Source organism: Artemia franciscana, chromosome 1 (assembly GCF_032884065.1).
Source record: "Artemia franciscana chromosome 1, ASM3288406v1, whole genome shotgun sequence".
Lineage (NCBI taxonomy): Eukaryota > Metazoa > Arthropoda > Branchiopoda > Anostraca > Artemiidae > Artemia > Artemia franciscana.
In genome coordinates, this window is record NC_088863.1 from 48,924,006 (window position 1) to 49,210,999 (window position 286,994).

The following is a 286,994-nucleotide window of genomic DNA, read 5'->3' on the forward strand; positions in this document are numbered from 1 at the left end:
ATTGTGGATCCAAGTATTGTTGGCTCACTAGTGCGAGTTGTACAAAACAAGTTGAAAATGTAAATTGCCAAATGTCAGAAGGTAAATGTCAATAAAATGGATGGTCATCTACCTCAGTCGTAAAATTTGACAACAGTGAATGAGCCTCCTTTTGAACAGGTGCTCCCTTAGCCTCCTTCAGTTGAATGTAGTTATAAAATATCTGTGAGTCGTGAAGTGAATAAGGAAAACTAAGTTGAAGAAGTTCAAAAACCTGTTGTGTACAGTGCTAGTGAGCAAATCCCAATTTTAAATGACACAAAAACACCTGATAAAGGGCCTAAAAAAAAAAATACAAAAAATAAAAACCAAAAAACAAACTTCAAAAGGACAAAGGATAAACCTCACGAAAATAATGTAGATGGTGTTAGTGGTGGTTCTATTTTGGTTTAAGAAATCCTATAGAGAAATCTAGCAAAGTATTTGTTGGTGGTGATAGAGTTGTGAAAATTGTAGAGAAGGGAAAATCTAGTGTAAAGAGTGTAAAAATATGATAATTGGATTAAACTGCCAACAGACTAAGGATATTGGAATCATGAAAGCAACAATCAAGCTCAGGAAACCATCGCTTGAGGTAATTTTTTTTTTGGTTTTATGAGTAGTTTTGACTTTGTTCGTTTATGTTGAATTATTTTATCACTCTTTTATTTAACATTTTATATTAATTTATTATAATATTGTCAATTTATATCATTAATTTATATATATATATATATATATATATATATATATATATATATATATATATATATATATATATATATATCCATCAAAAACAGTAAGTATGCACTACTTAATCATTGCTTAAGACTTATACAGTATAGTAAACTATAGGCCTATTCATAAACAAAGAAGGTCAAAGTAATTAGGTTTGTCTAGGTTAAAGTGTAATATTTTAAGATATACTTTTATCAGGATATACCTAGACTTGTTGTCCTCCCCTCATTGGTCTTTGAATCTGGTTAATCTAAAGAACCTTCCTCCCAAAAATAACACTGAAGTTTTGAGTCAAATATATTTATGAGATTCACTTACCAGAGGGCGGGGGGAGTCTTGCAAATTTCCTCATGGATCTATGCAGTAAACTGGAGAGATAAACTCTATCCTAATATACTGTCTTACAAAATACCGTGTCCTAGCCTACTTAATCCTGCCTGCATGTTGGGAGCTAACAACTTACAATATGAGTAAAAAAAAAGATTTTATTCTTTAACGAGATCTATCAGAGATCCAGTGATCATAACCAAGGATTTAGTCTTGTAATGCAATTGTTGACGCAATTCAACAAGAATATTACTGGATTTAATGTTTAAAATAGTGATAATTCTTGATTATTAGTGATTGTAATGACATAATTAATTGTTTCTAGTTCCAATTCTAATTACAGTGGCTTAATTCTCATTGAAGAGAACGTTGTGTATACCCTTGTTTTATCATAATAGCATTTCTCTGGAATCAGCCGAGATGGTATTCTTCCTCCTCCGATAGGGGGTGCAGGATAAACCATCAGTTTTGGCTTACCACTCTCTTTGTTTTTTATTATACTTTTAAATTTCTTACATTAACAATATATTTTTTTTGGGGGGGGGGGCATAAAACCTAAAGGGAGATGAACCATGTACCTCTTTGTTCTTTTACTAACCTTTCTAATTTCCTTGTAGATTCATTTTTTTTTCTGTTTGACGAATCCAAGTATAAACTAATTGCATTGAAAATTATAAATTAGAATGCAAGAGAAGACAGGTTCAATTCAACCCGATACCTCAATTCTAATATAATTTCTGATTCCGATAATATTTATATTTTTCATAATTTTTATAAAAAAATTTTAGACTCCTTTAATGAAAGGAACATCATTAAAAAAGCAGAAATTATTCCACGTATGAAGGGGTTGCCCCCAATCTTGATACCTTGTTCTTTACGCTAAAGTTTTCAACACTGAATAGCTTGTTTTATTTTCTAATCGCAAAAATGGCTCAAATGAATTAGATGCATATGCTAACAAACGAAAAGTTGATAGGCTGACGAGATAAATATATAATTTTTTGTAATCTTAACTTCTATTATTGACAAAACAAGGAGCATTACTACTATTAATGTGTCTTTTTGGTCGATTCGATGTTTGTTTGTTCTGTTCTCCATGGCTTTCTTTTTTTTAGCTTTTCTGATTTGACAGTTTTGTATTGTCCTACTTTATGCACTACTTAATCATTGCTTAAGACCTATACAGTGTAGTAAACTATAGGCCTATTCATAAACAAACAAGGTCAAAGTGATTTGGTTTGTCTAGGTTAAAGTGTAATATTTTAAGATATACTTTTATCAGGATATACCTAGACTTGTTGTCCTCCCCTCATTGGTCTTTGAATCTGGTTAATCTAAAGAACCTTCCTCCCAAAAATAACACTGAAGTTTTGAGTCAAATATATTTATGAGATTCACTTACCAGAGGGGGGGGATTCTTGCAAATTTCCTCAAGGATCTATGCAGTAAAATGGAGAGATAAACTCTATCCTAATATACTGTCTTACAAAATACCCTGTCCTAACCTATTTAATCCGGCCTGCATGTTGGGAGCTAAAAACTTACAATATGAGTAAAAAAAATAGATTTTATTCTTTAACGAGATCTATCAGAGATCCTGTGATCAGAACCAAGGATTTAGTTTTGTAATGCAATTGTTGACGCAGTTCAACAAGAATATAACTGGATTTAATGTTTAAAAAAGTGATAATTAATGATTATTAGCTATTGTTATGACTTGTTTCAATTGATTTGTTTCTTAATTAATGTTATTATTTTTGATTAATTAATTAATTAATTAAATTAATTGTTTCTAGTCTTGCAGTGCCTTAATTCTCATTGAAGAGAACGCTGTGTATACCCTTGTTTTATCATAATAGCGTTTCTCTGGAATCAGCCGATATGGTTTTCCCCCTCATCTGATAGAGGGTGCAGGATAAAGCAGAAGTTTTGGCTTACTACTCTCTTCGTTTTTTATTATACTTTTAATTTTTTTACATTAACAATATTTTTTTGGGGGAGGGCATAAAACCTAATTGGAGATGAACCATGTACCTTCTCTTTGTTCTTTTACTAACCTTTCTAATTTCCTTGTAGATTCATTTTTTTTTTCTGTTTGACGAATCCAAGTATAAACTAATTGCATTGAAAATTATAAATTAGAATGCAAGAGAAGACAGGTTCAATTCAACCCGATACCTCAATTCTAATATAATTTCTGATTCCGATAATATTTATATTTTTCATAATTTTTATAAACAATATTAGACTCCTTTAAAGAAAGGAGCAACATTAAAAAAACAGAAATCATTCCATATACGAAGGGGTTGCCCCCCACCTTGATACCTTGATCTTTACGCTAAAGTTTTCAACACTAAATAACTCGTTTTATTTTCTAATCGCTAAAGTGGCTCAAATAAATTAGATTCATATGCTAACAAACGAAAAGTTGATAGGCTGACGAGATAAATATATAATTTTTTGTAATCTTAACTTCTATTATTGACAAAACAAGGAGCGTTACCACTATTAATGTGTCTTTTTGGTCGATTCGATGTTTGTTTGTTCTTTTCTCCATGGCTTTCATTTTTAGCTTTTCTGATTTGACAGTTTTGTATTGTCCTTTTTTCAATATTTTTAAGCCTACAATCTTCTCTAAAGATGGATTGGCAAAGATTTTGTGTAGGTATCAGCACTTTTTTGTCTTACTGAAAGTTTATCTTTTTATTCTTGTCATCAGTAAGGCCAGTATCGTATCAGTAAAGCCCCATCCCCTCCTGAAATGAACACAGTGCATAACTCATCAATAGTTTTTAGCTGTATAATTTCTAGAACCCTTTCAATTTTCCTGTCCCTCCCACACTCTCGATGGAGATATGGTTAATGTCTAGCCAAATATCAGACCATTGCCGACCTTTTAGTATTATGTAAATTTTTAAAAGCAACACATGCCACGGCTTTTTTTGTGAGTGTTTTTTTTTCCGATTGATCTTATTGGTTTGTAGAAAAATATATTAAATACGCGTTTTTATTTTGATTTATGTTAAATATTAAATGAAAAATAAAGTTTTTTAACTAAAAGCAAGGAGGGACATTAAAACTTAAAACGAATAGAAATTACTCCGTATATGAAAAGGGCTTTTCCTCCTCAACGCCCCGCTCTTTACGCTACAGTTTGACTCTTTCTCTTAACTCTACTTTTTAAAACAGTAAAAAACTTTAACAGAAAGAGCGGGGCGTTGAGGAGGAAAAGCTTGGTATTACGAGGAGTAAAACCCTCGTATGCGTAATAATTTCTGTTCGTTTCATGTTTTAATGATGCTCCTTACTTTCAGTTGAAAAAACTTCACATTTATTTTTTTAATAATGCTAGAATGTCTTGCATGTCTGTCTTTGAAATTGAATGTCTTCATTGAAATTCTCTTCCCCCATGAAAAATTCTTCCATGCAAAGATCCTTCCACGAACCCCTCCCTCCATCAACTTCTCCTCCCGCCCACCATTGTATGACTTTTAGGTGGTGTTTCACCCAAATTTCCAAAATAAGTAAAATTTTCTCAGGCTCGTAACTTTTGATGACAGAGACTAAATTTCATGAAACTTATATATTAAAAATCAGCATTAAAATGTGATTCTTTTGATGTAACTATTGGTATCAAAATTCTATTTTTTAGAGTTTTGGTTACTATTGAGCCGGGACGCTCCTTACTTCAGTTCGTTACCATGAACTGTTTGAAAGAAAATTTCCCCAACATTAAAACTTAAAACAAGCAGAAATTATTCGGCATAGGGGGGGCTTAACTTTTTGTAAATTCTTTATTAGAGACTGCTCAAACACAAGGACCGTGGTAGTTTTATAGAACATTAAGATTTTAGTATAAAGACCGAAGGTTGAGGAGGGGCAGACTCCCTCATATTTTGGTAGTTTTAGCTAGCTCCCAAGTCCCCCTCACTTTTTTGGAGTGAGCATTATCTGTTTAGCTAACAGGGGTATCACGAAGAGGCTATCTTCGCTCATGTCGCCTGGTTTTGCTAAAATTACCTTTTTCTATGCCAAAATAGAACTGGGAAGATGTTCTTTTTCTCTCTCTCTCTATACATATATATATAAATATCCCATTTTGAGGCAAAAAGACCATCTTCAAGAAAAATAAAACATAATATAAAAACTAACTTACAAAAAATTTAAAACTAGCTTAAGGAATAAGTAATTTTGATATTCAGAAAATGAGAATTTTCCAAACTGCAATCCTGTAAATTTCTTTTAAGCTGAAAAGAATATTGTTTTTTTTATAGCATATCAGCATCTAAATTAGAAAATTCTTATAAAACCTATGAGGTCCCCAGAAGGATTTTGGAGCCTTTTATTTCCTAGTTCTCTCATAGCTGAGCACACAATTTTGATCCTTTCTTCTGCCTAAAAAGAATTGTAAACAATATTTAAGTATACTTACCTTGTCCCTTTAAGTATACTGACCTCATTTTTTAGGCGTTGAATTTGTAGAGATTGAGTTTTAATTGTTTCTTCCATCTGTTGGTTTTCCCGCAAAAGATCTAAAACTTGCTTCTCCAAAATAAGTTTCTCAGATTTTTTTTTGTCCCTTAATTTTTTTGCAGCCTTTCGATTTTTAATCAATCGTTCCGTGTCTTTGTCCATTTTACTTTTTTTCTTTTTCGTGTCTTCTTTGTCCATTTGTCTGTTTTTCTTTTTCGTGTCTTTTTTGTCCATTTGACAGTTTTTCTTTTTTTTCTTCTGTGCCAAATTTTCCTGTTTTGTCCGTTTGCTATATCCTTCATATTTTTCAACTATTGCTGACCCACTATCTTGGATCTCGTAACTGTATCTTGGATTTTCTTTAAACGCTTGCAATTCAGTGAATTCCTTTGAAGAAGCTTCATTTAAAAATGCATCAATAGGCCTACTGTGGCACGTATCTTCTATCTCGTAAATATATTCATTAAGCACTTGCAATTCAATGAAATCCTTTGAAGAAGCTTCATCACTGATTTGAGTTGAAATTTCATTTAAAAATGCATCTATATCTTCAAAAGGTATTTCTAATTCAAAACTCGGATCCATGCTTAATATCTATTGTGTTGTTGCTTGGCGTAAGTTAGTTTCACAACTAGAAGGTTTTGACGAAATCATTCCTTTATATGCACATTCATTCCTTTATTTGCACCAATCAATGCAGAGAATCGATGACGTATGATCTTGGGTGTTTCCAATTAATTTTTCCAATTACTACGCAATAAGCGGAAATTCCCCAGCCATACTGGCTGGCTGTACAACCGAATGGCTGTACAACCGAATCTCATTACGTCAGCAAATTCCTAGGGAAGCTTTCGCCTGAATTATAATTGTCATCTTTCAATGTTTGGCTTAAGAAAATTTTTATTCAAAGGGCTATAAGTTTTCAGTTTAATATCATCATATGTGTTTCACAAATAATATTTAATTAATATCAATGTGTACATTTATGGGCTTTTAAGCTTGTAGACTTCAAATCTGAGACTACAATTTTAATATAACAGTACAATTTAAAATGAACTAAGTAGATTTTTTACAAAAATTGTTTTATCATCATTGAAGTTAGTTTTTCAGGATTTCTTAGGCTATTGATTGTAAATGTTATAATACACTTTGGAATTTAAAAGTCAAAATATGCTACTGTTTTTTTGATGACTGCCCCTCACCATTTTCTACTATTTTATTAATCTTAATAGTTATAATTGTCAGAACATTAACACCTCAGTTGTTAATATACAAAAATTAAGCCTCACTAAAAACACATTCGATAAAAATTTGCAATTCAATCTTTGGTTTCAGTCTCTTAATGTTTTATTTTCTTTCTTTTTTTGTGCTTTAGGCTTATTTTCTTTTTCTTTGTACTTTCAGCTTCAGACTTCGGCTATTTTGATTCTCTGTTTTTATGTTCAGTCACTTTTTAGTTTGATTTTATGCATATGTTTTCTCTGTTCTCCATGGCTTTCATTTTAAGTTTTTCTGTTTTAAAAGCTTTTGTAGTATCGTTTTTTTTTCTGTATTTTTAAACTAACCTGTTGCAGCAAAGATGGTTTAGCAAAGGTTTCTAACCAGTGAAGCGCTTGCTTCACTGGTTAGAAGTTTATCTTTCATTATTGTTGGGATTGTTTAACACAGCCAGTATTGTCTTGGAAATCACGCATTTGGACAAACTTCCAGCCTCCTATCCCCAATATCTCAAGATCCATATAGTTTTCCTATCTGTTAACTATTTTTGCCGTTATTTTTCGGTGTCTCGACTTTTTTTTTTTTTGCATTTTAACCATTCAGTCCCCCTCCTCCTCCAGAAATGAACAATCCTGCATTTTAAAGCAACCTAAATCTGAATTTTGTTTTCTTTTTTTTATTGTAATTTCAGAAATATATAACAATGTTTAGTTTTCAATAATTTTTAGCTATATATATTTTCTGGAACTGTTTCTTTTGGACTATTGAAGAGTAGCATTGAACAATTTGTTTAGGCTTCTGTCAATATCTTCAAATAATAATAATAAAAAAAATATATTCAAAGCAGGGAATATTTCGTTGGACCCGTAGTTTCTCGCCGCTTGTTGTTATAAAAACTTAACCTAAAGGATCTTTTAAAGCCACTATTCCTCAGTCATTTGACTATCAGTCATTTTAACTATGCCCAATTATCTCAGTTATTCTATTCTTAGTATATGCTATTCTTCAACCCACCTCTCCCCACCTAATCTGCAAATATATAGCCTAAACTGTTTTCTAAACTATTATATTTTTCATATTTTGTTTGATTTCATTAACATTAATCAAATTTCACTTCCCGAGTGTTTATTATATAACTGATAAGTATTATTTTGACCTTTATATGATCTGTATGCACGGTCGCCATCCCTAGGGATGTATTAATTTTAATTTTCAAGATATTTAATTTTCATCTAAGTTTTAACTAAAGAATTTTGACAATATTACAATGATGTAGATTTTGCAGCTTACTTTGGAAGAAAATTAAGCTTCTAGATAAATTCCAGAAACTTCAAATTATATACCTAAAAGGCCCACACAGTAGAAGCTGACAATTACTCAGGACTAGCTTTTAGACAACAAAAAAAGTAATTGTTTCGTAAAATTTGAGATCACTAATAGTTGTTATAGTTTGGAATTTTTTTTTTTTTAGTTTCATAAAAAAAAACTTTTAATTTGATATTGAAGATGCTATGGTGTTTGATATTAATAGAGGGCTGTATTGTGGCTCCTTGTTCTATTCCACTTTCAGATACCACCCCTTTCAGTCTTCAACTTTTTCCATATAAATGTGATGCTAATCTTTTGACTTGTGATTATACAAGTATGTTTAAGGAAGTTAAAAAAAGATTGAAAGTCAACCAATATAGCCTATAGAATTATGGTGTGACCCCTATAAATCAAAACTTACTTAGTACGTATTTTGCAGATTGCTTTTGATTTTTTTCATTGCAAACGTTAAAGGGTTTATAAGCTTACAAACCTTTTATAAGCTTATAAGACGGACAAGACGGATTTTTAACTTAATGGACGGACAAGAATGAACTATAGTTATTCTTTGAACATCCCTAATATCTAAGAACGAATGTCCGACATTAGAGCACATAAAGTACAAATTTCACGAATAGTGTTTGGTTTTTACAAGAATATTAAAGTCATTTTAGCTGAATTGTAATATTGGAGGGTCGAAAGTGGAGTCCACGAGAAGCAATCCTCTCACTCCTAACTTCACACACATAGACGTGGTGCTCATCTTTCGACTAATGATCGTTCAGGGATTATTTAAAGAATACCAATTAAACAGTTCGTGATAACGAACTGTAGTAAGGAGTGACCCGGCTCAATAGTAAGTGAAACTCTAAAAAAAAGGAATTTCGATACCAATATATACATGAAAAAAATTGGATTTTTATGCTAATATAATTGTTCTTATATTATTTATTTATAATATATATTTATTAATTTATGCGAATATAATAATAATTTTAATAACAATTATTATTACAATTATTCTGATAAATTATGGAATATGCTAATTGGCTAATGTCCATCGCTCTCAACTCTGAAAACAGTCACGTTACATTAAACAACGAATACCTGAAGCATGAAATCGGGTTCTTACTTTATATTCATGAGGTTTCATTAATAAAGCTAACGGACATTGCAATTTTTCATACGTGGGTTTGGGTAAGCCTCATTTTTAGCTACGGATTGGGGGAGGGGAGGAGTTGAAACTTCTAATATTTTTTTTCCGTGTGGGTTTAATGAGACTTCTTTTTTTTTACAGCTCAAAAGAAGGAGTATTTTTTTTTACCCCGGGCTTCGCAATGAAGTTTAATCCGTAGATCTTTAGAACTCCTTCTTGACTAATACTTTACTTGGCAATATGGGTCCCAGGTTTCTGATCCTGCTGTCGTAAGGTTGGGCAACAGGCTATATATGGTATCCATTCTTTAAAAAAAAAAGACAGCAAATGAAACGTTAATTCAAAGCCCTATTTTCTATAAACAGCTCTGGAGGTTCTTTGCCTTTTTTTCTAAATTCTGAAGAGCTCTTCTTTTCAAACCTCATTTTAGAAATGAAAAATAATTTGATATAATTTTCTTTGTCTAATACAAATAGAAGTCATGTATTAATTCCGCTTCAAAATCTTCTCCATAAAATGTATATAGTCTTCAGTAACTCATGAACTACATTTACTACTTTTTTTTCACTTTGTCTGAATAATTCTATGCATTTTTTATTTTATTGTGTAATCATTTTTTCATAGCCATCTAATTACTCAACCTTTCTATACTGAACTATTTATTCTGGCTGCATAGCCATAAGTTAATTTTAATCATATCTTTGTTTATGTCCTGCGACACGTGTGATCTTCTCTCAGACACACGTGTTTTGTATGGACACAGTGATGATGTAATTTACCATTTTGGAAATCTTCCCAACGGTTAAGCTTTCGGGGTTATTGCCAAAGATAGCGACACGTTTTCATCGTAATCACGTGTTTTTATTTGTCAATGAGTTTATTATTTCCTTATATTCAAATTTGTTTTGCATTCAACACACTTAATTTGTCTTGTACTTTAAAGAGGGGTTTGTTCCGGATTTTTTTTTGTAATAATTATTTTTATGATTATTTTTTCTCAAAATAAAACAAAACATTTGAAAAGAGTATTTAGTTTAAATGACTTAGAAATAATAAAATTTATTTTATGGAGATAGGGTAAATGAACTAGGAGCCAATTGTCCTAGAATTTCAGGAGAGGGGTCATCGCCCCTAGTTTTGGGCACTAGCCCCCTCCCATGCTCCCTTTTCCCGAAGTCCAAAATTTTGAGATGACCATTTTGTTTAGCATAGTTGAAAAGTTGGGGGAGTTGGGAGAAAAATATATCTTTTAGATCCTTTTTTTTAAAGAAACGATGAGACTGATGCCTATCAAAATTTGTGAAGGGCGGAAGAAATATTATCCATGAAAACTTAAAAAAGATAATTTTCAAAATTGTTGCTGGTGTCCCAGTAATTACACTGTACTTTAGGGTTATTTTTCCATTTTTAGACGGAAATCTGTAAAAAAAAAAAATACACAAAAGTATTATTCTGTGTATAAGGGTGTTCGGGGTATACATTTTCGGAGGGGGGGGGGTACACTGAATGTCATTCTGTGTATGAAATTCCTCTCACAAATTGAAAATCGGTCTCCTAGTACTGCTTATCAAAATTGATAACCATAGAAAAAGAGTACCCTCCGATCAGTCATAAGGGAACTCAGTATCTTGAAATATTTTCTGTTGCTAAGGTACTTTCGGAGAAAAGGACAAAAATAATGTACTGAAAGTAAGTTGTTAAATGCTAATTTTTAGAGGACAGTTTCAATTCTAGGAGGCCTGTATTGATACAATTATCAAATATATCAGTTGGATACAATCAAAACACATCAAGTGCAAAACGTATTCGATTTACTCTAGTATGAAATTACTAGTTTCGATTATGGACGGTTGTACATCATTTCGGTCCAAATTGGTACAAATCGAAAAGAGAGCGTATGGTGAATCCTCAGCCCTCATCAGTCGATGCAACCTTTATAATAACTGAATATAGGGTATACAGTGTCTGGTCTGAGTATATAAACTTGTTTCGATTCTTGACGGCCACTTCTTTGTTCAACCCTTTTTATTTGGTGCCTAGTTAAACCTTTTTTTATCCTGAACCCTTAAGCTATTTTATTTTTTAGGGACTAAAAGAGATTCTACGAAAAGAAAGTTCTGCACAAGAAGAAAGACGCCATCTATCAGTTGGACCAACAAATCATCTACCCGTCTATGACACAAAGAAGATGATCAAACCCCAACCTGTAATATCTGATGAAGATGCCGACGAACAAAGGAAAGATTTACTCCCAAGAAATAGGTAAGTTTCATCTGTCTGTGTGTAATTCATTTATTTTTATTGGAACGACGCAAGGATTATATTGATTTACAATTTGGGCTTTATTTAAACTATACAATTCCATTGAAGCTCAACATGGTTGTAAGAAATATCTAAAGCATGGACACAGCATTTGTATTGTTTTTCACTAGTTAGATATTTTAGCTGTGTCTCTGTGATTTCTTTTCTTATTTAACTACCTAGTTTTACTTCTTATTTGAAAGTCTAGAATGTAGCCTAAATTTTACCTTATCTTTATTCGTTTCAATAAATCGACCTGGCAAAGGACATGTAATACATGTCAATATAGTAGTGCTTCTATGTTAGTTAAATCAGGTTTTTTCTTTGACTTGAAAAAAGTTTTAAACGAAATTAAAATGCCTTTTCCTTACCAAGGTCCTTCTACCAAATAAAATAAAGTTGACTCTTCCTAACTCGAATTTCATGGGACCACGATTTTGCTTAGACGTGCGCACAGTTCAACTTGTGCATAGCTCGGATTATAGAAGTCATTCTACATAAAATTCGATTAGAGGTACTTGGATAGAGGTAACCCAAATGAAAGTTCGGGTTGCAGAATTACAAAATCGTTAAATTTACTCCCTACAGCCATTAAAAAGTTAAGAATAACTTTATCAGTGTATTATAGACTTGACTTACAAATGTCAATAATAGATTTAGTTTGCTAGGAAATAGACACCTGAACATTAACACAATCTGATGCAAAATTTGCTAAATAAAATTAATACTTATGATAGTTTACACGTTGCAACCTGCATATCGCGGTTTTGACTGAGAGAGATAAAGTGAATTTTAAATGACGATTTATTTAGTAAGTTTCGAGTTTTAATTTTCGGGAAATTTTGACTTACAGTGGTAAAATTTAACCGTAAGATTATTTTTAGGTGTGCATGGTTTTTTCTTCGACTTACACAGGTTTTTCCAAGAAGATTCAATAATTCGATCTATTAAGGATTTCGACCCTACTTTAAAATTTTCAAGCTCCTATATGCAAAAATGTGGAATTTTAGATTTGTTGCCAGACAAAGGATCATGGATGCATGTTTTTTTTTTGTTTTTGTTTTTTTCAGGGGTGATCTTGTTGACCCAGTAGACATAGAATATTGATATAGGGCTCGCTTGAGCGGAAACTGAAAGTTCTAATGCAGTTCTTAAGTGACCAAAAAGATTGGAGGGTAGCTATGTCCCTTCTCTCGCCCGTTTTTTCTCAAAAAGTGTCTGATCAAAATATAGCCATTTTCTTCAGTATAGTTAAAAGGCAAATAACTTTACATTTGGAAATGACGCGACCCCCCACAGTCTCTGGAGAAGGGTCTTTAAGTTATAAATTTTGCCCATTTTTAAGCATAGTATTTGTTATTAAAAAGTGTGCATTCATTTTTCGAATAGGGGCTCGAATTTTCTGAAGCGGGGAATTTTATACTGGAGTAATTTGTCACATTTCCTTTGCAAAATTCCTGTATGTCTTGCTTTCTCTTTTTTCGACTTAATTTTGCGCATGGAGATGTCAGGGGTAATTTTCCGTTAATTTTCACAATGATTGAATTGTCTAGAGAAATTAACCTTGGGGAGGAGAGATTTCTCCGTGGAGGTGGAGCGACATTTCCTGGCATTATTTGAAAAATAATCAGAAATTGAATAAAAAAAACTAGTTTTTTTAAACTGAAAGTAAGGAGCAACATTAAAACTTAAATACGAACAGAAATTATTCCGTATATGAAGGGGGCTCCCCCTCCTCAACACGTCACTCTTTACGCTAAAGTTCAAGTTTTGTCCCCATTCTCTAAAAACGACTCCTGAAACAAAAGGTGTGTTTAATTAGAAGAATAAGAATCCTTTTTAAAATTACAAAAAAAAACTTTAGCATAAAGGGTGATGTTTTGATGAGGGGGAACCTATGAAGAACTGCCTAATTATTTTTTTTGCTTCTAGTTAAAAGTAGTGTTGAAGGCTCTTCGCGAAGATTTTGTTTGGGCCCTTCGGTTCCTGTTTTCAAGAGCGAACAAAGTGTTGACTAAATTTACGCCAAAAACAAGAAGAAAATAGGGAATTTCTCAAGACAGTGGGAAACAAATTAGAATGAATATTTCGGCCCTATGTCCAAGGGCCGTCCTCAGGAATGCAAAAATATAAAAGAAGAAAAAACTTACAACAGGATAAAATCAATAAAACTAAAATTAATTTTTTTTGAAACAGTCCCAGCATTCTTACCTTAGCGAAGTTCAACCAGGACTGATAAATAAAATGTGATGAAACGAGGCAATTCATTGAAATAAAAAATGAAATGAAATGTAATCGAATTTATTCATGCTCCCACAGTTCTCCTGTAGTTTTATTTACTTATTAGTATAGTTTGGAATTTCAGAAATAATAAAAAAGACAGAAGCAGTAAGTACACTTTTTTGGTGCAAAAAAAACTGATAATTGTATTTTATTTACCACAACAATTTGCATTAGGAGAAATGCAAGGAAATTGAGCTTTGTTTCTTTTTAAGGTCAAAACTGGCAAATTTTGCAAATAAAATTTTTGAAAATGACACTCAGTAAATAAGGGCGATGAACCAATTTCAATGATGTAATAAGCAAAAAAATTCAATGAGAATTGTTTTTAACTCATACACATCAATTATCAATAGAACACGAAATTTTGTTGGTAAAAATATTATCAGATCCACTTTTATAGTTGTTTTATATCAAGTTGATTTTTTACAAAACGACAATTGATTAGGAAGGACGGTCACCACTTTTCAACTCACCCTGGAACTTTCCTCCAGAGATAAATTAGTTCCAAATCAGCCAACAAAAACTAACTTCTTTTATAACAAACTTTTTACTATACTAAACTTCCGAAAAACTCAACTTGAGCATTTAACGTTGTATACCTTAAGCATATAACGTTGTATAAAAACTAGGCATTTAACGTTGTATACCATATCAGTCGTTTTGTCAAAAATAACGTCCCTTTTAATATTATTTTGACTGCTCAATAATCAAAGTTTATTTTAAAAATTAATTTGGTTTTAATGAACCAACTTAGTTAGTTTTAATTAACAGATAGAGACAAATTTAATTTGTAATAATCAAGTTTAAGAAGGAGGCTGCGAGATTTGACGAAAAAAAGGGTAAAAAATAAGAATGGAACGTCTAAGTTAGACCCAAAGAACATGGGTAGCTTACTGCAACAGAAATTGGCGTCAGTGTCGACAAAAATCTACGAATGCCATCTAACGATAGACGTCTCTTGTCATTTATTCTGCATAATATTAAGGTAAAATTATTGTCTTTGGTAAATCAGTGTATTATGTGATTTCAATTGAAATTGAAAAACAAAGAAACATACAAACAGTCTTTCTTTTTCAGTGTATAAATATAGCAAAGTTTGCTTTTTACCGTCACAAATAAAAACGCATTGTTCAGTTACATGGTATCAAATCTTAAAAATTATGTTAATACTTTTTGTAGTATTTACTGCTAACTTGTTTCTTTACCAATATTACTTGGGTATCACAGTACCTTAGCTTAACCTCAGAGTAAGGTATTCGGTGATTTAATATAGCAAAAAAAGAAAAAATCAGTGCCATTTTTCGTCAAACTTCAAGTCACATTAGACATTCAATATTTCTGTTATTATAAGAATTAAAAGGAAGGTTGTTATAAAAACTCTTCAATTAACATTTGGAGCCTAATGTTTTGCCTGGCTGATGGTAATCTACATAGTCGCATTGACACTAAAGAGCATACTGCCCCCTATGTATAATTTCTCTTTTTGCAGAGGTCGTTACATACAATGCACGTTCATGTGAATATTAGAGAAGGGCTCATTTGATATTCAGTATCGAGTTATAACGCCTGTAAACTGACTAAGGAATAACATGATGCCTGACATAACCCTGGGTACCTCTGCAGCCCCAGTTTGATGCGTCACTGGTCACTAAGAATTTTTTTTGAAATAAGAACCAAGACTTGTAAATGAACCCTTTGAATGTCTCGAAAGTGTTACCGGTGTTAATAACAAGTTGGTATATAGTTTAAAAAAAGACGATTTGTTGGACTATGGACCCAGACTTGTGAGTAAGCCATTGGAATGCCTGGAAGGTGTTAATTATATTTATGGCATGTTTGGTATAGAATATGGAAAAATAATTCACATTCTGCCTAATAATCTTGAATAAAAACAAAAGTGTAAGTGATTTTGTTTGGCAAAGAAACCATGGATGTGATAAGTTCCTTTTAAATCCCCGAATCATGGTTACAGCATAAGGTGTAACCTAGATTGAACTCGTAAGAAAAAAAAAGATAAACATTGCAAGAATTGATCTAAAGTGTAAGAAACCACCCAGTTGCCTTAAATCAAAGGAGACGGATATCCTTGGGAAAAAGTATATAATTCCACCAGAAAGCTATTTACATGTACACACAAATAAAGTGAACATACCTCTCAATCCTTTTTTTATGCTTCTTCCAAATCATTAATTCCCTTTCTTGAATTATTTTTCCCAATATAAGAATCAATTTTATTGCAAATTTGTTTTTTTATTCCTTTTTGGACCCTTGCAAATGATAAGTTTTAAAAGACCATTACAGTTTTGTCTGTAGTTCTGGATATAAGAAAAGGGTTAAAACATTGGTTTCAAACTTACTATTTGCTTATAAATGTAATTCGTGAAGTTATATAATTCACAGGCATTGATTTGTCACATTTGAGATAGAAAAATCAGAACAATTCTGCCATGTTTTTTTCTTTCTCTCTAGCCACTTAAAAACTTCCTGTTCAACAATAATATAACCAACAGAATAAACATGGCAGAAGCTGTTAAAACTTTGGGTAAAGCTTGGACAACTTTGGGTAAAGCTTTAGTTTCGTCACAAGTTGTCTAAAGTGGAAGCTCTGCTACGAAGTAGCAGAGTTTCCATACTATAGCACGTAGAAATGCTAATTCTAGAAGCGAATCAATTTTTTAGCTTCCTAAAAAGTGCACAGGGTTTTGAAACCGAGGGAAAGGCTAGGGTTGTACAATATGAATGAAATTATATTTTAAATACTATTTCCAGTCATCACTGGTAATTTCTGCATAGTAGTAAGTCAAAGGATAATTGGGCAAAATCACTGAACAAGAAAAAAGGACCTTATGTCCCTGAAAACCCATGTAGTAGATTTTTTTTGAAAAAAAAGGAATCTAACTATCGAGGATCCACTCTGGAATTTCCTTGTAGAAAGTTGTATTTTTTTTTATTTTATTTTTTGGAAACTAGAAGTTTTCTACTAATTGCTAAAATAAAAACTGCTAAGTAGAATAGACCAACCGAATATTCAAGTAATCTGACCCTAATGTTTTGTTTTGTTGATACCATCTATTCTTAGATAGGCAACACTGACTCTTAGATAGAAAAATACGTTAGAAGCTCAAGGTTTACTGAATGATTTGTGCCTTATTTAGACTCTAATTTTAGGATCTTCCGAAAAGCTTGATTGGCACAGTCAAATACTAGCTGAAACTTTGTTTGAAGAATATTGTACATTGTACACAAAGGATGACCACCTTGGATCACAGCTCTTTGATGGTAGGCATTTAATTAATATGCATTGCAATTATCCAGAAATTTGAACGTTGAACCCAATACAAGAAGATTGGTTGCAGTTGTGAGTTCTATCCTTTTTATGGAGAGAAATAGAATAAAAGCCAAATATATTGGCTCTTTAATGTTTGGGTGTTTCAATTTATTGTTTTTTATACTTGTCTATTTTTTACTCCGTGATGTTCATATCTAATGTCTCGTCCTGTGGCATCTTGAAGACAGGCCTTTGAAAATGAGAATATCCAAAATAAAATTTATTTCATTACCGTTTGTAGTCAAGGGTGCCCAGATATATCATCATTATCATTTTATTTATAACCCATCCCAAAAAACGGGGCTGAAAGCCAAGAAAAAGATAGAGTAAAACTAAAAATAAAAAAAGATTAGAAAATCAAGAAAAATCAATGTTCATAGATAGGAAGACTTCTGGCATTCAGCAGAGAAATCACAAATACGCTTCTCATTAACTCAAGCTGAGTTTCCCAATTGATATTTCCTTTGCAGAAAATAGTTACTTGTCCAAGTTGGAAGTTCCATTATACACTTTGCAAATTTGAAATAAAGGAGGTTTGGTAAGTCATCTGCAAATGTAACTAACGAAAAATCAACTCATATGAAGATTAATATGCACTTCAACTTATTTTGAGCACCGGTCACACATTTATTAAACAAAACTGAGGAAGTCAGAGCTCCTTGACGTCCACCTTTCAAAATCGGAAATAGTTGACTACCACGTTTAATTAACAAGTAAAGATGGTTGGCTACCATCTTTAATTAACAATTAAACAAGTATTTACCGCAGCATCAGTACTTTTCTAAAGGGACTCACGCAAAACTTGCAAAAATATACGCGACTCAAAAAGCTCTTGCAACATTGAATGCTCCCAAGAACTAGAAATCACCACTTTCTTCAAAATGCTTTAGCACGTTTATAAGCAGAAAGAGAGCATGATCGCTACCTAAGTCTCGCTGGTACCCTAACTGACGACGAGGGGCGGAACAATTTTCTTCAATTTCTTATCAAAAAAGATTTAAAGAATCTTGAAAGTAGTACACGAGACGGTAATGGGCGATAAGAACTGCACAGAGAAGCGTCTTTTACCGTTTTTAAGAATGGGAGTTATTTGTCCGATACAAAATTGCAAAGGGACTACACCACGGACAAGGATCCTTTGAAACAGTAGTGCTAAATGTTCTTCGATTAAAGAACTTGCAAGTTGTAGGTGCCTTGCTGAAATAGAATCAACACCAGAGGAAGGTTCTTTCTTTAATTTCGGAATCAAAGAGTGAACAGCACTTGGCGACACAAAAAAGAATGATTTCGTCTCACTTGAAAGCACAAGGTCAAGCTATTTTTCAATAAACTCCTCTATGCTTTTTTTGGGATCACTGAACTACCTCGCAAAATATTCAACCCACGTTTTTAAGGCACACCAACACTCTGGGCTTTGTTAGGTTTGCTATACTGCCAGAGTGTGGAGGTGTCTTCAGCAACATGGATTACAATTTTCTGGATCAACGTTAACCCATGGTTTTTCAGTTCCGTGTTAAATTTCCGTTTCGTACGGAGCCTCAAGTCATTTACTAAGTCATCTCTCGAGCGACCACAGTCGTTCCAAACAGAAAGCTGTAGCTTGACCGAATTACATGCATTCATTAGATCACTGTTTTTGTTTTCTTTTACCAATCTTCTAGCTGAGCCTTTTTACAAACATTTCGAAGAGGAAGGGTGCTTATTCAAGTACATTTCAGGGGGGGGTGATTTATTTGTGCCAAGTAGGAAGTGAGCTCAATTAAGATGTTCGTTTTACTTTGTGGCTGCACAGCCCGAACTCATAAAAGATAGAAAGGTACTTTGATTTTGCTCTGCATCTCGTCATAGACTACTGAAAGACTCACTTGACATATTTTTCACATCTCGTTAAGAAAACCAATTCGATTCTGTATTTTGAGCCATAGTTGGGAGGAGTAAAATCAAGTAGAGATAGGAAGGGGGTCAGAATAGAATCCTTCTTTTAAAACTTTGACCTCTTGACTCCCAAACCACGTAACTGCCAAATGAACCAAAAACCAGGTCTAAGTTAGAAGTTGAGGAGAGCAGCCCATTGTATGAAAAGTTGTCATTCTGAGGCCATACACAATAGCCGGGACGAACGCAGTCCCAAAAGATTTGTGATCGGGGAGACATTGTGTTAGTTACATCCACATTTAAATAATAATAGTTTAATAAATAATATATAATAGTATTAATAAATTTAATTTAAGTTGGATTACATTAATAAATAATAGTTGATACTTTTTACAAGAGTGTTATTAAATTTTTCACTGATGGTTACTTGTATTCCAGAAATTTTAGTGGATGTCTGGTAACAGTTCTTCGCTATTCGATGGTTATATGCTACAAAACTCTACTTCGTTACCGCAAAGTGGTCTAAATTCTCACTCTTCAATTTCGGAAGAGCGACCCATAACCAATCGGTTGTAGTAAATGTTAATACAGAATATTTTATTTTAACATGTGATGAACACCGTAAATTTTTATACCATTCAACTTCTATCCTAATTTGTAAGACTTATTTTAATTTTCAGATTATGGGTTAGATTCACTTGAAAAAGTAGAATTGTTCCTAAGACACTATGGTATTTTTGCACTTTACATAATTTCAAATAGCAATATCTACTGGCTTTTAATAATATTAAAAATTGATTCTTTACTATAACCTATTCATAGGTTGCAGCCACCGCTGCAACCACGAACCCAGTTGCTATGGGCTAGAGTTTATTCTTTACAATAATCTTTTGTAACGTTAGGTTTTCTGTTGTTCCTTATTTAAATTATAATTTACGAGATTTTTCATTTATAATTGACTAGATTCGTGGTTTGTCTTCTTGTTTTTTCAATTATAATGACTAACAGGAAAAAGCCTATGGCATTTTCATAGTTAGAACAGTAGAAGATGAACCTTAGAAAATCAGGCAGCCAAATAAGTCGAATATAGTACCATAAATCCCTTAAAAGCACATTTTCAAAAGATTTTTTATTATTTTAACTTTTAGTTACTATATGCCTTGGTTTGTTCTTTACTATGCTTCATCAGTTTCTTCAATCATGATACCGTTGAAAATTACATAGTCTCCATATATAATGAACCATATCGATCCTTTATGCAAATTATATTAACTTTAAGTTATGATGTAATAACTTTATTCACGTTTACGACCCTCTGCAGCCTTTTTTTCCACATTGATACTGCTTAATTAGTCCATGTTGTCTTTTGTTAGTTTAATCTTCTTTTTTATTCGCTGTTTATCTTTTTTGTTTTTGTTTATTTATAATACTCCGTACTTTGTTTTTTTTTTACATTTAAGGGTAATAAAGTTAATTCATTCATTCATTCATATATGCTGTGGTTCGTTCTTCTCTTGGTCACATACATCCTTTTAACTATGATACGGAAGTCTAAATTTACACTGAACAATACAGATCGTTTATACAATTCTGAAGGCTGATTTGTTGTAAAAACTTTTCCATTGCTAAGGTCCATTGAATTTGGATGAGGGTATTTTTTGGAGAGCTTTGAGACTTTAGTCGAAAGAGTGAGAGTTGTAGAAGGGCAGCCCCCCTCATTTACGCAATAATTTCTGGTTAATTAAGTTTTAATTTTGCTCATACTTTCTGTTGAAAAAAATTGTTTGTTATTTAATATATTTGTGCACCTATGTAAATTAATAAACATTATAAAATAATACCTTCTGCTAATTGTAGTAACATTGCTAATTTATACGGTAAATCCTGTTTTCTATCCTACTATTATTATTAGCACTAAAAAAAAAATTAATTTTTTTATTGTTCTTGTTTTAAAATTTAATTGTTTTATTAGTGTTTAATAAGTTGGTCTTTAATTGAAGGACTACGAGAAAAAATTGAATCATTTGGCTTTCTTCCGAAGAAATTTTTGCCAAATACAAGAAATATATACAGACAAAAACTAAGACACTTTACTAGTTTGGTTCTACAAGAGAAAGTGTTGAAAGGGGCATCCTCAAAGGAAAATGAACTCCAGGAATCACAAGCACCGTAAGTTTGAAAACCATTACATTGTTCATACTATTTATTTTATTCAAATCAAAAATGATTACTACAAAAATAACTAAATAAGTGTCACTAGACAAATATTCGAAATAGTCCAAAGATCATATAATAATGCTTTTGAGGTTGATATAAACGATCAGAACCTGAGGGTGAGGGTTATGCCCCTGGTGTGTTTAAGGTTATTTTGGAAGGGATGGCTGTATAAACTTTAGAGGTGGCTTATTTTATTGAAATTGATAGTTCTAGTTTCCTTTTAAGTGTCAGAAGTGATAGGGATTAACTACCCCCCCCCCCCCCCCCCAAGTACCTCTCATTTCACCAAGCGCAAATATCAGAATAACAGGTTACATTATTAAGTTAGACCTTTCAGGATAAGTTTTGGCGGGTTGCAGAAGTCACTATTTGTATACTTTTAATACTACTTCTTCGGTTACTGTAACTAATGTTACTAAGGGCATTTGATTAAGTAAAAAATTTAGGGTGAGTTGCAATTAAACAAAAAAACTATACGCATGCAATTATTAAAAGGTCATATTAGCAATACCATAGCCAGCGCTGCTCTATCATAGCTATTAATATCATTTACATTTCAAAGGAGCTTATTTGATTGAGAATTCAAAGTTCTAGTAACTTTTTATAAGAGTCAAAATTGATTGGAGGGCAATAAGCCCTCCTCCTTAACTCATAAGTTTCCATACACTTCCAATCAAAATTTTAAAACATCCATTTTGTTCGGCATAGCTGAACAGTCTTGTTACTATATCTCTAGGGCTATTGTGTAGGTCAACCTCCTAAAGCGATGCAATTTGTTCATTATGCTTAAAAACTAAATGTTGCTTTAAGATTAAACCAAAACACACTGTGTTAATGCTGGTTGCAAATAAGACATCTCAGTGATGTCCCAAGAAAAACTGAGGGTATTAAGTTCAAACTTTTGTAGCTACTTGTATTACTGCTTCTGCTCCTAAAATTTTACTCAATCAAAAATGGGTAAGTACATCCAAGCTGTCAAAGAGCATAGATAGAAGTTTTTGGGAATGGTATTAAGTTTTATTTTTCAGGTCAACTAGAGGAGATTTGAAACTAAGTTAAACACTACTATTTGGATCATGATTTTCAAAGGTGTGTGTGTTGTTAAAAATTAAACAAAAATTTTTCTCCAACATACAAACAGCAGACCAAACTGAATTCTTAAAGAAAAACTAAAGCTTTCATAAAATAAGGTTTTCAAAGAAAAGTGAAGAACTCTATTAAACTAAAAATGAGCAAAAATAGAATCAAATAATCTACCATGCGTAAATCTAACACAAATCAGCATCAATAAATAAATGAAACCCAAACGAACAGAAATTACAATAAATAACAGAACCAAATTCAAAACGAGCAGAAATTAACATGAGTAGGGCTCAAAACCCCTATGCCTTCCCAAAGCCAGAACATAATTTGCACTTCACTGATTTGTTTTAAATGTTTTTATTTTTATAAACCAATTAAATATTATTAAGATTTTAAAGAATTAATATCAGCATATGTATCCACGGTTATTTATTTTTTTTTTTTTTGTCAAGTGCAAATTATGTTCTGGTCTTGAGAAGACATGGGGGTTGTCAGCCCTACTCCTTTTAATTTTTGCGCGTTTTGAGTTTGACTAGGTTATCTATTGTAATTTCTGTTCGTTTTGTGTTTCATTTATTTATTAATGGGAATTTGTGGTAGTTTTACACTTGGAAGATAAGAAGAACTAACTCGTAGAATTTGACAGCGCTTTCGTCAGTAAGAGCTTAAACAATAAGAATTTTTTGGGATCCCAAAACCAACTGTTCAAAGCAGAGAAACCTTCTTAACTTTTTGGGGCCATATTTTTTAGCTTAATTTTGATGATTTTTCGACTACATTTTTTCTTCTTCTTTTCTTTTTTTGAATTTGGTGCCCGCCGCTGCCAAAAAATTGAGAAGTTCATACGGAAGTCTTACCAACAAAATAGGATTGGTGTTTTTTTCTAAGTTTCAACATACTTATGGTGAGTAAATTCCTCTCACTTCTAAAAAAAAAAAAAAAAAAAACTTAAATCACATGACACAACTCAATCAAATTCGGAAGACCCCATTTTCCCGCGCAGGGGGGGAAGGGGTTCCCCCCTATCTATTGTAATTTCTGTTCGTTTTGTGTTTCATTTATTTATTAATGGGAATTTGTGGTAGTTTTGCACTTGGAAGATAAGAAGAACTAACTCGTAGCTATTTTTCGGGAGGGGTATATTCCGCGTGGGGGTGTTTTCCACGGGGGGTTGGGGTGTAAACGCTTAGGACTGAAATAGCCAATGAACATGCCTTTGAGTGTAACATGACCCCACAAACTTCATTGGGAAAGGAGTGCAAGTTAACACAAAACGACAAAAATCGCAAAGAAGAGAAAATGGGGATAATAACACTGCTACTACTACTACCACTAACAACTCACTGCAGCACCAAGCCGCCTGAGGCAATCACAGCTACGCAAGCTCTTCCTCCATCCTAATCTGTGGAAAACCTCCTTCTTGTTCACCCTCACAGAAAGCTCCCATTTCTTATAAATCTTTATTTGCGACATTCTTCCACACCAACCGCGGACGACCTTCTTTCCATTTACCCCAAGACGATTGGCCGAAAAGGATAATCTTTGGTAATATGTCATCCTTCATCCACAAACCGTGTATTTGCCATCCCAACCTTTCTCTCATTATAGCCATTGAGTTACAAACCCTCTTCCAGAAATGGGTCAAATTCTATTATGGGTTAAATTGGAATTTTTTTTTTCAGAAAAAAGATCACGGGTGCGAGTTCAATCGTTTTTTTCCATGTTTTTGTTTTTCCCGAGGTTATTTTTTCTACCCAGTGGTCCTAGAATATCTGTAGAGGGTTTATTCAAACGGAAATTAGAAGTTCTAGTGTCCTTTGAGAGTTACCATTAAGACTGGAGGGCAACTAGGTCCTCTCTCACGCCCCCTTTTTCCCAAAATCGTCTAATCAGAACTTTGAGGTAGCCGTTTTGTTCGTCATAGTTGAAAGTCTCAATAATTGTACCTTTGGAAGTAATATTACCCCCCCCCCCCCAAAGCCCCTGAAGAAAGATTTATAAGTTATAACATTTTTCCTTTGTTTATGTATAGCATTTTGTTGTTTGGAAGTATGCATATATTTTTCAAATGCAGGAGAGGGGAACGAATCTTCTATTGGGGGATTTTCCCCGGTGAGAATTTTCCAGGAGGTGAACTTCTCTGGGTAAAAATTACACTGGGGAAATTCGCCAGAATTCCTATAAGAAATTCTATATATACGTCTTGCTTTCTCTTTGTCGACTCAATTCTCTTTGTCGCGTGGAGATGTTAAGGGTTATTGTCCAGGGTAAATTTTCCGCCGGTATTTAATTGTCTAGAAGATTTTCTCCTGGGGAGGGGGATTTTTTCATGGAGTTAGAAGTACCCAGATTTCCTGGTATTATTGAAAAAAAAAGATAAGAAATTAAATAAAAAAAAAGTTTTTTCAACTGAAATTAAGGAGCAACATTAAAACTTAAAACGAACACAAATTAATATGTATGTGATGGTGTATTCCCCTCCTCAGCACCTCTCTCTTTACGCTAAAGTTTAAGTTTTGTTCCAATTCTGTAAGATCTACTACTGAAACAAAGGGGTCGTTTAACGAGAACAGTAAGAAGCTAAGAAACTAGCCAAAATCAGTTAGCTTGGCTATCTTTGAAGTATCGAAACATCCAAACCGTCATGGTTGCTATGCTCAAAATACTTCGGAAGAAGAACTTCAAACTTGTTGTAAACGACTGAGTGGTTTTTCAAAAAGTTAAACTGAGTCATTCGTGATTTTATAATGAAAAAAAAAAGTTTTTATGCTGATTCTAAATAAAAGTAATTCACTAAGCTCCGTGTTACATATCAAAAGCAGTGAGGCTGAGAAAATTTGCAAAATTTTCAAAAAAGGGGAGAAAACAATCCCAAAAGGTCAAGCAATATTGATTAAAATCACACCTTCATATTCAGCAAATCAGATAATCCTACTGAGAGGTTTCAAGCTCCTATCTACAAAATATTGTAATTTTTGCCAGAACAATGATCACGGATGTGTGTTTACTTGTTTTTTTTCCAGGGGTGATGGAGATCGTCAAAACTAACAGTCATTAAAGATCAGGAGAACGATCATTCAAATGGATATTCATTTTTGGTTTTCACTGTCATTTTCATTTGAAAAAAATTTAGTGTACCTTGACCTTTTTTATTACTATGGCTCATTTTACTTTTCACTGTCAGCTTCATTTGAGTAAAATTTAGTGTACCTTGACTATTTGTATTACTATGGCTCATTTTTAGTTTTTACTGTCATTTTATTTGAGAAAATTTAGTGTACCTTGATTGTAGTTGAACAGCCCACAGGGCAAAGGTTGCAAGTTATGTTATGGGGCATATAAGGTTTTTATAGAAAGGGCGGTCATATAAATTTCAGAGGGAGCTCATTGGATTGGTAATCAGAAGTCATAGTGTCCTTTTTAAGTGATCAGAGGGTAGATACCCCCGCTACCCAGCACACACACGTCGTATTTTTCCGAAACGTATCTGATAGAAATTTTGAGAGGGTTGTTTGTTGTAGAAAGTTCGGAAAGGGCTTATTCGATTGGAAATTGAAAAGGCTAGTGTCCTCTATAATAGTTAAAAGTGACTGGAGGGCAACCAGTACCCCCACGCCCATTATTTCCATAAGCACTTCAAATTAAAATTTTGAGATAATCATTTTTTTTGGCGTAGTTGAAAGGTCTTGAAATTAGGTTTTTGAGGATGAGACCCCCACAGCCCTCAGGGCAAAGGTTGTAGCTATGCCCTGAGGGTATATAAGGGTTTTATGGAATGGGTGGTCGCTTAAAATTTGGGAGGGGTTCATTGGATTGGAAATCAGAAATTTTATTGCCCTTTTTTAGAGTCAAAGTGAACGGAGGGGAGCTATCCCATAAACTTTAGAAGAAGCTTAATTGATTGGAAATTATTCTAGTTCTCTTTTAAGAGTCAAACGTGATGGAGGGAAAATAGCCCCCCCCCTTACTAACTACCTCTTCCCCAAACGCATTTGATTGAAATTAGGGATAGCCATTTTGTTACCAGTATTCAAAGAGCTTATAACAATTTTTTCAGGGTGGGCACAACTCCCCAGAGCCCAGGGGCAAGCGTTGTAAGTTTTGCCCTGGGGCATGTAAGGTTTTTATGAGACGGGTGGTCGTATAAACTTTGCGTCTGATGGGGCTAACTCTATTACAAGTTGGAAGTTTTAGTACCCTTTTCAAGAGTCAGAAGTGAATGGAGGGCAATCCCCCCCCCCCAAACATATCATTCCTCAATAAACATCCGATTAAAATTCTAAGAGATCTATATTGTTCAGTATTTTTGAAAGGTCCAGTCATTGTGTTTTTTGGGATGTGAACCTCTCCACGGTCCTCAGGGCAAGGGTTGTAAGTTAGACAATTATTTCATTGTTTATGTTATTGAGAAAGGTATGTATGTTTAAACTTTACTTTTTAGGAAAACGAAGGACATTCCGGTGATTTTTTCAGAAAATGTTGTGGGGTGTTGAACTAAATAAAAAAACATTGTGTTTACGGAGTGTGTGTTTAAAGGGCGTAACTCAGGAATGACGTGAGTATATTAATTTGGAACCTTCAGGAAATGATAAGGGAGATGGTCAAAAAGTCAATATTTGTATGGTATCAATAGTGCTACTCCTACCACCACTACAACTACCACACTAATCAATTTAAAGTGTAGGGGAAATTTGAACTAAATCAAAAGACGCTGTTTACGTGCACATTGTCAAAAGAGTGTATCTCAAGAATTGATCTGGGTATTAAATTGGATTTTTTGGGGAATGTTTAAAGAAGAACATTATATAACCCAAAGGTAATAATCACCCGCTAATACTACTATCACAGCTAATCTTACTACTGCTTCAGCTACTACTTCTAAGGCAAAGAGAATTGAGAGGAACATTTCAAGAGCTGTATGAACATACAGGTTACCAAAAGGATTTATCAGTAATATCGCAGCAATGGCTTATTGTATGAAGTTTAAATTTCCAAGACTTCATAAGAGGGATGTTCTACTGACCAAAAGGTACAACAACTGCAACTAGTACTACCACTATTAATATTAATGCTATTGCTAGTAATATCAATGCTACTACTGTGGCTACTGTTAAAACTATGCCTAAGGGTATCAAGGTGAAATTTTCAAGGAATTTTGAGGAGGGGAGATGAACTGAATCACACCACGCCATTTCTATGTAGATTGTCTAAAGGGCTTAAAAAGCAATATCTTATGAACAGTTTAGTGTGTGTAGTTGAAACTAACAGGACTTGTTATGGGGGATGTTGAACTAACAAAAAAATTTGCATCTTAATGCTAATGCTTCTACTAATGGTGCTGCTACTATTATTACTACTTCTACTGCTACTACTGCCACTAAAGCTAAGGCTACGATTATTAATTCCACTGCTGCTACTACTACTGCTATTAAAACTAAGAGTATTAAGGTGACAAATTTGGAATATATTGAAACTGATTGGAACTTAATCGAAACACGATATACTCACACAGGTAGTTAAGAGGAAGCATCAAAAATTCTTCAGGGATGGTTGATGGTATTAAGTTGAAACTATCAGCATGTGTTGAAGTGGACGTTAAAGAAACCAAAGCTGTTATGCGTGTGTTGCTATTAATGCTACTACAACTATTGCTATTACGCAAGCTTAGGGTATTAAACTGAAGCTTTTAAGGGATATTTAGGCGGATGTTGAACTAAATCGAAACAAACTGTGAGCATGTGAACTTTCAAAAAGGTGACAAAGTCATATCTCAAGAACTGCTTACATTATGAAGTCAGACCTTTAAGGGTAAATTGGCGCGAATTTTGAACTAGCCAAAATGTACTATGTGTATTCTTTTAACACTACCACTCCATTTACTGTAACTTATGACGCTAAGGGTATTAAGGTGAAACTTTTAGGGAACGTCTGGGGGGAGTTTAAATGAAACGAAAAAATGGTATGAATGCAGGTTTTCAAAATGCTATATAAGCAATATCACCGGCAGTGCCACTCTATAATAGCTAGAAATGGCATTGAAACATTTGAAGGAGCCAAGCTGATTTAAAATAAAAGTTCCCAGTAATTTTTTTAAGTTTGAAAAGAGATTGGAGGGCAAGCAGCCCTTCGTCCAAGCCCATTCATTTTCCAAACACATCCAGTCAAAATTTGGAGACAGCCATTTTGTTCAGTGTAGTGTAATGGTCGAGTATCTATGTCTCTAGGGATATTGGGCATGTCAACCTCCCAAAACCTCGTTAATGTATCGAGAACGATTGGGGGTATTGAGTTGAAACTTCCGGGGCTGCTACTATTACTACTTTTGTACTTTCAGTTGAAAAAATAAAAAGAGTGTAAGTGTATCTAGGTTATCAAAGAGCATATTTAAAATATTTCGGGATTGGTATTAGTTTTATTGTTCAGGTGTTCTTGAGGAGGTCTAAAATTATATTATAAAATACAATTTTTGTCAGGATTAAAAATTGTTGAAAAGTTTTTCCAACATAAATAGCAAGCCAAACTATGGAGTCCCAAACTAAGGAGTCTTATAAAAAAATCCGAAAAGATATATAATATTTTTTTCTATGAAAACGACTATGTTAATATAGGCGAAAAGGATTTAATTTTAAAGACTTTTTTCCAAAAAACAAGTTTTACAAAGAAAATCGAAGAGCTCCAATAAGCCAAAAATGAGCAGAAATAACGTCAAGGAATTTTCCAAGGCTAAAACTAACGCAAATCACAATCAATAAACAAATGAAACTCAAAAAGGATAGAAATTGCAATAAATAGCAGAGTCAAATTCAAAAAGAGCAAAAATTAACATCAGTAGGGTTGATAACCCCCATTCCTTGTCAAGACCAGAAAATAATTTGGACTTTACTAAAAACACGGTACATTTGAGTTGTTTTCACTTTCTTTTATTTTACTAAATAAAAAGCTATTAAAAATTTAAAGAATAAATATCAATATATATAAATTAAATTGATAATCCAAAGTCATTCTTTTTTTTTCTATTAAACAGAAATTATGTTCTGGTCTTGAGAAGGCATGGGATTTACCAACTCTATTCATGTTAATTTTTTGTTCATTTTGAGCTCGACTCCTCTATTTATTGTAATTTCCGTTTGTTTTGGATTCTACTTGTTTATTGTTAATGATTTGAGGTAATTTTATCTTTGGAAAATTACTTGACTTTATTGCTGCTCATTTTTTGCTTAATGGAGGTCTGCTTTGATTTGAAAAACTTGATTTTTGGAAAAAGTTTTGAAATGAATGTTTAAAGAAATATCAATGGCATCGTATCTTATAGGAAAAAGTTGGGAATACAATGAGACAACAAGTCGCGTTTATATAATTTTTACTATGTGATATTAGGTACATTAAGCAGATTACGGAATAATTCAACTGAAATAATGTTACACGAAAGATAACCTCAATTCAAAATTTGCTAAATTATTATATGAAATGTAAAAATATTCATAGTATTTCAGCAACATTTACCTATAAAGTCGAACACTGGTGCATTTGCACATAGAGCAGGTACATGTATGCATAGAACTTAACACTGGTACATTTATATATAGAATGGTACAACATATTCTGCAATTAGATTCTGCTTACATCTACTTTGAAGGGGTTTTTTTTTCGATGACTTTACCGGCGAATAGACCTGAATCCGATCTTTTATGTGATTTGTGATTTTATCGCTGTTCGGAATATATACAGTAATGAAGTTCAGTATGTGTGGAAAGGGTGTTCCATTTCTGTCTTTTATTTTATGCTGAAAGCTCCTCCGATTCAACCTTTGGCTCCTTAGCTTCATCTTTTTGTTCCCTAGATTTAACCTTTGGTTCCGTATATTCAACCTTTGGTTCCATAAATTTATCTTTTGGCTCCATAGATTCAACCTTTGACTCGATTGATTCATCTTTTGGTTACGTAGATTCAAACTTTGGTTCCGTAGATTCACCTTTGAAAATGAAGTAATGATTTTTTTCCAGCTTATATTTTTTTGGATAGTACTGAACTTATTAATAATCAACCAAGGCAAATAACACTTTTAAATTTCCAAACACCTTTTCCCAAGCAAAGATGGTTTTGAACCCATTTTCCGCAACATCATGTATGGCTAGAAGTAGTTGTAATGACATTTACTGAGATCCCTAGCGTAAACAGTAATTGTTCTCAGTCTGGACCCCGGCCGGTTTGCTTAAATTTCATAACGACTTCCAAAGGCCAACGTCCCAATCGGTCTTCAGTTCAAAATTCTGGGAAAGAATATGCCAACATTCTCTATTGTCTTCAAGGCACGCTTTACAGCCAAGGATATATAAACTGGCATTATTCTGAAACCAAATATCCTCCGTTTCATATATTCTGGTCCTCCCCAAGGAATGCTCATGAAAACAAAATCAACTTGTTAACTACTCGAAAGCTCAATAACGTCACCAACTATAAATTCGATTCTATTCTTGACTCCGTAGACTGCTACATTGTTACACATTTTCTCAATCTTCGAAGGATCTATATCAACAGCAATTACTCTTTTGCACACCATTGCTAGCTGAACAGTATTTCCACCGGCTTTACAAAATGCATCAATCACCAAGTCACACCGACAATGCTAAGTAATTTGTTTGGTTGTTTCTTCAAACGTTGTCGAATACCACGCCTCTCGATCTAATAAAGTTCCTTTGTCAAAATTAAAAATGTTAAATCGCTGATCCCAATATTTATAGTAAATAGGTTCGATTTCATCCACTCTAGAGGCTCTTTGTTGAAGATTTTGCTATCTTGCATCCCATAACCTGAATCCCGTCTCCTAAGAGAGTGATCGTTATGTTTCTGACTTGGATATTTACGGATATTAGGTTCAGCTCTCATCCAATCTGGAGGTTCTTTTTTAAAAACTTCCCCATCTTCAACAAATAGACCCGAATCCCATTTCAATTGGGATTGGCCTTTATATCACTGCTCCCGATTTTTATAGCAATATGGTTCAGCTTTCATCCACTCTGGACGTTCTTCTTTGAACACTGTACCACCTTAAATCCGGTAACCTGAATCCTATTTCCTATGGGAATGGTCGTTATATCTCTGATCCCGATATCTATGGCAATCAGGTTCAGCTCTCATCCACTCTGGAGGTTCTGTTTTGAAGACTTTACCATCTTGAATCCCAATTTCCTTTAAAATAAGCCCTAAAATTTCTATGATTTTCGATTGCTCGCTAGTCCTAGTTAAAACAAAGAAGAAAAAAAGGAGAAGTGCTACAAATACCAAAAAGTTATTTTCCTTGTTTTTCAAGGTGAGAGACTATAATTCTCCTGTGCAAGGTTATCGACCATGCTAATTCCAATTGGTGTGTTTTTTGTTTCGATCAGGCCCAAATTTCGAAATACTTTTTTTTTCAAAATCACTATAGTTTTCTTTTCGTTATAAACTTTTATTTTTAAGGTGAATGGAAAACATAGATACCATTCTTGAATCACTGTCAGATGGCAATTTTTTTTATTCAGTTTTTTTTTTACTAGGTTGCAGTTAAAGTTGCAACCATGATAAAGATTAAAGAATTAACTATTTTCAACATGTTATGAACCACAGAGTATTATCTAAAAAAAAACAAGAGCTAAGAGCTCATGTGGCACTTGTGACGAGGCGAGAAGAGCCAAGAGATCATATGGTATGAGCTCTAACAAAATTCTATAAATCAATAGATTGGTTTGAAAAGGAAAATAAGAGGCTTAATGCCGGTCAAGATTTAAAATAAGAGCTCTGAGTCACAAAGTCCTTCTATATATCAAAATACATTAAGATCCGATCACCCACTCGTAAGTTATAAATACCTAATTTTTTCTAATTTTCCTTTCCCTTTTGCCCCCCAGATGGTCGAATCTGGGATAACGACTTTATCAAATCAAATTGTGCAGCTCCCTGACACGCCTACCAATTTTCATCTCCCTAGCACGTCCAGAAGCACCGAACTCGCAAAATCACTGAACCCCTCCCCCCAACTCCCAAAGAGAGCGAATCCAGTACGATTCTGTCAATCACGTATCAAGGACAGTTGTTTATTCTATCCACCAAGCTTCATCCCGATTCCTCCACTCCAAGTGTTTTTCCAAGATTCCCCCCTCCAACTCCCCCCAATGTCAAAAGATCTTGTCGGGATTTGAAATAAGAGCTCTGAGACATGAATTCCTTCTAAAAATCAAATTTCATTACGATCCGATCATCTATTCGTAAGATAAAAATACCCCAATTTTCATGTTTTCCCAGAATTCCGGTTTCCCCCTCCAACTCCCCCGAATGTCACAGGATCTGGTCGGAATTTGAACTTAGAACTTTAAAGCACAAGATCCTTCTAAATATCAAATTTCATTAAGATTTGGTCACCCTTTCGTAAGTTACAAATACCTCAATTTTCAAAATTGCCCCCCCCCCCAATTCCACCAAAGAGAGCAGATCCGGTCCAGTTATGCCAGTCACGTATCTTAGACAGGTTTCTATTCTTCCAGTCCAGTTTCATCCTGATCTCACCGCTTTAAGTATTTTCTAAGATTTCCGGTCCCCCCAACCCGCCCCCCCAATTACGCTTGATCCGGTTGAGATTTAAAATAAGATATCTGAGTTACGAGGTCCTTCTAAATATGAAGTTTCATGAAGATCCGATCACTCCGTCATTTTTTCTTATTTTTCAGAATTAACCCCCCCCCCCCAATTGAGCGGATCCGTTCCAATTATGTAAATCGCGTATGCAAGACTTCTGCTTATTTTTCTAACCAAGTTTCATCCCAATCCCTCCAATCTAAGCGTTTTCCATCATTTTAGGTTTCCCCACCCCAAACTTCCCTCAATGTCACCAGATCCGGTCAGGATTTAAAATAAGAGCTTTGAGACACGATATCCTTCTAAATATCAAATTTTATGGAGACCCAATCACCCGTTCGTAAGTTAAAAATACCTCATTTTTTTCTAATTTTTCAGAATTACCCCCCCCCCCCAACTACCCCAAAGAGAGCGGATCCGTTCTGGTTATGTCAATCATGTATCTAGGATTCGTGTTTTTTTCCCACCAAGTTTCATCCCGATCCCTCCACTCTAAGTGTTTTCCAAGTTTTAGGTTTCCCCCTCCCAACTCCCCCCCCAATATCACCAGATCCGGTCGGGTTTAAAATAAGAGCTCTGAGCCACGATATCCTTCTAAATATCAAATTTCATTGAGATCCGATCACCCGTTCGTAAGTTAAAAATACCTCATTTTTTTAATTTTTCAGAAATACCCCCCCCCAACTACCCCAAAGAGAGCGGATCCGTTCCTTTTATGTAAATCATCTATATAGGACTTGTGTTTATTTTTCCACCATGTTTCATCCCGATCCCTCCAATCTAAGTGTTACCCAAGATTTTAGGTTCCCCCCTCCAACTCCCCCCAGTGTCATCAGATCCGGTCGGGATTTAAAATAAGAGCTCTGAGACACAATATCATTCCAAACATCAAATTTCACTAAGATCCAATCACCCGCTCATAAGTTAAAAATACTTCATCTTTTCTATTTTTTCCGAATTACCCCCCCCCCCCCCAGATTGTCAAATTTGGAAAATGACTATTTCTAATTTAATTTGGTCCGGTCCCTGATACGCTTGCCAAATTTCATCGTCCTAGCTTACCTGGAAGTGCCTAAAGTAGCAAAACCGGGACTTTAGGTTTCTCCCTCCAATTCCCCCCAATGTCATCAGATCCGGTCGGGATTTAAAATAAGAGCTCTGAGACACTATATCATTCCAAACATCAAATTTCATTAAGATGCAATCACCCGCTGATAAGTTAAAAATACTTCATTTTTTCTATTTTTTGCGAATTAACCGGCCCCCACTCCCCCCCCCCCCCAGATGGTCAAATAACGACTATTTCTAATTTAATCTGGTCCGGTCCCTGATACGCTTGCCAAATTTCATCGTCCTAGCTTACCTGGAAGTGCCTAAAGTAGCAAAACCGGGACCGACAGACAGACAGACCGACAGAATTGGCCATTGCTATGTGTCACTTGGTTAATACCAAGTGCCATAAAAAATCTAACTTTTCCACAGAAGAAAGTTCACGCAAGCCTGAGTTTATTTTTAGGTAATCATTGCGTCCAACCAGTAGTCATAGATTATTCAATGAGGGCTCAATAAAGCAAACATTTGAAGATATAGAGCCCTTTTTAAGTTGCCGATCATTTCACAACAAGCATTTTAGGCTTTGGTAGAACTGATAGTTCATTTTGTAAGACTACATATAATTTTGAAAAAAAATGCTAAGTGAGTTTTTTCCTTTTTAGTGATTTGAAAAACCTTCTTTTCTAATTCAATGGCGTAAAAAGAATAATTTGTGTTCATTTTTGGTTTCAAAGCTGCTCCTTACTTTCAGTTCCAAAACTAGTTTTTTTCTTAAGTGCAATTTCTGATTGTTCTCCGAATCATGCCCAGGTCTAAAAAAAATATAATGTGATGTATCGGTCCCTTAAACGCCTGTTTTATTGCTGTTAATACGTATATGTCAATAATTGTAAATTGATTAGTATTGCCCTACTTTTACAGTTTTTCTGCTTAAGAATTAAAACAAAATTTTCAAGACAAAATTTGAATATATGCTGCCGTCGAAACTTGCAATGAATAATATTTGTATTCAGTAAGTCCTTATTAATAATTCTGCTGCAGAATTTTAGGTGGGCAAAGAGGGGTATCATTGTAAGTGGATAGGAATTATATGCAGATTTTGATCTTCTCTTTTGCTGAAGCCATAAAAACCTTTAAAATGAGATTTTCTAATCGATAAATACATTTCAGACATATGCTTCAATTCATTGAAATATTTTATATAAATAGAAAAGAAAATATTACCATAAGAAGCTGCTAAAAAACAGTTTCCTGTAGCATTATCCACTCCCTTTACCCCAAAGAAATTTATCGGTGGTGTTCCTGACCCGCCCTGTCTTTTCCTCCTTTGTACCGTTGCGCATGGGCATCTTACTATATTTGTCTGAAGGTTCATGGGACTTAAGGGCCGTTGTTTTCTTGGTACTTTTAAATCAATTGGGTTACCAGAATTGGGAATTGATTGCAAATATATTCTCTTTTGGGCTAAGTCCCAGTTTGGTTTTAATTTGCGTTTGATTAAGCTTTTCCCCAATTTTCTAGGACCTTTAATTTAATACGATCATCCCAGGGAAAAGCAACAAAACAAATAAACAAACATCCATGCTACTTCTTCTAGAATTTTTTCGCAAAATTCCACATTTTATAGACTGTAGCTTGAAACCTCTACGACAGGGTTTTCTGATATAATGAATTTAATAAAGTAGATTTCACCAAGATTGCTTGCTTTTATGATCACCCCTGGGAATAAACAAAATAAACATGCATCCACAATATTTTTTCTGGATTTTTTTTCTTGTGAAATTCTAAATGTTGTATATTTGAGCTTGGAACTTATACAGTAGGGATTTCTTAAATGATGATTATAATGAAGCGATTTTTACTATGACTGCTTTCCCAATGGGGGGCACTTCACTTTTTTTTCAAAACTATATTTCTTTCTCCAAAGAAAATATTTCCTAATATTTATATTCCTGTGCCCCCCACCCACCACTGCTACTCTGGTGTCTGCCCCCTGGAAATTTTTCTGTGGGCACCCCTGTCTTCAATAATGGTAATATATCTTAAAATATTTAAAACTTTCAATTTACTTTTCATTATAGCTTAATTATAACTTGAAAAAAGTCCTTGGTTTTGAAAGTTTTATTTAAAAAGGGAAAAATTTTCACAGCCAGGGGGACTAGGGGTTTTGAGCCTTATCTTTTCCTATTTCCCCGGAATTTTGTCGGGCTAGTACAAAATGAGCATAAACAAATTTTCCATGCGTATTTTAAAGTTTTTGTTCTAAAGCCCTCCGAAAAAATCTTTTTCGACCCCCACCATATAATACTGTATACAACCCTGTTCACAACCATGCTCTTTCATCCGTGAATTGAGCTCAAGTTTCAAATTCATCCTAACTTATCTTCTGCCATCGATTTTTTTTCAAATTACATTATATCGTAATAGTCACTTGTTACTACGCAAAGGAAATTAGGTGATAAATAAATTGTGTAAATCCTGAGGAAATTTTTGGCTACCAATACAAGACATTGACAATCGATTGAATGATAATGGTATGTACGATTTAACAATATGCAGTGCGGGGGGATTGATAGGGTGGCAACCCCTATTGAGTCTCAGATAGGCCTGAGCACGACTTCAAAGCTACTAGAAATTAATATTTCTTAAAGTTTATTTTTAACTCGTTAAAAACAAGTACGAAGGAAAATTAGAACTTAAAACGGACAGAAATTATTCCTTATATGAGGGGGACTACTCAACTGATAACCCCTACTCTTCCCGCCGAAGTCTGACTTTCTTTCTCAGTTCCTTTAGAAACATTGCTCAAAAACAAGGCCCATTACCCAGTGATATGGTATAATAAGTAACTTTTAACTACTATAAAACCCTTCATAGTTTAGATGCTGACCCCTCCTGTAAGTTTGTATGCCAATAGCCAAGAAAATATTCAGGGGGGGGGGGGTTGAGCCTCTCATGCGTAATTTTGTCCAACTCGTAGAAACGTAACAAAAGTGACCCCCCCCCCCCTCGCCAAAAATCCTGTATATAGCCCTGCCAATGGCCCTTGAGTTCGAGCAGCAGTCTGTTCTTAAAGAACAGAGACAAAAAGTCAAAGTTTAAAGTAAAGAGCAAGGGGTTCAGAAAGGAGTAGCTACCCTCACATAAAGTATTTTTCCTGTTTATTTTACGCTTTAATATAACTTCTTACTTTTTTTTTTACAAATTTAACGAAAAATTCCAGGCGAAGTAAGCATTTTAGTTTCTTTCCTGAAGTTTAAGTAGTTATCCTTTAAATATACTTTTCTGGTAATTCAAATGGTGAGCTGGAAAAATTTGCTGACCTGGATAAAGTTGCTTAGACTGGAAGGAAAATGAAGACCTAGTCTAAGATCCTTCCAACAGCTCAGGTAGGATACTTTGATCTCAATACCTTCACCCATTCCTGCAGCATCATTACCACAATAGAGGTAATTTATGACAAAACATATATTTATGAATGTAAATAGCATTCAAAGATCAGTTCGATGATACAAATCATTGACCCTGAATGGACTAGATTGAAACTATCACCTATACATATATAGAATTTTAATTAAAACAATCCCGTATGCAGTCATATTGTAATCATGTAGCATCGTTAACTAATTATAAACATCATAAATTGAAATGTAAATTAATATGGTTAAACCTATCAAAAGTTGAAAGCTGAAAAGTCTAACTAGTTAACATTCTCCAAATTTCCTTGGCTCTAGTCTTAACATAAAATCGTGCGAGTGACATCGATTGGAGCTGATCATCTCCCAAGTTTTTAAAAGAATTTTCTCTGTCAGCTTAGGTAAGAACCAGGAATACCCGCGTGAAATTTATTGGGCTGGTGGGGGTAGGGGGAAAAACTCGATTTAATATTTTCCTAGAGGGAGTAGTGATTTCAAAAAAGTTTGCATTTCCTCAGTAGCAACAAATCTTGCGCTTTTAGTAAAAAATTTGGTCACCCAGAGGAGGAGGGGCCAATTCTCATTGCATGAGATCTTCCCAGAATAAAAGTAGGAAAACTTCGTTTTTATATGCTATGATTTCTGTTGGAGCATTAGACATGTGCTCTTGAGGGACATCGTGCTAGGTTGCCAGCTCCCCTTCATCCAAGTTTAAATTTTTCTACGGTATCTATATATTATTGCGTGGGAGGCAAGGCCATGTCCAGAATTTTTTTTTGGGGGGGGGAAGGAGGGGTGGGGTTCACAAACGGATATTTTTTGGGACAGGATTTGTAAAAAAAAATACAAGAAAAAACCATCAACCATTTGTTTATATTCCTTTTTGCTACGTTTTGATGGGTCGGACTAACATTTTGAGTGGAGGGCATGAGGTTCATATCTTCTGAAATATTAAAAAGTATGTAATGGGCATTTAAATATCGTAATGGCAACAAAATTTTCCTCGGTTTTATCTCTTGAAATGTTCTACTGTTGTTTTTTTTATCAGTGAAAAGTACTTACGCTTTTTGTTGCAGACCACGCAATTGTATAAAAAAGCATTGGAAATTAGTTTTGATTGTTAGACCACTTTAAAACATCTTACCCTTTATGATGAACCCCTCCACCAATCTACTTTTGAATTTTCATGGGCGCTTTGGAGCTAGTATTTTTTTTTGTTTTATAAACGTGGTTTTTGGTCTAATAAGTTTAAAAGAACTTTAATATTAAAAATTCAGGTGTTATTTCTACTAGCTCCAAGTTGCGATAAGTTTGGAATGGGCAAGTTGGGATACACTTGGAGCAAAACTGACCCTCTAATAACAGCACAGTGTCGACCAAGCGCATCGGAATCTAACCCAGAACAAACTTAAGTCATTATCGTGGCCATAAAGACCTTATAGTTTACCATCCGAGAGAAAATCCCCTGTGAAAGGTCTAGTTACAAATAGAATGGTAGCTCAAATATTCGACAAGTCTCAATATTCTTACTGTTCGAGAGTTGGTTTTATATCTCCGAACTGATTTCAGATTTAGTTAAAGTTTAATCTAATAAGAGATGGAAGTTCTTTTTAAGACATTCTATGACTAATGATATTCACCTATTTCAGGAGAAGAGTTTAAAGCAGATTCTTGGCATGGACACTACCCCAACACCTAGCGAAGAAATACAAAGTGGAATCTCAGTACTGCCCCTTATTCTCGGCCTGACAATTTTATTTGCTGTTTTAGTCCTTGGTTGCTTCGTTCTATATAAATATATCTTAAAAAAAGGCAATTTCGGAACAGATTTTGACAATCCTGTTTATAGAAAAACCACTGAAGAAAGGATAGTATTCCTAAAAAGAGGAAGTCTACGAAACGGGAGACCTTACGTTTGCTATATGCCTAAAGAAGTAAGTCCCTTTTTATGATTCTAGAAAGCTTGGTCAAAAAAACAATGCAAAGTAAAGGACTATATTCAAACCCGAACGAGTAGAAATAACGTCCCATCATATAAATAATTAAAACGAAGATAAATTACTTTGAATGAATAAACAAAAACTAAATACACAGGAATTATAATGAATAATAACTTCAGAATAATAAATACCGTACACTATTATGAATGAATAAATGCAACATATGACTAACTGAACTTAAAGTACATACCCATATAGACCAAAGGTGCCGACAGAAAATTTCCCATTGGGGGGGGGGCAAACGTCAAAATATCAATGGTGGTCGGGTGACAGGGAATATATTTCGAGAATTGTTTTTCGTAGGAATAAGTTTATTTTAAATACTTTTAGGAAAAAGCCTCAAATAAAAGAGTCATTAAATTGTACGCAAAATGAAAGAAAATACAGTAAATCTTAAACGACAAGAATTCCTGGCAAAGCGATCGATTTATTTAGTCAATAATATATTTAATCATTATGTATTTAATTCTAAAAGAAAATCAAATTTAAACAAAAAATTATAGAAAGATTTATTACTTCCATAGATTATAGCAGATATAGACTTGTCTTTAATGCAATTTTCTACGCCTTAGAATAGTTTACAGAAGGAGTAGAGATACTCAAAAATCATCCTGCCTGCATAAATACCATTTTTTGATTTTATAACGGCCATGTAAAAGGTACATTTTTCATAATAGGTCAATTCTCCCCCTCAAACTTAAATCCCTTATATATTCAGACATAAAAAAAAGATTAGCAAAAGAAAAAAATTAAACTTACTATACAGTTGTCAAATTAACGCTCCTTCTTTTTATTGTCCTATTCAACTAAATAAAATGAACAGGTTTAAAAAACTTTCGTGACAAGAGAATCTTATCAAATAGTTTGTGATTAAAAAACTGGAAGTAAAAAGTGACTTGGACCAATTTTCATCAGAACTAAAAATGGAGTTCTCAAGACAATTGCTATACCGGCAGTATCGGTTTTTCATGCTAATTCTTAATATATACAATTCTTTCAGTTGGTTAGGACGGGCATGATTCGGAAAACAATCAGAAATTAAATAAAAAAAGAACTTTTCAAATGAAATCAAGGAAAAGATTTGAAAGCTATTTGAACAGATTTTCTTTATATGAAAGGGGCTGCCTCCTCCTTCGCTCCTAACTATTTACAGTGATGTTCGGATTTTTTCTAATTTCTTAAGAAAATTTGCAATTGGAAAGATAAGATTTTTCAAAGCACTACCAAACTTTTGTTTAATGAGCAAGGTGCTTAGAAGGGGGCTGTCCCTCTAAAGAGTAATGTATATTTGTTTTAAGTTTTAAACTTGCTCATTAGTTTAGTTGAAATTTTTTTCTATTTGTTTAATTAAATTTCATAAAACTATAAAGTTTTATAAATACCATTAGTAACGCAGAAAATTGATCAATATTTCAATGATCTCTGTTCGGATTTTGACGGGTAATCAAACAGTTTGTGGTAACAAGCTGTAAGGAACGGCCCGGCTCAATAGTTATTGAGACTAAAAAAACGAAATTTTGATGAAATAGATATCAAAAGAATTGACTTATTATGTTGATTCTAAATATATAAGTTTCATTGAGTTTAGTCTTACCCATCAAAAGCTACGAGCCTGAGAAAATTTGTCTTATTCTCAAAAAAATGGGGAAAGACCCTCTCCAAGCTATAGCATTTTAATTAAATTCATACGATCGGATTCAACCTATCAAAGAACTCTACTTGAATCGGCAAAAATGTGGAATTTTGTAATTTTTGCCAAAGGAAAGATCACGGATGCGTGTTTCTTTGTTTTTGCTTTTTTCAAGGGTAACCATATCGACCCAGTAGACCTAAAAATTCGAGAGAGGGCTCATTATAACGTAAATGAAAAGTACTAGTGTCCTTTTTAAGCGAACAAATATTGGAGGGCAACTAGGCCCCCTCCCACACCATATTTTTCCCAAAATCGTCTAATCAAAATTTTGAGATAGCTTTTTTCTTCAGTATAATTGAAAGTCCCAATAACTCTGTGTTTAGAGATAAAATGACCAAATACATCTCCTGGGGAAAGGTTTTTAAGTTATGAAATTTACCCATTGCTTTATCTGCTACTAGGCAGTATACATACTTTTTTTGGGTAGAGGGCGGAGGATGAATTATCTGCTGGGAGGATTTTATACGGGGAAAATTTTTCATAGAGAGGGAAGTTTCCAGGGGATGAACTTTTCAGGGGGAGTTTTACACTGAGTAAATTTGGCAGAATACCTATGCGAAATTTCTTAATATGTCTTGCTTTCTTTTTACCAATTCAATTTTTGGCGTGGAGATGCAAAGGGTAACTGGGAGATATGATCAAGAGAAGTTCGTCCATCCATTACTTTCAATTATAGGTCTTTGATTTCACTAAGCTGGACCGTTTTCTGTATTCAATTCAAGTTCTGCATCTGATTCCTCGTCTATAAATTCCTTTGTGAGATTCGAATTAAGTGCTGTGTCTACAATGGTATGGGCTCATAGTGCTTGAGAAATAGCCTTATCACATAGAAGATGAGGAGCTGTATCGGAACCATATATCAATTTAAAAATTTGTTTTAGTCCAGATCCATCCATCAAAGATCCAATGGCACCGACAAGACTCATGAGGTTGTGGAATCCCCTTAGTCTAACAACTGCTTGTGTAACGTTTGTTCCAGGTCTTTCTGCAGTAATAATCTTCATGGGCTTCCTCCACAACGGCTGGTCAAAGATTATGACCGGAGTAAATCCGTACCGTTCAGCTAGATACGCAATGAATGTCAGTATAGAAAGGATACAATTCTCTTTGCTTGAAGGTAGATCGATCATAGGAAGAGAGGAAATGTTGGCTTTACTGGGATGGTCTCGTTCAACTACTTCTCGGTCTTGACTGGACCATTCCGCTCCAACCTGGCCTAAGTTGCTTGAGATACCATAACATAAGCAAAAGTACATCTAAGTTTGAAATCTTATCCTCTTTCAATCTTGAATGAAGAAGATCATAATACATTGTCTGTGATGTTCAAGGTCCCAGAAAAGAAAAACTTACCTACCTAAAACAGTTTTTAAAGTTGAACTTTTGAAAGGACCAAACTAGGAATTCTTCCTTGAGACATGAAGGTTAGGTGGCACTCTTTCTAATTTTTATTGAATATTTCACCAAATTTCCAACATATATTGATGCACACTTTATATTGTACTTGTGTGTGTCGGGGGGGGGGGGGAGTAAACGCCTCAAGTATGGTCAAAACACAGAAACAAGTCCACATTCGCGATCTACGCACCAGATTTTCCTATTCCGACTTTTTAAAAGGACAAGTTACTTTTTATAAAGTTTTTATCTTAGAAGAAAAGACAAAAAAACGTCAATTTCTCCTAATCCGATTTTGATCGGTTTTTTATATATGTTGTAGAGAATTTTTGTCCGGTTTGAATGATACGGAAATAAAAATTTGCAATTTGTTTGTGGTAACCCGTAAATTTAATTTAGATCGACTGTACTATAAGTAAAGGAATCAATTTATTCAACCAATAAATTTAAAACAAAAACGCTTCAACATAGACTCTATGGCCCTATGGCAAGGCTCTATGGCCAGGAAAAAATAGGGGAGAGACAAAAATGGAGCAAATACTAAAAATTTCCACTATAATGCATTACAACCATTCAAAGACTCAACACACACATAAAAAAATTATCAAAAGATCCAAAAGTTAAGGTATATTAAGAGACCCCCTCCCCCCAAAAAATATGGGACTATCCAATAAATTAAATAAAATTCCAAGAATATATTTGAAACAAAGCCGCAAAAAATATTAAACAAAATTCAACACCCCTCACAATAAACATTTCTAACCGAGGTTAGGGTCACCTTTCCCCCTCCCCCTCCAAAAAAACATAAATATCAAAACATTTAAAGATTTCTTTAAATTCTTTTTAAATACCAAACGAGTGACAATCTCGCGCTGACTCAGGTAAGCTATTCCAAGCGACATGACAAGCAATCCATGGATTGCATCAGAACAATGATGAAAAGTTTCCTAAAAAAAATTAATATAGTGCAAGTCATTAACAACTTTTTGACAAAAAAATGACACTATTTTTGTAAAATATATTGTTATCAGAAAATATTTGGTCACTGCAGTTAGAAAGCATTGTATATTCTAAAATACCAAGGACAGTGGAATGAAGTCTTTTTTTTTAATTTGTTACATGTCAGTTACATGCCAGTTCATCACGGAATTTTAATGCTAAAATATACATAAAAGAATCAGATTTTCATGCTGATTTTAAATATATAAGTTTCATCAAATTTAGTCTTTGTCATCAAAAGTTACGAGCCTGAAAAAATTTGCCTTATTTTAGAAAATTGGAGAAAACACCCCTTAAAAGTCACAGAATCTTAACAAAAATCACACCATCGTATTCGGCGTATCAGAGAACCATGTAGCAAAATTTTCAAGCTCCTATCTACAAAAATGTGGAATTTCGTATTTTTTGCCAGAAGATCTATCACGGGTGCGTTTGGTTTTTTTTCCCCAGGGGTCATCGTATCGACCAAGTGGTCCTAGAATCACGCAAGAGGGCTCATTCTAACGGAAATGAAAAGTTCTAGTGCCATTTTTAAGTGACCAAAAAATTGGAAGGCACCTAGGCCCCCTCCCACGCTCATTTTTTTCCAAAAGTCAACAGATCAAAATTTTGAGATAGCCATTGTGTTCCGCATAGTCAAAAATCTTAATAACTATGTCTTTGGGAATGACTTACTCCCCCACAGTCCCTGGGGGAGGGGCTGCAAGTTACTAACTTCGACCAGTGTTTACATATAATAACGGTTATTGGGAAGTGTACAGTCGTTTTCAGGGGATTTTTTTTTTGGTTTTGGGGATGGGGTTGAGGGGAGGGGCTATGTGGGAGGATCTTTCCTAGGAGAGATATGTCAAGGGGGAACAGAAATTCAATGAAAAGGGCGCAGGATTTTCTAAAATTACCATAAAAAAACAATGAAAACATAAACATAGAAAAGTTTTTTCAATTGAAAGTAAAGGGTAGCATTCAAACTTGAAACGAACAGAGATTATTACGCATATGAGGGGTTCTAAAAATACTTTAGCATAAAGAGCGAGGTATTTAGGAGGAGATAAATACCTCGCTCTTTATGCTATAGTATTTTTAGTAATTTCAACTATTTATTCTGCGGCCTTTCTGATTCAGGGGTCATTCTTAAAGATTTGGGACAAAACTTACGATTTAGTGTAAAGAACGAGGTATTAACGAGGGTACAAACCCCCTTATATACATGATAAAAATTGAAGAAAATAAAAGTTTGTTACGTAAGTTAATTCTTAAGTTACTTATATTTTTTACTAATAAAAAAATTCGTTAAAAATTAAAATTTATAGTTGCCTTTTTATGTAACCGAAAAATTGCATGGCAACTAGGCCATTTTCCCCATCCCTTATTTCTCAAAATCGTCTGATCAAAACTACGAGAAAGCCATTTAGCCAAAAAAGGAATTAATATGCAAATTTCATTTTGATAATTTATGTGCGGAGAGCCAAAATCAAACTTGCATTAATTCAAAAACGTTCAGAAATTAAATTAAAAAAACTAGTTTTTTTAACTGAAAGTAAGGACCGCATTAAAACTTAAAACGAACAGAAATTACAATTCTGCTTTTTAAAACAATTAATAGCTATAGCGTAAAGAGCGAGGGATTGCGGAGGGGACAACCCATTTCATATACGGAGTAATTTCTGTTCGTTTTAAGTTTTAATGTCGCTCCTTACTGTCAGTTAAAAAAACTAGTTTTTTTTAATGTAATCACTTAAGAAGCTTATTCTTCTAGTGAGTGGGAAATGGTAACACAGACCAGTAGGTGAGACTAGCAAAAAATAAGCTAATAACATGACTTAAGATGGGTCCGGGGCTTAAAAAGAATGGTTTTGATGTCCCGGGTATTTTAAGGGCTTTCAGAATCGAATCTTATTTCCGTTTGAAACTGCTGCCTACTCTACTTGGCTGTTCAAATAGAGCTCTCCGCTTGAAAGTAGAAACTTGGCTTAAAGAAGTAGAGGCTCGGTCAAACAACTTCGTATAATCCTCTCTGATATCTGATGTAGAAATAAAACTTTGCTTCAGCTCAAATACGGTAAGTCCTAAAAGACAAGCCAAAATGATCCTTATAGGCCTCAGACAAGAAATATTTGCAAGCCTTTAAAAATGTAATATTATGTTTCCGTAACAATTCACATTTTCCGTAACAATAACAATAAAGGTTAGACTCTTAGCAGCTTCTCTTCATAAAATGATTTTGGTAGCATGCAAAAAACAAGTACGAAGTCAAATTGTGGTTCCCTGGCTGCAATCTGAATCATAGTGGGGCAGGAAGGAAGTCTTTTCATCCGCACACTGATCAAACTGGGTTTTATATTCGAACCAAACATGATGGGCAACAAAATCTTGCATCCTATTTATACCTTTTGGATCTAAATACAACCCAACCGCTTTAGGATAGGGATGCGTAACGTCCTCTTTCAGAGAATATAGCTGATAAGTGCCTGGAAATTAATCACCCTGTACCCCTTTTGTTCCTTTAAGCCTAAACACTAAGCTCTAAATATCTGCTTGATGTACAGTACTAGAAAAACATTTTCTACGAACTCTTGCTAATGCACTTTTTCTTTCAGGTAATCACATCAAACTAACAGATTAATGTTTTGACGGCCATTTTTATCATTTCTATGTAAAATTTAACTTTTAAGGGGACTTATGATTACTTGGTAATTTCTGATGATTTTACTTTTCAGTCAACGAAGATATGGAAGAAAGAAAACTTTGAATGTGTTTAATTTACGAAAAAGTCAGACTTAGAAGAAAAATGGGATTCCGACAGATGTTATTGGTGCACATGCATTTGATATTGTAATTTATTTTTTTTATAGATAATAAAAATAAAAAACAATAGACATTTCAGTTTTCTTTTTTATGAAATTCTGGGAATAGGAGACGATATAACAAACAGTTCGTGGTAACGAACTGTAGTAAGGAGCGACCCGGCTCAATAGTAAACGAAACTCTAAAAACCGAAATTTTGATGCTAACAGATACATCAAAAGAATCGAATTTTCATGCTAATTTTAAAATATGTAAGTTTCATCAAATTTATTCTTTGTCGTCAAAAGTTACGAGTCTGAGAAAATTTGCCTTATTTTGGAAAATAGAGGGAAACACCCCCTAAAAGTCATAGAATCTTAACGAAAATCACACCATTGCATTCGGCGTATCAGAGAAATCTACAGCAATAATTTCAAGCTCCTATCTACAAAAATATGGAATTTGTATTTTTTGCCAAAGACAAATCACGGATGCGTGTTTATTTGTTGTTTTTTTTTTTCGTTTTTTTTCTTTTCTTCCCAGGGGTCATCGTATCGACCAAGTGGTCCTAGAATGTCGCAAGAGGGCTCATTCTAACGGAAATGAAAAGTTCTAGTGCCCTTTTTAGTGACCCAAAAAATTGGAGGGCACCTAGGCCTCCTCCCACGCTCATTTTTTTCCCAAAGTCAACGAATCAAAATTTGAAGATAGCCATTTTGTTCCGAATAGTCGAAAACCATAATAACTATGTCTTTGGGAATGACTTACTCCCCCACAATCCCTGGGGGAGGGGCTGTAATTTACAAACTTTGACCAGTGTTTACATACAGTAATGGTTATTGGGAAGTGTGCAGACGTTTTCAGGGGGATTTTGTTTTGGTTTGAGGGGTTGGGTTGAGGGGAGGGGGCTATATGGGAGGATATTTCGTTGGAGGAATATGTCATGGGGGAAGAAAAATTCAATAAAAAGGACGCAGGATTTTCTAGCATTACTATAAAAAAAAATGAAAAAATAAACATGAAAACGTTTTTTTCAATTGAAATTAAGGAGTAGCATCGAAACTTAAAACAAACAGAGATTATTACGCATATGAGGGGTCCTAAAAATACTTTAGCATAAAGAGCGAGGTATTTAGGAGGAGATGAATACCTCGCTCTTTATGCTAAAGTATTTTTAATAATTTCAACTATTTATTCTACGGCCTTTCTGATTTAGGGGTCATTCTTAAAGAATTGGGACAAAACTTACGATTTAGTGTAAAAAGTGAGGTATTAACGAGGGTACAAACCTCCTCGTATACATAATAAAAATATAATAGTATAAAAGTTTGTTACGTAAGTTAATTCTTAAGTTACGTATATTTTTTACTAATAAAAACGTTCGTTCAAAATTAAAAGTTCTAGTTGCCTTTTTAAGTATCCGAAAAATTGGAGGGCAACTAGGCCTCCTTCCCCGCCCCTTATTTCCAAAAAATTTCTGATCAAAACTAAGAGAAAGCCATTTTGCCAAAAAAAAAAAATTAATATACATATTTCATTTTAATAATTTATGTGCGGAGAGCCAAAATCAAAGATGCATTAATTCAAAAACGTTCAGAAATTAAATATAAAAAAACTAGTTTTTTTAACTGAAAGTAAGGAGCGACATTAAAACTTAAAACGAACAGAAATTACTCCGTATATGAAATGGGTTGTCTCCTCCGCAATCCCTCGCTCTTTACGCTAAAGTTTGATTCTTTGCCACAATTCTACTTTTTAAAATAATTAAAAGCTTTAGCGTAAAGAGCGAGGGATTGCGGAGGGGACAACCCATTTCATGAACGGAGAAATTTCTGTTCGTTTTAAGTTTTAATGTCGCTCCTTACTTTCAGTTAAAAAGCTAATTTTTTTATATTTAATACCACAACAGGATGCCAGTAAACGCTTTTGCAATGAATATCGAGTGAATCTGTGTAGTGGATTAAAAATCGGCAAGGGAAAATCAGCATACATCTCCAAGGACGTAGCTTTAGCATGGCTTTGGGGGGGGGGCAAGAGGGGATCTTTTTCCGAATAGTCCTTGGCTAAGGACTATCATTTAGGGGAAAGTAGTGGCGGTTCCAACCTCTTGATTTTGCTTATGCTTACAGTAAATATTAAGTATTATATTAAGTAATTAACCTACTGCCAAATACGATTTGTACTTTATTTTAATACAGACGAAATTTCAAAAACTACAAAATGATTATAAATGTTAGATTATTTATCTCAGTTTTGCACCCCGAAAACTTCTGCTTTATTTCCTTTTTACGGCTCAGAATTAGCTATAACAAAGCAATGGAAAGTAAAACATGATGGAGAAGGTATTGAAAAGGAAGCTGATTTTCATCTATGTCTTCTTATAGTAACACAATAATAGAAAGTAAAAACAGCCTTAACAGTGAAAGCAGCTCAATTTTGACCAAATCAATTGAAAAACATGATCCCATTAAAGGTTCAGTCTCAGCTTCGGCTCATATCTGCGATGGCAACTTTCAACAAAGAGACTTGATTTTTGCTTAGACTAACGGGAGAAAATTCGGAACAGAATCATCAGAATTTGAAGACATTTTAAAACACATGTAGGCTTGTGCTTTTCACAAGTTTTCCAACACCCCTTTCCCCTGGGTGATTTTAGAGGAGGGAGGTTGTGGGGCATTCGTGCTGAAATACCTCGCTCTTTATGCTATAGTATTTTTAGTAATTTCAACTATTTATTCTGCGGCCTTTCTGATTCAGGGGTCATTCTTAAAGATTTGGGACAAAACTTACGATTTAGTGTAAAGAACGAGGTATTAACGAGGGTACAAACCCCCTTATATACATGATAAAAATTGAAGAATATAAAAGTTTGTTACGTAAGTTAATTCTTAAGTTACTTATATTTTTTACTAATAAAAAAATTCGTTAAAAATTAAAATTTATAGTTGCCTTTTTATGTAACCGAAAAATTGCATGGCAACTAGGCCTCTTTCCCCATCCCTTATTTCTCAAAATCGTCTGATCAAAACTACGAGAAAGCCATTTAGCCAAAAAAGGAATTAATATGCAAATTTCATTTTGATAATTTATGTGCGGAGAGCCAAAATCAAACTTGCATTAATTCAAAAACGTTCAGAAATTACATTAAAAAAACTAGTTTTTTTAACTGAAAGTAAGGACCGACATTAAAACTTAAAACGAACAGAAATTACAATTCTGCTTTTTAAAACAATTAATAGCTATAGCGTAAAGAGCGAGGGATTGCGGAGGGGACAACCCATTTCATATACGGAGTAATTTCTGTTCGTTTTAAGTTTTAATGTCGCTCCTTACTGTCAGTTAAAAAAACTAGTTTTTTTTTAATGTAATCACTTAAGAAGCTTATTCTTCTAGTGAGTGGGAAATGGTAACACAGACCAGTAGATGAGACTAGCAAAAAATAAGCTAATAATATGACTTAAGATGGGTCCGGGGCTTAAAAAGAATGGTTTTGATGTCCCGGGTATTTTAAGGGCTTTCAGAATCGAATCTTATTTCCGTTTGAAACTGCTGCCTACTCTACTTGGCCGTTCAAATAGAGCTCTCCGCTTGAAAGTAGAAACTTGGCTTAAAGAAGTAGAGGCTCGGTCAAACAACTTCGTATAATCCTCTCTGATATCTGATGTAGAAATAAAACTTTGCTTCAGCTCAAATACGGTAAGTCCTAAAAGACAAGCCAAAATGATCCTTATAGGCCTCAGACAAGAAATATTTGCAAGCCTTTAAAAATGTAATATTATGTTTCCGTAACAATTCACATTTTCCGTAACAATAACAATAAAGGTTAGACTCTTAGCAGCTTCTCTTGATAAAATGATTTTGGTAGCATGCAAAAAACAAGTACGAAGTCAAATTGTGGTTCCCTGGCTGCAATCTGAATCATAGTGGGGCAGGAAGGAAGTCTTTTCATCCGCACACTGATCAAACTGGGTTTTATATTCGAACCAAACATGATGGGCAACAAAATCTTGCATCCTATTTATACCTTTTGGATCTAAATACAACCCAACCGCTTTAGGATAGGGATGCGTAACGTCCTCTTTCAGAGAATATAGCTGATAAGTGCCTGGAAATTAATCACCCTGTACCCCTTTTGTTCCTTTAAGCCTTAACACTAAGCTCTAAATATCTGCTTGATGTACAGTACTAGAAAAACATTTTCTACGAACTCTTGCTAATGCACTTTTTCTTTCAGGTAATCACATCAAACTAACAGATTAATGTTTTGACGGCCATTTTTATCATTTCTATGTAAAATTTAACTTTTAAGGGGACTTATGATTACTTGGTAATTTCTGATGATTTTACTTTTCAGTCAACGAAGATATGGAAGAAAGAAAACTTTGAATGTGTTTAATTTACGAAAAAGTCAGACTTAGAAGAAAAATGGGATTCCGACAGATGTTATTGGTGCACATGCATTTGATATTGTAATTTATTTTTTTTTATAGATAATAAAAATAAAAAACAATCGACATTTCAGTTTTCTTTTTTATGAAATTCTGGGAATAGGAGACGATATAACAAACAGTTCGTGGTAACGAACTGTAGTAAGGAGCGACCCGGCTCAATAGTAAACGAAACTCTAAAAACCGAAATTTTGATGCTAACAGATACATCAAAAGAATCGAATTTTCATGCTAATTTTAAAATATGCAAGTTTCATCAAATTTATTCTTTGTCGTCAAAAGTTACGAGTCTGAGAAAATTTGCCTTATTTTGGAAAATAGAGGGAAACACCCCCTAAAAGTCATAGAATCTTAACGAAAATCACACCATTGCATTCGGCGTATCAGAGAAATCTACAGCAATAATTTCAAGCTCCTATCTACAAAAATGTGGAATTTCGTATTTTTTGCCAGAAGACAAATCACGGGTGCGTGTTTATTTGTTGTTTTTTTTTTCGTTTTTTTTTTCTTTTCTTCCCAGGGGTCATCGTATCGACCAAGTGGTCCTAGAATGTCGCAAGAGGGCTCATTCTAACGGAAATGAAAAGTTCTAGTGCCCTTTTTAGTGACCCAAAAAATTGGAGGGCACCTAGGCCTCCTCCCACGCTCATTTTTTTCCCAAAGTCAACGAATCAAAATTTGAAGATAGCCATTTTGTTCCGAATAGTCGAAAACCATAATAACTATGTCTTTGGGAATGACTTACTCCCCCACAATCCCTGGGGGAGGGGCTGTAATTTACAAACTTTGACCAGTGTTTACATACAGTAATGGTTATTGGGAAGTGTGCAGACGTTTTCAGGGGGATTTTGTTTTGGTTTGAGGGGTGGGGTTGAGGGGAGGGGGCTATATGGGAGGATATTTCGTTGGAGGAATATGTCATGGGGGAAGAAAAATTCAATAAAAAGGACGCAGGATTTTCTAGCATTACTATAAAAAAAAATGAAAAAATAAACATGAAAACGTTTTTTCAATTGAAATTAAGGAGTAGCATCGAAACTTAAAACAAACAGAGATTATTACGCATATGAGGGGTCCTAAAAATACTTTAGCATAAAGAGCGAGGTATTTAGGAGGAGATGAATACCTCGCTCTTTATGCTAAAGTATTTTTAATAATTTCAACTATTTATTCTACGGCCTTTCTGATTTAGGGGTCATTCTTAAAGAATTGGGACAAAACTTACGATTTAGTGTAAAAAGTGAGGTATTAACGAGGGTACAAACCTCCTCGTATACATAATAAAAATATAATAGTATAAAAGTTTGTTACGTAAGTTAATTCTTAAGTTACGTATATTTTTTACTAATAAAAACGTTCGTTCAAAATTAAAAGTTCTAGTTGCCTTTTTAAGTATCCGAAAAATTGGAGGGCAACTAGGCCTCCTTCCCCGCCCCTTATTTCCAAAAAATTTCTGATCAAAACTAAGAGAAAACCATTTTGCCAAAAAAAAAAAATTAATATACATATTTCATTTTAATAATTTATGTGCGGAGAGCCAAAATCAAAGATGCATTAATTCAAAAACGTTCAGAAATTAAATATAAAAAAACTAGTTTTTTTAACTGAAAGTAAGGAGCGACATTAAAACTTAAAACGAACAGAAATTACTTCGTATATGAAATGGGTTGTCTCCTCCGCAATCCCTCGCTCTTTACGCTAAAGTTTGATTCTTTGCCACAATTCTACTTTTTAAAATAATTAAAAGCTTTAGCGTAAAGAGCGAGGGATTGCGGAGGGGACAACCCATTTCATGAACGGAGTAATTTCTGTTCGTTTTAAGTTTTAATGTCGCTCCTTACTTTCAGTTAAAAAGCTAATTTTTTTATATTTAATACCACAACAGGATGCCAGTAAACGCTTTTGCAATGAATATCGAGTGAATCTGTGTAGTGGATTAAAAATCGGCAAGGGAAAATCAGCATACATCTCCAAGGACGTAGCTTTAGCATGGCTTTGGGGGGGGGGCAAGAGGGGATCTTTTTCCGAATAGTCCTTGGCTAAGGACTATCATTTAGGGGAAAGTAGTGGCGGTTCCAACCTCTTGATTTTGCTTATGCTTACAGTAAATATTAAGTATTATATTAAGTAATTAACCTACTGCCAAATACGATTTGTACTTTATTTTAATACAGACGAAATTTCAAAAACTACAAAATGATTATAAATGTTAGATTATTTATCTCAGTTTTGCACCCCGAAAACTTCTGCACCCAGCACGAATGCCCCCACAACCTCCCTCCTCTAAAATCACCCAGGGGAAAGGGGTGTTGGAAAACTTGTGAAAAGCACAAGCCTACATGTGTTTTAAAATGTCTTCAAATTCTGATGATTCTGTTCCGAATTTTCTCCCGTTAGTCTAAGCAAAAATCAAGTCTCTTTGTTGAAAGTTGCCATCGCAGATATGAGCCGAAGCTGAGACTGAACCTTTAATTGGATCATGTTTTTCAATTGAATTGGTCAAAATTGAGCTGCTTTCACTGTTAAGGCTGTTTTTACTTTCTATTATTGTGTTACTATAAGAAGACATAGATGAAAATCAGCTTCCTTTTCAATACCTTCTCCATCATGTTTTACTTTCCATTGCTTTGTTATAGCTAATTCTGAGCCGTAAAAAGGAAATAAAGAGCTATGTTCTTTATTGATTTTACTAGCCTATTACAACCAAATAAAATTGATACAAATTATATTTTTAATAATGTTATAAAACAGATCAAAGTTGAGAACTGGACAAAGCTGGTTTTTATGGAACTGTTTAGGAACCGAAAGTTGGACCATCTTACATTGCTGAGACTATGGACGCGCTTACTCAGAAAAAATAATTTACAAAAGCTTTTGATGGGTGATGGCGAGTTTAATGAGCCCCGGCTTTTTTGCCAGCTTTACCTTTAGCCATAACCTTTTTTTTTACCTTTGCCAGCTTTACGAATTTTCAGCCTTTGTAGTTGTTATGAAAGAGAACTATGAGAATATGATGCTTTTACTATCCAGTACACAGTTTTTAATAGTATATGTTTAGGGATTTCAAATGTTGGCCTTCTTACATGAGCTACAGCTTTGGCTTACTTAGGCCGCACTAATTTTTTTTTTTCTTGTGCTAGTGGAAAGGTAGACTAGATAGAGATAGAAGTAATCATTATATAAGAAGCAAGAGCTAAGAGCTCATATGGCACTTGTGACGAAGTCGGAAGAGCCAAGAGCTCATGTGGTATGAGCTCTAGTAAAATTCTAAGAATCAATAGATTGCTTTAAAAGGAAAATCAGAGGCTCAATACCGGTCGGGATTTAAAATAAGAGCTCTAAGTCACGAGGTCCTTCTAAATATCAAAATTCATTAAGATCCGATCACCCACTCGTAAGTTAAAAATACCTCCAACTCCCCCCAATGTCACTGGATCTGGTCGGAATTTAAAATGAGAATGCTAAAGCACAAGATCCCTCTAGATATCAAATTTCATTAAGATATTATCTCTCGAAAGTTACAAATACCTCATTTTTTCTAATTTTTCCAAATTACTCCCCCCCCCAACACCACCAAAGAGAGTGGAGCCGGTCCTGTTATGTCAGTCACCTATCTTGGACTCGTGCTTATTATTGCCACCGAGTTAGAACCCTTATCTCTCCACTTTAAGTGTTTTCCGAGAGTTCCGCCCCCTGGATCCGGTCGGGATTTAAAATAAAAGATCTGAGCTTCAAAGTCCTTCTAAATATGAAATTTCATCAAGATAAGATCACTCTTTCGTAAGTTAAAAATACCTCATTTTTTCTTTTTTTTTAGAATTAACCCTCCCCCCCCTCCTACTTCCCCGAAGAGAGCATATCAGTTTCGGTTATGTCAATCCCGTATCTAGGACTTGTAATTATTTTCCCCACCAAGTTTTGTGTCGATCCCTCCACTCTAAGCATTTTCAAAGATTTTAGGTTCCGCCCCCTCCAACTTCCCCTTCACCGAATCCGTTCAGGATTTAAATTAAGAGCTCTGAGACATGATATCCTTCCAAACATCAGGTTTTATTAAGATCCGAACACTCCTTCGTAAGTTGAAAATACATCATTTTTTTATTTTTCGGAATTAATCCCTCCCCCCAACTCCCCCAAAGAGAGCAGATCCGTTCTGGTTATGTCAATCACGTATCTAGGACTTGTGCTTATTTTTCCCACCAAGTTTCATCCCGATCCCTCCACTCTAAGCATTTTTCAAGATTTTAGGCCCCCCCTCAATTCCCCCCAATGTCACCGGATCCATTCAGGATTTAAATAAAGAGCTGTGAGACACGATATCCCTCCAAACTTTAAATTTCATTAAGATCTGATCATCCATTCGTAAGTCAAAAATACCTCATATTTTCTAATTTTTTAGAATTAACCTCCCCCCCCCAACTCCCCCAAACAGAGCAGATCTGTTCCAGTTATGTCAATAACGTATCTAGAATTTCTGCTTATTTTCCCACCAAGTTTCATCCCGATCCCTCCACTCTAAGCGTTTTCCAAGAATGTAGGCTCCCCCCTCCAACTCTCCCCAGTGTCACCGGATCTGGTCAGGATTTAAAATAAGAGCTCTGAGACAGAATATCCTTCCAAACATCTAATGTCATTAAGATCCCATCACCCTTTCGTAAGTCAAAAATACTTCATTTTTTCTTCTTTTCGGAATTAACCGGCCCCCTAATTTAATCTGGTCCAGTCTCTGATGCGCCTGCCAAATTTCATCGTCCTAAAGTGCCTAAAGTAGCAAAACCGGGAAAGACCGACAGACCGTCAGAATTTGCGATCGCTATATGTCTCTTGGTTAGTACCAAGTGACACAAAAACTTGCCAAATAGAAAGTCACTCAATTATTGCCGTGGCAGCGTGTGAAACTAAGCTTTAAATAACGATTTTGTGAAAGCAGTAAATTGTGATAACAGAGCATTTAAATAACTTAAAAAAAAGATCTCAAGAATAAGTAAAGCTAAACTAATATAAAAAATATTTATTGGTCTTCACATAAGCAAACTGGTAAAAGATACACAATTTTAAAATGAGTTAAATATACAAAGTATGATTGTCTTTAAAAAAAGTTACCATGAGCCTCCTTAAAACCTTCAGGTCTCAGACTACTGAGTAGTTGGCACTGAGATGATTGAGAACGTGAAGATCATGGGATTTACATGCTAGAACATAAGGTTTTAGTTTAAAGTTACCAAAAAGATTTTGCCACAGGAAAGTGGCGTTTTCTGCCATTTTGTGGTGTCAAACCACGATTTTGTGCCATACAGGACCAAGGACCCAGTTGCTATCGATTAAAAATTTTGTGATCAACTTAAAAGCAACTCATGCCGACAGTTGCGCATATGTCCCTCGGAAGTCCATAGAAATAAAGGTACTTCAGACGATGAAAACGCCTGATTTACGCCTAGTGTACGATACGTAATACGCTTTTGTGATCAATTGTTTGTGATGAATTGATAGGGTTTGAAGAATTGTTAAAAAACTTTCTTTACTTTATCTATTGCTTGCGTATTTGGAATAGGAAATTTTGTCAGTTTAAATTTGGCTGGTGCTTACTTAGAATTTGATTCCATGCTATTCAAATAGTATTAGAAAATAGATTGCCGTTTAAAGATGCTTCAGATGGGAAAACCTTCCGATGTAGGTTTAGCAAACACGTTCTAGATTGTGAGGGTTGAACTGGAATCACGTACAATAGATGTCAACAAGGGTGCCGCCCATGGAGGGAATGGAGACTTTCTTCCTCTTACATTTTCAGCCAGTTGGACATAATAAAGACTAAACACTTTGCACCACTATTTTACTGGCTTAATATATTCATTAGGGCAAATAGACTGACTTGGAATCAACGAAAGATAAAAACACGATCAGTCTCAGTCGAAAAAGAAAAAAACTAATGTGATTAATAACAGTAGACCAAATCAACCACTAAAAGTTACCAGCCAGTCGGTTAAATCCATCACCTTCCTTTCAAATACTTTGGCAACTGACACCTCTGGTCGGTACGGGATCACATCCACAAAAGTTAATTACTTATAATCCATCTCCCCCTAAAAAAATAACACCCTGGTCCCAGCATGTTATATTTGTGTACGTCCATTATAGGGTAACTTTTCTACCGGGACCACTAATTTTATATTTTCAAATTATTCTCTTTAACCTCCTTTTTGTCCTGATATGATTGCTCAATCTTCAAAGAACGAAAAGAGAATTAAAACTAATAGAAATTTAAAACTGTTAATACCATATAGATGTTCTACACCTTACATTCTGATTGTATTTTGACATATAGGTTGACTATTCAAAAATCTTTTCATTTCATGTTTGCTCTTTTTTTACCATGCTTTTTCATTTTCTGCTAATTTTTGTATGAGGAGGTGTTTTTTGCGAAGGGTGGATTTTCGAAGGGAAAATTTCCGGGGGATTAGCTTAGCATCATAATACCAGGATGTAATAAAAAGGAAATCTTCCCTGATGATTCAAAAAGAAGGTGAATGTCCGTTTTCTAGTTGTGTGAGTCATTTGCGTCGAACTTAAATGTTATTAAATAAAAAAAAACAAGTTTTTTTTAACTAAAAGTAAGGAGCGACATTAAAACTTAAAACGCACAGAAATTACTTTGTATATGAAAGAGGCTGCTTCCTCATCAACGCCCCGCTCTTTACGCTAAAGTTTGACTCTTTCTCTCAATTCTTCTTTTTAAAACAGTAAAAAACTTTAGCGTAAAGAGCGGGGCGTTGATGAGGAAGCAGCCTCTTCCATATACGAAGTAATTTCTGTGCGTTTTAAGTTTTAATGTCGCTCCTTACTTTCAGTTAAAAAAACTTGTTTTTTTTTGTTTAATTTCTGAACGTTTTTGAATCAATGCATGTTTTGATTTTGGCTCTCCGCAGAGGAATAATCAAAACAAAATTTGTATTTTTTTTTTTTTGGCTAAATGGCTTTCTCATAATTTTGATCGAATGATTTTGAGAAAAAAAGAGCGGGGGACGAAGCCTAGTTGCCCCCCGATTTTTCGGTTAATTAAAAAGGCAACTAGAACTTTTAATTTTTTACGAATCTTTTTATTGGTAAAAGTTTTACGTAGCTTATAAATTAGCTTACGTAAAGAACTTTTGTATTCTCATGTTTTTATTACATATATGAGGGGATTCGCCCCATCGTCAGTACCTCGCTCTTTACACTAAAGCTTAAATTTTATCCCAATTCATTAAGAATGACCCCCTGAATCACAAAAGCCGTAGAATAAGTAGTTGAAATTACTGAAAATACTTTAGCGTAAAGAGCGAGGTATTAGAAGGAGGTGAGCCCCTCATATGGGTAATAATTTCTGTTTGTTTTAAGTTTTATTGCTGTTCCTTACTTCCAGCTGAAAAAGCTTTTTCACTTTTATTTTTTAATTGTTTTTTTTTAAATAATGCTAGTAAATCCTGCTCTCCCTTCATGGAAATTTTCTTCTCCCATTACAAATTCTCGAAGGAAAGTTCCCCCAGCATATCCCCCTCTTCTCAACCCCTCCCCCAAACCAAAATAATCCTCCTGAAAACGCCTGTATACTTCCCAATAACCATTACTATATGTAAGCACAGGTCAAAGTTTGTAACTTGTTGCCCCTCCCACGGGGACTGTGGGGGAGTAAGTCGTCCCCAAAGACATAGTTATAAGGTTTTTTGACTACGCTGAATAAAATGGCTATCTCAGAATTTTGATCCGTTGACTTTGGGAAAATAATTAGCGTGGGAGGGGGCCTAAGTGCCCTCCAATTTTTTTGGTCACTTAAAAAGGGCACTAGAACTTTTCATTTCCGTTAGAATGAGCCCTCTTGCAACATTCTAGGACAACTGGGTCGATACGATCACCCCTGGGGAAAAAAAACAACAAAAAAACAAAAAAACAAATAAACACGCATCCGTGATCTGCCTTCTGGCAAAAAATGTAAAATTCCACATTTTTGTAGATAGGAGCTCGAAACTTTTATAGTAGGGTTCTCTGATACGCTGAATCTGATGGTGTGATTTTCGTTATGATTCTATGACTTTTAGGGGGCGTTTTCCCCTATTTTCTAAAATAACGCAAATTTTCTTAGGCTCGTAACTTTTGATGGGTAAGACTAAACTTGATGAAACTTATATATTTAAAACCAGCATTAAAATGCGATTCTTTTGATGTAGCTATTGGTATCAAAATTCCATTTTTTAGAGTTTTGGTTACTATTGAGCTGGGTCGCTCCTTACTACAGTTCGTTACCACGAACTGTTTGAAACTGGTAAACAGTAGCCTACTTTACTCGTGTAAAGTGACTATCAATATAGAATCAGGTCAACTCTACTCCTCAACTTTGATTTCAGCCTGATAATCTTAATCGAGTACCCTTTCACCTACATTGAGGTCTGCTTCGTAGGTGAGTGTCAGGCACGGTATTGGAGAGGAACATGTGTCCCTTCAAATTTCAAAAGATAATACTTTTTTGGCTACATTCGTTGAAAATTGCCTTTTTTGGTATTTTCATCGGTCGAATTTGAATAAAGACGAATTCCCCACCCCCTCAGATTTTCAAAACTATTGGTTCTCTTTTCATACATTTCAGCGTCATTGTTTCTATTTTTAGGACTTGCACTAATAGCGACCAGTCAAAATAGCTATTGTACTTTTTTTTAAGGTTTTTGTAGGCTACCTGACAAATTCAAAAGAATTAAACATAGTGATTTGTCAACTTTCGACTTTATGGCATGGTTAGATCGTAAGTGACGCTTCCTTTGTATAAATAACATTTTATGGCCTAAATAAGTGAGTGTAACTTTGTTATGACAGATTTGATATGTATGGAATGCTCTATTGAACCCGTGATATAATCTTTGATCAAACAGTTCGCGGTAACGAACTGTAGTAAGGAGCGACCCGGCTCAATAGTAACCAAAACTCTAAAAAATGGAATTTTGATACCAATAGCTACATCAAAAGAATCGCGTATATCTTTCATATACGAAGTAATTTCTGTGCGTTTTAAGTTTTAATGTCGCTCCTTACTTTCAGTTAAAAAAACTTGTTTTTTTTATTTAATTTTTACTCATAAGACCCATAGGAGTTCGTTCAACAGTATATGTTGCAATCATTTATGGCTTTTTTTGGCACCCTAAGAAGGTCTCAATAACTTAATTTTTCCAAATTTGCAGTAACAAAGTGGGGATTCCAATTTAGTACAATTGTTTTTTCTTATGGGTGAATTCATGCTTCTAAAGAAAAAGCCAATTAAATTTAATTCTGATGGTGTTTTAAAGGGCTGTTTAGGCATATTTGAAATGGTTAACCCACAGAAGACATTAATTGGGTTCAGTGATCGGATTAATATCTGTTTGAGCAATAGCGTATTGGCTTTGAGCAAGGACTTATTTTATCCAATTTCTACATTTAGCTTTTAACAAGAAAAGACAATTTAAAAATAAACCACTGACACAACCAAATTTTTGCTGAATATGAGCAAAGAATAGTAAACATTCGAGCCAACGATTAACATGCTCTGTTTTGTGTAAATTTTTCATTGTGCGACAAATTTTTCAGGTACAAAAAATTAAGAAAACTATGTTTAATTTGTTTTTTTATATAGACAAAGACGAAAAAGTATTGGAATTTCTGCACGAAATGCAATACACAAAAAGTGCAATGCATACGAGCAAATTTTAATACATATTATTGTGTATTCTATGGTCTTTAGCAGTACATTTCTCGGTCACAAATTTTACATTTCAGTTTACTGGACTGGCAACCATGACTTATACGTAAAATGGATAAATCACAAGCAAACGGTTGATGGTAACGAACTGTAAGTAAGGAGTGACCAGGCTCAATAGTAACCAAAATTATAAAAAACGGAATTTTGATACCAATAGACACATCAAAAGAATCATATTTTTAAGATGAATTTAAGCATAAAGTTTCATCAAGCGTAGTTCTACCCATCAAAAGTTATGAGCCCTAGAAAATTTGCCTTATTTTAGAAAAAATGGGGAACACCCAATAAAAGTCATAGAATCTTAATAAAAATCAAACCATCAGATTCAGCGTATCAGGAGACCCTGCTATAGAGGTTTCAAGCTACAAAAAACTACAAGAGGTTTCATATAAGAGGTTTCAAAATTATAAGAGGTTTCAAAACTACAAAAAAACTAAAAAGAAAAAAAAACTAAAAACTAATAAAAAAACTAAAAAATCTAAAAATCTAAATAAACTAAAAAAGAAAAAAAAAAGGAAAAAAATAAAGGAGAAAAACAAAACTAAAAAACGAATGTATATACAGACCGGTACACCGGGATACAAATGACGACCGGGACACAGGGAATATAAATAACGACCGGGACACAGGGACACAACTACAACGGGGACACCGGGGGAAACAGGGGGATATAAATGACGACCGGGACAAAAAAACTAAAAAGAAATAAAAACTAAAAACTAATAAAAAAAACTAAAAAATCTAAAAATCTAAATAAGCTAAAAAAGAAAAAAAAAGGAAAAAAATAAAGGAGAAAAACAAAACTAAAAAACGAATGTATATACAGACCGGGACACCGGGATACAAATGATGACCGGGACCCGGGACACAGGGAATATAAATGACGACCGGGACACAGGGACACAACTACAACGGGGACACCGGGGGAAACAGGGGGATAACCTGACAATCTATTTATATGCAAAGACAATGGGACAGCAAAGAATGTTGTATATTCGCAAGTTTTACGTAGTTAAAACCATATATATATATATATATCTATATTCACAGGTGGGACATAGGGACACAACTACAATGGCGCGTAACTATTATGGCGCGTAACGACTTACGCGCGCGGGGGGGCTTGGGGGGGGCGCGAAGCGCCCCCACCAACTAGGTGTTGGGGTGGCGCGAAGCGCCACCCCAACAGCTAGTTACTACATATATCTTTTAAAGATATTTTCTTTCATTCATTTCCTCTCCTCTATAGGTCCATCCATTCATTTATTCAATTAAATAAAAAAAACAGGTTTTTTAACTGAAAGTAAGGAGCAATATTAAAACTTAAAACGAACAAAATTACTCCGTATATGAAAGGGGCTGTTCCCTCCTAAATGCCCCGCTCTTTATGCTAAAGTTTGACTCTTTCTCTCAACTCTACTTAACTCTACTTTCTCTACTCTAGCGGGAGAGTAGGCTTGGTTACCCTCCAATTTTTCGGTTATTTAAAAAGGCAACTAGAACTTTTTATTTTTTACAAACGTTTTTATTAGTACAAATATACGTAACCTACGAATTAACTTACGTAACGAACTTCTATAGTCGTATGTTTTTATTACGTATACGAGGGGGTTCACCCCCTCGTCAATACCTCGCTCTTTACACTAAAGCTTAAATTTTATCCTAATTCCTTAAGAATGACCCTTGAATCACAAAGGCTGTAGAATAAATAGTTGAAATTAAAAGTAAGTTAAATTAGTTCAAAAAAATTAAAATTAATATACAAATTTTGTTTTAATTATTCATATACGGAGAACCAAATTCATGACCTGCATTAATTCAAAATCGTTCAGAAATTAAATTTAAAAAAAAAAAACAATTTTTTAAACTGAAAGTAAAGAGTGACATTAAAACTTAAAACGAACAGAAATTGTTCTGTATGTTAAAAGGACTGTCCCCTCCTCAACGCCCCACTCTTTACGCCAAAGTGTGACTCTTTGTCACAACTCTACTTTTTAGAACAACAAAAACTTGAGCGTAAAGAGCAGGGCGTTGAGGAGGGGACAGCCATTTTCATTTTCAGAATAATTCATGTTCTTTTTCAGTTTTAATGTCTCTGCTTACTTTCAGTTAAAAAAAAAAATTGTTTTTTTTATTTAATAACAAAATGGGTCGAAAGAGAGCAGGCAACCGTTGGTCTAGTTATATATTAAATAAAGAAAAAACAAGTTTTTTAACTGAAAGTAAGGAGCGACATTAAAACTTAAAACGAACAGAAATTACTTCGTATATGAAAGGGGCTGCTTCCTCATCAGCGCCCCGCTCTTTACGCTAAAGTTTGACTCTTTCTCTCAATTCTTCTTTTTAAAACAGTAAAAAACTTTAGCGTAAAGAGCGGGGCGTTGATGAGGAAGCAGCCCCTTTCATATACGAAGTAATTTCTGTTCGTTTTAAGTTTTAACGTCGCTCCTTACTTTCAGTTAAAAAAACTTTTTTTTTTAAATTTAATTTCTGAACGTTTTTGAATAAATGCATGTTTTGATTTTGGCTCTCCGCAGAGGAATAATTAAAACGAAATTTACAATTTTTTTTTTTGGCTAAATGGCTTTCTCATAATTTTGATCGAATGATTTTGAGAAAAAAAGAGCGGGGGAGGAAGCCTAGTTGCCCTCCGATTTTCGTTTAATTAAAAAGGCAACTAGAACTTTTAATTTCTTACGAATCTTTTTATTAGCAAAAGATATACGTAACTTATAAATTAGCTTACGTAAAGAACTTTTGTATTCTCATGTTTTTATTACATATATGAGGGGGTTCACCCCCTCGTCAGTACCACGCTCTTTACACTAGAGCTTAAATTTTGTCCCAATTCATTAAGAATGACCCCTGAATCACAAAAGCCGCAGAATAAATAGTTGAAATTACTAAAAATACTTTAGCGTAAAGAGCGAGGTATTAGGAGGAGGTGAGCCCCTCATATGGGTAATAATTTCTGTTTGTTTTAAGTTTTAATGCTGCTTTTTATTTCCAGCTAAAAAAAACTTTTCATATTTATTTTTTCATTGTTTTTTTTTAAGTAATGCTAGTAAAACCTGCACTCCCTTCGTGGAAATTTTCTTCCCCCATGACAAACTCCTCGATGGAAAGTTCCCCCAGCATATCCCCCTCTTCTCAACCCCTCCCCCAACCAAAAAATCCTCCTGAAAACGCCTGTACACTTCCCAATAACCATTACTATATGTAAGCACTAGTCAAAGTTTGTAACTTGTAGCCCCTCCCACAGGTACTGTGGGGGAGTAAGTCGTCCCCATAAGGTTTTATTAAGGTTATAAGGTTTTTCGACTACACTGAATAAAATGGCTATCTCAGAATTTTGATCCGTTGACTTTGGGAAAATAATTAGCGTGGGAGGGGGCCTAGGTGCCCTCCAATTTTTTTGGTCACTTAAAAAGGGCACTAGAACTTTTTATTTCCGTTAGAATGAGCCCTCTTGCAACATTCTAGGACTAGTGGGTCGATACGATCACCCCTGGGAAAAAAAAACAAAAAACAAATAAACACGCATCCGTGATCTGACTTCTGGCAAAAAATACAAAATTCAACATTTTTGTAGATAGGAGCTTGAAACTTCTTCAGTAGGGTTCTTTGATACGCTGAATCTAATGGTGAGATTTTTGTTAAGATTCTATGACTTTTAGGGGGCGTTTCTCCCTATTTTCTAAAATAACGCAAATTTCCTCAGGCTCCTAACTTTTGATGGGTAAAACTAAACTTGATGAAACTTATATATTTAAAATCAACATTAAAATGCGATTCTTTTGGTTACTATTGAGCCGGGTCACTCCTTACTACAGTTTGTTACCACGAACTGTTTGATGTCTTATTAATTTTTAAAGTCACCACAAATTGGTGTTTACAGCCTTTTGAGAAGATGTTTATGAGCATGGAAGTAATGGTGATAATAAAGTACTTCACATATCACCTTTCCAGAAGAAAATTTAAGCAATGTTACTGAATTGAGGGGTGCATATTCCCATAATAGTAAATAATAGTAAATAGAATTTTTTTTTCCAATCTTTTGCTTGCTCTTTAAAGACTATTTTAATGCCCCCTCCATCGAATCCAACAGCACGAACTTAGGCTGCTCTGTTTATACATGATGATGTCTAATATCAAATCATGGGTATATTCTTAAAACACCGAGATTGACCAACCTATTGCATTTCAAAAAAAAAGAAATTCTCGCCTTTATCAATCGACGCGAAATATTTTGGAAACCTGTAAAAATCACATTTTTATACCTTTTGTTAATTGCTGATCACGACTTGATCGTTATTGTCCAGCATTCCGATGACGCGAGAATCTGAAATTTGCAGTGTTTTCCAACAGTCTTTTATGCGGAAGCAGATCAAACGCAAGGTCGAATCAGCGGTAAGGTTCACTTATCACTTTTGTAATTCAGGGGTAATAGCCTTTTAAGACAAAATTCTACCAGATTTAGCAATATTAAAAAAAGATGCGTAAAAAAGACTCGATCTAGAATACTCTATTAATCATAAATAAAGAATAAAAATGTAAAAAAAGGATATAAAGAATCAAGCGACCTCTAGGCGCCGATTGACAGTCGATAATTACCTCTCTAATAAAACGTGACTGAGTCTCTTTTTTTTGTAAGTATCATGTTTGGTGACTGTAAGAATACTAAATTTTGCTAAATAACATTTACACTATTTTCGTTAACTGTTAATTACTATTGTAGACAATATAAATGAAAGGCACTTTAAGATATCAATTTAACTTGGAGAGGGGCAAGTTAAGGGAGATTATGTGCTGAATTTACTCCTATCCCTCTTATTGCTGTCCTGAAGAACCTTTCTAGCAGCAAGTTTGAATTTATACCACAGTGTAATTTCAGGTTTTGCCGCTCTTATTCCCCCCAAGAATCCCTTTCCTGAATAGCTTGTACGAAAGCATAAAATACTGAATAACCAATCAGAATATCTTCAAAATTGACTGATAATAACCTTCCCTTTTGCATAGGCTGCGGGGACGAATACGCCACTGCACCTGAACCTGGGAGGATTTGCCAATAGCTTTTTGAAAGGTGTAACGGTTCGATTATTTTAGAATATTTGCTTGGCAATATTTTGGCCTTATTTAAACTAAGCAATTTTTTTTTTTATGGCACAGATTGACAGAAATCGGCACTTGACAGAAGAACAGATTGACATAAATTTTATGTAAATAAAGAGTTGGAGGCTAGAGGAGCATGTTATCATAGCTGTCATTAAAAACTAACATATAAATGTACATTATATTTATGTTACATTGCATCCATAAAAACATAAAGAAATAAAGAATATTTTTTTTCTTTAGGTAGTTTTTTTTTCAAGGCGTGATTTTTAGTTTTCTTATACTAGGGAAAGTGTGTGTGGAGAGTAACTGTTAAATAAAGAGAACTGTAAGCCCCTAGTTAGGGGTATTTGACCATAGAGATTACAATGGAACGCTCATTATGCTCCTCAGCCTTTCCAACCCAGAAATGGCACCAAAATGTGTCATACAGCTTTATAAAAAGAAGTTATAAAGATGAATTTGTAAGAGGCAGTATCAATCAATCAAGCCATTAAAAATATATCTCCAATCTTGGGCCACAAGTCCTAAGCAGAATTTGTGTGAGAAAACCACAAAGCAAGGACAATTTGAAATTTTGTATTTCTGCATCTTAGCAATGTAGTTCCCTCAACACATGTACTGGAGTTATTACCTTTGTTCGTAAATAATTTTTATGTAGCTTAGAAAATACCACAACCAAAGAAGTAAGCTGAGATAAAAATGAAAGAAAAAACACCTAATTCATTGCAATAAAACTAACTTAGATAGCATCCTCTGAACAAGCACCTATGTCCCAATCCAGTGTTGAGAAGATTTTCCTATTCCCTATGCAATACTGCAAAACTGCAAAAATTCTATAAGGATCTATTTGGAAACAAAAGAAATATAGACAATCTATTTGTATTAGCTTAAGATACATATAAGAAACCAAAAGTAGGTACCCCCACTAGGTGAAGTTTCAAATTGAGTAAAAAGCTGGTACGAGTCTCAACTTGCTTTTCTACTTTTAGAATTTAAGGTGAACAGAAATTATACCTTAAATGAGAAGGGATTCCCCCGCCTTCACTCCTCACTTCTCCATCTAAAGTTTGACTTCTTGTCCAATCCATTAAGAAAATTTGCTGAAACACATGAGCAATTGAATCGAAAAAGAAGCTTTTTAAAAGCACTTAAAAATTTCAGCTTAACGAGTAAGGAGCGGAGGAAGGGACAGCCCCCCTCGCATACGGAAAAATTTCAGCTCACTTAAATTTTTAATTTTGCTCCTTACTTTCAGTAGAAAAAACTTTCTTTTATATTTAATTACGCTTCGGTAAACGACGGCTTATTTTTATTAATGTGATACTTCCGCTAACGTAGGAAATGCTCTCTGTCTTATTTTGGATGGGTAGCAAATCATTGAGAATTTTTTTTTCTTCAAAAGGTAACGGAAAAGTGATCTCAAGTAAAGCAAAAGTTTGTCGAAAGTAAAAGAGAAAATCAATTAAAAAACATACACAAAACATTAGCCTACTTATCAAAAATAAGAAAGGAACTCCTAGAGTTCAATTATATTAATCAATGTCTTAAATTTGGATTTCCTTCCTTTGGTTTTCTCATAATTAGTTTATAGTTTCCGATTTCCGGGGGGACACAGCTCCCTTGACTCCCTTTTGGTTAGGGACAATGTTCCCCTAGGTTTGATGTATTCATGGTTATCGAATCCTCACTTGGTATAGTTTCGATTATTATTACATAAAAAAACTAGTTTTTTTTAACTGAAAGTAAGGAACGACATTAAAACTTAAAACGAACAGAAATTACTCCGTATATGAAATGGGTTGTCCCCTCCGCAATCCCTTGCTCTTTACGCTAAAGTTTTTAATTGTTTTAAAAATCGGAATTGTGGCAAAGAGTCAAACTTTAGCGTAAAGAGCAAGGGATTGCGGAGGGGACAACCCATTTCATATACGGAGTAATTTCTGTTCGTTTTAAGTTTTAATGTCGTTCCTTACTTTCAGTTAAAAAAACTAGTTTTTTTATGTAATTCCTGAACGTTTTTGAATTAATGCATGTTTGATTTTGGCTCTCCACACATAAATTATTAAAATCAAATTTGCAAATTAATTCCTTTTTTGGCGAAATGGCTTTCTATTAGTTTTGATCAGACGATTTGAGAAATAAGGGGTTGGGAAAGCATAGTTACCCTGCAATTTTTTGGCTACATAAAAAGGCAACATAAATTTTAATTTTTAACGAATGTTTTTATTAGTAAAAAAAAATACGTAACTTAAGAATTAGCTTACGTAACAAACTTTTATATTCTTAAATTTTTATTATGTATATGAGGGGGTTTATACCCTCGTTAATGCCTCGCTCTTTGCATTAAATCTTAAGTTTTGTCCAAATTCTTTAAGAATGACCCCTGAATCCGAAAGGCCGTAGAATAAATAGTTGAAATTACTTAAAATACTATAGCATAAAGAGCGAGGTATTTATCTCCCCCTAAATACCTCGCTCTTTATGCTAAAGTATTTTTAGAACCCCTCATATGCGTAATAATCTCTGTTCGTTTTAAGTTTCAATACTACTCCTTACTTTCAATTGGAAAAACTTTTTCATGTTTATTTTTTCATTGTTTTTTTTTCAAAAATTTTTGAAAATCCTACGCCCTTTTCATTGAATTTCTGTTCCCCCATGACATATTTCTCCAAGGAAAGATCCTCCCACATAGCTCCCTCCCCTCAATCCCACCCCCAAAACCAAAAAAATCCCCCGAAAACGCTGTACACTTCCCAGTAACCATTATTATATGTAAACACTGGCCGAAGTTTGTAACTTGCAGCCCCTCCCCCAGGGACTGTGGGGGAGTAAGTCATTCCCAAAGACATAGTTGGAGTTCATAGACATAGTTGGAGACATAGACATAGTTCACATTCCCAAAGACATAGTGGAGACATAGTTTAGAGGTGAATGGAGTTCGTCCGGAATGAGACAGACTCTGTCTGCTGACCACGTGCCTCTGAATATGGGGTTTCTGGCCTAGCTAAACACTCCGATCAGGACGGCCGCAACCTCATGTGGTGGGTGGAGCCCACCCCGGGAATTTCAATACCTAGGTTTAACCTAGCTCTAATCAGATTCCAGGCCTAGGGTCGGTTGGGCTAGCGACCCTCCACCCGAAAATTAAGTGCTACAAAAAATGACAATATAGCCTCGGACCCGGATTCCCTTTTAAGATCTCGACCATCGCGTGTCAATGGACATGCTGACGACGTCAGAAAGACCGACAGACTAAACCTTATGGACCGAAGGGTGCTATGAATAGCCACCTGGAATGTCTTGACTTTGAATGCACATGTGTCAAAGAACCTACTCTCTGAAGAACTTCGCAAGAATAAAGTGTCAATTGCAGGTTTTACAGAAACACGTCTTACCGGAAGCGGAGACGAAGCTGTTTTACACGAAGCTGTATCGGACAGATTAATGAAGGTCCGCTTTGGACATAAGCATGGCAAGATGACTGTCATCGTAAGCTATGCCCCGACCAACGATTCTGATGATGCAACTAAGGAGGATTTCTACTCTGCTTTGTCCAGATGCCTTGCAACAGTACCCCCCCCCCCCCCATTATATAATTGTTCTCCTTGGCTACTTTAATGAGACAGTGCGCGATGATATAGGTTTATGGCGTGGCACAGTTGGTCCCGTATCCCCCGACCCACTTAACGACAATGGGCTCCGCTTACTTGAATTGTGCCGATCTCACGACCTTTACATTGTAAACACCTACTTCTAACGCAAAACTATTTATCAGCACACGTGGTATAGTAATGACGGTCGTACAAAGAAGATGATTGACTACGTCATTATTTCCAAACGCTGGAGATCATTGATGAAGAACTGCAGAACTTAAAGATCAGCAGAGCTTGGAAACACAGACCATAGGCTTGTGTGTGCCAATCATCGGCTTCGCCTCCATGCACAACGATCGAAAAACCCGTCGCTGCAGATATTGGGAAACTAAAGGAACCAGATACTCGCCAGAAGTACAGTATTGAGATATCGAATCGCTTCGAGGCCCTTGGCACACTTAATAGCAGCGAAGATCTCTGGAAGCATTTTAAATTGCAAACCAGTGAAGCAGTACAACTAGTGCTTGACAAGAGGAGTTATCCAAAGAAATCGTGGCTAGCTAATGAAACAGTGCAAGTCATAGAGCAAAGACGGAAGGCAAGACTTCTTGGGGACATGACTACATATCGGAGGCTCAATGGAGTGCGGAACAGACTCATTCACCGGGATGGAACCCAGTTTGTTGCAAGGAAAGCCGATGAAATTGAGCTAGCTGCAAAAAAAAAATGGTCCTTCAATGGTTTTTCAATGGTCCTGCTGGATCGATGTCGGAGCATCATTCGAAAAATCCTGCGACCAGAGCAAGCTGGTTTTATGTCGGATCGTTTAACCATCGAGCAGATTTTCACGATTCGACAAATAGTAGAGAAGACCACAGAGTTCCAACAGAAAGCATTGCCTTCGTTGACTTCCGTGCTGCATTTGACTCAGTCGATCAAAAAGCTCTTCGGCGGATTCTAGAGTTGACTGGCCTACCCGAGAAATATTGCCGACTTCTCAAGGCACTGCACCATGGGACGGAGAGCTGTGTACAAGTAAATGGTCGGCGCAGCCCGTTCTTTATGACAAAAACCACTTCACGTCTCAGCTTTGGGCTCAAATTCGGAGATCATACCATCACAGATGTCGATTTTGCCGATGACTTGGCCATTCTGGGGGACTCCATGGAGCAGCTTCTGGAAGCGCTCCAATTTCTGCGAGAAGAGGCTGCCAAAGTAGGACTGCATATAAACTGGAACAAAACCGAAATTATGGCCATAGACCCGTCTCCTCCTGCTGTTAACTCTCCAGTTAGCCTGGACAGTACCACTAGCATCGAGGTTGTTAAAGACTTCACCTACCTGGGCTCCGTAATTTCTTCAAATGGCTCACTTCTCCCCGAGCTGCAGGCAAGATTATCTAAAGCGTTTTTTGTGATGGGTAGACTGAATCGTCACCTCTGGCCAAAACCAAATATCAGTCGCACAACGAAACTGCGGATCTTCAACCCTCTAGTCGGCTCTGTGATGCTTTACGGAGCTGAGACATGGCAAGCATCAGCTGCAACCCTCAAGAAAATAGACATATTTCATGCAAAGAGCCTGAGGAGGATTGAGGGCCTACGATGATCCGACTTCGTCAGCAATGAAAAGCTTCTGCAGCTCACAAAGCAGTCTTGGTTTTCAACTCAAGCAGCCGAGCGAACCTTACGATGGTTCGGGCATCTGCTTCGAATGCCACCACATCTACCCTCAAAGATGATCTATGACTTCGATCCTATCAAAGTTGGTTGGAAGCGACCGCACGGCCAACCGAAGAAACGTTGGTCCGACAGCCTGTCCGAGTTCTTGGCGATGGCAAACATCAGACAGGGCGAAGAGCAAATACTTGCCATGGACCGAAGTGGGTGGAGGAGGCAGACGTCACTCTCTACGCCCAGCATTGCCCGGCAGGAGACTTAAGTAAAGTAAGTCAAAGACATAGTTATTATGGTTTTTGACTATGTGGAACAAAATGGCTATCTCAAAATTTTGATCCGTTGACTTTGGAAAAAAAAATGAGCGTGGGAGGGGGCCTAGGTGCCCTCCAATTTTTTTGGTCGCTTAAAAAGGGCACTAGAACTTTTCATTTCCGTTGGAGTGAGCCCTATTGCGACATTCTAGGACTACTTGGTCGATACGATGACCCCTGGAAAAAAAAACAAAAAAAAAACAACAAATAAACACGCACCCGTGATCTGTCTTCTGGCAAAAAATACGAAATTCCACATTTTTGTAGATAGGAGCTTGAAACTTCTACTATAGGGTTCTCTGATACGCTGAATCTGATGGTGTGATTTTCGTTAAGATTCTATGACTTTAGGGGTTGTTTCCCCCTATTTTTTAAAATAGGGCAAATTTTCTCAGGCTCTTAACTTTTGATGGGTAAGACTAAACTTGATTAAACTTAAATATTTAAAATCAGCATTAAAATGCAATTCTTTTGATGTAGCTATTGATATAAAAACCGCATTTTTTAGAGTTTTGGTTGCTATTGAGCCGGGTCGCTCCTTGCTACAGTTCGTTACCACGAACTATTTGATTGGCAAGGATCGGTCTATACCTGCTGAACTGTCTGATTTACTCCATGCTATGTTTTTCTCTAATCTTTATTCAGAATCTAGGTTTTTTAACCGATACTTTTTTTTTATTTGCTAAATTGTCTATAAATCATTTAATTGACATCTTTAAAAACAAGAGCTAAGAGCTCATTTGGCACTTGTGACGAGGCCGGAAGAGCCAAAGAGCTCGTATGGTATGAGCTCTAGCAAGATTCTAAGAATCAATAGATTGATTCAAAAGATAATGAAAGGCTTAATGCCGGTCGGGATTTAAAATAAGAGCTCTGAGTCACGAGGTCCTTCTAAATATCAAAATTCGTTAAGATCCGATCACCCACTCGTAAGTTAAAAATACCTTATTGTTTTCTAATTTTTCCCCTCCCTTCAGTCCCCCAGAGGTTCGAATCGGGGAAAACGACTTTATCAAGTCAATTTTTGCAGCTCCCTGACACGCCTACCAATTTTCATCCTCCTATTATCCCGAAGCACCAAACTCGCCGAAGCACTGAACCCCAGCCCCTAACTCCACCCCAAAAAGAGTGGATCCAGTACAATGAAGTCAATCACGTATCTACGATATTTGTTTATTTTACCCTCCAAGTTTCATCCCGATCCCTCCACTCTAAGCGTTTTCCAAGATTTCCAGTTTCCCCCTCCAACTTCCCCCAATGCCAACAGAACTGGTCGGGATTTGAAATAAGACCTCTGAGACATAAGTTCCTTCTAAATTTCATTAAGATCTGATCACCCAATCGTAAGTTACAAATACCTAATTTTTTCTAATTTTTTCCGAATTACTACCTCCCCCAACTCCATCAACGAGAGTGGATCCGGTCTGGTTATGTCACTCTCGTATCTTGAACTTGTGCTTATTCTTCCCACCAAGTTTCATCCTGATCTTTCCGCTTAAGCGTTTTCCAAGATTTCTGATCCCCCCCAACTCCCCCCAATGACACTAGATCCAGTCGGGATTTAAAGTAAGATATCTGAGTGTTGAGGTCCTTCTAAATATGAAATTTCATTAAGATTCGATCACTCTTTCGTAAGTTAAAAATACCTCCTACGACCACCCTTTATATAGAAATCTTAAATGCACCAAGGGCATAGCTTACAATCCTTGTCCTGAGGGCTGTGGAGGGGATTGTCATCGTCAAAGACATGATTTCCGGACCTTTTAACTACACTGAATAAAATAGTTGTCTAAAATTTTTCTTGGATATGTTTGGGGATATTGTGGGCATGGGAGGGGGACTAGGTGCCCTCTAATAATTTTTGACTATTAAAAGGGGCACTAGCCCTTTCAATTTCCAATCGAATGAGCTCTTTTTGAAGTTTCAATATCATTTCGTCCAATACGATGTTTTCTTGGTCTAAGAAAAAAAAGAAAACATAATACATTTTGCCCTCATCGCTCTTTACTTAGGCAGCGCTATTGCACTTCCTACGATGTTATGATAATTTATTATCCTTTTGGTCGTTTTTCCCTTCAATATTTTTCAAGAGATTCAACTTAACTGTTCCTGGGATATTGTGCACACCATTTTTACAAGCCAAATGTACATGGTATCTTTTGATTTAAGTAAACATTCCCAGATGTTTCAGTTGAATACCATTAGCAAATCCTGATAAGTCACAAATACGCCCTTTTGACAACCGGGGTAGGCATAGCGGTATTTTGACCAAGCTTGACCCCTCCCCCCTCAACATTCTCTAAAACTTTCAACTTATTACCCTTAGCTATACCTGAGATATTGCAGACATTCATTTTGACAACCAAAATGCATTTTATGTCTTTTTATATGGTTGAAATTCCCAATCGACAATTCTTGAAAGTTTTAACTTAATAATTTCAGCTGTTCCTTAGATACTGCAGCTACGCCCGACAACAACTATAATACACATAATGTTCTAAATTCAACAGACCCTCAACAAGTTTTGATTGTTTGAACTTGATACCCTTCCCTAGCCATTCATGAAATATTAAAGATTATGCTGTTTTGACAGACTAGATACATATAATGTCTTTCGATTTTGTTTAACATTCCCCTTAGTATTTCATGAAAGTTTCAGATTAATACCGGTAGCCCTTTCTGAAATCAACTAAATAAGAAAAACACACTTTTCTTGACTGAAAGCAATGAGTATTAAAACCTAACAGAAATAGTTCCGTGTATGAAGGAGGGGTTGGTGCATATCTTCAACTTTCTCTTGTTACAATAGAGTTTTTAGCGCTTTAAAAAAGCTTCTTATTCCAATACAACGACTCTCATGCTTCATGATTCCTTCTTAAAGAATTTGGAAAAAAAGCTAAACTTAAACGTAAAGAGCGAGAGATGAGGAAAGGGTAGCCCCAATCATATGTGGAATAATTTCTGCTCATTTTAAGTTTTAAAAAACATGCTTTCTTTAATTAACTAAGTAAAAAAAACAAGTTTTTTAACTGCAAGTAAGGAGCGACATTAAAACTTAAGCGAACAGAAATTATTCCGTATATGAAAGGGGTTATCCCCTCCTCGACACCCCGCTCTTTACACTAAAGTTTTTTATCGTTTTTAAAAGTAGAGTTGTGAGAAAGAGTTGAACTTTAGCGTAAAGAGCGGGGTGTTGAGGAGGGGACAACCCCTTTCATTTACGGAATAATTTCTGTTCGCTTAAGTTTTAATGTCGTTCCTTACTTGCAGTTAAAAAACTTTTTTTTATATAATTTCTGAACGTTTTTGAATTAATACAGGTTTCAATTTTGCTCACTATACACGAAGAATTAAAACAGAATTTGCATATTAATTTCACTTTTTTTAAACTTACAATGGCTTTATAATAACCTAAGTTTAATTTTTGTTCGAGTTACTTAAGAATGAGTCCTGAATCGTAAAGGCTGTTTTCGAATAATAACCTCTTTTAAAAGTAAAAAACAAAAACAAAAAACTTTAGCTTAAGAGCGAGCTGTTGAGGAAAAGCAACCCCCCTTAAATACGTAATATTGTCCGTTCGTATTAAGTTTTAATTTCACTTTTTACTTTAAGTTATTATTATTTAAGTAATTATTTATTTATTTAATTGCAGATCGTTTTTTAAATAATGTTGTGAAATTCATTTGCCACTTCGAGGAAAAATCCATTCCCCCACTGAAAATTCCTTCATTGAAAGATCCTCCCACTTAAATATAATTAGGAATATTCCTGGAAATCCCCTCCTCCTTCTGTAGAATTTCCCTGGAAAATTCCGGCCAGGATATTTTCCGTCCCATGGAAAATTTTCACCGTGGAAAATCCTCCCCCAAAACGCTTCGCATATTTGCTAATAACAAGTATATATGCAAACAACAGGGGACATAACATAACTTGCAGCCATTTCTCCAAGGGCCGTGGGGGTCCTGTCCTCCTCGGAAAAACAGGTATTGCACCTTTTAACCCTCCGATCTTTTTCCCTTCAAAAGGCCACTATAGCTTTTAATTTCCGTTTGAATAAGCCCAATCACCTATGATAATTTGTTCGACGCGATCACCCAAGAGAGAATAAAAAACACACATCTGCGATCTTTTCTCTGGTAAAAAAAAAAAATCCAAAATTTGACATTTTTGTGGATAGGAGCTCGAAACCTCTACAGTTGGATTCTCTGATAGATTAAATCCTATTATGTGATTTTCACTAAGATCACTAGATTTTTCGGGCGAGGGGGGGGGGGGGGTATTTCCTCCGCTTTTTTCAAAATGAAGCAAATTTTCAGAAGCTTCTAGCCTTTGATGAGTAAAACTAAACTAAAAGAACATGTATTTTTTGGAATCAGCATAATTATTATTGAGCTGTATTACTCCGTACTTACAGTTCGTTACCATAAATTGTTTAATATAGATGTACCCAGATACACTCTTTTGACAACCTGGATGCACCTAGTGTCTTTTGATTTAGTGCAACATTCCCCTCAGTGTTTCTGGAAATTTTCACGTAATAGCTTTAGTCGGTCATAAGACATTGCAGGCAGGCCCTTTTGACAACCTGGATGCAACGTGCCATTTTGACAAGCAAAGTGCAGTTAAGCTCTTTTGATATTTTTCAATAGTTATAGCTGCAATAGCAGAAGTTGCAGTAGCATTTGCAGTCACCATCGTAATTACAGCAGTAGCAGCATTGCTAATAGTAGTAGTCACTGTCCCAGGTAGTAGCAGTTGTAGTTAAGAGTTGTAGTCGTAGGTTGTTGCACTCGCAGTCGCAATTGGTCGCAGTCACAATTGCAATTATTCACAGTTGCAAATAGACATATATGCTGTAGAGTAACATCCGTATTCACAATTGAAAGTAGTTGCAGTCCCATTCATAAGTTATCTCAGTCGCAAGTAGTCACTGTCGGCATTATTCACAGTCTCAACTAGTTGCAGTTGTAAGCAGTCACAGTCACAACAAGTAGTCACAAGTCCTGGTTGCAAGTAGCCGTAGTTGAAATCTCGAAATCGCAAGAGGTCAAACTAGCAAAAGTCACAAGTAGTCATGGTCATATTTACAAATAAATGTAGTCGTAAGTAGTCGCAGTTGCAGTCATGGTAGTAGCAGCAAAAGTGATCCTGAAAATTTCAAGTAGATACCCTTAGTCACTCCTAATAGATAGCAGACACCCTCTTTGATAATCTGGATGTCGAGTTGCATTCATATTAGCACTTGTAAGCAGTTGTAGTCATAGTCATAAGTCGTCACAGTCACAATTAGTCCACAATTGCAATCACTCTTAATATGTAGAAGACATCCTCTTTTTTATAACCTGGATGCATGTAGTGTGTTTTAATAAGGCTTAACATCAACCTTAATATTCCTGAAATTTCACCTTAATATCCTTAGCCTTTTTTGAAACACCAAGGATCAAGCATTTCCAACCTTTCTCAATAACAAATTCTATATGCAAACAATGGACCTATTGTATAATACACAACCTTTATCCTGGAGCTGCAGGAGCAAAGGGTCCCCAGAGGTATAGTTTTTAGATATTTTTGCTATTTGGAACGAAATGACTATTTTATAATTTTTTTCAGTATTGAGTGGGAGCATAAAGAAGGATAGGGGGGCCTTTTGCCCTCTAAGCAATGTTCAACATACCCTGAAAGTTTCAACTTAATACCCTTTGTCGCTCCTCAGATATTGCTAATGAGTCCTTTTGACAATCCTGCATGTAAAAACTGAGCATAACTTACATTATTTGTCCTCAGGGCTGTTGGGGGAAAAGTGCTCCCAGACGCACAATTGTTAGACCTTTTGACTATTTTGGACAAAATCTCTTTCAAAGTTTTCACCAGTGTCCAAGGAGGATCTAGAAGGGCAAGGAAGAAGGCTGGTTTCCGTATGGTAATCTTTCAATATCCCCCTCGATATGCCCTGAAAATCTCAACTTAATCCCCTCAGCTATTCCTTTGATATTGCCTACACGGTCTTTTGACAATCATCCTGCATATAGTGTGTTTTGATTTTGTTCAAAGTATCACCTCAATATCTTCTGAAATTTCACCTTAATACCGTAAGCCTTTTAGAGACCAAGGATCAAACATACTCTCTTTTTTAAACAAGAAACCTCATATGTTAACAATGGACGACTCTACTATATGCATAACTGACTGCCCTCGCCCTTGGGGTTGTATGATAAATGTCAACACCGCATGTATAGATTTTTTTACATTTGTCCTGTTTTGAAAATAGTGTCTATCTCAAAAATTGATAAGATTTCTATGGAAAAAATAGGAGTGGAAAGGGTGCAGGTTGCCCTCTTATCCCTTTTGACTCAAAAACAGAGCTCAAGAATTTCCCATTTCGAATTGAATCTGGACATTCTGAAGTTCATACAACCACCCCTTATATAAAGTAATTCCGGAAAGAAAATTATACTGATACATCGAAGTCTTGTGGCTCTCTACTATTGGCAACACTAGAACATTGGTTCTGATAACATTTTCAACTCTGACATTGATTCCCGTTCCCCTGATTGTCCAAGATATAGGTCTAAATAATATTTTTGCATTGAATTCATTGCTCGATGTAAAATTGAGCCCATAATGAAATATTCGATGCTCAAGGTGCATACGAAGCCCATTAAAAATAACCAATTCATAGATCAATAACTTGCACATTTCTCATCAGATTTTTTTAATGTTCTTTTTTCAATTTTGGGTCAAGAAGAATTAATTTAAATAACACATATATGACTGATAAAGGGATGTTTGCAAGAAAAGAGCTGTTTTTTTTATTGCCATGATAAATTACAGAATTATCCTGTAATCGTTAGATGAAATTTTTATGTCGAATAAATTCTGACATATGGCCTTGTTATAATTACTTCCATTATAACAAGTTTCTTATTGTTTACTTTTTTATCAGAGCATTTGGTATGTTTGGCATGGATACAATATAATGCAAGACAGAACAGGATTGTTCAAAGAAAATATTTGCTTTATTAGATGATGGTGATGCGCCGAAGGGCTCTGAGGTCCCAATCAAAATCCATTTTCATTATGTTACTGTTTAGCACCAAACTAGGACCATCTACCTAGGAAATCAAACATCTGCTCAGAAACTATTGAATAAAAACTATCAAAAACATTACGTAGTAGAGTTTACATTTGAACACATAGAATGGAGTTTTCGTAATTTTTTTTTGTAATATTTTACTGTTGCCGACTGATGCCTCGCTATTCCGGAAACTATCCAAATACGAAAAATCCCTTCTTTTTTTCAACGGACAAAGCGCAACTAACTACTGCAATGAAACGCAAAAATATGCATTTACGATCAAGATTTCACTAGAACAGTAGTTCTTAAACTCTAGCACGTGTAATCCTATGGGGTAAACAATTTTCTTTTTTTTTGGGGGGGGGGGCACATGACCGGCCAACAAAAGAGTAAAACAACCCTTTAATTCTAGGACTAGCAAAATAATCAGATTTGTCTTTCTGACTCTCAAGTCGTTTCAGTGGGGACACGTTGATGTGCGCGTGCCACTAAGGCTTAGTCATCAGAGTGGCTATGAAGGTCGGCTAGTCTCTCGCAGTGCTTCCACTTTCCCCGACTTTTCGAGGTTTTCCCTGAAAATCTAGAAAATCCCCGAAAAAATGACGTTCCCCGAATCCCCGAAAACTCCCCAAATTTCGTTTTTTTCCCTTGATCTAACTGAAAATAGAGTTAGTGAGAGGCTCACTGTTCGTTCCACAATTTTAATAAATACATTTTCGATGCATTTTAAATACATTTAAAGACATTTTCGAAAAATTGTTTGTAAAATTAGGCAAATTACTATGTGTTTATTTTTTTTATCTAGCTGGTATAGATGGGTCTCGGAACTTATGTTCAGTAATTATGCTAGTACCAAAATTCTTTTTATTTATTTTAAGTTTCTCTTTGTAAAACCCAATCTTACGCGTGGAGATGTTAAAGGTAATTGTCCGGGACAGATTTTTAACGGCATTGAATTGTCTAGACGATTAAGTATAATCAATTAAATTAAGTAATCAAGTAAAATTAAGTAAATCATGTATACTGTTTAGGTTTTCTTTTCGGTTCAGTGTGAGAGCGTCATCTTCTTTCAAGAAGGTAATGTTCTTCCCTCCATATTGACCCAGATTTCCTAGCTTCATTCAACTCCATGTTTTCAGAGAAAAATCCCAAGGAGATTTATTTTGCTCATTGGCGATCTTTGGCCATGTAGAAAACAGTAAAAACTCTGCCTTAATTAAGTGACACATTGGGAAAGGCAATTTATACATTTTTGTAGATAGGAGCTTGAAACTTCTACAATAAGGTTCTCTGATACGCTGAATCTGATGGTGTGGTTTTCGTTAAGATTGTATGACTTTTAAGGGGTGTTTCCTCCTATTTTCTTATATGAGGCAAATTTTCTCAGGCTCGTAACTTTTGATGGATATAACTTATCTTGATGAAACTTATATATTTAAAATCAGCATTAAAATGCAATTCTTTGATGTAACTATTGGTATCAAAATTCCATTTTTTAGAGTTTGGGTTACTATTGAGCCGGGTCGCTCCTTACTACAGTTCGTTACCACGAACTGTTTGATATCGGATTTAAGATCAGTTCAGTTACCCTTTCAGCGTTACATGAAAGGCGTATCTTTATTTTAGTCGTTACTTTTCATGTTTTGCTTTTATTCTTCTTGCTCTCCACCGAGGATGTTCTGCAATAAGTGTAGGTCTTGGTTGAAATGTTTGCAATTTTTTTTTCACTGGATGGAACTATCCTCGTTTGTTTTTATGTATTACCATTTCTAATCTTGCCATGCTTAACCAGTGTGGTGTCCATCAGTGATCTATTTATTTGTATTTGCTTTAACAACCAAAGGTTCATGTTTTTGAAAGGTCATCGGTTGCAATTTCGACTTGCTGAATTAATAATGGTCTAAAATGCTGCCAAGCAGTTGAAACACTTCTAAAATGTTGAGGGGCTAGCAACCCCCTTCGAATATAGGGAATTATCTATTTGTTTTAATTTTGATGTCATTTTACTTTTATTTTAAAAGCAACTGTATTTTCTAATACCATAAAAAAGCTGAAGTTGAAGATTAAAACAGTTTATTTTGGGCACACTTTTAATATAAATAGCAGTTGATATGAATAATAAAGACCTCTGGAGCATTAACGAAAATCCAAAAACGTTTGTGATGGCTGGTTATGATGGAATACTAGTAGCCTCGTAGTGGAGTTATCACTGCTCTTGCCATACCCCTTTGCCCCCTTAAAAATAGAGTTTGTATCACATTCTCATAATTTTATTCGAGAGGAAAACTAAGGAGTTTTTGCTTCCGGTGGAACAAGTTACTTAGTGACAAGTTCATAGCTGTAACTTGCGCCAAAAGGACAGGACACAGTACTTGTCGGATTCAGTACTTGACCGGTTAATCCTAATGAGACATCACAAAACACGATGATAAAACAATAATTTAGAAAACAATATAGCAACCAAACTTAACTCAACCTAACGCAACCTAACCTAAGCCTACCTAACCCCTAACCACCTCTATATATTAAATAACTAGCTGTTGGGGTGGCGCTTCGCGCCACCCCAACACCTAGTTGGTGGGGGCGCTTCGCGCCCCCCCCCAAGCCCCCCCGCGCGCGTAAGTCGTTACGCGCCATATTAGTTACGCGCCATTGTAGTTGTGTCCCTATGTCCCACCTGTGAATATAGATATATATATATATATATATATATATATATATATATATATATATATATATATATATATATATATATATATATGTTTTTAACTACGTAAAACTTGCGAATATACAACATTCTTTGCTGTCCCATTGTCTGTGCATATAAATAGATTGTCAGGTTTACCGACTCTTGAACATGCAACATATAATGGTCCATGGGAAAACAATCCGTATTCAGATCTATACCTCATGATTCTAATGATTGCCCTTGAGCTTTGTTGATGGTGATTGCTAATCGACCATTCCCTGAGTCGCCATCGTCATTTATATATCCCCCTGTGCACCCTGGCGTCCCCTTTGTAGTTATGTCCCTGTGTCCCGGTCGTCATTTATATTCCCTGTGTCCCGGTCGTCATTTGTGTCCCGGTGTTCCAGTCTGTGATTTCTCTTTGAGTGTCTCGGGCGTCATTTATATTCCTTGTGTCCCGGTGTCCCGGTCGTCATTTATATCCCCCTGTGCCCCCCGGCGTCCCCATTGTAGTTGTGTCCCTGTGTCCCGGTCGTCATTTATATTCCCTGTGTCCCGGTCGTCATTTGTATCCCGGTGTCCCGGTCTGTATATACATTCGTTTTTTAGTTTTGTTTTTCTCCTTTATTTTTTTCCTTTTTTCTTTTTTTTCTTTTTTAGTTTATTTAGATTTTTAGATTTTTTAGTTTTTTTATTAGTTTTTAGTTTTTTTGTAGTTTTTACCATTTTTTTAGTTTTTTTAGTTTTTTTTTTTACTTATGTCCTGGTCGTCATTTATACTCCCTGTGTCCCGGTCGTCATTTGTGTCTCGGTGCTTTGTTGATTGCTAATTTATATTATATTTATATTTATATTTTTTATATTTATTAATATTTTTTTAGTTTTCTTTTTCTCTTATTTTTCAGTTTTTTCCTTTTTTTAGTTTTTTCTTTTTTAGTTTTTAGTTTTTTTTTTGTTTTTTACCTTTTTTTAGTTTTTTTAGTTTTTTTAGTTTTTTAGCTTTTTTAGTTTTTTTATTAGTTTTTAGTTTTTTTTTAGTTTTTGCCTTTTTTTAGTTTTTTCAGTTTTTTTTTAGTTTTTAGTTTTTTACCTTTTTTTAGTTTTTTTTAGTTTTTTAGCTTTTTTAGTTTTTTTTCTTTTTAGTTTTTTTTGTAGTTTTTACCTTTTTTAGTTTTTTTTCTTCTTTTGTATTAGTGTGAAATAATTCAGACGTCATATGCGGACAAACACGACGTCACTCGACAGACAGACAGACAGACATAACCCACAAACAACTTATTTTTATATATATTTATTCATATTTTTTTAGTTTTCTTTTTCTCTTTTATTTTTCAGTTGTTTCCTTTTTTTTTAGTTTTTTTCTTTTTTAGTTTTTAGTTTTTTTTAGTTTTTTACCTTTTTTTAGTTTTTTTTTAGTTTTTTAGTTTTTTAGCTTTTTTAGTTTTTTTATTAGTTTTTATTTTTTTTGTAGTTTTTGCCTTTTTTTATTTTTTTCAGTTTTTTTTTAGTTATTAGATTTTTACCTTTTTTTAGTTTTTTTTAGTTTTTTAGCTTTTTTAGTTTTTTTTTCTTTTTAGTTTTTTTTGTAGTTTTTACCTTTTTTAGTTTTTTTCTTCTTTTGTATTAGTGTGAAATAATTCAGACGTCATATGCGAACAAACATGACGTCACCTGATCCACAGATCCACAGATCCACACACAGACAACTTATTTTTATATATATAGATTAGTTATAATATTGCTAAATCGGTACTTATCAGTTATAGTGACAACACTTAAGTTCTTCATATAAGTAGAATCGGTTTTTCTGACCATGTATGAAATATATGAGATTGGTAGAGAACAGTGTCTGCCCATGGATGTTGAAATGAAAATTTGGTTAGATTAGGTTAGGCCAGATTAGATTCCATAATTTGTTACTAATTTTGCTACTTTATATCTAAAAATGTATAGCATTATATTTTCATCATATTTTGGTATATTTCACTAGGATTGAAAGTCAGAAAAGCTGGTTCTACTCAGATGAAGAACTTGAGTGTTGTCGCTAAAACAAGTTAGTATCGATAAATAATAGCATTTCTCACTCAAAATAATCAAATCATAATCAGTTCCAGACAAGAGAATTTGTTATTGTCGGATGTTACACTGCGTAATTCTTGAAAGTGTTTCCATTAACCGACAAGTACCCAAGGCACTTATATGATTGAAGTATGGTAAAATCGTCATTCTATGCTGGAACGTTAAAACCCTAGGACTGCAGAAAAATAGCGTACCAAAAAAACTTACACTGAGAGTATAGCTCTTAAAGTAACAAAGACATCAAAATAAAGTATTTTTTTGTCCCTGCACCAATTTTATGTCTGTTCATACCTAAAAACCGCAATTTTCTAAGTTTCCTTTGATTGTTTCAAAATATGACGTTTTTGAAACGTCGTAAGCATTGCCATGTTGCAGTGTGAAAATACATGAGTAAAATTAATTAGTTCATTTTTGACAATGCTAAAAATTCAAACATTAACAACCTGTTAATTCCAAAAAGAAATAAATCTCTGAAGAAAGGTGCTTTTTATTAAGCTGTCGGGTGCACTGAGCTGCTCAACTGATTTTTTTTTTTTTTTTACCAGTAGCCTATCTCTTTTTAAGTTTGGTGTCGACTACAACCATAAGCCACGAACATGCATACGGAGATTGCTTTCATTAAAAATTGAATTCCTAACATTTCCTAACTTATTGAGATAATATACTGTTGTGCAAATTTTCACTTAACCATTTCAAACAATCTTATTTCATTCTCACTGTCCTTGGTACCTTACTTTTTTTGCAGGGACAGTGTTCTGTTTGAGAACTTGTTTGAGAGAAACAAAAACAAACTAGTACGGGCAGTTCAATAACATGGCTTCCATTTGGAATATGGTAAATATAATTTTACCAGGTATTCTTTGAGCTGGATATATGGATTATTTGTTATTTTTTATTAGGGCCATTCTCTCTGCCTAGAATAAAGTACACAAACCCTTGAGTCTGCATAGATGGGACCAGTGCAGCGAATGTGAGTGTTTTATTTATATTTTATATGATAGATTTTCATGAGTTTTATAGTGTTTAATAATACTTAAATTACTTACTAATATTATTTCCAAAATATATTAGTTATAACGAATTAGGTTCGTTTTTTAAGCAAAGGACAGGTATGTTTACTCCTTGGATTTGGGCTTAAAAGTGCCATAAATTTGTTCAGTACAACAAACACTTTAAAAGAAAAAATGACAAAATTAAAAATGAAAAAAGACGATCTTGTTAAATAATCATAGAAGAAAAACATATTTTTCTTGCTTTTGTTCTTCTGCTCAAATCTCACCTGTCACTTTAACGGTCATTTATCTCGGTTTCTCATCAAGTAAAAGGTAAAAAGTAAAAAAGATTCCTGCGAAAAAATTAGCAAACCCCACCTTCTTGGGCATCTCGAACGGGTCGTGCGTGAGCGAATTGTTGATCAGTTAATTTTGTTTACCGTCAGTAATTTATATTCAGTTGTAGGTGTGAGTGTGAAGCGTCATGCTCAATATTGGGGAATTTAGGTAACGCCACTTCTCTACGCACAAGAATCTTTCAGTTTTCTTAGCGGAGACAGAAGTGAGAAAAAGAAGAAGGATGGTCCCTATGCCGGTAAGATAAAATGAACGCTGCCGTTCAAGATCAAAACAGTGGATCAGCAACAGTGGTGCATGAAAAACTTTAGTTCTACACTGGTTAAATTAAATTTGATTCCTTTCCCTCCTGCTGGCCTAGGTGATAGTCATGTGACATTGGAATCTTAAATGGACGTGCTACACCCCTGCATTTGTAAAGACTAAGATTCACACCTCATCCAGGAGCAATAATTTAAAATTTGAAACTAAAGATGGGTTCAGTCCTTCCAAGTAGTATACAATCCCCCCAAAATGGTTCTTATTTGAAGTTGGAAAATCAAATAACAGCCAAACCAAAAGAAATAAGTGTTTCTTATAACAATATTCAAGAAATATTTCTCAATATTTTGGGAGCCAAGCCGGGTCCAATTTTTTTTTCTTGTTTTTGCGCAACTATGTGTCTGGGGAAGATCATAATCATTGCCTCAAAGCAAATCTACAATAATTGAATGAAAAATAAAGTACAGTATCAGTCACAAAGTTTTGGTGTTTGACAGTAAAGTAAAAAAAAAAAAAAAACACAAAAAAAACAATACTAAATAAATTTTCCTTAACTGGCATTAATACTAAAAATTAGATTTGGCTCATAAAAATGGGAATTTCAAACTTTATTGCAAGGTTAAGCATATTGTACTGTTAAGCAGTCTAGGTATTTGCTAAAAAAGACAGGAATGACAGAAAAGACAGGAATAGCCAATATTAGGAATGTGAGTAGCTAATTACATATGCATACTACTAAGTACATACTCGTACACTAAAAAAAGTATAAAATTTTCAGGCTCACATTTAATGTTCATTACATTGATATTGCTCAAATTTGCAATATTTACTTTTTGCCTTTAACCAACCTTAATAAAGATCAGCAATGGAGCTTGAAGGGAGAGGTACAATCCACTTTAGAAATTTTCCGCCTAACCTTTTTACAATTTTTATGCGCATGCCCTAGTGGTAGGCAAAATGCACTGGTAGACTTCCCACAGGAAATTCCCCCCGTGTAAATTCCCTTCGGAAAATTTAACCGAGGAAAATTTCCCCTGGAAAATTCCCTAGTGGAAAAATTCTCCCTTGGAAAATTCCCCCATATTCAAAAATAAGCTTCCGAAAAAGAAATTGTGACAAATAAAAATAATGATGAAAAGAAGGAATTCTAGAACATTCCAAATGTATTCCAAGTTATAGACAAAATGTATGTGACAAATTATGATAAATGAAAATAATGATGAAAAGAAAGAATTTTAGGACATTCGACATGTATTCCAAAATATTGGCAGAATATATGTAGCAGAATATTCTTTAGTCTTTATTTTTACATTTTGGGGTCTAAGTTATTAGAGCAGGTTAAGATAGAGTTAAATAAAATAATATGAACATATGAAATTAATGGGAGGTGTAGATAACAAGCTGAGATTAAGAAGTACGAGAAATTACTTCCCGTGGCTTTGATCTGGCACCGACAAGAGGCGTCACTATTATAAAAGTGTTTTAGGGGAATGAGTTTTACCCACTGATTAGGCCGACAATTTACTGATTATTAAGATTACTTCATTTTTTGCTCTTTGACAACTGGGACTGATCTTCTTTCATTGATTTTACGTTATATAACTCCATCAACCCCTTTTCCTGAAAAAAAATTAGCTTTCAGAACGAACCTAACTTACTTGATTTATATTCCATCCTGCCTTTGTGGCTATATTGGGGCTTCTTCTCTTCTCACTAGTTTTTGACTATGGCGACGGTGTTTTATTATTTCTGGTGCTACATGCAGGAGTTGGGGGAGGTTCCAACCCTTGAAGCTGTCATAACATCTCTTACGGGGTCTTCCACGTGGTCGGGTGCCATGTATCCATCCTTCGAACCTGATTTTTGGGAGTTGATTTGATGACACTCGTTCGATATGACCAGGCCAGCGGAGTTGCTGACATCTAGTTTGGTCCGTGATTGTGTTGAGCGGTGGAGGAGTTTACGGAGGTCTTCATTGGATATTTGGTGAATGTAGGTGATCCCTGATATGCTACCGATACATTTTGTTTCAAATGCAGAGATTCGACGTTTATCATTAGCTTTAATTAACCAGGTTTCACTAGTATACATACCAATGGACATTATGAGAGAGTTAAAGAGTCAGTCCTTGAATGATTTTAATAGTAATTTACTTTTCTAAATTAATGATAGGCTCTTGAAGCTTCTGATTTTAAGGCCCTGTCTACACCTGATTGATTTTGAGCAATCGTTGTTAGAGGTTAAAATACTGCCGAGATAGAGGAAAGATTCGTTATTTTGAATTTACTCTCCTTTTACGGTATGGCTCTGGATCCAGAGTCTCTAGATACTTACATGACTTACTTCTTTCCTGTGTTGACAACCCTCCCAAGGGCTTCAGCTGCTGCCACTATCTCGTTTGTGTCTATCTCGTTTTTTCAGGAAGTTTTCATGACTATTAATTTTTACAATGTCGTCTGCGCTTGCTAATTTGTCGACAAGTTTCCTTCCAATGTACGCGCCGTCTCTGGTTTTAGCAAATTATAAAGCTGCATTTAGAAACAGATGAGGGGATAGTAGCCAGCCCTGGAGGCAACTCTTCTGTCAATCCCTCAGGCGTCTGAACCTGGATACAGAAATTCAAATACATATCTTTGATTAAGGTTACCATGTTTTAGGGGATTCCATAATGCAGAAGTATGTGTCAAAGCCCGTTGTGCCATATTGAATTGAAAGCCTGTTTAACGTCAATAAAAAGTAAAAGGATCTCTTTCGCAATTTTTATATATTTCTCCAAAAGTTGCCGGGTGGAAGATATATGATCTATATTAGATCGATCTTTTCGGAAGCTGATATTCCTTTAAAGTGAGGTCTGTCAAAAATTTTAGTTTGTCAAGTAGGAATTTCGTGAGGATCTTCACGGGTTGGCTTATCATGCTAATTGATCTGTAGTTTTACATTCGCCTTTTTCAACCTTTTTGTAAAGGGGGACAATCATGACTTTCGTCCGGGATCCAGGGAAGTAGCCCGTTTCCCAGATACCTATTGTGACTTTATGATAGATGTTTACTAGTTCTTCTGGGCCTGCCTTAAGTAGCCCTGACTGTATACTATCTGGACAGGAGCTTCATTTGTTTTCAGGAATTGTATAGCTGCAACAACCTCTTCTCTTAACGGTGGTAGACTTGGGGCTCAGTTTCTTGCAAAATTGTTCCTTCCAGCGTTCCCGCCTCTCCTCAGACTCTGTGATAAGTTTTCCATGTTTGTATAACAGGGTTGTTGCTGCCGCAGGTTTCTTTTCCGACAGATCCCGTACTTTTTTGTACTTGTAGTGGCAGTCATCTTTTTTGAAGGCGTCTTCACATTCATGGTACTTGCTCTTGACGTATTAGCGCAGAACCTGCCATATTTTTTCTCTGCAAGACGTTTTAGCCTCTTGTATTCATCCTGGATTTTTCCATCCTGTTTGTTAGCGCTATTACGTTTTCCAGAAACGATGTCGATGATTTTGGGTTTGATCCACGGTTTATCAGAACGAATCTATACTTCTAAGCTTTAATAGACCATTTCTCTGATGATTAAGGCGCAGACGGTCCATTTCCTCTGAGGTTGGGACTCCCGTGAGTTGGATGCTTGAAAGCTTATTCGAGAGAACGGTTTTATGCTTGTTTCTTGTTTTGATGTTTCTCAGCAAATGAACACGGTACCTCTAGTAGCTTTTCTTGGGTGATTAGGGCTTTCGGAGATGCAAACAAAGTTCAGACATGACTAGAATATTGTCTGAGTCAAAATCACTACTGGCTGAAGATCAGTATTGACGACTTCCAGCGCTTGCCGACCAGTATGAGGTCAATCATAGTTGAGGTTCGACCATCTGGAGATCTCCATGTAACTTTTCTGTGTTCTCTATGTCGAAACATTGTGTTGGTAATTAAAAGCTCGTTATAACGACAGAAATCTATGAGCATTTCCCCCTAAGGTTTTGTTGGTCATGTTCGAACTTGCCCATTACGTCTTCGGAACCAGCATTTGATTGTCCGACGATGTTGCTAGAGTCCCCAATCACGAACAGAACATCCTTCTTAGGCACCTGGTCTATGGTGTTGGAGTTGGGTAAATACTGGCCTCTTTTCTGAATCGAGTGTCGTCAAGTCGGATAAATAGTTGTGGGTTGCCCCGGACGCGGTAATTTCAACTTTATCATTATCATCATAAGTATTATCATTATTTTTACTATTCGTATCTTTAGATATAAGACCGTCGGCTGTCCCGGACGTGGTAGCATAAGTTTTTATTATATTTTTTGCCATTTTATAGCTATATAAAAGAGAAGAAGTTTCGTGGCTGTTTTGTCAGGATAGCGGTATGCCATTTCTCTCAACCCTTAGTATAGACCATTGTTCGGGGTTCTGGATCATCTGCCCTTCACAGTTGTCTCTCTAAGAGGGAATCCTCCCTTTCAGAGGTCTACAGCACCGAAAAACTTAACCCATGTTTGGGGGAAGATTTTTAATCTCCGGGAGCTATCACGCCGGTGGTCCCTATGTGGCGTATGTCTTAGGGGCCTTTCTCCTCTTACGCCTGTATTTATGACCCCCGGGATAAGGTGTCCTAGTTTCAATTATGGACCCCCAGGAACTAGGTCCCCCTTGGTCCCCGCCTCCTATGGAGGTGCGCAAGGGTGCCAATAGAAAGTTTTCCAAGAGGAGGGGGCATTTAATCTTAAAATAAAATCAAACTCAAACCAAAATTACAGAAAGATTTATTACTTTGGTAGATTATAACAGATGTAGACCTGTCTTTATGCAGTTTCCTACGCCTTAGAATAGTTTACAGAAGGAGTAGAAACGCTCAAGAATCATCCTGCCTGTATAGATACCAAGTTTTAATTTTATAAAGGTCATACAAAATGTACCTGTTTCATAACAGGACAATTCTCCCCATCGAACTTAAATCCTTATGTATTCACAGATTAAAAAAAAATAGAATAGTGAAAGGAAAACAAAATTTAAACTTAATTATCCATCTGTCAGATTGATCCTCTTTCTGTGTATTACCCTATTCAACTAAATAAAATGAACAGGTTCAGAAAAGAGAATCTTATCAAATAGTTGGTGATAAGAAACTGAAAGTAAAAAGTGACTTGGGCAAATATTCACCTAAACTAAAAACGACATTCTGATGACAGTTACTAAACCGGCAGCATTGGCAATTATTACTTACTTACTTAGATCTTCCTACGCCTAGGGACGGTTGACCTCCAACTTGACCGATCTCGTGCCAAAGACCAAAGTTCATTCAAAGTGGCTCGGACACTCTTTGCTTCTTTCTCCAGGGATCTACCAAGTGTGCTGCGTAGTCTTCCACTCCCTCGAATGCCGGGTGGGGTCCGACACCATAAATCGTGTGGGAGGCGTCCTTCACTCATGCGGGTCTTTCTCCAGTGCGGGTCTATGCCCCCAATACTTACATCTTCTCATTCTGATCTCGTCGGTCACCAGTGGTTGTTAGGTATCAGCCCTAATCTGGGCATTTGTTACTCTATCGGTCCAACGTACCGCAAGGATTCTACACAGTCAATTATTCTCGAAGCTAAGTTGTCTTTTCTCAGCATTCTTTGAAAGGCTCCAGGACTTGCATCCATATAAACCAAAAATCTGATTTAAAAAAAAGGGGAAACACCCTCAAAAAGTAAGCGATATTATTGAAAATCCTTCTATTAGAAACATCATATTAGACAACCTTACCGTAGAGGTTTCAAGCTCCTATCTTCATAATGCGGAATTTTTTTTTCAGAAGAAACATCATCGATGTATTTTATTTGTTTTTTCCCATGAGTGATTGCATGAAACCGAAGGTCCAAGATAATTGTGAGGGAGCTCATTCAAACGTAAATTTAAACTCTTTTTAAGTGACCATATAGATTGGGTTAGGGCAAAGTTTTATTTTCTACCATTTTAGGGCACCAAGCTATGACTTTACCCCAAAGAGGGCGAATATTTAAAATTTTGATAAGCTGATTGATTTAAAAGTATCATAAATATACAATGTTTGGGTGGGGAGAGGAGGGTTATTTTTTTGCTGGGAGGATTTTGCGTGGAGAGAAAATTTCCTTGAAGAGGCAAGTTTCCAGGGGGTGAACTTTTCACGGTAAACTTTACACTGGGAGAATTTGCCAGAATTCCTTTACAAAATTTATTTATGTAGCTTTCTTTCTCTTTACCGATTCGATTTTACGGGTGAAGATGCCAAAGGTAATTGTCCGGGGTAAATTTTCGCCAGGCTTGAATTTTCCAGAGGATATTTCTGTGGCGAGGGAGATTTTTCCGTGGAAGAAAAGCCAGGTATCCTGGTGATATTTAAAAAAAACGACCAGAAATAAAATTTAAAAACAAGTTTATTCAACTGAAAGTAAGGAGGAACATTAAAACTTGAAACGAACAGAAATGGGGTTACCCCCTCCTCAACATCTCGATCTTTGCGCTGAAAATTAAATTTTGTTCCAATTCTTTAAAAATGACTCCTGAAACTCAAGGTTTGTTTAATTAGAACAATAAGTAACTTATATAAAGTACCGAAAAACTGTAGCGTGAAGAGCGAAGTGTTGACTGGGGGGGGGGACCCACTCTCTATATACGGAGTAATTTCTGTTCGTTTTATGTTTCAATGTCGCTCCTTACTTTCAGTTAAAAAAAACTATTTTTTTTTAATTTAATAAACATAAATATAACATGTACTTTTATAACATCTTTATGATATGAAGAACGTAGCTGAATACTCCCATTTGAATATGCATGGCTGTTAGGGTAACATTTCTTAGGCTTAAATGTAGAAAAAAAAATGACCAACATGATTTTAACCTCAAATACTGGTGAATTTAATTTATTTTTTTTTTTTATTTTTTACAAAATGGATGTCCAAAATCATGCACTGCCTAATTGCTGAGATATTACCCTAAAAGATATAAACTAGACAGTTAATTAAATTGACGAAACTCTAGATGAAGGGGAATTATTTTTTTAAGCCAAGAAGTATTAGAATCATTGAAAAATTTTCATTAAAAGCTGGAAGCGATGCTTAAAAAGAAATGCTCAACTGGTCTTGCAGCTATAGGGCAACTCTAAAACGCCAACTTTACCCTGTATTTCCTAGGGAATACCTTTTTTTTTTACCAATTTTACCTTATTTTACCAATTTTATAATATTTTACCAATTTTATTACCGAGTTTTTACTTTAAGGTAATTTTAAAAAACTAATTCGAGGGCAGCCAGCCCCTTCACTTATCTTTTCCACAAACACATTCAATCAAAATTTTGAGATAGCTACTTTGTTCAGCGTAGTTGAAGGGTCCAGAAATTATGTCTTTGAGAATGACAACCCCTCCGACAGCCCTCGGGACAGGGGCTGTAAATTAAACACTGGGGTTATATCAAAGTGATAAGAGGACAGGTATCCCCCCTCCACAAACACACACGTCTTATTTTCCCGTTGCATTTCTTAGAATTGCATCCAATAGAAATTTTGAGATAGCCATTTTACTCTAAATAGTCCAAAGATCATATAACACGGTTGAAACAAACCCCCAGAGGTCGGGTTCAAGGGTTGTAAGTTATTCCCCGGGGTATTTAAAGTGTCTATGGAATGGATGGTTGTATAAACTTTAGAGGGGGCTCATTTGGTTGAAAATCGGAAGTTCTAGTTGTCTTTTAAGTGTCAAAACTATGGAGGGGAACTAGCCCCCTCCCAACTATCCCGCTTTTCAACAAACACATCCAATTAAAACTGTGATCGAGCCATTTTGTTCAAAATAGTCCAAAGAACATTATATTGCCTCTAAGATTGACACAACCCCCTCAGGGCCCCTCAGGACTAGGGTTGCAAGATATGTTCTGGGGGCTGATACGGTTTTTATGAAATGGGACGTTGTATAAACTTCAAATGGGGCTCGTTTGATTTGAAATTGGAAGTTATAGTACCCCTTTTAGGAGTCAAAAGTGATTTGAAAGCCAACATCCCCCCCTACGCCCATCATTTCCCAAAACAAGACATATGAAGGTAAAGTTTTAGAAAATATTGATGGTAAACTCGAACTAGCAAAAGACTCTGTGCATTTAGATCGTCAAAAAAAGCGTGAAACTCTCAGAGAATGCTTAAAGGGGAGATCAATCAACCAAAAGACAATACGTGCAATTTTGATACTGCTATTACTATTGCTCGAGCTACTACTTCTATTACAATTACTTGTAACGTTAAGAACATTAACAATTTCAAGAAGTATATGAATATATAAGCTATCAAAAATACATATCGACCACGTCATAGCAATGGCTAGTTGTATTAAATTGAGTACTAGCACTTCTGTCGTGATTACTGTTCATACCTAAGGGTATGAAGGTGAAATTTTTAAATAATTTTTAAGGAAGGTAAACTGAATTACAACATCCCATCCGTATGCAAGTTGGCAAAAGGGCATATCAGCAGTATCTTAGGAACAGTTTTGTGTGTAAAATCAAAACTTACAAGGCCTGTTGTGGGGGTTGTTGAACTAACTAAAAGACAATATTTGTATCATATTACTACTGCTTCTATTCCTACAACACTACAAATATTATTAATATTGTTATTGCTACTACTACCACTAAGGCTAGGGCTACAACTATTAATTCTACTGCTACTGCTTCTACTGCTACTACTATAACTACCGGTGCTACTACTACTGCTACTAAAGCTAGGGTATTAAGGCAAAAATTTTGGGCAATAATGAAACTGCATCGAACTAAATCGAAACACACTATGCCCACATAGGTTGTCAAGAGGACGTATCAACAATGCTTAGAAAACGGTTGATGATATTAAGTAGAAACTTTCATCGTGTGTTAACGGGATGTTGAAGAAAACCAAAGCTGCTATATGCATACTGCTACTAATGCTACTATTGCTACTACACAAGCTAGAGGTATTAAGGTGAAGCTTTCAAGGAATTTTAGGTGGATGTAGAACTAAATCAAAACGAACAATGATCATGTAGATTGTTAAAAGGGTGAAAAAGCAATATCACAATAATAGCTTACATTTTTAAGTTAGACATTTCAGGGTAAGCTGTGGCAGATTTTGAACTAGCCAGAAGGCACTATGTGAACACTTTTAATGCTACTTCTACGGTTACTGTAAATAATAACGCTAAGTTTTAACACATTAAGTTGAATCTTCTCGGGAACGTTTTGGGGAAGTTTCAATTAAACGAAAAAACTATATGTATGCAGGTATTAAAAGGACATATATGCAATATCATAGGTAGTGCTGCTCTGTCATAGCTAGTAATATCATTTATATTTTAAAGGAGCTAATTTGATTGGAAATTGAAAGTTCTAGTGGCCTTTTTAAGAGTCAAAAGTGACTGGAGGGGAATCAGCCCTCTTCTTTTTCTTAAGATTTTAAATCTTAAATCTAGATTTTAAATCTAAGATTTTTAAGATTTCAGCCCTCTTCATTTTAAGACAGCCATTTTTCCAGCAGAGCTGAAAAAATAGTAGATAGTGGCTATATCTCTAGGGTTATTGGGTAGGTCAACCCCCCACAGTTTTGTAATTTGCCCATTATACTCAAAAAATAAATGTTAGATGAAATCAAAACGCACGGAGTAAAGGCTGGTTGCCAATCACACCAAAATCTCACTCTCAGCAGTGTCAAGAATGTCTGAGGGTATTAAGTTCAAACTTTCAGGGCTACTCCTGTCACTTCTTCTGCTCTTAAAATTTAACTAAATCAGAAGAGTGTAAGTTTATCCAGGCTAGATAAAAACATTGGGAAGGGTATTAAGTTTTATTTTTCAGAGGATCTAGAAGATGTATAGAATTTAAATAGACACTACTATTTGTGTCAAGATTTTCAAAAGAGTTTATGTTGTTGAAAGTTGTTAAAAAAGTTTCTTCAGCACAAAAATAGCAGGCTAAACTACAAATTCTTAAAAACAATTAAAAGATTTATACTCTTATTTTCTTTTTCCCTGAAAATGACCATGTCAATATAAAATGCACAGAAATTAATTTAAAAAACTGTTTCTACAAAATAAGTTTTTTCAGAGAAAAGTAAAGAACTCCCTTGAACCAAAAATGAGCAAAAATAGAATCAAATTATCTACCAAACATAAAACTACCACAAATAAGCATCAATAAATAAATGAACCCCAAAACAAACAGAAATTACAATAAGTAACAGAGTCAAACTGAAAACGAGCAGAAATTAACATGAGTAGGGCTACTCTACTATTATGCAACTCTTTTTATGGAGGTACGGTTTAAAAAAGGAGGTTTTATCTTATATCTACAAGTTTTTATGGTGCTTAGGGGTCATGGCTTACTCCAATATCTCGCGTGGCAGCGCTTGAGTCTTGTTTTAAGGATATCTTTGCTTTTTCCAAATTTTTAAGCTTTATCCAATGCGAATTTGAAATAAATCAATGTTCGTTTTTTTTTATTTTATCTAGCTTAATGCTTGTGTGTGCATTTACTCCTGGTACATTTAATTGTAATAAAACTTTTCTCGATAAGTAGTTCTAGTTGTAGTCCGTTTTTTCTTGAAAAGAATTGACCCTGTCGACAATTACAGCGTAGTTTCATAGATGCCATTGGGATCATGTAGGTAACAGGGGCACCTACTGTAGGTAACAGGGGTAACCAGGGCAATGTTGAGGACACCTTAAGTTCTATTAATTATAGGAAAAATATTATAGCTTAAATAGAGCTCAAATTAGCTTATGAAAGTCAAACTTGAAATGAATATAAAGTATCATAAATCAGAGTGTTATCAAAGGCCTTTCAGCCCCTCAGGAGGGTAGAGTGGCATTCATGCGTTACTGAAAACGAATGTTTTATATCGACAAATTTATATCGAAAAGGATGTTTTTTTTTTCTGTCTAGATGTTTAAGTTTTATAGTTTTTGCACGTGCATCAGTAATGAAATTTATGTTTAAAATAACAAAAATTTTTGTTCAAAAATCTTGAAACATAGCTAGTAAAAACAATAAAGAAAGAATATGAATGGGAAAAAGAAAGAATGGGAAAAATGTATAAAAGCTATGGGAAACTGAAAAATCGCGATAATGGGACATTTTTGGCAGATGAAGGGAGGTCAAACCTTGAGAGTCTCTAGTGTGCATGCTCAAAGCTTCAGATTAAGGTTCAAGGTTCTTTTATTATAACCAATATATACAAAATATTAGGTAACTCAAGGCTGAGAGTATAGCTCGAATGCAATTGAGCTACCTTTAAGAAACACTAAATATGCACAAAATTAAAAATAAAAACTTCTCTTAACCAATCTTGACAGAAATAAATAAAAAACAAATCCCGTGCCGTACGATGCCACTTCCATCCTCCGCGCACCATCCTGAGACACAATTAAATTTACAACTTAAAACCAAGTGAGTCATAAGACATCTGGAGGCCTCATGGGCGAACCCCAGAGACCAACCCAATACTAAAAAAAAAAAAAAAAAAAAATATAAATATAAATATCCCTAAAAATAAAAAAATAAAAAAAATAAAAAATCATATTATTTAGATTTATAACTTTCAATCAGCACTCTTTTCAACTTCCGTCTTATAGCATCTATGCTTATATTAAAATCAATCTCATTTTTCAAACTTTCCCAATGTAGAGGAATCAAATACCTCAGGCAAAAACGCGACCTCTCTGTAACTACCTTAGGAGTCCGCAGATTATATTTACCACGGGTTTCAACTTGTGAAGATGAAGGAGAAGAAATTAGACCCATCGATGCAAAATATCTGGGGAGCTTTTCTCGTTCAAGCTTAATCTGGTTCCACCAGCGGAACCAGCGGACACATTGTTCCGGAAGAAACCAGACATGGTGGAAGGAAGCTGCAAGATATGGTTGGACGTGGGTAACCCCCAATTTTTTGGCACTTCCTTTCGTTTTAAAAAGACCGATTAATTTTCTTTGGTTATTGACTCTTAAAACCAATTTGTTGAAGTTCGAATAAAAATTTCGTAAACTGAATAGACTTGAATTTTCATTTTTTATCATTTGGTTGTTATATCATTTTCTATCCTTATTTCACGAATATGACCATTATTAGCTATTTACTAATTTTATCATTTCAATCCTTTTTATTGTTTTTGAGTGGGATTTCCATTATTTTTATGGGCGTGAAATATATTAGCTATCTCGATTCACGAAAACAACAAAAGGGCAGTTAGGAAATTTAAGTCAAAATTAAACTGTAAAGTATAACAAAACCAAGTAAAGTATAGCAAGAAGTTTGTTGTTTAAAGACATATTAGATAAAAGCATGCAATAAATCTATATAAATCGAAAATATACAACTGTTTTATTGGCATTGCAGTGAGGTGTGCTTGAATGGGAAACGCAAAAAAGCAAGATTTAATGTTTTCATTTAAATCCATTCTTCGGCCAACATTTTTCGTTCAAGCATGGCATTGCTGAAAGTCCCGCCAGTAAAGCTATATAAATCCAGCTCTACGTATACCCAAGGGAGCTGGTGACTACTTTTCCTTTCAATGTTAGGATGGATATTGTGTATAACCTGAATTCCTGTACTTAGTGAAAAATCAAATCCAAACAACATCGTAGTTGAAGTCAATATCCTACTCAGTGAAGTGGCTTTTGCATATATTTGTAGCTAGGCTTCTATGCTTAGCCAGGTATCCACCAAGAGATTTATGCAAGGGGCTGTCCACTCTTCACCTCCTGGTTCACATCATGGAGTGTAACTTGTTCCATCACGCCTTCTCACGCTAGACCCATTTCACGCAATGGAGTGCACGCTTACGCCACGCGTAGGTTGGTGCGAGTTCTACTAACATCCCGAAATTGAAATCTGGCTGAATCAAATTACGATGAGTTATCTGGGGAGAGTCTAGATGCCTCAGTTAAAGATCGCGAGTGCTCTCAATGATGGCTCTTGGTCGTCATTTTTTTTCATCATATGTGTTTCAAACCTATGAGAATATATCCCGATATGCCTACCAAAAAAGCCCGTGCCATGGCGCAAGGCTGTTCAGACATCTGTGTTTAGGTATGAAAATATAGTTTGATATCCACGTGAAAGAAACTCCAATCTTGATAATCAGTACCTGCTTACATTTACAGTAAATGAAGCGAAAATTAATACTTTTCTAATTAATACCTTTCATGACATAAATTGGCGCAGTCACTATTGACCGGTGTTTTACATTGACACATTGAAGTTTTACCTCGAGTTATATCTACTGTTTTGACTTCATAAAGTAAGATTAAGGGTAGATTAGTTAACGTCCGTGGAGATGCTTTTCCCCTAATTAGTAATATACCCAAGCGAAAGCGAAGAACGTCTATGTCAATATTATTCATTCAGAAGAGTTTACATTTTTTAAGATGATACAAGGTGCGCCCTGTAGTCTTGTTATGATTTTTAGTTATTTATAGAACTAATCAGCTGATCAAGGAGGAGTTTCTCATTGGACGGGGGAAGGGGTAAAAAAAGCACAAAACTATAATTGTAGGAAATTATCAAATAAGAATTAACATTCAAAGATTCAAGGTCATTAGGGTTGGAGGCTTAGAAGTACCTTCTTGCTTCTTTCTTTTCGTTTAAAAGAAGGTATTACCACCTCAAAGGATTATACTTTTTTTTTACACTTGACAGCCAGAAACAATTGCTTGTTAACTGTATTATGAAGGTATCTGAAAATAAGTGAATGGTGATTTTGTTTGTCAACCGCGTTATAGCGAGCCCTTAACCGTGCCATCCAAGGTAGACGTAATTTGTGCATCTTATAATAGTTACATAATAGTGTATAGCACAGCTTATAATAGTGTACAAGTCAATTTTTATTAACACTGTAAGAAACTAATTAGCGTACAACTTATAAAAGAATATTCGAAAATGCTTCGAACATAAACAAGTGCACGTCGGCTGCGCAGACAATATTTTCACTTTCTGCATAATTTTTACCACTGTGATGTCTCCTCTGTCCCCTCTCATATGCACACCAGTGATTTTGGCTCCTTAATTTTACGACAAAAATATATCTAAGGTTCATCTATACCATCTATTGTGTGTGTTTTTTTTTTTTTTTGCTATGCATTCCTATACTATTAAACCATTTGGGCTGACACTTTTTATGACAATTCTCTCTGAATGGAGAAGACCAAGACCCATGCAGAGTAGAATGGAGGTGTTGGTGGAAGAGAATAAATTTAAATATCCTTCCCCTTAAATGACAATTTAATAGGATATATTGCATAGTTCGATAATGTTGTGATTATTAAGTCGCTTTATGCACAATAGGCTTCTGGGCGATCCTTGTGGAAAGCCACCGGAGAGGCTCAAGAAGAGGCTAGGGAGAATTTTGGAAATGGGAAGGGTTATTTAAGGGTAGAGTGATATCAGGAAGCACTAAAAAACTAAACATGTGGTATCAAAAATATGCATTAAAACCGTTGTAAAGATTACCGAGTAACGCCATGAAGTTTCACTTGTGGCCTCTACTTCACTAGTATAACATTAAATAATTGTATACGTTGATGATAAATTACAGAAGAAAGAAAAAAAAAAAAACAAAGTTGGTGTAAGCAAAGGTAAAAAAGAAAGAGGCAAAGAAAGAATCTGTGTTTGCCAAATGATAAAAATATACTGTGGCAAAGGGGTTATTTTATCTTTCTTATCGACCTGCTGGACAGTTTTTTTTTTCTAATGAAAGCCAAACTCAGTTTTACTTTCACTGAAAGTAAAATGGATAAAGTTCATTGACTGTCTTGGGGATCTTAAGCAATGTTTTATGAACACAAGATATCTAAATTATACTGTTGACTACATTAAAGGGTTGACTAAATAACCCATATTATTACTAACCCAAAGATCGGACTGTGACCTTCACAATCAGACCATGTTGGAATTAACAGCTGGATCAAAAATGTCTATCTTCCCGTTGAGGTAAAAAACAAGAAGCATCACTGTTGCCCGAGAGAGGGCTTTGGAGTTTGAACCCCTTGAGCCACTTGAGATGTTAACAGTTGTATGATATGAAAATAAAATACACAATTTTCTATTATACAATGACAACATGATAGCCCATTAATAGCTGTTCTCTCTGCCTTCCAAAATCAGGTGGACCCATAAGAATTTAGAAACCAGACAATGCCCTTCATCAGAAGAAATTCCAAGCTAATATTTTGAAAACCTATAAATTAAAATTGAGATCTTTTTTTAGCCCCTCTTCCCAAATAAAAACATCAAATCCAAAAACAGGTGCAAGTTGGCAACTTTATCCCCAACCATGAGAAAAAGAGCTAAGAGCTCATATGGCATTTGTGACGAGGTCGGAAGAGCCAAGAGCTAAGAGCTAATATGGTATGAGCTCTAGCATAATTCTAAGAATCAATAGATTGCTTTAAAAGGAAAATCAGAGGCTTGATGCCGGTGGGGATTTAAAATAAGAGCTCTAAGTCACGAGTTCCTTCTAAATATCAACATTCATTAGTTAAAAATACTTCAATTTTTCTAATTTTTCCTCTCCCTTCAGCCCCCCCCCTCCAGATGGTCGAATCGGGGAAAACTACTCAAATTGACTATCAAGTCAATTTGTACAGCTCTCTGACACACCTACCAATTTTCATCGTTCATATATATATATATATATATATATATATATATATATATATATATATATATATATATATATATATATATATATATATAAAGAAAACCACTACCTTTTAAAATTTCTGAAAGCCAAGTTCCAAGTAGCATTCGCTCCCCCTCCAAATAAATTTTCTGCTGGAGCTCATGGCCCACCTCTCCTTTTCCACCTTTGTGCCTTTAGGTATGGGAATGTAATATACTGTGCTACATAGAAAAATATTTTAATTAATCCCTACTCTCACCCTACCTCTTCCTGCAATTATCTGAGGGTTCAAGGAGAGTTGGTAGTTAAATCACTAAAATGGGCTCTTTTATGGCGCAATGACTAAGATAGCTAATACACAATTGCATATCACTAAAAGTAATTTCCTAAAAAAGAAAGTGAATCAACCTAGTTAAATCCAGTACTGCCACCGCGTGGGGTTACTTCCTCGGGAACCATACAATCTAGTTTTTTGATTCTGTTAAATTGGTTTGCTTCTAAGAATTTTAAATTGATTGCAAATTGGTCTTCTTTCGGGCAATTTCGTAGTTGGTGCCATAAAATGGCAGAAAACAAAATCCTTGATCTTTTTTCTGGAAAAACAGCAAAATTATACATTTTATAGATTTGAGCTTGAAACCTCCACAGTTAGGCTCTCTGTTATGATGAATCTAATAAAGCGATTTTCACTGAGATTGCCTACTTTTTTGGCCCTCTACCCCTCTTGTTTCGAAAATCAACTTATTTTCCCAGATTTGAAGCTATTGGTGGGTAAAAATAAACTACTTGAATTTTATACATTTTAAATCAGCATAGAAAACAAACTATGTTAAAGTGTTGAATGTCACTAAAATTCCGTTTTTAGTTTGATGAATATTGGCCCGAGTCGATCCATACTTGCAGTTTGTTAACACAAACTATTGGAGAAGATTCTCTTGTGATAAAAAATTTTAGTTTAAGATGTTCGTTTTATTCATTTGAGTTTGGGAAAAAAGAGGGTAAATTTAACAGCTGGATTGTAAGCTTATATTTTGTTTTCTTTCGCTATTCTGTGATTGTTTGAAAATGTCTGAAGAAATAAGGGATTTCAGTTCGAGGGAGAAAATTGTCCTTTTATGAATGAGGTACATTATGCATAATTTTAAATTTCATGTTCATGTTTACAAGCGATCATATTTTATATTTACAAACTAAAAACGTGGTTTTTATACAGGCAGAGTGAACTTAGAGTGTGAGCCCCTATAAACCTAAAGATCTTAACAAAGCCAAACTCTAGGGACCTTTACAATCTTGGAAATCTGTTGATCTAGGACAAGGAAATGAAGTTTCGAGGAATGAAATCAAAGCCTAAAATATACGCTTAGAAGCTTTTTGTAAGTTCTTAGCTCAACTCCTTTCGTAGCCTATTCTAAAGCTTAGGAAATTGCATAAATATAAGTCTACGCCAGTTAAAATCTCGAGAAACAATAAATCTTTCTGTAATTTTCTGTTTGAGAGTCTTATACTCTCGGTTTTGAACAGAATGAATTCAGACTAAATACATAATAATGGATAATAAATGAAGATATCATTCATGAAATAGATTGACCCCTTTGCCACGAATATTCACCGTTTAAAATTTGTTGAGTTTTGTTTTATTTTGGATGTCAGCTATTCTTTTTTTTATTCTTTTTCTAAATCTATTTAAAAAATAAAATTATTCATAAGAAAATGTATCCTAAAATATATTCCCGGGCCCCTCAGCCACCACTGATATTCTGATATTTGCCCCCCCCCCCCTGTCTAAAAATTTTCCTGCGTGCGCACTTAAATATAAAGCGTTTGATTGTAAAAAGAAAACTTGGTTTCTTTTGTTGTTTTTTTTCCCTGGTAGATCAACCAAAAAAGTCACGTTGTAAAGTGTGAGTTTTTTCTTGTAAGACAGTGATTGCTTCTAACTATTTCATATGATCTTCAACAACCATCAATTATACTACTTTTGGGGTAACGCGTAGCGGTTTACATTTTTTCCCCTCATTCTTACCCAGGACTAATTTGCATCCAAGAAAGGCATCCAATATCTGGCTAACTGTTTATTGAACTTACACTTTTTTTCAAACTTTCTTAATGGCGCCATGGGCTGTAGAGTCAAGCTTTAATATCTTAGTCTAGTATTCAAGTCAAAGAGTAAAAAAACAGCATTTATGATAATCGTTTTCTATTCGAAGGAAACAGTAAAAAATTAAGAACTTATTGTGCAATAACCTTAAATATTGTGCAGTTTTTGATATAAGTGTGTAGTATTTGTGCCTTCGTGCTGTAAAGAGAATTTCTGAATGTGTCTTAACGTTCCAAGTTTAAAATCAAACAGTTCGTGGTAACGAACTGTAGTAAGGAGTGACCCGGCTCAATAGTAAACGAAACTCTAAAAAACGGAATTTCGATACTAAAAGATATATCAAAAGAATCGGATTTTTATGCTGATTTTAAATATATAAGTTTCATCAAATTTAGTCTTTGTCATCAAAAGTTACGAGCCTGAGAAAATTTTCCTTATTTTGGAAAATAGGGGGTAACACCCCCTAAAAGTCATAGGATCTTAACGAAAATTACACCATCGCATTCAGCGTATCAGAGAACCCTATAGAAAAAATTCCAAGGTCCAATCTACAAAAATGTGGAATTTCGTATTTTTTGCCAGAAGACAAATCACGGGTGCGTGTTTATTTGTTTTTTTTGTTTTTTTTGTTTTTTTTTCCCAGGGGTCATCGTATCGACCAAGTGGTCCTAGAGTTTTGCAAGAGGGCTCATTCTAACGGAAATGAAAAGTTCTAGTGCCCTTTTTAAGTGACCAAAAAAATTGGAGGGCACCTAGGCCCCCTCCCACGCTCATTTTTTTCTCAAAGTCAACGGATCAAAATTTTGAGATAGCCATTTTGTTCCGCATAGTCGAAAACCATAATAACTATGTCTTTGGGGATGACTTACCCCCCACAGTACCTGGGGGAGGGGCTGCAAGTTACAAACTTTGACCAATGTTTACATACAGTAATGGTTACTGGGAAGTGTACTGATGTTATCAGGGGGATTTTTTGGGTTTGGGTGTGGGGTTGAGGGGAGGGGGCTATATGGGAGGATCTTTCCTTGGAGGAGTATTTCATGGGGGAAGAGAAATTCAATGAAAAGGGCGCAGGACTTTCTAGCATTACTATAAAAAAAAAAAAAAACAATGAAAATATAAACATGAAAAAGTTTTTTCAATTGAAAGTAAGGAGAAGCATCAAAACTTAAAACGAACAGAGATTATTACGCATATGAAGGGTTCTAAAAATGCTTTAGCATAAAGAGCGAGGTATTTAGGAGGAGATAAATACTTCGCTCTTTATGCTAAAATTTTTTTAAATAATTTCAACTATTTATTCTACGGCCTTTCTGATTCAGGGGTCATTCTTAAAGAATTGGGATAAAACGTAACGTAAGTTACGTAAGTTATGTACGTTTGTTACGTAAGTTAATTCTTAAGTTACGTTTTTTTTTACTAATAAAAACGTTCCTTAAAAATTAAAAGATCTAGTTGCCTTTTTGAGTAACCGAAAAATTGGAAGGCAACTAGACCTCCTTCCCCACCCCTTATTTCTCAAAATCGTCTGATCAAAACTAAAAGAAAGCCATTTAGCCAAAAAAAGAATTAATATGCAAATTTCATTTTAGTAATTTATGTACGGAGAGCCAAAATCAGACATGCATTAATTCAAAAACTTTCAGAAATTAAATAAAAAAAAACAAGTTTTTTTAAATGAAAGTAAGGAGCGACATTAAAACTTAAAATGAACAGAAATTACTCCGTATATGAAAGGGGCTTTTCCTCCTCGACACCCCGCTCCTTGCGCTAAAGTTTGATTCTTTCTCGCAACTCTACTTTTTGAAACAATAAAAAACTTTAGCGCAAGGAGCGGGGTGTCGAGGAGGAAAAGCCCCTTTCATATTCGGAGTAATTTCTGTTCGTTTTAAGTTTTAATGTCGCTCCTTACTTTCATTTAAAAAAACTTGTTTTTTTTTATTTAATTACTAGTAACGTCCACATGAAAAAGTAATGAAAAAGCCATTCATTTAGACTTGAACTTTCCCTTGGGGCAACATAAAAAAAGAAAAATCCTTGTACACGAACATGGATGTGAAAAATTCATGATTAAAAATAGTTACAATAAAATTACAGCTCTAGCCATAGAACAGCAGAACCCGATTTGTCAGCTTTATATATGAATATATGGGAAGCAACGCTAAATAACACAAATACTTTCAGACAGGATAAAAGAACAAACAAGGAGACAAAAATAGGATACATGGTAGGATCAAGAAAACAGTAGGTCTTTCTAGCTTGACTATAGATTCTAATCCATTGATCAGGCATTAATACTTATTATACCTCAGTTTTTACAGATTTTGCGCTTTTTTTACGGCAAAAAAAAAAGAAATCAAGAAACGTAAGAAAAGTTTAAAAATGATGTCTCGGCTACTTCGTGCTCCACTTCCTCTCTGACTTCTCCTCAGAGTTTCTCCAAAGACTCGTCGGTTAAATCGAAGATTTGGAGATGCTCACGAGTAATTAGCCTTTTTTTAAGTACCAAGGATAGTGAATATGAATTCTGACTGTTAAGACTGGTTAAATGAAAACTTGCACAACCGTATACATCTAATTAAAACGAAGCTTGCATTTAATTTTACTTGTTTTGGCTAAATGGTTTTCACAAAGTTTAGATCGGAAGATTTGGAGAAAAATAGGCAGGGGAGCGGGCGTAGTTGCCCTCCAATTTTTTGGGTTAAGTGAAAAGGCCACCAGAACTTTTAATTTTATTTATGAACGTTTTTATTCGAGATAAATATACGCAACTTTCAAATTAACTTACATAACGAACTTCTATATTTGTATATTTTTATTAATTATATGAGGGGGTTCACCACTGGGAAAAATAAAATAAACAAAAAGAACAAACAAATAAACTCGCATCCGTGATCTTTCTTCTGGCTCAAAACTCAAAATTCCACATTTTTGCAGATAGGAGCTTGAAACCTCTACAAGGGTTCTCTGATACGCTGAATGTAATGGTTTTATTTTCGTTAAGATTCAGTGAATTGTTCGGGGATGTTTCCCCCGCTTTTAGAAAATAAAGAAAATTTTCTCAGGCTCATAACTTTTGATAGGTAAGACTAAACTTGATGAAATTTATGTATTTAAAATCAGCATAAGAATTCAATTTTTTATGTATATATTGGTATCAAAATTCCTTTTTTTGGAGTTTCGGTTACTATTGAGCCGGGTCGCTCCTTACTACGAACTGTATGAAAGATTCGTTACCGCGAACTGTTGGAAAGATGTTTTGATTTTAGTGAGATTGGGTGTCGTGGACTGTGAACGTGTCGAAGTCCCTCAGATCGGTGTGGTAGCTTTAGCGTTTATTTTCTTTTGTGCTACCATATAATGCAGCTCGTTGTACCACCATATTGTATTATACCATATTTTATCTTATATATTATACCTTACCAATAGACGAACCTTTGACTGATGGGGGAGAGTTTCGGTTGTTCTCATGACTTGAGGTAGACTCTGAAATTTGAGTCAACAAAATAATTTCATTCAAAAGGGTCAAAGAAATTTGATTTTTTTAGCGAGCAATTAGACGCATCGTTTACGTTCATAAATGTCTGACATTGTAGAAGGAGAATAATATTTACAGAATTTGTTAAAAAAAATATGTAAAATATCTTTTACGCAGCATATTTTGGGATTAGCGATAGTCTAGGTTAACTCTTTAAAACCCCCAAAAATGTCTATGTCTATTAAAAAGCTTCTAAATTTCATTTCTGCAGACCTTTGACTGTCTGCTTTTTTTACTTTCTTCTTTTTCTTTTTTTCTTGTATTGCAGATATCCTACTTTTTCAAGTGCTTGGACTAGGTTTCATGGTCAAAGATTGTTTTTACAGTAAAAGTACCTATTACGCATTTGCCAGTGCGCAATTTTCTCTACGGATTTATGATGCCAAAACGTGCATCAAAAGAATTAGTTTTATGGTGAATTCAAAAATGTAAAAGACGAGAATTATCTATCAAAAGCTAAGAACCTGAGTAAACTTGGCTAAATTTTGAAAAGGGGATACTTCTTTCGTTCATCACTGTCTTATGGATCAGGGACCATGGGCCATACGACTTCGATGATGATTTGAAAAAAGTCCGTAAGCCAATATACTTCTTCAAAAAATTAATACGGGCAAATTTGTGTTACGCCATCGTATTCAGCATAACAGAGAACCTTGTTACAGAGACTTCAATTTCGTATACACGGAAACCGTATTTTTCCCAACACGTGCGTTTATTTGGTGTTTTCGAACAGCTCGTAGTAACGAACTGTAAGTAAGCTCAATGGTCAATAAGTAATGGTCACTGTAAGTCAGCGCAATGGTAACCGAAACTCTAAGAAATAGAATTTTGATATCAGCAGATACATCAAAAAACTCGGATTATTATCTTGATTTCAAATCTATAAGGCTCGTCAAATTTAGTTTTACCCATCAAAAGTTACAAACCTGAGAAAATTTACCTGATTCATGAAAAAGGAGGGAAACACCCATTAAAGCCACACCATCAGATTTAGCGTACCAGAGAAACCTACTGTAGAAGTTTCAGGCTCCTATTTAGAAAAATGTTGAATTTTCGTGTTTTCTTGCCAAAAGAAAAGATCACAGATACGAATTCTTTTTCAGGGGTAACCGTATCGAAATAATAGTCTTGGAGAGGGCACATTCAAACGGAACCGAAAGGGCTAGAGGGCAACTAGCACCCTCCCACACTCTTTTTTCTCCAAAATTTTCTAATCAAAACTTTGAGATAGTCCTTTTGTTTAGCATAGCTAAAAGATTCAATAACTGTGCGTTTAAAGGTAATATGACCCCCCTCAGTCCGTGGGGAGAGGTCTGTAAGTTTTGAAACTTGCCCATTGTTTATGCATAGTATTTGTTATTGGGAAGTTTAAAGATATTTGGGGGGGTTTGTGCTTGGAGTGGATTTCCATAGGAAAAATTTCCCATGGGGGGGGATTTCCGGGGGATGAACTTTACGGGGGAAATTTTATACTGGGAAGATTTGACAATGTTCCTATACGAAATTCTTTTATCTGTCTCGCATTCTCTTTGCCAACTCAATTTTGCATGAAGAGATGCTCTGAGGAATTATCCAGGGGGTTTTTTAAGCGTGTATATTTCTACTAAATATTTCTACAGAAGGGGGATTTCCGGAATGATCGAGAAAACGATCAGAAATTAAAGTCTTTTTTGCAAATTAAAGTAGGCTAAGGAAAAAATTTCAGGCTGAATCGTTCGCAAGAAATTTTACAAGGGGAATTTTCAGCGAGAGTAGAACTGTCCGAAGGAAGTTCTAGGGAGGGGGTGTGTTTTACGTGGGGGGAAATTTTCGTGGAGGAGCTTCCCGCGAGGAGGGATTTCTTATGAAGGTTGTTCCAGATTTACTGGCATATTTGACAAACAATCAGAAATAAAAAAAAAATTACTGAGAATAAGAAGCAGCATTAAAAGTCAAAACAAACAGATATTATTCGGTATATAATACCTTGCTCTTTGCGCTAAAGTTTGACTGTGTGTCCCAATTTTATAAGAATGGCTCCTGAAACAAAAAAGTCATTTAATTAGAATAGGAAGTTTTTTTAAGTGCTAGAGGCTTTAGCGTAAAGAACAAATCATTGAGAAGGGAGGTAACCCCTTCATATACGGACTAATTTTGTTCGTTTTGAGTTTTAATGGTGCTACTTACTTTCAGTTAAAAAAAACTTGTTCTTTTTATTTAATTTTCTATCTGAAGTGATCGTATCGATGCAGTAGTTTTTTCAATCAGTTGTGATCGTACGAATCCAGTGTTCCCAGCACATTGGGGGGGGGGGGGGAGGGAGCGTATTTGAACAGAATTTGAAATTTATTGTACCCTATGCAATAGAAAAAGGGATCGCACCACAGCAAATTTAAGCAACTTTAAAAATTTTTACACTAATTCTTTACACTAAAGTTTGACTTAAGCTTCTTTAAAAATAGACCTAAAAAACTTTAGTATGAAGAGCGAGGTGTTGAGGAGGGGGCAACCTTCTCATATAAGTAATAATTGCTGTTAGTTTTAGGTTTGAATGTTGCTCCTTACTTTCAGCTGAAAAACCTTGTGTTTTTTATATTAATATCAGGTAATAAGTTCTATTAGAACAATAAGAAGCGTTTTTAAAAGTACTAAGAAACTTCAGATTTAAGAGCGAGGTGTCAAGGAGAGGGCGAACCCGTCATATACGTAATAATTTCTGTTAATTTTCAGTTTTTATGTTGCTCCTTACCTTCAGTTGATTTTTTTTATCAGGTAAGAAGTTCTTTTTGTACTGCACCAAATTTGGTGTTTTGCAAACACAAAGAAGAAAAAAAGTTAAGGGAAGAAGTTAATATTGCAAAATTTGAGCCGGATGTTTTTTTTACATATCTTGTTACAAGGTTTGTACATAGGAATTTGGTTTGGAGGTAGGAAGAAACTAAAAAACACAGAAGAAGTTAATTAAAAAAAATGTAACGGAAACTTTGGGGAAACGGGTAAAATCGTCGAAATCTCGGGCTGTCATATTACAAATTACAAAGAAATTATAGGAAAATCTCAAACAAACTTTTATAATTTTGCTTATATTAATTTTTCACATAATTTCCCCATTAATTTCCGTATTTTTCCAAAACTGAAACTTTGAAGTGGAAACATAAATTTGAATGGCTACACTAGCCACTCAAATCAAATCAATATTTTAAACTAAATTTTAGGTATTTCTGAATATTTTCCTAATAATTTTTAAATATGATGGTATTCCCTTCAAACTTATATAAGTTTTTCTGTGATAATTTTTGTTTAATGGAAGATCTTAAAAATATACCTTTGTAGAGTGGGATAGAGGGAAAAGTTCTCAAGTGTCTTAGGGTGTCGGACTAATGCAACAAAGAGCAAGTGATGTAATTTAAAAGAATGAATAGAAAAGATTAATATAAATTAGCGACATTTTATATAAAAACAATTTTATATAAAATAAAAAGTTACATTTTAATGGTCATAGTCTGGCTGATATACAGACGTGGTTGTCAATTTGTGTCAATTTAGAGAGGGTGAGAGGCTGTTAGGAAATTAAAAATGGACTTATGAGTTTATTTCTGAGTTTGCTTAGCAATAATTGTAAGAAAGTAATTTCAAAATAGTCTCCCACGCATGGCCCCATGGTTAGGGAGAAAACAAAATTAAAAAAGTATATAAACAAAAATATGAAGAAAAATTCATGCTCCCATCTCCAATCCGCTTTCAAAGCACCCGAATGCATATATTCTCATGTAATAGGTTAAAATGCGCGAAAAATTTGAAGGGAACAAAAGTACGTGATGCAAATATTTATGCTAACAGGAAGGATTTCTAACCTGCCGAACTTCCCTCATCAATATACCCCGATGAAATAGGTTTCAAAATGATTAATATGCCTCTGGCAGCTGCAAAATTTCCTAAAGTGCTTAAACAACACAGCTGCATAAAATTCCATTCAAATTTCACTTAGTATTAACTGTGGTTAATGGTCTGTAAGGAATTGCCTCTGGCTAGGGTGAGGCTACATTTCTTTTTTTTCTGTAGGAATCTGGTCTCTAAAGTATTCCAGTTTTTTTGGTTTCTGTTATTTTTTTATCTTGACGGCATTCATTACGTTCAATACAGTTTAAGGTAAAGCCAACTTAAAAGCGTTACGTTTCAACTTTATTTTTATTCCATATGATGGCTGCACACGAATAAATGTGTCTGACAATTTTGAAGTGAATACGTATAAGTAGTATTAGGTGCATGCCGTGAGTGTGAAGGGCTTAAGGTTATGCAATTTTCATCGTTACATTTTGATTTTAAATGCCAGTTGAGGCGGAAAACACCCTGTCGTTTGGCAAGCAACCAAGTACTAGATACATGTTTCATTTTAGGAACTTAAGAAATTTATTTTTGAGAAGACTTAGGAAAATTCCGTCTTTCTTTCTTTGGAGAAATCTGGTGAAATTCCCAAAAAAATAGAATAGTAAAGGCATTGCCGAAATTTTTTGATATATGCGATAGATCTGTTCCAAAGATGCATATCAGATTCATCTATGGTCTTCCACAGGCTTGACTGGAAATCCAGGGTCTAGTTGCCCCCAACCAGAAAATGCTCTTCCTGGAAAATACCCCCCCCCCCCATGGAAAACACATCCCCACTGAAAGGGGATTATTCCCAAACTTTTTATCCCCATTGAAAATTCCCCACACACACCCTTGCAGAAAAGTCCTCTGCAAAAAATATCCGTACGTTTCCCAATAAGAAATGGACAAATTTACAAAACTCGAAAAGGCACTTTAGCTTCTACGATGGGGCTCTCTGATTGTTTTGTAATTAGGGAGGGAACGAGATACCTCAAAGGGCACATTTTAATTCCAAAACATCCCAACTTTCATTGCGCCATCAGATGAAAACAGAATTAGTTTTAAGGGAGATACGGGGGGAGGGGGAGGTAGATATTGATGCATATCCCAAGGGCTTTAACAAGGATTTTTTGGGGGGAGATGATACATAACAGACTAAAAATCGTATCAAGAATGTGAAATTAATATCTACTCCCGTATGATTTCTGGAAATACTTCTGGTCTAAGCTGCTAGCAAAGTAAAGAGTAACATTAAACCCCAAAATAAGCAGAATTTACTCCGTATAAGATAGGACAGGCCCTTCTTCATCCATACCTACACCTCATGGTCGCAGAAACTTCTCAGGGTGTTCTTTAGATCTGAAAATGAGGGTTCTAGTCTTTTTTTTATTAAGCCAAATGTGATTGGAGACTAACCAGACGTAGGGGGTATTTTCCGTGCGGTTGTTTTAAGGGAGGGGTCAATATCTGATGAAAATAGTTTCAATAAGAAATGCCCAAAATTTTGAAAAAATAGGCTTTTGGGGGGCCTGGGCCCCATTGTCCTCCTGAGCAAGTCCCTGGGTCAAATTCTTTGTAAATTGGCTTTCTCCATCTTAAATTTGCTTTTTCCGACTTTTGCTCTTGAAAATGGATTTTATAGGGTAAGTTTCAAGTTCAAGTAGCAACGGTACTTTTGTAGCAAGAAATAATATACCTGTATCAACAACCTGTCATCAAATCTTAAACAGCCATGAATAAAAAAAATCAGGTCTTCTAAAACCATGATTTTAACAAAGACATCAATTCACAAATGTTGTGAAAGGGGAGCGAGGGGTAAAGGGCAGATCTTATTTTCCAAATTATAAAGGAGATGGCTCATTTTTTGCTATAAACGGTATATTTTAAAATATAGGAGCAGCAAGGTTATAATCGATTTAAGTACATATGTGTCAAAAATTGAGTTTGTCAGGAAGCACCAGCTCAGTTTCGTTTTTCAAAGGAAAAAAGAGCCAGAAATGTTTCTGGCTCTTTTGGGAGCCTGTAAACCCTTTAGCATATAACAGTTTCGAATAAAGATTTCCTTTCTTCCATATGTTTGGTTAATTTCAACTGCTAGGGGACATAGCCCATGTGACGTCCCTAACCTATGCTAGTAATTATTGACAAAAAATTTAAAAAGAGAGTTTTTTGAAAAAATGTAAAGAGCTAAGGAAAAACTTAAAACGAGCAGAAATAAAGTCTTTAAAAACTCGAACTTAAAACGACTAGAAATTACTACCAATGAATAAACGAAACCCAAAACGAACAGAAATTAAAATTCATATCACATCAAACATGGATAACAGTCGCTAATGCAGATGAGTAAAAAAAAAAAAAACAGAAAAAAAACAGTGGAACTAAAAATAAATAATTAATTCAAGCTTAAAATGAACAATAATCTCTAGAAAATAGGTAGGGACTCTACCTCTACGCCCCTAAACCTTCTAAAGGCTATTGCCTATTTTTGTTGAATTAAAAGCTGTATGTATTGTGAAAAATGTGATTTTATTTTTCAATTAATAGATGGAAGATACAAAATACAATAAAATCACCAAAATAATCAAGATAACTGGAAAGAATCAATAAAAGTTAACTTATGACTTGATACATAATGACATTGATTCCTGGAAATCCAAGCAAATCAAGATTCAGGATTTCAAAAGTATTCATATTTTCAATTTTGTAATAACTTTCTGAAGATTTAGTTTTGTAAAATAAATTAAAACACGTAAGGCTTATACGTCTCTTGATTTATTCAGTATCTCTGTCAACAAACCCCGGAGGTTCCAACTTAATAGCATTAAAGTTACTTGGGTATTACAGATACATCCTTTTAACAACCTGTTTGCGCATGATGTCTCTTGATCTAATTCAATTTCTCTCTCAACATTCCTGAAAAGTTCCAACTTAACACCCTTAGTTCTTCCTGAAATGCTAAAATTAAGCCCCTTTGACAATGGATGCGCACAGTGTCAATTCAATTCAGTTCAACATCCCCCTTAATATTCCCTGAAAGATTAACACCCTTTGCCGCTCATGAGATGTTACAGATACATCCTTTTGACAGTCTGGGAGTACATACTCCCATACATACGTTCGACTGTTTTTATATTAATTTAACTTACCGCTCAATATTCTCTGAAAGTTTTAACTTTATTCTCTTAGCTGGTCCTGAAGATTGTTGATATACCCTTTTGACAACCTGGTTGCACATAATGTTTTTTGATTTAGTTCAATATTCCACTCTATCTCCTCTGGAAGTTTTGATTTATTACCCTTAGTTCTTCCTGAGACACTGAAAATAAAACCTTTTGACATCCGGGTTCACTTGAATAATCCTTTTAATATTTCCTGAGCATTTCAAGCTAGTACCCTTAGACACTCCTGAGATATTACAGATAAGCCCTTTGGACAACCTGGAGGTACATGTTGTTTTTTATGTATTTTTTCTTTATTTAGTGTGGCGTACCACACAATATTATCTGAAAGTTTTAACTCAATACTCTTTGCCGTTCGAGAGATATTCTAGATATGAACCAGCTGAGGGATTGGCATGCTAGACTCACACTCCCGTTTCCATCAGGGCAGGGGCTCGAGTCCTGGTGTCACTGATTATTTGATTAGGAATAGGAGTCTGCAGTGCGACTCCGTATGTTCGGCCAGAGTTGCCCGGCTCCAAATTGGTAGTTGGCGAAACATAAGGTAGGAGAACAAGGGAAGCGTTGGATAATTTGTCCCCCTTCAAACCACACATTGCAATCTCGGCTGAAGACAAAGAATCAGAAAATCCGTCCTCTGACTGGTCAGCAGTTATGCTGATTGGCCAGCGTGCAAATTTTTTTAAGTGAGTAAGAATCGCTATTTGAAGCTGGCTCGGGAACGGTAACTGTTATTTCGGCTATTTTTAATAGAAAAGGTTTAAGGCGAAAGCGAATTTAAATGAATTTCGTATAAGAGCATTTTTGCATATTTTTTTTCTTAAAGAAAGCACAAAAGAGGTGGGTGGTAAAACACATATTTAATGCCCTGTTTGAAAAACAACTCATGTTGACTTTTTTGGTTTCTTTGTTGATATTAAATAAAAAAAACAAGTTTTTTCAACTGAAAGTAAGGAGTGACATCAAAACTTAAAACGCACAGAAATTACTTCGTATATGAAAGAGGCTGCTTCCTCATCAACGCCCCGCTCTTTACGCTAAAGTTTGACTCTTTCTCTCAATTCTTCTTTCTAAAACAGTAAAAAACTTTAGCGTAAAGAGCGGGGCGTTGATGAGGAAGCAGCCTCTTTCATATACGAAGTAATTTCTGTGCGTTTTAAGTTTTGATGTCACTCCTTACTTTCAGTTGAAAAAACTTGTTTTTTTTATTTAATTTCTGAACGTTTTTGAATCAATGCATGTTTTGATTTTGGCCCTCCGCAGAGGAATAATCAAAACGAAATTTGCATATTTTTTTTTTTTTTGGCTCAATGGCTTTCTCATAACTTTGATCGAATGATTTTGAGAAAAAAAGAGCGGGGGACGAAGCCTAGTTGCCCCCCGATTTTTTGGTTAATTATAAAGGCAACTAGAACTTTTAATTTTTTACGAATCTTTTTATTGGTAAAAGATTTACGTAACTTATAAATTAGCTTACGTAAAGAACTTTTGTATTCTCATGTTTTTATTACATATATGAGGGGATTCGCCCCATCGTCAGTACCTCGCTCTGTACACTAAAGCTTAAATTTTATCCCAATTCATTAAGAATGACCCCCTGAATCACAAAAGCCGTAGAATAAGTAGTTGAAATTACCGAAAATACTTTAGCGTAAAGAGCGAGGTATTAGAAGGAGGTGAGCCCCTCATATGGGTAATAATTTCTGTTTGTTTTAAGTTTTATTGCTGTTCCTTACTTCCAGCTGAAAAAACTTTTTCACTTTTATTTTTTAATTGTTTTTTTTTTAAATAATGCTAGTAAATCCTGCTCTCCCTTCATGGAAATTTTCTTCTCCCATTACAAATTCTCGAAGGAAAGTTCCCCCAGCATATCCCCCTCTTCTCAACCCCTCCCCCAAACTAAAAAAATCATCCTGAAAACGCCTGTATACTTCCCAATAACCATTACTATATATAATCACAGGTCAAAGTTTGTAACTTGTTGCCCCTCCCACGGGGACTGTGGGGGAGTAAGTCGTCCCCAAAGACATAGTTATAAGGTTTTTTGACTACGCTGAATAAAATGGCTATCTCAGAATTTTGATCCGTTGACTTTGGGAAAATAATTAGCGTGGGAGGGGGCCTAGGTGCCCTCCAATTTTTTTGGTCACTTAAAAAGGGCACTAGAACTTTTCATTTCCGTTAGAATGAGCCCTCTTGCAGCATTCTAGGACAACTGGGTCGATACGATCACCCCTGGGGAAAAAAAAAAACAAAAAAAAAAACAAAAAAAAAAAAACAAACAAATAAACACGCATCCGTGATCTGCCTTCTGGCAAAAAATGCAAAATTCCACATTTTTGTAGATAGGAGCTCGAAACGTCTACAGTAGGGTTCTCTGATACGCTGAATCTGATGGTGTGATTTTCGTTAAGATTCTATGACTTTTAAGGGGCGTTTCCCCCTATTTTCTAAAATAACGCAAATTTTCTCAGGCTCGTAACTTTTGATGGGTAAGACTAAACTTGATGAAACTTATATATTTAAAACCAGCATTAAAATGCGATTCTTTTGATGTAGCTATTGGTATCAAAATTCCATTTTTTAGAGTTTTGGTTACTATTGAGCCGGGTCGCTCCTTACTACAGTTCGTTACCACGAACTGTTTGATTGGACAAGTATGATACTATAGTTGATGGTCAAGCTAAGTATGGAATCTTATGTCTTTGGAAGTCAGGGTTTTAAGTCCCTGTCTGCGAAGCCTTCGGTCTAAGGGGGGAGGGGCAGTTGTGTGCCTATTCTAGCTCAGCGACCACCGTGAGTCTGGGGAGCTTACGGTAAAAAAAAAATCCCATGAAACATCTGAATTTGAAATGCCAGGTGAAGCGGAAAACGCCCGATCCTGCTGCAGGTTCAAGTTTATAGTAAACATATTAGACCAGCGCTGTTTTGTAAAGCTTATTCTGCATGTTTTTGGAATATTAAGGAGAACAAAAATTAACCCAAAACCAAATTTTTAGGGATGGAAACAAAGATCAAAGCGTAAGCATAGAAAGAATAAAATTTATTGCTTTATGCAATATATATATATATATATATATATATATATATATATATATATATATATATATATATATATATATATATATATATATATATATATATATATATATATATATATATATATATATATATATATATATATATATATATATATATATATATATATATATATATATATATATATGTACAATATTTGTTCAAATAAACGGACTCAAGTCTACAAAATTTGTTGAATTTGTTATACTAGCGTTTTACTGAAAACTTAGCTTGATTGAGTTTTTTTTTTTATGTGTAGGCTTCTTAAAGAATTTTCTGCTTATAATCTTGTTTTGTTGTATTAGTTTTTTGTTTCAAACAGTTCGTAGTAACGAACTGTAGTAAGGAGCGACCCGGCTCAATAGTAACCAAAATTCTAAAAAATGGAATTTTGATACCAATAGCTACATCAAAAGAATTGAATTTTAATGCTGATTTTAAATATATAAGTTTCATTAAGTTTAGTCTTACCTATCAAAAGTTACGAGCCTGAGAAAATTTGCCTTATTTTAGAAAATAGGGGGAAACACCCCCTAAAAGTATTAGAATCTTAGCGAAAATCGCACCATCAGATCCAGCGTATCAGAGAACCATATTGTAGAAGTTTCAAGCTCCTATCTACAAAAATGTAGAATTTTGTATTTTTTGCCAGAAGGCAGATCACGGATGCGTGTTTATTTGTTTGTTTGTTTGTTTGTTGTTTTTTTTTCCAGGGTTGATCATATCGACCCAGTCGTCCTAGAATGTTGCGAAAGGGCTCATTCTAACGGAAATGAAATTTTCTAGTTCCTATTTTAAGTGACAAAAAATGGAGGGTACCAAGGCCCCCTCCCACGCTAATTATTTTCCCAAAGTCAACGGATCAAAATTCTGAGATAGAAATTTTATTCAACGTTGTCAAAAACCTTATAACTATGTCTTTGGGAACGACTTACTCCCCCACAGTCCCCGTGGGAGGGGCTACAAGTTACAAACTTTGACCAGTGCTTAAATATATTAATGGTTATTGGGAAGTGTACAGACGTTTTCAGGGGGATTTTTTGGTTTGGGGGAGGGATTGAGAAGAGGGGGATATGTTGGGGGAGTTTTCCATCGAGGAATTTGTCATGGGGGAAGGAAATTTCCATGAAGCGAGCGCAGGATTTTCTAGATTTATTTAAAAAAAAAAAACAATGAAAAAATAAATCTGAAAAGTTTTTTCAACTGGAAGTAAGGAGCAGCATTAAAACTTAAAACGAACAGAAATTATTACGCATTTAAGGGGCTCACATCCTCCTAATACCTCGCTCCTTACGCTAAAGTATTTTTAGTAATTTCAACTATTTATTCTACGGATCTTTTGTGATTCAGAGGTCACTCTCAATGAATTGGGACACGATTTAAGCTTTAGTGTAAAGAGCGAGGTACTGACGAGGGGTGAACCCCTCATATATGTAATAAAAACATGAGAATACGAAAGTTCGTCACGTAAGCTAATTTATAAGTTGCGTATATCTTTTGTTAATAAAAATATTTATTAAAAATTAAAAGTTCTAGTTGCCTTTTTAAATAGCCAAAAAGTCGGAGGGTAACTAGGCTTCCTCCCCCGCTCCTTTTTTTCTCAAAATCATTCGATCAAAACTATGAGAAAGCCATTTAGCCAAAAAAAATAAATATGCAAATTTCGTTTTAATTATTCCTCTGTGGAGAGCCAAAGTCAAAACATGCATTGATTCAAAAACGTTCAGAAATTAAATAAAAAAACAAGTTTTTTAACTGAAAGTAATGAGCGACATTAAAAATTAAAACGAACAGAAATTACTTCGTATATGGAAGGGGCTGCTTCCTCATGAACGCCCCGCTCTTTACGCTAAAGTTTTTTACTGTTTTAAAAATTAGAGTTGAAAGAGTGAAACTTTAGCGTAAAAAGCGGGGCGTTGATGAGGAAGCAGTCCCTTTCATATAAGAAGTAATTTCTGTTCGTTTTAAGTTTTAATGTTGCTCCTTAATTTCAATTAAAAAACGTTTTTTTTTATTTAATCCACTAAAACATCCCTGGTTACTTTGTTTAGTTGGCTTTGAAAAGCCAACTAAAGTTGGTTTTTCTGTTGGCTTTACAGTTTAGTTGGCTACATAAACTTTGAAGTCATTATTATTGTCTGTTTTAAGTTTTGACATCGCTCTTTCTTCACTCAGAATAACTTTATGCTTTTTTGTTGTTTTTTTTTCTTACAAACAACATGCGGTTCAGCATTCCCTGAAAATTTCAATTTTATATCCTTGGCCGTTCCTGACAATTTACAAATTTGCCCCTTTGACAACCTGGATGAATATAATATCTTTTGATTTAGCTTAATATCCCTGTCAATAGTAGCCGAAAATTTTCACTTAAGATTATTAGCCAATCCCAAGATATCCTCCCCCTTTTTAATACGAATCATATGTTTAAACATTGGCCAACTTTCATCACTTAAAGCCATTGCAGCGGTGTCAGTGGGGATGTCATCCCTGAAGGTGTATTTATTGAACCTTTTGACTAATTTGAACATAATAGTTACCTTAAAAATTCCTTTGAATATCTTTGGATATTCAAATTTGGGATTTGGGATTTTGGGATTTCATCTTTGGATTTGGGAGAGGTAAGCTAGAAAAAGGAGTTCAGGGGAGGAGTTCTCCTCCCATCCCTTTACACTCAACAAGACACTTAAACATTCGATTTCCAATCGAAAGATGCCCCTCTGAAGCTGTTATTACTACCTCTTCCGTGTAAAGTGGCTCTGGAATTAATAAATAAAGTGTTAAAGCTTACTGCTTATTACTATAGGCCTTGCCTCTGATTAAATTTCTATGGAAAACATCTATCTGCACTTTTCAAAATTTTATATCAACAACCTGTTTAATTTAATCTTCGCCGCTTTTCAAATTAATGTTACAGTTTACCCCTTTCTCCCCCTCCGCAACATAGAAAAACCACAGGTCAGGCACAAATGCAATACTTTATACGGTAATTTTATCATCAACCAAGGAACTTCTTTGAAATGTTTGTATAACATGGCTATGATTTCAGTACATTTATAATAATTTGCTTGTCAGAATCAATTTAAATGACAACTGTTGAAAGATGTAACTTAATAGAGATGTTTATTTTAAAGTCCAGCAATTTAATACCGTTAAAGTGCAGTGACCATTACGTCAGTCTTTGTGCCCTCTGGGGAAGGCGTGTCCAAGTCCGAAATGTTGTTCTTGTACTTTGTTAAAAATGAAGATCCTCCAAAGAACCACTTTTCAAGGATGTAAAAGTAGCGTAAGCTCGAAGCGCTAGGTGAAAGAACTTTGACGGTTCTGTTGTCCTCAGTAATCACTTGAACAATGAATATAATTTGCTAAAAATGTAATTTGATCCCAGAAAAATATCCTTCGAGAAAAAAAACATTAACACCCAAATTTAAGTTTCATTTAAAGTCTTTGGGTTCAAACCTAGAAGAATCAATCCCCTAACACCTCGGATGGCTGAACTATTAATTGCTAATCTAAAATGGGGAGTGGGTGATTTCGATGTACCTTCCAAAATATTCCCAACTGTTCAAATGGAGTGTTCTGGATGAATGAAAAATGTATTTTGAACGAACAGTGAAGTGTTTGTACCTTGGAGGGAATTGAATGTCATCCTAGAACTCACTTCTCAAGGATTTAGAAGTAGTGAAACCCCAATATGCTAGGCGGGAAAAACTGGCAATTCCATTTTCCTCAGTAATTAATTGAACAGTGAATGAGGATTATATTGACACCAAAATTGCTACTTTTTCCCAGGAAAAAATATTCTTAAACACAAGGACACCCGAAATAATGTCTATTTTCGAGTCAATAGGTTCAGCCTAGAAGGCCAATTACCCTTAAATCTTAGATGACTGAAATATTTGCCACTAGTCTAACATTAGGGACAAGATCTTCTCTGTCTCCTCGCTTATCAACAGTCATCCTAGCTGTGGTAATGGAGCATTTTGAAGGGGAACGGGGAAATTTTTGCACTTTGTTTATTATTAAAGATCCCCTGAAGAAGTAGTTCTGAAGGATTTAATAGTAGAGTCGGGCCAATGTGGTAGGTTTCGTTGTCCACGACAATCCGCTGAACAATTGATGAGTAGGATATAGGCTCTAAACATTGCAAATTCCTTCAACGAAAAATAATGCATGGTACCAAATGGCGTTGGGGAGTATAGCTTTCCTTTGAAGTTTTAGTGGTCTTGGGGAATGAACAGATCGTCAATGTTTAAATTTTTACAGAAAAAATACAAAGTCAAATTAGTTTTCCCTGTTTAGTTTTTCTACTCAACATGGAAGAACTGTCGGAAATTTGGGTCTGCCTTACAGACTTTATAATTTTTAAATGATAACACCTTTTTGCGCTACATTTTGTAAGGGGAGTCTAGCTTAGAGGGGTTTAGTGGAGTCTTTTACAATTTACCGTATATCAGGAAGAGTATTTGACCCTAAACCCCTTCCCAACCATACAACTGTTTGAAACAGCTGCTTTATATTTCAGGTAACTAGTTGTTCGAATAAAACTGATTGAATAAAACGCCAAGACAATTCATATTCTTTACAGGTATTTATGTTCAAAAAAGACCTATGGTCACATTTTTTTCTGGCAGGGGGAGGGGTGCAGGGAGGATCTGACAGATAATGTTTCTTTTTGGGAAGTTAATAAGGGCCCTAAGAAGGCTCTTAGAGCTACATAGAAAGAAAGTCTTCCTCCTCCATATAAAGGCATAAAATTAGGTATTAGCTCTGAAGGATAGCTACTGCCGAGTTAGGAATATATAGCAAGAGCAAACGTATTTTCTTTTTAAGTTATCTTAAAGCTAACGAAACATTACTTGCACTGAGTGGGGGTTAACAATTACTTCACTATGTATCGTTTGCCATTGAGCTTTATTTTTTACGTATGATTTTAAACTGATACGCGTGAGGACCTTGTTTTTGTTCGTGAATGATTTCGTGTCCTCCGCTCCAAAATAATGGCCCCCTGTTTTGTTCAGCCATTTAAAATTGGGATATTCCTCCTCTTTTAAATTGCCACAGCCTTAGCAAGTGAATTACAAATAATCAACCTGATTAGGAAATAAATTTCATTTATGTATCTAACGTTTTTGTAAATGATTTCATTTTAATCTGGAGATTTTTCCGTTATCGCCCATCAGAAACATTAAATATGCTATTTTAAAATACTTAGTTAAAAAAAAACAAAGAACTCAAAGTTGAAATAAAGAATATGAAACTATGTCATAAATGTGTTTTTTTTTTTTCGCAAACAGAAATGTTGTAGCTGATCAGTGACGGACATACAAGTCCAATGATTTCGTTCAAGAGTGGGTATCTATACCTCTCAATGATTCGCCTGTAATTTGCATATTTTTTTTACAACTGTTGGTTTTGTGTTGTCTTTTTTTTCATAATAGTTTCCGAAATAATTTGGTTCATCCCTACCAAAAATAACTGAAGTACCAGGGACAGTAAAAATAAAATCTGATTTTTTTTAATTTGTTAAGGGACAATTTGAACAGTCATGTACCTCTTAAAAACTAGATAAATTTGAAATTTAATATTATCTTCCTATTATTATAGGATTATAATGCTTCATATTATTATTAAGAAGCTCTCCGTATGCAGCCATGCAGTTTTTGGTAATAACGTGTGTTAAATTAAAGAAAAAGAAACAAGGGTATATTGAGAAAAAACTGAGCTGATAACATAAGTCAACAAACAGTGAGGAAAGTTCAGTTTCCTAATGAAGGCGTAGTTGTCTTGAGTATTAACAGATTTTTAATGTTTAAATTCTTACAGACAAGGAGCGTTAGCATATCTAACTAAATGATCTTGCTTATTTTATTTTGTTTATTTATTTTCGTGACAGCACAGACAAACATGTTAAAGTGCCCTAAAAGCTATATAATTTAGAAAAATTACGAGACAAATCATTGAAAATCATAGTTTTCAGCTAGGAATAGGATAAAGTAGCTCAAAAACAAGGCCGTAAGTGGGAGGGTAGGGTATTTGACCCCCTACCCTTCAAATGTTTGTACGACTCGTAAAAACTTAATAAAAATCATAATAACACATGTTTGATGCTTGTTTTGTTTTTTCTGTGCCCCCCCCGGAAAAATTCTGGATATGACCTTGCTCTTGGAGGTCAAAGATATTTGATTTTTATACATTCTGTACTTTAAAAATAAAATTCACAAAACGTGCGTGCTTGACCAGCAGTATCTTACTGAAGCATGAAACAAATGTTGCGTAAGTTCATTGACATATTAAAAGTGATGGGGGAGCTATAATCCATTAGAGGTTTCATTCAAGCCTAAATAATGTCTACATTTGTTTTTTATCTGTCAATGATCATTGACAGAAAAAATATTCGGAAATCGCCAAGATCAAAGGTTGGTTATAGTAAATGTATCATTTACGTATACATTAATCCAAAATACTGGATTAATTTATTTTTAGGCTTACAATACTAATTGATTTTAATTCCGAACACCAAAACAATTTACAAGCCATAAATAGCTGGTTTATTCTTTTCAACTCATAAATTCAAAAAATATTCTTTCTATAGAACTTGAAAATAATATTTTCCATTTAGCCAGAACTGTTCCAGAGTTTTAAATTAATATTTGAATTCCGTAATGTTAGGGTAAATGTGACACTTTACTGGCAAAAATAACTTCAAAGCCGTACTACCATTTATCATTTGTTTGCCCCCTCTGACTAAAGGTGCCATAAAACAAAAATTACAATTTAGGGAGGGGCACAAATTTCTTAGGTGCAAATACCCAGAAAAGATATTTTATAAATCAATGGAGCAATACCAACCCTCTTAATTGGCACTACTACCTCAGGCACATCTTCGGGGAGGTCTCAGTTCTATTCTGTAAGTTTGATAATCATGACACTTTTTTGGAAAAGAATTTTTTTTTTTTTTTTTTTTTAAAGACACTTAGACCCCATTATAACACATTTTTGGGGAGGCCGAAGGCTAGGAGTAGAAGTAATAAGGAAAATTTCCCTATGCTGAAGTGAGACTATGAGCAGCCCAAAGTCCTCCACCTAGTCCTTAGTCAAAGTACTCAGTCGAATTCTGATAATTCAACAGCTAGATTAATGTCAAAATTTATAGAGAAGATCGCTCCTATTTAAGTAATGAAAAGCAAACTGCAAATGCTTCTGTTTCTTGTTTTTATTATTAAAGAAGTTTTTTGCGGTACATAGGAAAGAATTTGAGCTGAATTGCAATTCTTCGTCAAAACCGCAATGGTATTTTAAACAAGTTTACTTTGCTCACTGCAGGAAGTGTTGAGAAACGTTCCATAAATTAAAATCTTACAAAAATATACAGTGCCTACATTCTCAGGAATTGATTTCTTCCACTTTGAGCTTCATAATGCTTTTTAAAAATCTGTCTATTAAAGAATAATGCTAAACACAACTATTAACTAGCTATCTCATTTACCAAAAAAATACAAAAAGTTTATTGTGTGATTAAAAAATATAAATTTAAGAATAGATAAGAGAATATAATTTGATTCTAAGTATATAATGCTCATTAAGTTTAAATAACATCAAACGCTACAAATCTGGTAAAACTGGCTCTTTTTCGGTAAAGAGTGAAAACTACCCCAAAAAGGAAAGTGATCTTGATGTAGATTTCACGATTAAATTAACCATATAAGAGAACCTACTGTATGGGTTTTAAACTCTTATAAGAAAAAATGTGGGATTTACATTTTATTTTTTTAGAAGGAAGAGCATTGATGCATGGTTCTCGGCGTTTTTTTAACCAGCTGATCTTTCTATAAAATGGGGGGGGGGGGCTCACCCGAATCAAAATAAAAACTTCTACTACTTTTAAAATAGCCATATATCGTACCACAGCAATGTGGTGGTCATTTTGTGGCAAAAATGGGAATTTTGACCCACCGACTGAAAGTTCTAAAATAGAAAATCAATTTAAGATTATCAAAGGCTATATCACGGAGGAGAATGTGTTCCATACGTCCCATTTGTGTAACCAACCGGTCTTGTGAGCCCGGTCCCAAGGGCCAACCGGTATTAAACCGGTTTTATTACACCGATATTCATTGCACCTGTTTTACACTGGTGTGGAAATTTCAGATAAAGTGCCAGAAGTCCCATGATTGGAACTAACGCTCCAATAAAATACTGATCTTTTTTTAGTAAATATACATACTTTTATTACCTTTCTCTGCAAGTTCCTTTTCAATTAGGTTCCAGGATTTTGATAAAATAAAATATTGGCTTCTCATAAATTAATTATGAAACCTTTTTCCAGAAGAAAAGTTTTTCAAAGAGAAGTAAAGACTTGCATTAAACCCAAGATGGGAATGAAAAAAATTTAAGTATTTTTCACACAAAAACTACCATAAATCATTATAAATAAGCAAATGAAAAAACAAAACGAATTAAAATTACAATAAATAGCCAAGTTAAACTCAAAACAGGCTGAGACTACCGCAGAGAGGAACAGGGCTGACGTCCCTTGTGCCTTATAAAAACCAGAACGTAATTTGTATTTTACTGAAAACAATTTTTATTTCGAGCTATGTTTTCATTTCTCATAAGAAATTATTGTCATAATTAAGGTTGCTGAAAAGAACAAATTAATATGGACTGAAATTTTAATAGATACTGATATTCATTCCTGAAAGCCTTAATAACCATGGATTTATTGAAGGTATCGAAGGGAAAACCTTTGTAACAGCCGCTATGTCAAGTGTTTTCAATCACATTCGGAAGTAGCTGTAGACGCAAGTAATCGTTGCAGTCGCGGTTACGTGTAGTAGCGATCGCAGACCAAAGTGATTATGGTCGTAGTAAAAGGAGTTGGAGTCACAGTGGCAAGTAGTCAGAGTCCCAATTAGTAGCAGTTGAAAGTATTTGAAGTCGCAAGTAGTTACAAACGCGAGCAGTCACAGTCATATATAGTCACGGTTGCAGTCATAAGAAGTCTTAATTGTAGAATTTGCCGTAGTAGTAGCAATAATAGTAGTAACAGCATAAGTACTAGTTACAGTAGTTTTAGTAGAAGTAGCAGTAGTAGTTGCAGTAGTCCTGAAAGGTTTAATTTAATACCCTCGACCACCCCTAAGATATTGCTTTGCCGTCCATTTGAGAACCTTCAAGCATATATTGCGTTTTGACTTTGTTCAACATGCAACCAAGCCCCCCTCCCCCGAAATTTATCACCTTAATGTCCTTAGCTATTCTATAGATATTCCAAACATACCCTTTTAAAATACATATTTAGTTAAACATTCGCCTCAACATGTTTTAGAAGTTTCATCTTAATACATTTAGCCGTTCATCTTAATACATCTTATACATCTTAATACATCTTAATACATTTAGCCAACAAATACGCCCTTTGACGAACTTGGATAAACATAATGTCGTTTGGTTTAGTTCAATATCCCCTATAATATACTCAAAAATTTACAACCTAACGCCCCTAGTTTTTCTTGGGGTATTACACGTAAGTGTTTTTGACAATCCGGATACATGATTGTGCCATTTGATTTAGTTTTATCCCCTCCCCCAACTTTCCCTGAACTATGAAATTCAATATTCTATTCTGTTCCTGAGGCATTGTATCTATACGATTTTGACCACCTTGAAATGCTTAAACCCTTTTGATTTAGTTTAATAATAAAAGCACCAGCTGTAGTAGCAGTAGTAATAGCTGTATCCCCGAGAATTTCAACCAGTAGCAGTAGTAGCAACATTAGAAGCGGACACATACTGCTCTTTGGCCAATAAAATGCAACCTTTTGCTATTTCAGTAGAATTTTATCCATATCAAGATTTTCCCTCTAAATTTAAGAAATAGCGTAGCCTAGATTTACACTTCTTTAAAACTTTATAAGTTCGGATTGGGCAAAGTTTTGAGGCTCAAAACTTTTTCTTCTGCCTTTTTTGAGCAGAAGACCTCTTTTAAAATGTTTCATTTTTATAAAACAAAGATTATTTATGGTCATCAAATGTGATAATCACTGCCGTTTTTACGCAGAAGAATCAGAGTTAAGTACTACAAAATACCTTCCTTGGAGATCATTAAGGCTCTGAATAGGTATATTCCTCTTTGGATATGTTAGATCGGCTTTAGCTCTTAAAAGACTTTAGAACTTTTACTTTGGATAAAATGGGCCATCCTCGACCATCCATTCAATGTGATAATTTGGAAAAATAAAACACATGAGATATACATGGCTTCTTTACTAAGTCTACGATAACGCATAGCACGGTACAGCATATAAGACTAGTACATTTGGAAGCGATTGGTAGCTAGCATTGTAGCAATGCCATTGATAATTGCCTTTAGTCATATTTTATCCTTATTTTTATTGGAATAGCCTTTTTAAATTAATTTAAAAAACTTTTTCTGCAAAATAAGTTTTTCAAATAAAAGTAAAGAGCTCCATAAAGCCAAGAATTAGCAACCATTAGGTCAAATAATCTTCCAAGCGCAAAACTACCACAATTCACTATCAACAAATAAATGAAACTCAAAACGAACAGAAATTACAATAAATAGCCGAGTCAAACTAAAAACAAACAAAAATTAGCATTAGTAGGGCTGATAACCTTCATGGCTTCTCAAGACCAAAACACAATTTGCGTTTTACCGAAAAAAAAGAAAAAAAACATCAAACAAATGGCCGTGAATTGTCAGTTAAATTGACATATACAGACATTTTTTCCTTAATATAAGGTTTTGATAATTTTTATTGATGAAAGTAAGAAAGGTCAAAATATTTCAAAAGTACTTTGCTTTCAGTAAAGCGTAAGTTGTGTTCTTGTGTTGAGAAGGCGTGGGGCTCTCAGCCTTGCTCATATTAATTTTTGCTCGTTTTGAGTTTGACTCGGATATTTATTATAATTTCTGTTTGTTTTGAGTTACATTTCTTATTGATAGTGATTTGTGGTAGTTTTACGTTTGGAAGATTATTAGACTAAATTTTTGCTCATTATTTACTTAATGAAGCTCTTTACTTTTCTTTGAAAAACTTGTCTTGTGGAAAAAAATATTAAATTAATTTTTGTTCGTTTTTTATTGATATAGTTTTTTTATGGCAAAAAAAAAATGTTGTATATCTTTTTAAATTTTTCTATAAGAATCTATAGTATGGGTTGTTTTTGCATGATGGAGAAACTTTTTCAGTATTTTTTAATCCTGACACCAACAGTATAATTTTTAATTTAATTTTATAGCTTCCGAAGTTGACCTGAAAAATAAAACTCTATATCATTCCCAGAAGATTCTATCTATGATCTTTGACAACCTGGATAGACTTACACTCTTTTTATTCATTTAAGTTGTCAGAGCAAATGTAGTAATAGCAGTATTCCCAAAAGTTTCAACTTATATTCCCAGTCGTTCTCGATGTATTGATGATGTGTCTTACGGGCAACCATAAGCACAATACCTATTAATTTATTTTAAAGGAACACTTAGTTTTAAAGCAAGATGGTACAATTTGCTTTATTGAGGGAGGGGATTGACATGCCTATATCCCTAAGAAAGTAGTTGCTGGACCGTTCTACTATGCTGAACAAAATGACTGTCTCAAAATTTTGACTGGATGCATTTGGAAAATGAATGGGCTTGAGAGAAGGGCTGATTTCCCTTCAATCTCTTCAAAAAGGGCACCAGACACTTACGCTGTAATTGGAGTGTAATGGGGAGGACTCGCCATTTCATGTATCTATTTAAAACGTTTTAAACAATCGAAAACAAAGTGAAATGATTTTAAATTTATTTTGTTTCCAGTAAAGTGCAAATAATATTTTGGTCTTGAGAAGGCATGGAAGTTGTCAAAGACATAACTTCCAGAACTTTCAACTACGCTGAAAAAAAGAGTTATTTTAAAATTTTAATTGGATGTTTTGGGAATTGATGGACGTGGGGGGGGGGGGGGCTTGTTACCCTCCAATCACTTTTGAATAATAAAAAAGGCACTAGTCCTTTCAATTTCCAATCGAGTGAGCCTTTTTCGAAGTTTCTACGAGAGCAAATGAACACCTCAGAATTTCTATCAGATAAATTTCAGCAAAATATGAGTTGTGGAGGGGGAGGGGCTTATCCGCCCTCCGGTCACTCTGAATCTTACAAAGGGGACTAGAACTTCTAATTATCAATCCAATGAGCCCCCTCTGAATTTTATATGATCATCCTTTCTATGTATATACCTTATATGCCCCAAAACATTACTTACACCCATTGCCCTGAGGGCTGTGGCAGGCAGAGGAGGATGTCATCCTCAAAGATATAATTTCTGGACCTTTCAACCACGTAGAACCAAATGGCTATCTCAAATTTTGATTGGATGTGTTTGGGGAAATGATGTGCGTGGAAGGGGGGGGCTTGCCCTGAGGGCTGTGGCAGGCAGAGGAGGATGTCATCCTCAAAGATATAATTTCTGGACCTTTCAACCACGTAGAACCAAATGGCTATCTCAAATTTTGATTGGATGTGTTTGGGGAAATGGTGGGCGTGGAAGGGGGGGGGGGGTCAGTTACCCTCCAATCACTTTCGAGTATAAAAAAGAGCACCAGCCCATTCAATTTTCAATCGAATGAGATTTTTTCGAATTTCATACGACAAAAAATTGTAATCTCAAAATTTCTATCATTTTGAAATGCATTTCGGGAAAATACAAGGTGTAGAGGGGAGGTATCCATCCTCCAATCACATGAATTTTAACAAGGGCACTAGAATATCTGATTTCTAATCAAATGAGCCCATTCTGGGGTTTTTATGATCACCCTCTCTATATATAGCCTATATTCCCCAGGACATAATTACAACCCTTGCCCTAAGGGCTATGGAGGGGAGGGAATGTCATTCTCAAAGACATAGTTTCTGGACCTTTTAACTACGTTGAACAAAATGTCCCTCTCAAAATTTTGATTGGATGGGTTTGGAGAAATGGTGGGCGTGGGATGGGGGTTAGTTTTCCTCCAATCACTTTCGACTATTAAAAAGGGCACTAGCCCTTTCATTGTCCAACCGACTGAGCTCTTTTCGAAGTTTCCAAGACAACAAATGGCCATCTCGAAATTTTTATCAGATTCATTTTGAGAAATTACGAGGTGTGTGTGTGTGGGGGGGGGGTACCCACCCTCTGATAACTCTGAATCTTAAAAAGGGTACTAAAACTTCTGATTAGCAATCCAATGAGCCCCATTCGAAGCTTATACGATCACCTTTTGTATATATACTGTATATAGCCCCAGGGCATAACTTGCCCTGAGGGATCTGTTGGGAAGGGGGGGGTCATCCTCAAAGATATATCTTCCGGACCTTTCAACTACGTTAAACAAAATGGCTATCTCAAAATTTTGATTGGATGTGTTTTGAGAAATGGTGGGCTTGGGAGTGAGTTGCCCTCAAATCATTTTTGACTATTAAAAAGGGCACTAACCCTTTGAATTTTCAGTCGAATGAGCTCTTCTCAAAGTTTCTGAGACAACAAATGGTCATCTCAAAATTTTTATCAGATACATTTTGGGAAAATACGAGGTGTGGGGGGGGGGTATCCACCTTCCGATTACTCAGAATTTTTAAAATGGCACTAGAGCTTCTGATAAACAATCCAATGAGCACCATCCAAAGTTTATACGATCACCCTTTCGATGTATACCCTATATGCCCCCGTTGCTTAACTTACAACCCTTGCCCCGAGGGCTGTGGGGGAGGGGGTTGTCATATTCAAATATATAATTTCTGGACCTTTCAACTACGTTGAACAAAATGCATATCTCACAATTCTGATTAGATGTGCTTGGGGAATTCGTAGGCGTTGGAGGGGGGTTAGTTGCCCTCTGATCACTTTTGACTGTTAAAAAAGGCACTAGCCCCTTCAACTTACAATCGAATGAGTCCTGTACGAAGTTTCTATGATAACACCTTCGATACGAAGTGCCCTGGTCTTAACAATCAAACAAAAAATTAAATAATACATTGCGCCCACATCGCTCTTTACTTAGGCAGCACTATTGCGCTGCCTGTGATTGATCATATTGCAATTAAATCTTAATTTAAATGAAAAATAATCGTTCACTGTAGACAATAAATTTAAAGTTCTGTAGTATTTGCAGTAAATTTATAATGTTTCTACTATTGAATTAATATTCTTTACGGTCCCAAGCAAAGAGTATTGGTAACTTATTAGAATGGCTACTCGCTAATGTAAAAAATCATCTAGCTCCCATCTAGCTACTGGTAATACTTTATATTTTTCAAAGTACTTTAATAATTTTTACGTAAGAACTAAGGTTGGACACTCAGTTCTAATTTCACCAATTACGCCAATTTAATTAATTAGTCTTATTATTAGGCTGAAAAAAAAATGCCAAGTGTCGGTAAAAGCTAGATAGCGTTGATAGTTTCTTTTATTGGCACTATCGCCAGTTTCCACTCTTATAAGTTACTTATACTCCATAATCCCAAGCATAAGGAGCGCAAGTTTTTAATGTTTAATTATTTCCCAAAGTTTTAGTGAACTCACGGAACTCTAATCCGGAGAGTGAATTATCTACGGCGGAGCTTTCTCCAGTGGAGCAATTTTCCAAACATTTTTAAGTTTAAGATCACGGTTGTCACAATAACACTTGCGAATTTTCTTCGGGGAGGAGATTTTTTCGGGGGAGGGGATATTTTCCACAAAGAGGTAGCTTTCCAAGGTGGGAATGCTCCTTCAATTTCCTTTCTGTTGATATTACAGCAACGCAGAACTGCTAAGCTAGCTCAGACTAAAAGTGATTCATGTTTTTCTTCTTCTATTACTATATATCTTCAGATATCTTTACATTTCTTTGCTGTTCCATGCATTTTCAATATCAAATCTTGATTGAAAGTACCAAGAACATCAAAATCAAAGTGTTCCTCCGCCCCTGAACCTTTTTTGGTCTGTTCATACATGAAAACCCAATTTTCTAAGAATTTTCCTTCAAATATTTCACAAAAAGATATTTTGGCCGATACCATGTTTTTATCAGTGTTGCCATGTTGTAATCTAAAATGTAAGCAAAAACAATTAGTTAAATTTCATCGCTTTCCGTCGTGAAAGCTAAAACTTTAACAAGCTGTTGATTCCTAAAGGCAAATGTAGATTCAAAGGAAATTACCATTTTGGTGATTTTTCACCTGTGTTGTTTAATTTGGTGCCCATTAGTACCGAAAACTATACACCTTTATAGTTCCTTAACTATGTCCTGCACCAAAATTAACTCCTCCGTCCCTTATTTTAGTTGTTGGTGTATGCTCACAATAATCATGCATTATATTTCGTTTTTATCTTTGTTCACCTTTATTTTGCCCATTTGTAATATTTATTTATGCTCTATTTCATCGTTGACATTGTCTTCGGCACAATGATTTCTTTAATTGTAACATTTCCTTTCGACTGTTAATTTGACTTGATTTTAACTTTTTTTTTTTTTTTTTTTTTTTTTTTTTTTACAGTATTTGACTTTGAATACGAATTCGACAAGGTTTTTCTTCTAGCCTTGGTTTTTTTTTATTCCCCACCCTTTATGTTTCTGTTTTTGCCATTAATCGCGTAAAGCCCATTTAGTTCTTAGACTTAGAATTGTTTTTTCTTTTGCGTTAAATTTTCATTGACCATTTTTATGCTTGATTGTTTCTTTTACTTTTGACTTGCTGTATTATTTGTATGTTTGTTTTACTTTTTCTTTTTAGACATATGAAGCGAATTTGGCTCAATGCTTGTGATAGCCGTTTGAAAATAAATACTATCTTATCATACCTGCGTATAAAAGTTTTTTTTTCAATTAAAAACTGAATTTCTGATTTTGAGAATCTCTTAACCGCTTTTATATATGCGATAGTTTACTTGCCACTTAACCATTATGAATTTCAAATTCCATTTTCACTGTTCTTGGTGTTTTATAGGTTTTATTTTGTTTATTTAGTTTAGTACATATTCAAGTATTGTGATTTAAATTATTTATTTATTTTGGCAATCTATTTAACCATTTGTTTTTCAAGGTTTATTTTGCACTGATTACTGCCATCTACTGCCTACCGGTACCTACGCATCCTGATTTACTACAGCCAATTAAAGTAGTCATTATAGACAAAGCCAATTTATCAGAACTTATAAAAACTGAAGAAACATCACCCCAAAGGTTTTCATACTACATAATTCGTCACATTCAAGATACATTAGATCGAGAGTTCAACGAAAGTAAAAACAACCCCTTGAACAAAGATTCTCCGTCAATTTTATCAGAAAATAAAATTGAAAATATTGCTACGCCGTCTATTACTGAGCGATTACGAACTAATGAGAAGATTATTCAGGAAAATACGGAACAACAAGATAGTAACATTAGGGAGGGTGACATACAAACAAATAGCTCAAGTGGACGTTTTGCCACTCAAAATACAACTGATAGCTCACTAAAGGATAGCTCAACAACAACATTGAATCCTGAAGTGAATATTTTTGACTTGGAAAAGGTTAAAGATGAAGTTTTAGAAGATTTAACAAAAGCCGACAGTATAACAATGAATAGCTCACTAAAGCATATCTCAACTGCGATATTGAATCCTAAAGATAATACTTTTGATTTAGATTTGGGTAAAGAGGAAGTTTTTGACGATTCAACAAAAGGTACGGGTGACAAAAGTAATAAAATTTTAATTATACCCGAAGAACAAACCACTTTAAGAAATGGAGAAAACTGGATATCATCTTCGAATCCGCTTTTGCTTGTTAACAGTAATTTAACAGCTATACAAGAAGAGAACAAAACGGAAGAAAATAATTTGCAAACAATTAAAAATACAGAAGATAATCAGATGAATATTCAAGAAAATCCAGATAAAAGTAAAGATAAAATGGATTTAGCTGTAGAGAGTTCAATACAGCTTCCACTTCAAGAATACAATGACAATAGAAACATCTTAAGAGAAGCAGAGCTAGTCAGTATTTCAAAACCAGAAAATGATTTACATCACAATGTTCCGTCTTTTGAAATAATTGAATTGGGGAATAATAGTGAGGAAAGTGATATTGAAGAAATAACCCCTAATGATGGTGACTTCGGTGAAAAAATAACAATTTCATCTGTCAATCCAGTAATAGTTGAAGACTATGACGAACCGCAAGAGGAAACGAAAACGCTTGAAGAAGTACCACTAGAACAGTCTCTTCCACCTGCATTTTACGACCAAGACCTGCGTGCTTCTAGAACGATTCATGGTGGTAGATTAAGACTGGAAAATAGCATTCCAATTTTATCAGCAAATAGACATAAGTTTGGTTACGTGGTGGATGATACCGGTTTTAGGAAATATAGGGTTGAGGAGAAAACTCCCGAGGGCTATATTGTTGGTGAATATGGCGTATTAACACACGATTCTGGTCATTTAAGAGGTGTTAAGTATGCGGCACATGGCTCTGCACATCCTCGGCTTATATATGAAGCATTGCTTAAGTTTTTGTCTTTATGATGTAATTGTTTTTAAGTTATGATATTTATTGAAACGGCGATTAAGTTTTGTTTTGTCTTTCATTGTATATATGTGCCATGCTCTGTTTTCATGTCTTCTTTTTCAGTATAAAATAAAGGTTACATTTTTTTAGATCTGATTAGAAGCTATAGGAAGAATAAATTTCATTTAATTTTTCTCAAGATGTTCAATCATCAATCAATGATTTTATTCATAATAAATGTGATATTCACAAGAAATAACATGTATATCCTAATATTTATGCTACAATTCTAAAACATATTGCACTTGCCAGGGCTCTTCTCGTAATCTCAGTAAATTACTAGAACTGGAATCCTGTTGGAGTATTTTAAGGGCTAATTGTCCTGTGTTAGGAGACAAGGGCTAAGTTTGTACACTTAGCCCTACTCCACAACCGAAATTTCCAGGTGTGGTGAGACTGGCCACTCCACAACCAACGATAATTCTTGTACCAAGGCACTTAAGTGTACTCTTTGCAATTCCTCTGACCACCCATGTTACAGTTTTAGATTTCCTGTCGCTCAGTCTCTTCTAAAGAATTCCAATGCCTGAAGAAACCTTAAAAATTGTATCGTGGAACGTCAATGGGAAAGTTCTACCTAAACATCACCTACTGTCTGAACCTTGCTTGCTGTTTGACGTGGTGGGTCTTCAGGAACACTTCTTGTGAAGCGATAGTCGTCAACTGTTGGAGTTCACGTCTTCTGATAATCTGTTTTTCCACCATGCTAAGTCCACTCGCGGTAGGCCTTTAGGTGGTTTGGTCCTGATTATACGGAAAGAGCTACTTGGTAATCTAGTTGCTAAGTCTGACAGTTTCCTTGCGGTTAAAGTTTCGAATGTGGTCATATTCGTAGTTTGTTTTCCTACTAACTACCGTAATGATATATCTGAGAGGAAGTTCTCTCTCACATGTACATCTATTGCCAAGCTATTATCAGAATATGAAGATGAAGGCCTAAGTTGTTTTTTGTTTGGTGACTTTAACTGTGAACTGTCTGACCCTGAAAACAATGATCTCAGATCTTACTCCATGCTTGTCCAAGTCTCACCTATGTTGGAAATGATCACCATTTTACGTACATCAATCAATCTGGCTCCGTGTCTCAGTGTTCTTCTATGATTAAAACCACCCCTAATACTACGGTTCTTCTTAATTACTCCATATTGGACCACATGCTGATCTGTAATTTTTTTCAAATAAAGCCCTTGCCGCAAACTTCAACCACAAATTCCCCACCTAAATGGTTGTTCAGCCTCAACTGAGAAGCTGCTAACATCGATTCCTACAAGAGTTCATTTGACTACATACTGTCGAAGATCCGAATTCCTTTCGCACTTCTCTGTTGTCTGAACATGACAGTAGACTCAGAAAAAACCATCCTACTAAACATCTACTGTTCTGAGATAACGCATGCTATCCATACAGCTGAGAGAACTGCAGTTCCTGTCCACAAAATTTGCCACGGCACGGAAGTGCGTAACTGGCAGAATAATCCTAATCTCCTGGCCGCATGTGATTCAGTAAAATTCTGGCTGCAATTATGGGCAGATTGTGGGAATCTGCGCTCCGGAGTAGTCAACGCTGTTCGTATTTACACGAAACGTAGATTTTCCAAAGCCATCGCACAGCATAAGGCTAACGAAATTGCCCGTACCAGCGAGATTGTCGATGATTCACCTCCAACTTTATGGCGTCTTTTGGCGTAAGCTATTTGAAACCCTTATTTTTGATGAAATAGCACTTCGATGCGCTACTCCGGACGACCAGTCCGGGTTCAAAAAGCATTCAGGACGGGAACAGGTTCACAGCGTTCTTGCAAATCTTCTTATTGATGCAGATAAAAACGGCGATCTTCTCGTCTTTGGAGCGCATGATGTTAGTAGAGCCTTCGATTCTGGCATCCATAGCCATATCCTGCTCAAAGCCCTTCAGCGAGGTGTTTCCTCTTGCATCATTTCCCCTGTTTACAGTATGTACAACAAGCTCTCGGCTGTCATCCTGATCCACTCTCCGTCCGGCACTTTTCCTTCTAAAGAAATGCTGAGTGTCAAGAAAGGCGTACGTGAAGGTGGTAAAACTTCACCATCACTGTTTAATAACTCTATCATCGAAGCACAACAAGTAATAAAGCCGTCGTGCTTTTTCCGTGGGATTAATCTTTCGCTGCTGAACTTCGCTGATGACATTCTTCATATTTCTCGTTCGATATCTTTATTTCAACAAAATTACGACTCGCTTGCAGCGGCTTACAAGCAGATCGGACTTTCCTTCAACGAATCTAAAACAGAACTTCTTTTCTTCAATGGTTCAAAAAATGAGATTTCAATTAACCTCTCCGTTAAAATTGGTGACACTCTGATTAAGCCTTGTGAGTCTCTTACCTATCTTGGCCTTCCTATTTCTTCTACATTGAGGGACACACGTTCAGCACTGACAAACCACCTCTGTTCCAGTCTACGAGCGTCTTACGGATTACTTGTTGCCAATAAGTATCGTTTCAGCCGTCCTCTCCTTGCCCGGCTATACAATGCTTTTACTACCCCCATCTGCTTGCTCTGGTTCCCTTCTGGAAAATATTCACAGCTACCGAAAAGAAATTTGCAGCGCATTTTACATCTATGCTAAGTTTCTCCTGCGTCTCCCTTTGTGGCACAGCAATGGCGACATCTCCAGGAAATATAAGGTCACCAACCCCTCCATAGCCATAGAGAAAAGAATCTCCAAATTCAGTACCAATGTTTCAACAGCCAACCACCCCTGGACTAGTGTTATTTTATAATATTTGTAGTGGAAGTGTACTTAAATTTTTGTGCTTTTCTTTCTTTTTCTTTTATATACTCCGTCTTTTCTGTTTTTAGACGGATAATAAATTAATAATAATAATAATACAAGTTATTGGTGGTAGTAATGCGCCCTTATGTCAACTTATTCTCTCAGAACTTGTGATTGTTGTTGCCCTTGATTCACTTTTACAAGATAGGGCCGCATGAACTCGATGTGAAATTACTCAGGTTTCCAAGGTCCCATGCAAGTACTATGCTAATATACGTATATTAGTGAGTTTCAGTGATAAATATTACCACATAGGTGCAAAAACTAAGCGTTAACGCTTCAATCTTTTACGCCATTTGGTTTCATTGATGATTTATATTTTTTTTTTTAATTTGGTATAAGCGAAATATGATATATTAAATTTGATATGTAATCAAAATTCATAAAAATTCGTAAGAATAAATATTTAGAATAAATTAAAAAGTATAATGTAGGACGACAGACCTGAAAGCGCTATAAGTAGATACAGTATATTGACCAAAATAGGTGGCTGTTCACAGCAATTTTTCAATGGTAGTTGTAGGAACCTCTTCGTGTGTTCCTTTTAAGTGTTAAAAACACAGAAAATTATTCAAGCAAGAAACATGATTTTTTTTTTCCAAAACAATATGAAAACCAGGAAATCGAGTACGGACTTTGAAACCATTGAAATCTTAACTGGAAAACCAAATCTGAAAACATCTCAAGCTGGAATGATATCATGCAAGGACCAAAAACCGATAAGATACTATATCAAGCAGCGTAAGTTGATAAAAAGCTTGCAAAGGGATTTTTATGTTACTCTCAATGTCTCTCTACGATGTTAGAGATGTTAATTATCTCTCTACGATTTTTCAGCTCCCGTGAGTGGCAACAAAATCGAGACATACCACTGCTTCCCATGTGAAAAAGTAATATCCCTTGTTGTTCAAGATGAGGGACATTAATATCCTCATATTGGGTTTTAGGTGAGGACATTTCAATGCTTGAATTTCTTATTCGATCTGATACCCTTTTAGTGGGATTTCAGGGTGTTTTTTGAAATTTTCATAAACGGGGCTTCAACCATGAAATTTTATTGGAGATACAAATTTCAACAAGTATTTGTTCTGAGGAGCGATAATAAAAAGATCAGATCTAACACAGCCTCTGGAGTCCACTTTTCTTCAGATCTCACTTAGGCTATAGCTTCAAAGTAAAGAGAGATCCTTCTGCTCGAGAAAGCTAAGAAGTTATCCCAGGATACAAAACTAACTACCTTGACGAATCCATCTTGCCCCTGTTCATCAGTCAGGCAAATCATGGGATAAGCAAGCCCTTTTCTTTACCAGTATTCCAAAAAGCCAAACCACTCGTCTCCAACATGCTCAAAATTAAGCATCTCGCGCAGGAACTTCTGAAAAGCCTGATATCAAACCTCTACAGTCGAACGAAGATCGTTGCGACGCAACAACTATGTTTGTCCATAAAAAAAGATGCTGTTTTGTCAAAAGCATTTTTTATTTCTCCTTTATGTTTTGTTGCATACAAAAACCAAGCGGATGCAAAAATTAGGTTTTTTTAAGGAGTCAATGATGTTTCATTTATATAACTATTTTATAAGACTTTGTGAGGTTTCAGTGGTCCAATGGTGGCGATCAGAAACGAGGAAAGAAACAAAAGGAGACAGAAGAAGACTGTGTCCGATGCGAAAGAGGGATTTTCTTCGTTGCTCGAGATTGGTGAATCCAATTGTCGCATATTGGGTTTTTGGCAACAGGTATTCCAGTGGTGCACAAAAAAAATGTCTGTATTCTTCATGATGTCATAGAGGCTACTATGAGTGAATCTTATATTTTTTATTTATTTATTAAACTTAAGACCGACTAGGGCCACTTACATAAATCAATAGATAAATCAAAAACACAAAAAACAATCAGCAAAAAAAAAAGTTTATTCAAATAACAATGGTACATTTAAACATGTCAAAATTGTTGTGTGTAAATCACACTTGACCAATTCAGCCAAAGTGGCAGAGAGAGGCGAAAAAGCGGCTAAAAAAGCACCAAAATGAGGGGATTATCCGAAGCAAGTATCCTTGTCTGGATAGAAAGAGGCGATTTTCTACGCAGCTCAGGAAAAGATCACTCAGGAAAAATCACGGAAATTAAATGAACCCAAACTACTGGCTAGAGCCGAAGTCCTCAAACTCTCCATATTCTTTTTGCACCACCGAAGGGCACTCCGGAACCTACTGTGAGGAATTCTCCTCGCAGAATCGAGCAGACCTCCAAGAGGTCTGCCAGTAGCAACCCAAAAAAGCAATGCATTTGTCGCAGCTACATTATGAAGGCGAACATAAGTATTCTAACCAGGAATAACATTCAGCCCCACCCTTTTCCTGTTAGTACTACCCAGACGAAGAGGTAGAGTATGACATGCACTAACAATAAGAATCGAAATCAGTGTATAATAAAGAGCCCCTAACCTATTAGTATTAGAAGTAATAGTACAGTAAGGGAGAGTACAATTTTAAATAGTATTTATATCCAGAGCAAGGATATGCCTCTCAACCTCTAAACCATAGGCCACAAGCTGAGGCACACCCGCAAGCTCCCAGTCCACAGTAGGTGGACCAGGGGGTGGCGGATCTACACACAACGAATCCGCAGCACAAATAGCACAAGATAATTCAAACAAAAGAGGGAAATAGTCTAGACCAAATATATCATATCTTACAGGAATAGGCATAACAGTACTACTAAAAGAACTTGAACACACAACACGATCATTCCATGACGTATGGCCTGACGGGCTCAAATATGTAAAAGTCGACGACTCTAGAGCCACTTCATCACAACAAACCAAATCATTTTCAGCTATTACTGCCTTCAGCTCATGGCTGAAAATAGTTTCTGTACTGTAATTAGCATTAAAATCACCCCAGGAAACAAACGTAAGTATATTTATCATATAAAAACGATACTAGCTTACTTAAGTACAGGGAGAATTCCAGCAAATTCTCACTTGAGCAAACTGGCATATAAAGACTAATAAAAAGGTACTTTTGATCATCACAACGGAGGCAGACTGGCTACAGCCTCTCATCTGAGGGGAATGGTAAAGATATTAGGTGGGACTAAGCTTTTCTACAAATAATAGCTAACCCACCTCTCGGTCTCTCTCTCAAAAGAACATCACCTGCTTTCGTAGCATTCACTGCAAAAGAAACAAAATCCCCACTTAAACCCTCAAAAAAGCATTATCAAAATCAATTAACATGGTTTCCTGTAGAAAAATTAAGTCAGACTTTTCACAGAGAGCTTTCACTGCACCTGCATTATGCTTCACCGAGTGACAGTTATATTACGCTATACGTAGTTTCTCACCCATCTATGTAAGTTTGACCTTCGGAAGGCATGGGCTTACTAGTGGGCATTTTAGGCTTAGGTTCATAATAAGTCCTAGAAAGGATGCCGGCAGGCCAGAACATAGGTGAAACCACTTTTGCACGTAGCGCAGCCGACATAATTAGCTTGAACGAGGCACCGTTGGGACTGGCCGTCACAATTTTGAGCAAGATACTGGGCACTTCAGCTTCTTTGAAACAAAATTAGCAACTGTGTCTTCAGTAGTTTTGGGAGCAAATCTACTAACAAAGAGCTTTGATACCTTAGTTTGCAGGACTGACTTAATATTAGGAATTACAGACCTGATATTAGCTCCCACAGTGTATTAGGGACCTTAAAGACCATGTGAAAGAGAACCACGACCTCCAGCTGCCTGAGCCATTTTAACCTTACGCGTTAGCAGGTTTTGCTGTAGCACTGGCATAGGTCCCAGTTTCAATTTGACTCTTGCCAAGAAAAAAGAGTCAGAAAGCCACTACTCGCTCTATTAATAGTAACAGGCGCATACTCATTAGCACTATCCGTCAAAACAGCCTCTTTGGGTTACCCCAGGCTGGGAACCTCGGATGACTGCGATAACTTAGTTGCGGGCGTCTTCTGCTGCTTAGCAGCAATTGCATCAAGTGTAGATTTGACCTCATCAATTTCAGGTTTTAAGCTTGTCACTTCCAATGACGCAATATTCTGAACAAACAATTTAAGCTGCTCTAACTCGAATTTCAAAGAACTACATGATCTCATAATACTCGTAAGATCAAAGTGCGAGAGTGACAAAGTCGGAAGTAATTTTCTATCAACTTGTAAGAGGATAGAAAAAATTTCACAAAGTACAGGGCTTTTTGTAGATTGGCCCGATCGGGTTTTTACAAAGTCTGGAAATTCCTTCGTCATAGAGGCGATCACTTCACTGGGAACATAAGCAACTAGGTTTCCTTTTGCTCGGTTGATTTCTTCCACCGAGTAAAAGTCTGCACAAAGCTTAATTAGGAGATCCTTAGGAGTCCCAGAGTCTATCCAGGTGATAAAAAAGCTAAGCAACTCATCAATAACGACTTTTGTCGACATCCTTACTATCAAAGGCAAAGAATGAAGACTTGCTCACAAGGGGGCTAAAGAAACCCCCCGCGAAAAAACATAATCGAAATTCAAGTCCAAATTCTTAATTCTTCAGTGCCACGGTATATCACAGCACAAACGAGACGTTAGCTCACCGAGCGCCTGAATGAAACTGAATTATAACTTGCAGCCATTCCCCAAGGGTGTGTGGGGACTGTCGGGGTCTTGTGATCGGCAAAAGTATAGTTTTTGGACCTTTCAGCTATGCTGGACAAAATGGCTGTATCAAAATCTTGATCAGCTGAATTTGGGGAAAAGGGACGTTGGAGGGGGCTAGTTGCCCTCCAATCTTTTTGGTCACTTAACAGGGCACTAAAACTTTTAATTTCCTTTTAAATGATCCCTCTCCTGATTTTGCAGTACTATTTTTCCGGTACTGTGACCCCTGTGAAAAAAAAAACACGCATTCGTGATTTTTCTTCATGCAAAATACAGAATTCAACATTTTTGCAGATGGGAGCTTGAAACCTCTACAGTAGGGTTCTTTGATGCATAAAATCTGGTGGTGCGATTTTCAATAAAATTCCATGACTTTTGGGGGATTTTTACATCCTTTTTCGCAAATAAAATGAAATTTCTCTGGCTCATAACTTTTGATGGGTAGCATTAAATTTAATACTTCTTATATATTTGGAATCTAGCATAAAAACCAATTCTTCCGATGTATCTATGTGTGTAAAATTTCGGTTCATAGATTTTCGATTACTGTTGGGTCGAGCTGCTCTTTACTTACAGTTCAACAACAGTTTGACAACGTGGATGCACAAAGTATTTTGGCCTAGTTCAACACTACCCTTACCATTTTCTGAGAGTTTTACCTTAATACCATTAGTATTAGCAATAGCAGTAGCCATTTTAGCAGTGGTAGTGGTAGAAGCAGTGGGATTAGTAGTTTTGATAGCAGTTGTAGTAGTTGTGACTGACATAGCGTGTTTTTAAAAATTTATGACGGCTAATATTGCTACTGCACCTACGACTACTAGTGCTACTATTTCTGTTATAACTATCACTACCATTACTATTCCCACTACTGCTGCTACTACTACTGCTAGGACTACTACTTCTACTAACACTACTGCTATTGAACCCCGTTCAAAAGAGTTTAAGTGCAGTCAGTTGATACTTCAGAGGAAAAAGGGGGGAGGGGATGTAAAACCAAAAACAATTAAATGTTTGTGTTCAGACTGTCAAAAGGGTATCTATGCAATATACCAGAAAAAGCATACAAAGTAGTACGTTCGATCTTCAGAGTTTTCAGATTATTCTTCTGGGGATATCAAACTAAATTCAAAGACACTATGTGTATCCAGTTTTTGTTCACAGGGCATGTCTGCAATATATAAGAGGAAACCATTAATTCTACTACTGACAAAGCAGTTGTAGTAGTAGTAGTAGTCAGATAGTGCCTTTTTGGTAAGTTCAACATCTCCTCAACCTGACGTAATAGTTCAAACTTTATAATTTAATCTGTCTCTGATATATGCATGTATATAGTGTGTTTGGTTTAATCTAAGTCTAACGTTCCCTCATCAATTCCTAAAAGTTTCGCTGTATTACCATTGGCCTTAGTAACAGTAGTACTAGCAACAGTAGCAGGATTATTGCTAATAGCCTTAGTAGTAGTATGCAAATGTGCTGCCATTTTATTAGTTCAGCATCCCCCTCAAAATTTCTTGAAAGTTTCAACTTGATGCTCTAACTTGTTCTTGAGATATTGTTGATACACCCTTTTGAAACAGCCTGCATATACATAGCGTGTTTTGATTTGATTTAACATCCCTTCAATATTTTCTGAAAATTTTCTTTTAATAGCCTTATTAGCAGTAGTAGAAGTAGCAGTAGAAGAAGTACAATGCATATAGTACCTTTTGGTTAGTTCAACATCCCCTTAACTTGCCCTGAAAGTTTGACAAAGCATGTATTTTATGCAATATCCCTGTAACAGCTAGGGGTGTTCTGTCGCAATTTTCAGAGTACGCTATTAGAAATGTTCTACTAAATTAAAATGCCTTATGCGTATCCAAGTTTGTCATAAGGGTGTATTTACGATATCATGAGGACGGATAAACGTATTAAGTTGAAGCTTTCAAGATATTTTGAGAGGGATATTTCATTAAACATGGATATAAAAAGGTGAATCTGCAATATATATATAGGTTGGCTAAGAGCATGTGGGTAAAATTCACAGGGGGTGTTGGGGTGTATGGTGAACGAAATCAAAACACACTAAATACATGCAGGTTGTCAAAAGGGGGTATCAGAAATGTCTCAGGAACGGCTTAGGGCATTAAATTACAATTACTGCTACCACTTATACTACTACTGAATCTACTACTTATGCAATGGCAACTACTGCTGCTATTATGACTGTTTACAACTGTCACTGCTGGCGTCTGTGACAGCTTGCAACTGGGAGAACTTGTTACTGTGACTCTGACTACTTGCGGCTCCCGACTCCAATTGCTTGATACTTTGACAGCTTGGTAAGGTGATTGTGACTACATGTGACTTTAATGAAGTAACTACTAGCTTTTGCAGCTACTTACGACCACAACTGTATCTACTTGTGACTGCTACTACTACTACTGCTGGTAAACCTTTTTATTATTAACTACCACTACTATTAAAACTACTGCTACCACTACTACTAGTGGGCCCAATCAAAAGAGTTTAAGCGTAGTCAGGTTGTCAAAATGACACAAATCCAATATTTTTGGAATGGACTAAAATATTAAGTTAAAACTTTCAGAGAAATTTTATTGGGATGTAAAACAAATACAGAAGAGAGAATAATGAGTACTTTTTTTTTCCTCAATACAATGAATGAATAAATCCTATTTGAATATTTCGGTCCTATATCTAAGGGCCATCTTCAGCAAGGAAAATAATAAACAATAACACAAAAAAAAACACTTACAATAAAAGTTCTTGGTTAAAAATCATTTTTTTTTTTTAAATAGACTAGGCATCATTACTTCTTAAGGAGTGTGATAAAATCTAACATTTTACAAGCTAAAAAGGTTCGTTTATTTCACTCACTGTATTTTTTAAAATGTATCTATATATGGATTCTCATTGTCCCTTGTGTTCTATTGCAGTTTTTTCAAAGATATTTGATTATTAAAGCAAGTCCAATTTCAAACAACGATATCTACTAAGCTTCAAAGTTTTGGTTTTCTTTTTTAAGGTTTTTGAATTCTTGTAATTTCTTGTTTTATTAATTTATTATTTTTCTTTTTTAGTTTTTTCTTTTTTCTTGAAGTTCTTTTCTCTTGTTTCTTTTTGGTTTGTTTTAGTTGTTTATCTTTTTTTAGTTTTCCTTATAGTTTTTACTTCTTTTTTTGTTTTATTTTTCTTCTTTATTTTTTAGTTTTTTTTTCCAGAACGTGCCCCAGCAACACGTGTGCAAGGTGCTAATTTTTAACTGCGTAAAACTTGCGGATATACAACTGGTAATTCCTCTGATTTACTCTGGTAATTCCTCGACACGCATTCTTTTTTACTTTCTCTTTCAGCCGCAAGCCAGGTTTCGCGATGCTCTTGTAATACATCGACACACTTTCTTTTGGCAATTTCTCTCTGAGCCACAAGCCTAACCCCCCCCCTCCCCCTAATGCAACAAGTATGCAAGGTTCTAATTTTTAACTGTGTAAAACTTGTGGATATACAACATTCTTCACGTCCCATCGTATGTGCATATAAATAGACCGTCTGGTTTACCGACTCTAGAACATGCAACATATAATTGTCCATTGGAAAAACAAACCGTATTAAGATCTATACCGCATTTTTTTAATGATTGCCCTTGAGATTTGTTGATGGTGATTGCAAATGCTAATCAAATTGGGAATTGCAATCTTTTAAATTGAAAATGCAGATCCATTGGAATCATGGGAATGCGAGGAATTAGAACAGCCTCACCCTCGGAAGGCCCTGTTAAGATTGTTGCCTCTATTACGTTTTCCATTGTTATTTTTTTTTACGGCAAGTCGCGTGCCGTTGCAAAGCTTTGGTGGGTTAATATTTCGCAACAATTATTATTGGTGCACCTAGAGATCCCCTGGAAATCCAGGGAATTTAAAAATTCTGATGGATAGTTAACCGCTTCATTTGATTCCAGGATGTGTCGACTGACTTGCAAATGACTGCCTGGTCTCGAATCTTGGTCAGAATAATATTGTTGATTTCGTGGATGTCTTTGGTCTTGGCTGCCAGAATCACTCGTTCACTTAGCCATTTATGATTCTTATAATTGGTTAGAATATTCGGAAATACCTTTTCAACCAAATAATTTTTTGACTTCACTAAATTACAGAATTCGGGAGGCAGTTGTATACGTCCTGAAATTGAGTCAACTGGGAGCTTAGTCATCGTTTTGCAATCGGACACGCATATTTGTAGTTAATTTTAATGTTTTTACGTGTGCCCATATATATATATATATATATATATATATATATATATATATATATATATATATATATATATATATATATATATATATATATATATATATATATATATATATATATATATATATATATATATATATATATATATATATATATACAGGTAATGTTTGCCTGAAATCTCCTGCAAGCAATATTAATGTGCTACTAAAGGGTTTGAAATTTCCTCGCAAATCTTGCAATGAGCGGTCAAGAGCCTCGAGCGATTTTTTTCTGTGCCATTGTGCACTCGTCCCAAACAATAAGTTTGCATTGCTGCAATACTAGAGGCAATTTCAAAGCGAAATGAGCAGTTCTTTCACCAAGCAGCAACGTTGCGGCTATTCCAGACGACGCAAGGGCCAACGCTATGTCATTTTTGGATCGAATTGATAACGTAAATTGGACATTCCTAATCTGGCCCTTTCTCTTTGAGCCGCAAGCCTGGTTTTAAGTTGCTCTGGTGTTTCCTCCTTGTGTTCCCTTTTTGGTGACATTGTAGGATAATTATACACGCATTACTTTTGTAATACAGCGACAAACCTTCTTTTTTTAGTATCTCTATCAGCCGCAAGCCTGGTTTCACGTTGCGAACATGACGTCATTTATAGATGTTTATCTTTTTCTTAGTTTTTTTCCTTTTTTTATTTTTTTTTTGTTTTTTTACGTCGTATTAAATATGACGTCATGTATAGTTCAATTTAATTTTTTTTCTTTTTTAGTTTTTCTTTTTTTTTCGTTTTTTTAGTTTTTTCTTTTTTCTTTTTTTCTTTTTTAATTTCTTCTTTTTTAGTTTTTATCTTTTTTTAGTTTTTTTTCTTTCTTGGTTTTTTCTTTTCTTTAATTTTTTCGATTTTTTTTATTTTTTAGTTTTTTTAGTTTTTTCTTTTTCTTTATTTTTGTCTTTTATTTTAGTTGTTTTTTTTTAGTTTTTCCTTTTTTTTCAGCTTTTCCTTTTTTTAGTTTTTTCCTTTTTTAGTTTTTTCTTTTTTAGTTTTTTCTTTTTTCTAGTTTCTTCTTTTTCTATTTTTTTTGTGTTTTAGTTTTTTTTTCTTTTTTTTTTTAGTTTATTTTTTGTTTTTTCTTTTTTTCTTTTTAGTTTTTACCTATTTTATAGTTTTTTTTCTTTTTTAGTTTTTTGCTCTTTTAGTCGTTTTATTTTTTTACTTTTTTTGTTTTTTCAATTTCTTTAGTTTTTGTCTTTTTGTCTTTTTTCTTAATTTTCTTTATTTTTATTTTTCTTTTTTAGTTGTTCCTTTTTTTATTTTTTCTTTATTTTTAGCTTTTTTCTATTTTGTTTTTTCTTTTTTTGTTTTTTTTTGTTTTTTCGTTTTTTCTTTTTTTGTTTCTTCTTTTATTTTATTTTTTTCTTTTTTAGTTGTTTTTATTTTTAGTTTTTTTATTTTTCTTTTAAATTTTTTTAGTTTTTTTCTTTTTTAGTTTTCTTTTAGTTTTTTTGTCAGCTTTTTTTTTTATAGAAGATAGTATTTATTTCTAGTAAGTTTTTTTTAGTTAGTTTTTTTTATATATTGACGTCATACTTTGTGACAGACAGATGGACAGTACATTTTTATTTATATAGATTAGAAGAACGATGGAAAAAGTGCATAAATGTGGCTGGGGATGATTTTTTACAGTACTCAAAATTTTTTACTGAATAAATAGGCCATTTCTTAGCTAAAGTGATTTGTTTCGTTAATTGTTGAATGACCATCGTAGTGTCACGTTTTCATTAGTTTTGTCTCGTGGAATTATAAAATAAATATGCAAGACTAATGAAATAAATTTGGTAGGGATTTTTGTCCATAAAATACACACATCACGAAATAGTGATTTCTAAGCCTTCAATGGAAAGTTATACATTCTTTAGCTGGTTAGTGTCACCTGCTTCTGCTTACTTTGTTTTAATTCTTGAGTTTGGCGTGTGCTACTACCAAAAGCTGTATACGTACAACTTTTCAAAAGATATGTGTGCCGTGTTTTTTGTTTTCAAAAATTGCATTCAATTTGCAATGTTATGTTTTTTAATTAAAAAAAAATTAGATGTTAATAATTTACTTCCAAATGAGCCTTTAAGCTGCTCCCTAGGATTTTTCAGTGTCCTGCTAGCAGTAGAAAAGAAGAAGAAAGCGGAAACATCAGTGTTATCTATGCAAAAAAGTGATTTTCCTTGCTTTTCAAGCCAAGAGGCTGTAAGCCTCTTGCATAGATTTTTCGGCAACAGGGATCCAAAAGTGTACTTCTTCTTTAAACCTGGTGCCATTTTTCAGGGGTATTTTTTAAAGTTCCCGTAAACTGGTTCTCAAAATAGCATTTTACTATTAAGATTAATTGAGATAATAGTTACTATTCCTAAATCTGCTGCAAATTACAATTTTTCTCACTAGCCACTAGTTTTAAAACGCCGCTTTTTTGTATTTTTGCTTACAATGGGCTGTGATTCGTTGTTTACTAGGTTGCATCTATTTCTGCAACCAGGATTGAATTTGTGTTTTTTTTTGCATTTGGCTGTGAAAGTTTTTACAGCTCTAACAATCAGTTTTCATTTTCACTTTCATTGGTTTATTTGTGATATGAAGAGAGATCAGTTCATGCTTCATATGCAAAATCTGTTTTTGGCCAAATGAATTACCTATATAGCCAGAAATTATGGTGAATAATCAAAACAGCTTACAGACACTACATGGTGACACTAAACTAGTGTAAGCTTATCTCACGTCTACTTTAAAGTCTATCTGTCCGTCTTTATTTTTTTTTAGATGAGGTAATGTTTCATGCTTATAGATTCTTCCAGCATCAATTCGTACAGCGTAGAAATAAAAATAAATCATTTAGACAAGACTTTTATTTTCAAGCAGCGAAATTTCAATTTGATGGATGTCATTGTATGACGATATCTAACGGAAAAGGATTGACAATTTTATTAAAGTTAACACCAGGCCATTTAGTATTTTAGACTAAAGACTATGCAGATGAAAAAATAATAATAAGCAAAGGCTTCGCCTAAGCCTAAATTAACTGTTTAAGTTTCGGAAATAATTTTTTAAATAGAAAAAAATTCAGAATGTGTAGGAAAAATTAAAATTTACGGAGAAAACCCATTCAGTGTAAAAAGTTTCTAATTATCTTTCTAATTAATTTGAAGGAGATTCAGACTGAACCTTCACTGAAATACCATCATTAATCCAACCTTTTTCCTAGAATCTAACCGATTGACATGACACAATTTTAGAAAACAGTACAAAATGTGAAGTTGAAATCTCAAACCTAATATCAACGTAATCAAGGATAAAATACAAACAATAAAATTGAAGAAAACTACGAAGAAATTTATGTTTGCTGATTGTGATTTACTCATTACCCAACGCAGGAAAATTATTCATAAATCCATTTGAATGCATCTCTGTCTCTCTATAATAAATAAAAGATAAAATTTAATCAATACAACCTTTGATAGCATGGTAAACTAAAAAAGAGATGGCTTTGTCAGTTCTTTCATCTGAACTTTTTATTTTCGCAAACCTACCCTAACGCCACCTATTTTCGCTTGCTTCAGCTAGTAGCTCAGGCCCTTAATTGTTGCACGGTTTGTACTGCTTCATGTTATAATGCAACGGTTGTTATCATGGCATCATGTTTCACTTATAGTATTTATATGTTTTTAGGTTTTCATCAGATTTGTATATTGTTAAGTTACAAAACTAATCTGCATAAATCCTCATATTTCTAGCTTGACTAATTTAGCTTATTTTGTTCATATAAACACAATTAGATATATACACATTCTCTTGAATATACCTTTCAACTTTTAAGGAGAGCCACCAAAATACCGGACAAACACTGAATGGACAATTTAACATTTAACGTGATTCACCAGAATAACAAAATAAATACAGTCACAGCTGGAACGTCGAGTCACAGTTGAAATATCAGTTTAGGTTATGCTGTGATCATGGATATTCTTCTTAATTCATTTACATATGGCTTTTTCTTCAGCACGAAAGTTAAACTCAATTCATAATAATAATTTTAAAGCACAATAATCAACTATAATTTTTTTTTTCTTCTCTCATTTACAAATAACTTCTCTAATTGAACAATTTGAGTGAATCGAGGAAAATAATTACACAGAACCCAACTTAATAATTACCAACAAAACTTTAATAACAAACATAAAGCTTTAGCACAATAATAGTTTCTATTACTAATTCATTTACAAATAACTTTTCAAAATCTTCTTTTGCGAATGAACAAGAAAGAATATTAAACATAATAATAATTATCACTAATAATTAACCATGATCATGAATATTTTTACAGTTTAACTGACAAATGACCTGCTTTAAACCCCAATTTGTCAAGAAGCGATCCGAGAAAACATTGAGTTATTATAAAATAAAAATTATTTTATACATGGGTATATTTTAAAAGAGTCATTATGAAGTTGATACATAATTACCATTAAATCAACACAATAGTTGCCATAAAATTGAAAGCACATGGGCCTCATGTTCCATAAACTGTTTTACAAGTAATGTTTTTCTTTGTCGTATTTATAATGGTTTATAAAAATAGATATCCTTTTCGACCAAAACAAAAAGGGATGAATCAAAATTTTCACAGTTTTACAGATAGCAAGGATCTTAAGCTTTATTGTGATAATATTTTATAAAGAAACATATGACAGTACTATTTGGGGTCCGATAATGCTGCGTCGATTTGGTATGTACTGATATGCACAGACAAGTATAAATAAAAAAATGAAAGTATTAGTGATACAACAAATAATTCACTCAATATACACACCAGGTTATTTTTGGATAAAAGTACAGAAATGTTTTTTGGCCAATCAAGAGTAGTTGCTAGGAACTTCTTGTTCTTCTTTCAATAATTTGTCAGCAGCATGGAACATATTGATATAGACAATCAGACGGAAAATATGGAATTCGGAAATAAGGCTTTATAGATAAAATATGGTCTTCTTTTTAATGGAATATTCTATCAGACGGGTAGTATATATTTTTTGGTTCCTAATTTGCACCATTGCCCAGCCTCGGTTGCTGCGTGAGCAATGTGTTGGGTTTTGGCAGTGTTTTCTTGATATTTTACGACTGTGTTATGGTTTGTCCTCACTCAAGTGCCCATAGAGGTATCAATAAAGAAAAAAACACCTTTTTTGCATTTTTCTCTAACCAAATGTTTTGTTTAATCTATTTAACAATCAGATTGTTTTCTCTCTTTTTTCTCTTGCTTCACTCTTTCGCACTTTTGTTTTTTGAATGTATTGACCGTTACTTTCTTGTGATTTTTCTCGTTGTAATATTATCTAAAATTATTTTTACATAGAGTTTTCCATCTCTTTTCTATTCCAATGCAGTCTTGCAATTATATGCAACGTTTTTTGTTCTTCTTCTTTTTTTTTGTCCCGTTGGTTAGTAGGGTCTCCCAGAGGTGTTATCAAAATACTATTGTCCTGGAAATTGTATCTAATTTTGACATAAAGATATTTTACTCTGTTTTAAATTCTTTTCCTTATTATGTTGTCTTAGTTTTATGCCACTCCTGTTCTTTTACGGGTTTGTAGAAGCCCTACCGATCGGTCTTCACAATGTGTTCAGGTATGCAATAATGATATGGATTATATCGAAAAATAATGGTGTCCACACTTTTAAAGTGCTTGTTCAAGAATCTATCTCTGTACCAAACGAAAAAAGCTTAAGTTCGTGCTTGGCCTTCATAAACTTTAATGTCTTGTTATTTTCTCCATTTTTTTCTATGTCTAATGCAGTTCACCTGCTTTTTTCACTTTCTTTTTAAATTTTCGATCCTCTGAAATTTAGAAACCCCTCCAACTAAGACAAACTTGTGAACGTATCACTGTGTATATTATTTATATCATTTGTTATGCAAATCAGCAATGCTTTTATGGAATAAAATTGAAACTGTTTTCAGTCCGGCCAAACAAAAAAACCAGCACCATCTAGAATATGCTGAGGAATGAAGTTTTAATCTAATTTATTTCTGAAGACGCAAAAATAGTTCTTTTTTAGGTTGCATAAGGTTTATAATTCTTCAATGACCTACCCAATTTTAAGTTGGTCACACATTATTTGTTGTAACAAAGCAGTGTCCCTCTCCCTTATAAACTTTGGTTAAGGCACAAATCAACTCATACTTTTAAAAAATTCTTTAAATTCATGGAATATTTTATATAATCTTCAAAAGGGCATTTAATGTCTAGCCACTTTTGTTGTACCTAAATATGTTGTAAGATAGAGTATATATAGATCTAGAAGAAGAGGGGGGGATACACCCTGAAACGTTTGTATAAAGTTCGCTTTAAAACTTTTGCTTTTAGAAATTTTGATTCTGATTTTGTTCATAACCTTATGACTATTTCTTATATTGACTATTTATTCTGACTCTTATTTAAGATCTTGTGAAAGTATCAAGTGCTTTAATAATCATTAGAAAAAACGAGAGTTCCTCCAAAGGGATGAAATCATAGTTTCGTGCCACAAGAAAACAGAAAACGCCACTTTTCCATACCACAGTCTTTATGGTCACTTAAAAATGGAACTAGACTTTCAATTTTTTTTTCAAATGAGCTCCCTCCCAATATTTTAGAACCATCAGTTCAATGTTATCATTCCTGGGAAAAGGAAACAAATAAAAAAGTCTCCTTCATCCCTTTCCTGGGAAAAAACAAACGGAATTGAACAGACAGGAGCTTGAAACCTCTATATTAGGATTCTCTAATGCACTTAATCTAATGGTATATATTTTTCAAGATCATCTGCCCTTTTTTGATGTTCCTCTCCCCCTTTCCAAGCCAGGTAAATTTTCTCAAAAAGGAAATCGTTTTTTTTTCGAAAAGTTTCATACTGTCGGTCAGTAGAGCAGTAGAATTTCAAATGATGACAAAATCCAGCCGCGTTTGCTTAAATGACCCCAATGGACTAAAACGATTTTATTGTTGCTACTCTGATGATAGTTCAGCATATTACAGCTAAATTTGCCTAAGAGAGGAAGTAGGGCAACTAAAATATCAGAGATCATATCCTGTTAATTGAGGATAAACTACTTTTATAACAGTGAATAGTTGCTGGGCAGAAAGGGAGTGTACATAAAAACTCGAATAAATGTTTCCATGCCATAATTGTAGTTTTGAATACTAGCTAAAACTTTCATTAACAGGAGGTAAGATTTGTCTTTGACGGAACTTTTCATAAGCGACAAAATATAAATTTACATCGTTTTTAAAAGAAATGAAAAAAAAATCATTTATAAAAAAAGAACTAAAATAACCAGGATCAAGAGAAACAGCAAATGTAATTTCTCTTGCACGAACCAACAGTGGATAAATTCTTATCTTAGGTTGACAATTTAGATGTTGAGCATTTTCTGAAATGCGTATGCCTGTAGTGCTAGAGTGACCCTACAATAGGGGTGGAGGACAGGGCCAGATGTCTTATACTTTTGTTTTGTTTTTATCAGAACTAGTGTACTGTTCAAGTTTAAAAGCTTATTCTGCAAGTATATGCAAGGATTTTTTCAACACCACCCTGCCCACATTTATCATAACCAGTGTTAAATTCCTTTAGTTAAAAGATTCATTTAATATTTGCATAAATTCAAGGAAAAATCTTTCAATAGAGTTTTTTTTTAATCTACTAAACACTTAGACTGTTGATAGTCCCATACTGCTCTCCATTTCTCAATCTGTATTTTTGATACCCTTCAAACTAGGACGACACGCGTTCTGCGTGTCGTCCAAAAACCTTGCGTTACGAAGTTGCTGCATAAATGGGAAGCTTCGAAACGTTTCTTTGGAGAAAACTGAAGTTTCTTCTGGTCTCTGCACAGGGTTTTATTATTTTTTTTTGCATTGAATTGTGTTGCATGGGAATATTTAATTAGATGTTTAATAGAGGGGGCTCCTCAAACTTAAATAAAAGATTTATGGATATCCCTGCACAAGATAATGTTATTTTAAATATGTTATTTTATTTTAAAATATATCATAGAAAAAGGAAATGAATAAGTCTAAAATTTTTTATTAATTAATAATTATTACTATTAACGAGTATATACAGTTACATTCATAGGTTGGTAGGTCTGACCATCAGCCTATTTTACTGGATACATGGATTTATAGGGCTATTAATAGGAGCGATGGCAATATTTCTGACAGTAATAAATCTACTTTAGTTAAGAAAAAAAATTATGTAGATCAAATTGGGAAGCATAAGGTGGTTAAGTGGGTAGGAGAGAGCATAGTTGAGATGAAATTAGATGAAACCCAAAGGATCATAGAGAATGCAAAGAAGATAAATGCTTAGGATAATTATGCCAGATAATAAAGACTTAAATATGATTTGAATATATTTAGATAAAAGTGTTCGGTGAAAAGAAAGTAAGACTCTCACAAAATTCAGTTGTAGTCTCCCAGTTGTCCGTTTTTTTTGCAAAATCAGAGACAATCCTATACAAAAAATTGTTAGATTTCACTTTAATATCAGCCTGCGTTTTCGAACGGTTTAACATGATCAAATCAAAAAACCCGTCAATTTTGTAGTAAAAAACAACGTTCCACTGGGACTGAATTTTATCGAAAGTAATCCCAGTGAATAATTGTAAGTCAATAGAACGCTTCGTTTGACTTATACAAACTACTGTGCCCCCTTGTTAAGGATAAAGAGGGTGAAAAACCAGTTTCGGCAAACCGGAGCAAACAGTGAGTATATAAATCCGATAATAGACTCACCAAAATCTTTGAACGCGGTACGTGATTAGTTGCTGAGAAGCGACAATTGCCCATCGTCAAAAGCATATTCATGATGTCAACCGCAATGTAGAATAAGGGGTGCCTCCCCTAATAAGCTTAATCTGCTTAATAAACCGTCACTTCGTCAATGACTAAGACCCCCTTTTCATTCAAAAAGAGAAACTCTGGCTTGAAGTCACATAATTAGATGGGATTTGACCTAAAGGCTGGTGAATCCAAAGGGACGCTCACGTAATTAGATGCAAAACTCAATTTGCGGATAAGCCTTTTCAGATACATTGGTTTCTCGATAATCGAAATTTATTGTTCAAAGATAAATTTTTACTTTCTATGTGCTATTTGATTTGACAACGGTAATTCACAATATGAAGTAAGGTGTTTTTTGTTTTTTTTATATTACTGATTCTTTCAAACTAAATAAGCTCTAATATTCGTCTGTTGCTTATTCTACTATCCTATTTGGCTTTCAAAATAATTAGAATTTTTTCCTCAAAGGAATTTCCATCCTTTTTTTCCAGACTTATCTGAAAAATGAGTTATATAAATAAGTTTTTTTCGTATTTTAGCGGTCTATAAAAATGATAAGAAAAACTTCATTGCATGTAAAATCAGTTATGATCAATTACTAATAAGTCATGATAAATATTTATTAATATAATTCCTTGTGAATAATCCTTACTAATGTGTAATCGTTGATGTTACTTGTAATACAATAGTAATACTTAGTGCTAACAAAATTTATCAGTAATACAATGAATAAGTCTAAAAAATTTTATTAATTAATAATTATTACTATTAACGAGTATATACAGTTACATTCATAGGTTGGTAGGTCTAACCATCAGCCTATTTTACTGGATACATGGATTTATAGGGCTATTAATAGGAACGATGGCAATATTTCTGACAGTAATAAATCTACTTTAGTTAAGAAAAAAAATTATGTAGATCAAATTGGGAAGCATAAGGTGGTTAAGTGGGTAGGAGAGAGTATAGTTGAGATGAAATTAGATGAAACCCAAAGGATCATAGAGAATGCAAAGAAGATAAATGCTTAGGATAATTATGCCAGATAATAAAGACTTAAGAGACTTTTAGTTTATAAATAAAGGAATAGCAAAAAGGGTAAGAAGAAGGGATTTCTTATGATGATTTTGCAGAAAAAATGGAAGTGGTGGTAGCACTAAGAAACCTGAAAAACAACAACGAGGAATCTGCTTTGGCAAGAAAAAAAGTAAGGAACGTAGAAATTAAGAGAAATTTTGTAACAAAGGAACAACACCAACAAGGTGTTTCTGGCCTAACACCTTGTATTGCTGGATAATGCAGAGAACGGTGGACTGGAAAATTTATCACAGGGTTCAAACCAACTGGGGTGCTACCCACTCAAAGACAAGATTACAAACTTATATCGCCGATTATGCATGAGGAAATTGGTGAAGTCCTGAAGCCTATGAATGAGGATCTGCACCGGAGACAGATGGGATCCCGATGAAAATTTGAAAGCGGGGAAAAACAAATTTTGCTGCAATTTTGATTAGTTGATGTTCAGCTTTGGCAAGCTCTTGTAAGTGGCCTGAAGAGTGGAAATTGTCATTTATGGTACTATTATTTAAGAAGAGGATAGGTCTAACCATAATAAGTATTAAGGAGTTGATTTAGGCAATAGTTTACTGAAGTTATTTTGCAAGGAGTTAGACTTTAGACTAAGGATGTGGATAGAAAAGAGGGATATTTTGGATAAGGTTCAGGCCGGTTTTAGAGAAGATTATGGGATGACAGATCATATAATTAGTCTGCAAACTTTAGTTAATGAATCTAATAGGGCTTTAAAAGTTAAATAATACACGGCACCATTTATAGATATTAAAGGAGCTTAGATAATGTTTATAGTGTTCTATTAATAGAATCTTTGTTAGATACATGTCTTTCAATCCTGTTTGTGTTAGTTTTAGTTCAAATTTATAGGTTTACTAGAGTTGTTGTGAGAGTTGGAAGGCAGGATTCAAGGATAGTCAGAGGATATAAAGGCGTTAAACAGAGCTGCTCATTGTCTCCGAAATTATTTGCCCTGTTTATAAATTCTGTAGTCGCGCGTTTGGAAAATAAGGAGGCACTAATGGTGAGTTTAGATATTGTATCCATTTGCATGATGTTGTTCGCAGATGATATTGTTTTGGCTGCAGATTCACAAAGGAACGCTCAGAAATTATTTGATATTTTAGGAAATTATTTGGATAGGAAAAAGTTAGAATTTAACGTGGACAAAACGGTAGTGTTAGTATTCCGTAAATATGGTAGACTTAAAGTGGATGTTAAACCCGGTTTTAAGGGTGGAAGGGCTAGGTTAGTGGAAAAATGACCAAATTTATGAGTTAGATTAGTTAGATTAGGCGAAAAGAAATTTATTTAGTAGCCATATAGAAATTAGGGTAAAAGGTAAAGTATGCTGTATTATGGTATTAAGGAGACAGCTTAGGAATATTAAAAAGATCCAAGTAGTTAAAGAGGCTTTCAGGGCGAAAATTTTAGGTATTATACACTATGAATTTAAGCTTTGGGAGTATGCAAAGGGAGATAGGTTAGAAACAGTGCAATTAGGACTTTGTAAGATGTGGCTACAGATAAGTAAACATACAAATAGTTTGGTAGTTAGAAATGATTTAGGTTTATCAAACAGTTCGTGGTAACGAACTGTAGTAAGGAGCGACCCGGCTCAATAGTAACCAAAACTCTAAAAGATGGAATTTTGATACCAATAGCTACATCAAAAGAATCACATTTTAATGCTGATTTTAAATATATAAGTTTCATCAAGTTTAGTCTTACCCATGAAAAGTTACGAGCCTGAGAAATTTTGCCTTATTTTAGAAAATAGGGGGAAACACACCCTAAAAGTCATAGAATCTTAACGAAAATCACACCATCAGGTTCAGCGTATCAGAGAACCCTATTCTAGAAGTTTCAAGCTCCTATCTACAAAAATGTGGAATTTTGTATTTTTTGCCAGAAGGCAGATCACGGATGCGTGTTTATTTGTTTGTCTGTTTTTTTTTTTGTTTTTTTTTTTCCCAGGGGTGATCGTATCGACCCAGTGGTCCTAAAATCTTGCGAGAGGGATCATTCTAATGGAAATGAGAAGTTCTAGTGCCCTTTTTAAGTAACCAAAAAAATTGGAGGGCACTAGGCCCCCTCCCACGCTAATTGTTTTCCCAAAGTCAACGGATCAAAATTCTGAGATAGCCATTTTATTCAGCGTAGTAGAAAAACCTTATAACTATGTCTTTGGGGACGACTTACTTCCCCACAGTCCCCGTGAGAGGGCTAAAAGTTGCACACTTTGACCAGTGCTTATATATAGTAATGCTTATTGGGAAGTGCACAGACGTTTTCAGGGGGATTTTTTGGTTGGGTGGAGGGGTTAACAAGAAGGGGATATGTTGGGGGAACTTTTCATCGAGGAATTTGTCATGGGGGAAGAAAATTTCCATGAAGGGAACGCAGGGTTTTCTAGCATTATTTGAAAAAAAAAACAATGAAAAAATAAATATGAAAAGTTTTTTCAACTGGAAGTAAGGAGCAGCATTAAAACTTAAAACGAACTGAAATTATTACGTATATGAGGGGCTCACCTCCTCCTAATACCTCGCTCTTTAGGCTAAAGTATTTTTAGTGATTTCAACTATTTATTCTACGGCTTTTTTGATTCAGGGGTCATTCTTAATGACTTGGGACAAAATTTGATCTTTAGTGTAAAGAGCGAGGGACTGACGAGGGGGTGAACCACTCGCATATTTAATAAAAACATGAGATTACAAAAGTTCGTTACGTAAGCTAATTTATAAGTTACGTTTAACTTTTACTAATAAAAACATTCGTAAAAAAATTAAAAGTTCTAGTTGCCTTTTTAAGTAACCAAAAAATGGCAGGGCAACTAGGCTCCCTCCACCGTTCCTTTTTTTCTAAAAATCATTCGATCAAAACTATAAGAAAGCCATTTAGCAAAAATGGCAGGGCAACTAGGCTCCCTCCACCGTTCCTTTTTTTCTCAAAATCATTCGATCAAAACTATAAGAAAGCCATTTAGCAAAAAAAAACTTGCAAATTTCGTGTTAATTATTCCTCTGCGGAGAGCCAAAATCAAAACATGTATTGATTCAAAAACGTTCAAAAATTAAATAAAAAAAAACAAGTTTCTTTAGCTGAAAGTAAGGAGCGACATTAAAACCTAAAACGAACAGAAATTACTTCGTATATGAAAGGGGTTGCCTTCTCATCAACACCCCACTCTTTACGCTAAAGATTTTTACTGTTTTAAAAAGCAGAGTTGAGAGAAAGAGTCAAACTTTAGCGTAAAGAGTGGGGCGTTGATGAGGAAGCAGCCAATTTCATATACGAAGTAATTTCTGTTCGTTTTGGGTTTTAATGTCGCTCCTTCCTTTCAGCTAAAAAAAACTTGTTTTTATGGCACTTGGTATTAACCAAGTGACATATAGCAATCGCAAATTCTGTCGGTCTGTCTGTCTGTCGGTCTGTCTGTCAGTCCCGGTTTTGATACTTTAGGCACTTCCAGGTAAGCTAGGACGATGAAATTTGGCAGGCTTATCAGGGACCGGACCAGATTAGATTAGAAATAGTCGTTTTCCCAATTTGGCCATCTGGGGGGGGGGGAAGTGGGGGGCCGGTTAATTCGGAAAAAATAGAAAAATGAAGTATTTTTAACTTACGAACGGTTGATCAGATCTTAATGAAATTCGATGTTTGGAAGGATATCGTGTCTCAGAGCTGTCATTTTAAATCCCGACAGGATCTGATGACATTGGGGGGGAGTTGGGAGAGGGAAACCTAAAATCTTGAAAAACACTTAGAGTGGAGGGATCGGGATGAAACTTGGTGGGAAAAATAAGCACAAGTCCAAGATACATGATTCACATAACCGGAACGGATCTGCTCTCTTTGGAGAAGTGGGGTGTGGGGGGGGGGTTATTTTGAAAAGTTAGAAAAATGAGGTATTTTAACTTACGAACGGGTGATCGGATCTCAATGAAATTTGATATTTAGAAGGATATCGTGTCTTAAAGCTCTTATTTTAAATCCCGACCGTATCTGGTGACATCGGGGCGGGGGGTTGGGGTGGGGGAGCCTAAAATTTTGGAAAACGATTAGATTGGAGGGATCGGGATGAAATTTGGTGGAAAAAAAGCAGAAGTCTGAGATATGTGATTTACATAATGAGAACGAATCCACTCTATTGGGGGGCGGTGGGTTAATTCTGAAAAATTAGAAAAAATGACGTATTTTTAACTTACGAAGGAGTGATCGGATCTTCATGAAATTTCATATTTTAAAGGACCTCATAACTCAGTCTCTTATTTTAAATTTCAACCAGATCCAGCGTCATTGGGGGGGGGCAGTTGGGGGGGGGGGACCGGAAATCTTATAAAATACTTAAAGCGGAGAGATCAGGATGAAACTAGATGGGAAGAATAAAAAACTGTCTAAGATACGTGACTGACATAACCGGACCGGTTCTGATCTCTTTTGTGGAGTTGGGGGGGTGGGGTGGTAATTTTGAAAATTGAGGTATTTGTAACTTACGAAAGGGTGACCAGATCCTAATGAAATTTGATATTTAGAAGGACCTTGTGCTTTAAAGCTCTAATTTTGAATTCCGACCAGATCCTGTGACATTGGGGGGACTTGGAGGGGGAAACCAGAATTCTAGGAAAACGTGAAAATTGGGGTATTTTTATCTTACGAATAGGTGATCGGATCTTAATGAAACTTGATATATATATATATATATATATATATATATATATATATATATATATATATATATATATATATATATATATATATATATATATATATATATATATATATATATATATATATATATATATATATATATATATATATATATATATATATATATATATATATATATATATATATATATATATATATAGAAGGATCTTATGTCTCAGATGCTCCATTTTCGACTCGAATTGGATCCGCGGACACAGGGGTTGGAGGAGGGAAACAGAAATCTTGGAAAACGCTGAGAGTGCAGATATCGGGATGAAACTTGATGGGAAGAATAAGCACAAGCTCTAGATACGTGATTGACATAATTGATTGACGTTCTCTTTGGAGGAGCTGAGGGGGGGGGGTGTTAATTTGGAAAAATTAGAAAAATTGAGGTATTTTTATCTTACGGATAGGTGATCGGATTTTAATGAAATTTGATATTTAGAAGGAATTCATGTCTCAGAGCTTTTATTTCAAATCCCGACCAGATCTGTTGACATTGGGGGAGTTGGAGGGGGAAATCTTGGAAAACGCTTGGAGTGGAGGAATCGGGATGAAGCTTGGTGGATAGAATAAGCAAATGTCCTTGATACGTGATTGACGGTACCGTACTGGATTTGCTCTCTTTGGGGGAGTTGGGGGGAGGGGTTCAGTGATTTGGCGAGTTTGGTGCATCTGGACGTGCTAGGACGATGAAAACTGGTAGGCGTGTCAGGGAGCTGCACAAATCGACTTATTAAAGTCGTTTTCCCAGATTCGACCATCTGGGGGGGGGGGGTAAAGGAAGAGGAAAAATTAAAAAAATGAGGTATTTATAACTTAAGAGTAGGTGATCGGATCTTAATGAATTTTGATATTTAGAAGGACATCGTGACTCAGAGCTCTTATTTTAAATCCTGACCGGCATTAAGCCTCTGATTTTCCTTTTAAATCAATCTATTGATTCTAAGAATTTTGTTAGAGCTCACACCATATGAGATCTTGGCTCTTAGCTCATCTCGCCTCGTCACAAGTGCCATATGAGCTCTTAGCTCTTGTTTTTTATTTGATTTACTTTAAGAAGTCGTAGGCCTATTAACATGGCCAGGCTCTGGGAAATTTTTTAGTGATGCCTGGGGTACGGGATATGAAGGCAGCTTATTTAGAAATTTTGAAGTGCAGCTTAGGTAGGGGGTGGCCGTACCAAGTTAAGAGTATATTAGATCATTGTGGATTGGGTCATAAGTGGGGGCAGGGTTTAGGGCTGGAGGATATGAGAGATCAAGCAAGAGAATAAGTTGAATGGATTCTACAGGAGCCGGAAAAACAGGCATGGCGGGCCCAAACATCGCAATCAAATTCACTGGGTCTTTATTGTCGATACAAGTAGATTTGGAGTGAAGTTCATTTTTTAAGGTGGGTTCGAATAAAAATGAAATAAAGCTATTAAATGAAATGAGAGCTGATGGTTTGCCACTGGGCCAAAGAAGAAAGTTTATCGGGAGGGAAAGGTAAAAGGCTGGTCCTTTTTGCTGTCCTATGTGTGATGATTTAAATGAGAGTGCATACACTTGGTATGTGAATGTGAAGAGCTGAGAGATTGGGGATCTGAAGTGTTTAGTAGGATGGATTTCCATTTTCGGCGGTCGGTGAGAGTGTTTGCGGATGAGTGTTTTATGGCTGTCAGAAGTTTGGCACCATTCCTTTGTCTCGTGATTAATCATAGAGCTAGGTTTTGTAGGATTATGCTTAGGGGTGTCCATTTAGCGCATAAATAATTTGTGCGTCTTCCTGCTCATTTACACAGCCAGGAGCCTTCGGGGGATTAGTACTGTGTATTTTATTGCTTGTTTAATTAATCGGGAATAGATCTTATCTTATTGACAGAATGTGTTTTTGTCCTTTTTCCGCTTTTTCTTCCATTGCTTGTGCAAAGGTTTCCCAATGCGTTCGAAGCTGGCATAATCGATTAGCTAAGTCTGATTATCGACTGGACTATTGATTGCCACCATTCCTGTCAGCTGTTTACTAGATCACTTATCGCATTTTCTGTATTATCTCTACATTAAAAACATCTATATAATTTTATCTATGTTATATTAAATTATAAAATATAACAGAACATAGTATAGAGATTGTACTATCTCTATACTATGTTACATATCAACTATTACATAAGTAATATTATCTCTAAATTATTTCTAAATTATCCAGTTTCTATATCATATTGTACCTAACAAACAGTTCGTGGTAACGAACTTTAGTAAGGAGCGACCCGGCTCAATAGTAAACGAAACTCTAAAAAACAGAATTTTGATACTAAGAGATACATCGAAAGAATCAGATTTTCATGCTGATTTTAAATATATAAGTTTCTTCAAATTTAGTCTTTGTCATCAAAAGTTACGAGCCTGAGAAATGTTGTCATATTTTGGAAAATAGGAGGGAAACACCCCCTAAAAGTCATAGCATCTTAATGAAAATTACACCATCGCATTCAGCGTATCAGAGAACCATACTGAAAATGTTTCAACCTCCTATATACAAAAGTGTGGAACTTCGTATTTTTGGCTAGAAGACCGATCACGTGTGCGTGTTTATTTGTTTTCTTTTTTTCTAGGGGTCATCGTGTCGACTAATTGGTCCTAGAATGTAGCAAAAGAGCTCATTCTAACGGAAATGAAAAGTTCTAGTGCCCTTTTTAAGAGACCAAAAACATTTTAGGGCACCTAGGCCACCTCCCACGCTCATTTTTTCCCAGAGTCAACGGATCAAAATTTTGAGATAGCCATTTTGTTCAGCATAGTCAAAAACCGTAGTTACAAACTTTGACCAGTGTTTACATACAGTAATAGCTATTGGAAAGTGTACAGACGTTTTCAGGGGGATTTTTTTGGTTTGGGGGGAGAATTGAGGGGAGGGGGCTATGTGGGAGGATCTTTCCTTGGAGGAATATGCCATGGGGGAAGATAAATTCAATCAAGGGGGCAGGATTTTCTAGTATTATTAATAAAAAAATGTGATTTCTGATTTAAACAATGATTTTAAAGGCCTCAACCGAGTCCGTTGATTTTTGAATTAAAATGGAATAGCTGTGGGCATAAAGTACATGGCTAATTGTAGAAAAAGCCAAGACAGATAGTCCAATTGAATGAGAAAAAACCTGGCATTAATTCCCCCCCCTTGATTGCCGACGTTACCATCTCCCCCTTATGCTACACCTCTCATGTCACTCCACAATGTAGAACTAGAGTCAATCTATTGGAGGTTCTAGCAAGATATTCTACCTTGCAGTGTACTTATTCTAGCAGTGTTTACATACAGTAATGGTTATTGGGAAAAGTACAGACGTTTTCAGTGGGAGTTTTTTGGTTTGGGGAGGAGGGGGTTGAGGGGAGGGGGCTATGTGGGAGGATCTTTCCTTGGAGGAATATGCAATGGGGGATGAGAAATTCAATGAAGGGGGCGCAGGATTTTTTAGCATTATTATTAAACAAATAATGAAAAATTAAACATGAAAAAGTTTTTTCAACTGAAAGTAAGTTTTTTCAACTGATAAGAAATTATTACACATATAAGGGGCTCTTCTCCTCCTAAATACCTTGCTCTTTGTGCTAAAGTATTTTTAGTAGTTTCAACAATTTATTCTACGGCCTTTCTGATTCAAGGGTCATTCTTAAAGAATTAGAACAAAACTTAAGCTTTAGTGTAAAGAGATTAAAGAGAATTATTTAATGTAGAGATTAAGAGATTTATTAAGAGATTTATTAATCTTTTTATTAAGAGATTAATAAATCTCTTTAAAAGAGATTTAAGAGATTTATTAAAGAGATTTATTTAATGTAAAATTAAATAAAAAAAAACTAGTTTTTTTTACTGAAAGTAAGGAGCGACATTAAAACTTAAAACGAACAGAAATTACTCCGTATATGAAATGGGTTGTCTCCTCCGCAATCCCTCGCTCTTTACGCTAAAGTTTGACTCTTTGCCACAATTCTACTTTTTAAAACAATTAAAAGCTTTAGCGTAAAGAGCGGGGGATTGCGGAGGGGACAACCCATTTCATATACGGAGTAATTTTTGTTAGTTTTAAGTTTTAATGTCGCTCCTTACTTTCAGTAAAAGATCTAGTTTTTTTATTTAATTGAGAGAAAGAGTCAAACTTTAGCGTAATGAGCGGGGCGTTGAGAAGGGAAGAGCCCCTTTTATACACGGAATAATCTCTGTTCGTTTAAGTTTTAATGTCGCTCCTTACTTTGTGTTAAAAAAACTAGTTTTTTTAATTTAATTTTCAAGTATTAAGTCTATTGTCACTAAGGCTGGATTGCCTCCACAAGAATTAAACTTAATGTGTATTCAATTATGACCATTGCAAGGTTTTAAGCCCCAAAGTTAAAAATTTATGGAACTTAGTAGACTTTAGAGTACCATTTTAATAATAGGTAGAGGGCAAAGTATTTTTTTCGTTCTGATTGGTGTTGGCCACTGAAGGGAAGTATATATTAAATTAAGAGTAAAGGCAATCTCATAGCCAGGATTCTAATATGAAGCAAGTCTACTATTCTTAAAGGCAACTTCAGTGGCCAAAAATCTACTTTAACACTTGCCCCTACGTTGGAGCTCGAAGCCAAGCTCCCTGATTTTTATTATTATAAGATATCCATAAAAATTTTTATGATTTCTCATATACATTTCATCAATATTCCAAGATGATTCACAGCTGTAGTGGAAATTTAGCATTGAAAAACTTTTTGAAAATAATAACTTCCGTGAAGTTATTATTACTCTACTATATTACTCCTACATTACTCTACCGTAGAATTAAGCAGAAGTTAGATGTGCCCCTGAAGTGTGTTCTGTATTTTCTTAAGCCATGTTTTCAACCTTTAAATTTCTATTTTTTTTTCACTGAAAAGAAAACGGAGATCTATAGTCATGTGAACTTCAAAATCTTAGTTTCAATAAAGCACCCAGGCATATTTTCCCAGGTGGTTGTATCATCTTACCAAATTCCTTGTCAGATATTTTGCTTTTTCATTATGTTGGACTTGAAAAGAAGCACTGACACCATACCGAACCATCTTTTTGATCAAAGTCCGATAAGAAAGCGTGATGCCCATTCATGCTCACTGACCGGGATTCTTGATGGCTTCACTTTGTCCATAGGGGGCCTTCAGAGTATTTACGAATTAATACTTGGTATCTTGTCAAAAGGAGAAGATATGTCTTTATTAGGCTTCGAAAAGACCGTTGATTTCACATATTTAGATTACCGATGGATAGATTTGCGATTCTATTCAGTCCCCGGGCGAGAACAGAATTTTGAAAAGAAGGAGGGGGGGGGGTTGAAAACCAGAAAAAAATACCTGAAGCCTCTGGTTTCAATAGTGCTTAACTGTTTCTAACACCAGATTTCCCTCAAACTTAAGATAAAGCAAAATAAGGATTTATTTAAAAAAAGAGGAGAAAAAAAATCTTCCAGAAATTGATGCTCAGATATATAAAAAAGTTGATGCTTGATCAGTGGCAAGATTTTTAATTTGATGCACCTGGTACTCACAGGAGGGCCTGTGTTTTGCTCATTGGAGCACCAAACAAGCCTCATACAAAGTAAAAGGAAAAAATAGATAAATTAAAATAAAAATACAAATCTGGGTATTGGCAGGGTATTTATGAATGTGACGTTGAACCTGCTTGAAGGGCTGAGAATACCAATAGACTAAGCGGGCCATTTTCCTTGGACCCAATGATACCTGGTCCCAGCCGCAGGTCATCTTCTTATGAAGCAGTGCTTCCACTTCTACTTTATTTTTGACCAGACTATTTTATTCTGAACAATTTTCATATACAATTCTTAGGCTTTCTCTAATAATTTTTTTTATACTTTAAGTTTGGAGCAATTTTGTTATCCTATCTTACTTGCTTGCAGTGATTAGTGATCTTCGCCAAGAAAATAGGAATTTCGATATAAAGACAAAAGTCCATACAAAATTTGGGGCAAAGAAGTGACATGGAAAAATGTACAAAAGTGGGAGAGAAACTCAAATTATATGCTTTTTTCTACTGCTGTTGGAAACCAGCCTGGATTGGGCGGTAGTATCTCTGAAGGGGATTCTGGAATTTTGTCAAGAAGAGACCAATCATAGTTTTGATGCTGTTTGAACCCGCAAAAAGACACCTTCTTCTAGTCCTAAAAATTTGCATCTGTGCTAATTACTATGGAAAACCTGTTTCAGAGTCTTGGCAATTGTTTGCAATATCTAAAATATCTGATCCATGATGAGTGACAACAACAGTAAGACAAAGAAGATAAGAACAAATGATGATGGGACTATTGTTATCAGATTCTCGAACTATTGCGTCATCTCTCTGCTGAATATGCTGCGAATATTTTTCCGAAAAATTTAGAAGACCCTTGCCACAAAGCAACAAGTAATCATCCCCCCCCCAAAAAATATAAAATTTCCAGGAGCTCATAAGGGATGCTGAAGAGTTTCGATCCTAGCTACAACCCAATTACTTTCCTTGAAACATTAACATTACTTTCCGTATAAGTTATTAACACAAAAAATCTGGCTAGCAAAGATCTCACTCATACGAACGACAGGACAGTATTTACAACATTGACCGTTAAGGAGGCCTGAACTGACAGTTCTTATACCAAATAATCATTATTTTTAATTGAGTTTTTTTATCAAGTTTTTTCAACACACAGTAAGGAGCCACATTAAAACTTTAAACGAACAGAAATTGTTTTGTGTATGAAGAGGATTGCCCCCCCCCCTCATCGCCTCGTTCTTTACACTTAAAGTTTTTTAGTACTATTCAAAAAGATTCCCATTTTTCTAGTTGAACGACCCTTCTGTTTCAGGAGTTGTTCTTAGAGAATTGGGTCAAAATTCAGACTTCGGTTTCTTACCTTAGACCTTAGTTCCTAAAGAGCCATTGGTGGCGCATAGGGCGTCGACAAAGCCTCTCCATTCGTCTTGCATTGGTGCTGCAGCGATGACGTCTTCCCATTCAGGTATTAGTGAGGTGCCGGTCCTCAGATCTCAGTCGTATGTTCGTCTCAATGTATTTTTAGGGCGGCTTCTCTTTCTTCTACCGTCTGGCTTCTATTCATAGGTTGTTCGAGGAAGGCGGCTCTCTTCCATACGAAGAACGTGTCCCAGGTATGTCCATCGCCTTTTTTCAGCAACTCAATTACCGGAGGTTGACCTGTTCTTCTGCGTATTTCTGCACTTGTAATTTTTTGTTGCCTGCTTGTATTCAATATTCTTCTGAGGCTCATATTTTCAAATGCAAGAATCCTTTTTTTCAACCTGGGTGTTGATTTTCCAACATTCACTTGCGTAAAGGAGAATTGAGAGTACATTGCTGTTGAAGAGTCGAAGCTTCAGTTGCATTGAATATTTATTACTTCTCCAAATAGGCTTCAATCTATTGAAGGTACCTGTAGCTTGTCCAATTCTACGTTTAATCTCGGTCAAAATCTCACCATCACAATCAATCCAGATACCCAGGTACTTGAACTCCTGGACTTGTTCTAGATCCTTGTTTTTGCAATGGAGAACAAGTAGTGAGGTTGTGATGGCCATGCTCTTTGATTTGTCAATGTTTATCTTTAGCCCGACATTCTCTGCATTCTCGGTAATAGTGTTAAGTAGCTGCTGCAACCGTTCTTTAGACTCTTCGAGAAGGACAACGTCGTCCGCGAAGTCCAGATCGAACAGTTGCTTGTTGCGTACTTTTACCTCGTAGCCCGATGAGAATCTCAGGGCATAATCCATTATAATTATAAAGAGCATGGGGAAAAGTACACGTCCTTGATGAAAGCCAGACATAATATTGAAAAATCTGGTTGTACCGTTTTCGGTCTTTACGCAACATTCCGATTCTTTATAAAGCGCTATAATCATATCTACTATTTTCTCGGGAATTCCGTAGTATTTCAAAAATCTCCCCAAGCAATCTCTGTCAACTGAGTCAAATGCCTTTTCAAAGTCAATGAATAGGAGGTAGAACTTCTTGTTCCATTCTTTTGATTCTTCGACAAGCATTCTCAGTACAAACATTAGATCAGAACAGGATCTCCCAGTTCTGAAACCATGCTGCTCTTCTCGTAGAGTTGCGTCTAGCGCTTTCCGCAGACGCTGCAAAATGACGGAGGCTAATAGTTTAGATGGGACAGGGAGAAGATTGATGCCTGTCCAGTTATGGCAGTTCATCAAGTCTCCCTTTTTGAAGAGTTTGACTATAATGCCTCTGCTCCAATCTCTTGGGACCTTCCCTAAGGTCCATATTTTGGTGAAGAGGGAAAGCCAAATGGATATGCAGGTGCTAATTGAGCACTTCAGCATTTCTGCTGAAATGCCATCAATACCCGGGGCTCGTCCATTTTTCACTTCTTTGCTGCATGCATAATCTCCTCAGCGCTTGGAGGATCTGTATTGATGTCTAAATACATAAAAGGGATATCAGTTACGTTTGCTTGGTCACAAGTTCTCGGTCTGTTCAAAAGTTTTTCGAAATGGGAAGCCCATCTCTCGTCAATTTTTTCTGGATCAGATATAATTTATTTATTTTCGTCCTTGACGAGGACGATTCGGCTGCTTTGTTTTCCTACCATCTCATTTGTCAATCAGTAGACAGTCTTGGAGTCCCCCTTCCTAGCAGCTTCTTCAGCTAAATCTGCTTTCTTTTCAAGGAACTGTCTCTTGTCCTTTCTTGCACTCTTTTTTACCTCTTTATCTTTTTCTTTGTATAATTGTTTTGTTTCCAGCTCTGAACACCTTGTAGTATCTATGAGCATGGCTTGCTTGAGTGCCTTTCGTTCGTCAATCAGTTTTCATGTTACGTCAGAGATCCACCTTTCCTTTGGTTTCTTTCGGAAACCTAGCTTTTTTCGGCAATCATCGTGTATGCACTTTTTACTTCATCCCATTTTTCTTCGACGCTTTCTGAGTCATTTGCCTCAACAGCCAAGGCATCAAATTTGTTCCATAAAGATATACAGAAATCTCTGCGTATTTTTCGATCTGTAGCTTGTCTGTGTCGTACCGTTTCTTCAGATCTTGCTGTTTCTTCTTTTTGGCACGTAGTTTTATCTGTGTGTGGGCGATCATGAGCATGTGATCCGACTGGGCGTCTGCTCCTCTATACCCACAAACGTCTAACAGGCTTGTACGCCACCTTCTGGCGATCCGGAAATGGTCATTCTGGTTTCGCGTTGAACCATCTGGAGGTGTCCATGTGTACTTGTGCACATTTTTATGCTCGAAGAGTGTCCCACCAACGACAAGGTCATTACTTAGTGCAAAGTCTACTAGTAATGCACCATTTTCGTTAATCTGGCCAAGTCCATGCGGTCCTAGGACTTCCGGACAGTACCTGCGATCGGCTCCTACTTCGGCATTCAGATCACCAACAACACACAGAACATCATGTTTGGGGATGTCTTTGGTGACAGCTTGCAAGGTTTCATAGAAGCTATCTTTGACATCATCATCCGCCTCATTGGTAGGAGCGTAGCATACAATGACAGAAAGCTTAGTGTGTGTTGTAGCTAATCATTCAAATAAGATCCTTCCGTTTATTGGAGTCCATTTGAGCATTGTTCGGTATGCTGCAGGGGACATCATAAGTCCTACACCTGCCTGATGATGGTTGTCCTCTCCGCTACACAACAGTACATATCCATGATCTAGTGTTTCTTGGCCTACACCTTTCCAACGTATTTCGATTAGGGCCAGTATGTCAATATTATATTGCTTCATCTCTCTGAGAACTTGCTCAGTTTTTGATAACTGACTCATAGTTATCACGTTCCAGAAGCTGATTTTTGTTGGTTGTTTCGCAGTCAATAATCGTGTCTGGGGGCGTGCTGGGTTCGTTATCAGGGGAAAAGATAGTTCATCCGAGGCATTTATCGATGTTTCCGTTGCTGGGGCGTTTTTACAGGGACAGGTGGCAAACCTGTCGCCCAACCCTCCTCCTTCATCCTAGCTTGGGACAGGCTGGCATTATCCATGACAATGACAGGCGGAGTCTAAAATTTTCTTTGGATCAGTAGTAACTCCAAGTTCCAAACAGTCTGCTTTCTCTGCAAGCAAAAAATATGAAGTTTATAGAACATTGGAAAAGTGTCAAGGAGATTGCCCAGAAATTTTATTTTATTTCTATTTGGTCATCACTTCCATGACTTTATGGACAATGTAGACCTAAAAGGTGCATAAGACAGTGATTATTTATAGCAGCAAAATTCTAATATATTTTATATTGCTCAGGTAATAATAACTGTACATTAACTAATACTCTGATCATATGCGTACATATAAGATACATGTACGGAACTAGATTTTGATTTGAGGACAAGCATTTTCTTAGAGGGACCAAAGACACTTTGTCTTGAACTTTGAATGAATATTTTTTACTTCCTTCGAGGTTTTTCTCCTTTTTTATATAATTGCTTTGCCTTATGTGGTAATAGCTTCCCATTTTGTTTCTTGGTGCAAACTCGTTCTGAAATATACAATACATTTTTAAATATTTAAACGTATATTCGTATTACATAAAGCTTGACTTTATTGCGGAACAGCATATAAGATACGCTCAATGAATATTGTCCGTTACACCTGCATCTACTGCTGATTTTTATGCCCCCCCCGCTAACATTATCCCATCTTCTTCTCATTAAATAAAAAAGACTATACAAACGCTAAAGTGTTCTCGGATCCCACGCCTCTCCAAAATATCATCCATTTTTGATATAGTCATATAAGCACACGTAAGTGCTATTATGTATCTCTCTTACTTAATATCCTTGGGAATAATTGGTTAGTAAATGCTTTAATAAATAGCTGCTAAAAAGCCATTAATCGATACTTGTTTTGTATTTGGTTTTTTCTTTTCGTACCCACGAGTATGAACGAGCATAAATACAGTGACATGATAATTAAATCTTTAAACGGATAGAAATTAATACCAATAAATAGATGAAACCCAAAAAGCACATAAATTAAAATGAATAGTCACATGAAACATAAGGGTGGCAGACACTGCTATTCGTGCATAAATATATACTAAAACGAACAAAAAAACAAAAATTAAAATAAATTATCAAGTTAAACTTATAATGAATCATAACCACCAATACCAAGAACAGGGTTACCATACCCTGAACTAGCTAAAGACCAGGGCGTCTTTTGAGCTTTACCGTGAAAAAAAAAACAACGAAAAAACATACACAACAATAAATCGTTTCACAAGGCTAATCAAAGTCTGCAAATAATCGTTGTGCTACCCTACTCTCTTTTGGACCGAAAGATCATATAGATCATTACTTTTTTTTAAGATCCTGACTTTGACAAGCTGTAAACTAAACCAATGTCAAGTTGAAGTTGTAAGCTAATCAAAGTCTGGAAATAATCGCTGTGCTACCCTACTCTTTTTTGGACCATTTAATCATATAGATCATTACTTTTTTTCACGATCCTGACTTTAGCAAGTTGTAAAATGTCTACCTTTCCATTTAAACGCATATATGAGATATCTGTTATGTATGTATTATTTGTACATTTTGAGGCCATTATGCATGCACTCACAGAACTATTGGCTTACGAAAAGTGTCTCAAAGAGTACAGATCTTCTTTATGTCTCCAATCAGGAAACAAATCATAGGGAGATTCAGTCACAAGGATATACGAAGCTTAACGAGGAACATCTTTCAGCCAAGATGCAAGGTAGTGAAGCTGCTAAGGCAACGGACGGAGACTATGGTGTTGTAAACAAAAGCTGCAACTCGAACCATTTTTGGCATGAGATTGGTAAACTCTGTGGTAGCTTGCTGGGAAAGTATAAAAAAAACTCATCTGGTGTTTGGTAGGCATATATCTAAAGTTATGCAGATTTTCACTTAGGTTACAAAACTGAGGAAATACCTAACTTCGAAAGTTCAAAGTCTGTTAGATGCAAAACCAAAATAGGTTAGTAGTCTAAAATTTACTGGTGGATATTTACTTCACTAAAACTATGTGACCTTCATTTGAACCCGGGATGTTTCCTACAGAGATGAGTTTGGTAAGTAATACACGTCTCTGAAAACGCGTCCCTTCTGTTTTCTGTCCAAAGAACTCTTACCCCATACGTTTCAAGTGGATCGGAACAATTTAGAGGAAAGTTAAATGAAAAAACGTATGTTTCTGAGAATTATCATTTCCGTGTCCTATTGGTTGATAATACTTGTTCCGTATATTTCAAACCGGTCAAAGAATGTAAGCCTGCAAACTATCTGATAAAATATTTTAGGAAAGTATTGCATTAAAGGGGCCACAAGCACAGGATGCCTCTAATAAAAAGGACTGACGCCAAGATTTTAGAGAAAGTCAGGAATTAACTAGTGTTTTCATCGCGTCGGTCAAAAGTAGGATGTGACTCGTTAATCGTTTTTGTGCTTATTCAAGACCTGGTTCATGTGTGATAGACTAATTAACAGAAGGTTGTAAACCTTTCTACATTCTTAGAAAATTTATGTGTTTGTTACAAAAGAATTGCTTAGTAGATTGCTTTGGAGTTATTCAAGACACTCACCAACCAAACGGGAATAAGTCGTTTCTAACCGCACTCAATTAGGTCTTTTTTAGGAGCTCGGTTCCAAAATGTTGAAATACTTTGACATGTAATGTTAATAGTTTTGGTAGTATCTCCCTATAGCTTAAAAAAAAAATTCGATTTGCTGTTTCAATTAATGTAAAACTTTTTGGTAGATTTTCTATTGCTTTTGTATTCTTCTATTTTTCTTTTTTTCTAAAAATTAGCGAAAACATTTTCCACAAAAGAAATTTTTCAAAGGAAATTAAGGAGCCACTTTAATAAGATAATAAATTACTAATATTACTACTAACTCACTACCGCACCAAGCCACCTTAAGCCAATATAAATTACATGTTCCTCTTCCATGTCAGTCTATCTAAAGCCCTCTCTTCAAACCTTCCCAAACAGTTTCAGTTTCCCTTAAATCCTGTCTTATAGCCTCTTCCCTCCCTAACCAGGGACAAACAGCTTTTATTTTGCCATTGGTGGGCCATCTTTCATCCACAGAACCTGTCTTAATCACCTCAGCCTTTTTCTCCTTAAAGCCCTACAAATTGAGAGAAAACTACATTTTCTGTGCCGCTTAATGTTTCAAATACGGTCAGTCAGACGGTTTTCCCCAAAATCTTTAGAAAATTCCTCTGGAAAACAGAAGCTCAAAGAAATATGTGGTTAGAAGATATGCGAAAAGCAGAATCACAACGAAAAAAATTCAAAAATGAAGTCGAAAAAATCTTCAGCTAGAAGACAAGCAAAAGCAAAAATTACAACGAGTGAGAAATGCAAATGAAACACAAATCATCTTTGGTTAGAAAACAAGCGAAAGCGAGACTGACAAATCTTAGGTTAGAATAATGGCAGAAACCAGAATCACAAAAATTAAAAGATAAAAAGAAACACCAATAAATATGCTATTTATTTAGGTTATCAACGTTATCAACGTATCATTTATTTAGGTTATTAGGTTATCAACGACGAAAATCACAACAAATGAAAACGAAAATGAGAAAAAAAATCTTTGGATAAAAGAAAAGCCAAAGCGAGTTTCAAAACAAGTCAAAAAGGAAATTGAAGCACAAAATAATCTTAGGGTAGAAGACAGACGATGACAAGAAAATAAACGCCGACGCAGTGTCTGATGGCAACAAGATATGGCATACAACCCAGTAAAGATGCCTAAACTATGCAAGTATTAATTACAACTCATTAGGACCCTTTAACGTTGTATGTATTTACTGCAGAGCCTTCCATTTCACCGAAGAGAGAGTAGCAAACAAAGGTGATTCATTTGGAGATTGCTGTTTGCATGGTTAACTTGTATTGCCACCTCCACATGCTTCTGTTTGTGGTAGTTTCTGTTCGTTTCACGCTTGGCTGGATTATTTAATGTAAATTCTGTTGGATTTGGGTTTCAGTCATTAATTGATAGGGATTTATGCTCCTTTGACACTTGATTTACTATTCGACTTCATTTTTGCTCGTCTTCGGTTTAGTGTACCTTTTGACTTTTCCTTTGAAAACCTCTTTTGTGATAAATGTTCTTTTTAGTTAATTTTTGTTTGATTTTGTTGACATATTTTTCTTATTGGATAATAAACATTCTTTTCTCCTTAAGAATATTAATTTTTGCTTGTTATTTACATTCTGGGCACAATTTTTTAACAAATTTTTGTAATAGTTTTACTATACAACTGGATAGATGGGTGCCCGGAACAGTTTGTTAAATAAGTGGATTTAGAAATTGCATGATCTTTGGGCTTCTATAGTGCTGAAGCCATTCTGACAAACATCATTTTATACCCTGAGTATATACCAATATTTATTGATAATCCTCCTCAACATGTCCTGAAAGCTGCAATTGAACTCCCCTAGTCATTCCTGAGATATCGCAGATACAGTCTTTTGACATCCTGGATGCACATAGGTTCCTTTTCCTTTAGTTCAACATTTCCCTTGACTTGTCCTGAAAGCTTCAACCTAACAAGCTTAGCCGTTACTTAGATATTACAGATCCGTCCTTTCAACAAACTTAGATGCACGCAGTGTCTTTTTATTTACTTACTTGTCCCCAACAAATTTCCTCTAAAGTCTAATGCAGTATCCATAACTGTTCATGCGATACTCCACAGACGCCCTCGTTAAAATCTGGATACACATACTGTCTTTCGATTTCTTTTTTACATCCCCCTCAACTTTCTCTGAAAGTTTCAACTTCATGCCCTTAACCTTTTAGGCGACCCAAGATCAATCATGTCCTCCTTTCCTAATACTAAAACTTATTATTAAACAATGGGCAACTTGTATAACTTACGACCCTTATTCCAAGGGCTGTGGGAGTGACTTCATCCTGGGGAGCGACTTCAGGGCTGTGGGAGTGACTTCGGGATGGGGTCTGATTGCCCTCTATTCACATTTGACTCTTAAAAAAACAGTAGAATTTTCAATTTTCTGTTGAATGAGCCCCCTTCGACGACTGCTCCCATACGGAGTTTACAGGAAAGAAAAAAAAAACAAATAAATAATACATTGAATCCTTATCGCTTTTTACTTAGGCAACGCTATTGTCCCTAATTATAAAAAGAACAACTCTTACTCAACCTATTTTTCAGGTTATACTTCTGTCTATTTGCAAATAGATTGGTTGAAATGATATAGAACCAGGCATTGATGGATTTTTAGTTATTCACTGCATACAGCGGATTAATCGTAAGTTATGCAACATGAATAGAAAGTTGAAATGTTTTCTAAATTCTTGGAAAATTGAAGCTTTAGTTGAAAAAAACCTTTTAGCTGATTATCGAAAAGTTTTTCAAGAAAATCTGCTGCTATTCATGAATGAGATTTTTTTAACTCCACTCAACTGTGAAACAGACATTTACAGCTATTTCTTTTTGAAGTTCACTTTCGCAAGTGTTTTGTATAGCAAAGATTGGTATCCTTACCTGTTTTTTTAGTTTATTTTATCTCTTAAAGCAAAATCAGCCTTCAATTCAACAGACAGAGATATACTCCTATAATATTCCCGCCGTAAAACGGACAAAAATTACTAGACATAAATTAGTTAACCCAATACAAACAGAAATTAAAATACATAATTACATCAAACATAAAGATAACGGCTATGGCTATAGACGGCTAAATAAATCCTATAACAAACAGAAATTGAAATGAATAACCTAGTCAAACTTATAACGAACAGACATTACCACAAAGAGGAGTAGGGCTACTACCCCCTAAATCGTTTAAAGGCGATGATCTTTTGCATTCAATTAAAAGGAACAGCATTTGGTACAAACAATTGGATTATACATTTAGTTGGGAGTGAGGGAAAGGAGGTTTTTAAATAGGCCAAAAAACTTGGTGTCTTTAAGTGGTTGTATTTTGATTAAGGTTTTGCGATTGTTTGTTAGGCCAAGATTCCCAGAATTTCTTAAGAGAATATTCTGGAAATGATAAATTTACTTGAGTAAATCAAAGTAGTCTATGTGCACATGATTTTTCAAACCCTTTACAACATTTTATAAATGGTTTGAAGCAGGGGTTTCTAGGCTTAAACGTACCACGGCTCTCTTGCAATTATTTGTTTAGATGGCTTCTGTTTTGTAAAATAATTCAAACACAAAAAACTTTAGTACTACGAAATTAACCGAGACAAACATTTACAAGAAAGGAAATGAATAACCATTTTATATTATTGTCTTTTAATGAAGTGGCTGTACTTTATTTAGGCACAAAGTTTATCAAACTCGTGGTCAATAATGAAATAGTTACACGAAGCTCCTTTTTTTCAACCAAACAATAACACCAATTCGATATCATTTCAGCTAGTGCAAAAAATTATGCTCCACATTCTGCGAACCTGGTCAAACCCGCGACTTGAAACTCACGATTTGATATTTTTCTTCTCATGACCAATAGAAATTATCTTGAGAACTATTAATTGTAGTTCTCATTTTTTCACAAAAAAAACCTCTAAGCGTGTCCTTGTTAATCATTTGCCAGTAAGTATTCACTCATAGGCAGCGCACTAGCGCTGCGTAAGCAAAGAGTCATAAACCCTTTATTTGGATGTTCGTAGAAACATAGGATGGTGCTTATACGATTGAAAGTCGAAAGTTCAAGTTACCTTTTTAAAAGTGACTGCAGGACAACCAGCCCTTTTCCCGTAATTTTTTCGTATCCCCCCTCCCTCCGTAACTCACAAATACATCTGATAAACAAATTTTCAATATTCATTCTAATCAAAATATTAGAGTTCCAATGAATATGCTCCGACAATGTAATGGCCCCCATATCCCTTGGGCTAAGGGCTGCATCCAAATGATGGAAATTGCTAACTGTTTAAAAATCAGGGTAAAAAAAAAATCAGGGTCAAAGCCCTTGATGCAAGTTGATGGAATAAATAAACAATGAATTCTGGTTTTGGGGAAAGCGTAGAGGTAAATCAAAAGTCACTACGTGTTTGCAGGCTATCAAAATACCATGTCTAAAATGGGCAATCAAAATTAGATAATCAAGATGTTGTTGCCCTTTTGACTGTTTAAAGACACTAGAGGGCAACCAGATCCTCTCCAAGGCCCTTTGTCGACCCATCAACAACAGTCCCATAGGGCTCACATCCAAATTTTGAGACAAGCACTTTGTTTGAACTAGTTGAAAGACCCAAGAATTATACCTCCAGAGATAACATAACACCCGCATTCCTTTACGCAGTTGCTATTGATAATACAAGTTGCACATTTTTTACGCATTGATTTTACAGTGGAAAAGGGGACGTATGTTTGATCCTTGGTGTCCGATTAGCTCGAAACTTGCAGAGATTATTTTTGGGGGGCTGTAGGTACTGCAGACATCTGATTTCGGTTACATATATATATGCAATGCCCTTCAGTTTATCTCTAACCCCTCAGGTCATGATTAAAAATTATAATGGAAATTAAAAGTTATCGTGCCCTTTTTAGGTGACAAAAAATTGAAGGGCACCTAGATCCCCTTGCCATGTATATTTTTTCCCCAAGTCACCGAATCAAAATTTTGAGATAGCCATTCTGTTCAGCTTAGTCGAACACCTAATAACTATTTCTTCGGGGACGACATAATCCCCCACAGTCCCCGGGGGAGGGGCTGCAAGTTACAAGCTTTGACAATTGTTTACATATAGTAATGGTCAAGGAAGTGTAAAGACGTTTTCAGGGGGACTTTTTCGCGTTGGGGTGGGGGTGGGTCGAGACGAGTGGGTTACGTGGGAAGATCTTTCCATGGAGGAATTTATTGTGAGGGAAGAGAATTTCCATGAAGGGGGTGCACGATTTTCTAGAATTATTTTAAAAAAAATGAGAGAATAATTTTTTTTTTCAACTGGAAGTAATGAGCAGCATTAAAACTTAAAACGAACATGAAATATTACGTATATAAGGGGGTTCGTCTCCATCACAATACCTTGCTCTTCACGCTAAGGCATTTTTAGTAATTTCAACTATTTATTCTACGGCCTTTGTGATTCAGGGGTCATTCTTAAAGATTTGGGACAAAATTGAAGCTTTGGTGTAAAGAGCAAGGTACTGAAGAGGGGGCGAACCCCTTAAATACATAATAAAAATACACAAATATAGAAGTCCGTTACGTAAGTTAATTCGTAAGGTAAGTATGTTTATTACTAACAAAAAAAAACTAAACAAAATTTAATAAATAAACAAAAAAAACAAAATTTGTAAAAAAATTAAAGAAATCCAGCTGCATTTTTAAGTAACCAAAAGTAACTAAAAATTGGAGGACAATTAGGCCTCCTCCCCCACCCCTTTCTTATCAAAATCGTCCAATCAAAACTATGAGAAAGTCATTTACCCATTTTTATGGCATTTGGTATCTACCAAGTGACATATAGCGATCGCAAATTCTGTCGGTCTGTCAGTCGGTCTCCCGGTCTGTCGGTCCCGATTTTGCTACCAAATCTTAATGAAATTTGATATTTAGAAGATATCGTGTCTCAGAGCTGTTATATTAAATCTCGACCGGATCTGGTGACATTTGGGGGAGTTTGGGGGGGGGCTTAAAATCTTGGAAAACGCTTACAGTGGAGGGATCGGCATGAACCTTGGTGGAAAAATAAGCAGAAGTCCTGGATACGTGATTGACATAACCGAAACGTATTCGCTCTATTTGGGGGAGTCGGGGGGGGGGGAGGGTTAATTCTGAAAATTGGAAAAAATGAGGTATTTTTAACTTGCGATCGGATCTTCATGAAATTTCATATTTAGAAGGACCTCGTAACTCAGATCTCTTATTTTAAATCCCGACTGGATCCGGCGTCATTGAGGGGGGGGGGAATCTTGGAAAACACTTAAAGCGGAGAGATTAGGATGAAACTTAGTGGGAAGAATAAAAACATGTCCAAGATACGTGACTGACATAACCAGACTTGATCCGCTCTCTTTGGTGGAGTTGGGGGAGGGAGTAATTCGGAAAAATTAGAAGAAATTAGGTATTTTAACTTACGAACAGGTGATCAGATCTTGATGAAATTTGATATTTATACGGATCTTGTGCCTTAGAGCTCTTGTTTTAAATCTTGACCAGATCTGTTGACATTGGGGGGGAGTTGGAGGGGGAAACCGGAATTCTTGGAAAACGTGAAAACTGAGGTATCTTTATCTTACGAATGGGTGATCGAATCTTAGTGAAACTTGATATATAGAAGAATCTTATGTCTCAGATGCTCCATTTTCAATTCGAATCGGATCCGAGGGCATAGGGGGTTGAAGGGGGGAAACAAAAATCTTGCAGAGCGCTTAGAATGGAGAGATCGGGATGAAACTTGATGGGGAGAATAAGCACAAGTTATAGATACGTGATTGACATAATTGGAACGGATGTTTTCACTTTGGAGGAGCTGGAGGGGGAGGGGCTAATTGGGAAAAATTAAAAAAATTGAGGTATTTTTAACTTAAAAACGGGTGACCAGATCTTAATGAAATCTGATATTTAGAAGGAACTCTTGTTTCAGAGCTCTTGTGTCAAATCCCGACCAGATCTGTTGACATTAGGGGGAGTTGGAGGGAGGAACTTGTAAATGTTGGAAAATGCTTAGAGTAGAGAAATCGGGATGAAACATGGTGGATAGAATAGGAAAATGTCGTAGATACGTGATTGACGTAACCGTACTGGCTCCACTCTCTTTGGGGGAGTTAGGGGGGTGGGGTTCAGTGCTTTGGCGAGTTTGGTGCATCTGGACGGGCTAGGACGATGAAAATTGGTAGGCTTGTCCGGGAGCAGCACAAATTGACTTGATAAAGTTGTTTTCCCCGATTAGATCATCTGGAGGGCTGAAGGGAGAGGAAAACTTTAAAAAATGAGGTATTTATAACTTACGAGTGGGTGATCGGATCTTAATGAATTTTGATATTTAGAGGGACCTCGTGACTCAGAGCTCTTTTTTTAAATCCCAACCGGCATCAAGCCTCTGATTATCGTTTTATATCATATAAAAAAAAATTGATTCTTAGAATTTTGCTAGAGCTCATACCATATGAGCTCTTGGCTCTTGGCTCGTCCGGCCTGGTCACAAGTGCCACATAAGCTCTTAGCTCTTGTTTTTTTATTGTTTTAAAATGTAGAGTTGTGACAAAGAGTCAAACTTTGGCGTAAATAGCGGGACGTTCAGCAGGGGACAACCCCTTTCATATACAGGATAAATTCTATTCATTTTAAGTTTTAATGTCGCTCCTTACTTGCAGTTAAAAAACTTTTATTTTTAATTCCAATACTCAGATCATCCCTTCCATTATAATTTAACCTATTCTTTACAAGAAATCCAACACCACCACGACTTATCACTTGGTTCTTTACACGAAGATCGTAACCTGGAAATTAATAATGTGAGAGAGAACTAAAAATTCCGGATGCAGGCTTGAGTGTAATAGCGACAATATTCTCTGGGGTTATTTTTTTTATTTTAGCAATATTTTACAGCTCCTCTCCCACTTAACATTGAGATTGCACCTTAATTTGGGAACACGTTTTCACTTCATTTTGGAATTAAAAGATCGATAAATACCTCAAAGAAGCATACTATTCAAACTTACTGGGTTTTCTTTCTTATTCTTTTTCCAATGAGATTCTTTTCATTGGCTGATTCTATTTGCTCTGTATCTTATTAGTTGGATAAGAAAAATAAAAGCAAAGTGCTAAAAAACTGAATAGATTAATGACGGTTTGTGGTATCAAGTCCATAACGCAATGTAATTTTTTATTCTTTAACAACAACCCACTTGTTTGTACCCTGTACAGTTGAAGAACAACAGCTGTGACTAGGGTGAGCGTCTGAGATGTGTATGTGAAAATTGTTTCTTCGATATGCGTTGACACATTATGTTATTCGAGCCTATTAAGGAAAACCTAGCCAGTCATTAAAATTCTAAGCAACTTCCAAATGTAAGAAAATACAACAGTAAAAAAATAGAAATAAAAATCAGGAAAAGTGAAAAAGGAAAGGAGGATAATTTAACTTGCTGAGAATGAAAAGCAGCCTTACCCCATTTTTCAGTTCAGGAATCTTCATAGTCTGATGTGGCCCCTGGTGGCTAGGCCATGGCTTTAAGATTTTTAGGAATGAAATATGAAGCAATGCAATGCAGCGCAAAAATTGAATGCAATTATTCTTGTATTCTTCTTTCTCTGTACTTTTTGAATTTTTATTATTTTTTGATTGTTTTTTTTTATATATTCTCCATTATGAAGTATTTTATGTCTATTTATAGTGTACAATCCAATTATACATTCATTGATAATGTTTAATTTTTTTCCTCCGTGCCTGCACTGGAAGTTTTCCATTAAAAAAAAAGAAAAAAATAGAGAAAAGGGTAGAACGTTGCATCAGAAAAAAACATACCGAAAATATTGGACAGAGCTTTCAAGAATTACAAAGACAAAACATTTTGACAAACATGAGCCTACATGTCTTCCCATCTCTATTTATTATCCTGGATCCTCTATATTAAACCTATAAACCTAATACATAATAAACCTAATATAAGCATTTCAGCTGAATAAACTCTGAGCTCAATGCCTCTTGATAAAACAATCTTGTATATCGCCAGGATCCGGCTAATGTTGACCAATGAAGTGAAGACAGCTGGAAATAGTTCACTCTTGATTTTTTGTTTCCTATAGTCCATCTTGCCTGACCTGTCAATCGAATCGTATTCAACTCTGCCGAAGTGCACCTAAGCCTTCAAATTGACAGGTACTAAGTCTCCCAATCCTCAGCGGGTTCCTTAACAAAGCACTGACAAATTGCTGCTCGAAGTTATTTAGTCCTCAGGTTTTCTATTGAATTTTGTCGGGTATTTAGTGACACAATTCAATGGGGCTGGGTCGAGGCACAAAATGGTACACTGCACGTCAATAGAGTGTCGACTGAATAAAAATAAGGGAATATTAACTCCTAGGATAAAGTCCCATGAGAAAGGATTACCAAAGCATTCTTCTCTATTGCTATGCAAAACAGATATCGGATGACAATGGTAGTGTCTTCATCAGTTCTGTTTGTAAAATTGGAGTTGCTTGAGCTGTAATCGACTGTTAACAGCAACTAAAGAGTAAGCCTTATTTAAGTGGTGTATATTGATGAAAGCAAGTGTGCCTAGTAAAAGTTTTCTTGGAGAAGGGATGAGCCCAAAAATTATCCATGGAAGGAGACTTGGTTTGAAAAAAAGGTTTTTGCCAAAATGGTCTCATATTTTACAAAAAATTCATAGCTAGAAGTATTTCTGGTCTTATAAGGGGAGGTTCCCTACTTTCTCAAAGGTTTGCCCAGGGATGATGTGTCTGTCTTAACCAGCTTTATAGGTAAACTATCCATTTCAGTTCCTTGAATATATATTTTATTCTTGGTCTGATAGAGCTTGTTCACTTTTGTACTCCATCATTCAGTGGTGTTTTACGGCAATATAGGCAGCACCATCACCAGATTAGGCACCGTTAATGTCGGTAGCTGTTTCTAAAATAAATTGTTGAACTGCCCCCTAAAGAAGATTAGCTCCTTTTGATCTCAAATTGAAGCTGTTTATTTGGGAGGTAGTCGATTGTCATGGATTTGAAAACTTTTAAATGAGCAAGTTTATTTATTGCTTAAGTATATATTGTTAACATTTACGGATACCCTTATATAGAAAATTTATGGATAATGTCTTGTATTCAATGACTTACGGTTTACGGTTTGATATTCTTCTAATATGTTTGTCGGACGCTCAATGAAATATACCGAAGTAACATAAAATATATTACTTTACACTTACATTTCTACATTAGGGGGGGGGGGAGTAAAACATAGCGTATTTGCATACCTAATGTGTTAGGTACAATTATTCTGCATATTATGTAGTAAGAATTGCAATTAGCTATATATTTTTTATTTAATAAAAAAGGGCGTGAAAAAAAAGGTTGTCCTCCAATCTTTTTGGTCACTTAAAATGGGAACTATAGCTTTTGATTTGTGACCAAATGAGCCCTCTCTCAATCATTTAGAAAATTAATCATCAAGAAACGAAATTAGGGGCGTTAATCGTGCGTTTGCAGAGCTAAAAAATCATTCTGATGTTTACCGACAGTTTCTAAAAAAGAGCAAGATTCGGTAACAGATAGCCTACTCTTAGATCCCATTGCTGATCTCCGTAGATTAGAAGTGGCTACAGAGAATGAACTTGCGGCTCCAAACAGAATCTAATTAAAGAAGTTGTTCAGCGATTTAGAGTTGGATCCAATAATGCTCAAAGACCAGATAAAGGTGTCCCTATTCTCGTCCAGTTTCGATCAAAAGAAATAGCTTGCCACATGTTTAAAGCGAAGAAGCAGCTTAGTGGCTCAGGCTTATTTGTAACTGAGAACCTCTCCGAACGTAAGTGTGATCTTCTGAGCCTTTCAAGAAATAAGGTTGGAAATCGCAGTGTGTGGTCTGATCAAGGCCGTATTTTTGTGCATAAAACTGAGACTACTCCAATCAGGCGTATCTGGTCAATTGACAACCTTTTGTAGAGCTTTTTTTAAATATTTGTGTCATTTTTTTATTTTTATTTTTTCAAGTGCTATTTCTTGTTTTTTATGTGAAAAATGATAATGTCTGATCAAGGCCGATTTAGTCTTCAGGATTATTTATCAAGAGGTATTGCCGGCGATGACGATATACGGATTGTTGAGCTAAAGCCTATGAGGGAGAGTGATTATATTCGGTTGCCTTACATTCATGATAAAAATGAAAAGAGTCTGCGACTTATGTTCTCGGAATGTCCACTTTACTACAGGCTACCTGGATATTTTGGAATTAATTGAACAATTTTCTTCTTCTTTTGATATTATAGGATTATGTGAAACGTTTTTTAGTTCAAACCACTATATATATATATATATATATATATATATATATATATATATATACTGAAAAAAAGCCAGATGTCAAACGTATACTGAATGATATTCAAGGTAGTTTGGACTTTGACTACTTTTTTCGCATATTTGAAGTTCTCATTGCACAAAAACTAAAAGTGGACGGTTGTGCAACGTTTTGAATTCGGCTTATGGAAATTAAGAACAGCTTGTTATTGATTAGGCTGCTAGTTGCATATTGTCAGAATTACACCTAAAAGTCCAATTTGACATTTTCATTCTTCTGAAATAATGGCTGTAAAATCTGTTCGCCCAGCTGAACTTAAAGGGGGGCTGACTAGGGCAATGTACATTCAATCAAAATTCAATCCTTCTGACGTACTTGACTCCGCTGATGCTCTCTTTGAGAACAACTTAAAAATGTCTTATATATTATATATTATTATATATTTTAATTTGTCTGGGGTTTATTGTCATAATGTTTAGCAAAATTACAAAAATATAAATTTTGACATCTAAGTCTCATTTGACCGTAAAACAAAATGAAAAAAACAACAACATACCACCCCTAAGCTTTTGCTGTTTCTGTAGAGTTCAGTTTATTGTATTTGTTCCCTCCTCTTTTAAATGTTAAGATGGAACAGTTGCACTTCTTTTTTCCTAGTTTTTATGAACATACGGGATATTTTGTATTGTTTTGTGACATTGACACCTGACACTGAAATCTGAGACTGTCCCCGAATTTTGGAAAATTGTCCTCAGTACCCTTACAGCAAATACAGCTTAAAAATGATTTCTGAAAACTTAAAGAATTTGTTCAGTCATTGCCGTGGGAAATATTTAGTTCAAGCGCTCGTTAGGATAGACTTTCAGTTAATTTAGCATGACTCTATCCCGAGCTTTCTAACTTATGGATACTCATGTTTTGTCAGATACAGTCTTTGTATGTAATCCGTGGTTCGGTCTTACAATTATGTATCCCCTCATATCCTTTGTTGCAAAACTTCGGTTGACTGAAAGATCTTATAGCAGAACAGTTTTGAATACCAAATTCGAGCTTGAATAGCTAGTTGAAAACACTTCATCTTAAAGCCCACTGACCGTTACACATCTTTTGATGTGATGATGCCGGAAGTTCACTTCTTTCAAACAAGACAGAAATCTGATATCAGTTGATCAGTTGGTGGGCACATCACTATGCTGTAAAAAGTTCCAAAAGCAGCAATCAACTTTGATCCTTTCTTGCTAGCTTTCGGTATTCTCACGATTGAAAGACTTGTAAGACGATCTTTCTAACGGTTAAATCCGATGCTCTTTCTAATTTGATCGATAGGGTGTGGGAATATGAATGATCTTTCATTGTGAACATATTTTTTTCTATAATGTTTGTGTTGTTTGCATAAATAGAAAAGGGCTTTAAGATTCTAAAACTAAAAACGTGACTTGTTTCTTTAGAATAATAATTTATATTGGGAACATTTATTTTTATATTTTTTTGCTTGTATTTTATATCTTTTTTATATATTATATGTATATTTATGGGAACATCTTATATTTTTTTCCTATTGGAGTACTTTTATTTTGTTTTGAGTTTGTTGATTTTAATTTATGTTTCTTTATTGTCCCCCAAAGTGTGTCTTCATTTTGTGGACAGAGCGAAAATGAATTTTGCCATTTGTAATATTCATTACCTTTCACAGAATTCTAGTGCTGTTTATATTGAACTTTAAGCCAAATAAATATTAAATAGTTGTATCAAGTAAGAGTCATCACACAAATGTGTTAATTGTATTACATGCTTGATCCAAATACGCTTTATTATATATGTTTTACATTAAGTGCAGTTTTGTTCGAAATAGTCGTTCATCCTGTCGCGACATGAAACAATGCTGAACTACACCACGTCATAGACTGTTTTTTTTTTCAGAATATTAATTTTTAAAAAAAGTTTTAACGTAAATGAACATTTTTCAAAGAAAGGTAAAGAGCTATACTAAACCAAAAGAGATTAGAAATCAATTCAAATAATTGTGTTATAGATGAACAATAAAAAAAAATGAATAACTGCATCAAATAAAAAGAAAACTGATACTGCTATGGATGAATGGATGAATCTGAAGCGAGCAAAAATTAGAATTAGTAATCAAACCTGATTGGAGGCAATTGAAACAGCCCACATATAGAGTGGGGTTATTGCCCCCTAATCCCCATTATTTCTGTTTGCTTTGTGTTTTAATATGGCTCCATACTTTATTTTGAAAAATTGGGAAACGTTTTCTCAAACTAATTTATGTATGTTTTTTTAATGGAAATATTTTTATTGCTTGTTAATTGTGGTAATATTTGCAAAGTTTTTATTATATATGTCTCTTAGTAATTAAATAAATGAAAAGACAAGAATTTGTCCACAATACAAGAGCAATTTAAAAACTAAAAGGGAGCATAGAGTAGTTTGAAACCATACAACAAATTTAATGCAAATAAAACTTCAGTGAAAAGTAAGTTCAAACTTAAAACGACTGAATTTTCACAAAATAATATGTGAGTGAATCTAGAATGGTACAAAAAGTATGAGTAACGAGAAAGTAAAGACCCCCCTCCTCTTATTGAAAAACTCATAGTTCAACCTGACGGAAAATTATATTTTTTGGAAAAGAAAATATCCTAATCAGCCTTTTTCTCGAGATATTGTTTACAAGAATTAAAGCGTTAGCTGTAGGTAAAATTTCCTGATGGAAATTTCTCATACTTATGACAACCCTGGACATGGTATTAAAACAGACTATATATATATATATATATATATATATATATATATATATATATATATATATATATATATATATATATATATATATATATATATATATATATATTATATATATATATATATATATATATATATATATATATATATATAAAATAGATTTTTAAATTAAACAGTTCGTGGTTAAGAACTGTAAGTAAGGACCGACTTGACTGTACAGTAACCAAAACTCTAAAAAACAGAATTTAAAAACAAAGGTTACATCAAAGGAGTTAAATTCTTATGGTAATACCTAGCATAAGGTTCAGTAACCCCCCTCATATGTAGAATAATTTCTGTTAGTCTTATGTTTTAATGCTGGACCTTGCTTTCAGTGAAAAAAACGGGTGTTTTTATTTAATCAAAGTGCAGGGATGGAATTAAAACTTAAAATAAACAGTGATTTTCCCCTGACGAGGATAGGCTGGGTATAAAAGGTTGGAGCTATTTCGGTCCTGTGAGATGGTTTGAAGTCTCGACTCCGTCATAAGCTCTTTTATCGGTCAATAGGAAAATTCTGCTTGCGTGGCCTCACAGTGGTGTTAGGATGGACCTCTAATGAATTTGTCTAACCAGAACCGCGAGTGCAAACAGCGCTGCGGAGTGACTTTGCGGGGTGGCGGCTCTCGAGGAAATTTTAGCATAGTAGACGACCCAGCATTTTCTTCGGAACTGATTATTGGATAATTATTCTGGGTTTGATATGTTTCTGTGGACTTTTGGGCTGAAAAATTTCTTCCTAGGCAAGTTATCTATTATGGCTTGCCTTCCCATAGTTGTATAATAATTTTAGGCATGAATGCATAACAAGGTTGAGGTAATATGCTTGAGATTGTCTGCGTAGGATTACAATTTTTGTTGATAGAAGATCATCCCAAGTATAGAATACCATGTTGTAACCAAGATGGGCCCAGGATTACACAAAACCATCAATTCAACTGGAAGTTCTAAAGACCTCTTGCTGCCCGGTTCTAAGCAGGCTTCATCACCTCGTGTAGACTTGGGAAGATGTGTTAGTCTCTGTCCTGCACTGGTTCTTGGCCATTACTTTTCCTGGAGCAATAATAAGTTCAATGACCTAAAGAATATAAAAACTGTAACTTGGATTGTTACAACGCTAAAAAAATAACTATCCTATCGACATTTCGATTGATGAATTCAAACATATCAAACTTGACTTATTAGGAAATCAGAAACTCATACCCCAGGGTTAGGAAACATGAAATTTGGTGATACAGAATTTATTTAAACAGGCACCAAGGATTGGGTGCGTAGGCAGGAAATAGGGCTCGTGATGTATATGGAATTTTAGGAATAAGAAACTAGTATAAAACATAAAGAAGTCGGTGGTAATAGTTTTTAGGAAAAGTGGAGAACAGATAGATTCGCAGTGTCAGTTTACGTATGAAGGTAGGACACAAGACTATATAGATGAATTTGAGTATTTAGGTTGCAGGCTTTCGTCAGATGGGAAATGGAAGAAACATCTCAAGATGGAGGAAAAGTAAGGGAAATAGACTACTAGGATTGTTAAGTAAAAGTGGTATTAAGGACGTGATTAAGTGAACTTGAAAACATTGAGGTTCAAAATTGAAGTTAGGGTGAAGTTAGGTTCTGTCTCTCAATTATCTAGAGACCGTCGATTGTCAAAAACCCTTCAAATAGCCCCTACTCATTGGCGGAGATAGCAGCTTGTCAATTTGGCCTCTAGGGCGATCTGAAACGATTCTTTCTGGCAAAAAACTTGTAAAAATTTCAGGTAACTGAAAATATTCTATGGGACTGTTCAAAAACTGGAAAATACATCGAAAAATGGTTGCAATCATCTTACAGGTTATTGTCTTCTGCTCATGATAGTGCCGATTTTGTTCTAAAAGCAATATCCTTCATAGAGTACACTTGTGAAAAAGAGCTAGACATTTTCTAAGCAATTAGAGGAAATAGAGCAAAATCCTAACAAAAATTTTGTAGCATCTTCAAGAAGCTACGGCCTGATATTAAAAGCGGTATCTTCCGCCAATGATTGCTTGAGTACTTTTTAAATAAAAATTTTCAATTTTAACATGGGATTTTCGAGTTCACTTAATCAGTTCACTTAATCACGGCCTTGAGCAAATTAGGGATGTAGGACTGCTAAAGTATATTTTTAATGCAAGGGTTAGATCGGCTTTGCATTACGGGGTGGAGCTTTGGGGCTTCATAAGAGGTAAAATTTAGAAAGAACGCGGTTGAGGTTTTTTAAGCCTATGTTAGGCCTTGATAATAAGTTTAATGGGTTGGTATTGAGAGGGGATATAGGAACAAAGTGTATGAGAAAGAGTAGGTTAATTAGTATGGTTAAATATTGGGAAAGGGTGTCATCGATAGAAGATAATAAGCTAGTTAAACAAGCATTTTCAATGATCCTTCAAGATAGGAGGAAGGATTCGTGGCCAAATCAGGTGAAGAATATATTAGACCCTGCAGGGCTAGGGAATTGCTGGAATGAGGGAAAGTGGATCAGAGAGAGGGTAGGGACTGTATCTAGGTTAGTTGTAACTCGGCTAGAATGTCAGAAAGTTCAGGTTTGGCAAGCTGAGAAGGCCACCTCGTCGTCCCTTGGGATATATGCGGAGATCAAGGAGAACTGGGGCGAAGAAATTTACCCAAAAATGGGATTGGCTCCGGATGATTTGAAATGGGTAATGTATATAAGGGGTAATTTTATGCATCTTGGAGAACTTAGGAAATATTTAGGGAGAAATAGATTGAGGGATGGTCCTTACAGTTCCCCTATGTGTGGAGAGATAGATAAGTCTTAGCATTATTTTTTAGGGGATTGTAGGGAGTTGAGGGAGTTGCGCTTGGAAATATTTGGTAGGGAGGTTGGGGAGAGAGATTGGATTTTTGAAATTTTGAGAAGTGGGTTTTACTTAAGTATGAATAATATTGGAAAGTTTGTCTGGGTAGGTATGAGGTATAGTGATGTTTTCTTAAATAATTAGTTTAATGTCTTTTCAGTCTATGTTTGTTGCTGTATTTTTTTCGCTTGTTTTGTGTATGTCACCATGGCCCAATTGGGCTTTCGTGTGAATAAATCTATCTATCTATCTATCTATCAATCTATCTATCTATGGAAGCTGTTAAGTCTTGTTTAGGTTGAGAAGGTACTAATAATAGAGCACAAGTTGCTCATTTTATGACTATAAAGTACAGGGTATCAGTAATAGCTGTGTAATAGCCGATTAATAGCCCCTGTAAAACCGACTGATAGAGGTAGAAGTGACTCAGACGAATTTTAATTACGGCTAAAAGAGCAAATACACAGGACACCAGTTAGAAATATGGCATTTTTATCTGGGGATTTTAATGCTCAATCTGGTATAAATAGGATAGATGGTATCCTAGCCTAGGTAAACTCGGTATAAGAAAAGAAAACAGCAATGGTTACAACCGGTATAACAATCTAGTTATAGCCAATGCAATATTTGCTAGTAAAATGGCCCATCAAACAGTTCAGGGTAACAAACTGTAAGTAAGAGGCGACCCGGCTCAATAGTAGCCGAAACTCTAAAATAACAACGGAGTTTTGATACCAATAGCTATATCAAACGAATTGGATATTTATGCTAATTTTGAATATATAATTTTCATCAACAGAACTTTTTCAACAGAACAGTTTCATCAGCACTTTGTAACAGAACTTCTTTTTACTTCCGTTATAAAGGTATTTCTTATAGACAGAAATACGGGCTTTCAATGGTTACCTCTTTTCACTAATTGAGGCTGATATCTTCATGGAAAACCTTGAAGAAAAGGCTATTTTTCAATGTTTTTATAAACCAGAATTTTTGGTTCGTTTTAAAGATGATATTTTTCATTTGTGGGAGCATGGTGACGAATCTCTGGAGTCTTTCCATCGCTTACTAAACACCTTGGGTCCAAAACTTAAATTTACCCAGGAATTAGAGGTAGAAAGGTTTGTTTGCTGCTTTGTTTGTTTGAGTTAATGAACTTTTTCTTGTATTTCTCAGTTGTTCGTTAGTATCCGTCGTTGGTAGTTCAGATTTGAATACGCACATTCCCTCAGTGTTTTCGCAACCATTGTAAATTCCTGGATTTTCTAGTTTTGTATTTTTTCAACTTCTTATAACCCAAATGTGTTATATCATCTTGTATCTGAACAAGATGCAATTTTTGTCAAAAATCACTTCTCATTTTAATGTTATCAAAGCGACTTAAAAAAAAGTAAGTGTATATGAGAAGTAGATTTTAAATACGTCACTGAACATCTCTCTACAACATTATGATCGTTTTCTAGCCTTGGCAAAAAAAAGAAAAAAAAGGGTACAGGTAACTTCTGAGTATACATATTTCTTCGTAATGCCTATTACTTTATGTATATAACACATTATTGCTTAGTCGAGCAGTATCTAATAGGGAGTGGGTAAATCAGGAAGGGAAAATTAGCCCTTGATTCTTGTTTCATTTGGAAAACGTAAATGAACTGACTCTACAATAAGAGTACGTTTACAAGAAATTCTGCGCGTCATTCACATGCATGCCTAAATAAAATGTTCTCCTAGGGTCATGTCTGGTCAGAATTGTGTCTTCAGGAATGTACCGTTCAAACGGAAGATTTAATGCATTGTCGAAGCTAGTCACAGTCAAGCGCCCAGATCTAGAGTCTAGAATTCTTTCTCAGCCATCTTCCGATCTGGCTAAGATTAAATTATAATGAATGAAGCTTATTTTGTCACCATGTTAACTCTGCTTACAAAAATCGTTTTGTTAATTTCTAGCTGTGCTTCCGTACATAAAAGCATGCCTCTCCATCAGCATCGTATCCACTTTTTTGGGAGGTGGGAGGGGTAAGAAGAATTATTGTTTGAGGGAGGGTGAAGGGTTTCTATTTTAGAAGGGTTACTTACAATTTTTGGGAAGTAATCGGGGGTGTCATCATTCCCGATAGTCCCCCTCCTGGGTACAGGCCTTCTTTACGCACATATATGTTTAGCTGAAGAAATGACACCTTTATATAAACTACTAGCTGTTGGGATGGCGCTTCGTGCCCCCCAAGCCCCCCCGCGCGCGTAAGTCGTTACGCGCCATATTAGTTACGCGCCATTGTAGTTGTGTCCCTGTGTCCCACCTGTGAATAGATATATATATATATATATATATATATATATATATATATATATATATATATATATATATATATATATATATCTTTAACTACGTAAAACATGCGAATATACAACATTCTTCGCTGTCCCATAGTCTATGCATATAAATAGATTGTCAGGTTTACTGACTCTTGAACATGCAACATATAATTGTTCATGGGAAAAACAATCCATATTCAGATCTATACCTCATTATTCTAATGATGTGTCCCTGTGTCCCGGTCGTCATTTATATTCCCTGTGTCCCGGTCGTCATTTGTGTCACGGTGTCCCAGTTTGTAATTTCTCTTTGAGTGTCCCGGTCGTCATTTATATTCCCTGTGTCCCGGTGTCCTGGTCGTCATTTGTGTCCCGGTGTCCCGGTCTGTAATTTCTATTTGAACAATCCATGTGTCCTGATCGTCATTTATATATCCCGCCTGTGCCCCCGGCGTCCCCGTTGTAGTTGTGTCCCTGTGTCCCGGTCGTCATTTATATTCCCTGTGTCCCGGTCGTGATTTGTGTCCGGGTGTCCCAGTCTGTAATTTCTCTTTGAGGTTCCCGGTCGTCATTTATATTCCCTGTGTCCTGGTCGTCACTTGTGTCCCGGTATGTAATTTCATCAGTTGACAAACATGACGTCAGTCGACAAACAACTTCATGACGCATACAGTTCAATCCTTAAAATAACGTCAGTCGACAAACATGACGTCAGTCGACGCACAAACATGACGTCACTTGACACACACACACACAGACAACTTATTTTTATATATATAGATAGATAGATTAGGAAGAAAATAAGCACGTCGCCGCTAAAATTTGATTGATTATGTCTATTTTTACCATTTTTTATTATTTTCAATCATGTTTTGACTCATTCAAAAGAGAATTATGAAGGCCGAAATACACCATAAGCCGTATATTATTTTTATTTTTGTATGCTTTATCAAATCCGTTCCAAAGTTGAGCAAAGATTTGAAATTTTGTAACATTTTATTACTGCCGACGTAAAATATACTAATTAAGAGTATAGCATGTGTTTCAGCTCCAAGAGCATAGTTATCAAATTTGAAGAGTTAAATTTTTGGTTGGGAATCACATCCGTAAGCAGATGTTATATGCTCCATCACCCTAAAAATCAGAAGGTTTAGGGTACATATAATCACTAGTAATAATTACTGAAAATATGGCAGATTTTTCCGCTTCCCGAGAAGTGAATGGCACGTGGGCGGAAGTTAATAGGAAGTAAGGTCAACTTCCGGATTTAGCACTTCCAAAAACATTGGCTGGCATCCTAATTTATACTCTAATAAGGTAAAAAAAAAATCAGAACAAATGAAGGTGGATTGTCATTTTGTTATTCCTTAAAGTATTTTTAAAAATCATTTTGATATTTATTCATTAAAGTCTCAATAATTTTTGTCTTATTAAAGTTAAAATACTTAAAAGGCATTTTGTTTTCAGCGAAGTACAAATTACATTCTTGTCTTGAGAAGGTTTGGGGTCGTCGGTCCTACTCAGGTTAATTTCTGCTGGTTTTGAATTTGACTCGGTTATTTATTGTAATTTATGCTCGTTTCAGGTTTTGCTTATTCACTGATGGTGACATGTGGTAGTTCTACGCTTGGAAGATTATTCCACTTTAATTCTGCTCATTTTCGGTTTAATAGAGCTTTTCTTTGAAAAGCTTATTTTGTGGAAACAGATTTTAAATTAATTTCTGTTCTTTTTTTACTAACATAGTTTTTTGCATAGAATTGTAATTTATGCTCGTTTCAGGTTTTACTGATTCATTGATGGTGACGTGTGGTAGTTCTACGCTTGGAAGATTATTTCACTTTAATTCTGCTCATTTTCGGTTTAATAGAGCTCATTACTTTTCTTTGAAAAGCTTATTTTGTGGAAACGTATTTTAAATTAATTTCTGTTCTTTTTTATTAACATAGTTTTGTGCATGGAAAAAGAAAAACATACTTTATATCTTTTCGTTTTCTTTTTCTATAAGAATCCATAGTTTGGCTTACTATTTGTATGTTGGAGAAACTGCTTCAACAATTTTTAACTAGATACATCCTTTAGAAAATCTTGACACAAATAGTTTTGTTTAATTTAGTTTTATACCTTCTCAAGTTGACCGGAAAAATCAAACTTAATACCATTCCCGAAATATTATATCTATGCTCTTTGACATTCTGGAAACTCTTACGCTCTTTCTATTGCAAGAACAGAAGTAGTAATAGTTGTAGCCCTGAAAGTTTCAATATCCTCAGTGGTTCTTTGGATATTGCTGAAATGTCTTTGGATATTGCTGAATAGACAACCAGCCTACAGACAGTGCCTTTTAATTTTTTTATTGCAATATTTAGTCTTAAAGCATAATGGGCAAATTACAGAAATGGGGGGGGGGTTGACATACCCGATATCCTTAGAGACATAGTTACTGGACCGTTCAACTATGCTGAAGAAAATGACTGCCAAGAAATTTTGATTGGATTTGGTTTGAAAATTGATGGGCTTGGGAGGAGGGTTGCTTGCCCTCCAATCACTTTTGACTGTTAAACAGGGCACTAGAACTTTTAATTTCCAATCAAATTAACTCCTTTAAAAGTTTCAATGATATTGCTAGTTATTATAGAGAGGTGCTACCTATGATATTGTTCATTTAACCAAACTTGTTTCCATAAAAAGCAGAAAAATCTCAGTTTGCTTTACTTTCGTAGGAAGTTAGGAGAATGTTTGTTAGGCCCTTTGGTTTAAGGCTGACTATATTATGACCGAATTAAAACTTAACTTGAGCAAATGTTTTTCCTTAACTAACCTACGGTTGTTGTCCCTTCCAATGCAAGACGCTTCAATTAAAACTAGATTTTATTGCTTTTAAAGACGATTTTTATTTTAGATTTTTCCAACTACTTATACTACTTTGACTGGGGTTGTTAATAGTCAAAGGAAGTCTGGGGTGATTTTCAACTATTGCAAGTTAATTGAAACTTTGATTCTTTCCCCGCACACGACACATCAATCACGGTCTATCTTCTCGTGACCCACCTGGAGTATTTCCACCAAAGGTGCCATGTCATCAGCGAAGGATTGGGAAATGATGGACATTTTGATGATGCCATTCGCAATGCTTTTACTACTGTTAAAGACAGATGAAACGATGAAGTTAAAAGTGTTTAGTATGTCAAAAGACTAGTGTATTTTATTATGCTGGCTGGCAGGGATAAAGGATCATTGAGATTATGCATATTGCAGGGGTTACTGCTAGAAGCTTCGCAACAACACTATAAAAAAACAAAAAATCTTGAAAATTTAAAACAGAAAATAATTAGTCTAGGCTACTAGTTTTCCATTAAACAACCTTAGACAAAAAGTTTTTATTTTTGTTTACTTAAAACAAATTTAAGATAATCTTACCCAAGTCATACAGGAATCTTGGATATAACGATTAAAAACACTTTCATATAACTTTCGAACAGTTCGTGGTAACGAACTGTAGTAAGGAGCGACCCGGCTCAATAGTAACTTACATTTAAGGCTTTAGGTACCCCCTCCCGCACAGCCAACTGAACTCAGTGACTTAAAATCCCCGTTAAATCTGCTGCACTTCGATTAGGCTACTGTACATGAATTAATGAAGCTATTAAGCTTCAAACGAACCATCTAAATCAATGTAATAATCAATTAAACGAGATTCCGACATTTTCCTTCATTTAAATCCTTAAAAAATACGCTCCACAAAAGTCTTGATCATATTGTTTTTGTTCTCGTTCTTACTAGGAAAATAGGAAACTATATCTTTTGGTTTGGGTACAACAGTGTAAGGGCCCATAGCTTCTCCAATTTTTTTTTTGACATGTCAATTTCACATTTGATTTGGTGTCGAGTTTATACAATTCCCAGCCAGATGTCAGGACGTCCTTTAGTTGTTTGTTTAACAGGACGGAAAAAAGCTGAGGACTCCAAATGGCAGCGGTTGTCCCCTCACTACATTTTGGCTGAATGAATAGAAAAGTCCCGTAGAAAATAAGACAAGTATTTTGTCAGTTTTCCCGATACAATAAGAGCCTGTCGTGGTAATATGACATTCGCAACAAAAGAAGCTACAATCAGAATTAAAGATCGACCTCATACAGAAGCATATGACCCCTCTATTGACACGAGGGGTTAATCTTAATTACAAGAACTAAGTAAATAATATTCAATCTGAAGATGATTTTACCAAATTGAATTCTCAAAGTTGATTGGGGATTGGCAATTCAAAAGAAGCAATTATCTGGAACTACTACGGCATTCTGCAAGAATAAAGATCGTAAAATAGAATATGATTATTCCCTTTATCTGCTTGGCCGAAAAAGTATTTGGATGTGATGCTATATCCGGCGGAATTAAACCCTACTTACTTTCAACGCTCGTCATAATCTAAGATCAATGCAATCTGTGACCATCAGTGATCACCGCAATCATGGACATGATATCAATAAAATAGAAGTACTAGTTGTATCAGCCTGGCCTGCTTGCTAAGGCGATTTTTTATTTTTTAAATACTGTCTTATTATTCAAGTTTTTCGATAGTCAATGCAACAGAATAGTATTAGATAAGAGCGGTTATGACCTATCCTAACAATTCTGAACATAAGAATTACTTATGACCTAACAATCAATTTAAATTAACAAATAATATTAATCAATGACTGAACGATGAAAAAATGGGATGCAACTGAAGAGAAATGGGATTGAATAATGAGTTACAAAAGATAAGTCAAATTGAATATTTCTTAAGCTTCTTAGCAATTAATTTATTTTTGTAATTCAAACGGAGGCAAGGCCTTTATTTAACGAAGCAACAAACTCCTCTCTTTCTGAACATAAGAATTACTTCAAGTAAAATATTTCATTAGTTTTTGTGAGCAAATAGAAAACAAAAATCTGTTGTGTAAAAAGAAAATACAGAAACTTTCATTTTGAAAATAAGAACCCCTTCAAATAAGATCTTAATTTTTATATAGCAAAATCTTATTTTAAAATTTAGGATGAATAATTTCACTTTTTACGCTTAATATCAATTAAGCGTATTTTATTTTAGTTAATGTGTAATGTTAGTCCACTAACCAAAATGCAAGAAAAACTATACATTACTTCAAAGGGGTTCAAAACCTTAAAAATCATTTTTTTAAAAGTCTCAGCGTCCACTGACCGTCTCCAAGACAAAGGGCCCCGTTAGCAAATCTTAGCACAAAAGGGAACTCCCAAATTCTCTTTTATGAGAATTGATAGATCATCCTAAATGTGCAAACAGTTTTAAAAGCTAACGAGTTGCTAGTTTAAAATAAAGATTACATTTAATCTCTTACTGATTATTAAATAAAAAAAGTGTTTTCAACCAAAAGTAAGGAGCAGCATTAAAATTTAAAACGTGCAGAAAGCAGTATGTATATGAGGGGGTTCAACCCTCGTCAATACCTCGCTCTTTACGCTAAAGGTTGGATTTTTTTTTCCAATTCTTAAAGAATGTCCCCTGTTCACGATTAGAATAATTAGTTCTTTTGAAAGTACAAAAAACTTTAGGTTACTATTGAGCCGGATCGCTTCTTACTTACAGTTCGTTACCACGAACTGTTTGATTAAGCAAAGCGCTGTCTATTCAGTGTACTTACAGCATAAATAATATGCATCCTGTGTCGGGAATGTTTTAAGTCAAGGCAAGTAGCACAACCGGGAACCACCAAAACTGTCAAATGACTCAAATCATATTCTTCTTGATGTGATTTTTACTGCTTTCCAAGCAGGTATCCTAGAATATTTTTTTTAAGGGACTGTCTCTTCCTCAACTTAAAAAAAAAATCCGCTCTGTGCATCAAAAGAACCAAAATTCTTTCTCTCTAATGATGCAAGTTGAATTGGGATATCTCTATCTTAAAGTTAGACGGGCAAAGTTAAATGGTTTCTCCTAAGATTTCAGGGAAAGTAGGTATCCACTTTTAGTTTTCTGTCTTTTATTCGGATCTTTTACCGAAGCTCCACAAGTTATGACAGGACTATCCAATGAATTCTAAATAGTTCTGCCACACAAGCTAAAAAAGTTTATAATGCACGAGACAGAATGATCTTTTAATTAAGGTAGGCTATCAAATCTCCGTAAAATTTGGGAGATGGTTCTTTATATACCTGTTAATGTGACTTCAAGTCATCATCCAATATAGAAATCGATTGATTTACCGGTTCAAGGATAAATGTCTTCTTTTGATGAAATTTCTTCAATATAAAGAGTTTTTTTCTAAATGTCGATATATAGAGGTAATATGAGAGGTGAATAAGGCACTAAATGTTGTTTTTATTGGGGGTTTGTCATATTTATTTCAACAAGTAAGGGCAAAATTAACATTTTTGAGACAGGGAGATTTGGAATTATATGAATTGAAGTTCGTTAAAGAGGTTCCACTATATACACACGAAGTCAAATATGAATTGTCACCTGTGTAAATGGAGCATCTGAAGTATGGCCATGGAATCAAGCCTCTTTCTTCCTCTGCAACTTAAGCATGAACAGACATGTTGGTTCCATCTTTTTTTTATTTTCTACTTTTTTAATCCCGCCTTCTCTCCTCTCAGTAGTGCCAATATCTTTAAAATACAAAACTATTAACTTCAGTTATGTATCACCTGCACTTAAAAAGAAACAAAACAAATTAAAAACCCTAAACCTCTTAAATTGTGATCGATGTCTCTTCATTATTTTTCTTGCTGGCCTAATCATCCACAGCAGATGATAGGAGAAAGTAAGAATAAAATTCATTTTGATTGTAAATTACATTTATATGGCTATTTTTCGATCAACAGCACTTTCAAAGCTTTTTGGGCTCTTTAACCCCACATAGCGATGAATCAAAATGTAAATACAGTCATTTCAATCAGAATGACCAAAAGGTTCAAGTAATGGCTTTCAGGGCTCTAACCTGCGCAAATACCAAATTTTAGGTTTAGTGTTAATAGACACATTTTCATAAAAGGATGAACCTCTTACATTATGTCATAATTGGGTCATGCAAGGAGTTATAATCTCTATAACCGAAGGGCTTTGAGGCCCCTTCCATTGTCCTTTTCCAAAACTCATAAGTAAGGACAAGCTGCACCTTTTTCAATTTGAAACTGTCCAGTAATCATTTAGGACTTGGTCTTAAATGATCAGAAGACTAACCCTGACAAAACACAGTATGACAAAATTTCAAAATTATTTACTTGACTTCCATAAGCAGGGTTGCCAACAGGTGAAAGCGGAATCATTAGAATCTTACAAAATCACTGAAATTGTAATTTATCTACTCCACCAGACAATATACTTTTGGATTTCAAAACTGCCGGCTTTAGTCACTTTTAGGGCTTTTATCAATAGGGTTAATTTTTATTACCAAATTTAACACAGGGGCTTCAAGGGGCTTCAATTACCTCCTAGATTTTGAAAATTCTTTTGTTTTGTATTTTTTTTCTAAACGAAAAATTTCCCTGAATTTCGAAAAAATGCCTTCTCGGCACCCTTGGTTTATTCCCCAGATATGTGAGCTTTGGATAGTTGTGGTTCAAATATTATTTTTCTTAAAGTTCTTCCCTTATCCTTAAAAACACCCAGTTTTTTCCCAACCAATTGAGAAGCCCTTTTTTAACTCTAGTTGAGCAATTATAATAACTTGGGCGCAAGTGGAAGATTTTGAAAAACAGCCGAGCATTTCACTGGGAAATTGATTTTTTGTATATTTATTGTTTAAAAATGACAAAATTGTCCTCCATAGAGATTGAAAAATACGTTTTGCGCTCCCTTTCCCCATAAAATTTTGTGAATATATGCAAATGTGTACTATCAATAAATCCTAAAGGTGTCAGTGGCGTATATCACAGAAACTTCAGGGAAGGCAACATTTTTTATTTTCAATAATACCAAACATAAAAAACAACACATATTTCAAAATTTGAAGGACGGTAATTTGGCTGTTATAGGCTAATTAAAAGTGCGATATATGTCATTTTTGTTGAAAATGGGATATGTAAGGGTCATGGGTAAACTAAGCACAAGGAATCGAATGGTGCAGTCATGACTATCCTATCTTGTACCGTTACGGAGATAAAAATAGACATATGCTTATAAGTGGCGTATGTCTATTTTTTATCAGGTCTTCTTGCAATTCAAAATAGCAAAAGAGTATCTTATGGAGCTATAACGTGGGGACCTGGCATTTGTTTCTTTTTTGTCATGGAAAAAGGAGACATACACCATAAAGTGAAATAACTTTGAATTCGCTCAGAATAATTGAATGTAATTTATACCACTGAAAAGAATAAAACAAGCTGGTTTAGAATATGTTCATTTTATCCTCCATTAGCCTCATCTTTAAAAGCAATCACGGCGGGCAAACTTTTTTCCTTTTAATGGTTCCACTGAAAAGTTACAAAAATGTATGTCGCAGTTTTAATTATCACAGCCGAATTATCCCCTTCTCCCAACAATTGGTACTCCTTACAATTTTACAGAATGAACAATCTAAACAAAAGATTTTCACATCGGTAAAATGTCATAAATGAAACAGTTCGTGGTAACAAACTGTAAGTAAGGAGTGACGCGGCTTAATAGTAACCGAAACTCCAAAAACAGAGGTTTAATAGCAATAGATACATCGAAAAATCGGATTTTTGGGCTGATTTAAAATATATAAAGTTAAATAAATTTAATATTGACCATCAAAGGATACGAACCTGAGAAAAAGTGTCCAATTTTTGAAAAAGTAAGGAAACACCCTAAAAAGACAAGCGACCCTACTGAAACTCATATAATCAGATTCAGCATATTAGAAAACCCCGCTGTAAAGGTTTTAAGCTCCTATACACAAAAGTGTGGAATTTTGCATTTTTTGCTCGAAGAAAAATTCATTTTGTTTGTTTTTTCTTTCCCAGGGAGGATCATGCTGAACAAGTAGTCCTAGAAAATTAGAAAAAGGTTCATTTGATTGAAAATCAAAAGTTCTTGTGGAAAATCAAAAGAAGTGACCAAAAAAATTAGAGGGCATATACCCCTTCCCCCTTCACACACACACTGCTTTTCCCCAAAGTCGTTTGATCAAAATTTTCAGATGGCTATTTTGTTTATTATGGTCAAAAGGCTCAGACACTATACCTTTGGGGATAAACTAACCTCCCACAGCCCCTTGGGAATGGCTGGAAGTTACGAGATTTATTCATTGTTAACATATAGTATTTGTTATTAGCAAGAATGTAGATATTGGTGACAGTGACATAAATGTTTCATATCCTGGGGGGGCTGGTTTCCCAAAGTTGGAGGCAAGTTTCCCAAATCAAGTGAAAATGACAGCGAAAGCTGAAAAACGAGCCATATTGTACCATAAAGGCAGATATATGCTAAGGGAAACTACCCGTTTTGCGTGGATGCTTGAATTACGCATTGTATCTTAGTTTTGACGATATTTTTGAAGAAACTAAATTTCAGATGGGGTGAACTGGGTTTTGGGGAGCAAATTAAGGTCCGGGAGGGGTATTTTTCAGGGGGAATCGTCTGCAAGAAATTTTCCTGTGCGATTTTTCGCGACAATGGAATTATCCGGGGGATTTTCCAGGGGGAAGGGTATTTAGTGAGGTGGGAACTTTACTTTGAGGAATTTTTTGTGGGGTAGGGAAATTTCCATGAGTGGACTGACGGACTGACGGACTGAATATTGACTGGACTGACGTTATTACCAACCGGACCCTATAGTCACGCACTTCGTAAGCTGCTTTCTCGACGCAGCATTTCCAGCGGGCTGTTTGCTGGTACTGCAGCCCCCTTTGTCTGCCACAAGACCCTCCAGCATGGGTTGCGTTTGATTTCGAACCCACCCTGCAGGGAAGGATATTTAGGAAGAAACATGGATAATTTCGACATTTCAAGAAGAATCTGACTGCTATGACTACTACTAAGGCTATCAAGGTGAACCCTTCACGAAATGTTTAGGGGAATATTGAACTAAATCAAAACTCACTGAATACGCAGGCTGTCTATATAGCGTACCAGCAGTATCTCAGGAAAGGATTGAGATATTAAGTTGAAAATTTAAGGGCATTTTAAGACGGATTCAAAAACTATTCAAAAGGTACTGTGTGAATACTACTACCCAACTGGTACTACTTCTACTACTACTAATACTACTACAACTGCTGCTACTGCTACTACTACAGCTACTACTACGGCTACTATTACTTCTACTTTTACTATTGAAGCTCTGGGTATTTAGGTAAACCTTTCAGCGAATGTAGAACCAAATTGAAACTCACCAATTTGATGCATGTTATCAAAATGGCGTAATAGCTATATCCTAGGAACAGCTTAGAGCATTAGGCTGAAACTTTCAGTGCATTTTGAGTAGGATGTTGAACCAATCAAAATGTACTACATGCATATTACTACAACTACTTCTACTGGTATTCCTACTGCTTCAAATTTTACTCCTACCACTACCACTATTACTACTACTAAGACTATTGATATTAAGATGAACTATATAGGAAATAACGCGGGGAATGTATAAAATGGCTGTCTCAAATTTTGATTGGATGTATTCTGTGAAGTTACGGGTGTGGGAGGGCTGGTTTCCCTCCAATCACTTTTTGACTCTTTAAAAAAGAACCTCAACTTTAATGTTCAATAAACCTAATAGAGGTGGATTTTTAACAAAACGGCTATCTCGAAGTTTCAGTCAGATTCATTTAACGAAAAGAGGGCTGGGGGGGATCTAGTTGGCTTCCGATAATTTTTTACTCCTGAATACAGAGCATTAAATTTCAATTTCCAATAAAATGAGCCTCCTCCAAAGTGTATACATCGCTTCTTCCATAAAAAACATATATGATCTAGGGCATAAATCACAACCCCTGCATCCAGGCTCTGGGGGCTTATGGCAACCCTAGACGCATTGTTACATGATCTTTGTTTGAACAAAATGGCTGTCTCAAAATTTTAATTGAATGCATTTGAAAAAAAGGTCATGGGAGGGGGGGCTAGTTGCCCTCTGAGCTCTTTTGACTCTTAAAAAGGGCACAGGAACATCCGATTTCCAATTGAATGAGCCCTTTTGAAGTTTATACAACCATCCCTTCCATAAAAGTACTATGTGTTAACAATGGACCACTAGCATACCTTATAGTCCTTGCCCTAAGGGCTGTGGGGAGTTGACATTCCTAAGGACATAGTTACTAGACTTTTCAACTATGATGAACAGAATGACTATCTCAAAATTTTGAATCAATGTGTTTGGGGAAATGATATGCGTGGGGGAGGGGCTGACTGCCCTCCGATCATTTTTAAGCCTTACAAGGACGCTTGAACTTTCAATTTCAAATCAAATGAGTTCCTTTTGAAGTTTCTATGACAATTCCTTCTATACGAAGTGGTTTGATGAAAAAAATAATAAATTTTGCGCACATCACTCTTTCCTTAGGCAGTGCTTTCGCGCTGCCTAAGGAAAATACAAAAATACAACACTTTGTGTTTTTCCTGGGGAGGATGGTCACAAATGCGGAATTGTCTTTTCTCCGAGGCTCACCGTGCAAAAAAGTTGTTGTAGATTACTATGAAACAGGTTTACATGAACAAAGGTCTAAAGATCTAGTGCACTTTTAAGTAACAAAAGAGATATCTCCCTGAAAAAGGCTAATTCCTTGCAATCATCTCCTACAATAATAATTGTGATCCAAAGAGGGGCAAAAAGCAATCAAATCAAAAGTTTTAGACTGCCAATTGGCTTAAAACTATCCTTCACTTTACCACTTGGAAGAGTATAATGAGGCATGGCATTACTTCCTTCTCCATACATAAATTAGGTATTTACGAGATTAACCATTATTATAAACCATTTTGAGGGGTCACTCACACTCCTCCATCTGATGGGCCTCCCAGAGTAACATATGTATTGTGTAGTTCTACCACGTGGCAAAGTCCCAGTGATGCTTGGCACTGTTATGCCCCACTTGACACTTGCCGCCTGGTGTATATGTTTTATGGAAGTGGTTAACCCCTGATATCCTTTATTCAATAAAAAATAACGGCTATAGAGTATTTCAGAGCTGCACACCAACTGTTAGGGTGATCCTTGGGGTGGTAGATGTATTGGTCTCTGCAGGGTAATACTGGAATCGAACTCCGATCACAGCAGCTACAGATGATCAGGCATTGAGATCAGAATGATAAACAGGTCCATTTATAGTGTCTTTGGGGATGTGAATTTCCCTCCCACTGCCCTCAAGGCAAGGGCTGTAAGTTCGGTAAGGCATTCAGGTTAGCCTTTAAGAAAATGTTGAAAGGAGTGTTGAACTAAATTTAAGAAAGTTGGGCATGTGGGTTGTCAAAAGGGTTTAACTAAGAAATTATTGAGCATATTAATGTGGAACTCTTAGGAAAGGATAAGGGAGATGATCAATTGACCAAAAAGGCAATATTTGCACGATACTACTACTACTACTACTACTGCTATTGCAACTACAGCTACAACTACCACTACCACTAAAACTGTTGCTTTTGTAGCAAGTACTACCAAGGCTGAGGAAATGTTCTGCCTTCAATCAACTGAGAAAATGTAGAGAGGAAATTTGAGCTGAATCAAGACATACCATATGCATATACACTATCAAACGCCCCATCAGCAATGTGTTTCTGACTGCTTGCCATATAAAGATGGAACTTCCGGGGCATCATGAGGGGGATGCTTAACTGACCAAAAGACAACTTGTACATACTATTACTGCTATTAATAATGCTGCTACCACTGTTCCCATTACTGCTGATACAACACAATTACTGCTACTGCTGCCTCTATTACTACCACAATTATATATAATACAAGTAATATTAAGGATAAGCGTACTGAGACAAAATATTGAAGGAAAATTTGAAATTAATCAAAACACACTATGTGCACACAGATTGTCAAAAGGGCTTATCTCAAGAATGGATTTGAGTATTAAGTTGGAACTTTCAGAGAATTCTTTAAGGGGAAGATCAATTAACCAAAAGGTAATCCGGACTTACTTCGGTAGTATTAATAGTAAAGACGGTGGAAGTCGCCTTTCTTATTTCGGTGGAATGCCCAATATTTGTTTTAGTTTGACTACATGCTCTTTAAATTATAGTAAAAAAACATGCTCTTTAAAGTAGATAGTGCTTTATTTCGGCATTATACCAAATAGTTTGTTTAGTTTTACTATGCGTTCTTAAAATTTTCGGATCTAAATTCGGTGTAGCGGCTTACAAGAAATTAAAGAAATAAAAATTTATATATTGAGTCGTTATGGCTCTTTATTATTAGCAATGCTATAGGATTGACTGCCTTGGATTAAAAAAAGTAAGTAGATCTTTCAGTTTCCCGTCTAATGGACATCCGGGGGAATATGGAGGGGGGAGTATCATCCGGGCTAAAATTCCCTAAAGATATTTTCCGCAGGGAGGTGACTTTCTGGAGAGGATGAACACCTAGACCTGGTCCTTAAAAGTTCCTGGAGAAATTTATATGGACAGGAAAGTTTCCGGGTAAATTTTGCACAGGGAAAGAGGGAAGAGAATTTCTTGGCATGATTTCAAAAATAGCGGGAAATGAATTTTTTTGAACTAAAAGTAAGGAGCAACATTGATTCTTAAATCAAACAGTAGTTATTCCGTATACAAAGGAATCTGTTTCTTTCTTAGCCCTCGTTCTCTATGTTAAAGTTTGACTTTATCACAATTCCCTATGAAAAACAAATTAAACACAAGAATGGTTGAACTTGAATGAGAAGCATTTTTAAAGAATTTTAAGACTTCAGTGTTACAACCGAGGGTTGAGGAAGTTTGAAGCCTCTCCAAATACGAAACACTTTCTATTTGTTTAATTTTTAATTTTGTTCTTTATTTTCTGTTGAAGAGACTTGTTTGTTTATTCAATTCTACAAATATTACAGCTTCAAACAATTTGAGAACCCTGATAAAAAAAACTAATTGAGCTTTAGCGTAAAGATCAGGGAGCTGAAGGAAGTGGGGTAACAAAAGCAAGTGGGTAACATGGAACACGACGGAAAACAAAAATACTGAAAATCAGACAATAATACTATTTTTTGTCAAAATTAAGAGACATGTCAAAATGAGAAACAAGCAGAAACTATCCTATATACATAAAGGGGATTATATTCCCGTTTAATCCCCCCTTACATTAACGCTGTAACGTCAGAGAGACATACAATTTTGCTTTTTCAGAATAGTCCTTTGAGAATAACGTTTATGGTTTAAGCCATAAAATGTCCCATGAACTGTATTTGGTGAGCAACACATCCACAATAAATTTTAATATATTCTTGCTTGCGGTTAGTGAAAGTTATTATAATTGCTCTGTTTAGATGACAGCCGGAACGTTCGGCACTTTCAGTTAAAGCAAATTCAAATAAATAATTTAAAAGTTCGCAAATAGACTACAATTGATAAAGGATTCTATCTGTACCTAGTAACACACTCATAGCTTATTTTCTAGGATTGTATTTGGGATGGGACTGGAGATTAAAGATGGAACAAATTTTTCAGAACAGGAAAATATTATTGAAAATCTTACGACTATTGGTGTTAGGATCCCCAATCCCCAGCATTCCATACATAGCATGCACAGATAGCAGTACCTAGCATAGATACATACCTAGCATACATAGAAATATACACATTTTTTTAGGGTTTCAGCTACTATTGACAAAGATCGCTCTGTATCATGGGCACAGGTGGGGGGGGGCATGCCTCCCCTGGAAAATTAGGACTATAAAGTAATTATAAGGGAACCAAAGGAAAAAGAGCTGAATAGGAAACAACCATGGAAAAAAAAGTGTGTGCTGCCTTACTGTTGGCTTCCTTCCAATAGATTTTTACCCTTAATAAGGAAGATATAAATTCTAATTTGTGACTGAGTGACCCCTTTCCAGTTTTTCACAAACATTTTTTCTGTGTGATTTGGTTGGAGCGAAAAACAAAAATCAAACATTTCATAGTAATGAATGATAACTAAATCACGATCGTTGTTAATAACGAAAGTATAAGAGCCTAACTGTCGATAACATTCAATCAACGAATCAGCTTTTTATGGTAATCCTAAATAAGTATTTGTTTATTTGTAATTAGTGTAGTTATTAGTACACAAGAAACTCCGTATAGTTATTGAAAACACAAGAAAACAACTTAATAAGGAGTAATTTCGGTAAAAATATACCGTTGACTTTTGCTTGTATTGCAAAAGTACCTATGAGCTGATATATGAAGCCGCTATAATCAGAAAAGTTTCTCCAGAACGGAATGCTGGGAATTTTTGTATTTTCCCTCTGAAGGGATACGTTTTTTTTTGTTTTTCGTTATCATTTTCTTTTTCAGGAGCGATTGTATTTATCAAGTTGTCACTGTGACAAAGATTTAATTTTTTTACAGTTATGAAGTATAAGGGGTCGAATAGGTTGGTTTTTCGTATTCAAAATTATAACATTTTATTTGATTTTCTTAATTTTAGTTTTAATGTTTTACTATTAGCCAACTACTTCGATAATACGTTACTTTTTTTTATAAACAACTGAGTCTGAAAATATCCGTTCAACGCTTCGGCATTTGCTCAACAGAACTGGAGTTTATACATTAGTTTTTGTTAGTAGGCTATTATTTTGTGTGAATTTTGTAGTTAATTACTTTTTCATACTTTTTTTCATTGTCATTTGCAAAAGGTTTGTCTCTAAGCTTCATTAAATAAAAAAACAAGTTTTTTCAACTGAAAGTAGGAACCAGCATTAAAACTTAAAACAAGCAGAAATTATTACGCATATGATGGGCTCAATTCCTCCTAATACATCGCTCTTTTTAAAGCTAAAGTATTTTTAGTAATTTCAACTATTTATTCTACGGCTTTTGTGAGTCAAAGGTCATTCTTAAGAAATTGGAACAAAATTTAAGCTTTAGTGTAAAGAGCGAGGTTCTGACGAGGGGGTGAACCCCTTCGTATACGTAATAAAAACATGAGAATACAGAAATTCGCTACGTAAGCTAATTTATAAGTTACATATGTCTTTTACTAATAAAAACATTCGTAAAAAAATTAAAAGTTCTAGTTGCCTTTTTAAGTAACCAAAAATCGGAGGGCAACTGGACCTCCTCCCCCGCTTCTTTTTTTCTCAAAATCATTCAATCAAAACTATGAGAAAGCCATTTAGTAAAAAAGAAAAATGCAAATTTTGTTTTAATTATTCGTCTGCGGAGAGCCAAAATCAAAAGATGCATTGTTTCAACGTTCAGAAATTAAATAGAAAAACAAGTTTTTTTTAAAGGAAAGTAAGGAGCGACATTAAAACTTAAAACGAACAGAAATTACTTCGTATACGAAAGGAGATGCTTCCTCATCAACGCCCCCCTCTTTACGCTAAAGTTTTTTACTGTTTTAAAAAGTAGAGTTAAGAGAAAGAGTAAGTTTTATTTAATTTTTACATATATGAAAGTGGCACCTCGCTCTTCACGCTACAGTTTTTTGGCAATTTAAAAAAAGTTACTTATTGTTCTAATTAAACGACCCTTGTGTTTCAGGATTTGTCTATAAAGAATTGGGACACAATTAAAACTTTAGCGTAAAAAACAATGTCTTTAGAAGGGGGCGACCCGCCACATATATGTAATAGTTCTGTTCATTTTAAGTTTTAAGGCTGTTCCTTACTTTCAGTTGAAAAAACTTGTGTTTTTATATTTAATTTCTGGTCATTTTTAAATAGCGTCAGGATACCTGGCTCCACCTCCACGGAAAAATCCCCCTCCCCAAAGAAATATCCCTGGGCAATTCAATCCAGGTGAAAATTTACCCGGATAATTACTCTTAACATTTCCACGCCTAAAACTGAATCGGTAAAGAGAAAGCAATACATATAAAGCAATTTCGTATAGGAATTCTGGCAATTTCACCCAGTGTAAAACTTCCCTTGAATAGTTCAATCACTAGAAATATTCCTCTCCATAGAACATTCTCCCCGCGCAAAATCTTCCCAGCAGAAAATTCGTCCTCCCCTCCCCACCCTAAAAATGTATGCATGCTTCCCAACAACAAATAAAACAATGGACAAATTTTAAAACTTAAAAACCTCTCCCTAGGGGCTATAGGGGGTCATTTTATCTCTAAAGGCATAGTTATTGGAATTTTCAACTATTCTAAAGGAAAAAGCTATCTCAGAGTTTTGATCAGACGATTTTCGGAAAAAAGTGACGTGGGAGGGGGCCTAGTTGCCCTCCATTTTTCGGTCACTTGAAAAGGGGCACTAGTACTTTTCTTTTCTATTAGAACGAGCCCTCTCTCGGTGTTTTAGACCCACTCGGTTGATACATTCACCCCAGAAAAAAGAAACAAATAAACACACATTCGTGATTTTTCTTCTGGCAAAAATTACAAAATTCCACATTTTTGCAGATACAAGCTTAAAATCTCTGCAGTAGGGTTCTTTGATACGCTGAATCCGATGGTGTGATTTTCATTAAAATTTTATGACTTCGAGGGTGTGTTTCCCCCTTTTATTGAAAATCAGACAAATTTTCTCAAGCTCGTAGCTTTTGGTGGGTAAGACTAAACTTAATGAAACTTATATATTTGGAATCAACACACTAAGAAATATCTTTTGATATGTCTATTGGTATCAAATTTCCGTTTTTTAAAGTTTCAGTTACTATTGAACTGGGTCGCTCCTTACAGTTTTTTTTTACCACGAACTTTTTGATCAAACAGTTCGTGGTAACGAACTGTAGTAAGGAGTGACCCGGCTCAATAGTAATCAAAACTCTTAAAAATGGAATTTTAATACCAATAGCTACGTCAAAAGAATTTTACTTTAATGCTGATTCTAAATATATAAGTTTCATCAAGTTATATAAGTTTCATCAAGTCAAAGAATCTTAACGAAAATCACACCATCAGATTCAGCGTATCAGAGAACACTACTATAGAAGTTTCAAGCTCCTATATACAAAAATGTGGAATTTTGTATTTTTTGTCAGAAGGCAGATCACGGATGCGTGTTTATTTGTTTTTTTCCCAGGGGTGATCGTATCGACCCAGTGGTCCTAGAATGTTGCGAGAGGGCTCATTCTAACGGAAATGAAAAGTTCTAGTGCCCTTTTTAAGCGACCAAAAAATTGGAGAGCACCTAGGCCCCCTCCCACGCTAATTATTTTCCGAAAGTCACCATATCAAAATTCTGAGATAGGCATTTTGTTCAACGTAGTCGAAAAACCTTATAATTATGTCTTTGGGGACGACTTATTCCCCCACAATCCCCTTGGGAGGGGCTACAAGTTACAAACTTTGACCAGTGCTCACATATAGTAATGGTTATTTGGAAGTGTACAGACGTTTTCAGGGGGATTTTTTGGTTGGGGGTGGGATTGAGAAGAGGGGATATATTGGGGGAAATTTCCATGTCGTGGTGGAAGAAATTTCCATGAACGAAGCTCAGGATTTTCTAGCATTATAAAAAAAAACAATGAAAAAATAAATATGAAGAAGTTTTTTCAACTGGAAGTAAGGAGCAGCATTAAAACTTAAAACGAACAGAAATTATTACGCATATGAGGTTCTCACCTCTTCCTAATACCTCGCTCTTTACGCTAAAGTAGTTTTAGTAATTTCAACTATTTATTCTACGCAGAGGCGCCACTTGGGGGGGGGGGGTCAGGGTGGGCAAATGCCCACCCCGGATTTTTCAGGGGGGCCCAAGCTTCCACCACAAAGGGCCCTTTGCCGGCCATAATAATCCATTATGTCCAGCATAATCCATTCTGTCCAATTGATTTGAAATTACTGCACGCCTATTACTTTCACTGACGTATTGTTTACTTAAATAAGAAAGTTTCTCGCTGAGGAGGGCCAGCCTTTAGTCTGGTTGAATTTTCCACTTTCAGTTTAATCACTTAACCTCGTTGATTATGATCTTTGATGTTATAATTAATCTTAGATGTCAGTGTGGTTGAGTTCCACATTGGGTTACAGTACATTTCCATGCAACACACGGGTGCTGAAAATGAGTTTTTACTTAGAATATTCGATCGATGTGCTGCCAAAACTCGCATTTTTTCTTACGTGAAAGTTGGGGGGGGGGGGGCGAAATGGAGTTCATGCCCACCCCAAGATTTGGCCAAAATGGCGCCTCTGATTCTACGGCTTTTGTGATTCAGGGGTCATTCTTAATGAACTGGGACAAACTTTAAGCTTTAGTTGAAAGAAACCCCCTCATATATGTAATAAAAACATGAGAATACCAAAGTTTGTTACGTAAGCTAATTTATAAGTTACGTATATCTTTTACTAATGAAAACATTCGTAAAAAATTAAAGTTCTAGTTGCCTTTTTAAGTAAACCAAAAAATCGGAGGGCAACTAGCTTCCTCCCCCGTTCATTTTTTCTCAAAATCATTCGATCAAAACTATGAGAAAGCCATTTGGCCAAAAAATAAATATGCAAATTTTGTTTTAATTATTCCTCTGCGGAGAGCCAAAATCAAAACATGCATTGATTCAAAAACGTTCACAAATTAAATAAAAAAAACAAGTTTTTTTAACTGAAAGTAAGGAGCGATATTAAAACTCAAAACGAACAGAAATTACTTCGTATATGAAAGGGGCTGCATCCTTATCAACGCCCCGCTCTTTACGCCATCAATGGAACACCCTCCCACCCCCTTCAACACGAAAAAGTCCCCCTGAAAACGTCTTTACACTTCCCAATAACCATTACTATATGTATGTGGTCAAAGTTGGTAACTTACAGCCCCTCCCTCAGGGACGGTGGGGATTAAGTCGTCCCGAAAGACATGATTATTAGGTTTTTTGACTATGTTGAACAAAATTGCTATATTAAAATTAGCCCTCTTGCGACATTGTAGGACAACTGGGTCGATACGATCACCCCTGGGAAAAAAAAAACAAATAAACACGCTTCCGTGATCTGCCTTCTGACAAAATTCACAAAATTCCACATTTTTGTAGTTAGGAGCTTGAAACTTCCACAGTAGGGTACTCAGATCCGCTGAATTTACTCAGTGTGATTTTCGTTAAGATCCAATGACTTTTAGGGGGTGTTTCCCCCTAATTTCTAAACTAAGACAAATTTTCTCAGGCTCGTAACTTTCGATGGGTAAGACTAAACTTGATGAAACTTATATATTTAAAATGAGCATAAAAATGCAATTCTTTTTATGTAACTAATGGTATTTAAATTCTGCTTTTTAGAGTTTCGGTTACTATTGAGCCGGGTCGCTCCTTACTACAGTTCGTTACCACAAACTGTTTGAAAACACAGAAGTCCACACTTTCAAGATCGGAGCTTGAAACCTCTATGGTAGGTTTCTCTGATATGATCTATCTAATGAAGGGATTTTCAATATGATCGCTTGCTTTTTTGGGAGTGTTTCCCTTTTTTTCAAAAATCAGGCAAATTTTCTCAGATTTTTGGTTTTGGGTGGGTAACAATAAACTGAAAGAATTTTATATATTTAGGATCAGCATAAAAAGCCAATACTGCCGGTGTAGCAATTGTCATGAAAATTCCATTTTTGGTTTTGGTGAATATTGTTCCTAGTCATTTAATCCAATTTTTATTTTTTTTTTATATTTTTTTATCGCGAGCAATTTGATAAGATTCTGTTATGACGAAATTTTTTTGGACCTTCTCATTTTATTTAGTTGAATTGGACAATAAAAACAAAGAAGGTTTATTTGACAGCAGGGTAGTAATTTTGAACTTTGTTTTTCTTTCGCTATTCTATTTTTTTTAATGTCTGAGCATATTTAAGTTCGAAGGGAGGGGATTGTCCTGTTTTGAAAGAGTTACATTTTACATTGTCGTCTTAAAATCAAAACGGGGTATCTATGCAGGGAGGATGATTTATGAGTATCTCAGGTCCTTCTGTAAACTATTTTAAGGCGTAGAAAATTGCATAAAGACAGGTCTACATCTGCTATAATCTACGGAAGTAATAAATCTTTCTGTAATATTCGTTTGAGTTTGATTTTCTTTTAAGATTAAATGCCTAATAATTAAATATATTATTGATGAAATAAATTGACCCCCTTACCTTTAAAATTTGCAGTATTTTGTTTCATTTTGCATGCAATATAATTGCTCTTTTTATGTGAGTTTTTTTTTAAAGGTATTTAAAACTAAACTTATTCCTACCAAAAAATTTCCTAAAATATATTCCCTGTCACCCAACCACCACTGATATTTTGGCGTTTGACCCTTCCCATCCCCCCTGAAAATTTCCCACCGGAGGCCTTGCTCTTTATGAAAAATTCATTAAAAGAAAATCTCCAGGGAAATACAATTAACAGGTAAATGATGTACTACCTATGCAAGGGACTATGCTATAGATATACTCCCTGTGTAAGGCGAAGGGTGCAGGTTTTTAACTTCTTATTTGGGGGTGGTAACTGCTAAGCTAGTCAGGCACACCAGGAGTTCAAACCCTCATGCGTGAGGCTTAAATATGCTCAGTCTTTTATTATTTTTTACACATAATTAAGCTTTTCAAATAGTTCTGCCCTAAAAATGACCTGTAAGAAACTGAGGCAGCGCTATCAATCGAGTTACGAAACCCTCACATAGGATCCCTTCTTTAAAAAAGCTGCTGCCAAAAGGCACCCAAAAGCCGCTATCCAATAAGCCAATCAGGAACGGGAAAGATCAGCTCCTTTCATGCTTACTATGAGGCAGCCAATAGAAATGAAGGATGAAGAGAAGGATTACAAGTTAAAGACTATGACAAGTATGTCAAAAAGTTTAGTTAGAAATATTTTAGACTTCACGAGTAAAGGAGAAGTGATTTTTAATATGGATGCTCAGCTAAGGAGGCCTCCGACGACACCATCAAGTAAGTCCTAAGTCTGCCTCTTTTTATTTCAACATCCGTAAACTTTATTTTCTTGTCATTTATAGTTATGATATTTAATGCTTTTGTATTGCATTAATTAATGGATGACGAATATGGGAGTTGATTGTTACCTTTTATAATCTGATTAAGGCATATACGAAGGAATATAATCAGGGAGGGGGCTCCAAAATACGCAAAAAACATTAAGAAATAGATCATACAAATCTTCAGATTTTAGGGAAGTCTTGGGCCCAATGTGCCCTCTCCCGTGTACGATCCAGATATGAAAACATTCCGTAAATGCTATATCCTTGGATGAAAACATCAAATCGTCATCCGTAAGAAAGAATCATTGATTAATTTTTCGTTTCATTCTCTTTTACTTAGTTTTGCTACAGTGATCCTCTTACTTCTAGATTCTGAATGATAATAACAATTGTAGAAAACAGATTACAAACTGGTACTTCAATAATATTTCAAGCTGAAAATGAACTTGTACTGTTCCAATTACTTATAAAGTTCTGTCAGCAGATCGAAATTTTTTATTTTGCCTGTATTATATGCAGATGTGTCAAATGGGGGAGGGGTTTTGATCGTTTACTACAACTACTACTACAAACAACTCACTGCAACACCAAGCCGCCTGAAAACACAGCTAACCAGATTGCTCCTCTCTTCCAATCTATTCAAAACCTATCCTTTTATCCTCCCCTCCCAAGAAGTTCCAATTTTTTTCAAATCTTTCCTTGCAATATCCTCCCACGCCATTCTATTGAGACCTGCTTTTCGTTTGACCGTAGATGGTTTGCCACAAAAGACGATCTGTGATAGTCTGTTGGTTTCATCCGCAGAACATGTCCTAGACATCTCAACCTTTATCTAATTATAGCCCTAGAAAGTGTGAATGAACAACATATCTCGTAAAACTTGCGGTTTGAGATACGGTCAGTCACTCGGGTACGCAAAATTATCCATAGGCAATTTCTATGGAGCAACCATCCGTAAGGAAAGCGAATCCTTGTATTTAGTATAGCCTCCTCTGTCTTTCTGAGCGCCCACGCTTTAGTTGAGCGTTTGCCCCTAACATTTCCCTTTTAAATTAACAAAAAACTTTTTTGTATTTGCATATAAAATGAAAAAAAATGCTCTCTCTGGATTTTCAAACGCATTTTTTCTTCACCCTCTACGCTTTTGTAAGTTGACGCAACTGCCTATCATGCGAATTCTTAGGTACATAAAACGTGACTTCTATACCAAGGCGGGTAAATATATCTAGTTCGAGAAATATCTGAAGACAAAATTACAATTTAATTCCCTATTCAGTGCTATTTCTGGATATAATGATCACTGCCGTCGCTATTGCGTCCCAACCTCCGTCCTTGTCTAGTCCCTGGATTTACCTCTAGCTATATACATATCTGCTGCTTTATGTCAGTTTACTATATTTTTTATAATCATTTCTCATCAACAAATGGTTCACCAACATTTCAATTTAAAAAAAAAACAAACAACACTGTTAGTATACTTTTGCGTTAAGCCTACTTCTATATTTAGGAACTATATATTTGGATTGGCAGCGTTAGGTTGTTTTCTAAAGTATTATTAAATCATCATAATTTGCTATCTTTCATTAGGATTGACCAAACTTAACTTTTTGGATGTGTTTCCAATAACTGACGAAGAACCATTTACCTGTGTAAGTTTCATTTTTCTTTCTTGCTCAACAGATGTACATAAATGTAACTGAATATTGCAAAAAGCGAGCTTCATAAGAACCAAAAGAGGGGGGGGGGTCGTTTCTCTTTATATACCAGTCTTTTTTTCAATGACAGTTTTTTTTTATATTCTTGAATTTGTAACAGTTGTCTATAGAAATCAGTTGACCATCCGATTAAATGTAAAATTAATATGCTTCAAAGGAAGTATTACTGAAAAAAAAAATATCAAAAGGCAACTAAATAAGTTCCCTGTTTTTCATTGTTCTTAAATTTTTAATTCAAGTTTTAATTTTCATGGATTTATTTTCATTTAACGAATTTGATTGTTTTTGTTATTTATTATAACATAGAAAATATCTAAAGCCTGACCTGTCTTTCATGACATTAAATAAAAAAACAAGTTTTTTCAACTGAAAGTAAGGAGCGACATTAATTGGGGGAGGAGGCTTAGCTGCCCTCCAAGTTTTGGCTATTTAAAAATGCAACTAGAACTTTTTTATTTTTTTTACGAACATTTTTATTAGTAATAAATAAGCGCAATTCTTCTGACAAAAAATACACAATTCCGCATTTTTATAGATAGGAGCTTGAAACTTGTACAGTAGGGTTTTCTGATACGCTGAATCTGATGGTGTGATTTTTGTATGACTTTTAAGGGGTGTTTCCCCCTATTTTCTAAAGCAAGGCAAATTTTCTCAGGCTTGCAGTTTTTGACAGGTAAGACTAAGCTTGATCAAACTTATATATTCAAAATCAGCATAACAATACAATTCTTTTGATGTAAATATTGGTGTCAAAAGTTTGTTTTACAGTTCGTTGCCACGAACTGTTTGAAAAAACGAATAAAAACCTTAAAAAAAATACAGACTTTGTAAGAAATAAAAAACTAATAAGCTGCGACGAATCGCAAGAGAATAAAAAAAAATTTCAATAATATAAGTAAAATATGCAATTGAAAAATGAATGCAAAAAAAAACAAAAAAAAAACATTCGATTACTTTCTGATTTTGACAGAAAAGCCTTTAAAGCCAGGTACAAGGCCTCCTCCCTAATCGTGAATTTATTATTATTTTACTATAAATTCCTATATTTTCCATACAAGTTAGCTCTATCTGTTGTCTTTTGACTCCCCTCCCTCTAAAGTGGCCCTGAAATAGAGTACCGTGTACTTGCCTGGTCCATAATCTCTTTCAGATCAGGAGAATTAGATGAAACACGTTTCGGGAAAATATAAATTGTTCAAATACGGTTTTTAATGCTTCGTAGCATATCTTTCACTATTAAAGTCTCTGCTAGACAGAAGCTTACGATTTCTGAATATAGAAGAAACATCTTTTCGAATTTTGTCAATCCCTATGGCCAAAAATTAGTACGCTTTTACAGCGTTGAAAACTTTTTGACATAGGCCATTCATAGGTGGTGCTATTTTTTAAGGGGGCAGTTGGGGTGGGATTTTGCCGCCTAGATCATTTTGCCCTCCCAAAACTTCATTTTGGGTATTTGCATTGCTGAATAGTCTACTCTTTTTTGGCATTTTCATTGAAAAAAAATAAAAAAATAAAAGCTATAAGAGTTCCGAGTGTTTTACCAGCTCCAACTTCTTTCAGGTCGAATCTTATATGATATTCCATGCCGCGTGTGCCAAGACCATTCTTCTGGAAAGCATTATGGCATTTTTGCTTGCGACGGATGTGCAGGTTTTTTCAAGGTACAGACTATTTTTAAGAATCTTATATCTGTTGTTTCGTCTTCATCATTTAAATCGATATTTTAGTAGATTAATTTTAAATGTTTTTGGCTACTTCTTTCATGTGTTGCCGCCCCGGTCAGAAAAAAATCACTAGATTTCAGTGATTTTTTATTAATTTAGTGATTTTTTTGTGTTTAACCAATATAAGATATCACTAGAAATAGTGATAAGGCCCTGGGGGTGGCAATCCTGCTCCTTTCATTTGACGTTCCTTCAAAAACGAGAAGGTTTTCAGAATTTGATTATATTATAGAAAATAGTATGCTTACTCGTTGACGCTGCTTTCAATCTTTTCCAAATCGCTTCCTTTTTATTGCTGCTTTATTAACTTTCCGCCCTTGTTGCAAAGACGAAAATTCATTGAAAAATTATTACATATCTTCAATTTTTGTGGGCATAAGCATTCATCATGAATTTTTTGGCGCAATTTTACAGCGGCAAAAGGGGGTTAGTTTAAATTTTTCAGTGATGAAATCACATTAGACGGATTTGCAGGTAAAAGTAAAGCCGAATTGATGTCGGTAGCTGATTTAAATTATTCAAACTAATAAGGTATGCTTCAAAAGAGCCGACACGACCTTGATTATTTCATCTTCGACTATCTTCCAATCTGAGTCATTCAAAAATAATTAAGATGAGGTCAAATTCACTGCATTGTCGGATCTATAATTTTTGAAAGGGGGGAGTCAATAGGGTGGACATGAATTTTTCCTGGTTACTTTTTTTGGCTTGACAGATAAGTAAAAATTGCAGACGGGAAATAAGAGAACAGATAAACCCAGAATGACAGACAAGGAATGGTTGTCGGCGTCTTTAATATAGACATGACAATAAATCATTGTAGCCTATATAAGACTACAACAGAATTCAAAATAAGCTAGATTTTCGAGAAATATTTTTACAGAGTATAAGTTCTGCTAAATATGATTATCAATAGGGATGTAGGGGCAAGCCTCCCCCATGAAAAACAAGAATTTTTTAGTGTATCAAAAGAGAAAAATGAAAAATATTACGATTTAATCCTAGCTCAAATAGATCTTCTGTTAGTATTTGCCACCACTCCAAACCGGCCTTACAAATTTCATGGTCGACCTCTTGGCTTAAAGCATTAGTAAATTGGCTTAGTAACTGGTAATTGTTTTAGCTAAGCATTAGTAATTGGCTTAAAGCACTAGTAGTTCCAGAGATATTCAGATTTAATGAAACTTGCATCATCAGAAAGTATGAATTTTGTTTTTTCGATTAAACTGAGCAGAACTTTCTCTTTAAGGTTTAGGAAATAGCAGTTCCTAAGTATTTCTCTCATCCCAGCTCGGGAAAAACTAAAATGCAAATAAGAAAAAAAAATAGATCATTTGACCGATTTGGCAGCTCTGGGAGTTCCTTGATGTGCTTACAAATTGATTTGCAAGCTGTTTGACAAATGGATGTAAAATATCGTTGTCTTTTTAATCAAAGTTCATAGTCAAATCCCACATTTTCAAAAGCTCTAGATGATGGCTAGTCCCGTGGAAAAATTTATTAAGAAACCTTTAGTCTTTGTGACGGTCAGCTGACGCTGAGGTTGGTAAAATCATTTTTAAGGTACAATCTCCTTTTGTCTTTCAGAAGCCAAGCTGAGAAGGTCCATTTTCTCCTTTTCCCGAAGGATTAATGCGCACAAGTAACAAACAGCCTAGCTTTTCGTATCGACAATAAAACCGACACTTAGTTCTATAAAAGTAATTAAATAATTCATAGTTAAAAGATATAAAAATAATTTATAATAACTAAAGCATAACAAAAGTGCCCATATAGGCATCATCAGTATAATCATAGAAGCAAACAACAACACAATTTTGAACATTTCTCCCCAAATGATAAGTATATTTAAATCAAAAGTAGTATTTGATTTTTTTTCCTCGTTTTCTGTTTGTTTTTGGTCTTGGTAAATTCGGCCTCTGAATGGTTCAACTCTATACTTTTACCTTTGGCAGATTATATTTTTAGATTATAATAAATTTTGAAATAATAGATTGGTTTACTTAAACTAAACTGACAATTATATAGCCCCTCTCTTCAAAAAAAAAAAAAATTCATGCGCACCTACTTGATACTGAACGCATAACGCAGCGATTTTACACAATTCTTTACGGACCTAAGCCTAGAGAGTGAAACCAAATCACTAAATCTTGTTCTTTGTTTTTAAAATTAAACCTAATTTGAGAAGAATCTTTCTTCTGTCAACCGCCACCCCAAATGTCATTCGAAGTGGGCTGTCTGAGTAGGCAGGCCCAGTGTTTGAAGGGTATGTGACCATTCTTAAAATTGAATATAAGTAAAGTGAAAATGATCAATCTTTTGATTGCCTATTTGTCACGACAATGCTACAGAAGGTCCTTCTCCCCACGACCATTGCTGATAACAAGTCTACAAAACAGGAGTTAGTTCTGATCTTAATACCATTTCTTTTTTAGCGTTCAATTCGTCGGAATAGAAAGTATGCATGCAAGGCCAAGATAGAGGGGAGCTGTCTTGTAGATAAAACGCATAGAAATCAATGTAGAGCTTGTAGACTTACAAAATGTACTGAAGCTGGAATGAATAAGGATGGTAAGTCCTAGCTAGATATATCGTTTCTTTTTAGCTTAAACTATAGAAAAGGAGCTTGGACAATGCAAGGAGTCCAGCCCCTTTGTGTGTACCTTCTCTTTACATGCTAGTCTAAATTCGAATATCGAACAAGAAGGAAAGGGAGAAAAGTTGACAATAAAGACATTCCTTGACTATATTTGTGTACGAAATCATATTGAACCCTCGTTCTATAATCTCTCCCAACAACCTTGCAACGCTGACGTTATTTCGTCAATACGACGAAATAACGGTATAGTAAAGAAGAAAAAGTTTTGCAGTAAAATTGTATATCCAAGCCACACTGTAGCAGCATTTCTCCATGGAAGGAAAGTTTTGCACGATCACAGCACCCATAACGCATCGCCTCCTCGATTTTGGTGAGTTAGGCCACGTTTAGTATTTATTTTTGCTTGAACTTCATCACTCACACTTCACATTCCTAAGCCATGTTCAACTTCCAAGCGTCATTTTTATTATTCACCAATCAGATTGAAGATTTAGGGCATGTATATTTTTTTAATGGAAGAGACGGAAAAGATGGAAGGTTGAAACTGTAATTTACTTTAGTATATAATGTATCTAACGAAGGACACACACATAAAGCAGTCCCTTGTCCGATTAAATAAAAAAAAACTAATTTTTTTAGCTGAAAGTAAGGAGCGACATTAATACTTAAAACGGACAGAAATTACTCCGTATATGAAATGGGTTGTCCCCTCCGCAATCCCTAGCTCTTTACGCTAAAGCTTTTAATTTTTAAAAAAAGTAGAATTGTGGCAAATGGTCAACTTTAGCGTAAAGAGCGAGGGATTGCGGAGGGGACAACCCATTTCATATACGGAGTAATTTCTGTTCGTTTTAAGTTTTAATGTCGCTCCTTACTTTCAGCTAAAAAAATTAGTTTTTTTATATTTAATTTCTGAACGTTTTTGAATTAATGCATGTTTGGTTTTGGCTCTCCGCACATAAATTATTAAAATGAAATTTGTATATTAATTCTTTTTTTGGCTAAATGGCTTTCTCTTAGTTTTGATCAGACGATTTTGAGAAATAAGGGGTGGAGAAGGAGGCCTAGTTGCCCTCCAATTTTTGCAGTTACTTAAAAAGGCAAATAGAACTTTTAATTTTTAACGAACGTTTTTATGAGTAAAAAATATACGTAACTTAAGAATTAACTTACGTAACAAACTTTCATAATCTTATATTTTTATTATGTATACGAGGGGGTTTGTACCCTCGTTAATACCTCGCTCTTTACACTAAATCGTAAGTTTTGTCCCAATTCTTTAAGCATGACCCCTGAATCAGAAAGGCCTTAGAATAAAGAGTTGGAATTACTAAAAATACTTTAGCATAAAGAGCGAGGTATATATCTCCTCCTAAATACCTCGCTCTTTATGCTAAAGTGTTTTTAGAACCCCTCATATGCGTAATAATCTCTGTCCATTTTAAGTTTCAATGCTACTCGTTTCTTTCATTTGAAAAAACGTTTTCATGTTTATTTTTCATTGTCTTCTTATAGTAACGCTAGAAAATCCTGCGCCCTTTTCATTGAATTTTTCTTCCCCCGTGACAGATTCCTCCAAGGAAAGATCCTCCAACATAGCCCCCTCCCCTCAGCCCCACCCCCAAACAAAATAAAATCCCCCTGAAAACGTCTGTACACTTCCCAATAACCATTACTATATGTAAACACTAGTCAAAGTTTGTAACTTGCAGCCCCTCCCCCAGGGATTGTGGGGGAGTAAGTCATCCCCAAAGACATGGTTATTATGATTTTCGACTATGCTGAACAAAATGGCTATCTCAAAATTTTGATCCGTTGACTTTGGGAAAAAAAGAGCGTGGGAGGGGGCCTAGATGCCCTCCAATTTTTTTGGTCACTTAAAAAGGGCACTAGAACTTTTTATTTCCGTTAGAATGAGCCCTCTTGCGACATTCTAGGACCACTTGGTTGATACGATGACCCCTGGGAAAAGAAAAAAAAACAAAAAAACAAACAAACAACACGCACCCGTGATTGGTCTTCTGGCAAAAAATACAAAATTCCATATTTTTGTAGATAGGAGCTTGAAACTTCTACAATTGGGTTCTCTGATACACTGAATCTGATAGTGTCATTTTCGTTAAGATTATAAGACTTTTAGGGGGCGTTTCCCCCTATTTTCTTAAATAAGGCAAATTTTCTCAGGCTCGTAACTTTTGAGGGTAAGACTAAACTTGATGAAACTTATATATTTCAAATCAGCATTAAAATGCGATTCTTTTGATATAGCTATTGATATCAAAATTAAATTTTTTAGAGTTTTGGTTACTATTGAGCCGGGTCGCTCCTTACTACAGTTCGTTACCACGAACTGTTTGATGTATGGAGAAGATGACAAAGATATTTTTAATTTTTTGGGGAATTGTAAGGAATTGGCGGATATGAAAAATAAGTGTTTTACTTAGTATTGACAGATAGAAGGTGGGCGGAAGGGACTGGGGATCACAAGTTAAAATGACATTAAGGCAGTGGTTTTCAGCCTTTTTGTACCGCCCCCTTTAAAAAACAAATTGTTACGTCCCGTTAATTTATCTAAAAATCAAATTTCATAAATACTCAACTAATATTATAATTTATTTAATGGGCTACAGAATAACATATAATACTATGTAGAATATAATATATCTATTATAAGAAATATAATAACAAAACAAAGAAAGAATATATAATTAATACTAATATGACATAAAAATTTAATGCGACGGTTGAGCTTGTTTTTCAGCACAAATTTTTTCAAACCGTGTTATCATTGAAGAAATCGTGGTTCTCAGTTCCTGTTCAATCATTAAGCGAGATTGATACTTTGTTTTTAAGACATCTGCTATACAAAAAACAGTTTCACATAGGTAGGATGTTACAAATGGCAATAAAATTTCTAAAGCTTTGTTTGTCGAAGTAGGTAAAATCGTCCTTTGCTCGTAGCCAGAACGTGTGGATTACGTATACTGCTGATTAATTTTTTTTTACACCTATTCGACTTATTTGGTTTGTATTTAAAAATGATATTTTGGAGACAGCTGCATGCCCCCTCCCTTGCAACAGTTTCGCCCCCCAGGAGGGCGCCTCACAGGTTGGAAACCTCTGCATTAAGGAATCTGGCTAAGCATGTTGAAAAAAGGGCTGATACATCGTGAAAGTTGTATCTCTTTATAAATAATTTTGTGAAGTTTCATTTATATGTACGTTTGTTCTTTTTAATTTATTTATGTTTTTCTTATTGGTTTTATTATGTTTATGTCCTGTTTTTTCCGTTTGGTTTGCTGTTTTTTTTTTTGTTCGCATGGCCCGGTGGTTTTTTGGAAATATATTCATAGATATATGATATCAACAAAACAAGCGTGGGATCAAGTTAGCACTTTTCAATCCAAGGTCTCACCATTTTAGTTTTCTGATTTTATAGACCAAGTAGGGCTTTAAGATTAACAAAGAGCACCGGTAGTTTGTATGTTCTTTTTTTTTTAAACAAGTAGAACTAAAGCTTAAGCATCTCAGGTATTAGTCTTTGAATAAACTTTTGCAGCACACTTCTATTTTTATGGAAGTATAACTTAATTTAATTAGTGGGACCTATATGTAAACATATTTGGGTGGGGTAAAACTATTTGCATAAATCTTGAAAGGGGACAATCTCCTCGGGAGGGAAAAAATTACATTTCTTGTAATGAAAATACCTAAAGAAGGATAATTTTCAATTAAAATGCCATAATTATTTTTCAATCTTGTGTGTTTGAGAGGGTAGAGGGCAAGCGTCACCTTCACCGGTCTGTTTTAATGAATATTAGGCTTTGATCTGTTGCATATTTAGTAAAACTGCTAAATAGAATCATTCCAATTCAGTCAGCTGATCTTAATGAATTAATTAATATAATTCCATACAGTTTTAATTATCTAATAAGCGTTAACTGATAATAGTTTTCATCTTTAATCACTCATAACTAAAAATACATAATATGCTTTAATTTTTTCCAATTTAATTATTAGTCTTAATTAAATAATATTCCCAATTAATTTCTTTAATAACGTTATGTTTCCAGCTGTCCAGCACGAAAGAGGGCCGAGGAACTCAACACTTCGTCGTCAAATGTCTCTTTACTACAATGAGAAAGATAAAACTCCATCACCATCACCACCAAACGCCTACACACCCACAACAGGTACTCAAATCACCCCTTCTATTTCTACTCCAACAACTACTGCTTACGACTTGACAGTGGGAGGAAGCGGTGGAATTCCACTGACCCCAGTGGCAATGCATTCTCCAATAAAACCACAATCTTTTGATGAGGCAAGAAATATGGCGCTTATTCATCACCAAATGGCCTTATTGGATAGGATGTCACTGTTTACAACATATAAGCCAATGCATCATTTCACTCCAGCACCGGTAAAGGTGAGTTTTGTGTATAGCATAACTTTAAACAAATTTTCGCATTATTTTTGTATTAACGAATAGCTTAAAAGAACATTAGTAGAAATTGCCGGAAAAAAGAGCAAAAAACAGAGGATTCTTAGCAAGAAAATAGGGTCTGGGATACCGTAACCATTGCATTTCCTGTATTAAATTTTTAATACTTCCACGCAGAAAACTTTGATAGCATTACTGGTGAAGAAAGCTGGAAGTCACCCTCTTACCTTGTTTGTAGTTATACTCCCTAAAAGTGTCAGTAAAAAATGGCCTATGGCTATTAATGGCTTACTCATTCTTTGTGTATATACTGGAGAGAAACACAGATTAAATTCAAATATGAGCAATTGACTTCTGAGAATAACACCTCTATTTTTACCTATTTTGCCTTTCTCGGAAGTCAAAACTAATACCTACCTAAGAACAGTCAAAGCGGGAATTTAATGAAGGGCTCATTTGGGCCCGGGGCCTTGAAAATTTCAGGATATTTAAATTTTTCTCAGCCTATACTGGATTTTTCGTGTAACTCGTTGTTTTTTTTTCTTTCTTCCGAGTTGGTGCTCATAGCTAATTGGCACTCTAGACTTCAAAACAAAAACAGCACTAGCACATCCCTTTTAGAAGAAGGATTACTACTTTCTATACTTCTTAGACAAATCATTAATAAGAGCAAAACTTTAAAAACAAAGGCTTGGGCTACCCTGTATTTGTATATTAATATGCCAATTAAGTTAAGCTGTGGATGTCAGATTTCCACTTCCCATATCAAAAGTTTGTGTCAGCCTCAATTTCATCAAAATTCTGCACAGGAAGCTTAAACCCAAGTATTAGTATAAGAAGGATTTGTCAACAATCAAAAACCTTCACACTCAAACTTATGTAGGATTTAAATGCGGTAAATTTGAAAAGAAGGAAATGCTCTTGTGAAACACGAGAGCCGCCAAAAGTTAATCCTTCCTCCATACCTGAGGAATAGATAATTGGTCTCTTCCGATCTTTTGACGATATTTAGAGATTAGAAACCATGTCGGTAGCGCCTACTTACTTTGACTGTTTGACTAGATTATATCAAGTAAATCTCCTGTTTCTTCGACAGGTTTCTTCGTTTTGAAGTGGCTTAGATATACATATTAAAAATCAGGCTTTAATACTAAGGGACATTATAATACGATTTTCCCGCGGTAAGGTTTTGGAAGGGTAATTTTTTTTTTACCCTTCTAGAAGCGAAGACACTGATATTTCAACGGCATTTATGTCATTGATGAAATGCTATTTGTTTATTATATTGTTGAGAAACAGCTCTAATTCGTGCATTGACTCAGACATAAATTTGTTGAGCGATGAGTTTTTACTATGAAATTTTGCATAATTTTCATAGCTATTGACAAGTTCTGGAGTTTCCACGTTGAATAATGCAAAATGCAACAACAATACTTCTCCATAGCAACCTCTTGAGTAGTGTAGACCAAGAATCGTCAGTTTAAAGCGCAATAATCATTTCGAGGAATCAGCAATCTTTATTTTCTGTCACTGAAGGTGTTTAAAAAACACATAATCTCCTTTAATAGCCACACTGAATTCAATCCTCATTGCTATGATATTGTTAATTTCTCTCCAAATTTACCTGAGCCATTACTTCGTAGCAAAGGGATCTCTATAAAGGTCCTATACAATTCTATTAGAAAGTAAGGAATTCAATTTGAATCCGCTTAAATTTAGGGGGTTTGTGCTGAATTTCATCGGAATTTATTTACCTTCGGATTTTAATTAGCCTTTCGAGAAAACGTGGGTTAATGAAAGGACTGTTTTTTCTAGCATGCATAACGAAGTTGCTTTAAAAGGGACTTTATCTATTGCATACTTTTTGCTTGTTTTTATGTTGATATTGTCTCAATATTTTTTTTTGCTCGGTGATCATTTTGAAAAGTGTAGCAAGGCTTGAGTGCCTGTTCTCATTTTGATCGAACTTTCTTCTTTTCCAGTTTTGCGAAACTATCCTTCCAGTCAACCCGTTACAAGCCCTTCTTGGCTCTTCGACGATCTGTGAGTCGGCGGCCAGATTACTGTTTATAAACGTTCGATGGGCAAAAACAGTTCCAGCTTTTACTACGCTACCAGAGCGAGATCAGGTATTTATAATATGTGTCCTTTTTAAATGGCACATAATATATATATACATATACATATATATATATATATATATATATATATATATATATATATATATATATATATATATATATATATATATATATATATATATATATATATATTTATATATAAATAAGTTGTCTGTGTGTGTGTGTGTCGAGTGACGTCATGTTTGTGTGTCGACTGACGTCATGTTTGTCGACTGACGAAATTACAGACCGGGACATCGGGACACAAATGACGACCGGGACATAGGGAATACTATATGTAAACAGCGGTCAAAGTTTGTAACTTTCAGCCCCTCCCACGGGAACTGTGGTTGAGTAAGTCGTCCCCAAAAACATAGTTATTAAATTTTTCGACTATGTTGAATAAAATGCCTATCTCAGAATTTTGTTCCGGTGACTTTGGGGAAAAAATGAGCGTGGGAGAGGGCCTAGAATTTTCGGGTCACTGAAAAATGGCACTAGAAATTTTAATGTCAGTTAAAATGATCCCTATCGCAATGACCCATGGAAAAAAACAAAACAAAAACAAAAAATAAACACTCATCAGCTATGTGTCTTCTGGCAAAAAATACAAAATTCCAAATTTTTGTAGATAGGAGCTTGAAACTTCTACAATAGGGTTCTCTGATACGCTGAATCTGATGGTGTGATTTTCGTTAAGATTCTTTGACCTTTAGAGGATATTTCCTCCTATTTTCTAAATAAGGCAAATTTTCTCAGGCTCGTAACTTTTGATGGGTAGACTAAACTTGATGAAACTTGTATATTGAAACTTAGTATTAAAATTCAATTCTTTTGATGTTACTATTGGTATCAATATCCGTCGCTACTTACTGCAGTTCGGTACCGCGAAATGTTTGACACTGGTCAAAGTTTGTAACTTGTAGCCCCTCCTCAGGGGACTATGGGGGAGTAAGTCGTTCCAAAGACATAGTTATAATGCTTCTCGACTATGCTGAATAAAATGGCTATCTCAAAATTTTGATCCGTTGACTTAGAGAAAAAATAAGCGTGGGAGGGGGCTTAGTCGCCCTCCAATTTTCATTGTCGCTTAAAAAGAGCGCTAGAACTTTAATTTCCGTTAGAATGAGCCCTCTCGTGACATTCTAGAACCACTGGGTCGATACGTTCATCCCTGAGGAAAATAAAAATAAAAAACAACAACAAATAAAAAAGCACCCGTGATCGATCTTCTGGCAAAAAGTACGAAGTTCCACATCTTTGTTGACAGGAGCTTGAAACTTCTGCAATGGGGTTCTCTGATACGCTGAATGCGATGGTATGATTTTCGTTAAGATTCTATTAATTATAGGTTTCTTCCTTTTTTTCCAAAATTAGGCAAATATAATTAATCGTTTGTGAGTCATTGTTAGTGTATTTTTTAGTGTTTTTATTATATATATATATATATATATATATATATATATATATATATATATATATATATATATATATATATATCTTTTCCATACTCATATATATATACATATATATATATATATATATATATATATATATATATATATATAGTTATTTTTTCATTGTAGCTAGAATGTTTCTTATTGAGTTAATTTGAAATCGGCTACATGATTTAAAACCTATTAAATTAATTAACGGCATTAGAAATACAAAACTCAACTTAGGATATTTTATAATCCACATGTATTTTAATTTTCATACTTAACAGCAATCAATTATTTCTCTAAGATCTTGGCCTGACCTCAAACTTTATTGATTAAGCTTTTTTCAATTTTTTAAACAAATAAAACCAAGTTTTTAGCCATTCTGTTTCGGATTTTCAAGGTAATTTTATCAGTAAACAAAAACTACAGCACATTGAAGTTTATTTTCAAATCGTCTGAAAACAGTTTCATCGTTTCTCTTTACCTAATTATCATAAAAGAAAATATTAGATTTATTTATATTCCATATTATTTGCCGAAACCAAACACACAAATTAAAAGTATCCTTATTAACAGATACTTCTGCTTGAAGATAGTTGGAGAGAGCTATTTATTCTTGGTGCCGCCCAGTTTATGCTCCCTCTGGAGTCTGGACCAATCATAGCTACTTCAGCATCACATCATAGCTCTGAGAAACAGCTAAGCCTTTTAAGTGAGCTAAAGGTCCTTCAAGAAGCGGTTTCGAAACTGCGACAGATGAATATTGATACAACTGAGTTTGCTTGCCTGAGGGCGGTTATACTATTCAAATCAAGTAAGTTCTTTTGTCTTAGATGGCAAAATGTATTTTTAGACCATTTTAACCGTAACGAGAGGTAAGGGTTTCTTAATAAATAAAAAATTATTTGGGCTTTTATTACAAAATAGGCATTTAAGTACTTGTTTGGGTTGAATCGCTGACCAAAAGTAAATCAGAAACCCCATCTAAAATCTTGACAACATGCCTCCTTTTGCACACGGTCACTCAGAAGGTATTATGTGACTTTTAATCTTGAATTTAGATTCATTGTTCTTTCCAAAGAGTGTAGGAAACTTATAAGAAAGACATGTCTACTTTTTCTCTGAGAAAGAACGTACAGTCATTGGCATCTAGTGTTGCGGGGCCAAATCAAAACTTTAGTTATAATAACCCATACACAAAACCTGAATTAGGTTTATTTTATGCTTTTCAATTTCTTCAATGTTGAATTGAGGATGTATGAGGTAGATTTGCCAAAATGTACATTGAGCATGTTTTTAACGCACGCAGTCTTCATAATATAGATTAAACCCAAGCTCTACATAGTAACCTCTGGCCCTTATGGTTGTATTTGGTTCAGACATTTATAAATGCAATTTTCTTCTTACACCCTTAGGTAATTTAGAATGAATCCAAATAAATATGAATATTTAGTTGGTTACAAATTTTGGTGGATTAGAATAAAACATGGTTTGAAATCGTTAATTCTTTTAGGTTGTGTTGCAGTGTCCATGCAATTATAGGTACTCCCCGTACAATCCGGAACACTCTCGAGAGATGAAGTTAGGTTAATATTAATGAAATATACTAAAACCCGACAGCTTATATAGTAACATAATTTGGGCTATATGGGCTATACAGTTAAGTCTGCGAACTAAGATTAGAATATTGGAATCTATTGTGATGACAGTGGTCAAATATGGTTGTCAAGTATGGGGGATCTGAAAAAGGAGGAAGATTTTCAGGATGTTTTTCAGAGAAATTGCGTACGAATTGTATTGGGTACAATATTTTTTTGGTGGTAGAACGTAGTTTTTGGTGATAAAACGCATCAAACTAAAAAAACAAACATAGGTAGAATCAGCAACGAAATAAGCAAAAAAATATGACACCAATCAGGTTAAAAAGACGTGGCTACAATTTCTCAAGCTGTTTGGTGCCATGTGTTTTTAATTATTTTTCGCGAATTCGAATAATCATATTTCATTACCAAGGGACTTGGTAATTTAAGAAAATTATCACTTGATTATTTTACTTTAAAGTATACTGTTCATTCTTGCAAACCTGTTTACCCGAGGCTGCTAGAATTGATAATAGAACAATTATACCTGAAAAATCCAAGTTTTTCAAATAAAAAAGCTTAGTACGCACATACATCATTATTTAGATAACTTCGAAGACCCCACTGCCTTTCCATGACGAAAGTAAAACAGTTCAAAATAGGGATGATACCTTTTTATTGACAGTGAATAGATATAAAGTTATTTAACTGGATAGTTCGAACACATATACAGTGTTCATCATCAGCAGTAAAACACCAGTTTTACTGCTGATGATGAACACTGTATATGTGTTCGAAATATCCAGTTAAATAAGTTTATATCTATTCACTGTCAATAAAAGGTATCATCCCTATTTTGAACTGTTTTACTTACATCATTATTATGAGTAAATATTTTCCCAACTAATTCCTAATGAAAATGGCTTTTAGGTCAAATTCCGTTTAGGTCAAGGAAAAAAAAATTTTAATTTGGGAAATTTGGTTAGATTTAGGAGGACTCAAATCCAATAAGTCGTCGAATTTAATAGCTATGGCAAAGAAAAGGGTGTTGTGTTGTTCTTTGGCATTATGGGCGAGCTCTTAAGCAGGTGGGTAAAAATATAACTTATCTTTCCAAGACCTATATGACGGAAACTCATCGATAATAATTTTATTATCGCAATGCTGTTGGGTGGCCTGTTTCTTTAGTTTTTATTAGGTTTCTTTCTTTTTATTCCAATAGTCAAAAACGTGTACCAAAAAAAAAGCAAAAAGCAGCAAAAGGAAAAACATACAAAAAGAACCAGGAATCATTCGAATGGAGCCAAAAATTACTTCTGTCATCACAATTATACATAAATTTTGGTTGGGTAGAATTTGATTGATACATAGCTCTATCCCGATTTTAGTTCTCAGGTGAAGAAACAGCTCCTTTGGGGCTCGTTCTGATTCATTTTAAATAATACATGCAAAGGAATAAGATAACATTTGGTCCTGAGACTAGTCAGACAGATCCTGGCCTGAGGAGTTTCAAAAATTTGTACAAAAAAATTTCTTTTTTCCGTTCTTATTCTTTTAACCCCCTTCCTTGAAAACATTGTTCTACAGTGTCCACCCCCCTTCCCAAACTTAACGCATATCTGTGTTTGTGCCAAAAGTCGTTATTAAAATAAGCTAAATAGTTAATTATTTGCACTTTTCTTTAACATTGTAAATAGGCAAGTACATCATAGTACTTGAAGATCAAACACTACAGCAAAAGAAATAACCATCAGTTTAGAGATGACGGTTAGAAAAAAAAACTTTAGGGGAGAGTCGGGTAAGACGGACCCCATTTTGGTTTTTCGTCTGCGGAGAGGTTGGAAACAAGCAACGACTGACGAAAGGTGTCTAACTTGTCCCCAAAACATTGAGTTACGTAAAGAAAACCTTCTTCACACATAAATCAGCCGTATTTCCGGCCCAGATAAAAAAAACTGAAGTTGTTCAAAAGGTCCATCTTGCCCACCCCATAGGATAAGACGGACCAGCCCTTTGGGCAAGACGGACCCAATTGCTCAAAAAGATTGATTGTCTCTAAACAATTTTATTTCGAATACTTGTAAAATACTAGTAGTAAGTAAAAAAGTAAAAAGTTAGCAAATAGCTATATTTAAACACTGTACGAGGCCAATCTACGTGAAAAACGAACTGAGCCGACTGTCTCGTCGTCCGCCCGAAGGGGTCGGTTTTGGCAGCTTCATGATGACCTCTTCTTTTCGCACGAAGCTCATCTCTTCAGTTGCCGTGAATTTTGCTCGATGGAGCTAATCGCTTCCAAAACTGAACTTGGAAACCATCAGATTCACAATCATACACAACTCCAACATAATTCCTGAAGCTCTTCTTGGTCGGCACTTTCACAACCAAGAAATCCCCACTTTTTGGTTCGGTTCCATCAAGAAACTCCTCCTCCTCTGACCCATCCAAATGCAAGCTGTCATTACTTTCATCATCCAGCGCGATATGTTCATCGAAGCTGTCTTCCCCGTTCCCAGGCTGTTTGGAGAGGTTTCTCTTTCAGGCGTTTTCTTTGAGCTTTCTTTTCTGATTTTTTTCTTTTCAACTCAAATTCTTCTTCCAGTCTGTTTTTTCAGGTGTGTTCGTCAGAATTTTGGACTTTGTTCTTTTCCTAGACGTTTTTCCGTCTCTTGCATAGAAACTCGCCTTAGGGTGAGGGCGAACCGACTCTGGAGTCACTGGCATAGTCGCAGAAATCACTGAGCTGCTGGTAGTTGGCAGCACGTCGTTATTCAAGCTCTCGTCGCCAGGGCTGGTTGATGGACTGCAGACTGGCCTGTCATGGGAGACGCTCTGGTGCTGGTCGGTCTGTCACAAAGGCGCTGAGAAAGTCGTGATCTTGGAAAACATTCCTATTGAAAGGGTATATTCCTGATTTTTGGAACCCGCTTAGTACGTTTTCCATGACGAAAGCTCTTGGAAAAGCGATTCCAACGAATATTCGATTTCATAAATGGTAATCCTCCTGTTTGGGTTCGAAATCATCCACGAGTTAGCTGCTTCATTGTAGTATCGCTTGAATGGCCCATAAACAGCAACATCAAGAGGCTGCAGCTTGTGACTGCAATGTGGCGGAAGCGTTAAGACGTCAATGCCGTTTCTCTGCAAAGATTAACCACGCTCAATGAGACGTGCGAATCATGGTTATCCATAATCAGCAGAAGTCGATTTGTGGGCGAGCAACTGGTTTGGGAGATCAGATGGCGTATCATATCCGGGAAGATTTCGGCTGTCATCCATCCAGACGGCTGGCATTTTCCTGTGCTTCCAGGGGGCGTGCCATTGAGAAAACTTTGAAGCCAGTTCACTCGTGGAAAGACAAAGAAAGGGGCTATCGACTGGCCAGCTGCGTTGATACACCCTACGACTGTTACCAGCGTCCCTCGCTCAGCCGAAGTAATGCGTCCAACTTGCTTTGATCCCTTTTCTGCAACCACCTTTGATGTCTTCTGAACGGTGGTTACTTCAGTCTCGTCAAGATTATTTATTCTATTCGGCGGATACTTGTGCTTTATAAGCAGCTCTTCTAAATTATTGAAGAATTCGCTGACATTCGTCCTGTTGAAGCTGGTGCCTCTGGCAAGGCTTGTCGCTTCGGAGGACCTTAGGGAAAGCCCAACACGACTCATAAAGCTATTAATCTAGTATTTTCCTGCACACTTATTTTCAGTCCAGTTCTTCGGCATATTCTTCCCTTTGGCCTGGGCATATTCATATGCAAGCTCACCTGCTTCCTTTTTCGTAAGTCCATGATGCATGTGCTGTGCCGTGATCATATAGTCCTTCAGAAGTATCTCTTCGTTTGCTGAGAACACACTTTTAAAGTTGAAGGTAGTTGCCAACTCCACTGATTGGGGATCTTCTGCTGCGTCGAGTTTTGCAACTGCTCTTCGTACTCTGTTTCGTGGCAACCAACCTCTTTCGAAACTTTGCGAAGCGGCGAACCAGATTTAACTCGCATAGCAGCTGCTCTCAGTAAGTCCTGGTCGTGGAGACCGCGGGTGGTTTCCTAGTATACTTTCCCATTCTGCAAAAGAGAGACAGCTTAATATATTTCAATTGACATGCGGGAACAATAAATGCAACACAATATTCACAAAATACGTAAAAAATAATAACTTCGAAAAAGATCCCAGATGATAGGGGGCAAGACGGACCGGTCCGTCTTACCCGCTGTCTCTGTGGTCCATCTTACCCTAAACCTGCTTTTTCGGAATAGTTAAAAATTATAACATAAGATGGCGCTGCAATGAAAAAAATTAATGTCTCACACACTCTCCTAGACCTCCATATTTGTAAGAAAAATTACCACAGTATAAAACAGAACATTAGAAACACCAGAAAAGAAAAACATTTACCTCAAAAGCCGGTTTCGAGAATGTGAAAACGAATAAAAATATTTTTCTCGAAGACAAGATTGGCTTCAACTCTCAGACTTCGCTCCGAAACTTGCCACTAGATGGCCGTTGTTTCTAGCTCTACAAGTGATAAAAAGGTGACGCTCAAGTCGAGCAATGACAAAAGGTCCGTCTTGCCCCCCGGTCCGTCTTACCCGACTCTCCCCTACTAGTCAATGATCTCTGCCGGTTATTATCATACGGTGACATTTCTATTCCTTCCAGGTGTCAATGGGCAAGACATACCAACTGCAGCTGCTTTACAAGACCAAGCTCAGTTTACTTTGAACCGCTACGTCACAGCGGCGTATCCCTCTCAACCTCTACGATTTGGCCGCTTGCTTTTACTCCTTCCAAGTCTTCGGCTCCTCAATTCTTTGACAATTGAAGAACTATTTTTTAGAAGGACCATTGGAAATATTCCAATTGAGAGAATAATTTGTGATATGTACAAATCAAGTGACTTGTAGTAGTATGTTTGTTGTGGCGATTTTATAATAATACGAGTTGAATATTTTCCAGGATATTTGTTTTCATTGACATACAGGTCTTTGAGAAGTTACGTGAGTAAATTATGAGTATGTATTCTGAACAAGATATTTCTTTTTTTTAACTTCAAGAGATCATTAGAAAGGCTTTTTGGCTGTGTCATTTTCACATTTAAATTCTTTGAAAAATAAGCTTTTGAATGCTCAGGGTCCATATAATATCATTTAAATGAGAGTTTTGTTATAAAACGAATTTTTTAGGGCGTCAAGGTAGCTTAGGCTACTAAACAAGCGGAAAGAAACTAATCAAAAGAAAGTTTAACGACATGAAAAGAAAATTTTATTGTTCGAAAAAAGGCTGTAGGGGTAATTTTTTCAGATGCTGATTAGCTACATATATACTGCGAAGCCTAAGTATGAAGCCACAGAGACTGTAAAAAAGAAACTATACAAATGTAATATATCCTAAATAATTTTGTTTTGGAGACTTTTCTACAGTGAAGAAGGCTTAAATTTCAGTTAAGTAAAGCATTCTAAAAAGATCCCATGATCTGTAAAAGAATAAAGTTTTATACCATTTCAATATGTTAGTATGAAAAGCTCTATTGTCAGTTTAGTGCCATTCATTTATAAATCCTTAGGAAAGGATATGTGAGTGTCATAATTCTGCAATGATGCCATTGCTTAAGCAATGACTCAATCCTTCTTTTGTTTTTGTTTGTTTTTAATCCTTCTATACTTGAAAATTTACTTATTTGAGTTTATAAAATTTGTGTTTTTGCACTACTGTGATATAAGTTGTTAATTTGTTGCCTTGCTTTCGCCTTTTTGTCAATGTATTCACAAGATTTATAACTGGAGTTGTGAATAAATTTATTTGGAACTTTTTTCAGAATGTGTAACTTCTATATCTCTAAACAGCCAAGGTTATTGCATTGAAACTTTCAACGAATGCTCGAAGGGAGCACCAAATCAAAAGACACTAGCTGCATCAGGGTTGACAAAAGAGGCATATTTAAAATGCCTTACAAAAACCTAAAAGTATTGGCTAAAACTTTCAAGGAAGATGTTGAACTGACGCAAAAGACACCATGTACAGGCAGGTCATCAAAATAGCGTTCCTACAATATGTACGGTATTTCTAAGGGGATTATGTTGGGACATTCAAGAGAGACTGAGGGGGATAATGAACTAAACCAGAAGATACTCTGTGCATCTTGGTTGTCAAAATGGTGTATCTGCAATATATCAAGAATGGCTAGTGGTTTTAAGTTGAAACTTTCAGGGAATATACTGAGGGAGATTTTGAGCTAAATCTAAAAACTAACTATTAGCTTGCGGTTTGTCAGAAGGACGCATCTATGTTATTTCAGGAAGGGCCAAAGGCATTAGAATGAAACTATACGCAATGTTCAGGGAACTACTGAACTAAATCAAACAACGCGCTGTGTACACAGATTGTCATAACAGTGTGTCTGCAGTACATAAAAAACGGGGAAGAGTATTAAGCTGAAACTCTGGTTTCGGTATAAAACACATTATTGAGGATATTTGCAATGTCTCCAGAGCAGAAAGAGGCCGTCAACAGGGAGAATTGAAAGGCCTAATTATATTTTAAGAATAACGTCCTACACTGTCCCTGGGAAAAGAGTGCGCGTCGTCTTTTGTTTACATGTTGATTTTGCAATGAAAAAAGTAGGCATGCTTAATGCTTAGTGTCTGAAATGCTCAAAATTTCAAAAGTTATTTTTTGACAAAGAAGATCATACTCTTTGCTGGGAGTATTTGGGGAGGAGAATCTTAAAATGACCAAAAATTCGTTGACTCTAATTATTTAAGTTTCAAATGAACTCTTACGGATGGATAGCTAGGTAAAGATAACTTGTGTTTCCCCAAAAGTTTATTCTGGAAACAACACACGTATAAGAGTAAATGAAAATATGCAGCTTTCACCTGACTTCTCAAATTATTTACAATAAGTTTGGGATGACTCAGGGAACCAAGTTAAAAATTTAAGGGAGCATTTGAGGGTCAGGTGAATTTATCATTTAAAAAATAAAGGAAATATCAGTGCTATCCATGCAGAAAAAGGACTTTCCTTGTTGTTATAGGTTTGGGGTTGTAATTTACCTGGGTTGGAATTTTTGACAATGACAATATCAATTATTTACTTTCCAGTTTAAATGCAAGCCTTGATTAACTTTAAGCAACAATTTCCCTCACTAGACACTATTTGTTTTAGCTATAAGTTCTAATCTTTGGTTACTTTGGGCTATGATTTGCTTTTCACTAAGTTTATAATGGAGCTGATGGGATAGCTCTAAAAAGTACAGATTATAAGCCTTTGGCTGTTGATTTTTGACCATGGAGATTTGTATGGTACCCTTTCCAAGCTTCCCGGAATTTTACTCCAGAAATTGCAGCAAAAAATGCCATTTTTGATGGCAGGATTACGAGAGAGAATACGGAACTGGGTGGATTGAAGACCACAAGCTCAGTATTTTCAAACATGGTGAAAATGACAGTGTTCTTTTCATTCTTCCCAGGCTTTCCATTCCGTGGAATTATTCCAGTAAACTTTTCGGGGAAGTTTTTAGCGATGATGGAATTATCCCAGGGGGGAATTGAATGGGAGAAACATTTTAATTGGTAACTTTTCGGGGGGGGATTTCCAATAGAGGGGGAGGCAGATTTCCAGGGGTTACTTGAAAAGTTGTCAAAATATAATTCTATTTTTTAACCACGTATGCCTAAGATTCCCTATTAAGAGCATTAAACGAAACAAAAAAAAACAACAATTTTTTCAACCAAAAGTAAGTAAAACGAATATAAATTATTCCATATACGAGAAGGGTAGCCCATTCTTTGAAAGCTCCCCTTCTGCATTAAAGTTTGATTTTTTGTCCCAATTCTTTAAGGGCAGTTCTTGAAAAACAAGAGATGTTTAATTGCAATAAGAAACTTTTTTTAAAAACTAAAAAACTTTAGCTTGAAGACCGAGGTATTGAGGAGGGATAGTCCCCCTTGTATTTGTAATAGTTTTTTTCGTTCTAATAATGCTCCATACCTCCAGTTTCAAACTTGTTTTTTTTTAATGCTCTGATTAGAGGACCTCAGGTAAACGTAGGCAAAAAAATGGAATCATGGCTGCTGTGATAGCTACAATGAAGAAAAGAGCTAATCAAGGCCCATAGTAACCAGAAGTTTCAAAATAGGCTTTAAAAACTTGGTTTGTGAAAAAATTACATATTTTAAAAGCTGATGTAAGAATAGAAACTATTATTTCATTCAATTAATCTTAACAGTAAATTCTTATTTGAAAACAGACACAAATTCTTATTCTAAAAACTTCCCGGAAAAACCACCAGGAAAATTATCTTTACTTTCATTTGGAATTTTTTTTTAATTTGATCTCTACTACTACTACTACTACTAATAACTCACTGCAGCACCAAGCCGCCTGAGGCCAACACAGCTACGCACGCTCCTCCTCCAACCTAATCTATTTAAAGCCTCCCTCTTTACACCCTCCCAGGAAGTTCCCATTTCCTTTAAATCCTTATTTATGACATCCTCCCAACCCAGACAAGGACGACCTGCTTTCCGTTTAGCCCCAGACGGTTGGCCAAAAAGGACAATCTTCGGTAATCTGTCATCCTTCATCCGTAGAACGTGGCCTAGCCATCTCAACCTTTCTTTCATTATAGCCCCAGAAAGCGGGATTGAACCACACTTTTCGTACAACCTACTGTTTGAAATACGGTCAGTCAGCCGGGTATCCAGAACAATCCGTAGGCAATTTCTCTGGAAAACATCTAGTAAATTTTCATCTGCTTTTCGGAGTGTCCATGCTTCAGAGCCATATTTGACCACTGTCATCACTGTAGCTTCCAATATTCTAATCTTGGTTTGTAGGCTTATCTTTCTATTCTTCCAAACTTTTTTTAACTGTGAAAAAACACCCTGAGCTTTAGCTATTCTACTTTTGACATCTTCACTGCTCCCACCATCTTTACTAATAATACTACCAAGGTAACTGAAGCTCCCAACCTGATCAATCTTTTCGTTACCTAAGGTCACCTGTTCATCTTAACTTATTCCTAGCCTTAGTGACTTAGTCTTCTTAACATTAATTTTCAAGCCTATTTTAGCACCCTGAACTCGTAAAACCTCTAAAAATTCATTCATTTTGCTCACACTTTCATCTAATATGCTTAAATCATCAGCATAATCTAAGTCCAGGAGCGTTCTTCCTCCCCATTTGATTCCATGGTCTCCAATTGCCTTTCCTGTGCTCCTTAAGACGAAGTACATCAAAATGATCCATATAAAGGGGGATAGAACACAACCCTGCTTAACTCCTGATTTAATACAAAACCAGTTGCTAACCTCATTTCCTACCTTAACCGCAGCAGTATTATTCTCGTACATAGCGCAAATCACTTTAATGTATTTTTCTGGTATACCCTATAACGATAAGACCTTTGTTAACGCTGTTCTATCAACAGAATCGAAAGCTTGCTCATAATCGATAAAACTAAGGACCAAAGGTGTTTGACAACGAAGGGACTTCTCAATTATTAACCTAAGAGTGAAAACATGGTCGACACATCCTCTACCTTTTCTAAAACCGCATTGTTCTTCCCTTAAAACTTTGTCTACAGCACGTCTCAGTCTAAATAGTATCATATTACTCAGTAATTTGCTACCTACAGAGACCAGACTAATGCCTCGATAATTACGACATTCACTCTTGTCACCTTTCTTATACAGTGGTTTAATTAAGGTTTTCCTAAAATCATTGGGTACTTCCCCTTTTTCAAAAATCATGTTCATAATCTTCAGTAGCTTATTCCTAACCTCAGAGCCACCATATTTAAGGAACTCATTAATCATACTATCAGCACCTGGGGCCTTATTATTTTTTAATCCTTCTAGTACTGTCGCTAATTCTTCCTCACTAAACAAACCCTCCTTCACATCCAAGGTATCACAAACTTTTTCATTTTCATCTATATCTTTTCCTGCAACTGTATCCCGGTTCAGCACATTCTCAAAATGCTCCACCCATCTTTCTTTAACTTTTTCCTTATCACTAATTGTGGCTCCATTTCTATCTTTAACTGGGACTAGTCCGGATCGGCTACTCCCTTTCAATTTATTAACATGCCAGTATAATATTTTACTATTATGCCGTCTAGCCGCATCTTCCAGATCCTCAGCAATTTTATCCATCGCCTCCATTTCACATCTCCTTAGTTCATATTTTAATGCTTTCTCCACTTTCTTTACATTCCTTTTGTTTTCATACGACCTATCGCTCAGATAATTCTTATACAAACCCCTTCTACTCTCTATTAAACCTAAAGCTTTTTCACTAATATTCCTAGTTGCTGTCTTAGCACTCTTCCCTAGGACACCATCAGCAACTTTACAAATTGTTTTTCTGAAATTATTCCATCCATCTTCCACATTGTCAAATTTTAAACCCTCAAGTCCAGTACTCAACTGTTCCTGGAATTTTTTTCTCAAATTTTCATCCTGAAGTCTACCAACATCATAACTTTCCGGGAGGGAGTTACTCTTCCGAAATTTCAGCTTTAAATTAACCTTAGACACTACTAGATGGTGATCTTTACTTTTAACATCAATAACGGCACTCCTATACACCCTAGTATCTTGTATTGATCCTGCTAGTCTTCTGTTTACAATAACATAATCAATAAGGTTTGCTGTCTTACCATCACGTGAATACCATGTCAACTTATGGGTCATTTTGTGACCAAACACCGTATTGATTATAACTAGGTTGTTATACCTACAAAATTGCAAAAGCCTATAGCCATTACTGTTTTCTTTTCCTACACCAAAATTACCTAGGCTAGGATACCATCTATCCCTATTTCTAAAATCATGCCAAAGATATTCCCTCCGTGGAAAAGTTTCTGGACCTCCCCTCCCAAATATAAAATTTATCCCGATTAAAATTCTCTATTGAGAATTTATCCCATGGTAACACCCCCACCCCTCCATGGAAAAATCCCCAAAAAAATTCTCATCCCGCTAAATATCTCCCCCAAATGACTGCACCAAAACATTTCCAGCAAAATAGCGATCTTAAGACTTTGATAGAATGACTGGGGAAAGACGGCATGGAAGGGGAGCTAGCTATCATCCAATCTTTTTGGTCGCTTAAAAACATACTAAAACTCTTAATTTAGTTGAAACAACCCTTATCCCGATCTTCTATGACCATTGGTTCGATACGATGACCCCTGAAACAAACAGGAAAATAAACACGCTTCCGTGATTTTATTTCTGGCAAAAAAAAATCTATATTTTTGAAGATATGAGTTAGGAACCTCTTTACTGATACGGTGAACCTGACGATTTTATTAAAATATCTTGAATTTTTGGAAGTGTTTTTCCCTTTAGCAAAAATCAGGCAGATTTTCTCAGGCTGGTTGCTTTTGATGGTGAAAAGGAAACTTAAGGAATTTTAAATATTTGGAAGCAGCAAAAAAGAAGCCGATTCTTTTGATGTTAAATAAAAAAAAAATTTTTACTGAAAGTAAGGCGCGACGTTAAAACCTAAAACTAACAGAAATTACTCCGTACATGAAAGGGGCTGTTCCATCCTCAACGCCCCGCTCTTTGCGCTAAAGTTTGACTCTTTCTCTCAAATCTACTTTTAAAAACAGCAAAAAACTTGGGCGTAAAGAGCGAGGCGTTGAGAAGGGAACATCCCCTTTCATATACGGAGTAATTTCTGTTCGTTTTAAGTTTTAATGTCGCTCCTTACTTTCAGTTAAAAAAAAAATGTTTTTTAATTTAATTTCTGAATGTTTTTGATTTAATGCATGTTTTGATTTTGGCTCTCCACAGATGAATAACTAAAATGAAATTTGCATATTTATTTTTTAGGCTAAATGGCTTTCTCATAGTTTTGATCGAACGATTTTAAGAAAAAGAGGAGCGGGGGAGGAGCAATAGTTGCCCTCAAATTTTTGGTTACTTAAAAAGGCAACTAGAGCTTTAAATTTCTTACGAAAGTTTTTATTAGTAATTAAATAAAAACAATTTTTTGAACTGCAAGTAAGGAGCGACATTAAAACTTAAAACGAACAGAAATTAATCCGTGTATGAAAGGGGTTGTCCCCTCCGCAATCCCTCGCTCTTGCTATCAAGAATAAATATTTAGAGTTTTGGTTACTTTTGGGCCGAGTCACTCTTACTTACAGTTCGTTATTATGAAATGTTTGATAACCCATAAACATATAAACCTATAGTCTAAAATTAGTGTACCAATTTCATTTTATCAGTGACCCGGATAAAAAGAGAAAATATTAAGAAATAGCAGAGAGAGAAAAAAACATGTTTATTTAGGATCGAAAATCAAAATTCAACGAAAATCCTGGTTTGAATCTGAAAGCTCCGATCTAATTTCCAAAACTGTCGGTTCAGCTTACATTTCTCGGAGAATTAAAAACGAAAAATGTCAGAACGATGTTTTACGTGAACAAGAGCTGTAGCCTACGTTCTCCGTCCTGAAGACAACAGACCCAGGTACCGAAGACTTGATTTTAGTTAGAACACTGAATTATCTCCAAGACTATGGATTTCAAGAGGATTTGATCAATTCAGATTTGCACCAATCTTGCAAGGGAAGCATTAGCATAAAAGTTGGGTTCTTTTTTCGCAAATTAAATATTAAAAAAACAATTTTTTTCAATTGAAAGTAAGGAGCAACATTAACACTTAAAACGAAAAGAAATTACTATGCACATTAGGGGTTTCATCCCCTCGTCGATATCTCGCTCTTTATAATACAGTTTGAATTTTGTTCCAATTTCCTTAAGAATGATCCCTGAATCACAAAAGCCGTTTAATTAAAATAAATAGCTCTTCTGAAAAAACTTTAGCGAAAAGAGCGAGGTATTTATGAGGGGATGAACCCCCTCATATACTTAATAATTTCTTTTCGTTGTACGTTCTAATATTGCTTCTTACTTTCAGTTAAAAAAAACTAGTTTTTCTATATTTAATTTCTGATTGTTTTTCAAATAATACTGGAAAATCTGGCACTCCCTTTATGAAAAATTCCCTTCTCCTATGAATCTTTCATCTATGGAAAGATTCTCCAAAGGTTCTCTGATACACTGAATCTGATGGGTTGATTTTCATTAAGACTTTATGACTTTTAGGGGGTGTTTCCCCCTTTTTTCGAAAATAAGGCAAATTTTCTCAGGCTTGTAAGTTTTGATGCGTAATACTAAACTTCGTTCCAATTATCTAACAATGACCCCTGAATCACAAAAGCCGTTTAATTAGAATAAATAGCTCTTTTAAAAATACTAAAAAAAAACTTTAGCGTAAAGAACGAGGTATTGACGAGGAGGCGAACCCCCTCAAATATGTAATAATTTCTGTTCGTTTTAAGTTTTAACGCTGCTCCTTAATTTCAAATAAAAACTTGTTTTTTATATTTAATTTCTCATTGTTTCTTAAATAATACTCGTAAATCCAGCGCCCTCTTCATGGAAAATACCATGGAAAGATCGTACAAATCACCCCCCCCCCTACCAGAAAAATCGCAATTGCAATAACTAATACTATATGTAAACAATGGGAAAAATTCAGAACTTTCAGCCCTTCCCCCAGGGACTGTGGGGGATTAAGTAATCTTAAAGACATTGTTATAAGATTTTTTGACTATCATGAACAAAATAGCTATCTCAAAATTTTTGTCGGATGACTTTGGTAGAACAATGAGGACGAGAGGGGGCATAGTTGCCCTCCAATTTATTTGGTCACATAAAAGGGCACTGACACTTTTAATTTCCATTTCTAAGGAGCACTCTTGCAATATTCTAGGGTCAATGGGTCGATACATTCACCCCTGGGAAAAGAATAAACAAGCATGCGTGATAGTTGTATGCTAAAGATGGGCCCGAAAGGAACTTCCTTATTTCGGCGCTAAAGATTGCCTATACTAAACTAGAGCATTGACCTATTTACACAATCATCCAGATCACTCCTTACTCATAGTTCGTTACCACGAACTGTTCGATATTTCCTTACCAAATGTTAGCTTTTTCAGTCTTAGTCTTTAACGAAAGGAGTCGCTTGTTTGTTTTGCTTGCCGTTCATTATTGTCAACGGGTTGGCATCTAATGTAAGCTAATTTACGATAGTTCTAAGCTTTAAATTTGCTGCTCACTTTTGTGTTAAAACCAAAGGGATAAGATTATAGGGAAGGGGGTGTACATTTCCGGGGTGGGGGTTACACTGAATATCGTTTTTGCGTATTTAACTCCCTTCAAAAGCAAAGATCGGTCTTCCAATGCTGCATGATAAAACTGATATCAATATAAAAATAGAAAGGGATTGGTACCACTTATGCCCCAACATAAATCCCAACATAAAGATATGTTGTTTAAATTCACTTTATTCTATTCTCAGCAGACATTTTGTGCAGCATGCTGATGCAAAGATAAATGACCCAAAATTAGCGCTGTTATTGTTCGAAATGCAACTAATTTCAGTCATAATTCTTAGCATATTTATGCATTTTGGAGCTGGTTAAACGAAATATTTAGAAAATCGAAAATAGCAAAAAGTCAGCATGGAAAATACAGTTCAATATTTATGAGTTGCTATGTGAATCCAATATGTAAGGAATAGCACGCTATCAGCGCTTATTAGGCATTTCAATTAAAAATAAGAGAATTTTGAGCTATGTTAATTTTCAGTTAAATACTGAAAATTACAATTACAACAATTAAATGATTCCTGTAGCAGATCTCCCTTTGTCCAAATCCATGACCAAACTACAACTTATTTAATATATTTAGTTATAGTACGAATATCATTATAAAAAACACGACGTCTTATTTTCTTTTTCAATTATTTCTCTTTCATTCAGGAAATTATATTCACTGTGTATCTACATTCTTATTCTTCATTGATTCCATTTCTGTCCTATTTGCAGATGTAGAGGGTGTATTAATTTTTACTTTTGAAAGTTTTAGAACGAACAAATCTAATCTTGGATTCATATATTTTAGGAATTAAAAGCACCCTGTACATCATGGGGAAAATTGACCTGAGTAAACGTGGTCAAACAGAAAGCATAGAACATTTTTCAATTTTGCCACTAATTAGGCTCACTTTTTTACTTGATGATAAGGTTTCAGATGCAGTATATCTGGAAAAAAAAATAATGTGGAACATCTTATGAAGTGTAATGGACCCCTACTTTTCTCGTCTTCCTTATGTTAAAAACGAGTATGGATTAATTTAACTAAAATTATCTGCTCAAAGTAAAAAGCAAATTTTACACTTAAAACGAGAAACAGTTTTAAAACCATTTAATAAATTATCTTTTTTTCATCAAATTATTTGTGGGGAAACTACCTCCCCCTTCCTTGCCCCTCCCCTCTCAATGACACCATTGTTTGCTACGTAAATGTGCGTAGATCACAACTCCCATTGGAGCTTAGAGTGTAAAAACTTTTTGGTGATACACTGATATAAGCTATTGACCACCTCACCCTCCCTCATATAACATTAGAATTCCCCTTACTCTCCCCTTCTTTCTATTCTCAATAATACCTAAATATTTTAAACTTCATCATCTAATCCTCTGTCGAGCTTTTGAAGATATACTATTTCAACTATTTTTTGTATATTGGTATGGCTGTCCTCCCAAAGTGATAATTTGAGATCCGCTGACTCCTTTCCTCTTCGAAACTCCTTGAGTCTCAGCCTGATCCCCCAAGTCATTTTCTAGACACTGTTGATAAATGGAAAACTCGGTGGAGTCCTGTGATTTCCAGGTAAAAAATCTAAAGGCTACACCGGGAATTTCAAATTATTAGTGATATTTTGGAAATGCTGGCATAGCTAATGATCCCTAATTTTTTTTTTACCAGTGCTTTGAAATACCTTTTTTTTACATTAGGTTTCTCTTGTCCCAAAGCCTTACGACTGTAAGTTTCAAGTCCGTCACAGACAAAGTTTTTTGCCTTGTTTCTGGGCCCCTAGTCATCTCTCACAACGAAGCTTGTGGCTCATTTAATTTGGAAAATTGTGAGTGAAAAGTTGTGAGTGACTGGACACATATGTAAACAATCTGTAATTTTCATAATTTAGGACCCTTGCCCCCTACACTGGGGAGTAATGTCAGCCTTTAAGGCATGTTTATGGAATCTTCTGACTTCTGGAAAAAATTAACGACTCCTAAAAAATTTGTTGGAATGCCTTGGGGAGCTGTGGGGTGCTCATTGCTCTCCAAATACTATTGACTATTAGAAAGGGTACCAGAAATTTGTATTTCTAATCGAATCAACCCTCGCAAAATCTAAAGATTTTACGACCAAATTTTCTATACAAAGTGGCCAAGTAAAAAAAGGCAATGATAAAGGCCATGTAAAAAAAGAAAGAAAAAAAATCAACAATAATACACTTAAGCCACATGAAACTTTTCTACAGGAAGCGCTGCAACGCAGTGCAGGGCTTCATAATAAAGTACGCGGTGTCGCTGCCCTATGAAATATTAATGTATTCTCATTTTATTCTAACAGTTCAAATTCGAACTTTATACTAATCTTACTTGTAAAACTGAATGCCATCTCTTTTTTTAACATCCAATAGCCAGTGCAAATTGTATTTAAGGCATGTTATATCTTTAACGGGATTCGCTCCTCAAATAGACGATGCTCTAAAAAGACGAGCTAAAATACAACTTTTCTAGACAGTATCTACTCATTGAACCAGAAAAAAAGTAAAGGCTAGATTTGTCAAAATTAGTGACCAGTTTTCACTGTCAACCCAGGGTCGACCCCAGAGATCAAACTTAATATTGTATCCTAAGATGGTAGCTACCAATACTCACCACAGTGCAATGGTTGCACGACTCTTCATAAGATATGGAAAATATGAGTTAAAGCTACTATGTGGTAATGATGAATAAACCTCTTGGTTGAAGGACGTACGGCAGAAAGCTTCAACTAATTACGGACAAAAATTTCTTTGGCCCGTTTCCAAGCCCTTTATAACCTTTCAATTGGTAAATTCTATTGCTTACGGACCTTGTCACAGGGACTGTGATAGTTCTGTCGTCGCCAAGTCTATGTCTATTGAATTTTCCTATTATTTTGAAGAACATTGTGCTCTAAAAAATTTGATATGATATTATGAGATTTAAGAACCCTAAGCAAAAAAGGTACAAGAGGGTGACTGAATGCCCTTCATTAACTTTTGATTCTTAAGAAGGCTATTAAAACTTCCTATTTCCATTAAAATGAACACCGTCTAAGTTCTAACAAACCCCATCTTCTAAACAGAAAGGCCGGGGGAAAAAGAGAGAGAAACGAAGGATCAATAAACTGAAGACATATGGTTCTTTACTAAGGCAAGACAAGAGCGTTGCCTCTGCTCATGAAACAGGATGACCAGTTGATATTTTTGCTCATAGAAAAATTATCTAGTCTCTGTAGTGTATCCCTATTTTGAAGATAATATCTCAATTTAGTAATGGTGTCAGAATAAATCTGCTTTTAATCTAGCAACTTCTTTTAAGTAGTGTCCTTCAGCTTCTATGATGCAATGATACATCAGCTGTTAGCCTAAAATACAGTTGATAGCTCGGCTACGCTTTCAATCTAGCCGAACCGCAACTTTAGATTTTATTACATCCTTGTGTCTTTTATTGTATTTTTCGCTGTTGTTTACATATATTCGTTCAGCTCTACTCTCAGTCTTCTTCCTTTTTTTCTTTGAGCTTTTTCTATATAATCAAACACATACAAAATCTTTCGGCTTTTCTTTGAAGCCTGTGGTAGCATAGTGGATTTGATACTGTAATTGGTAATATAAAAGAAATACTATTTTTGACAAAATGTTTTTTTCAAAAAACGTCTTTTTTCTGTTTTTCCTTCTACATCGTGGTCTCCTTAATCTAAGGACTTAATCATATAAGTTTCGATCCAATCATGAAAAAAAATATTTATTGATACTTTTTTGGGTCCCATTTTATTTTTTTGGGAAGGGGCTGTGGCTGTAAGCTCCAAGCTGATCGGGCAAAAAAAGATTCTGTCCTCTTTCTAGGATCCCTATCCACCACCCACTCAAACAAAAAGTTCAATTTTGTTGACCCACCGGGCAATCTTTGTAATTTTTGAGTCAACCACACACCCAGCGAGAAACAAATCCCCCTTTCCACTTCACAAAAAAAATACTTGTCTGTTGTTTTTTTTTATGTAATTGTTGAAATGATCCAGGTTAGGTTCCACGTCTCGGATAATTATGGATAATTTTTGTGTTGCTAAAAAAATGCTTCTTTTTTCTTCAAAAAATTCCGTTTTGTAGCACACTTTGTACCAACAGATGGGAAAACTGTAAAGTAGAGCAAAGTTTGAAAAGCCTACATGAACTCCAGCATCTTTTTATCTGACACGGTGATTTGAGCAGGAGGTCATCGAAGGTGTGAAACATGTGAATATACCATATTAGGCGTAACTAGGAGACGGATCATAAATAAGAAGCTGTATTTTTTGTAATTAAATAAAAAAAAAGTTTTTTTTTAACTGATTGTAAGGAGCAACATTAAAACTTAAAACGAACAGAAATTACTTCGTATATGAAAGGGGCTGCTTCCTCATCAACGCCCCGCTCTTTACGCAGAAGTTTGTCTCTTTCTCTCAACTCTTCTTTTTAAAACAGTAAACAACATTAGCGTAAAGAGCGGGGCGTTGATGAGGAAGCAGCCCCTTTCATATACGAAGTAATTTCTGTTCGTTTTAAGTTTTAATGTTGCTCCTTACTCTCAGTAAAAAAAAAACTTGTTTTTTTGTTTAATTTCTGAACGTTTTTGAATCAATGCATGTTTTGATTTTGGCTCTCCACAGAGGAATAATTATAACGAAATTCGCATATTTATTATTTTTTTTGGCTAAATGGCTTTCTCATAATTTTGATTGAATGATTTTGAGAAAAAAGAGCGGGGGAGGAAGCCTAGTTGCCCTCCGATTTTTTGGTTAATTAAAAAGGCAACTAGAACTTTTAATTTTTTACGAATCTTTTTATTAGTAAAAGATATGTGTAACTTATAAATTAGCTTACGTAAAGAACTTATGTATTCTCATGTTTTTATTACATATATGAGGGGGTTCGCCCCCTCGTCAATACCTCGCTCTTTACACTAAAGCTTAAATTTTGTCCGAATTCATTAAAAATGACCCCTCAATCACAAAAGCCGTAGAATAAATAGTTGAAGTTACTAAAAATACTTAGCGTAAAGAGCGAGGTATTAGGAGGAGGTGAGCCCCTCATATGGGTAGTAATTTCTGTTCGTTTTAAGTTTTAATGCTGCTCCTTACTTCCAGCTGAAAAAAATTCATATTTATTTTTTCATTGCTTTTTTTTTACATAATACTAGTAAATTCCGCACTCCCTTCATGGAAATTTTCTTCCCCCATGACAAATTCCTCGATGCAAAGCTTTCCCAGCATATCCCCCTCTTCTCAACCCCTCCCCTAACCAAAAAATCCTTCTGAAAACGCCAGTACACTTCCCAATAACCATGACTATATGTAAGCGCTGTTCAAAGTCTGTAACTTGTTGCCCCTCCCACGGGGACTGTGGGGGAGTAAGTCTTCCCCAAAGACATAGTTATAAGGTTTACCGAATACACTGAATAAAATGGCTATCTCAAAATTTTGATCCGTTGACTTTGGGAAAATAATTGGCGTGGGAGGGGGCCTAGGTGCCCTTCAATTTTTTTGGTCACTTAAAAAGGGACCTAGCACTTTTCATTCCCGTTAGAATGAGCCCTCTCGCCAAATTCTAGGACAACTGGGTCGATACGATCACCCCTGGGAAAAAAAAGAACAAATAAACACGCATCCGTGATCTGCCTTCTGGCAAAAAATACAAAACTCCACATTTTTGTAGATAGGAGCTTGAAACTTCTACAGTAGGGTTCTCTGATACGCTGAATCTGATAGCGTGATTTTTGTTAAGGTTCTATGAATTTTAGGGGGTTTTTTCCCCTATTTTCTAAAATAACGCAAATATTCTCAGGCTCGTAACTCTTGACGGGTAAGACTAAACTTGATGAAACTTGTATATTTAAAATCAGAATTAAAACGTGATTCTTTTGATGTAGCTATTGGTTTCTAAAGAATTCCATTTTCTAGATTTTTGGTTACTATTGAGCCGCGTCGCTCCTTACTACAGTTCATTACCACGAACTGTTTGATTGGTTCCCAATACCGGGATTGCCAACTCGCACACTGTTCGTATGAAATGCACTCTTTTTCTTTTTTTTTACCTAAGATGGGATCTGGAAGAGTGAAATAACTCTTTTTGGGTGTTAGTTTTCATTCACTTTCAACGTCAGTAGTTGGCAACTTTGTCAGAAGTGTAATCAACCATAGGAATGGGGCTACCAACTTGCAAACTTTTCGTTTGAAATGCACTATTTTATACTTCAGAGGTAATGCGCAAGCACCGGCAACCATCGACATGCAAATTTTTTTACTTGCACTCGTTTTGAGCAAAACTCACTCTTTTTTTGGCACTGTTGCACTCATTTTGGACGTCAGTAGTTGGCAACCATGCAAAAAGACTGGGCATGTTTGAAATCAGTTGAGACTAGAAAAATATGTTGCACTGGGATTTTTTTCAGCGGCTCAAAAGAAATACTTCTTTCTCTTTCAATATGATCTTGAGGGGTTTTTCAACACTACAATCCTTGTAATATTTGCGACGCAGCTTCTGGAAGAACTCTGTCTGTAAAGTGTCCACGGTAAAAGAAAAAAATTGGCAGTAAAAGCTGTTATATATACTATAAAAAAAAAATCAATAGACATATTTGTTTGACCATAAGGCGGCTTTACGCAAAGCTAAGAAAAACATCGGAGTAGTTTGAAGTCAATGTATTGGTACGCAAGTAACAGAACAATGGGTATCTTTACAAAATATGCCAACGAAGAAAGATTAGAGGAAAAGTTTGAAATACCTTGTGACTGATAAAAAGAAACTACGAATATCAATCGATGAAGTTAAGAGGATTCAGTAAGTACCATAGGTGCCGGCAGGGGGGTCCTGGAAATTTGTGACTATAAAGTAATTATAAGGAAACCAAAGGAAAGAGAGTAGAATAGGGGAAAACCATGGAAAAAAGTGTGTTGTCCCATTGCTGGCGACCTGCCAAAAGGTTTTGACAATTAATAAAGAAAACAAAAGTTCTAATTTGTGACCGAGTGACCCCTTTCGAGTGTTCCGCAAACATTTTTCTAAATAATTTGGTTGGAGTAACAAAAAATTCAAATTCTTCATTTTAACGAATGGTAAGTAAATAACAATCCTTGTCAATAACGAAGGCAGAAGAGCCTAACTATTGATAACATTCATGCAAAGAATAAGTTTTTTAGGTAATCCTAAATATTTATTTGTTTCTTAGTAATAACTGTAGTTATTAGTACAAAACAAAGTTCTATAATTATAGAAAACGCAAGGAAAACAACTGAATAAGTGTCAACTTCGGTAACAATATGCCGTCAACTTTTGCTCGCATTGGAAGATTACCCAAGAGCTGATACATGAAGCCACTATAATCAGAAATGTTTTCCCTGAACGGAATGCTGGGAATTTTTCCCCCTCAACGGACACTTTTTGTGTTTTATTATCATTTTTTTTTACGAGAGTGATTGTATTTATCTAGTTGTCACTTCGAAAAAGATTTAACAGTTACTTTTTAAAAACACTGAATCTAAAGGCATTAAATATTTTGGTTTTTGATAACCAAATTCAAAACTGTCGATATTGTTAAGAAATATCCGTTCCACGCTTCGGCATTGCTCAACAGAACTGAATGCTGGGAGTTTATATCTTAGTTTTGTAAGTGGGCTATTGTGTTGTGCATTTTTCTAATTATTATTACGTTTTTTCATTTTTTATATACCTTTACTTTAGTTGACATACTTTTTTCATTTCCTTTAGAAGAATGTTAGTCTCTAAGCTTCATGAAATAAAAAAAAAAAACAAGTTTTTTCAACTGAAAATAAGAAGCAACATTAAAACCTAAAATGAACAGAAATTATTACATATGATGGGGGTCGCCCCCTCCTCAACACTTCGCTCTTCACGCAAAAGTTTTTTGCACTTAAAAAAAGATACTTATTTTTCTAATTAAACAACCCTAGTGTTTCAAGAGTCGCTTTTAAAGAACTGGGACAAAATTTTAACTTTAGTGTAAAGAGTGACGTATTGAGGAGGGGGCAGCCCCCCTCATATACATAATAATTTTTGCTCGTTTTAAGTGTTAATTCTGCTCTTTAATTCCAGTTGAAACAACTTGTTTTTTTTAATTTCAGATCGCTCTTCAACTCCACGGAAAAACCCCCCTCCCAAGGGAAATATTCTCTGGACAATAAAATTCTGGTGAAAATTTACCCCGAACAATTATCCTTAACATCTCCACACGTAAAATTGAATCGGTAAAGAGAATGCAAGGCTTACAAAGAAATTTCATATAGGAATTCTGGCAAATTCACTCCGTGTAAAATTTCCCCTGAAAAGTTCACCCCCCTGGAATCTTCCCACTCCATAGGAAATTCTCCAAGCAGAAAATTCGTCTACCCCTCCCAACCGAGAAATATGTGCATACTTCCCAATTAAAAATGAAGCAATGGGCAAATTTTATAACTTAAAAGGGCTTTTTTCTCCAGGGGCTTTAGGGGGTCATTTTATGTCCAAAGATATAGTTATTGGTCGCGTCAACTATGCTTAAAAAAGCTGTCTTAAAATTTTGATCGGACGATTTTGGGAAAAAAGTGACGTGGGAGGGGTTCTAGCTGCCCTCCAAGTTTTCGGTCAGTCAAAAAGGGCACTAGAACTAGAATGAACCACCTCCCGACGTTCTAGGTAAACTGAGTCGACACAATCACCCCTGGAACAAAAAATCAACACGCATCCGTGATCTTTCTTCTGAAAAAAATTACAAAATTCTACATTTTTGCAGATATGAGCTTGAAACCTCTACAGTAGGGTTCTTTGATACGCTGAATCTGATGATGTGTTTTTCATTAAAAGTCTATGACTTCTAGGGGGTTTTCCGCTTTTTTTTGAAAACCAGACAAATTATCTCAAGCTCGTAGCTTTTGATGCGTAAGACTAAACTTGTATATTTGGAATAAGCATAGTAAGTCAATTCTTTTGAGATATCTACTGGTATCAAAATTCCTTTTTTAGAGTTTCGATTGCTATTGAGCAGGGTCGCTCCTTACTTACAGTTCGTTATCATGAACTGTTTGATTATCCATCAAAGTGCAAATAGAGATCATTGAAATATTCATAGTTTCTTCTGTGCTACCAAAAGTATTGTATTCATAAAACTTCAAAGTTTCATGAAATGTAACTAAACAAACAGAAAAGGTTTTGCATCTAAAGTAAGGAGCAATTTTAAAATTTCAAATAAATGTAAATTACTGTGTATGTAAGGGGGACTGCCTCCTTCTCAACATTCTTTTTATTAAACAGAAGTTTTTTAATGCTTTGAAAAATTTTTTTTTCCAATTGTATATTTCCTTAAAAATTTGGAAAAATTCAAAATTCAAGATTAGGGAGTTACGGAGCAGACAACCCCCTTCATGCAATGAATTTTCTTTTCAAATAGGTTCCAAATCTGTTCCTTGCTTCCAGTTGAAAAGCTCTTTTTTAATTTAATTTCTGATTCTTTTCCAAATCCTACCCAGGCCTAATCAAGACATAATTTGAGCTACCAGTCTCTCAAATCCCTGCTTAGCTGCTGTTAAAATTTGCAAATCAATAATTGTACGTTGATTATTACCGTCCTACATTTAAATTTGCAATTTCAATTTTGAATGAAATTTAAATATACTTAAAAAATTGGCGATGAATAGTAATTTTGGTTAAAAGGCCTTGCTAATATTGCTACTAAGGAATTTTGGTTAGATGAAAAGGAGTATTATTGTTTGAATGGATGAAAATTCTGTGAGATTTTTGATCTTCTACATAACTGAAGCCATCACAACCTCTAAAATAGATTTTCTTATCGATAAATACATTACCTACATTCGGTTAAATACATTGAAGTACTTCATATAAATAGAAAAAGAGAATTATTATTATTTAAAACCGGTGAAAACTAAGTTTCTAGCAGTATTTGCCACCCCAAAGAAATTTCATGGCGGGGCTGATAATGAGCTGCCTTGTCTTTTCCACCTATGTGCTTTTAGGTATGGAAATGTAACATGTTGGCCGTATAAAGAAATATTTTGATTAATTCCTACTTCCCCTAACTCTTTCAATATTTATCTGAAGCCTCAGGAAGAGTAAGAAGTTTATCCATTAAAATGTACTTTTGTAGGAATCTATCCTACCCCACCTAAACAATGACTCACCCCCCCTTCATTATAGCTAATACGCAATTGCAGGTCACCAAACGTAGCCTAATTTCAATACAAATAAAGCAAATCAACTTTGTTGAATCCAGTACTGCCACCGTTTCACTACTTCTTTTGCGACTAGGAAGTCTAAAATATAGTTATTGATACTTTTAAATCAATTATCTTCTCAGAATTTTAAATTTATTGCAGACTCGTCCTCTTCGGGGTAAAGTCGTTGTTTGGTGCCTGAACCACCTAAACTGTCACCCAACCACCTCTGCTATTTTGGTGTCTGGCCCCTGGAAAATTTTCTACCGGCGCCTTTGGTAAGTACTGCATAGCACTGACACTGTTTGAAGATGAATAGGATGTACTACTCTCTAAATTCAGGAAATAGTAAAAAAAAATAATTACTAAAATGTTGTGTTATAAAGAAAACTAAAGTGCGGAGTTATACTAAACACGAGTCGCAATACATTCACATTATAGCTGAAACTTGCAACGAACAGAAATCATTATCAATGAATAGATGAGACGTAAAAACGATGTTACAATGAATAATCAAGTAAAACTTGATTATTCAAGAACAATGATTGATCAAGAATAATCAAAGAGGACAAAGGTTACAACAAACAATGGTAGGACTTATCCTTCCCAGGCCTTCCAAAAGCCAAAGTGTCATTTGCGCTTTCCTATTACTTGTTTTTCTCTGTATAATAAAATAATTTATCCCTATTCGAGCCGGTGTTTGTTAACCGTTCCTTGAAAATTGCAGATACTTCCCCTTGACAACCTCGATGTATATAGTGTCTTTTGATTTAATTAAATATTCTCCTCAACATTCTCAGATACTTTGACTGAATATCCTTTGCCTTTCTTGAGACAATGTAGATTCGTCCTTTTGACAACCTGGATACATATAGTGTCTTTTGATTCAATCCGACATCCCCCTCAATACTCATTGAAACCGTCAACTTTATATCCACTTGCGGCTCATGAGATAGAGTAAATTTTCTATTTTGACGACACGGATGCACGTAGTGCCTTGATTTGGTTCAACAACCCCTTCATCGTCCCATGAAAGTTTCAATTTAATGCCCTTAGCTGTTCCAGAAACATTGCAGATACGAATTTTCTAAGACCTGGATGCACGTAATGACTTCTGATTTAGCTCTACACCACACTTACTATTCACGAAAGCTTCTAAACAATACTTTGTCACAGTTCTACTTTCTAACACAATAAAAAACTCTAGAGTAAAGAGCGAGGCGTTGAGGAGGGGACAACCCCTTTCTTATGTATGTATATAAAAATAAGTTGTTTGTTTGTCCGTTGACTGACGTCATGTTTGTGTGTCGACTGACGTCATGTTTGTCGACTGACGTTATTAAAAGGATTGAGCATTATGCCGTCATGAAGTTGTTTGTCGACTGACGTCATGTTTGTCGACTGAGGAAATTACAGACCGGGACACAAATGACGACCGGGACACTCAAAGAGAAATTACAGACTGGGACACCGGGACACAAATAACGACCGGGACACAAATAACGACCGGGACACAGGGAATATAAATGACGACCGGGACATAGGGACACAACTACAAAGGGGACGCCGGGGGGCACAGGGGGATACATAAATGACGACCGGGACACAGGGAATTTTCGATTAGTAATCACCATCAAAAAAGCTCAAGGACAATCATTATAATAATGAGGTACAGATCTGAATGCGGATTGTTTTCCCATGGACAATTATATGTTGCATGTTCAAGAGTCGGTAAACCTGACAATCTATTTATATGCACAGAATATAGGACAGCGAAGAATGTTGTATATTCGCAAGTTTTACGTAGTTAAAAACATAAATATATCAATCTATATTCACAGGTGGGACACAGGGACACAACTACAATGGCGCTTAACTAATATGGCGCGAAAAAAGCTAAAAAAAGAAAAAACCTAAAAAGAAAAAAACTTTAAAAAAGGAAAAAATAAAAAAGGTAAAAAACTAAAAAGAAAAAAACACCGGGACACAAATGACGACCGGGACACAGGGAATATAAATGACGACCGGGACAAAGGGACACAACTACAACGGGGACGCCGGGGGGCACACGGGGATATATAAATGACGATGGGGACACAGGGAATGTTCGATTAGTAATCACCATCAACAAATCTCAATGGCAATCATTAGAATAATGAGGTATAGATCTGAATACGGATTGTTTTTCCCATGGACAATTATATATTGCATGTTCAAGAGTCGGTAAACCTGACAATCTATTTATATGCACAGACAATGGGACAGTGAAGAATGTTGTATTTTTGGAAGTTCTACGTAGTTAAAAACATATATATATATATATATATATATATATATATATATATATATATATATATATATATATTCACAGGTGGGACACAGGGACACAACTACATTGGCGCGCAACTAATATGGCGCGTAACGATTTATGCGTGGGGGGGGGCTTGGGGGGCACGAAGCACCACCCCAACAGCTAGTACGGAATAATTTCTGTTCATTTTAAGTTTTAATGTCGCTCCTTAGTTTCAGTTAAAAAAACTTGTTTTTTTATATTTAATCTTTGAGCGTTTTTTAGTTAATGCATGTTTTGATTTTGGCTCGCCACACATGAATAATTAAAAAGAACTTTGCATTAAATTTTTTTTTGCTAAATGTCTTTCTCATAGTTTTAATCGGACGATTTCGATAAAAAAAGGGGGTGGGAGAGGAGGCCTAGTTGCACTCCAATTCTTGGTTACTTGAAAAGGCAACTAGAACTTTTAATTTTTTTTACGAACGTTTTTGTTGGTAAGAAATATACGTAACTTACGAATTAACTTACGTGACGAACTTCTATAATTTTATTACATATATGATGGAGTTCACCCCCTTGTCAATATCATGCTCTTTACACTAAAGCTTGAATTTCGTCCCAATTCTTTAAGAATGACCCCTGAATCACAAAGGCCGTAAAATAAATAGTTGAATTTTGATACGAACCCCCTTATATACGTAATAGTTTCTATTCATTTTAGGTTTTGATGCTGCTCCTTACTTCCAGCTGAAAAACTTTTTTATTTATGTTCTCGTTGTTTTTTTTTAGATACGTTGTTTTTTTTTGAAAAAGTCTGTACACTTCCCAATAACCATTAATATCTATAAACAATGGTCAAAGTTTGTAACTTTCAGCCCCTCCCCCGGAGACTATGGGGATTAAGTCGTCCCGAAAGACATAATTTTTAGGTTTTTCAACTATTTTAAACAAAATGGCTATCTCAAAATTTTGATCCGGTGACTTTGGGTAAAAATGAGCGTGGGAAGGGGCCTAGGTGCCCTTCAATCTTTTCGGTCTATTATAAAGGACACTAGAACTTTTAATTTATGTTAGAATGAGCCCTCTCACAACATTCTAGGACCACTGGGTCGATACGATAACACCTGAAAAAAAAAACACGCATCCATGGCTAAAAAATACAAAATTCCGAATTTTTGTAGATAGTAGCTTGCAACTTCTACGGTAGGGTTCTCTTATGCGCTGAATCTGATGATGTGATTTTCGTTAAGATTCTATTACTTTTAAGAGACGTTTCCCCCTATTTTCTAAAATAAGGCGTGATTGCTAATCGAACATTCCTTGTGTCCCGGTCGCTTTCTCTTTGAGTGTTCCGGTCGTCATTTATATTCCCTATGTCCCGGTGTCCCGGTCGTCATTTGTGTCCCGATGTCCCGGTCGTCATTTGTGTCCCGATGTCCCGGTGTGTAATTTCGTCAATCAACAAACATGACGCGCCATTGTAGTTGTGTCCCTGTGTCCCACCTGTGAATATATATATATATATATATATATATATATATATATATATATATATATATATATATATATATATATTTAACTACGTAAAACTTGCGAATGTACAGCATTCTTGGCTGTCCCATTGTCTGTGCATATAAATAGATTGTCAGGTTTACCGACTCTTGAACATGCAACATATAATTGTCCATGGGAAAAACAATCTGTATTCAGATCTATACCTCATTATTCTAATGATTGCCCTTGAGCTTTGTTGATGGTGATTGCTAATCGAACATTCCCTGTGTCCCTGTCGTCATTTATATATCCCTCTGTGCCCCCCGGCGTCCCCGTTGTTGTTGTTTCCCTGTGTCCCGGTCGTCATTTGTGTCCCGGTGTCCCAGTCTGTAATTTCTCTTTGAGTGTCCCGATGTCCCGGTGTGTAATTTCGTCAATCAACAAACATGACGTCAGTCGACACACAAACATGACGTCACTCGACACACAGACACACAGACAACTTATTTTTATATATATAGATAGATGTCCCGGTGTCCCGGTCGTCATTTGTGTCCCGATGTCCCGGTGTGTAATTTCGTCTATCAACAAACATGACGTCAGTCGACACACAAACATGACGTCACTCGACACACACACACAGACAACTTATTTTTATATATATAGATAGATGTCCCGGTGTCCCGGTCGTCATTTGTGTCCCGATGTCCCGGTGTGTAATTTCGTCAATCAACAAACATGACGTCAGTCGACACACAAACATGAGGTCACTCGACACACACACACAGACAACTTATTTATATATATATATATATATATATATATATATATATATATATATATATATATATATATATATATATATATATATATATATACGTTAAACCTAAAAAACACCCTAAATGATTTCGTATATGAGCGGGGTGCCCCCATAAAACCCTGCTTTATAAGATAAAGTGTTATAGAACTATGCTGAAAGCATTGAGTCAAATATACACTGTATACGGTCGGTTACGAAATATTTTTTGTTCGTTTAAAATTTTAATTTCGCTCTTTATTATTTTTTTTCAGAATAACCTGCTTTCATTTAATAAAGATTATGTATTAAAACAAATTAAACGTATAACCAGCGTTTGTATTTATTCTATGCTCGAAACCTATTTAAACGTAGTTAATTAACCTATTTTAAACCTATTTAACGTAAACCTTTTTAAACGTAGTAAATTAAACGTAGAGCCAACGGTTGTATTTATTCTATGCTCGAAACCTATTTTGATAAAACCAATGCGATCTAATTTCAAGGTAAACCCATATTTCGCGGTGAGTAAATTCTTTGTCCATAACTTAATCTTAAAAATCAATCATGTTCTAAAATCTTTGATCTTCCCATTCAAACAAAAAATTCCGTCTTTTATTCTCAACTTCCCAGCATGAACATCAACAATTGGGGGGATATTAGCATTGAACAATCCCTAAACCTCAACATTATAGACATCATAAGCCGGCGTTGATAAGTAGGGATCAAAATCTAAGGCTTTGTAATGCCGTCAACACTGGAGTCTGTCAATCAGTGCTGATGAATACTGTCCTACCTAATTTGTCAAAGTTTAAAGTTGTCATTTTTCTATACAATTCCAGAAGGCTTAAGAAACAGCGGGTGTCTTTGACTAGTATCAGGAGAGTTCATTCAAGTTTACCAAATTCCTTATAATCAATGGGTGAATTTTCATTAGGTGGGGATAGATTCGCGACACTAAGAAGATATATATGGGTGAATTTTCATTAGATGGGGATAGATTCGCGACACTAAGAAGATATATATATATATATATATATATATATATATATATATATATATATATATATATATATATATATATATATATATATATATATATATATATATATATATATATATATATCTATAAGGGATAGGTAATTAATTCCACTAAAACGTACATTCCTCTAAAAAAAAGTGTATTCTATAATGGGCATTTATGCACCTAGTGAGTAATATGGAAAATAGCGAAAACCATAACATTACTGTCACACCCAAAGATCGTTTTTGATAATTTCACACTTCCGAGATAATTCCTGAGATCTGTCTGCTAAGCTAGTCTCAAAGGAAATATCAGAAAGGCAATTAAATATGGAAGAACAAAGGCCGATTGAACATGTATTAACCTGCTCACTCTCTCTTTGAGAACAGTTTAGTTTTTGTTATCATCTCAGAAGAGTGAACAATATCAGATTTGACCTTTAGACGAGGCAATAAAGTTGTACCAGAACGCTTTAGCGTATATCCTTAATTAAACAGTTCGTGGTAACGAACTGTAGTAAGGAGCGTCCCAGCGCAATAGTAACCCAAACTCTATAATAGGGAATTTTTATACCAATAGTTACATAAAAAGAATCACATTTCTATACTAATTATAAATATATAAGTTTCATCAAGTTTATTTACACCCATCAAAAATTACTAGCTTGAGAAAAGGTGGTTCTAGGTCCGAGAGGCTCCAGGTTTGAACCTTGGCTTTAGCATTAATACAAAAGAAGAAAAAAACTAAAAAAGGTAAAAACTACAAAAAACTAAAAAGAAAATCCTAAAAAATTTAAAAAGCTAAAAAACTAAAAAAAACAAAAAAAGGTAAAAAACTAAAAACTAAAAAAGAAAAAAAAACTAAAAAAAAAAAAACTAAAAAGGGGTAAAAACTACAAAAAAAACTAAAAAGAAAAAAAACTAAAAACTAATAAAAAAACTAAAAAAAACTAAAAACTGAAAAAGAAGAAAAAACTAAAAAAAAGGAAAAAAACTGAAAAATAAAGGAGAAAAAGAAAACTAAAAGCCGGGACACAGGGAATATAAATGACGACTGGGGCACTGGGACACAAATAACGACCGGGAGATATAAATGACGACCGGGACACTCAAAGATAAATTACAGACCGGGACACCGGGACACAAATGACGACCGGGACACAGGGAATATTAATGACAAACGGGACGCTCAAAGAGAAATTTCAGACTGGGACACTGGGACACAAATGACGACCGGGATACTGGGAATTTAAATGACGACCGGGACACAGGGAATGTTCGATTAGCAATCACCATCAACAAAGCTCAAGGGCAATCATTAGAATAATGAGGTATAGATCTGAATATGACTTGTTTTTCCCATGGACAATTTTATGTTGCATGTACAAGAGTCGGTAAACCTGACAATCTATTTATATGTACAGACAATGGGACATCGAAGAATGTTGTATATTCGCAAGTTTTACGTAGTTAAAAACATATATATCTATAACGAAAAGAGAAATCTTTTCTCTTTTATCTATATTCACAGGTGGGACACAGGGACACAACTACAATGGCGCGTAACTAATATGGCACGTAACGGCTTACGCACGCGGGGGGCTTGGGGGGGGGGGCGAAGCGCCCCCTCCAATAATAGTTTATTAATATTAATTTAGGCTGTTTCATTACATTATTGTTTTGTGGAAATACAGTTATCTTATCTTGCCCCAGAAATAAAAAGCGGAAAAAACTGAAAGATTTCATAGAATATCTTACTTCTGAAACTTTCGCAGAGAGTTTTAGTAATAATCATGAAAATTTACATGACCACTACCAAACCAAGTTCCATTATAAACTCTATTGTTGACTGATTCAAGACCACTGATATTTAGGATTGTCAATTAGAGCAGAACATGCCAAGAATGCTAATCCACAACAACAAAAAAACAGAAAGAAAAAAACAAAAACAAAATGTCAAAAATGCTAGATGTGTGCTGCTGTGTTGCTATAGTTGATAACAACTTGGGTACTTCCAGGGGTGTATCTAGAGAAAAATCTTGGGGGGGGGGGGGCACTGGACCAAGGACGCCAATATGATTCGAGCTTAATGATAGGGGGCGTATATATCGCTTTCGTCAGACCAGTTCGTTTGTGTGAATCTGGCTGGTGCTGATGTAAAATGACAAAGAAACCTCTTTGAAAGCCAATAATATTTTCTTATAGCATTAAAATGCGTAAACAGACGCGAGCAGATTCTTTGATGAGACGCGAACAAATGGCTTCATTGAGACTTTTTGAATGAGTAGACCAGACTATTTTTTTTCTTTAGAGTTGTTAAATAATTGATATTTTTCTTAACAATCGTCGACAGTAAATAGAAAGTGTCGATGCAAAATTAATTTCCTAAGTTTTTCTAAACGAATTTATAAGGTTTCATTAATTCTGTTTGATCAGTATATTGACCTCCAGCGCCCAATCCAGTCCTAAATGATAAATTTTGAGCATTCCTCTCTTTAAAACCAGTTAGGCCATTTTTCTTTGTAAAATTCCCCGTTAAGCGGTGAAAAATAAGAAAAATACTCTCAAAATACACCCTAAGTAGAGATACAGAGTTTTCTTGTGATGATATTGTTCACTTCAGAAATGGATGGTCTTGGATGTTCTGCCTTATCTCAATTTAGGGCGTTTTGCCGAAACACGGTGAAAATGCTGTTTAAACACGTACTTTAGTAATTTGTACCTTCACCCAGTAGCGTCCAGCGTTCACACCTGGGAACACCTTACTTTAAATTTTTATGACTAACACGGTAACAACTAGGGCAAATTTTAAGCGTCCCTTAAACTGTCATTAAATATAAAAAAACAAGTTTTTTAACTGAAAGTAAGAAGTGACATTAAAACTTAAAACGAACAGAAATTACTCCGTTTGTGAAAGGGGCTTTTCCTCCTCAACGCCCCGCTCTTTACGCTAAAGTTTGACTCTTTCTCTTAACTCTACTTCTTAAAGCAGTAAAAAGCTTTAGCGTAAAGAGCAGGAGGATAAGGAGGAAAAGCCCCTTTCATACACGGAGTAATTTTTGTTCGTTTTGAGTTTTAATGTCGCTTCTTACTTTCAGTTAAAAAAAAAACTTGTTTTTTTATTTAATTTCTGAAAGCTTTTGAATTAATGCAACTTTTGATTTTGACTCTCCGCACATAAATAATGAAAACGAAATTTTCATATTAATTTTTGGCTAAATGGCTTTCTCATAGTTTTAATCGGAAGATTTTGAGAAAAAAGGAGCGGGGGAGGAGGCCTAGCTGCCCTCCAATTTTTTGATTACTTAAAAAGGCAACTAGAACTTTTAATTTCTTACGAACGTTTTCATTAGTAAAAAATATACGTTACTTACGAATTAACTTACGTAATGAACTTCTATTATTGTATGTTTTATTACGTATATGAGGGAGTTCACACCCTCGTCAACACCTCGCTCTTTACACTAAAACTTGAATTTTGTCCCAATTCCTTAAGAATGACCCCTGAATCATAAAGGCCGTAGAATAAATAGTTGAAATTACTAAAAATACTTAGCATAAAGAGCTATGTATTACGAGGAGGTGAACCCCTCTGATGCGCAATAATTTCTGTTCGTATTAAGTTTTAATGCTGTTCCTTACTTTCATTTGAAAAAAAACTTTTCATATTTATTTTTCATTTTTTAAATAATGCTAGAAAGTCCTGCGCCCCCTTCATTGAAATTCTCTTCCCCCATGACAAATTCATCCATGGAAAGATCCTCTCGCGTAACCCTCCCCTCAACTTCCCCCCCAAACCAAAAAATCCCCCTGAAAACGTCTGTAAACTTCCCAATAGCCATTACTTTATGTAAACAATGGTCAAAGTTTGTAACTTGCAGCCCCTCCCACAGGGACTGTGGGGGAGTAAGTCGTCCCCAAAGACATTTATTAGGTTTTTCAACTATGTTTAACAAAATGGCTATCTCATAATTTCGATCCGGTGACTTAGGGGAAGAAATGAGCGTGGAAGGGGACCTAGGTGCCCTCCAATTTTTTGGTCACTTAAAAAGGGTACTAGAACTTATAATTCCCGTTAGAATGGGCCCTATCGCGAAATTCTAGGACCAGTGAGTCAATACGATCACCCTGGGAAAAAAAACAAACAAAAAAAATCAAATAAACATGCATCCGTGGTCTGTCTTCTGGCAAAAAAGGCGAAATTCCACACTTTTGTAGATAGGAGCTTGAAACTTCTACAAGAGGGTTCTCTGATACGCTGAATCTGATGCTGTGATTTTCGTTAAGATTGTATTACTTTTAGGGGATGTTTCCCCCTATTTTCTAAAATAAGGTAAATTTTCTCAGGCTCGCAACTTTTGATGGGTAAGACTAAACTTGATAAAATTTATATATTTAAAATCATCATTAAAATGAATTTTTGTGTGTAAATATTGGCATCAAAATTCCGTTTTTTAGAGTTTTGGTTACTATTGAGCCAGGTCGCTCCTTACTACAGTTCGTTACCACGAACTGTTTGAAAGTATCAGAGAAGTTCTCAATTTTTTTCGGACCTTAATTTGGTTTAGTTTGGTTCTCTGGATTTTTTGAAATATGGAAAAAAGAAAGTTTTTTAATGATTTCTGTTTCTAATGGAACATCAGGGAAGGTAAGTGGTTGAAACCTCTTGTTTTAACGTTTTGTAGTTCTAAAGTTCTATAGTTAAAGATATTTAACTATAATTTAAGTTATAGTTAACTTAAGTTATAGTTTATATATAGTTATAACTTAAGTGGTGATATTATCATCACTCTTCGAATCTATGAAACAGTTGCACCAAAATATCTACAAAAAGAAAGATGTAATATCAGTTAACCAAAAGTGTTCCCAACCGGAAAACTTGGGCGTTTCGCAGACCTAGAATTTTCCACATGCTTTGTAGCAGGCGATCACTTCTATTTTGCAGATGTGTCCCAAGAAATGTGCTTCTATCAATGAAACTGTAGCTATGGTAGACGAAATAATATACGATGAGATAGGCATTCATATGGTCATTTTCTATTTATCCCCATAATTTCGGGGTAATAATAAACAAAATATGGGGGTAGTACCGGGGCAGTCAATGACGAAAGTATCCTAAATCGATGGGTTCTTAAGAAAGAGAACAAAAATTCTGCCAAAAAAAAAGAAAAAAACAAAACACAATCTGAAGATGAAGATCTAGCAAGCAAGTTTAATCAAACATACCTTTTTTCAGCTTTCAGGTCAGAGGCCAGGATCTTATTTTAGTTCTAACCTCTTATAGTTTTGCTCTCATCTTTCAATTTTGAAATAATTTATTATACTGGCATATGTAACTCCCAACCCATTTTGATAAACTCTAACTTTATGATTTTTGGTGTAGTGTTTCAGTTTTGATTACGTCTTAACTTTGTCTGGTCATAAGGAAATACCTTAAAATAAGAATTAGCGACCCAAAATAGTAATAAACATTTACGCCATTGCGTTATTTCCTTAGGAGTCTGTTTAACAGGCTCTTACATTTATCCCCCTGAAATTATCCCCCTCCCCACCGGAGGAACCCCTCGGGGAGAATACGCCCCTGAAAAACACCCCGCGGAAAATACCCCCAGTAAAATCCCCCCAGAATATGGCCTACAGAAAATACCTCCCGCGAAGGATACACCTTGTAAAGTACCCCAAGAAAAAAACTCTCCCCCTCCACCCGAAAAATAGGGTTTCCCAGATTTGAGAGTTTTATTCGAGTTGTGTTTTTTTTAGTCCCGTTTACATCAAAGAATCGGTTTTTTATGGTAGCTTTAAATATGTTAAATTTATTAAAAAGTTAAACCAAAAGCTACGAATTAGAAAACACTGCCTTATTTTCAAAAAAAGGTTAAAACACATCGAAAAAGGTAAGTCATATGTAGCATTCAAAGAACTTTTTTGCAGAGATTTCAAGCTCTTATCGACAAAAACGTGATATTTTTCTTTTGTGGAAGTTCGATCATAGATTTGATCAGACTTGTTCTCCACTTCCATTTTTTATTCTTTCTGCTTCTCGTTGTCGCATGTATCGTAACGGCATATTTCTTTGTTCTTCAATTTTATTTTTGACTCGTTGCTGAAGAATTACTCAAATTTGTGATTTGTGTAGATCGTTTTTACAGGTCAAAAAATCCCAGAACTTCTCTAATATTTTCTACAGGTTCTGATTCTCGGTGTCACTTGTAATTATGGCTGCCGCCTATCTTCTTGCAATGTATTTCTTTTTTCTTGCTATGGCATATCGTTTAACCTCATATTTTATCTTTCTTTCTTTTCATTTTTAGTTCGTTCTGCTCCTCGTTGCCACATGCCTTGTGATTGTATATTTCTTTGTTCTTCACTTTTGTGACTCGTTTTTAATTCTCGCACTCACTTGTCTTCTAACAAGATATGTCTTTGTTCCTCAATTTTGACTCGTTGCAATTATCGTTGTCACAAGTATTCTAACCGTATTATTCTTTGTTCTTCATTATCTCTTGTCATTAATTCAAACATTTTTTTCAATATTCTTTACCTTAGCTGGTTGGATTGGTTTTGTCACCATTGATATTCTAGGTTATTCTTTTGTCCTCTTGGCATTATGAAAGTGCTTAAAACGCCTTCTGTAAATAGAATAATGACATTGGTATTTTATATTTAGTAATGTTCTCTTTGTAATGTTGCATCATAACTACTAAAAACGATACGATCGCTCCAGAGGGAGAGGGGATGATATAATTTATTGTTTCAAAAAGTACTCATAAATATGACATTACTCACGGGATTTTGTTCCTAAATTAAGGCCCTTAACGAATTTCTCAAACCCGTGATTTAAATAGATCGTTTCTTCTTAGGCAAAACAATGCCAGGATACTATTTTTTTTTTTTTGGAAAATTGGCATTCTGAGATTTCCCTATAAGGCCTAAGGAGCATGAGGTTATGGGAAACGTATTGAAAATAGTATAGATTGGTTTATTCAACAATTAAATTAAAAAAAAGTTTTTCAACTGAAAGTAAGAAGCGACATTAAAACTTAAAACAAACGGAAATTACTCCGTGCATGAAAGGGGCTATTCCCTCCTCAACGTCCCGCTCTTTACGCTAAAGTTTGACTCTTTTCTCAGTTCTACTTTATAAAACAGTAAATAACTTTAGCGTAAAGAGCAGGACGTTGAGGAGGGAACAGCCCCTTTCATACACGGAGTAATTTCTGTTCGTTTTAAGTTTTAATGTCGCTCCTTACTTTCAGTTGAAAAACTTGTTTTTTTAGTTTAATTTCTGAACGTTTTTGAATTAATGCATGTTTGATTTTGGTTCTCTGCAAATGAATAATTAAAACGAAATTTGCATATTAATTTTTTTTTGCTAAATGGCTTTCTCTTAGTTTTCATCGGACGATTTTGAGAAAAAGGGTGGGGGAGGAGGCCTAGTTAACCTCCAATTTTTCGGTTACTTAAAAAGGCAGCTAGAATTTTAAATTTTTAACGAACGTTTTTATTAGTAAAAATATCTGTAACTTACAAATTAACTTACGTAACGAACTTCTATATTCGCATATTTTTATTATGTTTATGAGGGGGTTTTCCCCCACGTTAATACCTCGCTCTTTACACTAAAGCTTTAATTTTATCCCAATTCCTTAAGATTGACCCCTGAATCACAAAGGCTGTAGAATAAATAGTAGAAATTACTAAAAATACCTTAGCGTAAAGAGCAAGGTATTTCGGAAGAGATGAACCCCTATATGCCTAATAATCTCTGTTCGTTTTAAGTTTTAATGCTGGTCCTTACTTTCAGTGGAAAAAACTTATATTTATTTTTTCATTTTTTTTAATAGTGCTAGAAAATCCTGCTTTTCATTGTTGTTTTTTTTAAATAGTGCTAGAAAATCCTGCGCCCCCTTCATGGAATTTCTCTTCTCCCATGACATATTCCTCCAAGGGAAGATCATCCTACGTAGCCCCCTACTCAACCCCTCTACTCAACCCCCCTCCCCAGCCGAAAAATTTCCCTGAAAAGGTCTGAACACTTCCAAATAACCATTACTGTATGTAAATGCTGGTCAAAGCTCAAGATCCTATAAATTTTCGGGGGTGTTTCCCCTATTTTCCAAAACAATGCAAATTTTCTCAGGCTCGTAACTTTTGATGAGTAAGACTAAATTTAATGAAACTTATATATTTAAAATCAACATAAAAGTCTGATTCTCTTGGTGTATCTATTAGTATGAAAATTCCGTTTTTTAGAGTTTCGTTTACTATTGAGCCGGGTCGGTCCTTACTACAGTTTGTTACCACGAACTATTTGATAAAAATTTAATGGCTCTGACCAAATTTAAGCAATTTAGTCAAAATAGGAACACAAACATTATGCACAACGTCATACGTCAACATGAAATAAACATCTAGAAAAGTATAAATGTGTTAAAAATGGTTAGTAGAAAATTTATAAAATTAACATATAAGGACATAAAGATCAATAGAATATCATGATTATTAAAAGTTTGGGCAGTTGTAGATAAAATGAACTCCTAAAGCTAGTTTCATGTGAAGTTGAGACGTGGCACATCTTGGGAGTCTTAGTAAAATATCATGGCGCTTTTGATTCCGAGGATTTGGATAGAATGGGGCAAGGCGGAATTAAGTAATGAATAGAATAAGAAAATAATTTAGCTTAGGACATTGGATGCGAAAATAATCAGCACTGATAAGACAAAAATAATAACATATTGGGCAAACTTTCCAGTCCTGTGAATTATATTGATCTGAGAGAGAAATCTGGAATAGTTATAACATATTTAATGATACGTCAAACAGGATAGCAAAAAATAAGACATATAGATAAATATGCTAGCGGGTGTCCTATTTTGACAGAGCCAACTTCTTCATTTTTTAAGCATATCAAGAAGATTTCCATCCCATTTTTCCTGTAATACAATTGCAATTATTAATGGTTGAAAAGAAAGACAGTCTTCGAACTGAAATTACAACACGGGAAGCCATAGTATGGACAGAGCTAAAGCATGGATTTGAAACATGGGCGCTACGTAAAGCTGAAGCATATAGAAAAATATTTTCAGAGATATTGTTGAGGGAAGGGTGTAGGTAACCTAAGCTTTTAGGAAGGCTATACTGTCTAGAAAAGGTCTTGGGAAATTCCTAATAGTGGATCAGGAAGGTAGGTCTTCAAACTAAAATTAGAAATTTTTAAGCGATGGTGCTGACAGAGCTCAAGAATAGCTCTGGAACGTGACTGCTTCGAAAGGCTGAGATACAAAGGATAGGCTTTTCTGAGAGAGATTGTCTAAGAAGGGTATTAGGAACCTGTTTGATCAATTTATCAAACAATAAAATATGGTTTGACCCCAGTTTGTAGGATTATAGTGAAAAAAGAGTTAAGGTTGCTAAGTCATGTTTTACAGTTGACAGATAATATGTTGTCAAAAATCGTGCTAATAGGCCGCTCACCTAGGGCCAAATAAAAAGAAAACAGGATGTCCCCAAATGGGCTAGGGTGAAATAAAAAGAAGCATTTGAAGCAAATAGGAATATCATGGGAGGGACTGAGCAGTGAAGCTCTGAAGATATTTCTGGAATTTTGGAATGAATACAATAAGGGGAAAGGTTGTATTATAAGACGTTAGTCCCTATATTCTTTTTTTAAACACTTCGTGGTAAAGAATTGTAAGTAAGGAGCAATGCGGCTCAATAGTAACCGAAACTCCAGGAAACAGAGTCTTGATAACAATAGATATATCAAAAGAATAGACTTTCGATGCTCATTCAAAATATATGAAATTCATCAAGTTCAATATTACCTATCAAAATCTGGGAGACTGAGAAAATTTATCCAATTATTGAAAAAAGGGATAGACTCCAAAAATATCAACTGATCTTACTGAAAATCACACCATCAAATTCAGTATATCAGAGGACTTTACTGTAGAGGTTTCAAGCTACTCTGCAAAAAATGAGGAATTTTGCATTTTCTGCTAGATGAAAGATCACAGATGAGTATTTTTTTTGTTTTACCCAGGGTTGGTGTCATCTAGCCAGCGATCTTAGAAGATCGGGAAGGGGTTAATTTGATTGGAAATCGAAAGTCCAAGTGCCCCCTTTAAGTAAACAAAGATATTAGCGAGCAACTAGCCCCCTCCAGTACCCCTTTTCTCCCAAAGTCACACGATCAAAATTTTTTGATTGCCATTTTATTCAACATAGCTAAAATATCTAACAATTATGTATTTGAGGTATGATTTGACCCCCACAGTCAGCGGGGAAGGGCAGCAAGCTATAAAATTCGCCAATTGTTTGCATCTAGTATTGTTTATTGAGTAATATACAGCCATTTTTCTGAGGGAGGGGTTCTGGTTGGGAGAGGGGGGGGTTACGTGGGAGGGTTTTTCAATGGAAATATTTTTGTGGGGGAATGGAATTTTCAACGAAAGGAGAGCCGGATTTCCCAGCATTATTTTAAAACGATCAAAAATTAAATAGAAAAAATAATACACCTGAAAGTAAGGAGCAGCATTAAAACTTAAAACGAACAGAAATTATTACTGATATGAGGAACGTTGGCACCTCTTCTACCACTCTCTTTATACTAACGTTTTTTTGAATTTTTCAATTGATCATTTATCTCTTGATAAATGATCAATGGAGCTTAGAGTAGCTGGTCTGTTTCTTGATTTGATTAAGGCATTTGACACTGTTGACCACCAATTACTACTTCGAAAATGTGAATTTTATGGATTAAGAGGGGCTACTTTAGCTTTGCTTTGCGATTATCTCCAAAACAGAGAGCATTATGTTCACATTGATGGATTTTCTTCAAGTAAGAGTCTTGTTAAATTTGGTATCCCCCAGGGTTCTGTGTTAGGTCCTACTCTTTTTTTGATTTTTATCAATGATCTGCCAAATGCTGTTGCAGCTACTTCTAGAATAGGGGATATAGTGGATCCCGTACCTTCGGGAACCAGGATCACTACACCCTTATTTGCTGATGATGCGACATTGATGTGTGTTGCTTCAACTGAACAACAACTTACCTCAACAATTAATGCAGCAATGACTATGACATGTCTTTGGTTGAAGACAAACCAGCTTGACCTAAATATATATAAGTCAAATTTTGTTATCTTTTCACGGTCCCCAAATTATTATCCTTGGATTACGGAAATAGCTACACCGAAGGAAATTGTTAAGCGGTCAAATTCCGTGAAGTACCTTGGGATTATTATTGACGAAATTTTGTCATTTAAGTGCCGTGCAAAAGCTATAAATTGAATATTATCGCGGAATTTAGGGATTATCCGTAAACTGAAACATTTATTTCCTTCAAATGTTATACGGTTATTATATCTTTCTCTGATTCATCCGTATATTTTGTATTGCTCGTCTTTATGGCTTGGGACATTCCCCTCAATACTTCGCCCAATCCGCGTACTGCAGAATAATGACATTAGATTATTTTGTGGAATAGGGAACCGGGATTCGGTCAGGTCAATGTACAGTATGATAAATATAATGCCTGCAGCCGGATTGCGTGATTTTTATACACTGGTTTTTATGTATAAGTACCATTATGGGTGCGTTCCAGAATGTTTTACAGGAATTTTTCGGGATAGATCTAATATTCATGATCACATAACTCGAACAAGTGGAGATATTGAGGATCCTCGCCTAGTTTCAAGCATGACTGCTTTTTCAATTATTTATAGAGGGGCTAAGCTATGGAATAAGCTTGTTCCAAGCATCAAAGAATTGCCCATTACTCTATTTAAAGCCGTGCTGCGTGTGGGGTTTCTTGGTAGGTATACCTTTGAATTAGATTGAGATTGATTGATTTAATATTGGAAATAATTGTTTATTGTTTTTTTCTGCTTTTTTTGCTTCGGGATCATGATATTATGTTGTTGATTATGTATGAATCATTTATGTATTTTTTTTTCTCGGTACACGGTTTCACTTTTCTGCTCATTTTAGATTAACTCATTGTTTTTTTTTTGTTTTTTTTTTCTCTTCTATTTTTTGTTCTTTTTTGTTAGTAACACACCCACGCAAGCAACGCTTTTGGTGTGCTACCGATTGATTTTGTTTGTGTTATGTCTTTTGGTTAATAAATTAATACTACTACTACTACTTTAGTAATTTTAAAAGAGCTATTTATTCTAGCCAAACGGCCTTTGTGATTCAGGGGTTATTCTTGAAGAATTAGAACAAATTTTAAACTTTAGTGTAAAGATCGGGATATCGACGACGGGGCGAACCCCCTCAAGTAGGAAATAAAAATATACGAATGTAGAAGTTCGTTACGTAAGTTAATTTGTAAGTTATGTATATTTGTTACTACTACAAATGTTCGTAAACAAAATTAAAAGTTCTATTGGCCTTTTTAAGTAACAAAAAATTGGAGGGCAACTAGTCCCCCTCTCCGCCCCTTTTTCTGAAAATCGTCGGATCAAAACTTTGAGAAAGCCATTTAGCCAAAAAAAAGTAAAATTAGTATGCAAATTTCGTTTTAATCATTCATATACGGTGAGCCAAAATAAAAACCAGCATAAATTCAAAAACGTTAAGAAATTAGATAAAAAAAAAAACGATTCTTTTAGCTACAAGTAAGAAGTGACATTAAAATTTATAACGAACAAAAATTAGTCCATATTTGAAAGGGCTTGTCCCTTTCTCAACACCCCGCTCTTTACGCTGAAGTTTGACTCTTTTTCAAAATTATACATTGTAAAACAATAATAGCGTAAAGAGCGAGGCGTTGAGGAGGGGACAACCCCTTTCATATACGGAATAATTTATGTTTGTTTTAAGTTTTAATGTCACTTCTTACATGCAGTTAAAAAAACGTTGTTTTTTTATTTAGTTTCTTCGTTTTAAGTTTAAATGTTGCTCCTTACTTCCAGTTGAATTTTTTTTAATTCATTCAAATGGTATTCCTTTTATTGTTGGTCTAGATTAATCTTTACTATAGCTTTAAAAGGAAAGAGAAAAATCTCATATATCCAGAAACTAGACACTTGTCACTTTTGTTATTCAGAAATTAGAAATGAGTTATAAGACAACAAGGGTCTCTAGTCAGGGATACAAAAAAAAAAGGTTGGCTTTAATGTTCTCAAAAGCAGGATGAGTAGGACAATTTATGTTCAATCATAACTTGATTCTCTAGGTCTACGGTCGTATTCATCATCCCTTTGAGAATAGCTTAGCAAAGATTTTGGCAATTATCTGAGAAGCGTGAAAATGTCTAATACGACCTTTAGACTTAACAAAGATGATATTTTCTTTTTCGATGGCAAACTGTTTCTGGCAATCGTACTTGACAGATATTTTACGATTTTCCGATTGTATCGCTGTACCCCTTGACAAATTTTCAAATATGATCTCTCACCCAGGAATGGTTTTATGGGAAGTCATAAATTTTACATTTTTTTATTTACCGTAGTCTTTGATTTTGATATTGAATGATTCTTCATTATATTTTCTTGCTTTAGCTTCAAAACATTTTGAGAATAACCTCAGGACACACAAAATTCCGAGTGACATGATGGCTCATTCATTAAATTACGAAAATAAATAACTTTTAAAGAGGACAAAGTAGGTATTACAAACTAAACTATAAGAGTAGATAACAAGGGCCTTTGTCATTGAGTCAACAGATTTATCTTATTATCTTTGGTTTTGTTGGCTCTAATAAGTGCATTTTTGCTTCAGATATTCGTGTCTCAAAATGTTATTCGTTTAGTTAGCTTGTGTCGAAACTATTGTTGATCGTCTTACGTTCCCAACCCTATCATGGCAGCTTTTGAAGGTAAGGTCCTCTATATAAAAGAAATGTGTCTAGACAGGGTTATTCGTGTCCCTTCCCCCGACAAATGCTTAGTTAATCCCTTTCCAAGTGTTACGTCTCTTCGTGGATGGCAGGTCAAAAGACAGGGCAAAATAGTAGCCATGAGTAACTCAATAAAAAACCTGCACATCACAGTCGCCTGGCCCGAATTTGCAATTATATTTCCGAGTTCCATTTTAGGCTAAACCACAGGTTTCCTCAAATTCTATTTTTTTTTTCTTACAATAGACACCTTTTAATTCTTACGAGTACAGAGTAGGAAACTAAACTAATAATTAGTAGTTATTAGCATTAGGAAATAAAAATAAAATAATGTTATTTGCACAGGCAATTATCGCGTTGCTAAATCTTGCACTGGGTTCCTTTGATGGTCTCAAAATTCAAGGCTTTTGCCTCCCAAAAATTCCTTTCGTGAAGTCAGTGGTTTGTTCAACATAAGCAACCTAGTACAAAAGAGGAAATTCTGATGTATTCAATATTATGTCTTCATTTAGTATTAAGTCGTTTTTCTCATATCACTTTATATTAATGAGATGAGTAAGATACTTCAAAGCTATTCCTTTTTCTTTTTTAGTTACACAAATAGCTTGACGTTTCCTCGGGAAATATCATCCCATATGAAGTGAAAAAAAAGTTCACATTTTGTTCCATCTAATTAATTAAAGATACATGAGTACGCACCAATATAATTCCCTGGCTAATAAAACTAGGTCGCTCACAAGAGAGAAAAGACAACAATCTGGACCCACAATAAGCTAGGATGAAATTATGAAAAATCCCTTTTGGAAATTGTGAGACATCCTAGAGCAAATAGGTTTCGATGGCGTGGGGTGTGGGGAAGTCTACGGTATTCAACTGATCTTATGAGGTCAAGCGCTCCAATAATTTTGTAGTTTGTATCAGTGACTAATTGGTGCCATAGCCTATGGAAAATTCTTCAAAGCGAGTTAAAGGCAATTTGAAAGAAAGAGTAACATTTGGCTCCTTCATCCCAGTAAAATTGTTATTGAATAGTTGTGTACTAGACATGCTTAAAAAGAATTAAAGAAAGTAGTTAAGCTAGGTCAATTCAATTTTCAAAGATTTATTGAAATGCATACGTTACTTTCTTGCTGAAAGTTTGATTTACTTTAGCTCCATTACTCTAAAAAAAATATTAAAACAGATGTCCTGTTTTTCCAGCATTCACGCTATAGGCTGATTAATGCATCTCTTCTAGAGTTAATTGCAATCTTTGGGATTTATTTTCTTCTGTTCATCATCTGCACTGTAATAAAAGACGTGGCCGTTAGACGAGAGCAAGCCCAAATAGAATTGGAAAGAGTATAACTAAGATTGCAGACAGATCAGGGTTGCACTTTGAATTCGGCTCGAATGGTCTAGATCTTGTGCCAAGCCTAACTAAAACTGAAGTGACATTCCCAGTGGGCAAAGTGATATATCCTTTCAGAAGAAAAGTATATGCAAGATAGTATTCTATGTAAGTTCAATTTTTATTGCGATTCTGAAAGAGATTAAATAAATTAGTGTGACAATAATTATGTGGAATCAGCGGGCCACCAAAAAGAGTTTCAACATCACATTGCCGTGATAGGCTTTAAAGGGTAACACAGTTTACTCATTATGTGATATTACACCAATAGCAAATTTTATGGATAACCGTTGAAATAAAAGAGAGTGAAAATAAAAGAGCAAACCCAAACAGTATTTGAAAGATTCGATCACGAGTCAAGCGACCCAATTTTGCTGAGTCTATTATGTCCCATCGATAAGATGGCACGGGGTCTACTTAATTTACAGAAATGTGAGTAATATACACAATCTGTCAAGTAAAATACATTTTTTACTAAGAAGAAAGTGTAATCTCTTGAAATTTTATTTCTTAAATAAAACCCGTTTAACCAAAAAGTATAAGTGTAGCAAGTACAGAGGTATTAGCTTTCTTTCTGTACCAAGTAAAATACTTAGCATGACGACACTTATTAGACTAAGAGATGCTGTAAATAAAGTTTTAAGAGAAATACACTCCGGTTTTAGGAAGGGAAGAAGATTCGCAAAATTTTACTTCTTGGATTAGTAGCTGAGAAGCCTCTGAATGCTGAACTCCTTTGTACTCAGTCTTAAAGACTATGAAAAGACATTTAACATAGCTGACAGAAGGGCTTCAGTGGAGATTCTATCTTAGCATGGTATAGCAGGGATACCATGCTAATCGCGTAAGTTGCGACCACTGCAATTTACGAGGATAAATGTTGTAGCGGTTAAAGTAGGAAAAGAGGTTAGTAGTTTGTTCGGTGCGGAATTAGGAGTTCTGCAGGGTTGCACTATATGAATGTTTGCAAGGATTATATTGAAGGACTTTGTATTAAAAAATGCGCCGAAAGCTATAGAATACTGTATCAAATAGAAAGGCAAAATTCTCCTAAATTTCAATTCTAAATAAGATCTGAGTGATCTAAATAAGATATCAGCAAAATAAATGAATTTTTGAAGGCTTTGAGATCTCAGGGTGCAAGAATAATTTTGAAACTAAATTTAAAGAGAAAAGACTAGGTCCCTTAAAGTAGTGAAAGATGAGAATGAGGAGTTCGTGATGGGTACACAAGAAATCAATCAAGTAGATAGCTTCACTTGCCAGAGTGGTCTTAATAGAAAATACAGCAGAAACAGTGAAGATGCGAAAAGTAGAACAAGCTAGGCAAGCGTTCCGAAAAATAGGATTACACGCCTCCGGACTAAGATTAGAATGTTGCTAGCCACGGAGGGTTGCCACCCGGTGGAAAAAATCACTAGATTCTTGAAAAAAAAATATCAATAAATTAGCCCATAAACCACCAGATTATTGAATAGAAATCACTAGAATTATAATACTTTTTATTAGTGTAGTTAACAATAGTTTTGTTTATTGTCTTTACTATTAATTGTAATTGTCTACCATGTTCTATACAAGTGCACCTACAGGAAGGGGGTAAAATTACGCCCCTAGATGAGGAAAAATACCTTTAGATTGACACAATTTTCACAAGGGAAAATTACCCTTGATATTTTGGAAAATGCCTACACTTGTTCAGAGAATATAACACAATCCATGGTTCCTTCCTGTATTTTTCGTAACTAATATCGTTGGCTTATACCGCGATCACTGAAAATTGGTTATCGGTGATCTAATCGAAATATTTGATTTTTTTGTTTTAATTTTTTTCCTTGTCAATTCAAAGCCTCAGTTTTTTCCAAAAAAAATGTAGAAACTATTTTCTTTTTATTCTAGTTGAGCTGGTATATTTACTGGGATACCAGCGACAATTTTGAAAAGGGCCTTTACATGTTTTCATGGAAAAAAATTATCCCACCTTTTACCAATTTTTATGAGCATTGGTCTTATTGCTTCATTAATAAAAAAAAGAGACAATTGTTAATTATACGGAACACATCAAAGAAGTAAAAGTATGTTAATCCTAACGAAACATACCGAAAAATGATAAAATATAGTACTTTAATTTATATTTGACGATATAATTACATTATAATTATATTGTATTGTAATAATATAATTTGGGCTGTATATTTGTACATTAGGGGGTATGGGGGTAAAGTAACCTAATCTAATTTAATCTAACCGTACCCCCACCCCCATATTGTGCAAATATATAGCCCAAATTATATAAGTTCAATGAATCTGTCACCCGTTATTTGTCTTTGTGGCTATGACACTGGTTTTTATATATCTTACATTATATCTGTGTTGAGCTTGAAAGAAAAAACATACAACCTTTCTAAAGTACCAAAAAAAACGCCACACAGGAAGGAGCACTCCGCAAAAGAGTGCTCTCCGTAAAGATCTAGTGAATGGCTGGTACAAGATACAAACTATGTTTTAAGATTAAGCTCATGAATCCCAGCTTATACTCTCCAATATTCGCCAGTCATTAGTTGGAGCGATTTCGTAGCCCTTCCCTCGGAACATTGCTATATCCAGACCATCTTCTTTAATTTCATTTTAAATTTCCTATGTAATATCCACCGCTCTTTTTCCTGTAAGCTGATAATAGCCTAAAAATAAATCCATTTAATTCAACTTTTTTGTTCTCAATGTGCACGTACGAATTACTTCACTCATTCGATCAATGTGCGAGGCATCAGGTGTGCTGTCAAACATTAGACAAAAACACTTTGCCTCTTTCATGTCAGTTAATATGTTTTCCTTTACCATAGGGAAGAGTGAGGTGGTTTGATCACTTTTTCGCTTTGGCAGACTGTGTGGCCAAATTTTGTGAGCTAGAAAAATGATTCTGATGTCAAAAGATAGAAAATTCATTGTTCGTCGTCCACGATTTTTTTATAGACTTTATTTACCATTATTTTATCTTCGAAAATATTTTTAAGAGATGAGGTCAGAAGTGACCAATGTGCTCCATGGGTGGGGTAGATTGGTCAAGCGCATGGGGCAGGTTGGTCACATTTTTAGTAATCTCTATTTTACTTCTAACACCATGTGCAGTTGCAGTACTATTATTGTTCCAATTATATTTTAATTCAGATACAAAATTTAACTCATGTTTTGCTTATTCAACCGAATATTTGCTCAAATTTATAGCGAAGACCAGTGCTTTTGAGGCACGTTCAGTCCCCCCAGAGATCCTGGGAACTGGAAGCTTCATAACAATGTCACTTTTGGGAACTAGTGACTCATCAACTGCTTCCGGAATAACAAATTTCCATGAAGGAGATTTCCTCCGAAGGAAGGTGACAGCATATCCTTCACTGGTATCTTCTTTGACTTCCCCAGCAAAGTACTTGTTCACTCTCTTGCCTAAAAACTCCACAAGAATAAGGTCACCAACACTGATTTCATCTTTTTCAGCTGTACAGTCATCCATATCAATGTCAAGGTCAAAATCATCATCAAAGACCATCTTATTTTCACTATCAGAGCTGGAATTATCTGCTTCAACAAAAAGGGGCCTACGCGCCATTTTCTTTGCGGTGTTCTTGCTGGATTTACTGGCTTTTTTCTTCTCAGTTAGGGCTATTTTTTCATTTTTACGTTTCTTCTTAGCCGACAGTTCTTCGATTAAAGCGTTTTTGTCTAGTGTGTCAGTAAAAACCTAAGACCTCCCCTTCCTCTGCTTAATCGTATCATGCTTTTTTGGCGGTGCTTTTGGGTAAGGTCCTACTACTTGTGGGCTAAGTGCAGCAGACGCTGATACCCCAAGATCTTGAAAATCACTCGAACTTGGTTCTGATTGTGATTGAATTCCAGTATCTTCTGCAAGAAACATGTCTGATTTTGTTCATTGTGGAATACCAGATGAATCAGGTCTGTCGGTAACCTCCGCGGCTAGGAATTCGTCATCCTAGAACACATGTCGATCACAGGGCCAAATTCCGGTGACCCTGAATCCAGATTTGATATTCATTGGAGTCAATGCACGAGGAGAGGTAGTTCCAACTAATTCAGCAACGTAGTAAATATAAATGGATTTTCCTGAATTATACGTCATCCACGTGTCGCAGGCAGCATTATAGTATGCCTTGAGCGGGCCGTAGCAACTCCGATCTAGGGGCTGCAGTTTATGGCTTGTGTGTGGCGGGAAGGTTAATGCTATGATGTGCGACTTCTTCATCAGTTGAAGCGACTCAATGGTAACATGGCTAGTGTGATTGTCCATTAGAAGAAGCGCCGGTCTTTCAACGATAGGCTTGCTGTGGTGGATGAAATGTTCAAGAAAAACCACAAAGTTCTCTCCAGTCATCCATCCCGAGGGATCAGCAACGCTCACACTCCCAGGCAGAGATACCCTCATCATGTAAGGAAGAAACTTTACCCTCGGAAAAATAATGAATTCTGGGATGGCAATTGCTTGAGCACACAGCTGTGCACATTGTGACTAGCACCCCTCTTTCTCCTAAAGTAGTTCTTCCAACTTGCTTCTTTCCTTTCTCTGCTACTATTTTTCTTGGATTCTAAACAGTAGTGGGGCCAGTTTCATCTGAGTTCCCTACATCACAAGCCGAAACACTGTATTTGCGCGGCAGTGACTCATATGTCTCAAAAAATGCATTGACTACAGGTCTGTTAAACGCAGTAGCTCTTGTAATACTAGTTGCTTCTGGAGATCGGAGAGAAAGTGTTGGGTTGCGGCGTAAGAAGGCCAAGAGCTAGTCCTTACCAGTTGCTTCCGCTTCTCCCAATAATTAATATCCTTACCCAGTTTCTTAGCAACATTAAATGTCAAGGTTCTGACCTCCTTCGTTGAAAGTCCATGATGAAGTTCAGATGCTCTAATAAGATAATTTTCAAGGCTTTTCTCCTCTTCAGCCGTAAAAATTCTTCGCGTTTTGTACCGTGAGATAAGTTTCTCCAGTGGTACTCCAGTAACATCATTCGCATTTGTTCCACCTTCTTCTGAGAACTTCTGAGTGTAGCGCTTAAGAGTCAATCAGGAAATGTGCATCTTGCGTACTATGGTAGCAAACTTTCCTCTTTCCATTATTTTTTGAACACCTTGTCTCATAACCTTAGGAGAAATGGTCCCATTTCTGGTTTTTCTCTTGTAGGTCCTCATTTCTGTTTAAGCTTACCTGCAAAGACGACAAATTAATACAAAAAATGAAAAAACTCGAAAGAAAATTAAAATAACATTTTCTTTCATACTGTGGGGCAGGTTGGACAGCACGCCTTCAAAGTGGCCAACCTGCCCCGTAAGAAAATGACCAACCTGCCCCACAGCGAAAAGCTAAACAAAAACATGGCTAATTCAAAAACTATTAAAGTTAAAAACTCAGATCTAAACCTAAAATGGAGCCAATTAGTTGGCTTTTCTACCATGAAATTTTCGTTGCTATTACTCTTCTCGTTTTCTCTCAAAACGAAAATACGTCGATCTAAATTTTTCCCAAAAACTTTTTTCATAAAGAGGCTGTAGCCACTATTTTTTCATGGTATGTATATGATGCAATTTCTCACAATCAGTAGCAGTTCCAGAATTTTTTGGCAACAGATGGCAGACCAATGCCCAAGCGTTCAATCTGCCCACTTGTATAATATCCTTTGACTGCCGTTTTGTTCGTTTTGCACCTTGACCGTTTTTGACTGCTTTGAAAGTTCTAGTTTGATCAAGGGCTCTCTGAGCACAGGATCATGCTTCGATAACAGTTCAATCACCTCTAAGAAATGCCCCTTGTTTTCTGATTGCATATTTACCCTGTACCTGCCAAATGGGAGATTTTGACCAGTTAAAAACAAAGTGGCATTTAACAGTCTCTTTAGAATATCTCTCCATTTTCGTTTTTCTGTTTCAGCAGCTGCTTGGTTCGCTGTATCATAAAAAACATACGAATATAGAAGTTCGTTACGTAAGCCTAATTCATAAGTTACGTATATCTTTTACTAATAGAAACGTTGATAAAACATTAAAAGTTCTAGTTGTCTTTTTAAGTAACCAAAAAATTGGAGGGCAACTAGAGCTCCTCCCCTGCTCTTTTTTTTTCTCAAAATCATTCGATCAAAACTATGAGAAAGCCATTTACCCAAAAAATAAATATGCAAATTTCGTTTTAATTATTCATCTGCGGAGAGCCAAAATCAAATCATGCATTAATTCAAAAATGTCCAGAAATTAAATAAAAAAACAAGTTTTTTAACTGAAAGTAAGGAGCGACTTTAAAACTTCAAACGAACAGAAATTACTCCGTATATGAAAGGGGCTGTTCCCTCCTTAACGCCCCGCTCTTTACGCTAAAGTATTTTAATGTCTTAAAAGGAGAGTTGAGAAAAAGAGTCGAACTTTAGCGTAAAGAGCAGGGATTTGAGGAGGGAACAGCCCCTTTCATATACGGAGTAATTTCTGTTCGTTTTAAGTTTTAAGGTCGCTCCTTACTTTCAGTTAAAAAAACTTGTTTCTTTTATTTAATCACTTAGAAAGGAGCAAAGGATAAACTCTAATTTCTTTAGCAATGATAGAACTTTTAAAGTTTAAGAGACACATCAAATGCCATTTCTCTACCGCAATCCCAAGTACGAAAAACCCCGAATGATAAACTCAGCTGACATCACGACAGAAATAAGTAGAAACAATAGATGACAGCACTTTCAGACCCGTGTGAAAAGGCCATTTTTTTTGTTTCTGTAAATTTTTCTATTTATCACTCAAAGAAGATATATTGGCTGTGGGGCCGGGTAACTACCGCATATATTTAACACTTATAGATTTAGTTCATCTTCAATTTGAAACTGGTGCCTGCCTGCTTGCTGCTAGAACGGAGCTTTCCACTCGAAAGCAGAAACATGGTTTGATGAAACGAAGGCTTGACTGCATACCTTCAGATAGTTCTGCCTGACATAGGCTATAAAACCCCACTTCACTTCACACACTATAGGCTCTCTCTCAAGGACAAGCAAAAACCATCCTTTTTGCCCCAGGCAAGAGTTCTACGAAGCGTTCCAAAATACAAAGTCATATTCATCAATCCGGCCTAAAGTCCACACTTTCTGTAAAAACCGGAGAGGTTTCACTCTTACCACTTTCTAGAAATAAGTTGAAATCGGGGTACTAGGAAAAAAAACGACAAAACCAAAGTGTTACTCTCGCAATACAATTCAAGAAATTCTTATATGGTGAAGACTCCTGGCAAAAAGACCAATTCTTTTAATCAATATACCGCTAACATTCAAAAAGTAAAGTTAGGTGAATCCTAATGAAAAATACCAAAACATGATGAAAATATAATACTTTAGAAACCCATTTGGGCAATATAATGCACGATAGGGGTGGTTGGGCGGTGGTAACCTGACCTAAGCAAATCTAACCCCCAGACCCCCCCCCCCCCCAAATATACATAACAAGTTATGCATTTCCAATGTTTTCTGTCACCTGCTTCTTGTTTTCCACTTAGTGTAAGGTAATTGTTTCTTAATACAGACAGATAAGACCGATAGGTTCTCGAGTTTTACATTGTGCAAACTTGAGTGTTGGTAGTATAATACATAAGGAGCCTTTAATCTATCACGCATTGAATTCTTATGTTTTTGGGATTAATATATTATGCCTAAACGTAGAGTAAAAGATAATAAGGCTCAATCTAAATTATAGAAAATAATAGAAAAAGGTGTTATCCTAAAGGGACCACTTAATTCCTGAGTAAAACGCCGGTTATATTTTGAACGAGCATAAAAAAAAGGTCTCGAGTGGTATGTTCATCTAATTTATAGCTCGATAATGAAAATATCTCCAAATTTGTCATGAGACCCCCCCTCCCCCTCTCTGCATAGCTACAATACTTTCCCTTCCTATGTTTAGAATATATTTTCATTCTAACTCTCTTATATTTTCAGACCTTTGAAAATTAAACAGAATAGCAAAAGAAACCAAAATTTATGCGCACGGTCCAGCTTTCTAAAATAACTCTTTGCATCGATGCTCAGAATTACACTGAGTGTAAACGTGTTCAAATGAAATTCTTTACCACGAGTCACAAGAGAATATTTGATGTAACGGTACAGTCTTGTAAACATTATGCTTTTACAAGCACAGGAAGAAAGGTCAACAATTCAATAGTCTATGCCTGGTTTTTTGATGTGCAGTAATAATTGAGACAAAAACCTTGGAAAGTAGTGAACAAATTATGTCGAGTTAAGTGAAAGTGATACTTACTAGGGGTAGATTGTCACTAGTGATAAACCACTAGGGGTGGCAACCCTGGACGAAAGGGATTTTTGGGAACCGAAAGAAATTCTTCCACTTTAATATATAATATTTTTATTTCTCATTCTTCTAATTTGAAGTTTACTTCTGGTCTTGTTTTCACTGATCTTTCTGATCACTTCCTTATTTATCTGTCACTTTTTATGCCTGAAAATGGGATTGCTGTGAATAAGCAAGGTGAGTCTTCTTTTAGAACTTTTACAGACAAAACAATTTCTAATTTAATACATAGTCTTCAGAGTAATGATTGGTCTAGTGTTCTTGAAGCTAATGATGCGGAATGTGCAATGAGTTTATTTTTGTGTCGTATGTGAGCTCTGTTGGATAAGCATTTTCCTCTCAGAAAGAGGTCAAGGAATTCTACACGCAGATTTCCATGGATGTCTAGAGGTCTGGTCAATGCTACACATCTGAAGGCGTCTATGTTCAAGATTGCATGTAAAAGTAAGACACAGGATGATCTTTTGAAGCATAAACATTATAAAAACGTGCTTACTTCTTCAGTACGTGCAGCCAAAAAGCTGTATTTTTCGTCGAATCCATGAATGTAAGGGGAACTTGCGAAAGGTTTTGACTGTAGTTAATGAAGCTCTTTCTCTCAGGAAACTCAAACAGTCCTCCCCCCCCCATGTCATTACAGGAAAGCTGATGGATCTAATGTGAAAAAAATTCTTCAACGAGCGCCTTCGATTTTTTTTTCACCACACTTCCTTTGGTTCCTATTCCACCCCAGAGCAGAGTAAGTAGTTTTCCTTTAGCAGAGAAGTCGTTTTTCCTTTCTCCATGCAGTGATACCGGAATTTCTAGTATTATTTTTCAGATTCCATGTAGCCGTTCAGATGACGGTTTTGGTTTGAGGAATAATGTTCTTTAAAAAAGATTGGTCAGTTCGTTTCCAACCCCATCTTACACATAACTAACCTCTCTCCTTCTTTTTTTTCCCTCATTTATTTAAAGTTGCTAATGTTGTACCTCTGAATAAAAGAGGTGATTTCAAACTATAGACCTATTTCTCTTCTTACCGTAATCTCTAAGGTTGTTGAAAAAATAGTGTATCGTGGGCTCTCTTCATTTTTATTTAGTACTACTATGACTGCAGGGAATTCTCTCATAACTAACCATCAGTATGGCTTTCGTCCCAGTTTCTCTACCTTGTATGCACTTTCAGACGCAACAGAGTTTGTGTGTGTTAATCTTGACAAAAGTTTGTGTGTTTTGGATCTATTTCTTGACTTTGCAAAGGCATTTGATATGGGCGACCACTCTGTTTTTTTTTGTCTAAATTATTTTTACTTGGAGTGCATGGAGTCCCACTTGAATGGTTTAATTCTTACCTCTCAAGGAGATCTCAGTATGTTTCGGTTAATTAAACTTCTTCCTCTACTTTGCCTACATTGAAAGGTGTCTCACAAGGCTCTGTACTTAGACTACTTTTGTTTTTAATTTATATTAATGATCTTGTCGATGGTCTTCATCCCCTTGTGTACCCTATTATTTTTTCTGACGACAGTGACTTTTTCATTGCTGCAGTGGACCTGCCATCTGCCACTTCCGTAGTTTAAGATCTTCTTGATAGAGTAAAAGATTAGTGCTGGTCAAATAGTATGGCTCTCAACAGCCAGAAAAGTGCCATTGTGAACTTCAGGGCCCATTATCGTATGAGAGACGTGCAGGATTCAATCATCCTGACTTATGGGAATGATATTATACCACAAGCTACTATGGTGAAATTCCTTGGTGTGTATCTTGACTGTTTTCTTTCTTTTAAACCCCATATAGCGCACCCGCTCCCTTGTCCTCCGCCAGTCTTCAATGTTGCACTGGGTTAACTCATTTCTTCTCCCAAATGTTTTGCTTTCTCTTTGTTATGCTTTTATTTTTCCTTACCTTTCATATTGTTGTCTTGTCTGGGATAGTACTAACAAGTCTCTTCTCTGCCCACTTTAAAGAGCCCAAAATAGGGCAGTGAAGGCTACTTGTCTTCTTCCTCAATCTTACCCTTCCTCTGATCTTTATAGTGATACTGGAATAGCTCCGCTGGATAATATTGTGGCTAAAATCTACCTTTATTCAGCGCCCTCTGCTACTATGGGTACACTTCTACCATCTCTGCAGCAGTTTTTTCTTACGGACAGACTCGGGTAGGCACTCTTCTCCTTTACGTAGTTCTTCTGGCGGATTCATTGTACCCAAATGATCATAAACAGCAGCTCAGAAGTCGCCTGTTTATTAATCACTTCTACTATGAACTCCGTCCCTCCTGGTGTACCTCTATTTCTCTCTGTAACGGCAATGTCTCGTCGGTATTTCCAGTTTAATGTTTTTTCTTGTTATTATTATTTTATCAAAATTTATATGTCTCTTCTCTTTATTTGATATATTTTTCAGATTCTAAAATGTTTTGGATTCCATCCTAATTTATATTTCTTCTTCGTTTCAATTCTTTTTAGTTATATGTTTATTTTTCCTTCTATATCTCCTATCTGATAAATGTCCTTGTCTTGTTCCAGTATCTTTTTTCTTTTCTTTTGTATTTGCTTGTATTTTTATTGTATGCGCTTTTTTTATTGTATGTGATTTATAAAATTGTTTTATTTTTTGTTTGTTGGCCCATCACAAGCTAGGCTTCTTGGGTTTCGTAATTACTTTACATTTTGTAATTGTTTTTTTTAGTATCAATAAAATTGATTGGCAGCTCTTCCTTGAGTAAAAATTATTTTTATATATTTTTATAAAAAGGTATTTTCAGACAAGATCTGCCAACAAATTTGAAAACTGCCAAGTGGCATCACTACTTTGCTACCCCATTTTTTGCATGGCGGGCCCAAATCAATCACAAGTCATTTTAGATCGATTTTTGTCACTCCTCCGAGGCTGGCATCTGGGGTCCTTCCCCCCGATTTTCCCTTCCTACGCTACTAGGAAGATCGGCTAAATGCTTTCTGAAGGAAAAAAGTTGTAAAAAAAAAAGTTTCATACCTCTTTTTTTAGCTTATCTCGAAAGAAGTTCAGAATGGCTTACCGATGACAGATAGCCAAGGACTGTGTTTTTTGCCATCCCTCTGAGTAGTTTTGAACGATATTCAATATCGATATGTCGACCCAAATATCGATATCGAAACGTAATTATCGATATCGAAAACAAGATTGGGATTTCTTGTTATTATTTCTTTAGTTTTTTTTCTTTTACATCTAACGGTGAACGTCCAGCCGAAAATATTCAACAACAAAAAATAATGCGTAAATGGCCGAGAAGAAGAGCAATAACGCATCCATATACTTTACTCATACATGCTGATACATACCCTGCTCCCAAACTCAGTGAGAGAGGACTCTCAAATGTGGCATAGAACCTCCAAGGCTTTGTTGGATACATGCCTTCTAGGTTGTTAAGTTTTGGTCTTATCCCACCCGTCACACCTTGATCAAAGTTTCAAGAAAATGTACATCTCGCTTGAGTCACCAATAAAAAAGCTTTAGCGATGGTCCTATTTGTATTGTATACCAGATAAATACATTAAAGTGGTAGCTGCGATTAAGGTAGGAAATGAGGCTAGTAGCTGGTTTCGTTTTACCATTTAGATTCTATCCCATTTATAAAGATATTTTGATGAATTCTGTCCCAAGGAGCACAGCAAGGGCAATAGGAGAACACGGAATCAATTGGGGAAGTAAGACTCTCCTAGACATAGATTTTGTCGATGATTTGAGCCTCCTAGATGAAAATGTTAGCAAAATGAGCGGGTTTTCATTGTGCAAGAATAAGTTAGAAAACTAATGTTAAGAAGACTAAGTTGCTAAGATTAGGAGTAAGTGAAAGTGAAGAAGTGATGTTGGCTAAAGTATGGGCACTCCGAAAGACAGAGGAGAATTTGCTAGATATTTCGAAAGAAATTCCCAACAGATTATTTTGGGTACCCGACTGACTAAACGCATCCCAAACAGTAGACCGTACAAAAAATGTCGCTCTATCTAGCCTTTTAGAGCTGAAACACGTTCAGCCAAT

The 286,994-nt window shown here is 35.3% G+C and overlaps 3 protein-coding genes and 1 long non-coding RNA gene across 9 annotated transcripts; all 4 read left to right on the forward strand.

Annotated features, from left to right (window-relative positions):
• The first annotated feature begins 21,200 nt into the window (after window positions 1-21,200).
• LOC136030919 (uncharacterized) lies at window positions 21,201-133,673 on the forward strand. Of its 6 annotated transcripts, none has more exons than XM_065710035.1 (3): window positions 21,201-23,229; window positions 39,055-39,339; window positions 132,070-133,673. In XM_065710035.1, the coding sequence occupies exons 1-3, from the start codon at window positions 23,227-23,229 to the stop codon at window positions 133,537-133,539; spliced, it is 1,758 nt and encodes a 585-aa protein (XP_065566107.1). In that variant the 5' UTR covers window positions 21,201-23,226; the 3' UTR covers window positions 133,540-133,673. The 6 variants fall into 6 exon arrangements, with proteins under 6 accessions (XP_065566107.1, XP_065566130.1, XP_065566114.1 ...); XM_065710058.1 differs by lacking the exon at window positions 21,201-23,229 and adding an exon at window positions 34,435-34,452; XM_065710042.1 differs by lacking the exon at window positions 21,201-23,229 and adding an exon at window positions 34,528-36,021.
• Window positions 133,674-135,232: 1,559 nt separating this feature from the next.
• LOC136032220 (uncharacterized) lies at window positions 135,233-136,189 on the forward strand. The gene has a single exon (XM_065712474.1). It carries the CDS (start codon window positions 135,233-135,235, stop codon window positions 136,187-136,189), a length of 957 nt encoding a protein of 318 aa, XP_065568546.1.
• A 77,485-nt stretch (window positions 136,190-213,674) lies between these two features.
• LOC136030962 (nuclear receptor subfamily 2 group E member 1-like) lies at window positions 213,675-235,228 on the forward strand. The gene is made up of 7 exons (XM_065710109.1): window positions 213,675-213,753; window positions 217,079-217,179; window positions 219,678-219,813; window positions 223,915-224,270; window positions 226,268-226,414; window positions 228,424-228,661; window positions 234,089-235,228. The coding sequence occupies exons 1-7, from the start codon at window positions 213,714-213,716 to the stop codon at window positions 234,331-234,333; spliced, it is 1,263 nt and encodes a 420-aa protein (XP_065566181.1). The 5' UTR covers window positions 213,675-213,713; the 3' UTR covers window positions 234,334-235,228.
• A 37,889-nt stretch (window positions 235,229-273,117) lies between these two features.
• Window positions 273,118-285,686, forward strand: LOC136030988 (uncharacterized). Its single transcript, XR_010618409.1, has 3 exons — window positions 273,118-273,245; window positions 274,504-274,764; window positions 282,619-285,686. It is a non-coding gene; the product is annotated as an uncharacterized LOC136030988 (long non-coding RNA).
• The last annotated feature ends 1,308 nt before the right edge of the window (window positions 285,687-286,994 follow it).

What these genes read in the sequence shown, in the direction of transcription:
- LOC136032220 (XM_065712474.1), top strand. Translation starts at nt 135,233, where the DNA reads ATGATTCACCTCCAACTTTATGGCGTCTTTTGGCGTAAGCTATTTGAA.
- LOC136030962 (XM_065710109.1), top strand. Translation starts at nt 213,714, where the DNA reads ATGGATGCTCAGCTAAGGAGGCCTCCGACGACACCATCAA. An exon ending in CGCTACCAGAGCGAGATCAG is followed by an intron (nt 226,415 to 228,423) that starts GTATTTATAATA and finishes CCTTATTAACAG; the next exon opens with ATACTTCTGCTTGAAGATAG. An exon ending in GGTTATACTATTCAAATCAA is followed by an intron (nt 228,662 to 234,088) that starts GTAAGTTCTTTT and finishes TATTCCTTCCAG; the next exon opens with GTGTCAATGGGCAAGACATA.
- LOC136030919 (XM_065710025.1), top strand. An exon ending in TTTGCTATATGCCTAAAGAA is followed by an intron (nt 39,340 to 132,069) that starts GTAAGTCCCTTT and finishes TTGTTTTTCAAG; the next exon opens with GTTTATTTTGCACTGATTAC.